Consider the following 288,358-nt stretch of genomic DNA (forward strand, 5'->3'; position numbering starts at 1 on the left):
TGTCACTCGGGCATTTACCACGATTAGCACAGTGTTTTAAACTCCACACTAATCGCAGTACAACAAATCCATTGATTCCAATGGGGTTTCAAAGACATGCGCCAGAACGTGACATTTTCTATTGCAGCGATTTTGGAGTGCTGTCTGCTCTATTAGCATATGGTTTTGCATTTCACGCAAGGCATCACCGATCACAATGATGGGGTGCGTTAAAAGCTGGAGAACACAGTAGCTGGAGCATAAAAACGGCAATCAAAATCGTGGTAAAGCGCAGTGTTTTACCGACGCTGTGTGAGAGTGGGCTAACGGTTATAGCCACACAACCCATTCAAGTGAAGCCAGGACTACAAACTGTTCAAAGGCGGTGTACCCAGCAACCTTCACATTATTTTTCATGCATCCTCCTATACATTACTAATGATGGTTTTCTTCTAAGGCTTGGCTCTTGAAACTTCGAAAGTTTTGCTGAACTCTACAGACAGAATCCTCCTGCACAACATTGCATGCAAAAACTATCGATCAAGTACCCAGTGGAAACACCAGATCCCTAAAAATGGCCAGGGGCCACATGTTTTTACGTCCTCAGAGAATAAAGCCCACTTGGGCAGGACGTAAAAGGTCTATGGGCTGGTCACTAAGGGGTTAAACCGTAGAACACAGTAACTGGGACACCGGGAAGTGCTACATAGTAGCCCAACTGATGGACCAGCAGAAGAATGCAAGACAGGCCCATCTGCACCCGACTTTATAGAAAAAACAGATCCTGAAGGTTCTGCAGATGCTGAAGAGACTGCACTGTCTATGAAGTGGAGTGACATCGGAAGATGGTCTCTTCCTATTGCAGGAGTGAGGAAAGGCCTTTGAGGATACCTTAAATAACAGCATGCACAGTTGCAACCTGCATAGCAATTTACCAGAGGGCCTCAAAGAAACACCCCCTCTTCAGTGGGGATGGGGGGGGGGGGGGGGACTTGCAATGCAGAATAAAATCAGTGACACGGCCTGTTTTGAAAAACTATGCTTAACCCTTTAGTAACTAAGCCTGTTTGCACCTTAATGATCAGGCCAAATTTTGAAAATCTGACGTGTCACTTTAACATAGAATAACTCTGTTAAGGTTTTGCATATCCAAGTAAGGGCTCTTGCACACTTGCGTTTTTCTTTTGCATTTTTTTTACGCGATATCGCAGCGTTTTTTTAAGGGTGCATTCAGACGACCGTATATCGTCTGGGTTTTCACGCCCAGCCGATATACGGTGTCTATCTCTGCAGAGGGGGGAGGCTGCAAGAGTCGGGAGCAGTGCTCTGAGCTCCCGCCCCCCTCTCTGCATCCTCTCCACCCCCTCTCCGCCTCTCTGCACTATTTGCAATGAGAGGAGGCGGAATGGGGGCGGGGCTAAATTTTGGGAATTAGCTCCGCTCCCATCCCGCCTCTCCTCATTGAAAATAGTGCAGGGGGGTGGAGAGGAGGCAGAGAGGGGGCGGGAGCTCAGAGCACTGCTCCCAGCTCTTCCAGTCTCCTCCCCCTGCAGAGAGAGACGCCATATATCGGCTGGGTGTGAAAACCCAGCCAATATACGGTCGTCTGAATGCACCCTAAAGCAAATGTCAACGGGATGTTCATTTTGTCACATTTTCAATTGCAATATGTCAAATATGTGTAAACATACTGTACAAATTTTTGATAAGATGTATATTTCCATCTGTTTACTTTATTTTAGAAGTACATTTTAAAAACTTTAGATTTTTTTAACCAAGAAAAACAACCATTTTAGTGTGAAAATAAATTCAGCAGCCAGCAGATCCTCTACCAGGTGTAGTACCCAGAGTTAGGGTCCCTCCAACTCTTGGAAGCCTATTTGTCTTTATGTGGGTGATGTTAACCTTGTTTAAGTCTATTTGTCTCCCTATCCTGCTGGTGTGATGTGATTTGGACTTTGGGAATTGGGGGAGGAGTTTTTAAGAGAGGTGATGAGAGAGAAGAAAGTAGTTGGTGGTCAGCGAAGGAACCACGTTCATGTCTCTTCTGCCAAGAGGCTTGTCCCCTCCGGGGACTGGAGTGCAGGAGATGCTTCCTAGGAGATAGTGTGGGAGTGTAAGTGCCGCATACTCCCTCCCCGAACCACAACTAGAAAGAAAGCACCAAAACTTGCTGCAGCTAGCATCAGATGTAAGAGTGTTTGAAAGCTCGTGTAATGCAAGAGTGGCTGTCCCAAGAGAGTGTCCATCAGTTAACAACGACTGAGGATATGTAGGCCTAGGAGAAAAGAACTTTCTGTTTTGCAAGTGTGTCAGGAAACGTAAAGCTCAAATCTGTTCAGAAGCATTTATTTCCATGTTGAAAAGTACAATTATTTGTCTGTATTGGAGAATCAAAGTTAAACCCTGAGTAAAAGGAAACAGTGTGTCCCCGGTCGTGAAAACCATGTTGTGTGTGAATTCCTTTATTCATTGTGAGTGACTTGTCACTTGTCTAGGGACACTGGCGTCACGAAAACAATCTAGAACTAATCTGTAGTAATCAAGCCTGCTAAATCTTATCTCCCCTGCTAGTGGCTGTGTTTAATGGGAAAACTGTAATCCCACACTGAAAACCAAGGTGCCCCCCCACCCCTTTTCGTTACCAAACCTTTGGCATAATTATACTGTGTAAACTAAAAAATACAATGGTGATGGCTTAAAAGATGCGCAAATACGCTCGCCACAATGGAGCATATTTAGTTTTAAATTTATAACTGTTCAAAGTTCATGCTGTTGTGTGCGAGGAAAAAAAAAGCTGAAAGATAGGCCTGGACTTTTCTTTCAACGCACGTGTGAAAACTATGTACACAAAAAACATAGGGCACAAAGTAATATCGAGCAACAATCACGTCCATGAAAACAAAACCATTGAAAAAATGGACGCAAAGCCCTCCTCAAACACGGCCATCTGTTTAAGCCTTAAACCACAAGGAATAAAACGGAATACATGCACAGTGGTCACTGCTCCATGCATCTCTCAAACACATAGCAATGGGAACACTCTGCAAACCCCACCACCCGAAATATGTTGCCCATTTTAGCTTAAGCTTCACAAAATGGAATATCTGTTCGCTAAATACACGCTCGCTTCAAGTAAATTCACACTCACTCAAAAGGAAAAAAACCTTTTGCAGTAACACGGGCACAGCGCTCACTAGTTCCATACGTAACAATCCCCAAAACACTGCTAACTTCTATTTCTGTGGCGAATCTCCCAGGGGATTGCCTGCAAGTGACCTGGCTCCATCAGTTTCAGGTCACTCCACTTCTTCTGCAGCTGTTCCCGGCTGCGAACAGTGCCATAACTTCTCTTCAGCTTCATTGCAACTTTCCTCAGGATCCTTTTCTTCACCTGGTTTGGTTACAGGTAGGGTCTATGCACTCAAAATCCGGCTGGCCTATTAGCTGGACCAGCAGTAGCATTTCCCAACGTCCCAAGGGTGATGCCCTATTGCTCATTCTGCTGTCTATAGATGGTGCAGATGGAAACTGAAAGGCCGCAAAAATGCGAGCATTTTACGCACACTATTACGTACCTACGCTCTTGCAGATATGACTTCATACACACCGCTGCTTCATCCCACTCTCTGCATTCACCGGATCATATTTGTATTTTTGCCAGGATTTGCAAAATAGTCATTACAGTTTTTCGTATGCAAAAGCATGTACTTTTTGCACATGCAAAAATGAATGCAACAGTATGATACTGGTCCATTTCATTAACCCCTTTTAAAGGGGTTGTCCCGCGATAGTAAGTGGGGGTATACACTTCTGTATGGCCATATTAATGCACTTTGTAATGTACATCGTGCATTAAATATGAGCCATACAGAAGTTATTCACTTACCTGCTCCGTTGCTAGCGTCCTCGTCTCCATGGTGCCGTCTAATTTCAGCGTCTAATCGCCCGATTAGATGCGCTTGCGCAGTCCGGTCTTCTCCCTTCTGAATGGGGCCGCTCGTGCTGGTCCTCGTAGCTCCGCCCCGTCACGTGTGCCGATTCCAGCCAATCAGGAGGCTGGAATCGGCAATGGACCGCACAGAGCCCACGGTGCACCATGGGAGAAGACCCGCGGTGCATCGTGGGTGAAGATCCTGGCGGCCATCTTGCTAAGGTAAGAAAGAAGTCGCCGCAGCGCGGGGATTCGGGTAAGTACTAAACGTTTGTTTTTTTTAACACATGCATTGGGTTTGTCTCGCGCCGAACGGGGGGCCTATTGAAAAAAAAAAAAACCCGTTTCGGCGCGGGACAACCCCTTTAACTGATCACTAATAGTAAGAAGCAGTACCCAGGAACCGCCCACCTATCTAATAAATAATTTCATTTTAGGCAGTCAAATACTCTAGCAATAATCCACTAATAAAACTGTTTATTGCTGTTACATAAATATTGTTCATGTTTATCAATCCTACATGTGCTCAGGCTGAACAGGTGCTGCCCACAACTCCACGGCATTAAGTCCAGTTTCAGTTGCAGTGGTGCACGTGCTGTTACTCTCTCCTGTGACCAAGATCTTTTCAGTGGTCTTCACGGAAATCTCCAACTGGTGCTGCCTGCCAGAGAGGGCATGGCCTTGTGAGTACTGCTGCCACCTAGGGGTGGGACTAATTAGCCTAACTAATATTATTGAACATAAAATATGATGGTTTCGTCATCGCTATTATGTATTATTTAACAAACCTTCTACACATCTAGCCTGCAGACTATGTCCAAATTCACCTACGATTCCTTTCTATAAACTAAGTACAAATCAAGGAATTACTTCTGCTAACCAAAACGTTCAGAATTAACCCTATACGTTCAGAATTTAGGCAATAAAACTTTACTTGCAATCACCCCACCTCTAACTTTTCTATAACATTATGCATGCAAAATTATACTACCCCTCTTCAAAAATTTAGATTACCTCTAAAAAATTTGAACCGTTCTCATAGCTCATGGATAAGGAGAGTAAATTTCCAGAAAAAGGCATTCCTTCCCAAACATCTATCCTTTTTCAGAGCCCTACCTGTCCATATCCCAGGATATATCCCGAAAACATTCCATCAAATGTCCCCACGCTTTATTTGGAGGAATTCCGCTCCAAGAGTTTTGCACTCTACTCTATGTAGATATAGGCTGAAAGGGGAACTTGGTGTTTCAAATGAATCTAAATATTATCAGGCAGCCCAAGTAGCTCAACTAGCTCTACTTCCTTCAACAACAAATGCACTCTCTGGTTAACCATAGAGGCCACGGAAGTTGTTATGACTGATGGGTGTGGACCCGCTGTGCCAACTTACCAGTCAGGCTTTGCTCTTGGACCAATGAGGTAGCAGCTGAATCAGGTGGACAGAGGTGTTGGAGTGCGATGCCGCAAGTTTATCCGATCCATGAGCAGGAGAGGCACAAGGAGTGCCAAGTATAGATAGAGACTAATGTCCTCTGACGGGCTATGGGAGATGGGGGTCTTGCCCTAAACTGAGATAGGATTAGGGGAAAAGCCCTGCCTAGAAGCAGGGCAATTGTTCTGACAAGGGACCTGTCTATCTGCAACAACCGAGACACAAGGCACACCACTGAGGAGATTGCGGGGGTAGTTGTTAGGGATGTCACAGTGGCACTACCAACTCCTCCCCTGAGGGACATGTGCAACCATGGCTAAGGTGCCACCAGGCTTCTTCCAGGCAATGCTAAGGCAGCGATTATCTAAATAGGTGGTGTGGTGGACTTGAAGAAATAACTCACGGGTGACGCCACCATTCCTTACTCCGTAGGATGTCCAACAGGAAAAGTAAGAGAGTCCACACACAAGTAACTTGACAACTTCAGTCTCTGGGAACGGTCAATGACTGGACTTTACTTGCAGGATAAACAAATTCTCACACCAGTCCAGGAAGGACAAATTACAGAGGTCAGGGGAGAAGAACACAGGATGACACCGGGCTTACAGTCCAAGTTATCTGTATGACTCTGCTCCTGGACACACACACTCCAGGACACAGGATGATCCCGGGCCTACAGTCAAAGTTATCTGTATGACTCCGCACACCAGAGGAGGAGAAACCACTCCACTGACACTCACTTTTAGATGGGTTTCTGAACACTGCACAGCGAGCTCATTCTCTCTCTCTCCTAGGATAGGGGTCTTGGAACTAGGTCATCAGAGAACCTCTCTTCCTCTTCCATTCTTCACCACATTAGGGTTGAAAGTATCCCCATGTAGCCGGCACTTTCTCTGCACACTCAACCATTGAAGCAATGGAATCTTTTTTCTCTTCTACACCCACATATATATCTTGTATGCTCACGTGACAACATAACTCATTACAATTTCCAGACATATCCCAGACATTCATAGACATTAACCTCTTACATGCTGAAGCTATGCAATACACATTGCTAAAGACAAGACAATTTGCAGAGAGCATGCACATTGAAGACATGACATGTATGACAGTTATTGAAGGGGCCAGATATATGTACTTCGGGCCACTACATATCCCTGACAGGACACAGGAAAGGTGAACTGAAAGCTAAACGCATACAGAGAATAACAAACGTAAACTGAAGAGACCACAGAGATAAATACAATACAAGAGAGAAAGGCACTAGGGAACATGAACATGGGAGAAGTACAAGACATAGGGCAGGAAAGCACTTGGAAATGGGAACCAGACTGGATAACTGTAGCAAGATACACCAGCACTAAGGCAATGAGACTAAGATCCCGATACAGCTAAATAGGAAGCTGATGGCTGATGCTTTGCGGTTGACCTGAAACACTGCAGGGATTAACCTCTGCACTGCTGGAAAGAAGTGTACAGCAGTTCAGGTTACCGAGAAAACCGGATGACTCCTTCATCTGCAGGAAATAACTGGAGGCAGGTAGGTCAGGGGCACAGGCCTAATAGAAGTCTACCCTATTACTATAGAATCAATCCTGTGGACTCCACCAATAAGAACCCTACCACCCCATTACAAATCCGATAACAAAACATTCTCTTAAAATCTGGGACTCTATTAAATACTCAGGAGGTCTAATCTCTCCTAATTTACCCTTACTACTCTTCCTGTGCAACCCTCTATTTGTCCTGGTGATGATTCTCCTCGATCATTTAAAGTTTGGACTGACAGAGGTCTCACCAAAATATATCACTTACTATCATTACAAGGTACCACTTCATTTACTACCTCCAAATTACTTTCACTTACCATGCTCTGAAAAATTTTGCTATTTACAACTTTAGCTGTTCTCTCCTCCAGAATACAAACCCTCCACTGACTCTAAACCCTTTTGAAATTATTTTGTCTTAAATACCCACATCCTAAAGGCCTCATCTCCCAGTCTCCTTAGCATTGCATCCATCACCCATTCACTTTCGTTGTTAGAACCAACGACAGAGGAAGAAGTCTTCAGATTGCTTACCCCACCACCTTTGCTAACAGCCCTCTCACCTCCTCCGGTTCCTCTTCCGGCTGTCATTCTCCCTAACCTCTGGCAACTTCCCTTCCTCATTCAAACACTCCATCATATCCCCTCTACTAAAATACCCATCCCTTGACCCAACCGTCGCTGCCAACTACTGACCCATCTCAAACCTCCCCTTCATCTCCAAATTACTAGAACACCTGGTCTACTCCTGCCTCAAATGCTTTCCCTCTGACAACTCTCTCCTCGACCCCCTGCAGTCCTGTTTCCACCCTCTACTCTTGACCAAAACCACCCTCATAAAAGTATCAAATGACCTGATGACGGCAAAGTTGAGGGGTGACTATTCCCTACTAATCCTTCTTGACCTCTCTGCAGCATTTGACACTGTCGAGCATGACCTCCTTCTCACTATGCTCCGCTCTATTGGCCTAAAGGACACCACTCTCTCCTGGTACTCCTCCAACCTCTCTGACGGCTCTTTTAGCATCTCCTTTTCTGGCTCTACCTCCTCTCCCCTGCCTTTCACTATTGTGGTCCCCCTAGGGCTTGGTCCTTGGTCCCCTTCTCTTTTCTATCTACATAGCCCCAATTGGACAAACTATCCACAAATTCGGCTTCCAATACGTCTCTACACTGATGACAGCCAGCTATACATCTCTTCTCGTGACATCTCTGAACTATTCCTCCAAAATATCACTGACTGTCTGTCCGCTGTCTCTAATACTATGTCCTGCCTGGGTGTGTACATATATCAGTGTGGGTATTCACAGGCTTCAGTGACTTGAAAAAGACTGCATAAAGCAGTCGAAACGTTGTCTTTTTTTATGTGCAGCAAATAAAGAATGAAGCACCTTTTATGGGACTGTGCGTATTTTACTACTTGTCTACCCAGGCTATCTTTCACAATTTGTTGATGCCCCCTAATCATTGAGTTTCTCTTATTTCATTAATTGATTGAACTACATTAATGCTTATTCTTTTCCATTTTATATTCCTTTATCTGATGTTTTTCTTTGCATTTTCAACAGAGCTGTAATTGTTCCTGTTATGTACAAGATTGATTGTTTTACAATGTGATGAAACCGATTTTATTTTATCTTTCTTGTAACCCCTTCCCCTTTCTACCATAATTGAAAAATAAAGTATATGTACAAAAAAGAAAAAAAATATATGTATATACTCACCTCTCCAATAGTACTCTGAAAATCCTCCCTAGCTTGTGTAAAAAATAAGAACATATATATTCACCTCTCCGCTGCTGTTGGGGCTCGACGGCAACTCCCGCTCAGCTCCCAGGCTCTGTACAGAAGATCTTTAAGCTGGCGGTGATTTAAAATCCCTGCTTTCTGAAAGTGCTGCGCCTGATTGGCTGAGCATTCAGCCAATCACAGGCAGCGCTCAGCCATTTGTTGAATTACAGATGAATGCTGCCTGTGATTGCTCACAGCACTCAGCCATATATTTTTTTATGTTTTACACACCTTTGGGATGATTTTTGGGGAAGGGCTTATATTTCAAGCTCCCCCCCCAAAAAAAATCATTGCCGCAGGTAGTCCCCTCCTCAGTGAACACTGTGACAGTGATGTCAGTGTTCAGTGAGGAGGGGACTCCCCGCGGAGGTAAATGAATCCTCTGCCACTGTTGATTTCAATTGGGCCGGAGCCACTCTCGCATGTCAAGCGTCGGAGACAAATTTATATTTTTTCTCCCAAACTCATGCCTGAGGACGGAGTCAGGCAAGTGGTTAAGTCCTAATTGGGAAAAGTAAAGGGGTCCCAACTTGATTAGTCAATGCTAAGTGCAAAAGTAAGTGACCCCCCTCTGTTATGTACCTAATCTAATTATCTAACTTCCTGGCGTCATATAGACTTGAAATTTGGCAGAACAATTCCTTAGGTCGTAAATAGGAAAATTAATGGGGTCACAACTTGATTATTCTATTCTAAGTACAAAAGTAAGTAACCCTCTTTGTAATTTAATTTTCTATAGATAGCAAAGCCCCTCACTGACTGACTGACTAGTCATTAATTCTCTAACCTCCCAGTGTCCTACAAATGTGAAACTTGGCACGATCATTCTTTAAGTCCTACATAGGTAAATGAAAGAGGATTTAAGTTGAATATTCAATGCTAAGTGCTAAAGTAAGAAACCCTCTTTGTTATGTACCTAATCTAAATCCCTAACTTCTTAATGTTGTACAAACTTGAAATTCTGACGGACAATCTTTAGGTCATAAATAGAAAAGTAAAGGGGTCACAACTTTATTATTCAACCAGCTGATTTGCGCGGCATCGCCTGCGTTTGATTCTCCTCAGACTGCATGTACCGATGTCCCTCCCTCTTGTGGATTTTCATACAGTTTTTCATGCATAGAATTGAATATTAATGTTGCGACCCCTTTACTCTTCCTATTTAGGTCATTGCAAATTTCTTGTTTGTGGGGTACAAATGTGTATTTTTAGTTACATTACAGAGAGGGTAACTTACTTTCACGCTTCGAATTGAATTATCAAATTGTGACCCCTTTACGTTTCCTATTTCTGACTTAAAGCATGGTCGTGCCAAATTTCAAGTTTGTGCAGTACAGATGTTTGGTATTAGTTACATTACATAGGGAGTCACTTACTTTTGCTCTTAGAATTGAATAATCAAGTTGGAGCCCCTTTACTTTTCCTATTTACGAGCTAAATAATGGACGTCTCAATTTTCAAGTTTTTGCAGTACAGTTGTGTTATTAGTTATATTACATAGGGGTCACTTACTTTTGCACTTAGAATTAAATAATCAAGTTATGACGCAGGATCTAAAGAATGGTATTGCCAAATTTCAAGTTTGTATGGCACTGGGAAGTTAGAGAATTAGATTAGGTACATTACATAGGGGGTCATATGCTTTTGCACTTAACATGGAATAATCAAGTTGTGACTGCTTTTATTTTCCTATTTAGGACTTACGGAATAGTCGTGCCAAATTTCACGTTTATAGGACACCAGGAAGTTAGAGAATTAGTGGTGAGCCAGTCAGTCAGTGAGTGAATCAGTCACCTAATTTTGCACTTAGAATGGAAAAATCAATAGCGACTCCTTTACTTTTTCTTTTTATGACTTGCCAAAGGCCAATGGTCATACCAAATTTTAAGTTTTACTGAAATTGGGGAGTTAGAGAATTAAATTAAAGTGTGATTGTTCTTAGTAAGAGAAACCAAGTAATCTTGTAGATATGATACCTTTCAGTGGCTAACAAAAACACATGATGTTACAGCAAGCTTTCGGGTTCTATTGACCCTTTGTCAGGCTATTGCATGAAACTAGTTTGGATGGCACACAAATTTAACATACAGATGCAAAGGAGAGGGGGGGACACCCCTCTTGATCTAAATAAATGTTCACACACAGAAATTTGAGGCGTGAAATAATACGAGACAATCTAAGCAGAGAGATAAATACTAAATTAGTCCACTGAGCTGAGGAATGTGACAGTTTTTTGATGTCTCTTATCACTAATGCACATAGAAGAAGATGGAAATAGACTGCATACATGAAAATACTACTTCTGGAGCACCCCCTATTAGATGGCAACATTCTTACAATCAATTTCTGAATTTTTTATGAGAAAAACAAACAATGATTGGGAAGAGGACACCTGTCTTGACCTTCTTCAGACCTTTCATATTCCCCACTTATGCAAGAATCCCGGTCTGAGGTTCATTCTATTCTTGAGGGTATCAAACATGACCGTAAACTTACACTGCCAAATTCTTCTGTGACGCTGTGATTTTAAGTTGCCCTTTAATATGATAACTCTCATCTGCTCTATGCTATGTCTGTGACCACAAAAATGTTTTGCCCCAGGTAATTCCATCTTTTCCTCTCCAATTAAGTGGTGATGAGATCTCATCCTGGCTCTCAGTTTTGCCCTGTTTAGAATTAAATTAGGTACATCACATAGGGGGTCACTTACTTTTTGCACTTAGCATTGAATAACCAACTTGTGACCCCTAAGTAAATACAGGCAGCGCTCCAAAGGTTGAATCAGAGGTTTCTGAAATATAGTGAACTAAGCACTTTAAAGTGTGGTGAGAAAAATAATTCAACTCACCCTGACGTAACCTGGTTATCCCTACAGTGAGGAAAACACCAGTACGCCCATAATCCTGGTTAACAGGCCCACTCTGGTCCCAAGGACAACACATAAGGGAGAGCATCAATGGAAGACCTGGATATACAGCAGCGATAACCTGAAAATAGATATGTATATATCAAAAAACTGTGGAGAAACACCAACCAAAAATTCCCCAGCACTCCAGATGTCCAGTGCACAGTAAATAAAAGTATAGAACTTACTTCACAGGGGTGCCTCCTCACAGGTCACCCCCAATCCAGTAGAGCATTGTATTATCCCACAAGCGTTTTCCAGCAAGGCAATTACCTCTGGTCTCTCAATATAAAAAAGGATCTGTTTGTAATCCAAAGAGGTAGCTTTATTCCAATGTGCAATGCATTTCAGCTTAATAGTAAGCCGTTTTCAAGCACAACATTGTGACCCCTTTACTATTCATAAAGAATGGCTATGCTAAATTTTGCTAAGTTTGCTAACTATGCTAAGTTCGTACGATACCGGGAATACAGAAAATAAAATCAGGGACATTACAGAGGGAGTCAATAACTTTTACACTTAGAATTGAATAATCAAGTTGCGACCCCTTTACTTTTCTTATTTACGACCTAAAAAATGGTTGTGCCAAATTTTACGTTTGTGTGGTACAGATGTGTTGTATTAGTTACATTACATAGGGGGTCACTTACATTTGTACTTAAAATTGTATAATTAAATTGCTACTTATTTACGTTTCCTATGAACAACCTAAACAATAGTCATGCCAAATGTCAAGTTTGTACGACACTGCAAAGTTAGAGAACAAGATTAGGTGCATAACATAGCGCGATGCTTTACATGGACAAAATCTGGAAAAGTAGGGATATCGACATAGTAACCAAATGCAAAATAGTGCAAACCATTGTTTTCCCCATAGCCACGTATGGATGTTAAAGCTGGACTGTGAAAAAAGATGATAAAGGGAGGATTTATGCATTCGAGCTGTGGTGCTGTCGAAATCTGCTGCCAATACACTTGACAGCAAGAGCAACAAACAGAGAAGTCCTGAATCGTATAAGACCCGATATATCACTGGAGGGAAAGATAACCAGACTCACAGTTTTTAGCCATGTAATGCGAGCAAAGTCTCTAGAAAAATCTATAATGTTTGGACAGATCAGTGGCAAAAGAGGACCTGGCCACCAAAGGACACAATGGCTTGCTACTATCAAAGCTGATACTGACAAAAATATCAAGCAACTGAAAATAGCAGTGCAAAGCTGAAACATTGAGGGAGCTCGCCCTTTTCAGGTTGCCGAGGCTTGTGAATGACAAAACCGCTAACAGCAACAATACATAAGATAGGGGGTCATTTAATTTTGCACTTAGAATTATATAATCAAGTTATGACCCCTTTACTTTTCCTATTTACAACCTATAGAGTGTTCATGCCAAATTTCAAGTTTGTACAACACCTAGCAGTTAGAGAATTAGATTAGGTACATAACATAGGGGTTCACTTATATTTGCACTTAGCATTGAATATTCAAGTTGGAACTCCTTTACCTTTCCTAATAAGGACTTAAAGAATGGCTATGCCAAGTTTCACATTTGTAGTGTAGTGGGAAGTTAGAGAATTAGTGGCAAGTCAGAGAGTAAGTGAGTGAGCCAGTCAGAGAGGGCTTTTGCCTTTATATATATAGATTCTAAATGCAAAAGTAAGTGGCCTACTACGTAATGTTCCTAATCTAATTTTCTAACTTCCCGGTGTCGTACAAACTTGATATTTACCACAACCATTCTTTAGGTCGTAAATAGGAAAAGTAAAAGGGTTGCAACTAGAGATGAGCGAAGCACCAAAATGCTCGGGTGCTCGTTGCTCGAGTCAAACTTTTCGTAATGGTTGAGAGTTCGTTCCGAGTATTGAACCCCATTGAAGTTAATGGGGGACTCGAGCACTTTTGTATGGGACTGATGCTCTGCATAGGTGATGACTTGTCAAACACCAGAAAACATCGGAAAGTCATTGAAACACTACAGAAACGGATAGGGAAGAGCAGCAAAAGTATAGGCAGACCCCTGTAACATTTCTGTAGCAAGAGTACAGGCGGACCCCAGTAACATTTCTATAGCAAGATTATAGACGGACCCCAATAACATTTCTGTAGCAAGAGTATAGGCGGACCCCTGTAATATTTCTGTAGCAAAAGTATAGGCAGACGCCTATAACATTTCTGTAGCAAGAGTATAGGCGGACCCCAGTAACATTTCTATAGCAAGATTATAGACGGACCCCAATAACATTTCTGTAGCAAGAGTATAGGCAGACCCCTGTAATATTTCTGTAGCAAAAGTATAGGCAGATGCCTATAACATTTCTGTAGCAAAAGTATAGGTGGACCCCAGTAACATTTCTGTAGAAAAAGTATAGGAAGACCCCAGTAACATTTCTGTTCCAAAAGTATAGGAAGACCCCTGTAACATTTCTGTAGCAAGAGTATAGGCGGACCCAGTAACATTTCTGTTCCAAAAGTATAGGAAGACCCCTGTAACATTTCTGTAGCAAGAGTATAGGAGAACCCCTCAAACCCTTAAGTAGAAACTGCATAAGCGGACCTCCGTAACATTTCTGTAGCAAGAGTATAGGCGGACTCCAGTAACATTTCTGTAGCAAAAGTAGAGGCAGACCCCTGTAACATTTCTGTAGCAATAGTATAGGCGAATCCCTCAAACCAATAAGTAGAAACTGCATAGGCGGACCCCAATAACATTTCTGTAGCAAGAGTATAGGCGGACCCCAGTAACATTTCTGTAGCAAGAGTATAGGCGGACCCCAGTAACATTTCTGTAGCAAAAGTATAGGGAGACTCCAGTAACATTTGCGTAGCAAAAGTATAGGCGGACCCCAGTAACATTTCTGTAGCAAAAGTATAGGGAGACCCAAGTAACATTTCAGTAGCAAAAGTATAGGCAGACCCCTGTAACATTTCTGTAGCAAAAATAGAGGCAGACCCCTGTAACATTTCAGTAGCAAGAGTATAGGCGGACCCCAGTAACATTTCTGTAGCAAAAGTATAGGCAGACCCCTGTTACATTTCTGCAGCAAGAGTATAGGCGGACCCCAGTAACATTTCTGCAGCAAAAGTATAGGCAAACCCCTCAAACCATTAAGTAGAAACTGCAAAGGCGGACCCCAGTAACATTTCTGTAGCAAAAGTATAGACAGACCCCTGTAACATTTCTGTAGCAAGAGTGTAGGCGAACGCCAGAAACATTGGTGCACCAAGAGTATAGACGGACACCTGAAAAATTTTGGTTACCAAGAGTGTAGGCAAAGAAAAAGTGGTTAGATAACAGTATAGGCGACCGCCAGAAAAATTGGTGTACCAAGAGTACAAGTGCACCCCTGAAAAATTGCTCAACCGCAAGGGCAGGTGAAACCCATAAACATTTTTTTAAAGATACAGCTCACTGTTGCTTAATTTGTAACAGAGCCTGGAGGCAGCCCTGTGAAAAAAATTGGTTTCTGTTAAAGTATCAATACTTTTGAAACGTTAAAAAATTATAAAAAACTTTTAAACAGAGCCTTTTGGGCAGCAGAAAAATTAGCAGTTCAGCGTGATGACATGCTGTTTTAGGAGTAGGAGTAGGAGGAGTAATAATATCCGAGAGTGATTAGCAAAGCTAATTAGATTCCGCTTCTTTCCACCGGTGCAGAAGAGAAGTCTTGGGAAATTTAGCCTTTGTTCATCTTTATAACTGTAAGCATGTCGGCACTGGCAGTTGACAGGCGGGTACGCTTATCCGTGATGATTCCCCCAGCTGCACTAAACACCCTGTCTGACAAGACCCTAGCGGCAGGGCAGGCCAGCACCTCCAGGGCGTACAGCACAACTTCGTGCCACGTGTCCAGCTTTGACACCCAATAGTTGTATGGAGCAGAGGCATCACGGAGGACGGTGGTACGATTGGCTGTGTACTCCCTCACTATCTTTTTACAGTGCTCCCTCCGACTCAGTCTTGACTGGGGAGTGGTGACACAGTCTTGCTGGGGAGCCATGAAGCTGGCAAAGGCCCTGGAGAATGTTCCCCTTCCTGCGCTGGACATGCTGTCTTATCCCCGCTTCTTTTCTGCTACTTGGCCCTCTGAACTCCGTCTTCTGCCACTAGCACTGTCAGATGGGAACTTTAGCATCACTTTTCCCACCAGGGCCCTGTGGTATTGCATCAATCTCATACCCCTTTCCACTTCGGGAATGAGAGTGGAAAGGTTCTCCTTATACCGTGGGTCGAGAAGGGTGTACACCCAGTAATCTGTGTTGGCCAGAATGCGTCTAATGCGAGGGTCACGGGAAAGGCAACCTAACATGAAGTCAGCCATGTGTGCCATGGTCCCAGTACGCAACACATCGCTGTCCTCACTAGGAAGATGACTTTCAGGATCCTCCTCCTCCTCTACAGCCCATACACGCTGAACAGATGTGAGGCCAGCAGCATGGGTACCCTTTGCAGTATGCCCAGCTGTCTCTTCCCCCTACTCTTCCTCCTCCCCCCCTCTGCCCCCTCCTCCTCCCCTCCGCCTCCTCCTCCAAAACATGCTGAGATATAGACATGAGGGTGGTCCGGCTATCAAGCGACATACTGTCATCCCCTGTCTCCTGTTTCAACTGCAAAGCGTCGGCCTTAATGCTTTGCAGTGAACTTCTCAGCAGGCAAAGCAGCGGGATGGTAACGCTAATGATTGCCGCATCGCCGCTCACCATCTGGGTAGACTCCTCAAAGTTTCCAAGGACCTGGCAGATATCTGCCATCCATGCCCACTTCTCAGTAAAGAATTGCGGAGGCTGACTACCACTCCACCGCCCATGTTGCAGCTGGTATTCCACTATTGCTCTACGCTGCTCGTACAGCCTGGCCAACCTGTGCAGAGTAGAATTCCAGCGTGTGGGCACCTCGCACAGCAGTCGGTGCTCTGGCAGCTGAAACCGACATTGCAGGGTCCTCAGGGTGGCAGCGTCCATGGTGGACTTGCGGAAATGTGCGCAGGCGCGGCGCACCTTGCTTAGCAGGTCAGACAAGTGGGGGAAGTTTTTCAGAAACTGCTGAACCACCAGATTGAAGACATGGGCCAGGCATGGCACATGTGTGGGGCTGCCGAGCTGCTGAGCCGCCACCAGTTTACGGCCGTTGTCACACACGACTATGCCCGGTTGGAGGCTCAGCGCCGAAAGCCAGGGGTCGGTCTGCTCTGTCAGACCCTGCAACACCTCGGGGGCCGTGTGCCTCTAGTCACCTAAGCTGATTAGTTTCAGCATGGCTTGCTGACGCTTGCCCACCGCTGTGCTGCCGCGCCATGCGCTACCGACTGCGGGCGACGTGCTCACACTTCTTAATTGAGAGATAGAGGTGGCGGAGGAGGTGGCATAAAACGCTGCACATACAAGCACCGAGGTAGGACCCGCTATTCTGGGTGTGTGTAGGACTGAGCGGTCCCAGCCTCTGACTCTGTCCCAGCCTCCACCAAGCTCAACCAAGGTGCTGTCAGGGAGATATAGTGTCCCTGCCCGCCAGTACTTGTCCACATGTCCATGGTTAAGTGGACCTTCCCAGTAACTGCGTTGGTGAGGGCACGATTTATGTTGCGGGAGACGTGCTGGTGTAGGGCTGGGACGGGATACCGGGAAAAATAGTGGCGACTGGGGACCGAGTAGCGTGCAACCGCCGCCGCCATCATGTTTTTGAAAGCCTCCGTTTCCACAAGCCTGTACAACAGCATCTCCAAGCTGATCAATTTGGCAATGTGCACGTTTAAAGCTTGTGCATGCGGGTGGGTGGCGGCGTATGTGCGCTTTTGCTGCAACGCTTGTGTTAGCGACATCTGAACGCTGCGTTGAGAGACATTGCTGGATGGAGTGGAGGACAGTGGAGTTGAGAGTGGGTGCAGGCTGGGAGGCGCTCGTGCCTGTGTCCTGGGAGGGGGATTGGATCTGTGTGGCAGGTTGGGGCACAGGGGAAGAGGCAGTGGTGCGGCTGGTAGTGGTGACTCCCCGGCTGATCTTGGTGCGACACAGGTTGCACACCACTGTTCGTCGGTCGTCCGGGCTCTCACTAAAAAACATCCACACCTTTGAGCACCTAGGCCTCTGCACCGAGGCTTGCCGCGAGGGGGTGCTTTGGAAAACAGTTGGAGGATTCTTCGCTCTGGCCCTGCCTCTAAACTTGGCCACTCCACTGCTCTTCCAACCTGTCCTGCTGCTGCACTTGCCTCCCCCTCTGAAGCCCTGTCCTCAGTAGGCTTAGCAAACCAGGTGAGGTCAGTCACCTCATCGTCCAGCTGCTCTTCCTCCGAATCCTCTGTGCGCTCCTCCCTCGGACTTACTGCCGTTACTACTACCTCACTGACAGACAACTGTGTCTCATCATCCTCATCCACAAAAAGCTCTTGAGACAGTTGCCGGAAGTCCCCAGCCTCATCACCCGGACTCCGGGAACTTTCCAAAGGTTGGGCATTGGTAACGGTAAACTCCTCAGGTGAGAGAGAAACCGTTTTTTCCCACTCATGGCAGGGACCCGAGAACAGTTCCTGGGAGTCCGCCTGCTCAGAATATGTCATTTTCATGGAGTGAGGAGGCTGGGAGGAAGGAGGAGCAGCCAGAGGATTCAGAGTTACAGTCCCTAGGCCGGGAGTAGTGGACTGCGTAGAAGACAGGGTGGTCGATACATTGCTGGACGCGTTTTCTGCCATCCACCACAGGACCTGCTCGCACTGCTCTGTTTGTAGTAAAGGTCTACCACGCGGACCTGTAAATTGTGATATGAAGCTGGGGAGCCCAAAAACTTGCCTCTCTCCTAATTGCGCCGCAGCCAGCTTTGATTCATCACGCCATGGAACTCGGCCTGTGCCCACACCCTTACTTGGATGTCCGCGTCCTCGACCCTTACCCCTACTCCTCATCATGGCGGATTAAGAATAGAGCAGGGCCCAAATAAATTACCCCACTGTACAACACTGACAACTAGGCCTTAATTCACCGCACACAGAGACTTGTAGATAGCGGAGGCTCTATGCTCTGACTTGAAAAAAGTAACCTGCTGTCTTGCGCTGATACCTAGGGGTAATTTACTGCTCGCAGAGACTTGTAGATAAGAGAGGCTGTATGAGGTGGATAGTGCTGGTAACTGCGGCTATCTCAACCCCACCAAGGAAAGGGTATTGTGAGACGCTCTGCACAGTGGCAGAGATGAAATACTTAGCAGTGGCCCAGGAAATATTACAGTACTGTTTAGCGGTGAGACCTCTGTCTAATGCACTGCAGACACAGAACGGTATAACTGAAGTCATTTGCAGTAGGCTAGGAAATATTAGAGAGCAATTTCACGGTGAGAGCTGGTTGTACGGCACTGCAGGCTGAGAACGCAATTACTGAAAGGCTGGGAACAGGCTTAGATGCGTAATACAAAAATTGATGCACTAGTACTCCCAGCCAGCCACAACTATAATGCACACGGTCAGATGTAGCCCTAAGAAGTAGCGTTGGGGTTCTTGCACGGAGGATCAGAAGAACTGTATAGTATATATAACTTTCCCCATAGAACTGGCTGTGCCCCAACACTCTGTCTAATGCACTGCAGAAACAGGACGGTATAACTGAAGTCATTTGCAGTAGGCTAGGAAATGTTAGAGAGCAGTTTTACGGTGAGAGCTGGTTGTCCGGCACTGCAGTCTGAGAATGCAATTACTGAAAGGCTGGGAACAGGCCTAGATGCGTAATACAAAAATTGATGCACTAGTACTCCCAGCCAGCCACAACTCTAATGCACACAGTCAGATGTAGACTTAAGAAGGCGCGGTGGGCCTCAATACAATTTGCTTCTTAGAAAAATGTGTTTGTTAAACTCCTACAAGACTGTAACACTTCAGTGAAATGTTTACCATTTTATTGTAAATCTGAAAATCTTAAATAAAACTACAAGTATTAAAAAAAAAAGAAGGCACGGTGGGGTTCTTGCACGGAGGATCAGGAGGACTGTATAGTGTATATAACTTTCCCTATAGAACTGGCTGTGCCCCAACGCTGTGTCTAATGCACTGCAGAAACAGGACGGTATAACTGAAGTCGTTTGCAGTAGGCTAGGAAATGTTAGAGTGCAGTTTCATGGTGATAGCTGGTTGTACGGCACTGCAGGCTGAGAACGCTATTACCGAAAGGCTGGGAACAGGCCTAGATGCGTAATACAAAAATTGATGCACTACTACTCCCAGCCAGCCACAACTATAATGTACACAGTCAGATGTAGCCCTAAGAAGGACCGTTGGGGTTCTTGAAGACAGGATCCTACTCTAACACTTTCCTTATATAAGCAGCTTTTCCCCTAAACTCTGCATAAAACACTCCAGACTGAGAACGCTATAGTTGAAATGGCCTGTACAGCCCGAGATGCTTAAAAAAAAAATTAGTGCACTACTGCTCCCAGCCAGCCACAACAGTAATGCACACTATGAAGAGTAGCCCTAAGAAGGACCGTTGGGGTTCTTGAAGACAGGATCCTACTCTAATACTTTCCCTATATCAGCAGCAGCACTTTCGCTAACCTCTGCCAGCATGCGTCTGAGGCGAGCCGCGGGCGGGACCAGTTTAAGTACTCGGCGGTCACCTAATCTCGCCAGCCACTCACTACTGTGGGGTGGGATAGGACTGGCACGTCACAGCAGGAAGTGGTAATGCCTTCCCCGCATGTCTATTGGCTAGAAAATGGCGCTAAACATGCGGGGAAGGAAATGCAATTGACTTGAGTACCGCGTGGTGTTCGTCTCGAGTACGAGCATCTCCAGTACCCTAATGCTCGGACGAGTGTGCTCGCTCATCTCTAGTAAAGATCCTAGCCAGATATGAATTATATTTTCAGAATCGGGTAGGCCAACTAAACAAACTCCATCTAAAGTCATTGGGGTGGGATCTCCTGCTGAGATATGTCTGAAATGGGGAAAAATGGCATTTTCACAGTACCGCATTTACCCCTCCCTTCTCTGAATGACCTCAGAGGGGGTGGGGGAGGTGTGTGCTGTGGAAACTTTTAAAACTAGGAGCTCAGAGAGACCTTGTTTTCAGACCTTCAGACATACACCATAGTGTAAGAACTTTTTCGTTTCCTTCTAGTGACTTCACACAAATCAAAACCTTGGACTGAACATCCCAAATCTGGAATCGTTGCTTTATTTTAAATACTGACTGTTGTGTATACCTGTAATCCCTACCTCCACTGTACCATCTTTTTTGTATATTTTTGTATATATCTAAATATTTAGCACTACTAGTCTATTTTAGAATAAATCTGCAATTTATTAGTCGAACTTGGTTCGTTTTAAAGTGAACCATAACTCATAAAATTGTGTTCATAATTCATAGTCTGTGTCCCAGCTTACCTGGGATAAAAAACTGGTGGTGGTAGCGAGTGTCTGCAGGCATTGTAGAGTGCTGGAGGCATTTAGACCAGATCAGGGGGTAATTTGAGCTTTCGTTCTACATGCGTGCAGAATCCCGGGAAAGCTGGGTACAAATCCACCTGTATTCTAACGACTCCGCGCTTGCAACCCCACTAGAGTGATCGATCAAGGCTCTGGCATGACAAGCTGTCATAATGGCAAGAGTGCTCGGAGTAGTCGATCTGTGACAATTGGTGATAGAGGCAGAATCAATCGGGGTCCCCCCATCTAGCCGCTCTCCCATCCATGACACAAATGACCCAAGTAAACTCCCTGAAGGTAACAACACTGCATCCCTGTTATTACATAGGATTATGTTCATTACATGTTATTATCATCCATGACAATAATTACTGCAGTGTGAAAAGTGTCATATGATACTTATCAGACGTAGTTATCATCAAGTGTCTTCTTCAGCGTTCCTATGACATATTATCCACTCGGCTGTCCCAATGGAAGGATTGACTAGTGAGTGACTGATATGTCAGATAATATAACCCTTATATGTGTTCTGTGCCTAATACTGTGATGCAACCAACTGTCTGCTCAAACAAGGATGGATTGAAAACTTGAAATTGCCTTGGAAAAAAAATGTAAAAGTAGCCTCATGGTGTAAATGTGTCCAAATTACTAGCAAGTGGGACAATACCAGCAGGCGGGGTCATCAAAATGTGTTGTGTAGCCACATTGAAATGTATTCGATTGTGTTACTGGCCCTTTAAATTATGCTGTCTCACCCCTCCTTGTTGTCTGTATCTGTACCCTCCTCACGGGAGAGTGGGTCCTTGCATCAACCCTAGTTTATTGTCACAGTGAGCCAGCCCTGCCCATCTAGAGCGGCTCCTGACCAGGCTAGGCGATGAGGATTTTCCCCTGTAGAGCCTACAGCCAATTCCGCCTCTGTTCTCAAGTAAGATTAAGTGTCAAAATTAACCCTTACAATGCTTTCCCAGAGACATCACAGCTGCTCCAAAGTGACAAGTGCACAAAATAACCCCTTAAGAGAAAACACAAGAACTGACACGCCCAAGACTGCTCAGAACATGGCAATAATTCTCCACTTTAGTAAGAGATCATTACAAGTCCTGTTATATCCTGAGTGAGAATTTATGCACAAATAACGCTAATTTTACATTTATAAAAGCCATTGCACTTTCCTTCCTGATCCTCACATTCCTTTGGCTGACCACTCTTAAGTCCTTAAAGGGGTTGTCCCGAGGCAGCAAGTGGGTCTATACACTTCTGTATGGCCATAATAATGCACTTTGTAATATACATTGTGCATTAATTATGAGCCATACAGAAGTTATAAAAAGTTTTTTACTTACCTGCTCCGTTGCTAGCGTCCTCGTCTCCATGGTGCCGACTAATTTTTGGCCTCCGATGGCCAAATTAGCCGCGCTTGCGCAATCCGGGTCTTCAGCAGTCTTCTATGGAGCCGCTCGTGCCAGAGAGCGGCTCCGTGTAGCTCCGCCCCGTCACGTGCCGATTCCAGCCAATCAGGAGGCTGGAATCGGCAGTGGACCGCACAGAAGAGCTGCGGTCCACGAAGACAGAGGATCCCGGCGGCCATCTTCAGCAGGTGAGTATGAAGACGCCGGACCGCCGGGATTCAGGTAAGCGCTGTGCGGGTGGTTTTTTTAACCCCTGCATCGGGGTTGTCTCGCGCCGAACGGGGGGGGGGTTTAAAAAAAAAAAAACCCGTTTCGGCGCGGGACATCTCCTTTAAGGATAGGGGTGTTTTGGTCCTAAAGGATTTTACCCATGTGGTGGTTTTACTGCCCTAGTTCTACTTTTTCAGCTTCAAAATTTGTGACCTATAGGGCTATTTTTTAATAATTTTTTTTCACTGACTTCTTTCACAGTTTTTTTTAGTTTTTATTAGGTGTAAAATGCTAAAAATTACCATTTTTTTAATTTATAATTTATATTTTTGCTAAAATAAGGTGCAGGAATGGGCTCATTTTGATATATAATAAGTATAGTCTTGGATTATAAGGTGCATATGGCAATGATTTTAGTTAACGGCAGTAGATCGTTTTCTTTTTTTATATATAGATTTTTATTTTATTCTGTAATTTTTTAAAACTTATTTTTGTAAGTATATTTTTTTTACCATCTTTGTCTCTCTTGATGTCATAGAAGACCTATGGGGTTCATCACATCGTTACATTGTTTTTTTTAATTTAACACTTCTCCATTGTAGCTGGGGCATCCATAGGAGCCAAATCCATAAGAGCTACAGCTATTAGGGAAAACATCCCCCTGTAGTGACAGCAGTCACCAACAGAGCTGATCTGTGTTTGCTATGACCCTGCAGAACTGCTGTGGAAGGGGGCACTTGGCGGTCACATGATTGCCAGGTCAAATTGCAGACATAACACTTTCTCTCTTAACTACATAGCTTTCATTGAGCACTATGTAGTCTATAAAGGCGAGGGCAGAAGTAGTTAAAAACAGGTTCTGCCTTCTCCCCCGGGTCCTGTGGCTAACAGCTGGGGACCCAACCTGCTTCTGCTTGATTATAGAAGCTGGAGCTTTAATCTTGTGCCATTTTTTTTTACTATTAGCCAGGATTAAAGTCCAGGACCAAGCGCCATAAATTTGCTGTGCTTAGTCCTTAAAGGGTTAAAGGGACTTTAGACCGAGCCTTGATTTTTATGGGGACATTCATAGACGTAGGAGGGGAGTAATGAGTCTGTGAGAGGAAGCATTCTGTTATCTATAAGAAATAAACTATGTCTTGTATATTATAGAGTTAAAATCATGGGGAACCAAAGGTGAAAATAACTTATAGAAGTTCCTCCCTTCCTTTGATCTAGTACTTTTCTCTTCCCTGAAAATCTGGTATTTCTACACAATACGCTCGGCTCTCAGGTAAGACCTTCATCTCTTATATGCTGATTATATAAAGTATAACTTGTTTTATGGTGAACAGTGGTATAAGGGGGTCACAAACTTCCAGGAAGATCCAATCTTATGCCAAGTTCACAGCGTTACTATTGACTATTCAAGTCAGTGAAAGAAACATCATAAACAGATGACAGGCAGGAAAAGCTGCAGTTACATGGCAGTATAGCAAGTCATGAACTCCAACCACATAGGGGATTTATCAACACATCTGCACCAGTTTTTTGGTGTAAAAGTCACAAATTTTGATTCTCACCATACAATTTGCAAATTTTCAGCCTCTCAACACTTTTCAAAACAGGTAAAAAATATTTGCGGGTTTCTGTGAAAAGTGAGTGTGGGTTAGTGGGAGGAGCCTTCCATTGACAATCAAATTTACTAAAATTTGCCCACAAAATGACAGCAGTAGATTTCTATTTCTAGTGCACAGACAGCTAAATATGCGCCAAATGTATTAATAGGTTTGTGTCTTTTAATTAACTCCAGTCCATTTTAGTTTAAAGAGATTCTGTGATGTCCTGTGCCCCCATAAACTAAAGTAATGGGCTCATAGGAGATACATTGCTGATTCTGAGATACCTTTCTTATATTTACTTTTCTCGTCATTCGCACTCTGATCACCTGCAGACCGACGTGCATGTTCAGACATATTGTTGACAGAATGCCACAGGCTGCTGCAGTCAATCACAGACCGCAGAGGCTGACCAGAGGTGCGGCGCTGGAGCCACGTAACCTTGGTACATCTATAATTTTTGGGCATAAAGCACTTAAAAACATATATATATTATCTTGAAAAAGCCATTTAAAGAAAATTGTGAACAATTTTTATCTTTTACCTATAAATGTAATAATGTTTTCGTCTTGCAGGGCTGCACCATCTTCTTGGGTTCAGAAATGAGTGTTAGAGCTGTCAGAGATGGTAAGGACACCTCTTCTTTCTTTCCCTGCCAACACTGTGTACATTAACTGATCCCTTCACATGCGAGAATTCACACAATCCAATGTCCTGATAAGGAGGAGACTTCTACACATTCAGTGTAAATTCTGCTTGATCGAACGGCAAATGAGAATTTGTTTGCTTCTTACACATAATTCAGTTTCTGTACCCAAAAAACTGAACAATGTATCGGCCCATATAAACAGGCAGCCGGTCACTTATAATTGACTGCCTGCTTACTGTGAAGTCATCCCGTGTAAAAAGACCCTTAAAGCTATCACCTCCAATGAGATCTGTAATAAAAGCAATGACTGCACAGAAGAAGGGACAATGAGTTCTAATGTGTCATTTTTATACTTACACTTCCTCTTTCCTTGCTGTGGATGGGGGTAAGAATACAAATAACACCTTGGAACTCAGTGTCCTTTCTTCTGTCAAGTCATTACTTTATGTCAGGGCTCAAACCCGGGACCTCTTGCTGAGCCATCCAAGCCACTGCACAAGCTCCCCTGCGTACCTTGACCTTGTTTCCAGATCCTACTATCCAGCCCCTGTTTTATCCTGTTCCTGACTTACTATAAAAGCCTAGCCCTGACACTCCTTCCTTGTGTGATTATTGTGCTCCAAGCCTCCGTCTAGTTCTACTTCTTCCTTCTCCTCTGCTGTTCAACTGAGAACTCCCATTGCTGACCCCTGGCTTCTCTTGTGACTACGCTACCCTCCTCATCCATCTGTACTATGAACTGAGACCTCCTGTTGCTGACTCCTAGCTATTCCCTAACTGCTCTCCAGACCTACAGCTACTCCACCTGAGGCTCCACCCTAGTGCCTGAAACTGCTACACATTACTTTAGGCTGTTGTTGCAGCGCGATGCCCACGACTTGGAGGTGGGTCCTAGTTGACATCACAATGTCAGCGCCTGTCATTTGGTGCTCAGTGCCGATGTGTAAACCTGGGTCTGCTCTTGTGGGAACTAATTGGTCTGAGGGGATGTTGGTTCCCCTGTCAGGGTAATAAATCAGTACAGCATCAATCAAAGCCCACCCTAAAATCCCATGGTCGACGGTAAGGAAAAACACCACACACAGGTCTGGTATGCTTCCCTGTACAGGAGGAATGCCGAGTGACTTTACTGGCTTACACAGGGTTTTATACCCTCCTGTTGCAACACAAAGCATATAGCATCTCATTGGTCCAGATATATAGCATCATCATATATGTCCATAATACTGTCCATAGCAAAAATTAATCAGACATGCAGCTGTATCAATCACATGTTCCTTATTCGCAGCAGACACTTCTCTTTTTTCCTTCAGACAAGATGTTGCAAGTTCCTTAAACTGCCAAGCTAATCGCCGTTGTATCTTGCTCCTCTTTATAATTTTCCAAGACACAGTCTTCTTCGCCTTGCAAAAGCTCTTTTTCATATCTGATATGATTTTTTGAGAATGCATAGATATTACGTATTTTGAATATTAAGTTTTTTTGTCACAAAGCATTGCATAAAATTTGCACGCAGTTATAAAGATGTAAAAAAGAAAACATATAGCAATATATACACGTGCCCTCACACCCCAGCTAGCCAATCAGCCTTTTTTTTTGTAGTATATAGATTCTGGGTCATCCTGTCAGAGGAGACCAGTTATTCCTCCGTTAGTTGGCGTTCTAGTCCAGTCCACATAGAATCATAGAATAGTAGAGTTGGAAGGGACCTCCAGGGTCATCGGGTCCAACTCCCTGCTCAGTGCAGGATTTATGAAATCATCCAAGACAGATATTTGTCCAGCCTTTGTTTGAAGACTTTCATTGAAGGAGAACTCACCACCTCCCATGGTAACCTGTTCCACTCATTGATCACCATCACTGTCAGAAATCTTTTTGAATATCTAATTTGTGTGTCCTTCCTTTCAGTTTCATCCCATTGCTTCTAGTCTTTCCTTGTGCAAATGAGAATAGGGCTGACCCCTCTGCACTGTGACAACCCTTCAGATATTTGTAAACAGCTATTAAGTCTCCTCTCAGCGGTCTTTTTTGCGAGCTAAACATTCCCAGATCTTTTAATCTTTTAAGATCATAGGCCATGATTTGCAGACCGCTCACCATCTAACTAACTCTTCTCTGAACTTGCTCCAGTGTGTCTATGTCTTTTTAAAGTGGGGTGCCCAGAACTAGACACAGTAGTCCAGATGAGGTCTGACTAAGGAAGAGTAGAGGGGGATAATTACCTCACATGATCTAGACTCTATGCTTTTCTTAATACATCCCAGAACTGTGTTTGCCTTTTTGGCTGCTGCATCGCATTGTTGACTCATGTTCAGTCTATGATCTATTAGTATACGCAACTCTTTTTCACATGTGCTGCTGCTTAGCTCAATTCCTCCCATTCTGTATGTGGTTTCTTCATTTTTCTTGTCCAGATGTATGACTCTGCATTTCTCTTTGTTAAATACCATTTTGTTAGTCACTGCCCGCTGTGCAAGCTTTTCTAGATCTTTTTGAATACTCTCTCTTCCCTAATGTTAGCTATCCCTCCTAGCTTTGTGTCGTTGGCAAATTTGATCAGTTTCCCATCAATTCCCTCCTCCAGATCATTTATAAAAATGTTGAACAACACTGAGCCTAGAATAGAGCCTTGTGGTTCCCCACTTAATACATTTTTCCATTTTGATGTGCAGCCATTTATGACCCCTCTTTGAGTAGAATCACTCAGCCAGTTGTGAATCCACCTAACAGTTTGCTTGTCAATCCCACATTTGGTCATTTTTTCAATAAGTATAGTATGAGATACTTTGTCAAATGCTTTACTAAGGTCAAGATGAACTATATCCACCGGATTTTCCTGATCAACCCAGTCGGTGATACTGTCATAAAAGGAATTAGATTTGTCTGGCATGGCTTGTTTGTTACAAACTCATGCTGGCTCTGGTTATTTACTCCATTTTCATCCAAGTACTTGAGTACATCCTGTTTCATAATTTGTTAAAAGATCTTTCCTGGTATAGAATTCAGGCTCACAGGCCGGTAGTTTCCTGGATCCACCTTCTTCCCTTTTTTGAAGATAGGGACAAAATTTGCCCTTTTCCAATCTTCTGGGACTTCTCCTGTTTACCAGGAATTTTCAAAGATTATGGTGAGTGGTTCAGCAACTACCTCTGCTGCTTCCTTTAGTTTCCTGGGATGTAATTCATCTGGACCTTAAAATTTGAATTCATTTATGTTAGTTAAGTGTTCCCTCACCATCTCTGCTTATAGATAGCCTGCATTCTTTTATTCCGCCAATATCACAGGGAAGATCAGTTGATGTTCCATCTACTTTCTGAGAGAAAACAGATACAACATAGGAATTTAAAAGTTCGGCCTTCTCAGCATCATTCTTAACCAATTCACCATTTTCATCTTGTAAGCATCCAATAGCATCTTTGACGTTTCTTTTGCTTTTGATATACCCCTAAAATACTTTTTTTATTGCTTTTCGCCTGTGTTGCAAGCTTCAATTCATTATTAGCTTTAGCTTTTATGACACTTGCCCTACAGTTTCTGCAGACCACTTTATATTCTTCTTTAGATATTCCCCCCTCTTTCCATTTGATAAACATATTTTTCTTCATTTTTAAGGTGTGCAAGTTCTGCGTTCATCAATCCTTGTTTCTTTAACTGCTTCCCATTTTTCCTTCTTTAGGGATTGTTAACGATTGTGCTTTGAGACTCTCATTTCGCAATATTTCCCAACCTTCTTGGACATTTCTGTCCTTAAGAACATCCAGCCGTTGGATTCTTCCTACCCTCTTTTCGAGTTCGTTGAAATCTGCCTTTCTGAAATCCAACCTTGAGGTCTGAGTTTTCTCAGGTCTTTCTCCCCTTTTTATCCAAAATTCAAGGATAGCATGATAACTGCCTCCTAAGGTCCCAGGCACCCTTACTTCCTCAACCATTTCCTGCCTTTTGGTAAAAATTAGGTCCAAGATAGCAGATCCCCTTGTTTTCTCTTTGACCTTTTGGAAGATAAAGTTGTCAGCAATGGCGGATAAGAATTTGTTGGATCAATTACTTTTACCTGAGTGAAATCATCAGCTGGTTAAGTTACTGTTCTTAATTCAATTTGCTTAGGATTCCATCTGCGTCTTGGTACTGCAGAGGATTATTGTATTAACATCTGTTAACTGCTGCTTCCCTTTTTAGAATCTAGGGACAGCCAGGTAGGCCACTGGGTTCTGGACATAGGGCCGCCCTCATTATATATGGTTCCATAATCTACGTTTTATGCTGTGTGTATATCCATCCTATTGCACAGGATTTCCTTAGTATTGGAGATGGTGAAGAGAAAAATGGGATGGGTAAAGGCGCAGCTGACCGAAATATAAAGTTCAATACAATACAAGAAGTAAGCTCAGCTTGTCCATTTTATTTTATACTAGCATTAAAAAATGTGTTTTGGGGCAACGCCCCTACCTCAGTTATAGCTGGGGATACACTATGACAGATAACAGGAAGGGCGTTGCCCCGAAACGCGTCTTTTCATGCAAGTATAAAATAAAATAGAAAACTCATATCATAAGCTGTTGGGTCTTGAGGACTGGAGTTTAGAACACTGCCTTAACGCTCTTTTACATGGAATGAGTGTCGGGCAAATGATGCCTGATATTCATCCCTGTGTATATTTGCTCTCGTGCTGTTATACAGGAGCTAGTAGTGCTGGCTTGCTTAAAGTGCATCCTCCATTCAGTGTAAGCAGCAGTCGTTCAACACTCAATGACTGCTGCTTACACTGAACGGCTTGTTATTTGGTTTTCGGCAATGCTGAAACTGAATGACTGGACAACTTTCATCCAGTCGTTCAGTCTTTGCATGTATTTACGGGGGACAACTATCATTCAAAACCCCAGCCCTATTAAAATGAATGGAGTGCCAACAGCTCATGCTCGACCAGTGCCGCATTCATTCGGAGGTCATCAGATGTTACTCCCAGAGTGATAGGCAAAGAAGGACACAGACCCATATTCTTGAGATCAACGAAGCCTCAGCGTTGAGATGCCCACCAATCAACAAATTATCCCCTATCCCATGGACATCCTATAGATAGCAAAAAACTTGTGGTCCTGGTACAAATCCTTTAAAGTATCTGACAGGGTTTATCATTGCGGAAACTGCTACGTGTTGTGTTCATGTTTAAATGGGTTAAACCTGTAGTAAAATACACATGTGTGGAAGTGATACAGATTTTTTCTGCAGCATTAACCAACCTTACTGAGGACGTCCTCCAGGATGGATACATTTTTTTTGTCCCACTTTCACCACAAAATAGCCTAACTTGGAATTTTAAAGTGATTTGACTGAAGCAGACGACTTCTACCCTTTCTGTCATTCTAGAAAAATACAATAAGGGAATTTATAAGGTACCTATGTCAGTTTTCTGGCATAAAGTTGTAAATCTTGGTGCATTTTTTGAGCAAAAACTTTTGACTTATTTCCATTTTATGTTACACTTTGCATTTAAATAGTGGGTGTGGCTTATGAGGAAGTTGTGGCTTTCCAAAGCCAATAGATTTACTATAACATATGCCAGAAACAATTCACTTTCAGGCTCCTGGATTCCACATTATTTTACTTACAGACTAGAGATGAGCGAACGTACTCGTCCGAGCTTGATACTCGTTCGAGTATTAGCGTGTTCGAGATGCTCGTTACTCGTGACGAGTACCACGCGATGTTCGAGTTACTTTCATTTTCATCTCTGAGACGTTAGCGCGCTTTTCTGGCCAATAGAAAGACAGGGAAGGCATTACAACTTCCCACTGCGACGTTCAAGCCCTATACCACCCCCCTGCAGTGAGTGGCTGGCGAGATCAGGTGTCACCCGAGTATAAAAATCGGCCCCTCCCGCGGCTCGCCACAGATTTATTCTGACATAGAGGAGGGAAAGTGCTGTTGGTGCCGGAGCTGCTATAGGGAGAGTGTTAGGAGTATTTTAGGCTTCAAGAACCCCAACGGTCAATCTTAGGGCCACATCTAACCGTATGCAGTAGTGTGGAGGCTGCTTTTTGCAGTGTTGCACTTTTTTTTTTTTTTGCATATCGGCCGTGCAGAGCATTGCGCCCTGCAGTAATTATACATACTCCAGGACCAGTAGTGGTGGTGAGGCAGGGACAGAAGACATATATTGTGAGGCAGGGACAGAAGACATATTGATTGAATATAGGCAGTGGGCCTTTCCAAAAACATTTGGGAAAAAAAATCTATTTGGGCTGCCTGTGACTGTCCTCAGTGTACTGGGTCTGTGCTGGGTGTAGTAGTCCTCCTAAATCATACGCAGTCAGCTAAGTGTTACAGCAGGCTTGCGCAAAATTATTTCCTGGCTCTGTGTTGGCTGTTACATCACCGCTGTATTCCAGTCCACAGTGCAACAGTCTGCAGTTATTTTACATACTCCAGGGCCAGTAGTGGTGAGGCAGGGACAGAAGACATATATTTATTGAATATAGGCAGTGGGCCTTTCCAAAAACATTTGGGTAAAAAAATCTATTTGGGCTGCTTGTGACTGTCCTCAGTGTACTGGGTCTGTGCTGGATGTAGTTGTCCTCCTAATACATACGCAGCCAGCTAAGTGTTACAGCAGGCTTGCGCAAAATTATTTCCTGGCTCTGCTGTGCATTCGGTAAGCGAAGTCAGCCTCCTACCACAGGCCAATAAGCGGCACATTTAATTACAGCGTTCTGTTTCTGCACTACTGGTAATACAGCATGCTGAGGGGTAGGGGTAGGCCTAGAGGACGTGGATGCGGGCGAGGACGCGGAGGCCCAAGTCAGGGTGTGGGCACAGGCCGAGCCAGTGCGGTGGCCAGGGGTAGAGGCAGGGCCAGACCGAATAATCCACCAACTGTTTACCAAAGCGCCCCCTCGCGCCATGCCATCCTGCAGAGGTCAAGGTGCTCTACGGTGTGGCAGTTTTTCACAGAGACGCCGGACGACCGACAAACAGTGGTGTGCAACCTTTGTCGCGCCAAGATCAGCTGGGGAGCCACCACCACCAGCATGCACAGGCACCCCACAAGGTGGGACGAAGGCCGTTCACCGCCTCCGGTTTGCACCACTGCCTCTCCCCCTGTGCCCCAACCTGCCACTGAGATCCAACCCCCCTCTCAGGACACAGGCACTACCGTCTCCTGGCCTGCACCCACACCCTCACCTCCGCTGTCCTCGGCCCCATCCAGCAATGTCTCTCAGCGCAGCGTCCAGACGTAGCTAGCGCCACTGTTTGAGCGCAAGCGCAAGTATGCCGCCACGCACCCGCACGCTCAAGCGTTAAACGTGCACATTGCCAAATTGATCAGCCTGGAGATGCTGCCTTATAGGCTTGTGGAAATGGAGGCTTTCAAAAGCATGATGGCGGCGGCGGCCCCGAGCTACTCGGTTCCCAGTTGCCACTACTTTTCCCGATGTGCCGTCCCAGCCCTGCACGACCACGTCTCCCGCAACATTGTACGCGCCCTCACCAACGCGGTTACTGCCAAGGTCCACTTAACAACGGACATGTGGACAAGCACAGGCGGGCAGGGCCACTATATCTCCCTGACGGCACATTGGGTGAATTTAGTGGAGGCTGGGACCGAGTCAGAGCCTGGGACCGCTCACGTCCTACCCACCCCCAGAATTGCGGGCCCCAGCTCGGTGCTGGTATCTGCGGCGGTGTATGCTTCCTCCACTAAACCACCCTCCTCCTCCTCCTACGCAACCTCTGTCTCGCAATCAAGATGTTCAGCAGCAGCACGTCGCCAGCAGTCGGTGTCGCGCGGCGTGGCAGCACAGCGGTGGGCAAGCGTCAGCAGGCCGTGCTGCAACTACTCAGCTTAGGAGAGAAGAGGCACACGGCCCACGAACTGCTGCAGGGTCTGACAGAGCAGACCGACCGCTGGCTTGCGCCGCTGAGCCTCCAACCGGGCATGGTCGTGTGTGACAACGGCCGTAACCTGGTGGTGGCTCTGCAGCTCGGCAGCCTCACGCACGTGCCATGCCTGGCCCATGTTTTTAATTTGGTGGTTCAGCGCTTTCTGAAAAGCTACCCACACTTGTCATACCTGCTCGGAAAGGTGCGCCGGGTCAGCGCACATTTCCGCAAGTCCAAGACGGACGCTGCCACCCTGCGCACCATGCAACATCGAATTAATCTGCCAGTGCACCGACTGCTGTGCGACGTGCCCACACGGTGGAACTCTACGCTACACATGTTGGCCAGGCTCTATGAGCAGCGTAGAGCTATAATGGAATACCAACTCCAACATGGGCGGCGTAGTGGGAGTCAGCCTCCTCAATTCTTTACAGAAGAGAGGGCCTGGTTGGCAGACATCTGCCAGGTCCTTGGAAACTTTGAGGAGTCTACCCAGATGGTAAGTGGGGATGCTGCAATCATTAGCGTCACCATTCCTCTGCTATGCCTCTTGAGAAGTTCCCTGCAAAGCATAAAGGCAGACGCTTTGCACTCGGAAACGGAGGCGTGGGAAGACAGTATGTCGCTGGATAGTCAGAGCACCCTCATGTCTATATCTCAGCGCGTTGAGGAGGAGGAGGAGGGGGAGGAGCATGAGGAGGAGGGGGAAGAGACAGCTTGGCCCACTGCTGAGCGTACACATGCTGCTTGCCTGTCATCCTTTCAGCGTGTATGGCCTGAGGAGGAGGAGGAGGAGGATCCTGAAAGTGATCTTCCTAGTGAGGACAGCCATGTGTTGCGTACAGGTACCCTGGCACACATGGCTGACTTCATGTTAGGATGCCTTTCTCGTGACCCTCGCGTTACACGCATTCTGGCCACTACGGTTTACTGGGTGTACACACTGCTCGACCCACGGTATAAGGAGAACCTTTCCACTCTCATTCCCGAAGAGGAAAGGGGTTCCAGAATGATGCTATACCACAGGGCGCTGGTGGACAAACTGATGGTAAACTTCCCATCCGACAGCGCTAGTGGCAGAAGGCGCAGTTCCGAGGGCCAGGTAGCAGGGGAGGCGCAGAGATCAGGCAGCATGTACAGCGCAGGCAGGGGAACATTCTCCAAGGCCTTTGACAGCTTTATGGCTCCCCAGCAAGACTGTGTCACCACTCCCCAGTCAAGGCTGAGTTGGCGGGAGCACTGTAAAAGGATGGTGAGGGAGTACGTAGCCGATCGCACGACCGTCCTCCGTGACGCCTCTGCCCCCTACAACTACTGGGTGTCGAAGCTGGACACGTGGCCTGAACTCGCGCTGTATGCCCTGGAGGTGCTTGCTTGTCCTGCGGCTAGCGTCTTGTCAGAGAGGGTGTTTAGTGCGGCTGGGGGAATCATCACGGATAAGCGTACCCGCCTGTCAACCGACAGTGCCAACAGGCTTACACTCATCAAGATGAACAAAGCCTGGATTTCCCCAGACTTCTCTTCTTCACCAGCGGACGATACCTAAGCAATACGTAGGCTGCACCCGCGGATGGAAGCATCGTTCTCTATCACCATCAAAAGCGGGGACATTTTTGCTTCATCAATCTGTGTATAATATTCCTCCTCCTCCTCCTGCTCCTCCTCCTGAAACCTCACATAATCACGCCGAACGGGCAATTTTTCTTAGGCCCACAAGGCTCAGTCATATAATTTTTCTAAACAATTTTTATACGTTTCAATGCTCATTAAAGCGTTGAAACTTTCACCTGAACCAATTTTTATTTTAACTGGGCTGCCTCCAGGCCTAGTTACCAATTAAGCCACATTAACCAAAGCGATTAATGGGTTTCACCTGCCCTCTTGGTTGGGCATGGGCAATTTTTCTGATGTACATTAGTACTGTTGATACACCAATTTTTTGGGGCCCTCGCCTACAGTGTAATCCAATTAATTTTTTGCCCACCTGCATTACAGCTGACGTTACATCAGCTGTGTTGGGCACTGCAATGGGATATATTTATGTATTGCCGGTGGGTTCCAGGGAGCCACCCATGCCGTGGGTCCACACGGAGTTGTAACTACATGTGTCCACTTCTAAAGAGCCCCAGTCTGACTGGGGCATGCAGTGTGGGCCGAAGCCCACTTGCATTAAACATGACATTACCTCAGCTGTGATGGGCAATGCAATGGGATATATTTATGTACCGCCGGTAGCTTCCTGGCACCCACCCATGCTGTGGGTCCACACGGAGTTGTAACTGCATGTGTCCACTTCTAAAGAACCCCAGTCTGACTGGGGCATGCAGTGTGGGCCGAAGCCCACTTGCATTAAACATGACATTACCTCAGCTGTGCTGGGCAATGCAATGGGATATATTTATGTACCGCCGGTGGCTTCCTGGCACCCACCCATGCTGTCGGTCCACACGGAGTTGTAACTACATGTGTCCACTTCTAAAGAACCCCAGTCTGGCTGGGGCATGCAGTGTGGGCCGAAGCCCACCTGCATTTAATCGGACGTTACCTCAGCTGTGATGGGCACTGCAATGGGATACATTAATGTACCGCCGGTGGGTTCCAGGGAGCCACCCATGCTGTGGGTGTACACGGAATTCCCATTGCGGAGTTGTACCTGCCTGTGACTATTTATAAAAAATCGCGGTCTGACTGGGGCATGCAGACACTTTGACAGAATAAATAGTGTGTGGCACATAGGTTCCCCATTGCTATGCCCACGTGTGCAGCTCCTGATGGCGGTGGCACAGGATTATATTTCTCATTGCTTCTGTACAGCATTGTGGGCTATCGCCCCACCCCTTTTAAGGAGGGTCGCTGCCTAGCCGTGCCAACCCTCTGCAGTGTGTGCCTGCGGTTCCTCTGGCAGACGCACTTATAAATAGACATGAGGGTGGTGTGGCATGAGTGCAGCTGAAGGCTGCGCAGGGACACTTTGGTGTGCGCTGTGGACACTGCAACGTGCCGGGGGGTTGGGGGGGGGGTTGGGCAGCATGTAACCCAGGAGAAGTGGCAGTGGAGTGTCATGCAGGCAGTGATTGTGCTTTGTTAGAGGTAGTGTGGTGCTTAGCTAAGGTTTCCATTGCTAATGAGGGCTTTTCAGAAGTAAAAGTTGTTGGGAGGGGGGGGGCCCACTCTTGCCGCTATTGTGGCTTAATAGTGGGACCTGGGAACTTGAGATGCAGCCCAACATGTAGCCCCTCGCCTGCCCTATCCGTTTCTGTGTCGTTCCCATCACTTTCTTGAATTGCCCCGATTTTTACAAATGGAAACCTTAGCGAGCATCGGCGATATACAAAAATGCTCAAGTCGCCCATTGACTTCAATAGGGTTCGTTACTCGAAACGAACCCTCGAACATCGCGATAATTTCGTCCCGAGTAACGAGCACCCGAGCATTTTGGTGCTCGCTCATCTCTATTACAGACACACCGAGAGGCAAAAGATGTGCCAAATGTATTAAGAGGGGTGCACATCACTAAAGTAGGTGCACTTATTTCATCGCACATTATATTTAGGCAGGTGTATTAAGCGCCTCTCAATAAATCTGGGCAAAAATGTCTCATCCTATCAGTTTGCTGGTGATATAGAACTGTCTCTCTGAGCTTAGGCCTCATGTCCTCATGACCTTTATTACTACCCCTATAAATGCATATCATACTTCTCATATGAAATTTGTGGCCTGTAGCTAGTTTGATTATTGTTCTTTATTATGGAAGAAACATTATACTCCATATCCAGAACATGCCCATTCTGAACCGAGTCCACCTTCCATCAGTCAACTCCCTTAAGCAATTGCTGGCTAATCTAGGTGACCTTTGTGGCTGCCTGGAGTAGAACTGTACTTAGGAAGCTGCTGTTTAGCTTATATTTCCCCAGAGACAAGGTATAGTTCACTCATTATGGCCAACCACAACTAATCTGCTTGCTTATAAGTGTGATGATCAAGCCTTACCAACATTCAGTCATTAACACTTAAGAAATAGGTGGTGGGTGAGCTCTTTCCTTTTATCTGTTTACTGTGTCCACACCACGATGCCCCTTTCTGAATATCCCACCTTGGCCCTCCTTCTTCCTAATACCTCTATACCCATTAGTATTTTCCTGCTGATACGTCTCCTCTACTTGTGAGACAAAACCCCATCTTTGTCCCTTAGGTCCATTTGAGACAGCTGATCATACAGCCAACACATCTTGTCCCTAACTGAACCTGCTATAGATGTGTGGCACCCCTTATAGTTGTTCACTTTGAGCCCCCAAGTTAATGCTTCTTTTCCTCAATTGCCATGTTTCATAACTTTTTAGTCCTCATACACTTCTATGCATCTCCAATGACAATGGAAGTTCACATCCCCTCGAAGATGTCAAACAAATGATAATTAAATTGAGTCACTTCAAATGATGGTAATTTATCCTAATATGATGCTCAAACAACAAAACCTGCTGTTATTAGTTGTGCTTCAAATATAAGGAACTAGCAGCTAAGAAGGATCATCTGGAAGTATTAAGTAATAATGGATTTCCGCACTTTGGATGATTTCTACTTGTTAGAAGGGTCATTTGGAAACGAGCAGATGACAGAGGGCCCCCCTGCTGGGACCAGTACTGATCAGCTATAATCTGTGGGGAAACCTGTCAATAAGTGTCCACTTTCCCTGAAGCATTGCAGAGTGTCCATTCATATCAATGGGATGTCTGTGTAATACAGGAAAGGACGGTTCCTCCAGAGAAAGAGAGGCACTCTTTATGACTGCTCTACACTCCGACCAATTTATAAGAAACCTGAGCAGAGGACCCCCGATCTGTTATTAATTATCTGTCACCATTCTGTCCTAGTTATGGGTAACACAATATAGAGACGGCTGCACAGTGAAGATATTGTGCTGTGTAGCTAATAGCACCTAACAGAGACTTTACTGGGCTTATAGTCATGAGCTCCACCACCACTGGGACCTGCGAAGTGCTGCTTATCAACATGTATACTAACAAGATCAAATAAGAAATATCTAATGTAATCACTAGAGATGAGCGAGCACCAAAATGCTCGGGTGCTCGTTACTCGGGACGAAATTTTCGCAATGCTCGAGGGTTCGTTTCGAATAACGAACCCCATTGAAGTCAATGGGCGACCCGAGCATTTTTGTATTTCGCCGATGCTCGCTAAGGTTTCCATGTGTGAAAATCTGTGCAATTCAAGAAAGTGATGGGAACGACACAGCAACGGATAGGGCAGGCGAGGGGCTACATGTTGGGCTGCATCTCAAGTTCACAGGTCCCACTATTAAGCCACAATACCGGCAAGAGTGGGGCCCCCCCCTCCCAACAACTTTTACTTCTGAAAAGCCCTCATTAGCATGGCATACCTTAGCTAAGCACCACACTACCTACAACAAAGCACAATCACTGCCTGCATGACACTCCGCTGCCACTTCTCCTGGGTTACATGCTGCCCAACCCCCCTCCCCCCTGCACGACGCAGTGTCCACAGCGCACACCAAACTGTCCCTGCGCAGCCTTCAGCTGCCCTCATGCCACACCACCCTCATGTCTATTTATAATTGCTTCTGCCATGAGGAGGAACTGCAGGCACACACTGCAGAGGGTTGGCACGGCTAGACAGCGACCCTCTTTAAAAGTGGTGGGGCGATAGCCCACAATGCTGTACAGAAGCAATGAGAAATATAATCCTGTGCCACCGCCATCAGGAGCTGCATACGTGGGCATAGCAATGGGGAACCTATGTGCCACACACTATTCATTCTGTCAAGGTGTCTGCATGCCCCAGTCAGACTGGTAATATGTACCTTAACAGTAACCGCGTTGGTGGTAATGTGGTGGTGACTGCGGACCTAGTAGCGCGGTTTTATTTTGTTGGTTTTCGGAATGTGGCCAGGATTAAGTTGGCCGTGGCGGGGGATGTTTTTGAGGCACTACGTGTCCTCTCCACGTGTCCGTGGTTATATGCACCTTAACAGTAACCGCGTTGGTGGTAATGTGGTGGTGACTGCGGACCTAGTAGCGCGGTTTTATTTTGTTGGTTTTCGGAATGTGGCCAGGATTAAGTGGGCCATGGCGGGGGGATGGTGGGGGGGCTCTCTTGTTGTGTCGGTAAAGGTGAAATTCTTGGACTGCCACCAGACGAACCAATGCAAAGGCATTTGCCAAGAATCTTTTCATTGTTGGAGGAGGAGGGGGATGTTTTTGAGGCACTATGTGTCCTCTCCACGTGTCCGTGGTTATATGCACCTTAACAGTAACCGCGTTGGTGGGAAATGGCCTCGCCGCCATCATGTCTTTGGGAAGCCTCTGTTTCCACACCCCAGAGACATACCATTAGCAGCGGTATAGGCAGAGCCCATAATTCGTAACATTTCAGCTGTAGCATTAGGACAGGCCCCACTAACATATCACTAGCAGCATTATAGGGGGAGCACAGTATTAGTTCCATTTCAGTAATAGTAGCACTCAAGACAGGCCCCAATAACAATTCCGAAGCAGCAGTATAGTGGGAGCGCAGTCTTCGTTCCATTTCAGTAATAGTAGCACTCAAGACAGTCACCAGTAACAATTCCGAAGCAGCAGTATAGTGGGAGCGCAGTCTTCGTTCCATTTCAGTAATAGTAGCACTCAAGACAGGCCCCAGTAACAATTCCGAAGCAGCAGTATAGGAGGAGCATAGTCTAAGTTCCATTTAAGTAATAGTAGCAGCCTACACAGGCCCCAGGAACAATTCCGAAGCAGCAGTATAGTGGGAGCGCAGTCTTAGTTCCATTTCAGTAGCTGCAGTATAGCCAAGGCCCAAGTTACATTTATGTAGCTAAAGTGTAGGCCAACCCCACACACCTTTCTGTACCATGAGTGCAGGCGAAGAACATAGAAATTGCTATGATTACACTGTAGGTGAGGGCCCAAAAAAATTGGTGTACCAACAGTACTAATGTACCTCAGTAAAAATTGGCCATGCCCAACCAAGATGGCAGGTGAAACCCATTAATCGCTTTGGTTAATGTGGCTTAAGTGGTAACTAGGCCTGGAGGCAGCCCAGTTTAACGAAAAATTGTTTCAAGTTAAAGTTCCAACGCTTTTAAGAGCCTTGTGGCCCTAAGAAAAATTGCCCGTTCAGCGTGATTACGTGAGGTTTCAGGAGGAGGAGCAGGAGGAGGAGGAGGAATATTATACACAGATTGATGAAGCAGAAATGTCCCCGTTTTGGATGGTGAGAGAGAACGATGCTTCCATCCGCAGGTGCAGCCTACGTATTGCTTAGGTATCGCTGCTGTCCGCTGGTGGAGAAGAGAAGTCTGGGGAAATCCAGGCTTTGTTCATCTTGATGAGTGTTAGCCTGTCGGCACTGTCGGTTGACAGGCGGGTACGTTTATCTGTGATGATTCCCCCAGCCGCACTAAACACCCTCTCCGACAATACGCTAGCCGCAGGACAAGCAAGCACCTCCAGGGCATACAGCGCTAGTTCAGGCCACATGTCCAGCTTCGACACCCAGTAGTTGTAGGTGGCAGAGGCGTCACGGAGGACGGTCGTGCGATCGGCTATGTACTCCCTCACCATCCTTTTACAGTGCTCCCGCCGACTCAGCCTTGACTGGGGAGCGGTGACACAGTCTTGGTGGGGAGCCATAAAGCTGTCCAGGCCCTTAAAGACTGTTGGACTGCCTGGGCTGTACATGCTGCTCAATCTCCGCACCTCCCCTGCTACCTGGCCCTCGGAACTGCGCCTTCTGCCACTAGCGCTGTCGGATGGGAATTTTACCATCAGCTTGTCCGCCAGGGTCCTGTGGTATAGCAACACTCTCGAACCCCTTTCCTCTTCGGGAATGAGAGTGGGAAGGTTCTCCTTATAGCGTGGGTCGAGCAGTGTGTACACCCAGTAATCCGTAGTGGCCAGAATGCGTGTAACGCGAGGGTCACGAGAAAGGCATCCTAACATAAAGTCAGCCATGTGTGCCAGGGTACCTGTACGCAACACATGGCTGTCTTCACTAGGAAGATCACTTTCAGGATCCTCCTCCTCCTCCTCCTCAGGCCATACACGCTGAAAGGATGACAGGCAAGCAGCAGGGGCACCGTCAGCAGTGGGCCAAGCTGTCTCTTCCCCCTCCTCCTCATCCTCCTCATGCTCCTCCTCCTCCTCCTGAATGCGCTGAGATATAGACAGGAGGGTGCTCTGACTATCCAGCGACATACTGTCTTCCCCTGCCTCCGTTTCCGAGCGCAAAGCATCTGCCTTTATGCTTTGCAGGGAACTTCTCAAGATGCATAGCAGAGGAATGGTGACGCTAATGATTGCAGCATCGCCGCTCACCACCTGGGTAGACTGCTCAAAGTTTCCAAGGACCTGGCAGATGTCTGCCAACCAGGCCCACTCTTCAGAAAATAATTGAGGAGGCTGACTCCCACTGCGCCGCCCATGTTGGAGTTGGTATTCCACTATAGCTCTACGCTGCTCATAGAGCCTGGCCAACATGTGGAGCGTAGAGTTCCACCGTGTGGGCACGTCGCACAGCAGTCGGTGCACTGGCAGATTAAAGCAATGTTGCATGGTGCGCAGGGTGGCAGCGTCCGTGTGGGACTTGCGGAAATGTGTGCAGAGCCGGCGCACCTTTACGAGCAGGTCTGACAAGCGTGGGTAGCTTTTCAGAAAGCGCTGAACCACCAAATCAAAGACGTGGGCCAGGCATGGCACGTGCGTGAGGCTGCCGAGCTGCAGAGCCGCCACCAGGTTACGGCCGTTGTCACACACGACCATGCCCGGTTGGAGGCTCAGCGGCGCAAGCCAGCGGTTGGTCTTCTCTGTCAGACCCTGCAGCAGTTCGTGGGCCATGTGCCTCCTATCTCCTAAGCTGAGTAGTTTCAGCACGGCCTGCTGACGCTTGCCCACCGCTGTGCTGCCACGCCGCGCGACACCGACTGCTGGCGACGTGCTGCTGCTGCTGACACATCTTGATTGCGAGACAGAGGTTGCGGAGGAGGAGGAGGAGGAGGGTGCTTTAGTGGAGGAAGCATACACCGCCGCAGATACCAGCACCGAGCTGGGGCCCGCAATTCTGGGGGTGGGTAGGACGTGAGCGATCCTAGGCTCTGACTCTGTCCCAGCCTCCACTAAATTCACCCAATGTGCCGTCAGGGAGATGTAGTGGCCCTAGCCGCCTGTGCTTGTCCACGTGTCCGTTGTTAAGTGGACCTTGGCAGTAACCGCGTTGGTGAGGGCGCGTACAATGTTGCGGGAGACGTGGTCGTGCAGGGCTGGGACGGCACATCGGGAAAAGTAGTGGCGACTGGGAACTGAGTAGCGCGGGGCCGCCGCCTCCATCATACTTTTGAAGGACTCCGTTTCCACAACCCTATACGGCAGCATCTCAAGGCTGATAAATTTGGCTATGTGGACGGTTAACGCTTGAGCGTGCGGGTGCGTGGCGGCGTACTTGCGCTTGCGCTCCAACAGTTGCGCTAGCGACGGCTGGACGGTGCGCTGACAGACACTGGTGGATGGGGCCGAGGACAGCGGAGGTGAGGGTGTGGGTGCAGGCCATGAGACGGTAGTGCCTGTGTCCTGAGAGGGGGGTTGTTTCTCAGTGGCAGGTTGGGGCACAGGGGGAGAGGCAGCGGTGCAAACCGGAGGCGGTGAACGGCCTTCGTCCCACCTTGTGGGGTGCTTGGCCATCATATGTCTGCGCATGCTGGTGGTGGTGAGGCTGTTGGTGGTGGCTCCCCGGCTGATCTTGGCGCGACAAAGGTTGCACACCAGTGTTCGTCGGTCGTCAGGCGTCTGCACTCTCAGTGAAAAACTGCCAGACCTTAGAGCACCTTGGCCTCTGCAGGGTGGCATGGCGCGAGGGTGCGCTTTGGGAAACAGTTGGTGGATTATTCGGTCTGGCCCTGCCTCTACCCCTGGCCACCGCACTGCCTCTTGCAACCTGCCCTGCTGCTGCCCTTGCCTCCCCCTCTGAAGACCTGTCCTAAGTAGGCGTTGCAAACCAGGTGGGGTCAGTCACCTCATCGTCCTGCTGCTCTTTCTTCGAATCCTCTGTGCGCTGCTCCCTCGGACTTACTGCCCTCACTACTACCTGACTGCAAGACAACTGTGTCTCATCGTCATCGTCCTCCTCACCCACAGAAAGGTCTTGAGACAGTTGGCGGAAGTCCCCAGCCTCATCCCCCGGACCCCGGGAACTTTCCAATGGTTGGGCATCAGTGACGATAAACTCCTCTGGTGGGAGAGGAACCACTGCTGCCCAATCTGAGCAGGGGCCCGAGAACAGTTCCTGGGAGTCTTCCCGCTGCTGAGCATGTGTCATTGGAGTGGAGTGAGGAGGCTGGGAGGAAGGAGGAGCAGCAGACAGAGGATTCGGATTTGCAGCAGTGGACGGCGCAGAACTGTGGGTGGACGATAGGTTGCTCGAAGCACTTTCTGCCATCCACGACAGGACCTGCTCACACTGCTCATTTTCTAATAAAGGTCTCCCGCGTGGACCCATGAATTGTGCGATGAATGTCGGGACGCCAGAAACGTGCCTCTCTCCTAATCGCGCAGCAGTCGGCTGCGATACACCTGGATCAGGAGCTTGGCCTGTGCCCACACCCTGACTTGGGCCTCCGCGTCCTCGGCCGCGTCCACGTCCTCTAGGCCTACCCCTACCCCTCAGCATGCTGTATTACCAGTGATTTGATTTCCCAGGCAGGAAAGAAATTGGCGCAAGCCTGCAGGCCAAATATACTTTTTTCCCTTTTTTTTAAAAGGAAAGGCCCACTGCGTCTATTCAATGAATAATAAGTTTAATAACTGTGTTGTGCCCCTGCAAATGTGTCACAGAACTTTAGTGTTGCAGAGTTATTAACTAGAGCAGAGCAAGGAATTTCACAGGCAGGAAAGAAAGTGGCGCAAGCCTGCAGTCAACCGTAGCTGGCTGCGTCTGATTATTTTTACGTTCTCCGCGCAGCACACACGTACCCAGAGCCCTTAGGACTGACAGAGGCAGGCCAAATATAATTTTTTCACTTTTTTTAAAAGGAAAGGCCCACTGCGTCTATTCGATGAATAATAACTGTGTTGTGCCCCTGCAAATGTGTCACAGAACTTTAGTGTTGCAGAGTTATTAACTAGAGCAGAGCAAGGAATTTCACAGGCAGGAAAGAAAGTGGCGCAAGCCTGCAGTCAACCGTAGCTGGCTGCGTCTGATTATTTTTACGTTCTCCGCGCAGCACACACGTACCCAGAGCCCTGAGGAGTGTCAGAGGCAGGCCAAATATACTTTTTTCCCTTTTTTTTAAAAGGAAAGGCCCACTGCGTCTATTCAATGAATAATAACTGTGTTGTGCCCCTGCAAATTTGTCACAGAACTTTAGTGTTGCAGAGTTATTAACTAGAGCAGAGCAAGGAATTTCACAGGCAGGAAAGAAAGTGGCGCAAGCCTGCAGTCAACCGTAGCTGGCTGCGTCTGATTATTTTTACGTTCTCCGCACAGCACACACGTACCCAGAGCCCTGAGGAGTGTCAGAGGCAGGCCAAATATATTTTTTTCCCTTTTTTTTAAAAGGAAAGGCCCACTGCGTCTATTCAATGAATAATAACTGTGTTGTGCCCCTGCAAATGTGTCACAGAACTTTAGTGTTGCAGAGTTATTAACTAGAGCAGAGCAAGGAATTTCACAGGCAGGAAAGAAAGTGGCGCAAGCCTGCAGTCAACCGTAGCTGGCTGCGTCTGATTATTTTTACGTTCTCCGCGCAGCACACACGTACCCAGAGCCCTGAGGAGTGTCAGAGGCAGGCCAAATATACTTTTTTCCCTTTTTTTTTAAAAGGAAAGGCCCACTGCATCTATTCAATGAATAATAACTGTGTTGTGCCCCTGCAAATGTGTCACAGAACTTTAGTGTTGCAGAGTTATTAACTAGAGCAGAGCAAGGAATTTCACAGGCAGGAAAGAAAGTGGCGCAAGCCTGCAGTCAACCGTAGCTGGCTGCGTCTGATTATTTTTACGTTCTCCGCGCAGCACACACGTACCCAGAGCCCTGAGGAGTGTCAGAGGCAGGCCAAATATACTTTTTTCCCTTTTTTTTAAAAGGAAAGGCCCACTGCATCTATTCAATGAATAATAACTGTGTTGTGCCCCTGCAAATGTGTCACAGAACTTTAGTGTTGCAGAGTTATTAACTAGAGCAGAGCAAGGAATTTCACAGGCAGGAAAGAAAGTGGCGCAAGCCTGCTGTAAAACGTAGCTGGCTGCGTCTAATTTTTTTACGTTCTCCGCGCAGCACACACGTACCCAGAGCCCTGAGGACTGACAGAGGCAGGCCAAATATACTTTTTTCCCTTTTTTTTAAAAGAAAAGGCCCACTGACTATATTCAATCAATAATATATGTCTTCTGGCCCTGCCTACACAATTCTGTCCCTGTAGTATCAATGCAGGGTGCAATGCTCTGCACAGCCGATTTTGAGGAAAAAAAAAAATGCAACACAGCTAACAGCAGCCTGCACAGTACTCCACACGGTTAAATGTGGCCCTAGAAAGGACTGTTGGGGTTCTTGAAGCCTACACTCACTCCTAACACTCTCCCTGCCTAACCACCACTTCTGTCCCTAATGCAGGGTGCAATGCTCTGCACAGCCGATTTTGAGAAAAAAAAAAAATATCCACTGCTAACAGCAGCCTGCACACAGATAGATGTGGCCCTAAGAAGGACCGTTGGGGTTCTTGAAGCCTACACTCACTACAAACACTCTCCCTACAGCAACTCCAATACAACTGGACTTTCCCTCAGCTAACTCACAAGGCATCTGAGGCGAGCCGTGGGAGGGGCCGATTTTTATACTCGGGTGACATCTGATCTCCCCAGCCACTCACAGCAGGGGGGTGGTATAGGGCTTGAACGTCACAGGGGGAAGTTGTAATGCCTTCCCTGTCTTTCAATTGGCCAGAAAAGCGCGCTAATGTCTCAGAGATGAAAGTGAAAGTAACCCGAACACCGCGTGGTACTCGTTACGAGTAACGAGCATCCCGAACACGCTAATATTCGCCCGAGCATCAAGCTCGGACGAGTACGTTCGCTCATCTCTAGTAATCTCCTCCTAATTGTGCTGCTAAGTTACACAGTGATTTCCCATTAGTGGTCAGGAATATTATACATCAGGTGCCATCAGTCCATTGCAGGTTCTAGAAGACATCATTCTTGTGTCTCCTTCATTTCCTAGATGATGATGATGAGACCCAGCGGTTTCACCAGCAACTTTGTCAGTATGAAGACCATGCAGTGAGGATGATACATAAATATTTCCAAGATGATCTGCACCACATTGTGGAAAACTTGAGTCCTATTTCTCTCTTGGATCAACTAAGGTCCCGAAATATCCCTGATATTGAGGTGAGTGGAGATGAACCACTGGTGTTGTATACAAGAGTCCCATGTGTCATAGAAACAGTTTAGTCCAGGTGAACATCCTGCTGTCTCCAAGGGGCTAAGTTACAATTGTGCCTTATTTCACAAAGTAAAATGTTTACTTCCAGTTTAGTAGAAGGCAGCAGCTTAAACTTAGGGCTTGGGCATAAAAGCACATTTTCTTGCATATGCAAAAAAAACCCGCTGCTGTAAAAAAATGTGTGAACAGGTAAAGTTTCATATGCGCAGCACATGAAACTTTGCCCGTTCACTGGAGCAGCTGTGCTTGGAGAAGCACAGCTGCTCCACGATGGTCCCCTCATCACTGAACACTGTGACAGCACTGTCACAGTGTTCAGTGGTGAGGGCACTGCAGCGGGGATGAAAGAATCCCCTGCTACAGCTGTCACAGCTGTGGCAGAGGAGTCCAATGCTATCCTATTGCTTTCAATGGGGCCGGCGATGCTGCCGCCCCATTAAAAGCAATCGGATGAAGGCAACCCCTGCATGGATTTTTGGGGAAGGGTTTGAAATATAAGCTCTTTCCTGAAAATAAACCCTAGCTGCTTTAAAAAATAATAAACCACCTCTTTGGCGCTGTCCAGCTCTGTCGCCTTATTTTCCCTGGCTCCCCTTCACTATTCTAAAGCATTTTCTTCTGGCCGGGGATTTAAAAATCACTGCCTCCTGGAAGCGCTGCCTCTAATTGGCTAAGTGCTGTGACCAATCAGAGACAGTGCTCAGCCATTCATTGAACTCCCATAGGAGCCACTGGAAACTACTACTCAAAACGCACCTATGCTCTAGGTTCTTTTATAAGCATTCTTTTTACACAGACCTAAAACACGCTTGTCTGAGCGAGCCCTCAATGAACAGCACTTCAAAAGCTTATAACCTAGTCTATGTGGAGTATTTAGAACCTTCCCTGCATAGATATTATGCATTTGCAAGTATACACACCCTTTGGTATGTCATTTGACATTTAGCTCTGGGGTCTCCCATTTGTCTCGGTCATCCCTAAGATATTTCAACATCTTGATTTGAGTCACCTCTGGTAAATTCAGTTGATTGGACATAAAATACCCCCCTATAGCGAGAATGAAGGTTGTCAGCAGCACAACTAAAGAACCAATAGTGAGGAAGCTATGTATCTTGGTGCGCGCTCCAAAAAGGCTTTGCCTCACAAACCTTCAATAGTGCAATAAAACATAGGTGAGGAGCAGCACTCAGAAACTCAATCAGATCTTCATTGAAATAAAAGTAGTAACTTTATGTTCTCCATCAGTAAAATATATTGCAACGTTTCAAACCAAACATGGTCGTTGTCAAGCATACAGACATAGTGCCAACCATACATATATATACACAAACAAAATACCCAACACCGAATCATTAACGTACACACCCACTTCTCCTTTACCTTCATTGGCTGTGTGTGTCTCACGGCAGGTGTAGGAGCTCCAAAGTAACAAGCATCATCAGATGGCATCCGGGATGTTGATGTATGCACTGCGCATGCACAAGTTGTAACCAATGGTACTGGGTATATCCCCTGACACAATCATAGTGGCCGAAGGTTCCTGATGCGCAAGCGCAAACCACAGAAGGACTTGCGAGAGTGGGAACATCTGCCAGTGACCTCACTCACATCAACTGCGCAGGCGCTACCCCACTATACTAAGCATCCGTAGGACGCTATACGCGGTACTATAGCAACCCACCAAAGAGGTATAGTCAATACGACTATGGCACATTAAGGACAGCGTATCACAGTAATTAATACAGATGACTTCACTTATCATATACTACTGCAACTTAGATATCCAAGTTGTCACTATCGTCAGTCAGCAACATGAATAGCTGACATATATCTTAAAGAATCATGAACGGTCAATCACATAAAAAACTGCCTATAGACTAGATAGCAGCTTGTAAAAAGTCAGCTGCCATACAGTTAGGATGTATATACAAGCATATATATGGGGGATTTATAAAATAGATATCCAATCATGTATTCCTAATTAGACCAACACACAAAGTGTTAACCTCCTATCTACCTACTATATATGAAGAATACCTGCAAAAAAGAGGAGGAAGAATAAACAACACACAATGGTACCTGCTAATTCCATATATTTACAGGCTTGTGTGGAGGCGCAGAACTGTAGAAGGCAACAAAAACATTTTTGCTCCGCTAAAAGTTTCCAAGAGCTCAGCAGCATCCATAATACTTAGGGTGACTACCCACTAGCCTTTTTTTTATGCTGAGAATTTGCTCCTATTTTTTTTCCAATTGTCAATGGGACTTTCTAATATTAAAAACGCAAAGTTGCGTTGAGTCGCGATGCGTCGCGGTTTTAACATTAGGAAGTTCCATTGACAATTGGAAGAAAAAATAGGAGCAAATTCGTAGCAGAACAAAAAACGCTAGTGGGTAGTCACCCTTACATAGAAGAACAACAACCAGGATTCTTTCTAGAGCTGCCGACCCCCAATCTAAGGGAGGGAAGGGCTTTGGTAGGAGAGGTGATCAAGAACCCAGTGGTCACTCTGGTTGAGCTCCAAAGATTCTATGTGCAGATGAGAGAAACTTCCAGAAGGTCAACCATCATGTAGTTTCCACCAATCTGGGCTTTATAGCAGTGGTCAGAAAGAAACCTATGCAGAAAGTTCTCCTAGAGATTACAATAATGACCCTAAAGGTCCCTCACACTGCAAGAAGCAAGGTTTTCTTTGATGACATCAAGATGGAACTTTTGGCCTCTAAGTGCTCTATTTGAAACCAGGCACTACTTATCACCTGCCCAATATCATCCCCATGGTGAAGCCTGATGGTGGCAGCATCATACTGCGGGATAGGGAGACCGGTCCTGGTGGACGACAAGCTGAATGGAGCAAAGTACAGAGATAATGAAAACCTGATCCAGAGCATAAAGGACCTCGGACTGGGCCTAAGGATCACTTTTTAACAAGACAATGACCCTAAGCACAAAAACCAAGACAACACTTGGGTGGCTTAGGGACAGTCTGTGAATGTCCTTGAGTGGTTCAGCCAGAGTCCTGAAACCAATGGGACATCTCTGGAGAGATTCGAAAATGTCTGTCCGCAGACGGTCCCATCCAACCTGAAATCCAGGTGTAAACACCTTGTGGCATCATGTCCAAAAAGACTGGAGGCTGAAATCGCTGCCAAAAGGGCTTCACCTAAGTATTGGGTGTAAATACTTATGTCGGTGCTAAATGGAGTTTTTCGTCTGAGAAACAGTACAAAGATTTCTACGATTCTGTTGTCACTTTGTCATTATGGGGTACTGAGTGCAGAATGATGGGCATAAAGACTACCCCATAACAACATGTAAGAAGCTGAGAGGGTGTGAAGACTTTCTAGATATATTGTATGTAAAGAGGTGATTACATCCTGGGAAATAATCTGATCGTTTGTAGATTCAGGAAGAATTTTATACCCAACTATTTACCTTTCTCTGGACTGTCTCATTGTGGGGAGTACTGATATATTACTAATTACCCATGTTAAGGTGTATTAACCCTTTGTACTATTTATTCCTGTATTATGCCTTTCATGTCTGATCCTTCTTGTGTTCTAGAAATACCAGAGTCTAGAACATGATAGAAGAACCTTGGCCCAGACTTTACTACAAGACATTTTCCACGGAGGAAGAGAAGCTGTGATAGCGCTGTGGGTCAGTCTTTATGTTTTGAAGAGGTGTTTTTATTCCCCCGGCCTGGCTGCTGTAGTGGAGGAGCTCCGTCACAGAGGTAAGCATTTCTCTTTTTTTTTTATATATTCTTTATTTTTGACTGGTATGAAGAAGTGTGTGTGTGTGTGTGTGTGTGGGGGGGCGGTGGATGATTTGGATGATCACAAATAAAATAGTCAATCAATATACATAACAGACATGGAACAGTGACAGCTCTGATGAGGGTACAGCGATAAGTGGCCTATGACAGGTGGAAGCCAGGTGGGGCTTCGGCGATAGTGTATAGCGAGTTAATGCGTGGTTAAAGAGAGACCTCGTCTGTTAAGGGGTAGCGGTGGGTTGTGGAGATGGTCTATGAATAAAGGAGAGCCAAATATTCCAAAGGTTATCGTGTCTCGTTGGGTCCCCAACTCGTTTGGCCTTGATTCTCTCAAAGGAACAGATCGTATTCACTTCTTTGTACCATTCCGATATGGAGGGGATGGTACTGTCTCTCCAATACCTTGGGATTAGGATCTTAGCCGCATTTATGAAGAATGGGAGAAGGGGTTTGTATTCAGCTGTGAGGCCTGGGAAATCTAGGTTTAGAAGAACGGTCTCAGGGGTGAGGGAAATGTTGGATTTGAAGATAGTGCTTAATAGCTTCTCAATTTCTACCCAGAAGGGTTTAAGAAGTGGGCATGTGAACCATATGTGGGAGTATGATCCGATGCCGTCCAAGCATCTCCAGCATAGCGGAGAGTAATCAGGGTCTATTTTGTTTAGCAGGGCTGGGGTTTTGTACCATCTGGATACTATTTTATAATTAAATTCTTGGAACCTTGTAGAGGAAGAAACCGAATGAGACCTGGATAAGATATCATTTATCTCGTCTGTGGTAGAGATCGTATTTAGTTCAGATTCCCAGCGAGCTAGATAAGAGGGTTTATGTTTGTCTTGTGTTAAGGTCCTATATATTTTAGAGATTGGACTCTTGATGGGCTGGAGGCTCCAAAATTATTTATGGAATAGTAAATTTTTATCTGTATCTATAATATCTGGGGAATGCAGCACCACTGAATCTCTAATGATATGTAGGTCTTCGGATCTAAGTGAAGCATTCCCCAGATGGTCTAAGAACTGTATATCTTGGGGTACAGATTTGTCCTTGATAAGGCCGCTACATTGCAGCGTTTTAAGGTAGGGGTCATTCATAATTTTTTGTTTGAGTGCTCTAAATTTGTTGGGTATTATTGCGGGCAGAGGGGTGTAGCCGCTGATCTGAGGTTTTAGTTTATGTTTCTTGTTTAATTCATGCCATAAGCTTAGTTAGTTTAGTTAGTTAGTTTAGAGTAAGGGTTTCGAATTTGCTTCGGTTTAACTTTGTTGTATGGAAAGGGCCAAGGCAGCGATTTCTGATCATTGTTTAGTGAGAGGAACTCCAGCTCCACCCACAGTTTGGAGCTTGTTTGGTGGGACAGGTCCACCATGCGATTCAGGTGTGATGCCGTCCAATATAGTTCAAAATCTGGGAGCCCGATTCCACCACTTTTTTTAGTTTTAATGAGTGTTGTGTGTTTGACCCTGTATCCCTTGCCCTGCCATATAAACCTTGCTACAAGGTTTCTTAAGTTTCGTGAAGAAAGGCCGTGGGACCTCTATAGGAAGCGTTTGCAGTGTGTATAATATTCTGGGTAGGTAGATCATTTTAATTAGGTTCTTTCTGCCGAACCAAGAAATCGGCAGCGAGGTCCAGGAGTTGAGGTCCTTCTCCATTCTCTCAAGTAAGGGTGTATAATTTAGGTTGTACAGATCTGCTGCACTCCAAGATATTCTTGCCCCTAGATATGTAATTTGTTTACTTGTATTTTTGAATGGGAACATTTTGGAGATTTCTAGCCTGGAATCTTGTTTAATGTTTATGTTTAATAATTCAGATTTTGAGAGGTTTAACTTAAAATTGGAGATCTGACCAAAGTTCTTGAACTCATGCAGAATTTCGGGGATTGCGGTTTTGGGAAAAACAGCATGTCATCTGCGTAGGAGGCCGATTTATGTTCCCTAGAGCCGCATTTCATACCTGTAATTTTATTGTTTTGTCTGATTTTTTCCAGAAAAGTTTCCATGGTAAGGATGAATAATAGAGGGGAAAGAGGGCAGCCCTGCCTAGTTCCATTATTAATTTGGACTGCAGGGGAAAACTCAAGGTTGATTTTGATTTTGGCCGAGGGGAAGGAGTACAAGGCCATGATCTTATCAATATATACTTCCGGGAAACCGAATTTTGAAAAGGACATTCGAAGGAATAACCAGTCAACTCTATCGAAAAGCCTTCTCGGCGTCTGTGGTGAGAAGGGCAAGTGGAGAATTGTTATGATGTGCTGTATGCATTATATTAAGTAGTTTTAGGGTGTTATCCGTTGCTTCTCTGTTTGGTACAAAACCCACTTGTTCAGGGTTAATCAGCTTAGGTAGAAACACCTTGATCCTGTTAGCTAGGATTTTAGCGTAAATTTTGATGTCTTTATTGATTAAGGATATGGGCCTATAACTACTGCATAGGGAGGGGTCTTTTCCATCTTTGGGGATTAATGTAATGTGTGCCGTTAGAGCCTCTTTTTGAAAGGACTTCCTACGGAGATGGAGTTGAAGTAATGAGCCAGATGTGGAGTGAGAATTTCCTTAAAGGTTTTGAAGTATAGGAATCCAAAACCATCTGGCCCAGGACTTTTCCCGTTTGGGGCTGTTTGGATACATTCCTCCACCTCTTAGGGGCTAATCGGCTTGAGGAGCGATTGTCAATGGATTATGGGAACGCTGGGAAGTTTGACCGAATCTAGGAAATCTTGTATTTTTTGTTGTTTGGTTGATTGGGACTCTCTGGGGTTTTGAATATTATATAGGTCAGAGTAAAACGCATGAAAAATGTTTGAGATCTCCGATGTTTTGTGATGAATTGCGTCATTTTTATCTTTTATTTTAGAGATAAAAGGCTTTCGCATTTTGTGTTTTAATTAGGGTTGCCAATTTTTTCCCGCAGTTATTTGAGAAGGCATAGTGTTTGTATCTTGCGAAGAAGAGGTATTTTTCGGATTTTTGATTCAGGATCTCTTTTAACTTGGTACGCAAGTTAAATAATTGCTTTTCGTATTGAAGTGAAACATTTTTCCTATTACAGGTTTCTATGAGTTTGATCTGTTCAGTGAGAAGGGTAATCTCCCTCTCTTTTTCCTTGCATCCAGTTCAATGAAGAGACCTCTTATTACCGCCTTGTGTGCTTCCCAGAGGGTCGCGGGATTGCATGATTCTATTGTGTTTTCTTCAAAGTAATGTTGTAAACCTCTTTGTATGTATTCAATGTCCTCTTTACGTTTTAGCAGGCTGTCATTTAATAGCCAATTAGACACTGATCTCTTTTTGGGGGAAATAGTTATCTTCATAAAAATTGGAGCGTGATCAGAGTATAAAATTGGGTCGCAGTAAGTTTTTGTGATAGCATCTAAGAGAGAATGTTTAACATAAAAGAGATCTATTCTTGAGTATTTTTTGTGGACCGTGGAATAGAAGAAGTAGTCCCTTGAATCAGGATTGACAACTCTCCAAGGGTCTACCAAGTGGAGGTCGGCCAACAGCTTTTTGATTTTTCTAATTTTGGAAAGGGGGACCGCTGAGGAGCCATTAGACATGTCCAAGGTGGGGCTGAGTGGTACGTTGAAATTCCCACCTATGATAATATCCCCTCAGAGAATTCTTGTAAGCTCTTGGTGACTGTCGCGAAAAAGGCGTCTTGGTTAGAGTTAGGGGCATATATGTTTGCTAGAGTAAGTACTCTGTCACCTATTGAGCCCTTGAAAGAATTAGGTAGGAGAAGCAGCACTACCAGTTGATTTAAGTCCAGGCATATAATAGCCAATGGTGCACGATCCCAGTTGGTGATCCAGACCCTAGGATCAGAAAAGCAGTAATCTGTATAGATGTAGCCAGGCCAGCACTCAGGAGTTTTTTCTTTTAAGTAAAAGTCATCTTTATTCCTCAATACAATGAAAGCGACATTTCGATCTTCAGATCTTTGTCAAGCATGCTTGACAAAGATCTGAGGATCGAAACGTCGCTTTCATTGTATTGAGGAATAAAGATGACTTACAACTCCTGAGTGCTGGCCTGGCTACATCTATACGGATTACCTATTGAGCCCTTGACGAACATAAATCTACCCTCTGGATTGGCTAGGACATTTAGTGTTTGGAGGGGGACTCTTTTGTGTAGAATAATGGCTATGCCTCTATGCCTTTTCATTGGGGTAGTAGCGTTGAACCATTTGGTGTAAGTTTTGTTTTTAGTGAAAGGGGTGTAGTGTTTTTTGAAGTGAGTTTCTTGAAAGAAGATGATATCTATGTTGTGTTTCTTTAGGTAATGTAGTATTTGAGACCTTTTTTGTGGGATATTAATACCTTTTACATTACACAAGGCTAAGTGTAAAACAGCCATTGGTGGGTTTTGTAGGGAATAGTTTTAAGCAAATAGTGTCAGCAGAACTGTCATGAAACTTTCGAACACAAAAAAAGGAACACGTAACAATAACAGCTGGTCTTTGGTGGACCAGTAACAAATGAAATTATTATAACCTTTTGCTGCTGGACCAGGTTTGGGGACATAGTCCTTACTGGAACCAGATTAACGAGCAGAAATTAACGAATTTGCAGGGACGTGGAGTAGCGTAGAGGAACGAACCACGACTCCCAATGTAGTCTGTAAATTCTGTGGATATAAAAAGTTAAAGGGAAACAGAGGTTTATAGACACAAAACAGCTATGAGTCAAACAGTGACATCAAAGGGAAGAGGCAACGACACGAAGCGTCTTCTGTGAAGTTGGGTGTTCAAGTGTCGTCGTTAGGCAGACCTCTTCTGGGGGGTTTGTTTGGGCTTGTGTCCTGCGTGCGGGATTTTTTGGCTTTACGCGGTGTTGCTGATGACCAATTCTCACAGGTTGGATGAGCGGGAAGGTTCAGAAGATTCTCAGCCGTCGTCGAGTCTGTTATTTGAATATGGTTGAGGTCTAACTTGGACAGGACGTGTGGAAGGTCCTCGGGGGTTCTGATGGTCCATGTCTTATTGTTGCTGGATATGGCCAGGCCGAAAGGAAACAACCATTTGTAGATTATAGCTTTGTCTCTTAGGGCTTTGGTTAAAGGCTGGAGTTGTCTTCTGAGATCAAGAGTGGATAGGTCTTGAAATATCATGAGCTCCTTGTTATCATATTCTATCCTTTTCGCTAGTCTAGCTTTTTATAGGATTTCTTCTTTAATTTTGAAGCTTTGCAAGCAACAGAGTATGTCCCTTGGTTTATCTGCATTAATTGATCTCGGTCTGAAGACACGATGTGCTCTCTCAATGCCCAAGTTGAGACCTTCAGTTTTGTTCAACAGTCCTGTCCAAATATCAGATAGCACTGTTGGTATTTCTTTATCTGAGATCGACTCTGGGATTCCCCTGACTCGTATGTTGTTTGCGATTTTCAAGGTCGTTGATTGGCAGTTTTTGAAAGTAAGCTTCTTTTTGTTTGTCCACAAGAATTTCCGTCACCCTCACGGAGTGGTGCGTCATTTGTGTGTAGTTATCCTCCAGGGTTTGCACTCTTGAGTAAATTGTTTGACGTCTTTTCTTAGTTCTGAAATTTCTTCTTTTATTGTCTGGGTGAATTCCCTGAAGAGGTCTCTCATACACTCTTTGGTGGGTAGTGCTTTAATATAGTTTCTCAAATTTGACTCATCTTGTGTGCGCACCTCCTCCTCCGAGTCGCTGTCTAGATCTGAGGGTAAGGCCGACATAGGTGTATTTTTGTCTTCTTCTAAGGTGGTTTTGGTTCTTGTAGGTTTTATACAATCGGGTGTAAGTCTTTTGATTATTTTTTTCATTTTCAAGTGATTTGTTAGGTGTTTTAGAACTTTTGTTTGTTTACGAATTGGCGCTCTTGATGTTCTTTCTCATTGTATCTGTTTCCTAATGTCACTACGTTGGGAGGAGGATTTATTTTTTGTTCACATTAGTGGAGAGTTGCTTAGCGGATGCTTTGCGTGGTGGGCCACTTTCCCGGCCTAGCGATCTTTATTGCAGGGGGGAAGGAGCGGGTGAGATAATTTTGTTCTTTAATTAGCTTTATTTGGTGGTTCAATGCGTTTTGAAGGAGTGAGCAGGGAAATCCATATACAGGCTATATAGGCAGTGGGCTTTTTCCCCAAAATTGGGGAAAAATACTATATTTGGGCTACCGTCTTCAGTTTACTGCGTGTCTGCTGGGGGTAGTAGTCGCTCATTAAAACCCAGCTAAGCGTTACAGCAGGCTTGCGCATAATTGTTTCCTGGCTCTGCTGTGTCCGTTACATGATCGCCGTCATCCCGCCAGAGGGAAAGAATATACAATATATACGCTGCATACGGTGTCTGTCTGGTTTTTCACCTCACCATTTTAAAAAATTGAAGCTAAATACTTAAAGGGGTTGTCCCACGCCGAAACGGGTTTTTTTTTTTTTCAACCCCCCCCCCGTTCGGCGCGAGACAACCCCGATGCAGGGACGTACAGACAGCTTACCGGAGCGCTTACCTTGATCCCCGCGCTCCGGTGACTTCTATACTTACCTGTGAAGATGGCCGCCGGGAACCTCTTGCTCCGTGGACCGCAGCTCTTCTGTGCGGTCCACTGCCGATTCCAGCCTCCTGATTGGCTGGAATCGGCACGTGACGGGGCGGAGCTACACGGAGCCGCTCTCTGGCACGAGCGGCTCCATAGAAGACAGCAAGAAGACCCGGACTGCGCAAGCGCGGCTAATTTGGCCATCGGAGGCCAAAAATTAGTCAGCACCATGGAGACGAGGACGCTAACAACGGAGCAGGTAAGTAAAAAACTTTTTATAACTTCTGTATGGCTCATAATTAATGCACAATGTATATTACAAAGTGCATTATTATGGCCATACAGAAGTGTATAGACCCACTTGCTGCCTCGGGACAACCCCTTTAAGGCCTACCACTGGCCTTTGGCCACTTGACTGGTTCTGCGCTGTGAATTCCAGTAGCTCAGTCATACGCACCTAGGTCTCACTACAGGCTTGCGCATAATTGTTTCCTGGCTCTGCTGTGTCCATTACATGATCGCCGTCATCCCGCCAGAGGGAAAGAGTATACAATATATACGCTGCATACGGTGTCTGTCTGGTTTTTCACCTCACCATTTTAAAAAATTGAAGCTAAATACTTAAGGCCTACCACTGGCCTTTGGCCACTTGACTGGTTCTGCGCTGTGAATTCCAGTAGCTCAGTCATACGCACCTAGGTCTCACTACAGGCTTGCGCATAATTGTTTCCTGACTCCAACCGGCATGGTCGTGTGTGACAACGGCCGTAACCTGGTGGCGGCTCGGCAGCTCGGCAGCCTCACGCACGTGCCATGCCTGGCCCACGTCTTTAATTTGGTGGTTCAGCGCTTTCTGAAAAGCTACCCATGCTTGTCAGACTCGCTCGGAAAGGTGCGCCAGGTCAGCGCACATTTCCGCAAGTCCAACACGGACGCTGCCACCCTGCGGACCCTGCAACATCGGTTTAATCTGCCAGTGCACCGACTGCTGTGCGATGTGCCCACATGGTGGAACTCTACGCTCCACATGTTGGCCAGGCTCTATGAGCAGCGTAGAGCTATAGTGGAATACCAACTCCAACATGGGCGGCGTAGTGGGAGTCAGCCTCCTCAATTCTTTACAGAAGAGTGGGCCTAGTTGGCAGACATCTGCCAGGTCCTTGGAAACTTTGAGGAGTCTACCCAGATGGTGAGCGGCGATGCTGCAATCATTAGCATCACCATTCCTCTGCTATGCCTCTTGAGAAGTTCCCTGCAAAGCATAAAGGCAGACGCTTTGCACTCGGAAACGGAGGCGAGGGAAGACAGTATGTCGCTGGATAGTCAGAGCCCCCTCATGTCTATATCTCAGCGCGTTTTGGAGGAGGAGGAGGAGGGGGAGGAGCATGAGGAGGAGGGGGAAGAGACAGCTTGGCCCACTGCTGAGGGTACCCATGCTGCTTGCCTGTCATCCTTTCAGCGTGTATGGCCTGAGGAGGAGGAGGAGGAGGAGGATCCTGAAAGTGATCTTCCTAGTGAGGACAGTCATGTGTTGCGTACAGGTACCCTGGCACGCATGGCTGACTTCATGTTAGGATGCCTTTCTCGTGACCCTCGCGTTACACGCATTCTGGCCACTACGGATTACTGGGTGTACACACTGCTCGACCCACGGTATAAGGAGAACCTTTCCACTCTCATACCCAAAGAGGAAAGGGGTTCGAGAGTGATGCTATACCACAGGACCCTGGCGGACAAACTGATGTTAAAATTCACATCCAACAGTGCTAGTGGCAGAAGGCGCAGTTCCGAGGGCCAGGTAGCAGGGGAGGCACGAAGATCAGGCAGCATGTATAGCACAGGCAGGGGAACACTCTCCAAGGCCTTTGCCAGCTTTATGGCTCCCCAGCAAGACTGTGTCACCACTGTCCAGTCAAGGCTGAGTCTGCGGGAGCACTGTAAAAGGATGGTGAGGGAGTACGTAGCCGATCGCACGACCGTCCTCCGTGACGCCTCTGCTTTGTACAACTACTGGGTATCGAAGCTGAACACGTGGCCTGAACTTGCGCTGTATGCCCTGGAGGTGCTTGCTTGCCCTGCGGCTAGCGTCTTGTCAGAGAGGGTGTTTAGTGCGGCTGGGGGAACCATCATGGATAAGCGTACCCGCCTGTCAACCGACAGTGCCGACAGGCTTACACTCATAAAGATGAACAAAGCCTGGATTTCCCCAGACTTCTCTTCTCCACCAGCGGACAGCAGCAGTACCTAAACAATACGTAGGCTGCACCCGCGGATGGAAGCATCCTTCTCTATCACCATAAAAAACGGGGACCTTTTAGCTTCATCAATCTGTGTATTATATTCATCCTCCTCCTCCTGAAACCTCACGTAATCACGCCGAACGGGCAATTTTTCTTAGGCCCACAAGGCTCAGTCATATTACTTTAGTAAACAATGTTTATACGTTTCAATTCTCATTAAAGCGTTGAAACTTGCACCTGAACCAATTTTTATTTTAACTGGGCTGCCTCCAGGCCTAGTTACAAATTAAGCCACAGTAACCAAAGTGATTAATGGGTTTCACCTGCCCTCTTGGTTGGGCATGGGCAATTTTTCTGAGGTACATCAGTACTATTGGTACACCAATTTTTTTGGGCCCCCGCCTACAGTGTAATCCTAGTAATTTTTATGGGCTTCGCCTGCACTCATGGCACAGCAAGGTGTGTGGGGTTGGCCTACACTTTTGCTACATAAATATAACTGGGGCCTTGTCTATACTGCAACTAGTGAAATGTGAAAGAGACTGTTATCTCCCTAAACTGCTGCAACGGGAATGTTACTGTGGCCTGTCTTGACTGCTACTACTACTGAAATGGAACTAATACTGTGCTCCCCCTATACTGCTGCTTCGGAATTGTTACTGGGGCCTGTCTTGACTGCTACTACTATTGAAATGGAACTACTACTGTGCTTCCCCTATACTGCTGCTTCGGAATTGTTACTGGGGCCTGTCTAGACTGCTACTACTACTGAAATGGAACTAATAGTGTGCTCCCCCTATACTGCTGCTTCGGAATTGTTACTGGGGCCTGACTTGACTGTTACTACTACTGAAATGGAACTAATACTGTGCTCCCCCTATACTGCTGCTAGTGATATGTTACTGGGGCCTGTCTTGACTGCTACTACTACTGAAATGGAACTAATACTGTGCTCCCCCTATACTACTGCTTCGGAATTGTTACTGTGGCCTGTCTTGACTGCTACTGCTACTGAAATGGAACTAATGCTGTGCTCCCCCTATACTGCTGCTAGTGATATGTTACTGGGGCCTGTCCAGACTGCTACTACTACTGAAATGGAACTAATACTGTGCTCCCCCTATACTGCTGCTAGTGATATGTTACTGGGGCCTGTCCCTAATGCTACTGCTGAAATGTTACTAATTCTGGGCTCTGCCTATACTGCTGCTAATGCTATGTCACTGGGGTGTGGAAACGGAGGCTTCCCAAAGACATGATGGCGGCGAGGCCATTTCCCACCAACGCGGTTACTGTTAAGGTGCATATAACCACGGACACGTGGAGAGGACACGTAGTGCCTCAAAAACATCCCCTCCTCCTCCAACAATGAAAACATTCTTGGCAAATACCTTTGCATTGGTCCGTCTGGTGGCAGTCCAAGAATTTCACCTTTAACGACACAACAAGAGAGCCCCCCCACCATCCCCCCGCCACGGCCCACTTAATCCTGGCCACATTCCGAAAACCAACTAAATAAAACCGCGCTACTAGGTCCGCAGTCGCGACCACATTCCCACCAACGCGGTTACTGTTAAGGTACATATTACCAGTCTGACTGGGGCATGCACTGTGGGCCGAAGCCCACCTGTATTGTATCTGACGTTAGCCCTGCTGAGCAGGGCACTGCAATGGGATACATTTATGTACCGCCGATGGGTTCCAGGGAGCCACCCATGCTTTGGGTCCACACGGACTTCACATTAGGGATTTGTACCTGCCTGTGTCTATGTATTAAAAACCCCAGTCAGACTGGGGCATGCAGTGTGGGCCGAAGCCCACCTACATTTAATCTGACGTTACCTCAGCTGTGCTGGGCAATGCAATGGAATTTATTTATGTAATGCCGGTGGCTTCCTGGGACCCACCCATGCTGTCGGTCCACACGGAGTTGTACCTGCCTGTGTCTACTTAAAAAGAACCCCAGTCTGACTGGGGCATGCAGTGTGGGCTGAAGCCCACCTGTATTTAATCTGACGTTAGCTCTGCTGTCCAGGGCACTGCAATGGGATTTGATTATGCACCGCCGGTGGGTTCCAGGGAGCTACCCATGCTTTGGGTCCACACGGACTTCCCATTAGGGATTTGTACTGGCCTGTGTCTATGTATTAAAAACCCCGGTCAGACTGGGGCATGCAGTGTGGGCCGAAGCCCACCTGCATTTAATCTGACGTTACCTCAGCTGTGCTGGGCAATGCAATGGGATTTATTTATGTAACGCCGGTGGCTTCCTGGGACCCACCCATGCTGTCGGTCCACACAGAGTTGTACCTGCCTGTGTCTACTTATAAAGAACCCAGTCTGACTGGGGCATGCAGTGTGGGACGAAGCCCAGCTGTATTAAATCTGACGTTAGCTCTACTATCCGGGGGAACCGCATTGGGACAAACTACAGGAGCAATACAGCGCTAATGAGACGTGCACAGCTACGCTAGCATTGGAGTCCACTGTAGGCACGCCATTGCTGAGGGTTTGTGCAGAGGCCTATGTCCTGGGTGCAGTGAAAGTCCGCTTCCAGCCTAGGATTGCTGAATCTGTGGGCCGAGGCCTATGCCGTGGGTGCGGTGCAAGTCTGCCATGTTTGGCTGCTCATATCAATTTTTTGTTCATGTCTTGGGTTTCCTAGGACCCATCTATGCTGTTGGTGCAAACTTAGTTCCCATTGCGGTGTTTGACCTGTCTGGCACAAAGGCACTGACTGACTTGGGTAGGGGGCAGAGCGCTGACGCCTTTCCCCTTGCAGTGTGGATTGAGCTATGCGACACCTTGACAGAATGAATACTGTGTGGCACATGGATTCCACATTGCTATGCCCACATTTGCAGCTCCTGACCAAGGTGGCACAGGATTGGAGTTCTCATTGCTTCTGTACAGCATTGTGGGCTATCGCCCCTCCCCTTTTAAAGAGGGTCGCTGCCTGGCCCTGCCAACCCTCTGCAGTGTGTGCCTCCGGTTCCTCCTCATGGCAGACACACTTATAAATAGACATGAGGGGGGTGTGGTATGAGGGCAGCTGAAGGCTGCGCAGGGACACTTTGGTGTGCGCTGTGGACACTGGGTCCTGCGGGGGGGTTGGGCAGCATGTAACCCAGGAGAAGTGGCAGCGGAGTGTCATGCAGGCAGTGATTGTGTTTTGTTGGAGGTAGTGTGGTGCTTAGCTAAGGTTTGCCTTGCTAATGAGGGTTTTTCAGAAGTAAAAATTGTTGGGAGGGGGGGCACTCTTGCCGCTATTGTGGCTTAATAGTGGGACCTGGGAACTTGAGATGCAGCCCAACATGTAGCCCCTCGCCTGCCCTATCCGTTTCTGTGTCGTTCCCATCACTTTCTTGAATTTCCCAGATTTTCAATGGGGTTCGTTACTCGAAACAAACCCTCGAGCTTCGCGGGGAGTTCGACTCGAGTAACGAGCACCCGAGCATTTTGGTGCTCGCTCATCTCTCGTTACTGGGGTATGCCTATACTCTTGCTACAGAAATGTTACTGGGGTCCGCCTATACTCTTGCTACAGAAATGTTACAGGGGTCTGCCTATACTTTTGCTACAGAAATGTTACTGGGGTCCACCTATACTTTTGCTACAGAAATGTTACAGGGGTCTCCCTATACTTTGGCTACAGAAATGTCACTGGGGTCCGCCTATACTCTTGCTATAGAAATGCTACTGGGGTCTGCCTATGCTGTGCGTGCATAAAGACTTCCCATTGCGGTGTTTTACCTATCTGTCACAAATACACTGACTGACTTGGGCAGAAATGTGGGCAAAGGCCGAAGTTCTTGGCGGGGTGAAACTCTGCCATTTTAGGGCACTCTGATTTCTTCCTGTATAATACCATCTTTGTGCACCCACAGCATAGGCGAGCCCAAGGAACTCAAAGACTTCCTATTGGGGTATGGAACTATCTGACACCTACACAGAATGAAGTGTGTGTTGACACATGGATTTCCCATAGCTATTTAACTCACGGCACCTTGGGTCACACAAGGTGGAGGCTCGGACCGAGCCTGACCCAGGGCACGCTCACGTACTTCCCACACAGAGTATTGTGGGTCCTACCTCGGTCATGGTTTCTTCGCCTTATTATGCCACCTCCTCCTTTTGCTTGGGGTCTGAGGATCAGCACTGGGCAACATATATTTTTTCTCGTGTTACCACAGTTATTTTTAGACAGTGGTTTGGGCCAAACAAAAGGAGCGTTACTGCATTAATGAGATGTTCACAGCTGCACTAGCATCCGAGTCCACTTTGTGCCCACGATTAATGAGGGTGTGAGCCATGGCCGAGGTCCTTGACAGGGTGAAACTGCCATGTTTGGGCTCTCTGATTTCCTATGTGTAATACTTTCCTTGGGTTCCAGGGGCTTGCCTATGCTGTGGGTGCACAAAGACCTCCCATTGCGGTGTTTCACCTGTCTGGCACAAATACACTGACTAAGTAGGGCAGAAATGTGGGCCGAGGCCAAGGCCCTTGGGAGGGTGAAACTCTGCCATGTTTGGGCGCTCTGATTTCTTTATGTGTAATACCATCTTTGTGCACTGACAGCATAGACGGGGCCACGGAACTCAAAGACTTCCCATTGCGGTGTTTAGCCATCTGACACCTACACAGAAAGAAGTGTGTGGGGACACATGGATTTCCCATTGCTATGTAACTCGCGGCACCTTGGGTCACACAAGTTGGAGGCTGGGACCAAGCCTGACCCTGGGCCCGCCTACGTGCTCCCCACACAGAGTATTGCTGCATTGTGGAGATGTGTAGAAGTGCTGGCACCTGAGTCCCCTTTATGCCCACGTTTACGGCTCCTGACAATTTTGTGATGGAGGTGGTACTGGATTGGAATGATGATCGTACGTCAATTTATCATTAATTCTCAACAGCATTGTGAGCTATCGCTCACGCTTTCAAAGAGGGTCGCTGTCTGGCCCTGCCAACCCTTTTCAGTGTGTGCTTCCGGTTCCTTCTCATCCAGTACGCACTTATAAATAGACATGAGGGTGTGGTGGCTATGAAGCGAGCGTGTGGCATGAGGGCAGCTGAATACTGCGCAGGGAAACTTTTGTGTGCGCTGTGGATGCAGGATCGTGTGGGGGGGTTGGACAGCAATGCCAGCATGTAACCCAGGAGAAGAGGCAGCAATGTCACCCGCAGGCAGTGATTGTCCTTGGTTGCAGTAGTGTGGTGCTTAGCTAAGATGTGCCAGCGCGTGTGCCTTGCTAATGAGGGTTTGTCCCAAGTAAATTGTTAGGGGGGTGACGCCAGACTCTTGCCCCTATTTTGGCATAATAGTGGGACCTGGGAGCCTCAGATGCAGCCATGCATGCTGCCCCTGCCCTTCCCTATCCATTTCTGTGGTGTTTCCATGACTTTCTGATGTTTTCTGGTGTTTGACAAGTCATCAGCTATGCGGAGCATCGGTCCTATACAAAAATGCTCGAGTCGCCCATTGACTTCAATGGGGTTCGTTACTCGAAACGAGCTCTCGAGCATTACGAAAAGTTCGACTCAAGCAACGAGCACCCGAGCATTTTGGTGCTTGCTCATCTCTACTCATATGTAATCTATATACAACCTGTCCCACTTATACATCTTTGACTCCATATACTGATACCTATCCATATGTGTTCCACATACAACCTGTCCCCTCCATATATCGCTGACCTAATATCCCAATTCCTCCTATATGTAATCCATATACAACCGGTCTCCTCCATACATCTCTGACCTAGTATTCGGATACCCTCAAATGTAATCTGTATACCACCTGTCCCCTCTATACATCTCTAACCTAATATTCTGATACCCCTACATCTACTCTGTATGCAACCTGTCCACCCATACATCTCTGACCTAATATCCTGATACCCCCCACATGTAATCTATATACAACCTGTCTCCTCCAAACATTCCTGTCCTAATGTTCTGATACCCCCAAATGTACTCTATATACAAACTTTCCCCTCTATACTTCTCTGACTTAATATACTGATACCATCCCACGTTATCTATATACAACATGTCAGCTCTATATATCTTTGACCTAATATGTTACTACCTCTCCACTTGTAATCTATATACAACATGTCAACTTCATAATATTCTGATACTCCTACATGTACTCTGTATACAACCTGTCCACGCATACATCTCTGACCTAATATCCTGATACCCCCACATGTAATCTCGAATCCTCACCTGAGTTCATCCCTTTTTCGCTTTAAGACCCAATGTCCACAGGCAGATTTGATTTGCGGGGCACCTGTGCAGAATATCTGCCATTTAAGCCACCCATGGCGAAACGTGCGTCCGGACTAGAATTAAAGCATGCAGATGCCTTTTTCGGACGTTTTGGTTCGGAAAAAAATTGCAGCATGCTCCATCTCTGTGCGCTTCCCACACGGACTGCTCTACCTTGAAGTTAATGGCAGCTGTCCTATCTGTGGCCTATCCGCAGCTGATACTGTTGACAGGCTGCGGATGCTGCGGGAAACCAGAAAAAAAACAAAACAAACACATCCACAGTGCAAAAAAAGAAGAACCGGACATGTACACAGAAGAGGCAGACTGGTACGCAGGGTCCTCAGCTGTGGCCAGGCTCTGGTTTTGCTGCAGATTCCCGTGTGCAAAATCCAAAACGCCCGTGGACATGAACCCTTAGTTTGCTAATCACACAATCGTCCACAAGATTTCTCCCATACTTCAGCTTCACTCTGGAACTCACTACTTCAGTTTTAAAAGCAACTTGAGAACCTTCCTCTTCAGAAAAACCTACAATCTGCAGTATCACCGCTGCCACCAAAACATAAGCCCCTTCTAATCTTATCTATTGTCTCTTTCCTCTTCCCATGTAGAATGTAAGCTCTTGTGGGCAAGGTCCTCTCCCTCGGTATAAGTCTGCTAGTTGTTTAGTAGCTGTTTATCGTTCCTGTGGTGTTATATAAGTAATGTACTTAAACCCGTTATCGTATGTACAGCAACCGGGAATCAACTGCGCATGAAAGTAATATTTATAACTATGCATCCAGTCTGTTCACTAGAGAGCCCTTCATATCTGTCATTTCTTATAGGTAACACTCTGATGGAGGATATTGTACTAGATAAGTACGGGCACCAACTTACCCCAGAACTGAAAGGTAAGTGTACATTATGTCACATATTCTGGGGCTCATCACACATGACAGGGCCTAACTACGGGGTTGGTTTATTTCCAACTGCCTTGATACTTCACTTGTTGGAAGATGTAGCATAAGTAGAGATGAGCGAGCACCAAAATGCTCGGGTGCTCGTTACTCGAGTCGAACTTCCCGCAATGCTCGAGGGTTCGTTTCGAGTAATGAACCCCATTGAAGTCAATGGGCGACCCGAGCATTTTTGTATATCGCCGATGCTCGCTAAGGTTTTCATTTGTGAAAATCTGGGAAATTCAAGAAAGTGATGGGAACGACACAGCAACGGATAGGGCAGGCGAGGGGCTACATGTTCGGCTGCATCTCAAGTTCCCAGGTCCCACTATTAAGCCACAATAGCGGCAAGAGTTTTTACTTCTGAAAAACCCTCATTAGCAAGGCATACCTTAGCTAAGCACCACACTACCTCCGACAAAGCACAATCACTACCTGCATGACACTCCGCTGCCACTTCTCCTCATACTGCCCAACCGCCCATTTCAGTAATAGTAGCAGTCAAGACAGGCCCCAGTAACAATTCCAAAGCAGCAGTATAGGGGGAGCACAGTATTAGTTCCATTTCAGTAGTAGTTGCAGTCTAGACAGGCCCCAGTAACATATCACTAGCAGCAGTATAGGGGGAGCACAGTATTAGTTCCATTTCAGTAGTAGTAGCAGTCTGGACAGGCCCCAGTAACATATCACTAGCAGCAGTATAGGGGGAGCACAGTATTAGTTCCATTTCAGTAGTAGCAGTCTGGACAGGCCCCAGTAACATGTCACTAGCAGCAGTATAGGGGGAGCACAGTATTAGTTTCATTTCAGTAGTAATAGCAGTCTAGACAGGCCCCAGTAAAATATCACTAGCAGCAGTATAGGGGGAGCACAGTATTAGTTCCATTTCAGTAGTAGTTGCAGTCTAGACAGGCCCCAGCAACATATCACTAGCAGCAGTATAGGGGGAGCACAGTATTAGTTCCATTTCAGTAGTAGTAGCAGTGTGGACAGGCCCCAGTAACATATCACTAGCAGCAGTATAGGGGGAGCACAGTATTAGTTCCATTTCAGTAGTACTAGCAGTCTAGACAGGCCCCAGTAACATATCACTAGCAGCAGTATAGGGGGAGCACAGTATTAGTTCCATTTCAGTAGTAGTAGCAGTCCAGACAGGCCCCAGTAACAATTCCGAAGCAGCAGTATAGGGGGAGCACAGTATTAGTTCCATTTCAGTAGTAGTAGCAGTCAGGACAGGCCACAGTAACATTCCCGTTGCAGCAGTTTAGGGAGATAACAGTCTCTTTCACATTTCAGTAGTTGCAGTATAGACAAGGCCCCAGTTACATTTATGTAGCAAAAGTGTATGCCAACCCCACACACCTTGCTGTACCATGAGTACAGGCGAAGCCCATAAAAATTAGTAGGATTACACTGTAGGCGAGGGCCCAAAAAAATTGGTGTACCAACAGTACTAATGTACCTCAGAAAAATTGCCCATGCCCAACCAAGAGAGCAGGTGAAACCCATTAATCACTTTGCTTAATGTGGCTTAATTTTTAACTAGGCCTGTAGGCAGCCCAGTTAAAATAAAAATTGGTTCAGGTGCAAGTTTCAACGCTTTAATGAGAATTGAAACGTATAAACATTGTTTACTAAAGTAATATGACTGAGCCTTGTGGGCCTAAGAAAAACTGCCCGTTCGGCGTGATTACGTGAGGTTTCAGGAGGAGGAGCAGGAGGAGGAGGATGAATATAATACACAGATTGATGAAGCTAAAAGGTCCCTGTTTTTGATGGTGATAGAGAACGTAGCTTCCATCCGCGGGTGCAGCCTACGTATTGTTTAGGTACTGCTGCTGTCCGCTGGTGGAGAAGAGAAGTCTGGGGAAATCCAGGCTTTGTTCATCTTTATGAGTGTAAGCCTGTCGGCACTGTCGGTTGACAGGCGGGTTCGCTTATCCGTGATGATTCCCCCAGCCGCACTAAACACCCTCTCTGACAAGACGCTAGCCGCAGGACAAGCAAGCACCTCCAGGGCATACAGCGCGAGTTCAGGCCATGTGTCCAGCTTCGACACCCAGTAGTTGTAGGGGGCAGAGGCGTCACGGAGGACGGTCGTGCGATCGGCTACGTACTCCCTCACCATCCTTTTACAGTGCTCCCGCCAACTCAGCCTTGACTGGGGAGTGGTGACACAGTCTTGCTGGGGAGCCATAAAGCTGGCAAAGGCCTTGGAGAGTGTTCCCCTGCCTGTGCTGTACATGCTGCCTGATCTCCGCACCTCCCCTGCTACCTGGCCCTCGGAACTGCGCCTTCTGCCACTAGCGCTGTCGGATGGGAATTTTACCATCCGTTTGTCCGCCAGGGTCCTGTGCTATAGCATCACTCTCGAACCCCTTTCCTCTTCGGGTATGAGAGTGGAAAGGTTCTCCTTATACCATGGGTCGAGCAGTGTGTACACCCAGTAATCCGTAGTGGCCAGAATGCGTGTAACGCGAGGGTCACGAGAAAAGCATCCTAACATGAAGTCAGCCATGTGTGCCAGGGTACCTGTACGCAACACATGGCTGTCCTCACTAGGAAGATCACTTTCAGGATCCTCCTCCTCCTCCTCAGGCCATACACGCTGAAAGGATGACAGGCAAGCAGCATGGGTACCCTCAGCAGTGGGCCAAGCTGTCTCTTCCCCCTCCTCCTCATGCTCCTCCCCCTCCTCCTCCTCCTCCTCAACGCGCTGAGATATAGACATGAGGGTGCTCTGACTATCCAGCGACATACTGTCTTCCCCCGCCTTCGTTTCCGAGCGCAAAGCGTCTGCCTTTATACTTTGCAGGGAGCTTCTCAAGAGGCATAGCAGAGGAATGGTGATGCTAATGATTGCAGCATCCCCGCTCACCATCTGGGTAGACTCCTCAAAGTTTCCAAGGACCTGGCAGATGTCTGCCAACCAGGCCCACTCTTCTGTAAAGAATTGAGGAGGCTGACTCCCACTACGCCGCCCATGTTGGAGTTGGTATTCCACTATAGCTCTACGCTGCTCATAGAGCCTGGCCAACATGTGGAGCATAGAGTTCCACCGTGTGGGCATGTCGCACAGCAGTCGGTGCACTGGCAGATTAAACCGATGTTGCAGGGTCCGCAGGGTGGCAGCGTCAGTCTTGGACTTGCGGAAATGTGCGCTGAGCCGGCGCACCTTTCCGAGCAGGTCTGACAAGCGTGGGTAGCTTTTCAGAAAGCGCTGAACCACCAAATTAAAGACGTGGGCCAGGCATGGCACGTGCGTGAGGCTGCCGAGCTGCAGAGCCGCCACCAGGTTACGCCCGTTGTCACACACGACCATGCCCGGTTGGAGGCTCAGTGGCGGAAGCCAGCGGTCGGTCTGCTCTGTCAAACCCTGCAGCAGTTCGTGGGCCGTGTGCCTCTTCTCTCCTAAGCTGAGTAGTTTCAGCACGGCCTGCTGACGCTTGGCCACCGCTTTGCTGCCACGCCGCGCGACACCGACTGCTGGCAACGTGCTGCTGCTGACACATCTTGATTGCGAGACAGAGGTTGCGTAGGAGGAGGAGGAGGGTGGTTTAGTGGAGGAAGCATACACCGCCGCAGATACCAGCACCGAGCTGGGGCCCGCAATTCTGGGGGTGGGTAGGACGTGAGCGGTCCCAGGCTCTGACTCGGTCCCAGTCTCCACTAAATTCTCCCAATGTGCCATCAGGGAGATATAGTGGCCCTGCCCGCCTGTGTTTGTCCACGTGTCCGTTGTTAAGTGGACCTTGGCAGTAACCACGTTGGTGAGGGCGCGTACAATGTTGCGGGAGACGTGGTCGTGCAGGGCTGGGACAGCACATCGGGAAAAGTAGTGGCGACTGGGAACCGAGTAGCGCGGGGCTGCCGCCGCCATCATGTTTTTGAAAGCCTCCGTTTCCACAAGCCTATACGGCAGCATCTCCACGCTGATCAATTTGGCAATATGCACGTTTAACGCTTGAGCGTGCGGGTGCGTGGCGGCGTACTTGCGCTTGCGCTCAAACAGTTGCGCTAGCGACGGCTGGATGCTGCGCTGAGAGACATTGCTGGATGGGGCTGAGGACAGTGGAGGTGAGGGTGTGGGTGCAGGCTGGGAGACGGTAGTGCCTGTGTCCTGAGAGGGGGGTTGGATCTCAGTGGCAGGTTGGGGCACAGGGGGAGAGGCAGTGGTGCAAACCGGAGGCGGTGAACGGCCTTCGTCCCACCTTGTGCTGGTGGTGGTGAGGCTGGTGGTGGTGGCTCCACGGCTGATCTTGGCGCGACAAAGCTTGCACACCACAGTTCGTCGGTCGTCTGCACTCTCAGTGAAAAACTGCCACACCTTTGAGCACCTCGGCCTCTGCAGGGTGGCATGGCGCGAGGGGGCGCTTTGGGAAACAGTTCGTGGATTATTCGGTCTGGCCCTGCCTCTACCCCTGGCCACCGCACTGCCTCTTCCAACCTGCCCTGCTGCTGTACTTGCCTCCCCCTCTGAAGATCTGTCCTCAGTAGGCTTAGCAAACCAGGTGGGGTCAGTCACCTCATCGTCCAGCTGCTCTTCCTCCGAATCCTCTGTGTGCTCCTCCCTCGGACTTACTGCAATTACTACTACCTGAGTGATAGACAACTGTGTCTCATCGTCATCATCCTCCTCACCCACTGAAAGCTCTTGAGACAGTTGCCAGAAGTCCCCAGCCTCATCCCTCGGACCCCGGGAACTTTCCAAAGGTTGGGCATCGGTCACGACAAACTCCTCCAGTGGGAGAGGAACCATTGCTGCCCATTCTGGGCAGGGACACGAGAACAGTTCCTGGGAGTCTGCCTGCTCCTCAGAATGTGTCATTTTCATGGAGTAAGGAGGCTGGAAGGAAGGAGGAGCAGCAGCCAGAGGATTCAGAGTTGCAGCAGTGGACGGCGTAGAACTCTGGGTGGTCGATAGATTGCTGGATGCACTTTCTGCCATCCACGACAGGACCTGCTCACACTGCTCATTTTCTAATAAAGGTCTACCGCGTGGACCCATTAATTGTGAGATGAATCTGGGGACACCAGAAACGTGCCTCTCTCGTAATCCCGCAGCAGTCGGCTGCGATACACCTGGATCAGGAGCTCGGCCTGTGCCCACACCCTGACTTGGGCCTCCGCGTCCTCGCCCACGTCCACGTCCTCTAGGCCTACCCCTACCCCTCAGCATGGTGTATTACGAGTAGAGCAGAAACAGAATGCTGTAATAAATGTGCCGCTTATTGGCCTGTGGTTCGAGGCTGACTTCGCTTACGGAACGCACAGCAGAGCCAGGAAAGAATTTTGCGCACGCCTGTAGTGAGACGTAGGTGCGTATGACTGAGCTAGTGGAATTCACAGCGCAGAAGCAGTCAAGTGGCCAAAGGGCAGTGGTAGGCCTTAAGTATTTTGCTTCAATTTTTTTAAATGGTGAGCTGAAACACCAGACACATACTGTATGCAGCATATATTATGTATACTGTTGCTCTCTGGCGCTATGACGGCGGTGATGTAACGGAGACAGCAGAGCCAGGAATCAATTTTGTGCAAGCCTGCTGTAATGCTTAGCTGCGTATTAATTAGGACTACTACCCCCAGCAGACACGCAGTACACTGAAGACGGTCACAGGCAGCCCAAATATTGTATTTTTCCCCAATTTTTTTTAAAAAGCCCACTGCCTATATAGACAGTATATCTCTTTCACCTTTCCCACTGTCCCTGCCTCACCAGTACTGGCCCTATACTCTGTACAATGACTGCAGACTGAGGACGCAATGGTCTGCACGCCCGATATACCAAAAAAAAAAAATTGTGCAACACTGCTAAAAGCAGCCTCAACAGTACTGCACACGGTCAGATGTGGCCCTAAGAAGGACCGTTGGGGTTCTTCAAGACGAATATAACACCTAACGCTCTCCCTATAGCAGCTAAAGCAAGACAGCACTTTCCCTGATCTATGTCAGAATGCATCTGTGGTGATCCGCGGGCGGGGCAGATTTTAATACTCGGGTGTCACCTGATCTCCCCAGCCACTCACTGCGGCGGGGTGGTATAGGGCTGGAACGTAACAGGAGGAAGTTGTAATGCCTTCCATGTCTTTCTATTGGCCAGAAAAGCGCGCAAATGTCTCAGAGATGAAAGTGAAAGTAACTTGAACATCGCGTGGTGCTCGTCTCGAGTAACGAGCATCTCAAACACCCTAATACTCGAACGAGTATCAAGCTCGGACGAGTACGCTCGCTCATCTCTACTTTTAATCTTACCATATCCTCACACACACTTTCTTTGCTACAATCTAACTTCCCAATTCAATGGATGACGGGGGCACTGGGCTATCTGGGGGTGAGCCTGACTAATTCCTACGATAAGCTATACACACAAAACTATATACCACTCCTCCGTAAATTTCGCCTACTGTTGGAAAGCTGGAACTGATACCACATATCGTGGATTGGGAGAGTGAACTCCTTAAAAATGTCATTCCTCCCTAAACTTCTCTATTTTTTTAGAGCTCTTCCAGTTCAGGTTCCTGGGCATTTCCTGAAAACTCTTCAACAGATGACCCTCAGCTTTATCTGGAATAACTCTATCCACAGAGTATCACGCTCCACCTTGTACAGACATAGGCAACAGGGAGGTTTGGGAACCCCACAGCTTACAAAATACTACCAGGCGGCCCAGGTGGCCCAGCTAGTCTCCCTGCATTCCACTATAAATGCCCCACTTTGGCTTTCGATAGAGACCATGGAACTCCATCCCCTCACAGTAGATTCACTATAATGGATCCCCCTGACTTATAGGCCTGCAATATCTAACCCAATTATAAAACATTCTCTCAGAATTTGGGACTCCGTAAAATACTCCAGGAATCTACTCTCTCCTCATCTACCCCTACTACCACTCATACATAATCCGTTATTTCCACCAGGTCATGACACCCCTTTAGCTTTCCAAAATTGGACACATAGAGGCATCCCTAAGGTTCATCATTTTCTCTCTCGGGAAGGTGTGACTATGTTCCCAATCCTACAGAAAAATAAGGACATACCCCCCTCAGAAATATTTCGCTATTTACAGTTAAAAAACTGGTTGTCCTCCCTATTGAAAAATACAAAATCTCTGCACACCCTTACCCCCTTTGAATCCTTCTGCCTTAAACGCCCGCAGGCAAAAGGTCTCATCTCTGAAATATACTCCAACCTTGTTCACACTACATACCGCACACAATTATCATATGTAACCAAGTGGGAGCAAGACTTGGGGGACGTTCTAAGTGAGGAGGAGTGGTCTCAGATTTGGAGTTCTACCAATCAAGGGGTCCGTAACATATCAATGTTGGAAACTTCATATAAAATCCTCCTTCGTTGGTACTTGGTCCCCACTCAAATCACAGATGCGGTCCCTGGCTATTCTAAAGAGTGTTTCCGAGGTTGCCCTTTCCCTGGAGACATGCTCCATATATGGTGGTCCTGCCCCAGAGTCAAAAGACTTTGGATAAGAACATACTCCCTAATTTACTCAGTAACGTACCATAACCTGTGCAAAAATCCATGGGAGGCTTTGTTGAACAAAAAGATAAAGGATATATCCCAAATTCTACAAAATTGATTTCTTTCCTTTTTTTAGCTACAAAACAAACTATTGCCCATTCCTGGCGTAAAGCTTCTCTAGACTTTTCTGAAGTTAAACGCCGCATGCAATGGTATCTGATAAATGAAAGGCTAACCTCGATAGCAGAAGATAAAAATGATAAATTTCTTGGTATATGGACTCCATGGATAAATTATGCCCTTCTGACGATGGGGATGAGCCTATTAACCTAAATACGATTTCTTGGTGCCTTAGACCCCAGGGGTGGCAGTCCTGAGAGAGAGGGAAACCCCCCCCCCCACCCCACCATCCAACCCTTCCCTTTTTCCCCTTAAAATACTATTTGGCCCTGGCCAGGCCTTTGTCATTTAATGTATTAGGTTCTTCCCGAAAATAGCATTGAAAGCTGTAAACTAAAATAACAATTGGTTGCTATTAATTTGTTATACACTCCTTTTCAGTAGATACAGAGCTCGCAGCTACATCTTTGTATTAGAACTGGAAATCTTTCTATACTGCTGTGCCTTTTGTATGTATAATCGAAAACTCAATAAAAATTGTTTAAAAAAAAACAAAAAACTTTATCAGAGAGTTTTAGGGAACTTCAAAGAAATTTATGGTCGCAAATACTCTAAGCACCATAATTTAATCAAAACATCACAAACCACCCTTGAACAATTATCTCCTTCTCAATGAAGAAGTCTTTAAATCAGGTTCTGAGTACTTTCTACTGTATTACTCAGGCTGTAATATCAATATACAGTACGCTAGAAACATGTATTTCACTATTGATAGTATCTAATATAATAATGATACTTCTTTTACATAAAAGCACACACTCAGCCACATTTTTCTTACACCGCAGCACACTCTTAGTCTGTTCTACCCTTGTACTATCAATGCACACTGATAGTCTTTCTCTCAAGCTGTAATGAACCTCTGCTAGTGCCTGTGCTAGTAAATCTGTATGGTTAGCCCTGGTAGTATCTGTTCTTGCTTTATATCAGAGCACACTCAGTAGCATTTGCTCACAATATAGCATACACATAGTAGGTTTTCCTCCAATTACTAATGATGCATATTGATAGTCTTTGCTCTGTGACTGAAGTGAACCACTACTATATTTGCTATATCAGTATCTGCTCTTGCTAACATTAGAGCGCACTCTAGTAGCATTAGCGATCACCACAGTGATTTCTCTCCTATTTCTGTGATGCACACTGATAGTCTTTGCTCTCTGGCTGAGGTATAACAAAGCTAGTGTCCGTGCTGATAAATCTGCACTGTTAGCCCTAGTAATATTTGCCCAACATGTTTCCCTTCATAAAGAATTCATCAGGAGATAATATACATTACGCTAGTATAGATACACGCCAGTAAAGATAGTAGAAAAATACCAAAAGCATCACCAGTCCTGATGGTGGGCTGGTAGTAAATGTACTAAACCACCTGAGCCCTGTGCAGGCTCTTCTTTTATGCCCCAGAGTAGGTACCACCCCCAATAGGGGGCTCGGGCCAATCAGACAATTATAGTCAAATAACTACCCTTACAGACATATTCCCTTGCCAGCATTAACCCCTCAGTGACCAAGCCTGTTTGCGCCTTAATGACCAGGCCAAATTTTGCAAATCTGACATGCGTCACTTTAACATGGAAAAACACCAAAAAAGGTTTTGCATATCCAAGCGATTCCGACATTGTTTTTTCACCACATGTTTTACTTCATTTAGGCGGGAAAAAAAGACCGAAAGAATTTGTATTTTTTTATTAAAAGCGCCAAAATTGGGAAAATTTTGAAAAAATCGTCATTTTTTCACATTTCCAACTGCAATATCTCAAATATGTGCAAACATAATATAGAAATTTTTGCTAAGATATATATTTCCACCCGTTTACTTTATTTTGGGTGCACATTGAAAAAACTTTAGTTTTTTTTAACTATTTAGGAGACATACAAATTTAACATTACTTTTCAGCATTTTGAGGAACACTTTGTTTTCCTACACCAAGCCAAGATTGGAAAGGCTCATAGGAGTCATAATGATAGATACCCCCACAAGTGACCCTATTTCAAAAACAACACCCCATAACGTATTCACTGAGGGGTGTCATGAGTATTTTAACCCCACAGTTTTTTTTCAGGAGTCAATGCAATTTAGAAGAGAAAAACTAAAATTTCATATTTTAGCAAATATGTCATTCTAAAGACAGGACTTTTTTCTACAGTACACATGAAAATGAGGATTTGCACCCCAGAATGGATACCCCTGTTTGTCCCGTGCTCAGAAACATACCCATTGTGGCCCTAGTATTACGTCTGTATGCACAATGGGGCACAAAATGAAAGGAGCAACGGTGGCTTTCGGAACAGAAATTTTGCTTGAAGGAGATTTAGGCCCTATTGCACACTTGTAGAGCCATTGAGTGACCAAAACGATGGAGAACCCCCACAAGTGACCCCATTTTGAAAAGTAGACCCCTAAACGAATTGATCTAGGGGTACGATGACTTTTTTGACTTCTCAGTTTTTGAATGAATCTAAGCCAAGCAGAAGGAAAAAAATTATGATTTTCATTTTTTTGGCAAATGTGTCAATTTAAACACAGTTTTTTTTTGTACAGTGTACATAGGAATGAAGATGGTCACCCCAAAATGGGTATCCCCGTTTGTCCCGTGTTCAGGAACATGCTCATTGTGACCCTAATCTACTTAAAGGAAACATGGCTAGGCCTATAATGGAAGGAGCACCCGTTGGATTTCAGGGTACAATTGAATAAATTTCAGGCCCCCTTGCCCACTTGTAGAGACATTGAGCGGCCAAAACGATAGAGAACCCCCACAAATGACCCCATTTTGAAAACTAGACCCCTTAACAAATTCATCTAGGGGTGTACTGCGTATTTTGACCCCATAGTATTTGAATGAATCTAAGCAAAGCAGAAGGAAAAAATAACGATTTTCATTTTTTTGGCAATTTTGTCAATTTAAAAACTGTTTTTTTTGTACAGTGTACATAGGAATGAAGATGTTCACCCCAAAATGGATACCCACATTTGTCCCGTGTTCAGAAACATACCCATTGTGGCCCTAATCTACTTACAGGACACATGGCTAGGCCCATAATGGAGGGAATGCCCGCTGGATTTCAGGGCAGAACTGAATAAATTCCAGGCCCCATTGCCCACTTATACGGAAAAAAAATGGACTTCCTAAAAATAACACCCCCCCCCCCCCCCGCCATCCCCATTTTTTGGCATTCCCTAAATATTAGATAAAGGTAATAATATAAACTGCGTTTTATGTCCGAAGACAGGGGTAATTACGGAGGCTGGTTGAGTTGGGCACATGGGGCAAGAAAACCGGGTATTCCCCCTCCTCACATGCTTTTTGGGGGGTATTTCGTAACCTCAGCGGCGAGGATGGGGTGTAAAAAGTGGCGCTGTGAGGCTTTGTAATCTTGCTGCGGTGCAGCGGTCTCACAGAGAAGGCGCTCAACAAGCTGCTCCTGGAACTGCATGAAGGCGAGCGTTCCCGGGGCTTCTTGTAAATTACGGATTACAGGTAGCGGTCTTCATAACGCCAGGCTCACGCAGCCGTAGGCGGAATCCGCTTGCAGAGGCCCGCAGCGGATTCCAGCTGTGAGCCCGGCTGTAACCCTGTGTACGGCCACGTAATGTACTGTGCATAACTGCCTATTCACACAGGCGGTCATGCGCAGTACACCGTTGTTTGTTTATATTTCCTGCGCCGTCGCTTAGAGATGACCCGGGTACCTGCAGCCCGTACACAATGTATTTGCACATGGGCTGCGAGTATATCCGCGGTCATAGAGCACAATGGGCTCTAGGTCGCTGATATCCGCGGTAAAATATAGCATGCTGTGTTCTGTTTCTGCGAGTGGATTACGTAATTCCGACCCACTAATTGGGGGGAATTGTGTAATCCAATGCATGCGATTGATCCGTGGATTACCGCTGATCAAGCGCATGCAGAACCTGTAATTCCTCTCCGATCATGCGTGACCAGCCTAATGTTATATCGCTAATTTATCACGTGATCGGGGACCGCTCAATGAGGCCACCGGTCACTGCTCCAAGCACTCAGCGACCGTTGATCGCTGGGAGCAAGGAGATTTAAAATTTCCTGGGCTCCCCGGCTCCTGCGAATGTGTCTGGCATTTTGCCGGCGGGCGCATGCGCAGCAGCCGGAAGGGTCCATGAAGGATAATCGCATCTGGATTCAAATGCGGAAGCCTCCAAGAAGATGTTTCATCTCCTCTCACCGATCGCATCGGTGAGGGGAGATGAAACTGCCACTTTTTAAAGAACTTTTACTTGATCGCCATTATGCATTGGATAGCGGTGATCACGTGACCAGTAACCGCATACCGCGGCTCCCCGTGACATCTCCAGACTCTTGGCTACCTTTGGTAGCCAGGAGCAGGGAGATTTTGAATTTCTTGGGCAATATTTCACTTTTGCGCATGCGTCCGCCATCATGCTGACAGGCGCATGCGCCGAAGCTGGGGTAAGGTCCGCGGATCAACATCCCATCAGGGAACAAATCCGGGGACCTTGGGTACGTAATGTCATCCCCCCTTACGGATACGATCCGTAAGGGGAGATGAAACTTTAACTTTATAAACATTTTTTAACTTTTAACTTTTTTTTTTCTACTTCTTAACTTTATATGATCACCGTTATCCGATGGATAACGGTGATCATATGACTGGAAACCACATACAGCGGTCCCCAGTCATATCTCCCTGCACTCGGCTATCTGTGACAGCCGAGTGCAGGGAGATTTTGAATTTTCCGGGCCTGCCGGCCTTCTGCGCATGCGCCACATCTGCGCATGCGCAGAAGCCAGCAGAGGGTCCCGAGACCGACCGGAGGACATGGACGAAGCGGGGTGAGTATTTTCACCTTCCCTCATGGATCCGATCCATGAGGGGAGGTGAAGCTTTTCTTTTTTTTTACACTTTTCTTAACATTTCCGCGATCGCCGTCATCCATTGGCGGTCCCTGCTGACATCCCCTGCCTCCTGGCTACCTACAGGAGCCGGGAGCCAGGAGATTTTACATTTCCCGGGCTGCCGAGCCTTCTGCGCATGCAGCTGACATAATGCCGCCTGGCGCGCATGTGCAGAAGGTCGGCTTCGGGGCCCGGAGGACCAGGAGAGCGGGTTGCAGTGCGGCAGACCCCGGTGAGTAATTTCAGCTGCCCTGATGGATCTGATAAGCGATAAGGCATGGCAGGGCAGTAGCACAGCGATGGGCAGTACTGTGGTCAAAGTCCCCCAGTGGGACACAAGTTGTGTATTAAAAAAATGAATTAAAAAAATGTAAAAAAAAAAAAGGTAAAAAAACCCTTATTTTATGCTTTTTCTCATATTAGCATAACAAAAGGTTAAAAAAAATTAAAAGCCCACATATTTGGTATTGTCGCATCCGTAACAACGCGTACAATAAGCTGCACATGCTTTTGAGTGTGCATGGAAAAAAGCGTTAAAAAAACGCTAAAGAACTGAGGCAAAATGCTCCCTAAAAACGCAATAAAAGTGTTTTAAAAAGCCGTATGTACCCCAAAATGGTACCAATAAAAACTACAGCTTGTCTTGCAAAAAATAAGCCCTCATAGAGCTCCGTACATAAAAAAATTAAAAAGTTACAGGACTTTGCAGCGATTTAGAAAAAAAAAAAAAAGATTTCCAAAAAAGGGTTTTTATTGCAGAAAAGTGGAAAAACCTAAAAAAAAATGTAAGAATTTTGGTATCATTGTAACCGTACCGACCCGCAGAAAAAATGAATTGTGTCATTTATGCTGCATGATTAACGCTGTAAAAAAAAAAATCTATGGCAGAATTGATGCGTTTTCTCTCCCTGCTATCATAAAAAAAAAAAATAAAAGTTTTACAATATAGTCAAATGTACCCATAAATGGCACCGATAAAAACGACAGTTCGCCACGCAAAAAACAAGCCCTTATATGGCCGCGTCAACGGAAAAATAGAAAAGTTATGACTTTGATAAATGGAGAAGAAAATCCACCAAAAATCATTGCGTCCTTAAGCCCAAAATAGGCCATGTCATGAAGGGGTTAAAAACATTCTTCTAAAAAACCAGAACAAGAATAACTTTTTTTAAATTACAAAAACGACTTCCTATTATGTTTAGAGTATGGCTTTATAGAAATATTTAATTGTATTTACTGCTCTTTTTTGGTGCACTGTTTCCTGTTATATATACAGGCCATTTTTCCAGTTATGTTTTGCTTGGGAAAGGGGATTTTAACCCCCAAAACGCGTTGCATGGGACCATAGCTCATGTTTGTATGTTTACCACTTCAATTAAGGACCGTCTGTGAAATTAATTTTCCATTTCTAGCATCGTCACTGGGGGGGGGGGGGGGGGAAGGGGCAGGGTCTGTTTGCTCATCAAACCCCTCCTTCAAGTAAATGTCTCTTCAAATTTCCATTAAAATTACATTAATTGTTAGACCTGAAAACAGGAGTTTTTATATATAAAATATATATAAATGTGTTTGTCCCTAATTGCTAAGCAGCTGCAACAGGCAGCAGAACACTCCCGTAGACACTCCCACCAGTGCTAGAGAAAGCTGAGAGGAAAATCCAAAATAGTTCTAGTCTCCCTTCAGCCTTCTTTTTTGCAAGCTAAGCCATCTTGTGTGAAAAGAATGGTGATCAGGAGTTATAACTAATTCCTTAATTTCACAATTTACATTAGGTCCTTAGTACAGTCCCCTCAACACAGTCTTAATACGGAGGAAAAAATACTTTTCTTTGAAAGCAGACAAAGTTATTCAGATGGTGAAGTTAACCCTTTCAAGACCATATATTTTTTAGTTTTTTTTTTCATTTTCCGTTCCAGCCTTCTAAGATCCATAACTTTATTTTTTCTTTTTCCATTGACACAGCTGTATGACTTATCCTTTTATTTTTAGAGAAGTTGTACTTTTTTATTTGTATTATTTAATCTACTATATAATGTCTTGAAAACAAAAAAATAAGTGAGGTGAAATAATAAAACACAATTGCACCTTTTGGAGGGTTTCTTTTTTTGGCATTCCCAGTGTGGTAAAAATACAATGCAAGCAAAAGCACTTGGCTGCAACACTCATACACATTTGATAGCGTAAAAAATGGAAAACTGTTGTTTATACCATCTGCATAAAAATGCAAGGTTCTAAGCGCATATTTTGATCAAAACATGCAGACCCATTTGCCATGTCCATACGAACCTTATTGGACAGTTTACTACTCTGACACCTCTCTCTGGTCAGAAGCCTCTAACTGATTCAGCGAAAGCTTTATACCAGGCTATATGCTATAATTAAAGACCGGGGATAGATGTGTGAAAGGAGTGCACAACAAAAATCAACCACTCCTCCATCAATGCAAATAGAAAACAAAGCACTTCCAACAAATAAACTAAATGTGAAGGTACACATAACCCATGGCTACAACAGTATAGTAAAAGCACAATGTTTAATAGAAATGACAGGTTCACTTTATTCTGCGGATCAATACAATAACAGCAAAAGAAAATTGATCTTCTATTTTTATAATTGTTTAGATTTTTATAGAGACCATGGTAAAAGAGCTTTATTGCAATACTGCTGTACTACATTATTTGGTCATTTTAATTGTTGCCATTAAGCCAGGCCACAGTTATATGTATTGGCATACACATATACATGGCAACTCTAGGAGAAGTGCTGTGGCAACCCATCCAGGGCTGTGGAGTCTGAGTCAGAGTCCATTTTTATTGGAGTCCAAGTCAGTAAAAATGTACCAGTTCCACATTATAAAAAAATGGGAACCTTGATAGCTAGTGATTCGCTGCAACAGTCACATGTCCTGGTCAGCAGCAACTAGGAATAGCAGAGATCTTGTGAAGCAGTTTTAAGTAGTTGGAAAACCCTTTAAGTAATCATTGTATGATGGAGCACTCTCTTTGATTTTTTTTCAGTATAATCCATTTTAGATGCTTTTTATATATATGTTGACTGTTTCCCAAAAAATTCATAAAATGCTCCAAATTTATTAAAGATGTCCACCATTTTATTAACTAAATACTTTGTTTTATTTTAGCTTCTTATATTCACCTTAATTTTCATATTTTTATAGACATCCAGAACCATCACAAAAAATATTTACATGAAAAAACTGAGAAACTTCTAGAGAACAAACCTCCAAGATGTGACCAGGGAGACGAAAGATTTCCATTCTGTACACGTTATGTGAACCTCATTGTCGTATCCACTGATCGCTTTAGGGAACGCTCTGAGAATGAGCTCATAGAGACCGGGGTAAAACATGAGGAATATTTAAATAATATCCAAAATGAATTACAACATATTTTCCCCAACAAGATGTTCTGCTGGTGCCACCAATCCAGACTTGTGCCACATGTGGTAATGGTGAGCGGCGTGCCCGGTGTAGGGAAGACCACATTAATGCAGAAGTTTGTCTATGACTGGGTGAAGGGGGATCTCTATCAAAGATTCTCTTTTGTCTTTTTCTTCAAATTTCGAGAACTCAACAGACTGGATGAGGTTAGTCTGGAGACAATGATCCTTCATCAGTATCCATATCTGAGGGAGCAGCTTGGGAAGATCTTACAAGAGCCAGAGAAACTTCTCTTCATATTTGATGGATTAGATGAAAGCAGTCATAACATGGATTTTACATCAAATCACTTGTGCTCAAATCCTAAACAGCTTGGACATTGTGGTCAGATTGTGGTTAGTCTGGTGAGAAAGTCTCTTCTTAATGGTTGTTCTGTCCTAATGACCAGTCGACCAACCGGACTGACATTGATTGATTGTAACATGTTCCAGCGAATAGTAGAGATTATTGGGTTTCTTCCAGAAGAACGACAGATGTACTTTGAAAACTTTTTCCTTGACTCGAAAATGGCAGAAAAGGCTTTTAATTATGTGAAGCAGAATGCCACGTTGTACACGTTCTGTTACCTCCCATCCTACTGCTGGATCATCTGTACAGTATTGTCCAAGAGCTTCCAGCCAACAAGTAGTGTTCAGCCAGTGTCATTGTTGCCTAAAACAGTGACACAGCTCTTTGTGATATTTGTCGCCAACATCCTGTCCAATCACAGTTTGCACAAAAGTTATGCTCAGAAGATCCTGTGGTCCATCGGAAGGATGGCAGAACATGGAGTCATGAATCACAGGGTTGTTTTTGATGAGGAAGATCTGGATTGTTTCTATGTGGACAATCAGTCAAAGCTCTTATCAAGTTTTCTGATGGAATCGGAGAACCCTGGAACCTATTCCTTCTTACATCTTACTGTTCAGGAATTCCTCTCTGCCTTGGTGCATTTTACTCATTATTCTACTAAGAAGTTACAGAAATCACTAGAAGAAGCCAAATCCTATCCTGATGGACGGGGTGAGATATTCCTCCGTTTCCTGTGTGGTCTATCAGATGGCTCCACCAGGTCAATACTAAAGGGATATCTGGGCACACTAGCAGATCAGGCTTCTACACATGTTATCACTTGGATGAAGGACTTAATTATTGAACAACAGAGAGAAATTAATAACAAGCAACATCTACTCAGGACTTTCTACTATCTGTTTGAGACCCGGAATAAGGCTCTAGTGCTGGAATCAGTGAAATCACTCATAAGATTTGATCTTTCTCGTATTCACATGTCGGCTCTGGACTGCACAGTGTTAGCATTTATTCTGGAAACTTGCACCAAAATCAAAGAACTTGATCTAACCCGATGTGTCTTAAATACTGAAGGACTGAATAGACTTGCACCAGCGTTGCATAATCTGCAGATTCTGAGGTAATATACTAGTTATTTCTTATCTTTCTGTATTAGGGTTGGATAAACATATGATAAACTTATTACACTTATACATCATGCCTGTTAGTATTATGGTCCTATTATAAAGTAGATGGGGTCAGATTTCTGTGGTAATATTAGGGTCCTTTTACACGGAGGGATTTGCTTCAGTAGAAAGTGCTGATCAACAATATCTGGGCTTGTCTACTGGTCTTTACCCAGACTGATGCAGACTCTATTAGGGTACAGATGATTGTCAATAGAGCTGTCATTGGTCCGCTGCACATCTTCTTGTTTACACAGGGAGTAGGGCCATATGTACAGCTCCTCTTCTGGGTACTCTTGCACAAAGTCTGGGATTTTGTAGGATTACAGTCAGGTGTATGATTAGCCAATTTTATCAAACAAGTTATAATGATCATCGTTTCTCATATTCACACTACCATTCAAAAAGATTTAAAACACCTTAATTTTTCCAGTTATCTTTGACATTAACACAGTCCAAGGAAGTTCAAGGAAGTAAATAATGTGAAGAGGTTCAAAAGTTAGTTAGGAAAATAAAAATATTATGATATTTAACCTGAAACGCAACAATAGTCTAAAGTTATGGTTTGAAATTGCCTGCAAACTATTCCTACAGGTGTCTCAACTTTTGTAGAAGACTTCCAAACCCTCTAAATGTAAACAACCAGTGTGAAAACATACTACATTAAGGCACTTCCTAAGGGTGGATTCAGATGACCGTATATCGGCTCGGTTTTCACGCCGAGCCGATATACGTTGTCCTCATCTGCAAGGAAGAGCCTGGAAGAGCCAGGAGCAGGAACTGAGATCCCGCCCCCTCTCTGCCTCCTCTCCACCCCCTCTCCGCCCCTCTGCACTAATTGCAAGGAGAGGAGGCGGGACGGGGGTGGGGCTAAGTGCTGCAAGTTAGCCCCGCCCCCGTCCTGCCTCTCCCCATTGTAAATAGTGCAGAGGGGTGGAGAGGAGGCAGAGAGGGGGCGGGAGCTCAGTTCCTGCTCCTGGCTCTTCCATCCTTCCCCCCCTGCAGATGAGGACGACGTATATCGGCTCGGCGTGAAAACCGAGCCGATATACGTTCGTGTGAATCCAGCCTTAGATTTTGAGAGGATAAATTACTAGACAGGATGTTTTCAGAATTCTGAGAAACATGTTCTATGTTTTCATGTTCTATGTATTTAAGCCAAGGCTAGAAAGAGGTCAGTATAACGTCTTTCTGACATCTTAAAGACATCAGACCTTCTTAAAGGGTCTAGATTTTTCTATCGACTATAAATAAAATCATAGCCTTATTCTCTGGGAGAGTATGATTATAACAATGCCAAATTTATGTAGCTTTTCAGGTTTTACTACTTTTGTACATTTGATTTAAAAAGTAAATTGCTTTTTCATCGCTGCATTCCAAGAGCCATGAGATTTTTATTTTTTGTTCGATGCAGCTCTCTAAGGATATATAGTTCCATCTGTTTACTTTATTCTGAATGCACATTTGAAAAACTTTTGCGTTTTTTTAACCATTTAGATGACGTACAAATTTAACATTACTTTTCAGCATTTTGAAGAACACTTTGTTTTCCTGCAGCAAGCCAAGTTTGCAAAGGCTCATGAGTGTCAGAATGATAGATACCCCCCCAAATGACCCCATTTTAAAAACTACACCCCTTAATGTATTCACTGAAGGGTGGTATGAGTATTTTGACGCCACAGTCTTTTCTCAGGAATTAATTCAATTTAGAGGAGAAAAAGTAAAATTTCATACTTTTTTCCTATAGTGCACATGAAAATGAGGATTGACACCCCAAAATGCATACCCCTGTTTGTCCTGTGTTCAGAAATATACCCATTGTGGCCTTAATCTTATGTCTGGATGCACAACGGGGCCCAAAACTAAAGGAGTAGTCAGTGTCTTTCAGAACAGAAATTTTGCTTGAAGGCCTTTTAGGCCCCATAGCACTCTTGTACAGCTCTTGAGCGGCCAAAACCATAGAGAACCCCCACAAATGACCCGTTTTTGAAAACTAGACCCCTTAAAGAATTTATCGGAGGGTGTACTGCCCATTTTGACCCCACAGTTTTTGAATGAATTCAAGCAAAGCAAAGGGAAAAAATTGTGATTTTCGTTTTTTTTTGGCAATTCTGTCATTTTAAAAACAGGGTTTTTTTGTACAGCACACACATGAATGAAGACTTGCACCCCAAAATAGATACCCCTGTTTGTCCTGTGTTCAGCGACATACCCATTGTGGCCTCAATCTTATGTCTGGATGCTCAACGGGGCCCAAAATGAAAGGAATAGTCAGTGGTTTTCAGACCATAAATTTTGGTTGAAGGCCTTTTATGCCCCATAGCACACTGGTGGAGCTCTTGAGCGGTCAAAACCATAAATAACCCCCACAAGTGACCCCATTTTGAAAACAAGACCCCCTAACAAATTTATCTAGGGGTGTACTGCCCATTTTGACCCCACAGTTTTTGAATGAATTCAAGCAAAGCAAAAGGAAAAAATTGGGATTTTCGTTTTTTTTGGCAATTCTGTCATTTTAAAAACTGCTTTTTTTGTACAGCACACACATGAATGAAGACTTGCACCCCAAAATGGATACCCCTGTTTGTCCCGTGTACAGAGACATACCCATTGTGGCCCTAATCTTATGTCTGAATGCACAACGGGGAGTAGTCAGTGGCTTTCAGAACAGAAATTTAGCATGAAGGAGATTTATGCCCCATTGCCCACTTGTAGAGCCGTTGAGCGGCCAAAACAACAGAGAACCCCAACAAATGATCCCATTTTGAAAACTAAACCCCTTAACGAATTCATCTAGGGGTCTACTGAGAATTTTTACCCTACAATTTTTGAATAAACCTAAGCAGAGCAATAGGAAAAAATTACAATTTTCATTTTTTTTGGCAGTTGTATCAATTTAAAAACTGGGTTCTTTTGTACAGCACACATAAGAATGAAGACTTTCACCCCAAAATGGATAGCCCCATTTGTCCTGTGTTCAGAAACATACCCCTTGTGGCCCTAATCTACTTAAAGGACACATGGCTAGGCCTATAATGGAAGGAGCACCCGTTGTATTTCAGGGTACAACGGAATAAATTCCAGGCCCCATTGCCCACTTGTAGAGCCATTGAGCGTCCAATGATAAGGAACCCCCACAAATGACCCCATTTTGAAAACTAGACCTCTTAACAAATTCATCCAGGGGTGTACTGCGTATTGTGACCCCACAGTATTTGAATGAATCTAAGCAAAGCAGAAGGAAAAAATTACGATTTTCATTTTTTGGGGCAATTTTGTCAATTTAAAAACAGTTTTTTTTGTACAGTGTACATAGGAATGAAGAAGTTCACCCCAAAATGGATACCCCTGTTTGTCCCATGTTCAGAAACATACCCATTGCGGCCCTAATCTACTTATAGGACACATGGAAAGGCCTTTAATGGAGGGAATACCCGTTGGATTGCAGGGCACAACTGAATAAATTCCAGGCCCCATTGCTCACTTGTCCGGAATAAAAAATTAACACGTTAAAAAGATTCCTCCCAATCCCCAGCCCCTCCGCGCCCTTTTCGGCATTCCCCAAATCAGGGGCCAAAGTAAAGAAAGATGGCCTCAAATGTATACCTGGCCAGGTGTATTAAAAATACAGTCTCAGAATGTTATCATATTCGGGGCCTCTTATCTCCGTCAGGAGTTAAAGCCCATTGAATCCGTTCAATATATATCTCATGGGCCGAGCTGGTGAATGTTTTGCTTGATCAGATCTGCTGAACAGCCACATCGTCATCTCCATGAACATTCATGAAATATTACAGACCAGAAATCTCTTCAAACAGTAATTCAGGTTTTGACAGAGAGTGCTTCAGCTGGCATCTTCCTAAGCTCCATGCCTTTGCTGTCCTTTTGTGTACTGCCGAGGAATAAAATGGAAAGTTCAAATTTACTGACTGAAATGTTCCTTTCTATGAGCACATAAATATTAGGAGGGAATAAAGTGTTTTTCCTTTATACATCACACTCAGGAAACACGGTATTTATGGAGCAGTAATGATGTTATTTGAGTTTACTTGCTTCATTAACATGTTTAACTTTCTGTCCTAGTAGGAAAAGAGTGAATGTTAATCCTTTTGTGTGTTGCCTCAGGACTCATGGAAAGTAAATTTATGGTTAGTAAATTAGAACTTTTCCATCAACAGTGGTGTGTGAGGGCTTGTATTTTGTACATGATGTATTGCATATACTTTTCTATCTGATCTTGTAGAATTTTTTCCTTTGTGGTGAACTCAGGATCAGAGATAAATTTTTTTGTCTGAGTGATCTGGTCTTCAAGTATTTTTTGATTCTTTTCCAGAGTCACTTTTTCTTCATCTAGGAGTAATTGTATCAGTTTCAAGGAAGATTCTGTGGTAACCTCGTCCCACTTCCTCATGAATTCATTACTTCTGAAGCGTGGTGGGGGCAGAACCGAGTTTTTCAGGCCTCTCGGTATGATTTTTTGTTCAACGTACTTTTGGAGACCTTGTACCTCCCACCAGCTCTGTAAGAATTCTTTGTAATGTTTCGTAAGATTTTTAAAGCTAGTACGAACAGTAGGATTGGATAAACTCGGGTTGTAGGACTCGTCCGAGAAAACCGAATTTGCTTCCTGAAGCCAGTTATTGACATTAATATTGGAAGACAAGAAGCCTGCCATAGAGGTCAAGTATTGTTCACAGAGACAGGAAAAATCCCAAATTTTCTTTACTAAAATGCCCTTCACAGTTAGGATTAGTTTAAAACATACAAAATTTATTAGGTAATTTAAAATTGAAGACACTAATGGGCAACAAATATGAATTATTTTCCAATATCCCACTGGATAGGAAAGATACGAAGCGTATTTTAACACAGGACACCACGTGTAAGCTAAAACAGCTTTTGGTCGTGTGTGTTAGTATTCACTCAACACTGTAGTTCCAAAAGAACTATGTTTCTAGATTAACAGTTCACCATCAGATGTATGATAGCTGGTGTAAATGCATTGGTGTCTCAAGTTCCTTATAGAGTTAGTTACTTCATACAAGCTCTAGAGAACAGCGTAATCACTTTTTGACAGAGATGCATATGCTTGTCTGATGTGGTATACTGTTAAATCAGTTATCATGACTGAGTTTCCTCCTCCGAGCAAAAACTCTTATAAAGTTTATACTCGATTTTGTAAAATTAGCAATTTTGATCATATTTTTCATATATTTTTTTTACAGCGGCCCCCAGTAGTAACAGTGACATCCCACAGCGGCCCCAGTAGTAATAAGGATATCTCACAGGAGCCCCAGTAGTAATAGTGACACCCCACTGGGGCCCCAGTAGTAATAGTGACATCCCAGACTGATCTCAGTAGTAATAGCAACATCCCACAGTGGCCCCCAGTAGTAATAGTGCCCGAGACCCATATACTTACCCTCCCTCCTCTGCTCAGGGCTGCTGCTGGCGCTGATCAAAGGTACACACTGTGACGTCAGTGTGGTGCCAGACGCCTCCTCCCCTCTGCTCTCGCGGAACCATGGAGGAGACATCATGGGAGGGGAGAGGAGGATTCTGGCTGCACATTGACATCACCGTGTACATCAGGATCAGCACCACTAGCAGCGTAGCTGAGTGAATACCGGCAGGGCAGCTGTGGCCCCTGCTGGTATTCAATAACGTGGTGAGCGGGCGACGGCAGCACATGCCAGCAGGGAGGGCTCTGCATGCTGCCTCTGGCACGCGTGCCATAGGTTTGCCAGCACTGTACTTGTTAGTATTAGGAAATTATAGTAACAGTGTTTCTGGTGGCGCAATGCACCACACAGCTCTGCTACATGCACCTCATGCACACACTGCTGTACTACATTGCTTTCGCATATGAGCTGCACATGATTTACAAACTTCAGAAGCTCACTGAGGAGACATGTTAGCTCATAGCTTTCACATATCTCCTGCACGAGATTTACAAACTTCAGCTGGTGGTTGAGGTGAAATCGTGTCTTGTTGCTGTATCATGTAAGCTGTATTAGCTTCAAATGGCGTTGAACCCTCTGTGGTGATATGTTTGCAGGGCAATGATGGTTTGTTTTTACACTGGACAGCGGTTCACAATTAGTTGAAGGCTGGACTGGTTTTGGCGGCAATAGCACTTGAGATGACATGATATCACGTTCAGTAGATGTGAAAATAGTGGGGAAGGACTATGTTTCAATGTTGTTGGTCAATACGCACTGCCAGCTATGTATGTGGGCATTAGTGAGGTGTCATTTATTGGAGTCTCCACACAGGTGTGCAGGTGTCTCACACACAGTTGTGCAGGTGTCTCAAAACCAGCTACAAACATCCAGACTGAGTACTGCTGTATTCATAGCAACTGAGGCTGCAGGGATTTGTGGGGGATGAAGTCTGCCCATAATCCCTCATTCAGTGCACAAGGAGGATAAAGGACCTGTGATTACATCACTGTCATGTGATGAGGGGGCAGAGCTAAGAGACGGTAACTGACATCGCAGGTGCTGTGAGGCTCTGCACATATCACACACAGACAAACAGACAAGTGGTTGTTAGCACTTTAACTGTATGTTCCTTTTCCTTTATATATCGTCTTTTTTAGTATACTTTTTATAAGAACTACTATTTTTGCAATAGTCTTAAACTTTATCCTTGTCACTCAATATAAAAAAAAACCTCTACACATCGATAAGCAGGTAACTTTGACTGTTGGAATGCAGTGACTGCCCATGCTCAGTACGTGTTTAGGATTTAAGTGGCTGACCTGCGTTGCAGTAAAGCGATCTGTGGAGGCAGCGGGTATTCTTGAGGCGCGTAGCAGGATGTCGGGGTATGACTTATGCTCCTCATTTCAATGAGTGCAGAATGGGTGAGTGGAAATAAGTAAACCGCAGCAGTGCTTGTCTGTGTCAAGTGCCATGAGGCATGGTGTCATAAACAGCACACATTAGTGTTATCCTATTACTGAAGGAAGAGCCACATGTAACGTGATCATGTGAATATAGGAGCTGAATAAGGAACACAGGAGCTACAGACTGCGAGCTACAATACATAGTGGTAGAAGGAGAGTTTGATCGCTGATGACTGGTGACAGAACGTCCTCCATCCAGCTTTATGACTATTGTTTTATGACATGCCATAAAGTGAGGACATTTATGGATGTTACTAATATGTCGGTGAAAGGAGAGAAGTGGAGCTACTCCGTGGGTGGATATACAAAGTTTTTGGTGAATAGTGATACAAGTGTACGTGAGAGGTGCTGCCAGCCAGACGAATACCTGTACAAGACAAGTCAAGGAGTACACAGTGGAAGTGAAAGAAAAAATGGCTCAAAGTGCAACAACTCCAAAAAATGGTGATGATGGTACAAAATAAGGAGATTTTGTTAAATGATGAGTATAACCAGCAGAAAATGCATTTTGCGGATAGACCTCTTCAGTAAATGCTGAGGCATAACATGCTGGGTGGCTACGGTGAGTACTTATGTTGCCACGCCAGGACAACAAATAAGGAAACTATAGGGAAATGATCAGGCAGCAGGTGTAGCTCCTGGTGTCTGGCCATTTTTTAGAGTCGTTGTGCGTTGAGCCATTTTTCTTTCACTTCCACTGTGTACTAACAGCTGGGAACATTTTCTCTCCACATTCACCATGTACCGATTTTATACTAACGTTCTGTTGACACGTAACCCTCATCTCATCTTCTTACTCTTACAGATTGGATAGTAATAATCTACCAGACACGTCCTGCACCCAGTTGGCATCTGTAATAAGGAATAACCCATCCCTGAAAAAGCTTGACCTGTCAGATAACCGTCTGTCTGGTCCTCACTTCAAAGACTTGACAGATGCTCTGTCCAGTCCAGCCTGCAGGATAGAGGAATTACAGTGAGTATAAGAGACATGTACAGGATGAGACATGTGGGGGTACAAGATATACATGTACAGGATGAGACATGTGGGGAACAGGTTATATATGTACAGGATGAGACGTGTGGGGGTACAAGTTATACATGTACAAGATGAGGCTTGGGGGTACAATTCATACAGGCAAAGGTTATAAAGGCTAAGTTGTGGGGGGGTACGAGTTATTCATGTAGAGGATGAGACAGGGGCTCAAGGTATACATGTACAGGATAAGACATCGGGGGACGCAACTTACACATATAGAGTATGGGCTATGTGTTGGGCACAAGTTAGACATATACAGGAGGAGACATTGGAGGATTACATGGGCAATATCCCATTTTATGCTCCGCACCATTGTTATATCTATCCACTGACTACACTGTGATATGTGACATCTCTACTATTGTCTTTCTCTTCTCCTACTATCACTTCTTTTATTGGTGTAATTACAGCTTGTGCTGTCCTAACTACGGAGTCTAAATACGTTCTATTGTATCAATATGTCGCTCATTGCTCTTCTTAGAGGACATCTCACACAGAACAAAAGAGGAATGATGCAGCTCCATGGAATGAGGGAAAACCACATACTAATAATCAAGTAAAATCCAAGAATGTTAAACTGATACCCTAACAGGACAGCTTTCAGAAGCTCTATGTGTCATTTCATCGAAATGTTTGACACCTAGATCCTAACATCTATGTAAGAAACACTGTATCAAATTAGAAATTAACAAAAAAGTACATTATTTACCTGCACAGTGCACATCTTAAAAAAAATACAAAAAAACTTGTCGAAAATAGCTAATTTTGCCTATCTCCCCTATAAAAAAAACCGTTGCATGAATAAAGAAATCATACCATGAAAAACTGCAACTCATCCTGCAAAAAAATGCTCACACATCACTGTTTACAAAAAAGGACAAATATTAGGTATCCTTGAGTGTAAATATAAAAAAAATCCTTTTTTTTTGTTAAAGCGTGAAAAAGTTGGTAAAAAAATACGGAAAAACTATATCAATTTTATATTGGTGTAATTGTTCTGGCCTTTAGGATTAATTTGACTTAATATTTATAGTGCATGGTGACCGCTATTAAAAATAATACATGCCAGAATTGTAGCTTTTGCAAATATTGTTTTTAGAAAAAAAATGGAATAAAAAGCAAACAAAATGTTATGTTCCCAAAAATTAGATAAATGAAGACTAGAGTTCATCCTACAACAAGCAAGCCTACACAGAGTTCCATAAATAAAAAAAAAAATAAATGTAATATTTGATGCCTATTGGCATGCAGTGACACAAAAGCAAATCTTAAAAACAAAAAAAAGTATTTTTCTTGTCAGTATCATTGGGGACACAGCTTTGACCGTGGATCTAGCTTCTGCCAATTGGCCCACTAGCCATAGGACCCCCTTCTCATTTCCAAAACACTCTAACACTTCCTTTTAAATGCTGGCGAGGGATTTGGCTGGACACTGCCAGAGCTGTGGAGTTTGCAGTTTGACACCAGACCTTTCTGGGGCCACAAGCATGAGTGATACGATGGTTGCGTTTGGTCTTCCAAAAGATGAGTATTTCCACCCCCTTCCCAAGTTGAGAGCAACAGATACACCTGTAGGCATGTGCAGAGCCTTTTGCAGTGCTTCTCCCTGTCATCAGTCATTGCCCTTACCTCCGGGGAGGGCAGCACCTCAGAGGGTCTGGTAGCTGCCCTGGTTTTCGTTCAAGCTGGTGTACGTAGCTGTGAGTTGTTCTTTTGCTGCTTCTTTTTATGTGTGGAGGCAATAGGTGCCTCTGGAGGTCCCACGCATCCTGCCTGATGGTGTGAAGTGCGGGGGGACTGATGAGTGAGTATGGTCTTCCCAAAGGTAAGTAATTACCTCCTTCCCAGGTTGAGAGCCACAGCTTCACATGTACTGCTCCTTGATGGAGACTGGGTGTTGGGCTATCCCTGGCATGTGCAGAGCCTTTTTGGGGTGCTTTTCCATGCCGTCGGTCGTTGCCCTTACTTCAGAGGTGGGCAGAATCTCCTAGAAGGTCCAATGGGTGCCTTGATTTTTACCCAAGCTGGTGTATGCCATTATGAGTTGTTCTTTTGCTGCTTCTTTATGTCTGGAGACAATGCGTGCCTCTGGAGGCTCACCACATCCTGCCTGGTGGTGTAAGATGCCGGGGATAGATGGACAAGCTCTTCTGGTCAGCTGGGTGGGCACTTTCATGTCCTATGTTTACTTTCAAGATGGGTCAGCCAGAGCTACTCGTTATGCGTGTTTTCACTGTGAAACCAAATTTACACATAGACAGTTGGATCTGTTTTGTCTTCACTGTATTTTGCCGTGGCAGGAGGTTGTAGATCCTACTACTGGCAACCCTCCTATTCAGTCCTCTTAGATTGCCAAGCCAAAGTGGGTAGGCTTCCTGTTGCTGGCAATTTCAAATCTTTCTCGAGTATCCACGGTAAATTCTCAACAGGTTGGACCACATGTCCAGCCCGCCTGGACAGAATATATTTGATGACGGCATCTTTTTTGCAGGTCTCTCCTCGGGGTAGACTACGTTAGAAGTTTAGGTCTTATTGCTCTAGGTTATTATCCAGGTTCGTCCTCTCATTCAGCACCTTCTAAAGTGCATCCCGAAGTTTTCCATAGACACAGTAGTTGATCAGAGGGCAAGGTATCTAAATTTCCCTGGGACTCTGATATGGACATTGGACAGGTTTCCAAACTTTCAACGATGGTGGATAACCTAATTACAGCACTAACAGATATATTGGAGATTTCTGATCAGTATCCAACTGCATTTACAACATTGTTTTCTTCAGATGCCCCAAGCGTTCTCCCAAGACCTTTCCCATACATGAGGATTTTGATGACATCTTAGTCATGTAATGGAATGTACACAACTAACACTTCATTATGCTAATGCATTTAGCTATTATGAACCCGATTCCAGAGAACCTTGTGAGGAAATGAATAGTTCCTCCAGTAGTGGATCCACCTATGTCCCCTTTGGGAAAAACATACCACTTTTCCTGTTGTGGGCATTTTGTCATTTCAGGAAGTATGTGACAGGAAGATTAACACATACATGACAGACGGTAGCATTGGTTCTCAGGCCAGGACTTCACTTCTACCAGAGTTGGCAAGGTCACGTCTGAGTGGGCCATCTGCACAGGGGCGTTCGTTCCTGTTCCTCGGTGGAAGAATTGGCGGATATTGCTTATCAAATTGCCCAGGCAGGGAAGTTTATTTGTGAGGTTTCTCTGGACACAGCCAAACTTTTGGCTCATGCTTTGGCGGCCTTTGGTGGCATTATTCACCACATGTCTAGGAAGGCAGATTTTTCTTCTAAAAAAAATGTTAACAAATCTTCTTTTTCTTGGCACCAGGCATTTTGGTGCCAAACTAGATGAAATTCTTACTAATGCCACCAGTGGAAAAAGTTCCCACCTTCCACAGAATACGCTAAGACACATGCGAACCATAAAGAAAAAAGGTTGCAGTTTCATTCATTTCACCCAATATAGTCCCTGGTTTGCAGACAGTAAAAAGGCTGTACAAGATCAAAAAATTAAGCTCTCCTCAAGCCAAGACCCTTTTGACTCCCCTGGTCTTAACCTCCTAAATTGTCATTCACTTAGTCCTCTGTTTGAAATTGGGTTGGGGGGACATTTTTCTTCTTTTCAGTGAGAACTGTCTCGCCCAGGTCTCAGGCACCCTGAGTTTGCATTATCCATCAACATCAAAGATGCCTATCTTCATATTCCCATCCAACAAACCCACCATCCAACAAACCCACCATTCAGTCTGATCATTATCAATTCACAGTGTTTGCTTTCGGGCTGGCTACATTATCTCGAGTGTTTACAAAGGTTTTAACATCGGTAGTAACTCTCCTTCATGCCATGGTAATAGTAGCCATTCCATATCTTGTCAACATTCTAATAAAGGCCCTGAGCAGGGTGGCCAACCTCAAAAGTCTTCACATTACCCTGGATATGCTGCCTAGGTTTTGTTGAATGGTCAGCCATCCCCAGTCATCCCTCTCTCCCTCACAGCATGTGGATTTTCTGGGCTTATTCTACATGGTTTGGGCCTGAGTACCATTGCCACTGGGCAACTGTCATCAACATCAGGATCAGGTTTGCCCTCTAATAATACCAAAACAGGTGTCTGTTCAGCATTGCATAGGAGTGTTGGGACTGATAGTCTCCACCTCTGAGTCAAATGTGCTCAGCCAATTCCACGCTCGGCCTGTGCAGTAGACCATTCTTTCAAGGTGGGCTCATTGTTTCAGAGGATCCATGTTCCTCAGCATGCACTTTGTTGATGGTTAGTCTCCACAAAACTCCAGCTTGAGCGCTCGTTCCTGTCTCTTGAGTGGCAGGTACTCACTATGGATGCCAGTCTTTACAGCTTAGGGGAATGTTGCGGAATCTCCCAGTGCAGGAGACTTTGATCAAACAAGAATCCATTGTGTCAATATATGCATTGGAATTAAGAGCCATTCTCTGAGCACTTCAGCATTTTGTGACACTGTTTACAGGTCGTCCATTCAGGTTCAGACCCACAACGCAACACCTGTTGCAAATGTAAATCACGAAGTTGGACCCCACAGCTCGATGGTCATGGAGGAAATGGCCATAATTCTTGCCTGGGCAGAGAGTCACTTTCCCATTCTCTCGGCAGTGCATATACCGGGGGTAGACAATTTGATAGCCGACTTCCTTCTCTTGTGTTTACGATCGTGTTTGGAAGAGTTTTATTCTTTGGTGCAAATGTATGCAGTTTTCCCTTTCTCAACTTTTGTCCTTTCTGCAAAAACGCCTGGATATGGGCTTGAATCTGAGTTCCCTGAAGGGTCAGATATCTGCATTGTCTGTTTTGTTCCAGCGTCCACTGGCCTTGTAGTCAGCCATCCATACTTTTCTGCAAAGGGTTGTTCATGCTGTCCCTCCATATCACTCTCCCATACCACCTTGAGACCTGAATCTGGTGCTTGACGCACTTCAGTCCCATCCTTTTGAGAAATTAAGTGAAGTTCCAGCACATCTTCTGACCTACAAGGTGCCCTTCTGGTAGTAGTCACCTCTGTCTACAGAGTTTCTGAGCTGGTGGCCTTGTCAGCCAAGCCCCCATTTACTGTTTTCCAGCAGGATAAAGTAGTGCTGTGTCCCATTTCTTCCTTCTTGCCTAACGTGCTATTGGCATTTCATCTTAATGAGGATATAATCCTGCTTTCCTTCTATCCTAATGCAGTTTATCCAAAAGAGAGTGTGCTCCATAAATTGGATCTTTTGTGAGCCTTGAAGATCTATCTCAAACAGCCTCTTTCAGATTATCTGATGCTTTGTTCATAATTCCGGATTCAGTCAGTGAGTTTTGCAGTTGGTCATGGGCTGTCTAGATGCGTCATGACATATACTCCCACCCCTAGGGACTGCTCTCGGCTGCTGATGACTGCTGACACAAGGTCCTCCATCCAGCTTTATGACTATTGTAGATCCATGTGCTGCAATAATCACTGATTTATTACATGCCATAAAGTGCAGACATCACTCAGGGATTCTTTATATCCAGACCATTAATTAGGTGTCAGTGGACATTTCATATAGCTGCTGCCATTCTTAACATCCACCACACACAAAAGGCGGCTCCTAGTGATGACATTTATAGATGTTACTAACAGCTGGGAACATTTTCTCTTCACATTCTCTATGTACAGATGTTATACTAACACTCTGTGGATGCGTCACCCTCATCTCATCTACTTATTCTTGCAGATTGGGTGATAATAATCTATCAGACACATCCTGCACCCAGTTGGCATCTGTAATAAGAAATAACCCGTCCCTAAAGAAACTTGTCCTGTCTGATAACCATCTGTATGGTCCTCACTTCAGTGGCTTGATGGATGCTCTGTCCAGTCCAGCCTGCAAGATAGAGGAATTGCAGTGAGTATAAAAGATGTGTACAGGATGAGACATGTGGGGGTTACAAGTTATACATCTACAGGATGAGATGTGCGGGGGACACAAGTTATACATGTACAAGATGAGACAAGTCGGTATTACAAGTTATACATGTACAGGATGAGACATGTGGGGGGGGCACAAGTTTTACATGTACAAGATGAGACAAGTCGGTATTACAAGTTATACATTTACAGGATAAAACATGTGGGAGATACAAGTTATAAATCTACAGGTAGAGACATGTGGGGAGCAAAGTTATACATGTACAGGATGAGACATGTGGGGGGTACAAGTTATACATGCACAGAATGAGATATGTGGGGGGTAGAAGGTATGAATGTGTAGGATTAAACATGTGTGGGGTACAAATTACACATATATAGGATGAGACATGTTGGGGTTAGAAGTCATATTTACAGGATGAGACACGTGGGGCACAAGTCATATATGTACAGGATGAGACATTTGGTAGTACAAGTTATACATATACAGGATGAGACTTGTGGGGGGCATGAATTATAAATGTACAGGATGAGACATGTGGGGGCATGAGTTATACATGTACAAGATGAGACATGTGAGGGCACAACTTATACATGTATAGGATGAAACATTTGGGAGTACAAGTTATACATGTACAGCATGAGACAAGTGGGGTCAACATTTATATATGTACAGAATAAGAAATGTGGGGGGTGGAAGGTATGAATGTATAGAATTAAACATGTGGTGGTTACAAGTTATACATGTACAGGATGAGATGTGGGCTAAGAATTATATATGTACAAAATTAAACATGTGGTGGCACAAGTTAGACATGTGGAGGATGAGACATGTGGGGGATACAAGTTATACATGTACTGAATGAGACATGAAGGGTACAAGTTATACATGTAGAGGATGAGATGTGGGGCAAGAATTATACATGGATAATAATACAGGATGAGACATGGGGTAACAAGTCATACATATACAGGATGAGATCTACGGGGGCACAAGTTATACATTTACAGGATGAGACATGTGGGGCACAAGTCATACATGTACAGGATGAGATGTTTGGGAGTACAAGTTATACATGTACTAGATGAGACATGTGTGGCACAAGTTTTTCATGTATAGGATGAGACATGTGGGGTGCACAAGTTATATATGTACAGGATGAGGAATGTGTGGGGAATAAGTCATTACTTAGGGATTCTGTGTATCTGGACCATGGCCTACTCGTCACAGTTTATATCATAGCTGCTGCCCTTCCTGACATCCACCACACACAAAATGTGGCTTCTAATGATGTTACAGATGTTATACAAATGCTCTGTGAATGCATCACACTCATCTCACCTTGTTATTCTTATAGATTGGTTGGTAATCATCTACCAGACATGTCCTGCACCCAGTTGGCATCTGGATTAAGGAATAACCGATCCATGAAGGTACTTGACCTATCTGGTAACTGTCTGTCTGGTCCTCACTTCAGTAATTTGATTGATGCTCTGTCCAGTCCAGCCTGCAAGATAGAGGAATTACAGTGAGTATAAGGGATATGTACAGGATGAGACTTGTGGGGAATACAAGTTACACATGTACAGGATGAGACATATGAGGGGCACAAGTCATGCATGTACAGAATGAGATATATGAGGGGCACAAGTTATACATCTACAGGATGAGATGTAGGGCACAAGTTATACATCTACAGGATGGAACATGTGAGTGTAAAAGTTATACATATACAGGATGAAACATGTGGGGGATACAAGTTATACATGTACAGAATGAGACATGTGGGGGTGCCAGTTATAAATATACAGCATGAGATGTGTGGGGGGACATAGGTTATGCATGTGAAGGAATAGACATGGGAGGTACAAGTTATAAAGTTACATGATGAGACATGTCAGGTTATATATATATATATATATATATATATATATATATATATATATATATATATATATATATATATATATATATATATATGACACGTGTAAGCAACACAATTATACATGTACAGGATGAGACATATGGGTGTCACAAGTTATACATTCACAGAATGAGATATGTGGGGGTAGAAGGTATGAATGTGTAGGATTAAACATGTGTGGGGTACAAGTTACACATATACAGGATGAGACATGTAGGGGTTAGAAGTCATATTTACATAGATGACATGTGTAAGCAACACAATTATACATGTACAGGATGAGACATATGGGTGCCACAGGTTATACATATACAGGATGAGACATTCAGGGGGTACAAGGTTTACATCTACAGGATGAGAAATGTGGGGAGTACAAGTTATACATGTACTGGATGAGACATGGGGTGAACAAAAGTTATAAATGTACAGGATGAGACATGTGGGGGACACAAGTTATACATGTACAGGGTGAGACATGTGGGGGGGCAAGATTTATACATGGACAGGATGAGACATGGGGTTAGCACAAGTTGTACATATACATGATGAGACATTAGGGGGGGAACAATTTATACATGTACAGGATGAGACATGTGGGGACACAAGTTGTACAAGTACAGGATGAGGCATTTCAAGAGGCACTGGTAATACAAGTGCAGGATGAGACATGTTTGGGACACAAGTTTTACATTTACATTATGTGATGTGGGAGGGCACAGTTTATACATGTACAGGAGGATACATGTGGGCAGAACAAGTTAAACGTGCAGGACGAGATATTTGGGAGGCACAAGTTATGCATCTACAGGATGAGACATGTAGGGGGGCACAAGTTATACATGTACGGGATGAGATGTGTAGGTGACAAAAGTCATACATATACAGGATGAGATTTAGTGGGTACAAGTTAAATGTGTATAGGTTGAGAACTGTGGGGCATTAGTCGTACATGTACAAGATGAGCCATGTGAGGGGTATAAGTTATATATGTATAGGAAGAGACATATGGGGGCACAGATTATACATGTACTGAATGAAACATGTGGGGAGTACAAATTATACATGTATAGGATGAGTCATGTGGGGGATACATATTATACATGTGCAGGAATGAGACACGTGTGGGATACAAGTTAAACATGTACAGGAATTGGAAAATTCCATGCGTATGTTGTCTTTGGTCAGAATTGAGCCAAGGATTCAACTGCAAGAAAAAAGTACTAACGACTGAGCCACCATGCTTCTTCCTTCTCTGTAGGCAGGAACAATTCGAACTTCATGCAGATTTTGTCCTCAGTCAGATGTGAACCATGCTGCTCTTCATTTCCTTACTTACTCTTCCTCCTCCCCTCCTCCTCCTTGTTCTCCTACTCTTCTATTTTCCACTTCCTCCCTTTTCTCCTTCTTTCTCTTCCTCTTATGCTTTGAAGAAGAATTACAAAGTGAACAAGGAGAATGAGGAAAAGAAGCAAGTGAAAAAGTAGAAAAAGGAGAAGGAAATGAAGAAGAGAATGAATAGGAAAATAAGAAAAAAATCTCCTTTTCTTTCTTTTTCTCTCCATCTCCTCCTCCATTCTAAGAAGGACAAGGAGGCTTGTGGGCTACGTTGTTAGCACTGTTGTCTTGCAACGCTGGGGTCTTAGAGCCTCCAGTGAAGGAAATGCATGGTGGCGCAGTGGTTAGTATTGTTTCCTTGCTGTACTAGGGTCGGAGGTTCAAATCTGACCCAGGACAACTTCTGCATTAAAAATTGGACCTATGTGTTGTAAATTGTTCTCACTTTGAGTGTCCCCTTCCTTTGGGGACCCCCTGTGTGTACATTGTACATTTATTGATCAGTGAGGTTACATGTATTGTTCATATCCATCTGGCGCTTCTTCTGTTCTGCTCATTTTACAATGTTGCACTTTTGTTTTATGATAATTCTAATCTATTATGATACTGCTGAACTGCTGTTTCTAATTCTATTGTCTGATTCTGTCTTCTGAGCTGCTGTACCTGATCATATTGTGTGATGCTGTCTGCTGAACTATGTACCTAATCTTAATTTGTGATACTTTCTGCTGAGCTATGTATCTTATCTGATCCTGAGTGATACTGTCTGCTGAGCTATGTATCTAATTCGATCCTGTGTGATAATGTCTGTTCAGCTATGTATTTAATCTAGTCCTGTGTGATACTGTCTTCTGAGCTGCTGTATCCAATCCTATACTGTGTGATACTCCCTGTGGTATATACATACACCGCAGAATAGAGTCCTCTTGCCAGTGTTCCTCCACTGCTGCAACCTGACAGATAGGTGAGAAAAGGTTTTGTGTCACTTCCTATTAATTACAAATGTTTTTTCTTTATTTATACAAATGCTCTGTGGACAGATCACCCTCAACTTCTTACTATTACAGATTGGGTCATAATCATCTATCAGACATGTCCTGCACCCAGTTGGCATCAGTAATAAGGAATAACCCGTCCCTTAAAATACTCAACCTGTCTGGTAACTATCTGTCTGGTCCTCACTTCAGTGACTTGATGGTCGCTCTGTCCAGTCCCGCCTGCAGAATAGAGGAATTACGGTGAGTATAAGAGAGGTGTTCAGGATGGGACATATCGGGCTACAAGTTATACTTCTACAGGGTGAGACATGTGGGGGTAAAAGTTATACATGTACAGGATGAGGCATGTGGGGGTACAAGTTATACATGTGCAGGATGAGACATGTGGGGGGTACAAGTTATACGTGTACAAAATGAGACATGTGGGGGACACAAGTTATCCATGTACAGGATGAGGGTGCGTTCACACGAGCGCATAAACGGCGCGTTTTTGCACCCAATCGTATAAACGTGACCATCTGAGGCATTGGTTTCCAATGTATTCGTTCGCACGGGCGATTTTACGGCGCGTAAAAACGGCAACCCGAAAAAAAAACAGAACATATGCGACCGAAATACGCGCCAATGCATATTCGATTGCCGAAAAGATAGTTTGCAAAGTAGGAACAAACGATAATACGCTTTCTAGCTCTGGTCATGATCGCCGAAAAACGTTCTTTCCGGCGATTAAACGCTGCGCACGTGCGAACGTAAATACGCCTACGTTCGTGTGACCGCGCCCTCAGACATGCGGGTGACATAAGTTTACATGTACAGGATGAGATATGTGGGGGGTACAAGTTATACATGTACAGGATGAGACATATGGGGGGCAAAAGTTATCCAGGTACAGGGTGAGACATGTGGGTGACACAAGTTATTATTCATGTACAGGATGAGACATGTGGGGGACACAAGTTTTAAATGTAAAGGGTGAGATGTGGGGTGGCACAAGTTATACATGTACAGGATGAGACATGTGGGGGGCACAATACAAACAATGTACAGGATGAGATACTTGAGGGGGGGAGTTATGCATATACAGGATGAGACATGTGGGGGACACATGTTATGCATGTACCACATGTTGGGGTACCAATCTATAGCAGTACAAGAGCCTAGTCTGCCACAGACCTCAAGCTTTCAGCCTCCTCCTAACTTCTTTTCCAGGGTGTAGCTCCAGCATCAGCTCTGCTCTGGCTTTCAGAAGGGATATAGGTCAAGAAAAAAATGGGAATAAGGCACAATCATTAGATGGACATGCGCATACACAGGTCTTTAAAAAAATCTCAGTTATAATGATATAACTAATAATGAATGACAATAGGAGTGATCAAGTATAAAAAAAGACAAATTAAGAATATGATATAAGGAAAGCACATGTAATAATGTCATTAAAAACATAAATACAGAATAAATATTTTGTTAACTCTAATGACAATAGCACACTAAGTGAGAGATACATAGTATTTACAATTGTAAGTTCAGGCACAAATAGTTTCTATTGGGAAATAATGAGCACAACAACAGAGCTTGTAGGGCTGAGAGTTTAAAAATGGATAAGCGAAGCTGTGAACACTTTCATGCATAAGTGGAAAATTATGTATAATAGGTATGAATGATCTGCAGTAAATGTAGGAATGTGAATTACAAAAGGACTAAATAATAGAGAAGAAAAAAAACACATGCACAATTACATGCACATGCCCACACATACCAATACTTGAGAATGATGTAGGACGTACTTGAAGGGGAGAGTGCTTACTGCTAAAGTAGTGGAAGAGGGACTTAGTGTGCGCAAGGTTGAAGATAACATTGAAGTGATGTATAACTGAGTTTAAATATCAGATTTGGTGGGGTAATAGGTGCATGTGCATGATCTCACCATCTCCGGGCACTCTCAGCTTCTCATTGCTGTCAAACCATGCATGCGCAAAGGAAACAAAGCTCTCCATCGCACTTCATACCACAGGTGCTGAACAAAGGGAAAAGGGGGTTGGTAATTTCTTCAATCTTTTCCTGCTACAAACGCTTCTTGGTTTGGTTTACAAGAAATTTGTAATTTTCAGCTTGCACACTGGCATCCCACATCTGCTCCAGAGTATTAGGCAGTGTTTTTTCACCATCTTTAAACTGACTCCTCACGTCATCTCTGTATGCCTTACAGTCTTCCAATTCTCTTTGGCAACACTGCTCCTGAACCTCATGAAGTTTCTAAATAACGTAAGGTGATTTCTTCCTACAAGACTTTTTCAATTTTCAAAAACTGTTCACCTATAGCTTCCAGGCCACCTTCTACTCATAAATTGGCATACTTGGCTGCTTGTAAGTCATTTTTAAGATCCTCCAACGGGGTCTTCATTTCTTCTACTGGCTGTTAAAATACACTTTTGGACTTCTTTCTGTTAAGGGAATAAATCATATTCCAGAAGATTTCACTGGTTTTCTCCAGATTGGTTATAATGAGAAGCTTCATGCATGAATATATGTATTTGAACTCACGGATGCTCTCCGTCAGCCCCCATACTCTTCTGGTTTATTGAAAGGAAGTACAATACAGTTATACTGAATATGACGCACCAATTACATGCATGCCCCTCCCAATATCATAACAACTCATGATTGACCTAGTATGTAATGACGCTGATGAACATATGTTTACGCCCCAGGTATATGTTGCTATGTGAACACATGATTCCTATATACCCAAGTAGCATAGACCTTATTAATATTCCAATCTGGACCAAGGAATCCAATGGAGGAGGTAAGGAGCAGTGCCCCCTTCCCCTCATGAGCGGTGAGCATCGCAGGTCCTTCTCATAAGAAACACATCTGTAGACCTTGTTAAGTCCTGAGAAACTGTGAGTATGAGGTCCCAGCACAAGAATGCAGCACCCACAAAGTTTACAGTATTGAACCAGTTAACCATTTCACTGCTAGCTATTTGCCATGAAGCTAGATATATGAATATATGTATATATATGTTTGCCTAGGCAATAGAGATGAGCAAGCATGCTCAGATAAGGCAGTAACTGCCTTATCCGAGCATGCTTGTTCATCCCTAATAGGCAACCTTTTGAGCTCAGTGTGTCAAAATTTGCCAAAAAACCAAGCATAACTTGGGTGGTGTGTCACTTCGAGAAAAAAAAAACATAAATTTGCGATATTTATAGTTTAAATAACAAATATCTATAATTGATATATATAACTGTATTTAATAAACCCAAAACACCCATAGCACAGGCCCTCGCCTCTTGCAGCCTCCCCTTCACTTATCTCAGTAATAATGAGCCTCCAGCAGTGACAGCACTCCCCACAATGGCCCCCAGCAGTGACAGTGCCCCGCACAGTGGCCCCCAGCAGTGACAGTGGCCCCACACAGCACCCCCCAGCAGTGAAAGTGGCCCCATACAGTACCCCCCAGCATTGACAGTACCCCCACAGCGGCCCCTAGCAGTGACAGTGCTCCCCACAGCAGCCCCCAGCAGTGACAGTGCCCCCCACAGCGGCCCCCGAGCAGTAACAGTGGCCCCACACAGCACCCCCTGCAGTGACAGTGCCCCCCAGACCCATATACTTCCCCACCTCTGCCCTCTGCGCCGCTAGCAGCGCTGATCTCCGGTGCACACTGTGACGTCAGTGTGCTGCCGGACGCCTCTTCCCCCTGCTCTTGCGGAACCAAGTGGTAGGAGACGTCAAGGGAGGGGGAGGAGGATCCCGGCTACACACTGACATCACGGTATGCGCCATAATCAGCGCTGCTAGTAGCGCTGCTTAGTGAATACCAGCAGGGGAGCCGCGGCCCCTGCCGGTATTCACCAACAACGGGGTAAACGGTCGACAGCGTCCGCGTGTCAGCGACTATGGCTACGTGTGTCAGTGCTGACATGCATATCATAAGTTCGCCATCATGGGCCTATGCTGATATAAGAAACACATTTCTATTATTATTACTACAACACTCTCGTACCGGACTTCTCTTTTCAGCATCTTTCTTGGTGCCGACTTAGTCTGGAATTTCTGTGCGCAACCATTTGTTAAGCCATTCTACTTCAGCCCTCATTTTAAGAGACTCTACCAGGGTGTGTGCCAAGGAGAACGCTTTGATTTCTTTTTCATGAGCCTCTGCTTCAGCACAGTCACGTTCATCTGCATAATTAAATGAACACAAGCTGATGTTGGTGGCCAAGCTCCACACTAATTTCTTCTAATTCCTGCTGTAGTGTAATTTTAGTCTTTTCTAGTTTGCTATGGAGCACATTCCTCTCATCTTCTATTTGCTTTAGTCTGGTACTCAGGTGAATCTTCTGACTATTTTCTTCTTGCAACAATTTCTGAGTATCTTGATTCTGAGCTTCCATTTCCACCTGCAGCCTGTTCACATTCTCAGACAGTTCTGCCTGTAGTTCGTCACCTTCTGTAATTTTTACTTGTAGCTTTTGAAGTTAATAGAAGTATAGAATGGTAGAATTGGAAGTGACCTCCAGGGTCATCGAGTCCAACCCCCTGCTCAGTGCAGAGTTCACTAAATCATCCCAGATAGATGTCTGTCCTGCTTCTGTTTGAAAACTTCCATTGAAGGAGAACTCGGCACCTCCCTTGGCAACCTGTTCCACTCATTGATCACCCTCACTGTCAGAAAGTGTTTTTTAATATCTAATTTGTGTCTCCTCCCTTTCAGTTTTATCCCATTGCTTCTAGTCTTTCTATGTGCAGATGAGAATAGGGCTGATCCCTCTGTACTATGACAGCCCCTCAGACATTTGTAGACAGCTACTAAGTTTACTTTCAGCCTTCTGTTTTGGAAGCTGAATATTTCCCAGATATTTTAACTACTCCTCATAGCACATGATTTGCAGACCACTCACCATCCAGGTAGTTCTTCTCTGAACTTGCTCCAGTTTGTCTATGCCTTTTTCAAATCCGGTTGCCCAGAACAGGACACAATATTCTAGATGAGGTCTGACTAAGGAAGAGCAGAGGCAGATAATTACCTCACATGATCTAGTCTCGATGCTTTTCTTAATACATCCCAGAATTGTTTTTGCCTTTTTTCCTGCTGCATCACATTGTTGATTCATGTTCAGTCTGTAATCTATTAGTATACCCAAGTCTTTTTCACATGTGCTGCTGCTTAGCCCAATTCCTCCCATTCTGTATGTGCTTTTTTTTCTTGTCCAGATGTAGGACTTTGCATTTCTCCTCGTTAAATAATATTCTGTTAGTTGCTGCTGCACACTGTTCAAGCTTTTCTAGAATTGTTTTTCTAAAATCCTCTCTTCTGTTCTCTAGTGTTAGCTATCTCTCGTAACTTTGTAGTGTCAGTAGATTTGATCAATTTCCCCTCCATTACCTCTTTCAGATCATTTATAATAATGGTGAACAACACAGGGTCCAGGACTGAGCTTTGTAGCAGGCCACTTGACACATTCTTCCAATTGGATGTGCAGCCATTTATGATCACTCTTTTAATATGATCACTCTGCCAGTTGTGAATCCACCTAAGAGTTGCCTTGTCAATTCCATATTTGGTCATTTTTTTCAATAAGGATAGTATGAGATATTTTATCAAATGCTTTCCTAAAGTCAAGATAAACTATATCTACTGCCTTTCCCTGATCAACCCAGTCGGTGATTCTGTCATAGAAAGAAATTAGATTTGTCTGGCATGACTTGTTTGTTACAAACCCATGCTGGCTCTGGTTAATTACTCCATTTTCATCCAAGTTCTTCCATACATGCTGTTTAATAATTTTTTCAAAGATCTTTCCCAATATAGAAGTCAGGCTCACAGGATAGTAGTTTCTTAAATCCATCTTCTTGTCTTTTTTAAAGATGGGGACATTTGCCCTTTTCCAATCTTCTTGGATTTCTCCTGTTCTCCAGGAATTTTCAAAGATTATGGCCTGTGGTTCAGCAATTACCCCTGCTGCTTCCTTTAGTATCCTAGGATGTAATTGATCTGGACCTGGAGACTTGGATTCATTTGACTTAGCTAAGTATTCCCTCACCATTTCTCTGTTGATATATAGCCTGCATTATTTTATTCCCCCCAATAGCACAGGGAAAATTAGTTGATTTTACATCTGCTTTCTGAGAGAAAACTGATACAAAATAGGAATTTAAAAGTTCAGTCTTCTCTACATCATTTTTAACAAATTCACCATTTTCATTCTGTAAACATCCTATAGCATCTTTGACTTTTCTTTTACTTTTGACATACCCCAAAATCCTTTCTTATTGATTTTAGCCTCAGTTGCAAGCCTCAATTCATTATTAGCTTTAGTTTTGCTGACAATAGCCCTATAGTTTCTGCAGACCACATTATATTGTTCTTTTAGATATGCCCCCTCCCCCTCTTTCCATTTGATAAACATATTTTTCTTCCTTTTTAACATGTGTGTAAGTTCTGTGTTCATCCATCCTAGTCTCTTTTAATGCTTTCCATTCTTCTTTTAGGGAATGTTAACGATTGTGCTTTAAGAATTTCATTTAGCTATATTTCCCAACCTTCTTGGACATTTCTGTCCTTAAGAACATCCAGCCATTGGATCCTTCCTATACTCTTTCTGAGTCCATTAAAATCCGCCTTTCTGAAATCTGACCTTGAGGTCTGAATCTTCTCAGGTCTTCCTCTCCTTATTATTCAAAACTCAAGGATAGCATGATCACTGCCTTCTAAGGTCCCAGCCACCCACAATTCTTCAACTATTTCCTCCATGTTAGTAAGAATTAGGTCCAAGATAACAGATCCTCTTGTTTTCTCTTCTACCTTTTGGAATATAAAGTTGTCAGCAAGACCAGATAATAATTTTTTGGACCCATTACTTTTGCCTGAGAGAGATTTCCAACACATGTCTGGATAGTTAAAATCTCCCATGATCACTATGTTGTGGCTTTTGAGAGCTTGGCTATTTTATGTAGAAAGAGTTCACCCATAACTTCTGCTTGTCCAGGTGGCCTATAGTAAATGCCTACAATAGTGCCCTTTCTGTTCTATCCTTGTATTATTACCCAAACAGATTCTACAGAACTACTATGCTCTGAAGCTTGAATCTTTGTGGAGATCTATGGTTTCCTAATAGAGATGAGCGAGTATACTCGCTAAGGCTAACTACTCAAGCGAGTAGTGCCTTAGCCGAGTATTCCCCCGCTCGTCTCTAAAGATTCGGGGGCCGGCGGGGGGCGGGGAGCCGTGGGGGAGAGCGGGGAGGAACGGAGGGGCTATCTTTCTCTCCCTCTCTACCCCCCCGCTTACCCCCTGCTCACCGCTGCAACTCACCTGTCACCCGCGCCGGCAGCCGAATCTTTACAGACGAGCGGGAGGATACTCGGCTAAGGACAATGCTCGATCGAGTAGTTAGCCTTAGTGAGTATACTCGCTCAGCTCTATTTCCTAACATACAACGCAATACCTCCTCCTCTTTTTTTAGGTCTGTTTCTCATAAATGAGTTGTTTCCTACAAGCCTTTGTATTCCAATCTTGTGTATCATCCCACCAAATTTCCGTGATGTCTATGACATCATATTTCTCTTCCTGTGTTAGGAGCTCCAATTCCCCTTGTTTGTTTCCCAGGCTCTGTACATTTGTGTAAAAACAATTTAATTTGTGATCAGTGTCTCTGGCTCCTCTACTTTCCTTCTGTATTTTCTGTCTTTGTTCTTTCTTTTTTTTGTAAATTCATTTTTATTGTAGAGATAAACAAGCCTACAGATTCATTACATTACAAAATCTATTTGTTCCACATGTTATCAGCAGATTACATAACAAAACTTTTAACTTACGGAGTTAGGGGTAAAGGGACGGGAGGGGAGGAAGGGGTAGAGGGAAGGGAGGAGGGGTATTGATGAGGAGGAATAATGAGGGGAGTGGAGTGGGTAGAGTAATAAATGAGATCCTCAATAAACCTCAGATTCGGACCAATCAGCATTTTTCTTATAAGAATCACATTCACAATTCTACATCTAAAGTAGTACAGTCAAACATGGAAGTAAAGACCAGTATTGTCCATTCCCAACTTGTGCAAATTTGGCAGATGAGTGAGAACTTTTCATCCATGGTCTCCCAATACTGTTAAATTTCCAATGAGATCTATTTGACTAACTCATTAGCTCCTGAAATCTACGGATCTCAGTAACCTTAGACAGCCACTGAGCAATTGTAGGTGCAAGGGGTTGGCACCACAATAGTAGAATTAAGGATTTTGCTGCTGAGATAAAATGTGTGATCAGATTGGATTTGGAGGGTCTGTATTTTGCCGAAGGTCTAGATAGAAACATGTGATCTAGAAGAAGTAAAAATGAGCTGTCAACTACATCTTTAATTATAGATTCAATCTGGTTCCCGTAGGAACTTAATAATGGGCAAGACCATCAGATATGTGTTAGGGAGCAAACATCAATTTGAGGTTGATAGTTTGTAAGCATAAAGCCATTCTTGTGACCTACTCCACTGTGTCAGAAGTTTGTAATGATTTTCTTGTAATTTGATGCATCTGGAATGACCATGTGCACTACCCATGCAGGTCTCACAATATTCTGTGTAGTTAAGAACTTTTATTTTGAGAGAAGAAATTTTCTTTCCCTGGCTGCGCTGGGCAGCAACAATACGCTCCAAATTAGTCAGCAGGTGTGAGGATGGAAACGTTAAATTTCTCTAAAGTTATAGTTAGATGGATTCTGTGAAGTTGGTTTAGAGGGAGCTTGTTACCTGAGAGAACAGACTATCAGTGAATAATTAACTCTTGAGAGCTCGTTGTGACCAAAGATCCGCTATAGTGAGGTTGTTAAAGAGAAACCATAACTCACTTGTGTGGCGGTCAAGATTTGTTTCCATATAGTCAGGAATAAGATGTAAGAGAGCTGTAGAAGATGAATTGGGAGCCAGATCGTTCCGTAGAGAATCCCAGACTTCACAGGCACCTCTCAAGAGTGCGTCATATGAGGCCTTTTTATAGGTGTTCTTTAAGGGAAGCCACAAGTCTTTAGATAGGGTAGTTCCATAAGTAGCATGTGCTGAAAGGCTTATTTTGTGTGTTAGTGTGATAAAAGCCTCTTGTGCTTCTTTGGTAAAGCTGCTCCTTTTAAGATAGCGTTAAAAGAGGGGGCTAATTGTGGTAGTAGTATCTCCTGGAATTTTTTTTAATAGTAAAATAGGGGAAAACCATCTGGGCCAGAGCTTTTATTTAGTGGGAAGCCGTTTAGGGCTGTGGTCAATTCTTCAATTGTGACTAATGCTGTCAGGTCAGATTCCTCATCTTGGCTCTGGGAAGAGAGAGTGATTGAGGTCAATAGGTCCTCAATTTTTTTGTCATTTGCATGACTCAGATTTATTTAGGTTATATAATTCTGAGTAAAATTCTTGGAAAGTTTGCGAAAGTTTGTAGAATCCGACATTTTTTCCCTGTCTTATTCCAAATGCTAGTGATATGTGTTTTGCTCCTAGCCTTATTTATTAATGAGGACATGAGTCTACCTCCTTTGTTATGACGTGAATAGAGTTGGTATTTGTAATATAACAATAGATTTGCAAAATCTATGTTAAGTATGTCTTTGAGCCTCTCTCTCAGGTCTGTCTGCTTTGCTTGAGCCTCTTGTGCTTTTTTATGCTTCAATAGCTGTTCTAGGTTTGAGATTTGTGATAGAATGTCATCTATTTCCTTTTGTCTACGGGTTTTTTGTGCTGAGCCAGGAGCTATAAGTAAGCATTAGAGATGAGCGAGCACCAAAATGCTCGGGTGCTCGTTACTCGAGACGAACTTTTCGCGATGCTCGAGGGTTCGTTTCCACTAACGAACCCCATTGAAGTCAATGGGCGACCCGAGCATTTTTGTATATCGCCGATGCTCGCTAAGGTTTTCATTTGTGAAAATCGGGGCAATTCAAGAAAGTGATGGGAACGACACAGCAACGGATAGGGCAGGCGAGGGGCTACATGTTGGGCTGCATCTCAAGTTCACAGGTCCCACTATTAAGCCACAATAGCGGCAAGAGTGGGCCCCCCCCAACGACTTTTACTTCTGAAAAGCCCTCATTAGCAATGCATACCTTAGCTAAGCACCACACTACCTCCAACAAAGCACAATCACTGCCTGCATGACACTCCGCTGCCACTTCTCCTGGGTTACATGCTGGCCAACCCCCCCCCTGCACGACCCAGTGTCCACAGCACACACCAAATTATCCCTGCACAGCCTTCAGCTGCCCTCATGCCATGCCACACTCATGTCTATTTATAAGTGCGTCTGCCAGAGGAACCGCAGGCACACACTGCAGAGGGTTGGCACGGCTAGGCAGCGACCCTCTTTAAAAGGGGCGGGGCGATAGCCCACAATGCTGTACAGAAGCAATGAGAAATATAATCCTGTGCCACCGCCATCAGGAGCTGCACACGTGGGCATAGCAATGAGGAACCTATGTGCCACACACTATTCATTCTGTCAAGGTGTCTGTATGCCCCAGTCAGACCGCGGTTTTTTATAAATAGTCACAGGCAGGTACAACTGGGAATCCCCAACTCCGCAATGGGAATTCCGTGTGCACCCACAGCATGGGTGGCTCCCTGGAACCCACCCGCTGTACATAAATGTATCCCATTGCAGTGCCCTGGACAGCAGAGCTAACGTCAGATGAAATGCAGGTGGGCTTCGGCCCACACTGCATGCCCCAGTCAGACTAGGGTTCTTTAGAAGTGGACACAGATGCATTTACAACTCCGTGTGGACCCACAGCATGGGTGGGTGCCAGGAAGCCACCGGCGGTACATAAAAATATCCCATTGCATTGCCCATCACAGCTGAGGTAATAATGTCTTGTTTAATGCAGGTGGGCTTCGGCCCACACTGCATGCCCCAGTCAGACTGGGGTTCTTTAGAAGTGGACACATGTAGTTACAACTCCCTGTGGACCCACAGCATGGGTGGGTGCCAGGAAGCCACCGGCGGTACATAAATATATCCCATTGCATTGCCCATCACAGCTGAGGTAATGTCATGTTTAATGCAGGTGGGGTTCGGCCCACACTGCATGCCCCAGTCAGACTGGGGTTCTTTAGAAGTGGATGCATTTACAACTCCGTGTGGACCCACAGCATGGGTGGGTGCCAGGAAGCCACCGGCGGTACATAAAAATATCCCATTGCATTGCCCATCACAGCTGAGGTAATAATGTCTTGTTTAATGCAGGTGGGCTTCGGCCCACACTGCATGCCCCAGTCAGACTGGGGTTCTTTAGAAGTGGACACATGTAGTTACAACTCCCTGTGGACCCACAGCATGGGTGGGTGCCAGGAAGCCACCGGCGGTACATAAATATATCCCATTGCATTGCCCATCACAGCTGAGGTAATAATGTCATGTTTAATGCAGGTGGGCTTCGGCCCACATTGCATGCCCCAGTCAGACTGGGGTTCTTTAGAAGTGGACACATGTAGTTACAACTCCCTGTGGACCCACAGCATTGGTGGGTGCCAGGAAGCCACCGGCGGTACATAAATATATCCCATTGCATTGCCCATCACAGCTGAGGTAATGTCATGTTTAATGCAGGTGGGCTTTGGCCCACATTGCATGCCCCAGTCAGACTGGGGTTCTTTAGAAGTGGACACAGATGCATTTACAACTCCGTGTGGACCCACAGCATGGGTGGCTCCCTGGAACCCACCGGCGGTACATAAAAATATCCCATTGCATTGCCCATCACAGCTGAGGTAATAATGTCATGTTTAATGCAGGTGGGCTTCGGCCCACACTGCATGCCCCAGTCAGACTGGGGTTCTTTAGAAGTGGACACATGTAGTTACAACTCCCTGTGGACCCACAGCATAGGTGGGTGCCAGGAAGCCACCGGCGGTACATAAATATATCCCATTGCATTGCCCATCACAGCTGAGGTAATGTCATGTTTAATGCAGGTGGGCCTCGGCCCACAATGCATGCCCCAGTCTGACTGGGGTTCTTTAGAAGTGGACACAGATGCATTTACAACTCCGTGTGGACCCACAGCATGGGTGGCTCCCTGGAACCCACCGGCGGTACATAAAAATATCCCATTGCATTGCCCATCACAGCTGAGGTAATAATGTCATGTTTAATGCAGGTGGGCTTCGGCCCACATTGCATGCCCCAGTCAGACTGGGGTTCTTTAGAAGTGGACACATGTAGTTACAACTCCCTGTGGACCCACAGCATTGGTGGGTGCCAGGAAGCCACCGGCGGTACATAAATATATCCCATTGCATTGCCCATCACAGCTGAGGTAATGTCATGTTTAATGCAGGTGGGCTTTGGCCCACATTGCATGCCCCAGTCAGACTGGGGTTCTTTAGAAGTGGACACAGATGCATTTACAACTCCGTGTGGACCCACAGCATGGGTGGCTCCCTGGAACCCACCGGCGGTACATAAAAATATCCCATTGCATTGCCCATCACAGCTGAGGTAATAATGTCATGTTTAATGCAGGTGGGCTTCGGCCCACACTGCATGCCCCAGTCAGACTGGGGTTCTTTTAGAAGTGGACACATGTAGTTACAACTCCCTGTGGACCCACAGCATGGGTGGGTGCCAGGAAGCCACCGGCGGTACATAAAAATATCCCATTGCATTGCCCATCACAGCTGAGGTAATGTCATGTTTAATGCAGGTGGGCTTCAGCCCACACTGCATGCCCCAGTCAGACCGGGGTTCTTTAGAAGTGGACACAGATGCATTTACAACTCTGTGTGGACTCACAGCATGGGTGGCTCCCTGGAAGCCACCGGCGGTACATAAAAATATCCCATTGCATTGCCCATCACAGCTGATGTTACGTCAGCTGTAATGCAGGTGGGCAAAAAATTAATTGGATTACACTGTAGGCGAGGGCCCACAAAAATTGGTGTACCAACAGTACTAATGTACCTGAGAAAAATTGCCCATGCCCAACCGAGAGGGCAGGTGAAACCCATTAATCGCTTTGGTTTATGTGGCTTAATTGGTAACTAACTAGGCCTGGAGGCAGCCCAGTTAAAATAAAAATTGGTTGAGGTGAAAGTTTCAACGCTTTAATGAGCATTGAAACGTATAATAATTGTTTAGAAAAATTATATGACTGAGCCTTGTGGGCCTAAGAAAAATTGCACGTTTGGCGTGATTACGTCAGGTTTCAGGAGGAGGAGCAGGAGGAGGAGCATGAATATTATACACAGATTGATGAAGCAAAAAGGTCCCCGTTTTGGATGGTGATAGAGAACGATGCTTCCATCCGCGGGTGCAGCCTACGTATTGTTTATGTATCGCTGCTGTCCGCTGGTGGAGAAGAGAAGTCTGGGGAAATCCAGGCTTTGTTCATCTTGATGAGTGTAAGCCTGTCAGCACTGTCGGTTGACAGGTGGGTACGCTTATCCGCGATGATTCCCCCAGCCACACTAAACACACTCTCTGACAAGACGCTAGCCGCAGGACAAGCAAGCACCTCCAGGGCATACAGCGCGAGTTCAGGCCACGTGTCCAGCTTCAACACCCAGTAGTTGTAGGGGGCAGAGGCGTCACCGAGGACGGTCGTGCAATCGGCTACGTACTCCCTCACCATCCTTTTACAGTGCTCCCGCCAACTCAGCCTTGACTGGGGAACGGTGACACAGTCTTGCTGGGGAGCCATAAAGCTGTCAAAGGCCTTAGAGAGTGTTCCCCTGCCTGCGCTGTACATGCTGCCTGATTTCTGCGCCCCCCCTGCTACCTGGGCCACGGAAATGCGCCTTCGGCCACTAGCGCTGTCGGATGGGAAGTTTACCATCAGTTTGTCCACCAGCGCCCTGTGGTATAGCATCATTCTCGAACCCCTTTCCTCTTCGGGAATGAGAGTGGAAAGGCTCTCCTTATACCGTGGGTCGAGCAGTGTGTACACCCAGTAATCCGTAGTGGCCAGAATGCGTGTAACGCGAGGGTCACGAGAAAGGCATCCTAACATGAAGTCAGCCATGTGTGCCAGGGTACCTGTACGCAACACATGGCTGTCCTCACTAGGAAGATCACTTTCAGGCTCCTCCTCCTCCTCCTCCTCTGGCCATACACGCTGAAAGGATGACAGGCAAGCTGCATCTGTACCCTCAGCAGTGGGCCAAGCTGTCTCTTCCCCCTCCTCCTCATGCTCCTTCCCCTCCTCCTCAACGCGCTGAGATATAGACATGAGGTTGCTCTGACTATCCAGCGACATACTGTCTTCCCCCGCCTCCATTTCTGATTCCAAAGCGTCTGCCTTTATGCTTTGCAGGGAACTTCTCAAGAGGCATAGCAGAGGAATGGTGACGCTAATGATTGCAGCATCCCCGCTCACCATCTGGGTAGACTCCTCAAAGTTTCCAAGGACCTGGCAGATGGCTGCCAACCAGGCCCACTCTTCTGTAAATAATTGAGGAGGCTGACTCCCACTGCGCCGCCCATGCTGGAGTTCGTATTCCACTATAGCTCTACGCTGCTCATAGAGTCTGGCCAACATGTGGAGCGTAGAGTTCCACTGTGTGGGCACGTCGCACAGCAGTCGGTGCACTGGCAGATTAAACCGATGTTGCAGTGTCCGCAGGGTGACAGCGTGCGTGTGGGATTTGCGGAAATATGCGCAGAGCTGGCGCACCTTTCCGAGCAGGTATGACAAGTGGGGGTAGCTTTTCAGAAAGCGCTGAACCACCAAATTAAAGACATGGGCCAGGCATGGCACGTGCGTGAGGCTGCCGAGCTGCAGAGCCGCCACCAGGTTACGGCCGCAAGCCAGCGGTCGGTCTGCTCTGTCAGACCCTGCAGCAGTTTGTGGGCCATGTGGCTCTTCTCTCCTAAGCTGAGTAGTTTCAGCACGGCCTGCTGACGCTTGCCCACCGCTGTGCTGCCACGCCGCGTGACACCGACTGCTGGCGACGTGCTGCTGCTGCTGACACATCTTGATTGCGAGACAGAGGTTGCGTAGGAGGAGGAGGAGGGTGGTTTAGTGGAGGAAGCATACACCCCCGCAGATACCACCATCGAGCTGGGGCACGCAATTCGGGGGGTGGGTAGGACGTGAGCGGTCCCAGGCTCTGACTCTGTCCCAGCCTCCACTAAATTCACCCAATGTGCCGTCAGGGAGATATAGTGGCCCTGCCCGCCTGTGCTTGTCCACGTGTCTGTTGTTAAGTGGACCTTGGCAGTAACCGCGTTGGTGAGGGCGCGTACAATGTTGCGGGAGACGTGGTCGTGCAGGCCTGGGACGGCACATAGGGAAAAGTAGTGGCAACTGGGAACCGAGTAGCGCGGGGCCGCCGCCGCCATCATGCTTTTGAAAGCCTCCGTTTCCACAAGCCTATACGGCAGCATCTCTAGGCTGATAAATTTGGCTATGTGCACGTTTAACGCTTGAGCGTGCGGGTGCGTGGCAGCGTACTTGCGCTTGCGCTCAAACTGTGGCGCTAGCGACGTCTGGACGCTACGCTGAGAGACATTGCTGGATGGGGCCGAGGACAGCGGAGGTGAGGGTGTGGGTGCAGGCCAGGAGACGGTACTGCCTGTGTCCTCAGAGGGGGGTTGGATCTCAGTGGCAGGTTGGGGCACAGGGGGAGAGGCAGTGGTGCAAACCGGAGGCGGTGAACGGGCATCGTCCCACCTTGTTGGGTGCTTGGCCATCATATGCCTGCGCATGCTGGTGGTGGTGCCTCCCCAGCTGATCTTGGCGCGACAAAGGTTGCACACCACTGTTCGTCGGTCGTCAGGTGTCTCTGTGAAAAACTGCCACACCGTAGAGCACCTTGACCTCTGCAGGGTGGCATGGCGCGAGGGGGTGCTTTGGGAACCAGTTGGTGGATTATTCGGTCTGGCCCTGCCTCTACCCCTGGCCATCGCACTGGCTCGGCCTGTGCCCACACCCTGACTTGGGCCTCCGCGTCCTCGCCCGCGTCCACGTCCTATAGGCCTACCCCTACCCCTCAGCATGGTGTATTAGCAGTAGTGCAGAAACAGAACGCTGTAATTAAATGTGCCGCTTATTGGCCTGTGGTTGGAGGCTGACTTCGTTTACGGAACGCCAGGAAATAATTTGGCGCACGCCTGCTGTAACACTTAGCTGGCTGCGTATTTATTTGTAGAACTACTACACCCAGCACACACGGACCCAGAACACTGAGCACAGTGACAGGCAGGCCAAATAGATTTTTTGCACAATATTTTTTGAAAAGGACCACTGCGTATATTCAATCAATAATATATGTCTTCTGGCCCTGCCTACACAATTCTGTCCCTGGAGTGTGTCACGGAACTGCAGAGTGTTGCACTGTTATTAACTGCAACAGAGCGGTGATTTCAGAGCCAGGAAATAATTTGGCGCAAGCCTGCTGTAACACTTAGCTGGCTGCGTATGATTTTGGAGAACTACTACCCCCAGCACACACGGACCCAGAACACTGAGCACAGTGACAGGCAGGCCAAATAAATTTTTTTCCAATATTTTTTAGAAAAGGACCACTGCGTATATTCAATCAATAATATATGTCTTCTGTCCCTGGAGTGTGTCACAGAACTGCAGAGTGTTGCACTGTTATTAACTGCAACAGAGCGGTGATTTCAGAGCCAGGAAATAATTTGGAGCAAGCCTGCTGTAACACTTAGTTGGCTGCGTATGATTTTGGAGAACTACTACCCCCAGCACACACGGACCCAGAACACTGAGCACAGTGACAGGCAGGCCAAATAGATTTTTTACCCAATATTTTTTAGAAAAGGCCCACTGCGTATATTCCATCAATAATATATGTCTTCTGTCCCTGCCTACACACTTCTGTCCCTGGAGTATTACTGCAGGGCGCAATGCTCTGCACGGCCGATATACCAAAAAAAAAAAAGTGCAACACTGCTAAAAGCAGCCTCCACACTACTGCACACGGTTAGATGTGGCCCTAAGAAGGACCGTTGGGGTTCTTGAAGCCTACAATAACTCCTAACGCTCTACCTGCCTCCACACTTCTGTCCCTGGACTATTACTGCAGGGCGCATTGCTCTGCACGGCCGATATACCAAAAAAAAAAAATGTGCAACACTGCAAAAAGCAGCCTCCACACTACTGCACACGGTTAGATGTGGCCCTAAGAAGGACCGTTGGTGTTCTTGAAGCCTACACTAACTCCTAACACTCTCCCTACAGCAGCTCCAACACAATAGCACTGTCCCTCAGCTATGTCACAACGCATCTGAGGCGAGCCGCGGGAGGGGCTGATTTTTATACTCGGGTGACACCTGATCTCGCCAGCCACTCGCTGCAGGGGGGTGGTATAGGGCTTGAACGTCGCAGGGGGAAGTTGTAATGCCTTCCCTGTCTTTCAATTGGCCAGAAAAGCGCGCTAACGTCTCAGAGATGAAAGTGAAAGTAACTCGAACATCACGTGGTACTCGTTACGAGTAACGAGCATCTCGAACACGCTAATACTCGAACGAGTATCAAGCTCGGACGAGTACGTTCGCTCATCTCTAGTAAGCATCTAATATATGCTTTGCAAGTCTCCCATACCACAGGGTGTTTATCCAGAGATTGCATGTTCTCCTTAAAAACATCAACAACATCTTTCAATATATTTCAATATCTTTATTGTTTTTTAGTGTAGTATATTTCAAAAACGACAAATTTTGGGGGGGAGAGAAAAAAGGCGGGGGGGATTCAAATCACATGCAGTCAGAGCAGAGGAGGCATTCTTGGACCCCTGCATAAATTGCAGATATAATCCCACCTGGAAAACAAACAGCAAAATAAACATGAAAAAATAATGTATATATATATAAAGGCGAAAGCACTCACTGACCGACTTGCCACTAATTGTCTAATGCCCCAGTGTCATAAAACATGAAATTTGGCATGTGTTTTCTTTAGGTCCTACATAGGAAAAGTAAAGGGGTCACAACTCGATTATTCAATGCTAATTGCAAAAGTAAGTGCATCCCTTTGCAATGTAACTTCCTGGTGTCCTGTAAGCGTGAAATTTGGCACAATCATTCTTTAGGTCATAAATAGGAAAAGTAAAGGGGATACAACTTGATTATTTAACCCCTTGAGTGGCGGGTTTCCTACCACCCTGTCGTGCCCACCAGGGCAGGTTTTTTTAAATGGTCTAATCATTGAATTTCAACTAATTTTGCAGTTGCGTCTCAAGAGCCATAACTTTTTCATTTTTCCATTGACATGGCCATATGAGGGCTTGTTTTTTGCAGGACAAGTTGTGATTTTTTTTTAAACAGGGGGGAGGAAAAAAAGAAATGGAGAAAAAAGAAAAAAAGGGGCCATGTCATTAAGTGGTTAAATAATGTATTAACTTCCTTCTCTGGGTCATTATGACGCATGGATACCACATGTGTGATTGTATTTTTGATTTTTTACAAAGTAAAGGGAGACAAGTGTTTATATAATTTTTTAAAATAATTTTTTACCTTTTTTTCTTTTTTTTTTCTTTTTTTAAATTTTCTTTTTTTTGTCCCTTTAGGGGACTTCCACAGGGACTCATCAGGACCCCTGATCACATTCCAGGGGTCCGATGGTGAAAGCCCTTTACATGCTGCAGTGACAGCCCTTTACATGCTGCAGTCACATAGACTGCAGCATGTAAAGGGTTAACACAGCAGAGATCGGAGGGTTTCTCTGATCTCTGCTGTAAGAGCTAGTACCTAGCTGTCCTCTGACAGCTAACAACCAGCTCTCTCTGCCACAGAGACCATCGGCTTGCTTCTGACAAGCCGATGGTCTCTATGGCAACCTGTAAACAAAGCAGGAGGTTGCCGACATATCGGCAATATCTTCTGCTGGTTTTTCAAAGCCCTTGCACTGCTCTGTGTGGGTCTGTGCAGGCAGAGCACACTGTCACAGCTTGTGGCATTGTGCTCTGCAGCTCCCATAGTGATACATAGCCCGGAAATCTTCTGGGCTATGTCACTATGAGCAGTGGAGCTCGTCCCAGAAAATTTCCGGGCGTGCCACTCAAGGGGTTAATGTTAATTTCAAAAGTAAGAGCACCCCTATGTAATGTAACTTCCTGCTGTCATACAAGTGTGAAATTTGGCAGGAGTATTCTTTAGGACCTACACAGGATAAGTAAAGGGGTTACTACTTGATTATTCAATGCTAATTGCAAAAGTAAGTGCACCCCTATGTAATGTAACTTCCTCGTGTTGTACAAGTGTGAAATTTGGCACAACAATCTAACTGACCTCTGCTAAGAAAGTGCTGCAACCTCCAGTCTGGGGTAAATTTTAATAAAAAGGAGTATTACCTTTAAGGGTAAAAAGTGAGGAGAGTGGGAGGAGTGACACATCCTGCAGAGGGACATCAGTACATGCAGTCTGAGGAGAATCTAATGCTCCTCTATGTGTATACATATTTTATTCCTCGGTTCCTCTGAAGTAACCATGACTTAATGAAAAATTTTCCATACGAACAACAGGTAAACCTGTATAAAATTAATCCAGGTGAAGACGGGTATATCAGCTAGCAAGGTATATTTATAACCTCATTAACGGTCTCAAAACTCAATACCATAGTGTCAAGAGTTAAAATCCACCTTTATTCATGTCTCTTATGCATCAATACTCTATCGCCTCCCCTGTCCAGTGATCCCACACTGTCTATTATACTAAACCTCAATTGACTGATTGTATGTTTCTGTTCAATGAAGTGCTTGGGCACCAGGAGCTCCATATTACAAGTGCGAATGGTACTTTTATGTTTACCTATTTGCTCACGTATCTCCCTGTTTGTATATGTATAGGTCACATAGCCAGGGCCACAAGGGCAGGTTATTAAATAAAGATGGTTAGAGGCGCATGTAAATCTCCCCTTGATTTCCCCTTGATGTCTGAAGGTTGTCGCCTTTAAGAATATTACTATAGCAGGCACATCCCAAGAAAGGATAATTACCATTCCTCAGAAATGAAAATGTCTGCTGTATCAATTATCACATTTTTCAAAAAAAGGCTTCACCAAATGATCCCCGAGGTTGGGGCTTCCTTTGTATGCCATAATTGGATATGCAGAGAACTCAACGACATTACAGCCTTTAGCAAGCATTGTCTAAAGTTTTTCGATTTTACCACTATATTTGCCACTGTCTGGACTATATGTTTATGCAAATGGAGTCCTCTTATCCCCCTCTCTTTTTTTGGTATACATCAGTAATTTGGATCTAGCTTTATTTATCACTCTCTAAACTGTATCTTCAATGAATGACTTCGTATATCCCTTGTTAATAAATTTTTTTGCCATTTAGTCTAAACTTGCATCAACAAATTCCTCACCCGCAATTCTCTGTACTCACAATAACTGACTCCCGGGGAATGACTCGATCATCTTTTTCGGATGATTGTTATCAAGCAAAAGAATTAATCGCCATAACATTCAAAAATTGTATATTAGTATAGGAATGATTCAATGTAAACTTTAATTCTGGATCAACGGTGTTAAGATGATTAAGGAAAGCTAGTAAATCATGTTCAGTCCCCCTCATATCATAAACATGTTGTCGATGTAATGCTACCATTTGATGATCCTTGGCCTGAATGACGATGTGTACAGTAAATATTCTCTTCTTCGAATGTGCTCATAAATATATTCGCGTATGTAGGCATGACATTTGAGCCCATGGCTGTGTCCTGTCACCGCCAGAAGTACACTCCCCCAAACACAAAATAGTTCTTAGTGATAATGTACTGCAGCAGCAGCAGGGTATTGTGCTAAGAATTGAATAATCGAGTTGGGACCCATTAACTTTTCCTATTTATGACATAATCAATGCTCGTGCCAAATTTCAAGTTTCTATGACATCGGAAAGTGAGAGAATTAGATTACATATGTAAAATTTGGACACTAATTCTTTTGTGCTTAGAATTGAACAATCGAGTTGGAACCCATTAACTTTTCCTATTTATGACATAATCAATGCCCGTGCCAAATTTCAAGTTTTGTATGACATTGGGAAGTGAGAGAATTAGATTCCGTACGTAAAATTTGGGCGCTAATTCGTTTGCGCTCAGAATTGAACAATCGAGTTGGGACCCAATAACTTTTCCTATTTATGACATAATCAATGCTTGTGCCAAATTTCAAGTGAGAGAATTAGATAACGTACGTAAAATTGGACGCTAGTTCTTTTGCACTTAGAATTGAATAATCGAGTTGGGACCCATTAGCTTTTCCTATTTATGACATAATCAATGCTTGTGCCAAATTTCATGTTTCTATGACATCGGGAAGTAAAAGAATTAGATTACATATGTAAAATTTGGACGCTAATTCTTTTGCGCTAGAATTGAATAATCTAGTTGGGACCCATTAACTTTTCCTATTTTGGAGATAATCTATGCTTGTGCCAAATTTCATGTTTCTACGACATCGGGAAGTTGGAGAATTAGTGGCGAGTCAGTCAGTCAGTGAGTCAGTGAGGGCTTTCATCTTTCTTTATATATATAGATTATTGAATCACTACTTGAAGGCATTGGCTCTGGCTTGCTGGTGATGTGACATCTATGTTCTTGGCCTCAGCCATTTGAGCTAATACAGATTATGTGCTGCTCACTTGATTGAAATTTGGAACAGCGGCTCACTCAGTCCATATAAAATGTCAACAAAGTTTTATTTTTCTTGCATCCAGCAATTGAACAGAAAAACACAGTGGGGACACAGCAGCCACTGGCAGCACATACACTTCTGTGCAATAAACAAAATAAACACTTGTCTGTCAAGGCGCTAACTGAACAGTAGTTTTCTCGCTCACTACTTATTTGATGGCCCAGCACCACTGCATATCACAACAATGTCCATCAGCGTACCCAACCAGGTGTCAGTTTAGGGGTCATCCCTCCCTGTCAGACTCGTTGGCAGTATGAATGCCTGGTCTGCCACAGACCCCAGGCTTTCAGCCTACTCCAAGCTTCTCTCCCAGGGAGTAGCTACAGCAGCAGCTCTGCTCTGGCTTTTCGCAGACGAACTCAATGTGTCAGGAGGTTTTAACTCCTCCAGACACACCCATACAGCTGTCCATGCTCATTAGCACATAGTCAAGCCTATTCTCAAGCCCTCTGCAGGCTTTATCTTTGTATTGCACTTCTACACGTTATATCAACATAGATAAAAACAACACAAAAAGAATAGTAAGTGATAGCAGTACATTGTCAATATACAGAAGACAGACAAAAAGATCAGCAATGGGCAAAGGTTATAACTAGAGGTGAGCGACCTGCACCTGTAGAACCTGTATTGTGGTTGAACTTTGCTGTATATTTGGTTCAGCGAGGTCACAAAGAACCTGAACCTCAGGTGATTTATTTGTGCCAAACCAGACATCCATAAACCCTCAAAAGAAATACTGAACACTTGCGTTGTGGTTAGCACTGCTGTCTTGTAGTCCTGGGATCCTAAGTTCATATCTTAGGACAACATGTGTATGGAATTGGATAACTCCATGGAGATGTTGCTTTGTTAAGATTTGAACCTTGAACTCAATCACTGCAAGGTAACAGTATTAACCACTGTTCCTTCCTTCTACGTAGGAAGAGACAATTAGAAGCACAAATAGAACATACAAACTCCATGCTCCATGTTGTCCTTAGTCATATGTGCACCTAGGAATGCAGCACTGCAAGGCGACATTGTTAAACACTTAGCCACCCTGCTGCTGCTTTTCTCCACGTTTTCCTTCCTGTTGCTGCTTCTTCCTCCTGTTATGCTTTGAAGATGAAAAAGAAACTGAAAAAGAACAAGGAGAGGTAGGAAGAGAAAGAAAAAGTGAAAAAGTATTAAGAGGAAAAAGAGAAAAATCTTCTCCTTTTTTTCCCTTCTCTTCTATGTGTCCTCTTGTTGAAGGAAGAAGTAAGAAGAGAAAGAATGACAATAAAGCTTGGTGGCTCAGTTGTTGGTACTGTTGCCTTGCAGTGCTGGGGTCTTAGAGTCAGACCTAACAAGGCAACGTTTGCATGCAGTGTGTATGTTCTATATGTTTTTTTCTTGTTCTTATTCTACTTCTACTACAGTGAAGGAAGATGCATGGTAGCTCAGTGGTTAGCATTGTTGCCATGCAGAGCTGGAGTGCTAGGTTCCAATTTGACCAAGGAGGAGAAGAAGAAAGTGAAGAAAGAGGAGTAGACTTTCTTTCCCTTTTCTTATTCACTTCCTTCTTTTCCAGAGGAAAAAGTAGGACAATTAAGAAGCTTGGATGCTCAGTGGTTAATAGTACTGGGGTCGCAGGTTCAAATCTGACCGAGGACAACTTCTGTGTGGAAAATTGGATCTCTATTTGCCACAATCGTTTTCACTTTGAGTGTTTCCTTCCTTTTGAGACCCCTGTCTCTCTATATTATATATGTATACTGCATATGCATTGACCATTGTAAGTTGCGTGTATTGTACATATTCATCTGGTGATCATTATGGTCTGCTTATTTTAAAACATGCGACTTGTTTTTTTTATGTCATAATTCTAATCTAATGTGATACTGCTATGCAGCTGTATCTAATCCTATCCTGTGTGATACTGTCTACTGAGCCATGTATCTAATCCTATCTGGTCTGATACTGTCTGCTGAGCCGTGTATCTAATCCTATCCCGTGTGATACTGTCTGCTGAGCTGTGTATCTAATTGTATCCTGTGTAATACCGCCTGTGGTTTATGTTAGTGACAAGCAGTTGGCTCCCACCATCATAGCTCCAACATCCTGTGCCACTTGTGGGGACCAAGAATTAGACAATGATACACCCAGCTCTGCTTTACTGCTCACTATCCATGTCAGGTCCACAGCAGCACAGAGTATTTAGCATCTCCTGACCATGTGACATATGTGACCGGTACACTTCAGTGTTGTTCTATTAGTCCGGGAAGAGCCACATGTGACATGTAATAATGAGAAGACCGGAGGTGAATGGAGGACACAGGAGCTGCAGACTGAGAGCTACAATTACATAGTGGAGGAAGGAGAGTTCTCGGCCGCTGATGACCGCTGATACAAGGTCCTCCATCCAGCTTTACGACTATTGTAGATCCATGTTCTGCAATAATCAGGGATTCTATATTTCTAGACCATGGATTAGGTGTCAGTGGACACATCATATAGCTGCCGTCATTCCTGACATCCACTGCACACAAGAGGCGGCTTCCAGCCATGAAATTTATGGATGTTACTAACAGCCGAGGACATTTTCTCTCTACATTCCCCATGTATAGGTGTTATACTAATGCTCTGTGTACATGTCACCCTCATCTTATCTTCTTATTTTTACAGTTTGGGTGATAATCTTCTACCAGACACGTCCTGCACCCAGTTGGCATCTGGAATAAAAAATAACCCATCCCTAAAGATACTTGACCTGTCTGATAATAATCTGTCTGGTCCTCACCTCAGTGACTTGATGGATGCTCTGTCCACTCCAGCCTGCAGGATAGAGGAATTATAGTGAGTATAATAGACATGTACAGGATGATACATGTGGGGGCACAATATATATATGTACAGGATGAGACATGTAGGGGGCACAATTTATAAATGTACAGGATGAGACATATGGGGGTGTACAAGTTATATATGTACAAGATGAGACGTGGGGGGTACAAGTTATAAATGTACAGGATGAGACATGTGGGGGGCACATGTTATACATGTACGGGATGAGACATGTGGGGGGCACAAGTTATAAATGTACAGGATGAGACATGTGGGGGGTATAAGTTATATATTTACAGGATGAAACATGTAGGGGGCACAAGTTATAAATGTACAGGATGAGACGTGGGGGGTACAAGTTATACATGTACAGGATGAGGCATGTGTGGGACACAAGTTATACATGTGCAGGACAAAATGTGGGGGGATTACATGGGTTTTATTCTATTTCATGCTCTGTCCCATTGTTATGTCAAGGAAATAATCCACTGACTGCACTGTGATGTGTAACGTCTTTGATAATGTTTTCTCCTATCAGTTCTCTCTATGGTATAATTACAGCTTGTGCTGCCCTAACCACAGAATCTGGATACGTGCCACGTTAGCAATATGTCCCTCATTACTCTCCTTAGGATACATCACACTATGTTGGGGTTAGTTTCTTGTACCACTAACTGAGAAAATCTCATAAAGTGAGCGACTGTACAGAAATTGTAGAGATTAACTAGTATAAAGTCACTGAGTCAAGTTACCTTTATATGATAGGACTGTCAGGACTGTCATTCAAGTGAATACAGGTGGGGCGGGTTGGGGATCGTTCCAGTCATCCGCTTGCATGCAGAGTAAAAAGGAGCCATTCATAGATTGAGTGACACCTGTTTACATGGAGTGAGAAGCTGCTCAGCAGTTGTTCCTTCTCAGTGAGCTAAAACAGAACATGCAGCAACAACTGAGTGACTCCTCCATCAGGGCTGTGTTGGTAGCCCTGTGTACACGGGCAAACAGTGGCCAATAATCACTCATTTGAGCCATTATTTGAGGGACTATCGGCCCGTGTGAAGGTACCTTTATAGAGGACCTATGAATTCTTGGAAAACCCCATGAAGTAATAGGAGACCAAAATATAAAATCTTCCTCCAATTTATATATCATTTAAAGGTGAAACATTTCTTTAGAGCAGAGACATCTTCACGTCTCCACATACAGAAGTGTCCGTACACATTTGATGGAAGTAAAGTAGATGGTTGAACTCCTATACTCCAGATGGGGGCTCTAACATCTCAGCTACTCAGCCTTTTGGATAGCTTCCCTGCATTACCTGGTCTTGGTTCCCCACTCCTGCTCCTGTTTCCTTGGTGGCCCCACCTCATCCCTTGATTAGGTACACCACATTAACCTAGCACTTCCCATCCTTGCAAGATGATTGTTCTCTCAGCCAGTAGTCAAGCTCTCTTCGCCTGCCACTTCTCTATACTGCTACCTCAGATATCGACCTTTGTATTGATGTCAACCGCAAACCCATTTCCTTAGTAGAGAAGGAAAGGGCCCATTCAGAGTATCTATGTCTTTAATGTTGGTGGCCCTGCTTGTTTTCTGCATCCAGCTGTTCTCTGCTCGGAGTGCCCGGCTGTTATACAGTCGAGGCAGGGGATGAAGAACACATCTGCACAGCTGTGTTACTCATACCCACTTGTCTTCAGGGAGCGGGATACAGCTGAAACAATAGTATCAGCTGTATCCCGCTGTGAATTCCTGATAACTGATCACTGATCTTTCAGCATGCTGAAAGAACAGCGACGACTTAATGAAAACTGCACAATGTCAGTGCAGTTAGACACAACGATTATCGTGCAAAAGATGACTTTAAGTGATTTTTGAGCAAAAATTGTTGTGTCTAAATTAGCCTTAATACAGACTGCACAATTTTGTCCCCCAAAATTTCTTTTCTCAATCATCCTTCTAAGGATGTGGACCTCTCTCTTAAGAAAAGGTTTTGGATGCAGGAAAACATACTGTATGCTCCCAATACTGTTCTACTTGAATGATTCAAAACTTGCAGACCATCTTGAAGTCAGGAAAAAATTTGAACTACTGCTTCATTCATTTTGGTGGCCTAATTGTAAGAGCAATGTGAAAAATATGTTGTCTCTTGTGTAACATGTGCACAAAACAAAACACCACAATCTCCTGTTTGGACTACTGCAGCCACTTCTAGTCCCATCGAGGCACTGGAGATCAATATCAATGGATTTTATTGTGAGTTTTCCCAATTTTAAGTAAATGACTACTATCATTGTTGGGGTGGACCAACTCACAAAAATTGCCCATTTTATTCCCACCAAGAAGATCCCCATTGCTGAAAAATTAATGATCAAGGTGATATTTTAGGCTACATGGCGTTCCCGATAATGTGGTTCTAATAGGAGGGTTCAGTTTACATCAATATTTTGGAAAAGCTTGTGTACGGCTCTAGGGATTACTATCAATTTGTCTTCTGCCTTCCATCCCCAGTCTAAATGCCAGGCTGAAAGGATCAACCAGACTCTTTAACAATACCTCCACTGTTCTATTTCATACCTCCAGGATGATTGGGGGGATTACTTATTAACAGCAGAATTCATGTATAATCACTCCAAATATAGTTCCACTTTGCAAAGTTCTGTTTTTGCTAACCTTGGTTTATATCCCGTATTTATTCCTGACCTGCCCTTAAATAATCCCACTCCTACATTAACTCACAGATTAACTACATTGCTAGAAACCCAAGAGAAGCTAATTAAGGTGCTACAAGAACCCCTCAAAAATTCTAAAAGGACAGATACTGAAAGGCTTCTCCTGCTTTCAGGTGGATGAGGTCTAGCTGTCCACCAAAAATATAAGTGCAGAAAAGTATATACAAAGCAGCAAATGAAGCTTGATAAAGACCTGTTTACATAGGTCGAAACATCGCCAACTATTTTATTATGGAGGAATAAACAGTAACTTTTTAATACATCTTATGCTGCCAGGAACATGTATTTTCACTAGAGATGAGCGAGCACACTCGTCCGAGCTTGATGCTCGTTCGAGTATTAGGGTACTCGAGACGAACACCACGCGGTATTCGAGTCAATTGCATTTCCTTCCCCGCATGTTTAGCGCGATTTTCTAGCCAATAAACATGCGGGGAAGGCATTACCACTTCCGGCTGTGACGTGCCAGCCCTCTGCCCGCCAACAGCAGTGAGTGGCTGGGCTGATCAGGTGACCGCCGAGTACTTAAACTGGTCCCACCCGCGGCTCGCCTCAGACGCATGCTGGCAGAGGTTAGGGAAAGTGCTGCTACTTATACAGGGATAGTGTTAGCGTAGGATCCTGTCTTCAAGAACCCCAACGGTCCTTCTTAGGGCTACTCCTCATTGTGTGCATTATAGTTGTGGCTGGCTTGGAGCAGTAGTTCACCAATTTATTTTCTTAAGCAGGCCATTTCAGCTATAGCGTTCTCAGTCTGCAGTGCATTACGCAGAGTTTAGGGACAGAGTTGCCTATATAGGGAAAGTTTTACAGGACTCCTGATTCTCTGTGCAAGAACCCCAACAGTCCTTTTTTAGAGCTACATCTCACCATGTGCATTATAGTTGTGGCTGGCTGGGAGCAGTAGTGCACCAACTTTTGTATTACGCATCTAGACCTGTTCCCAGCCTTGCAGTTATAGTGTATTCAACCCGCAGTGCCTTACAATGAGCTCTCACCGTGAAACTGCACTTTAAAATTTCCTAGGCTACTGCAAAGTATTTCAGCTATAGCATACTCAGCCTGCAGTGCCTTACAAAGAGTACTGTTTCACAGTGAGAGCTCAAATATTTCCTAGGCCACTGCAAAGTATTTCAGCTCTGCCACTGTGCAGAGCGTCTCACAATACCCTTTCCTTGAGGGGGGTTGAGATAGCCGCAGTTACCAGCACTATCCACTGGCTTTAGAGTTTTCTCTCACTCCATACAGCCTCTCTTATCTACAAGTCTCTGTGAGCAGTAAATTACCCCTAGGTATCAGCACAAGACAGCAGGTTAATTTTTTCAAGTCACAGCATAGAGCCTCCGCTATCTACAAGTCTCTGTGTGCGGTGAATTAGCCACAGTTGTCAGTGCTGTACAGTGGGGTAATTTATTTGGGCTCTGCTCTATTCTTAATCCACCATGATGAGGAGTAGGGGTAAGGGTCGAGGACGTAGACGCGGACACGGGCGTCCATGTGAGGGTGTGGGCACAGGCCAAGTTCCTGGGCGTGGTGAATCACAGCTGGCTACTGAGGGATTAGGAGAGAGGCAAGTTTCTGGCCTCCCCAGCTTCATATCACAATTTGCGGGTCCGCGTGGTAGACCTTTATTACAAATAGAGCTGTGCGATCAGGTCCTGTCGTGGATGGCAGAAAATGCCTCCAGCAATGTATCGACCACCCAGTCTTCTACGCAGTCCACTACTCCCGGCCTAGGGATTTCAACTCTGAATCCTCTGGCTGCTCCTCCTTCCTCACAGCCTCCTCACTCCATGAAAATGACATATTCTGAGCAGGCAGGCTCCCAGGAACTGTTTCTCGGGTCCCTGCCCTGAGTGGGAAAAATGGTTCCTCTCTCACCTGAGGAGTTTGTCGTGACCGATGCCCAACCTTTGGAAAGTTCACAGAGTCTGGGTGTTGAGGCTGGGGACTTCCAGCAACTGTCTCGAGCTTTTTGTGGATTAGGATTATGAGACACAGTTGTCTGTCAGTAAGGTAGTAGTAAGGGCAGTAAGTCCGAGGGAGAAGCGCACAGAAGATTAGGAGGAAAAGCTGCTGGACGCTGATGTGACTGACCCCACCTAGTTTGCTAAGCCTACTGAGGACAGGGTTTCAGAGGGAGAGGCAAGTTCAGCAGCAGGACAGGTTGGAAGAGGCAGTGGAGTGGCAAGGGGTAGAGGCAGGGCCAGAGCGAAGAATCCCCTAAATGTTTCCCAAAGCACCCCCTCGCGGCAAGCCTCAGTGCAGAGGGATAGGTGTTCAAAGGTGTGTATGTTTTTTAGTGAGAGCGCGGACAACCTTCGAACAGTGGTGTGCAACCTGTGTCGCACCAAGATCAGCCAGGGAGCCACGACTACCAGCCTGACCACCACCAGCATGCGCAGGCATATGATGGCCAAGCACCCCACAAGGTGGGACGAAGTACATTTACCGCCTCTGGGTCACACCACTCCTTCTTTCCCTGTGCCACAATCTGCCACACAGATCCAATCCCCCTCCCAGGACGCAGGTACGAGTGTCTCCTGGCCTGCACCCACACCCTCACTTCCACGGTCTTCCACTCCATCCACGGACACGTGGACAAGCACTGGCGGGCAGGGCCACTATATCTCCTTGACGGCACATTGGGTGAACTTGGTGGAAGCTGGGACTGAGTCAGAGCCTGGGACTGCTCATGTCCTACCCACACCCAGAATAGCGTGTCCTACCTCAGTGCTGGTATCTGCGGTGTTTTATGCCACCTCCTCCAAACCCTCCTCCTCCACCATCTCTACCTCTCAATTAAGAAGTGTGAGCACGTCGCCAGCAGTCGGTAGCACGCGGTGCGGCAGCACAGCAGTGGGCAAGCATCAGCAAGCCATGCTGAAACTAATCAGCTTAGGTGACAAGAGGCACACGGCCCCCGAGCTGTTGCACGTTCTGACAGAGCAGACCGATCTCTGGCTTTCGCTGCTGAGCCTCCAACCAGGCATGGTCGTGTGTGGCAACGGCTGTAACCTGGTGGCGGCTCTGCAGCTCGGCAGCCCACACACGTGCCATGCCTAGCCCACGTCTTCAATCTAGTGGTGCAGCGGTTTCTGAAAGGCTACCCCCACTTGTCTGACCTGCTCGGCAAGGTGCGCCGTGTCTGCGCACATTTCCGCAAGTCCACCACGGACGCTGCCACCCTGAGGACCCATGCAACGTCAGTTTCAGCAGCCAGAACACTGACTGCTGTGCGACGTGCCCACAAGCTGGAATTCTATGCTGCACATGTTGGCCAGGCTGTACGAGCAGCGTAGAGCAATTGTGGAATACCAGCTGCAACATGGGCGGCGGAGTGGTAGTCAGCCTCCGCAATTCTTTATTGAGGAGTGGGCATGGATGGCAGATATCTGCCAGGTCCTCAGAAACTTTGAGGAGTCTACCCAGAGGGTGAGCGGTGATGCGACAATCATAAGCGTTACCATCCCACTGCTTTGCCTGCTGAGAAGTTCGCTGCTAAGCATAAAGGCCGACGCTTTGCGGTTGGAATAGGAGACGGGGCATGACAGTGTGTCGCTTGATAGCCAGACCACCCTCATTTCCATATCTCAGCGCATTTTGGAGGAGGAGGAGGGGGAGGGAGAGGAGGAGGAGGGGGAAGAGACAGCTGGCCACACTGCAGAGGGTACCCATGCTACTTGCCTCTCATCTGTTTAGCGTGTATGGGCTGAAGAGGAGGAGGAGGATCCTGAAAGTCATCCTCCTAGTAATGACAGCAATATGTTGTGTACTGGGACCCTGGCACACATGGCTGACTTCATGTTAGGCTGCCTTTCCTGTGACCCTCGCGTTAGGCGCATGCTGGCCAACACGGATTACTGGATGTACACCCTTCTAGACCCACGGTATAAGGAGAACCTTTCCACTCTCATTTCCGAATAGGAAAGGGGTACTAGAGTGATGCAATATCACAAGGCTCTGGTGGAAAAATTGATACTAAAGTTCCCATCTGACAGCGCTAGTGGCAGAAGATGCAGTTCCGAGGGCCAAGTAGCAGGGGAGGTGCGGGGATCAGGCAGCATGTCCAGCGCAGGCAAGGGAACACTCTCGAAGGCCTTTGCCAGCTTTATGGCTCCCCAGCAATACTGTGTCACCACTCCCCAGTCAAGGCTGAGTCAGAGGGAGCACTGTAAAAAGATGGTGAGGGAGTACATAGCCGATCGTACCACCATCCTCCGTGATGCCTCTGCTCCATACAACTATTGGGTGTCAAAGTTGGACACATGGCACGAACTTGCGCTGTACGTCCTGGAGGTGCTGGGCTGCCCTGCTGCTAGCGTCTTGTCAAAGGGGGTGTTTAGTGCAGCTGGGGGAATCATCACGGATAAGCGTATCCGCCTGTCAACTGCCAGTGCCGACATGCTTACACTCATAAAGATGAACAAAGGCTGGATTTTCCCAGACTTCTCTTTTCCACCGGCGGAAAGCAGCGGAACCTAATGATTCTTTTCACTGCAACAGGAGAAAAATGCATCCTCTATCACCACAAAAAAGGGGGAATTAGCTTTGTCAATCACTCTCGGATATTATTACTCCTCCTACTCCTCCTCCTAAAACAGCATGTCATCACGCTGAACTGCCAATTTTTCTGCAGCCCAAAAGGCTCTGTTTAAAAGTTTTTTACAATTTTACAAATTAAGCAACAGCGAGCTGTATCTTTAAAAAATGTTTATGGGTTTCACCTGACCTTGCGGTTGAGCAATTTTTCAGGGGTACACTTGTACTCTTGTTACACCAATTTTTCAGGTCCTTGCCTATACTGTTATCTAACTAATTTTTCTGGCCTTCGCCTACACTAGAGATGAGCAAGCATTACTCGAGCGAGCATTGTCCTTAGCGAGTACCTGCCCGCTCGGAAGAAAAGATTCGGAGCGGGGAGCTGCGGGGGAGAGCAGGGCAAAACGGAGGGGAGATCTCTCTCTCCATCTCTCCCCCCCCACTCCCACCTGCTCACTCCCGCAACTCACCGCTCACCCACGCTGACACTCAAATCTTTTCTTCCGAGCGGGCAGGTACTCGCTAAGGACAATACTCGCTCGAGTAATTGTCCTTAGCGAGTATGCTCGCTCATCTCTAGCCTACACTCTTGGTAACCAACTTTTTTCAGGTGTTCGCCTATACTCTTGCTACAGAAATGTCCCTGGGTCTGCCTACACTCTTGCTACATAAATGTTACTGGGGTCCGCCTATACTCTTGCTACAGACATGTTACAGGGGTCCGCCTATACTCTTGCTACATAAATGTTACAGGGGTCCGCCTATACACTTGCTACTAAAAGGTTTGAGGGGTTCGCCTATACTCTTGCTACAGAAATGTTACTGGGGTCCGCCTATACTCTTGCTACAGACATGTTACAGGGGTCCGCCTATACTCTTGCTACATAAATGTTACTGGGGTCCGCCTATACACTTGCTACTGAAAGGTTTGAGGGGTTCGCCTATACTCTTGCTACAGAAATGTTACTGGGGCCCACCTATACTGTGGGTGCACAAAGGTTTCCCATTGCGGTGTTCAGCTGCCTGACACATACACAGAATGAAGTGTGTGGGGACACATGGACTACCCATAGCTTGGGTCACACAAGATGGAGGCTGGGACTGAGCCTGACCCTGGGCCCGCTCACGTGCTTCCCACACAGAGTATTGCTGCATTGTGGAGATGTGTAGAAGTGCTGGCACCTGAGTCCCTTTTATGCCCACGTTTCCTGCTCCTGACAATTTTGTGACAGAGGTGGCACGGGATTGGAATGATGTACGTCCATTTATCATCAATCCTTAAAGGGGTTGTCCCGCGCCGAAACGGTTTTTTTTTTCAATAGCCCCCCCGTTCGGCGCGAGACAAACCCGATGCATGTGTTTAACAAAAAAACCGGATAGTACTTACCCGAATCCCCGCGCTCCGGTGACTTCTTACTTACCTTGCGAAGATGGCCGCGATTAGACGCTGAAAATTAGACGGCACCATGGAGACAGGGACGCCAGCAACGGAACAGGTAAGTGAATAACTTCTGTATGGCTCATAATTAATGCACAATGGACAACCCCTTTAACAGCACTGTGGGCTATCGCCCACACTTTCACAGAGGGTCACTGCCTAGCCCTGCCAACCCTCTGCAGTGTGTGCCTCCGGCTCCTCCTCATCCAGTACGCATTTATAAATAGATATGAGGGTGGTGTGGCTATGAAGCGAGCGTGTGGCATGAGGGCAGCTGAACGCTGAGCAGGGAAAATTTTGTGTGCTCTGTGGACGCAGGGTCATGCGGATAGGGGGAGGGGGGGTTGGACAGCAATGCCAGCATGTAAGCCAGGAGAAGAGGCAGCGGTGTTACCCGCAGGCAGTGATTGTCCTTGGTTGCATCACATTAGCCCTCTCACAAATTAGTTCAAATGTTTAGTGGGCCATTTCAGATTGCTGCCAAGGTTGGCCAAGTTGCTTTCTGCTTAAAACTCCTTAGCAGGCTTAAAATACACCATGGGGAAGAAGAATTTTTTTGTCGACAAGATTCTGGACTTTAGATTTTACAGAGGGAAATTGCATTTCCTAGTGCAGTGGAGAGGATATGAGCCTAAGGAAACTCTTGGGAGCTGCACTGCAAAGGCATTTCATAAAAGATACCCATGAAAACCAGTCACTGGAGTGTCTGGAGGCCATCTTGGAAGAAGGGGGCTATTGTTCGGGCTTGAACCTGGGAATTTCTGTACTCCAGGTGGTCGCTCTAGCAGCTCATCTATCTAGCCTTTTGAATAGCTCACTGGCATGACCTGGTCCTGATTCCCTGCTCCTGTTCCCGTTTCCTTGATTGGCCCCACCCTGTCCCTTGATTAGCTACAACATATAAACCTGGCCTATCACCTCCATTCCTTGCAAGATTATTGTGCTCCCAGACAATAGTCAAGCTCTACTCATCTGCCACTCCTCCATACTGCTATCTAAGATATCTACATGTGTACCAACCTCTGGCTTCCCTGACCATGCTACCTATCTACACCAGTTACAACTATTCCAAACCTGAACCAAATCATTTAACAGACTCGGCCATACACGTTTTAGTTAATTTTGGCAATGACAGTCCATCAAACTGTCCATACCTGTTTAGCGACTCCGGCTGATGGAAGAAAGAGCTTTTTAAGAACATTCTTTCAAAGAATGATCTTTCTTCTGATTACTGAGCAAAAATCTCAAACTTGTCAACTTTTTTTTCCAACAGGATGTCACCTGAAACCATTGTTTCTTGTTCAAGTTAAGTCAGCAAAAGAGTGTTTTGGTTGAAATCTATTTTCACCCGTTTCACACTAATGTATATGTTAAGTCTCAGAGTGTGACTTCTTGTAATCTGTCACTGTAAAGCGAGATGTCGTGTCTAGAATGTATGTCCTTGTATGTTCTTACTTCAGTAACTCCAGTCTAGACTGTTCATCAGTGAAATACCGAGAATGGAAGAGCTCTACAAAAATGGTGGAGATACCTTTCTGGAGTAAGAAGTATATCTTGCCTATCTGAGGAAGTATGAATACTCTGTCCACACTGCATCCATCTCCAACCACCCCACTCACAATTATACCAGCTGTTGTCCACCACATTTCTAAAAAGAAAACTGGCAGATAACGGGGTACATTTATTAGGACTAGCGTTTCATCTGCCCATCATAATTAATATGGTGCTAGATAAGGATATAAAAATTAGTAAATCTCTGGCTCCATGTGTGCCTCAAACTGAAATCTATGCCAGCTATGCGCTTTCAAAAATTTCCACTATAATTTATGCCAGAAATTGGCTAATAGTAATACTGATGGGCTGTGGCAGACCATGCCCCTACCACTAAGCTCCTCTCTCTGAACACTGTGTGTTTCAAAAGTAGAAAATTGCAAAAGTCTCAATTTTTGGTGCAAATATAGTGTGTGGCCCCTGGCAGCATGATCACTTCCAACACTCACACCTCACAGTATAATGACATCTGGTCTTCCCCCTCGCAGTATAATTATGTCCGACCCCCTACTCCCTCATAGTATAACTACATGTAGCTCTCTTCCACCTTACCCCAGTATGGCCACATCCGTCACTCCCACCCCGCATCACAGTGTAATCACATCTGGTCTTTCCGTTCAAAGCACAATCCCATCCAGCCCCTCTTCCTTGTAGTACTGTCACATCCAAAACTTACCCAGCACCCCCACTTTCCCTGCATTAATCATTCTGAGCTCACAGAACAAGGGTTGGCCAAATTGGACTAGACCTTAATCGTTATCAGTGGACAGTACCCTAATCGTTCACACAAAACCGTTTCCTTGATATCAGCATGTCCGTACACTAACTTAATAAATCCTAAACTGTATATAATAAAGTTACTGTATGGACATGCTGACATTGTGGAAGATTTTCTTGTGGATGTGCAGAAGCTGGAATGAATTGACCCAACAATTGATGTTCTGTGGCATTTCAGTGGTGAGCGGCTAACAGGGATATTTGGTACTGTGGCCCCCAATCTGAGTTTTACTTGTAGAGCCTGGGCCCCCAGCGGGACACTGCACAGAGCTCTGCAAGTGTAGGGATCACCTCCTATGAGCAGCTCTCCCTGGGGCTCGGTGGACGGTAGTGCAGGGATGATGTTCCTCAATATTGCGATTCAGTATTTCTACCGAATTAGGTGTCAATGGACATATCCTATAGCTGCTGCCATTCCTGACATCCACCACACACAAGAGGCAGCTTCTAGTGATGACATTTATTAATGTTACTAAAAGCCAGGGGCATTTTCTCTTTACATTCACCATGTACAGGTGTTATACTAACGTTCTGTGGATGCGTCACCCTCATCTCATCTTCTTACTCTTACAGTTTGGGTGGTAATGATCTACCATCTAGGTCCTGTACCCAGTTGGCATCTGTAATAAGGAATAACCCGTCCCTGAAGAAACTTGACATTTCTGGTAACTGTCTGTCTGGTCCTCACTTCAGTGACTTGATGGATGCTCTGTCCACTCCAGTCTGCAGAATAGAGGAAATACGGTGAGTATAAGTCTATGATCACACGGGGCAGAAATGTCTGCAGTAAATCATCCCAATGAATCCTTACGGAGTAGTATGGACTATACTATAAATTCACAGAAATACATCAAGACAAGGGAAAGGTGAATAATGTCACCTTTGAAACATAACCTTTACTAACATAGTATGTAAGACCGAATGAAGACAATGTCCATCTAGTCCAGCCTGTCTATCCTCCTGTGTTGTTGATCTAGAGGAAGGCAAAAAACCCCATGAGCAGGAGCCAATTAGCCCTTTTGGGGGAAAAATTCCTTCACAACTCCCTAATGGCAATCAGACTGTTCCCTGGATCAACCTCTAATAGTTCCTACCTGCCTGTATACCCGAATTAACAATTAACCTCTCCCCATGTTTTCAAGGGGGCCAACGGCGCTGCCGCTGGCCCCATCGAAAATACCGGCGTTTTTTTTTGCGCTGCGAGGTGAGTGTTTTCCCTTGCTCTCGCAGCACAAGAAATAAAAACGCCAGTGGGTGCCCACCCTGAGTTTGCAATTTTATCTCTCCCCGTGTTTTATACTGTTATATACTAAGATGAGATATTTTATACTAAGATGAGATTAAAACATAAGGCCTCAATAATTCACAATAAATTTGTCAAAATGCAACCTGCCAAGAAAGGACTTTGCTAATTATCACATGTAACGCTGCAGCACATGTATGGAAACAGGTCATCTGCAGCAGTGGTTCTCTACCTTTTTCAGCCCAGCGCCACCTTTAGGTATTGGGATGGTGGCCAGCGCCCCCAAGCCGTACTAGTTTAAACCCAGTCAATGTTTACCTTGTTTACAGTCAAAAGTACAAATTAAAATACTGAATACTTTTTTTGGAAAGTTTGACAGTGTGTAACAGATTAGCATTAGTTGTGAAAACATGTCTCTAAAAATTACCAAAGAAGTATTTTAATCAGCTAAATTTTAGCTGCTAAAATGTAGGTGCTAAATATTAAAAAAAACAGGTTCTATTGCAGAAGATAATTTTTTGGGAGAAGCAAGCAATAATAACATCTTTAATTATCATTCGATAGAACTGTACAACGTATAAAGAAAATGCAAGATGCACCTTAATCCTTAGTGGTTAGAAGACGAATTAAAATGCAAGAACAATGACATTCGACTAATAATAATAATGTTTGCCACAATCAATTTGTGTCATTAATGGCTGCCTTGGGCCTGATGAGCGGAAGCTAATTTTATGATATCTGGTTCTATCTTCGCCAACCGTAGTCTCAAGTTGCCCCTTACACATATCTGAAGTTTGTTTCTCGCTTTTGTCAGGAGCTGCTGAACTGCACTGAAGCCCTTCTTCACTAAGTACGTAGAGAGGAAAGCTGAAACGAGCCACTTAACTTCCTGCCACAGGATAGGATAGGAATTCTTCACTTTCACCCAAAAACATTCATAGTCATATTGTTGGAAAAATGCTTGGGCTTTGCTATCGTGTTTCAAGTCGATCAACTGCTTTTGTAATCTGGAAGAAATTCTCCTGCATCTGCTGAAAATGGATTGAGTACCCACATTGGTATTTCAAGGGTACACAGATCATGAAATCTAGTTTGCATGTCTTCTTTGACATGTTTGAGCAAAAAACGTCTAAGTTGGCATCCTGAAGTTCGTTTCTGTCTTTGTGTGCGATTTTTTGAAGACTCAAAAACTGACAGAGTTCACGTCAACTCAGGTTATTGGTGTGAAGGTCCAGTTTGGCAATGAAGGAAGAGATTATACCTTTAGCCTTAATGAAATTCATTTTGTCTCCTTATAGCTTTGTGTGGACCTTGTTGAGTTTGTCAAAAATGTCTGTGAGATAGGCAACGTCAAGACGTAGTTTGATTGCATCACAAAAGCTTTGGTCAATTGGCCGAAGAAACTCAACAGTGCGTAGGAGTAGATGTTTGAATTCTTCATCATGGTCTTGACAAAGCTTGCAGAAAAGACGCTTGTTCAAAAATTGCGCTTTTATCTTGTTAACAGCATTAATTACATAGCGCAGAGAATCCTGCAATCTCTTACATAAAAGTTTAGCAAACAGGTGCTGTCAATAGATCACACAGTAGACTGCCATTATGCCAGGTATAGCTGATTTTAAATGGGCTATAAATCTGCAATATCAACCAATTATGGATGCAGCTCTGTCGGTTGCACAAGCAAGTACATTTGTTAAAGGGATTTTTTTTCTTGGAAAATTTCTTCTACTCTTTTGTATAAAGAGGAGCCATTTGTGTTGGCGGTTAAATTTCTGGTAAACAACAGTTCCTCCACTACCTCTTCATTCCGATTAATGAAATGGACGCAAGCTAGCAGCAATGCTTCATTGTCTCTAACTGTTGACTTGTCAATTTGCATTACAAGTTCTGTGTTCTTTAACATGTCCAAAAGCGTTTCTTCCAAGTCAGCAGCAATCTCATTAATTCTTCTTGAAATGGCGTCATTACTCAAAAGAATCGATTTCACCATAGCACACACATCAGGCATTGTACTGGCAATCTCTTTAACTGCAGGTAATATAAGTATTTCCCCAATAGTATGTGATTTGCCACATTGCATTATTAATAAAGAGATTTTATAGGAAGCAAGGAAGCCTTTGTCAGCACTGAAAGCAGATTTTCCAAACAACTTGCCTACAGTGCTGCGGTTCTCAAACTTTGACTTTAAAAAAATGGAAAAATGAAATACGCTAACCCCCTTATTGGGAATGCATTTTTGCAAGGTGATCACTCAATTTTAAAGGTTTCATAGCTTCATTTGAAAATGCCTTTTCACAAACGAGGCACAAGGGAAGCTATCCGTTTGTAGGAGAAGGGATAAATCTGTATTTCAAGTATTCATTTGAATATTGACAGCATTTTTTCTTCTCAGCCATTTTTATAAAGTATGCTTTAAGAATTCACTGCTTATGTCACTCTATCATATAATGATGTACGACTTTTATAACTCCATGACTCCGCTACAGATCAATCACACTGGATAACCTAAAGAACAACCTAACCTGCTGTATTCCATAATGCCGCTGTTTGGCTGGAACTTTCAATTGTGTGGGTCTCTGGGAGTTGTAGTTTATATCAGTGTTCTGAAAAGACACTTGGCGTCCACTAAGACTACAACTCCCAGAGACCCACACAAGTGAAAGTTTGAAGCAGTTCCAACCAATCAGCGGCATTATGGAATACAGCCAGTTAGGTTGTGCTGTAGGTTATCCAGTGTTATGAAGTGTGATTAATCTGTAGTGAAGTCATGGAGTTATAAAGTCATACATTATATGATAGAGGTGCGCAGGTTGCACACAACTCCCATTACATGTGAGCGATTCATATGGAAATAACTGTCTCGGTTGTCGTTGGTTTCAGATTTCACCGATTGTTTTCAGACCGTTACAACGAAAACCAAGGTATCACTACTAACTTTTAGAAAAAATGTAGTTACTAGATGAAAAAAATCAACGAAGCACACACAGAACTCCCCCCTATCAACCACTTTTTGTTCCACACCCTTGAAAAGTAAGAACGCCCACCAGGGGGCAATATAAGGTGGCCTGGACAGCGCCTCTATATGTCTTGGCCTGATGGACCTAAAATGCTTCACAGATGGTGATAGTTGAAGCAGTCAGAGTGGTGTAGAAAGAGTAAACCACGTCCCTTTGCAGGGACATCAAATGAGAACATGCATGGAATAAAGGCTGGGAAGCCAGATGGGCCCCAGAACAATTAACAGTGGAAATTGAGAGAAAGAGAAAAATTCCTGCGCTCAGAGTAACCACAGGCGGGAACACCATGTCAAAAATCCCATACATGGGTATGGTCAAGTGCAATGACTTATGAAATGAGGTGAAGAAACTGGTCGGTGATGACAACACCCACGTTGAGAACCACTGATCCACAATATAGCCATATGAAGGTAACCTATGGCAAAATTTACTTCAGTAAAGAAAGGTGATAATGATGATAATAGAGACTCATGGGTCTCCTGTGGACCCCTCCATATATGTAAGCATGATTTTTCATGAACATTTCTGGATGTCAGCTCCTCTAAGGATGAGCTTAAAGGGAATGAAGAAACTGTCCCTGAATATCCCTAGCAACTAAATCTTTCTATGCAGCAATATGTGGGGCAATCGCCCTAAAAAGAGCAGTTCTGAGAATACCCTGATAACTAGAAAACCCTGTTGTGACCTTAATTAGAGTATATATTAGCAGGGAACACAAAGAGGGACAACACAGAGAAGAAGAGATCTGCAGTTAATGTCAGAAATCACAAGGCATTTCATCCTACCCATGGACTCATCAGGGGGCCATTAGAGGAAAAAGAACAGCACCAAAGCACTGGATAGCAGGGGAAATCTTTGTAAAAACACATTTTTGGTGAACTGCATCTAATCTGATTATAAATTTCACAATCATATAGCATCTGGCAGAAACAAAGCACATATCTAATACAGTCCTGCAGCAACCAACACAGCAAACCTGTATAGATGTGGCAGTAGTGGGTACATTGCATATGGCACTAGTGCTCCATAGATAAGACCCCATAGTGCAGCGTATGGCCAGCGTGAGCTGCATATGGCAGCAAATAACCGCATACAACAGTAAAAATAGAAGAGAAAAAAATATCCCAATATAATAGTGTCTATCCACTCCATAGTCGGCACTATTGGGGAATTAGCATGTGTAAAAACACTCATGTTCAGAAGTCCTAAGGGTATGTTCACATGGGGCAGAAATGCTGTGCAATTTCCACTGCGGAAAAGTCTGCAACATTCCTACATCCAAACCTGTGTCAAAATCCACACTGAGTGATGCCATTGGTGCTGTACTTACTAGAAGTCGCAGGGAACCAAGTAAAATGCTGCATTGATATCGCCAAGAATTGGGTGGTTTAGGGGAGCACAGTATCTGCAGAAATCAGCTGTGAACTAGCAGCTGATTTCTAGACAAAACTTGTTGCAATGGTGTAGATTTGACTCTTTTTTGGATGTGGAAATTCTGCAGAATTTCCTCCCCATGTAAATGTACCCTCAGGGCGCCTACCCACTGGCGTTTGCGATTTTCGTGCGTGAAAAACGCAGCGTTTTCCGCCATCAGAGCCACAGGCTTTATCTTTTTATTTATTTGCTTTCTATTTTTGGGTGTTCTAGGGAAAACTCTGGCATATTGGATATTTGATACTTATTTGCAGGCTCAATTAGATAATTTCTCAAATACCCCTATTGGGTTTATGATAGAACTATTATCTAATTATGGGATTTTGACTCTCAAATTAGCTGCATTATTTGTAGCTACTATATAAAATAAGGGTCAAAAACCTCTAGGGCTTATTAGCCTCTTGGGGGTGTTTCATTCATCTTTGCAACAACCTCTTTTGCCTGCTATAATCGCTACCCATTTTTGGAAAAGATCTGCTTGTGGGCTATATGTAGTGAATATCAGCTATTACATCCAGCTTTAAGCTGTATCGTGATTTTTCACTATAGCTAGCGACTTTGTATACTGTCCTTGAACTAGGCGACAGAGTTACGTTAAGGCAGTTTAGTACTCGAAATATCCTGATATAAATTATATGTTGGGACCCAGATTATATATGTTTGAGTACTAAAATTGCGCTTTCCCAAGTCACCCTTTCTGACTATCTTAAAATATCTATTGATCACGAATCTATCACGAAAAAACAACAAAAAGCAAAATCGGTTATTGCCCTGATTTAATTTTTCTTCAAAAAAATCTAAGTGCTCCTGATGAACCACATTCGTGTGGGGAAACGTGTCGAGCCGAGTGTACTGCAATTGAATAACCCTGTTCTGCGCTGCAAATTTTGCGCATAAGGGTCTTTTTTCTCTTGGAGCTTCTCATATCTAAACCATCTCGTTATGCGCTATGCGCTATATCTCAATCACATAAGGGTTTTCCTCTGTTAGGAAGAGGTCTTCTATCTAAAACACTCTGCTGTGGGCATTATACTCTTAGACGTCCTACAGCAGATTAAGTCATCTTCCTACTTCCTATGTGACTGAAAGAACGGAGGACACAACACTAAGTGTCCTTTGTTAATACCGATTTTTCTAGCCTCTAATAACTTCCTTGGTTAAGGAGGAGGCGACCTTCGTGTTTTTGTGTGGTTGTTTTGTTCGTCTATGCGTAACGCATGTGTGTTAGCCCATTTATGTTTTTAAAGTTAAATTTTCATTAAAGTATATACATTTTAGTCTATAACTGTGACAAATACCTAAACTCAGGATCACTTGGTCCACTGTCAGTGCAGCAGAGCCTAACATCATCGGGAATGGGAGCAGTAGTGCCATAGCTCACTTTATTGCCTTTAGCATCAATGGGAGCTGAAGCCTTTTATTACACTCCTGTGTCCAGCCCCAGTGTCAGAGGGGAAAGTGCCAGAAGTGTAATACCCAGCTTAATACCCTAATGATTTCAAAAAGAGTTAATCTCTCTATGCCACTTGTCCCCGATTATGACATCTGGCACCGCTGCACTGACAATGGTCAAGGTGATTAACTGATCACTGTGAATCCTGTGCAGCGAGTCTCTGGTGATAAAACTATGGAATACCTATCCAGAAGATAGTTCATCAATAGTTTTTGCCCAGACAACCCCCTTAAGCTTCCCATAAAGCTGGTAAATGTTCAGACTCAAGAGGAGGCATTCAAAACTCTGTTATGGGGTCTAGTATATTCTTATTACACTCCTACTAAGGGTGCATTCACACGAACGTATATCGGCTCGGTTTTCACGCCGAGCCGATATACGTTGTCCTCGTGTGCAGAGGGGGGAGGATGGAAGAGCCAGGGCCAGGAACTGTGCTCCCGCCCCCTCTCTGCCTCCTCTCCGCCCCTCTGCACTATTTGCAATGAGAGGAGGCAGGACGGGGGCGGGGCTAATTCCCGGACCTTAGCCCCGCCCCCGTCCTGCCTCCTCTCATTGCAAATAGTGCAGAGGGGCGGAGAGGAGGCAGAGAGGGGGCGGGAGCACAGTTCCTGGCCCTGGCTCTTCCATCCTCCCCCCTCTGCACACGAGGACAACGTATATCGGCTCGGCGTGAAAACCGAGCCGATATACGTTCGTGTGAATGCACCCTGAGGCCAATCAATTCACTGACTAATCTAAGGTACTGAGAAATTCCTCACTATCTATAAAGTCACTAATACTGGTGGTTCTTATTTTATTGTAGCTTGTGGGCCTGTAACCTGTCTACCGAGGAGAAGGAAGCCTTAAGAAAACTGAGAGCACACAAACCGAATATGAAGATCCAAAATTAGACTATAAGTGAGAAGCCGGATCTCCCTGTGATGAGCAGACAACTTTTGATGGTCAATATATTTCAGAGCTCCAGTATTAGGTGTCTTCTGGTGCATTGTGGGTAATATAGATAATATATAATCTACACATTGCCATTATCTCTTCTCATGCATGCTGAATGAAAGTGGGAGCCTTTTAGGGTCTTGTTGGTTGATGCAGAAAAGGCCTTTGATGAGGTTCATTGGAGAGTTTTTTAGTCTCTCTTAAACAGATAGACCTGAGGTTTTGTTTTATAGATCGAGTGATGGTGTTCTATTTGTCACTGATGGCCAGAGTGAAAACCAATGGTGTGTTGTCCAAAACATTTACTGATAACAATGGTACTTGTCAGTGTTGTCCCTTGTCTCCCTTGCTTTATATCCTCAGATCACTATGGAGCACCGGGTAATGGTATTATGTAAGAGTCTAGATGTCTCCGGGTAGGATCACCACAAGTCGAATCTCTGTTGACAACCTACTCTTATACACATCATCCCCTCACATCATCTTACCTTCAATTTGTAAGTGATTTTGAAGAATTTGGACATTTAAAACAGTTTCAAAGCAAATTTTACCAAGACTGAAGCGTGGAAGATCTCCCAGCAGACTGGCAAAGTCTCATAAATGTAATATCTATATATGAGACGAAAGCCCTCACTCACTCACTGACTGACTCACTCACTGACTGACTCGCCACTAATTCTCCAACTTCCCGATGTCGTAGATACATGAAATTTGGCACAAGCATAGATTATGTCCAAAATATGAAAAGTAAACGGGTACCAACTCGATTATTCAATACTAGCGCAAAAGAATTGGCGTCCAAATTTTACGTACGTAATCTAATTCTCTCACTTCCCAATGTCATAGAAATTTGAAATTTGCCACAAGCATTGATTATGTCATAAATAGGAAAAGCTAATCGATCCCAACTCCATTATTCAATCATAGCGCAAAAGAATTAGCGTCCAAATTTTACATACGTAATCTAATTCTCTCACTTGAAATTTGGCACGGGCATTGATTATGTCATAAATAGGAAACGTTAATGGGTCCCAACTCGATTATTCAATTCTAAGCACAAAAGAATTAGCGTCCAAATTTTACGTACGTAATCTAATTCTCTCAGTTCCCGATGTCATAGAAATTTGAAATTTGGCACGGGCATTGATTATGTCATAAATAGGAAAATTTAATGGGTCTTAACTCAATTATTCAATTCTAAGCGCAAAAGACTTAGCGTCCAAATTTAACGTACATAATCTAATTCTCTCACTTCCTGATGTCATAGAAACTTGAAATTTGGCACGAGCATTGATTATGTCATTAATAGGAAAAGCTAATGGGTCCAAACTCGATTATTCAATTCTAGTGCAAAAGAATTAGCATCCAAATTGTACTGTGTAATCTAATTCTCTCACATCCTGATGTCATAGAAACATGAAATTTGGCACATGCATTGAGTGCGTCATAAATAGGAAAAGCTAATGGGTCCCAACTCGATTATCCAATTATAGCGCAAAATAATTAGAGTCCAAATTTTACATACGTAATCTAATTCTGTTACTTGAAATTTGGCACGAGCATTGATTATGTCATAAATAGGAAAGGTTAATGGGTCCCAACTCGATTATTCAATTCTAAGCACAAAAGAATTAGCATTCAAATTTTACGTACGTAATCTAATTCTCTCACTTCCCGATGTCATAGAAATTTTAAATTTGGCACGGCATAGATTATGTCATAAATAGGAAAAGCTAATCAGTCGCAACTCGAATATTTAATTCTAATTGCAAAAGAAGTAGCGTCCACATTTTACGTACAAAATCTAATTCTCTCACTTCCCGATTTCGTAGAAACATGAAATTTGGCACGAGCATTGATTATGTCATAAAAAGCAAAAGCTAATGGGTCGCAACTGCAATATATTCAATTCTAAGCGCAAAAGAATTAGCTTCCAAATTTTACGTATGGAATCTAATTCTCTCACTTCCTGATGTCATTTTATATAAAGAAAAACATTGCATGGTTATCTCCACGTGGTGTTTCCTGGGTAACGCAAAGAACCATGCAAAATGGTGAACTTATTTTTTTCCTCGGTATCTCTAAAGTAACCACAACTTCATAAGATTTGCTGTGTGAACACCAGATAAACACCAGTACCAAGTTAACTCGGGCAAAGCCGGGTATATGAGCTAGTTGTATATAAATGGCAGCTCTGTAGTATTTCCTGTCCCTATACCCGAATTCCAACACAACCTCATCTGATTTTTCCCTTAATTACCTTCCATTACAAAGGAATGTGCTAGAAAATTGATGAAGATATAAGAAGCAGCATGGCTCTTGGTTTGGCCACATGAATAGGGAGAAAATGTTGATCCTTCCAGATTTCTATACTTGTTTATGTTCCTATTTGTATGCCTTTTTGTAACTCGTTTTATTGGAGAGTTGATTAGAAAATTTATGAACAACAATTAAAGAAACTGATAAAAAACAGAAGCAATCAGTGTGGTAATTGTTGGCTACACACTGTGCTACATTGGGATTAGTACATACACCAAAGTGAAGTGCCTCATACAGTATCAATAGGAACACTTGACAACAAGCCTTCAAATCATGGATATTGAAAATAGTTGGAGAGATGAGCAAGTTCCCCACACCTGTATACATGTATCTGGGCATCCCCAGTTCTTATACACTATGCTTCTGTAGAAAAGTGTAATTTACTAAATGCCTCCAGTGATGGGTATCTGTCTGCTGTCCAATGGATAGCTATGGCTTTATGAGCTATGACTAACATTTCTCTAAGGAAGAATCTCTCCATACTTCTCCTCAAGAAGACCAAGTAAGCAAACTTCAGAATTAGGCAGATCTGGTTTCCCTATAATACGGGACAGGTAGTCAGCTGTAGTCATCTAGTATGGGTTAATGTGTGAGCAGTTGCCATATCAGGTCATTAACCCCTTAGTGATGGCCTCATCATGATTCTACATCCTCACTAAGTGGGCTTTAATCCTAGAGGATGTAGAAACATGCTTCCTCTTAGGATTAATGCCCACTTGGCTGAGGACATGACAGCTCCATGCTGTCGGTGCCCACAGCTAGCCGACAGCATGGCGCTGTCATCCTGGGCAGCGGGCAGTCCCCCCCAGGCATTGCGATCGGCGTTATCCAATGGATAGCACCGATCGCAATAAAGTAAACAAAAGTGTAAAAAAAGTTAGATATTCAGCTGCCCTGATTGATCGCTGAAAGTACTCACCCGCCTTGATCGAGGTGTCCCGCTGTGAATGGGTCCTCCGGGACCCGTCGCAGCTCTTCTGCGCATGCGCGCTAGACGTATGACGTCACACGCATGCGCAGAAGGCCCCGGCAAATTCAAAATCTCCTGGCTCCCGGCTCCTGAAGGTAGCCGGGAACCAGGAGATGTCACCGGGGACCAGTGGATAGCGACGATCACGAAAAAGTTAAAAATAAGTTAAAAAGAAGTTCCAGTTTCACCTCCCCTCATGGATCCGATCCATAAGGGTAGGTGAAAATACTCACCTCAGGTCCTCCACGATGTCCCTCCGCAGCGACAGAGCGGCGCGCGTCTGGGCACAGGACTTCGCAGAGAGGGAGAGGTGAGCCAAGGAGAGAGGCACAAGAAAGAGGGAACACGCGGGAAGGGCGTGTACCCCAACAAGGCGGCGGATCACCGCAAGTAGAGCGTGGCGCGGCACAGAATAGGCGGGAGAGGGAGCAGAGAGGGGGGGGGACAGGTAGAGGGGGGAATATACCACAGGCAGCGGGCCCCTTTAGCACCCCCACCAGCAGCGCTGCAAGCAGCCCTGGCCCCGCTGCTTTAACCCCACGGAGGAGCCAAAGGGGGGGGGTTAGCTCATTTTCGGGGCACGTAGCCCGACCCCTGAGCCCCACACATCTAGCCGCCCGGGCCATAGGCACAACAAGGCCGCTTACTACCGCGGGAATAGAGCTGAGGCTTCCCTGTACAGGGGTCAGCAGGAGGCAGTTTACCCCACCCAAATGCCAAGCGGACACGCTTCACAGTTACCACCACCAACTACGGCCATACAGCGCCCACTGCTGCAAGAAACGCTGGGTTATTCTTCCCAAACGTCTGACAATCGCGCTAGCAGTAGCCGCCAAGGGCAGGGCGCCAGGCGTAGGCAGAGGGATAGAACCAGAGCGCTAAGACAGGAGGCCAGGCGTTCCAGGCAGTTAGAGCAGGCAAGTAGAGCTTCCAGTAGCAGCAGCTGCAGGGCGCGAGGAGCCAGTAGGGCAGATAGGGGCAGTTCAGAAGAAGAGACACGGTGCTCAGAAGACCAGCATCAGCCGCTTAACTCACAATCGATGCAACGTGGAAAAGACCACAGGAACAACAGGAGTCAAGGCCATTCGCAGGGACGGTCAAGCAGACACCAGCCTGGTTTGGCGCCACAGCAAAGGGCGCAGGAGGCTACGCGCATGGTCAGTCGGCAGCCCACGCCCGAGCACAGGATTCGTAGGAGGGAGACAGCTAGGACATCACCCTTGGCATCGCCATAGGTCGGTCGAGCTGGTGAGTTATCATTGCATAATGCTTGGTGTAAGGTGATGGATCCCGCAAAGGGTGCGGATAAACAGGATTTGGTCACGGTGTTAAAGTCATTGTTGAGCAAGGTTGATCCGCAAGAAGGGCTTTTAGTGTCCTGTGGTTCACCAGGGGGCAGAGGCCCGCCTGTGAGTAATGTTTCTGGAAGCTCAACCCTGTGTACAGATGGTGACCCAATGGAAGGTTTAAGATATGCCGATTCAATGTTTTGCGGTGTTGCCCCGCTAGGGGTAGGTTTGGCTGACGATATTGCGGAAAAGATCAAGAAAGGATTATATGTGGATATTTGGTCCTTACTATCAGCGGACCATGTTATGGTAGATAAGGAACGGTTGTCAGAACGTGGTGCGGAGAAGAAGCCAAAAAATCGCTAAGACATTTGGGAATTGGCTTCAAGCTTATTTAGTTTTGGCTCACGTAGTGTGTCAACATCAGCCGACTAAAGGACCGGAGTTGATGGTCTATTTAAATACCATTTACAGCGCCTACAAGCTGCACGGTGGGTCAGCTTGGTGGCGCTATGATGAGGACTACAGACGGCGGGTATCAGGAATGAGCCACATAAGCTGGGCCACAAAAGCAACTGATGTGTGGATACAGCTTATTCTGGCGCAAAGGCCCGCCAGAGCGTCCTTTCCTACGGGAGCCGCGGGAGGCGGGCAACAGCCCCCCGCAGCTGTTCAGAGACCCAATGGCTCATGTTGGCTCTACAACGAGGGCCAGTGCAGGTTTTATGCCACCTGCAAATTCCGACATGAATGCTCGGTTTGCGGGGGCCAGCATGCAGCAGTTCGCTGCTTCAAGAAACAAAGAGCGTCTGCCGCAGTGGGTGGTGCTGGTGGAGCACCGAACCCCAGTGAAAAGCCAGGTCCTGGATCTGTGGTTAGACAGATACCACATGAAACAGGCGGCAAGAATTCTTAAGGACGGCTTTTCGGAAGGTTTTGTTATTCCGTTTGCGTTTTCCCCCGCGTCTATGTTCGCCCCTAACCTAAAATCGGCGTTAGATAATATCCATTTAGTCAAGGAAAAATTGATTAAAGAAGTGGAGCTGGGCCGCATGGCCGGCCCTTTCGAAGTGCCGCCTTTTACGAATTTGTGGGTGTCCCCCTTGGGTTTGGTTCCCAGAAGGAAACCGGGAAATTCCGTTTAATTCATCACCTATCCTTCCCAGCCGGAGACTCAGTTAACAACGGAATATCAAAAGAGCAGGCAACGGTTTCGTATACGTCGTTTGATTTCGCGGTCCGTTTGGTAAGGGCGGCGGGTAAGGGAGCTCAGCTAGCAAAGACGGACATTGAGTCCGCCTTCCGCTTGTTACCAGTCCACCCCGATTGTTTCCACCTCCTGGGATGTCGGGTGGACAGTCAATTTTTTATAGATATGTGTCTGCCGATGGGATGCTCAATTTCATGCTATTATTTCGAATTGTTTAGTTCTTTTCTGGAGTGGTTACTCAAGTATGAGACGGGCATCGCATCGCTGATACATTATTTAGATGATTTTTTGTTCGTCGGCTCGGAGAATTTGGGCGATTGCGTATTTTTGCTTAAAACTTTCCAGTCCCTCATGCGGCGGGTTAGGGTCCCGTTGTCAGAAGAGAAAACGGTGGGCCCCGTGACCCGGATCATCTTCCTGGGAATCAAGATCGACTCTGAGGACATGATGTTTAGGCTACCAGTTGAAAAAGTAGCTAGGTTACACCAGGTGGTCAATGAGGTTGCTAGCTGCAAGAAGGTCACGCTGCGGCAGATTCAGAGGCTGGCAGGCCTGCTTAATTTCGCGTGTAAAGTCATCCCTATGGGGCGGGTCTTCTCAAGAAGACTGACGTTAGCTATGGCGGGGGTACGGGAACCCCATCATTTCGTGCGAGTAACACAAGGGATGAGAGCGGACCTACATATTTGGAAAGTGTTTTTGCAATCCTTCAACGGGCAAGTGATGTGCCCAAAGGAGGAGGTTACGGGTAGCGACATATGCCTGTTTGCGGACGCGGCCGGGTCGGGAGGTTTTGGTGTCATCCTTAATAACCATTGGTGCAGGGAACTCTGGCCGCAGAGTTGGGTGGATAGAAAATGGACCAAAAATGGGACACTGTTGGAATTTTTTCCATTGGTGGTAGCGTTGGAATTGTGGAATTCAGAGCTTCAGGACCGCAAGGTCTGTTTCTGGTCGGATAACGTGGCGGTGGTTCATGTGATCAATAGGCAGACCTCGGCTTCTCCACCTGTGTTGGCGTTGTTGAGACATGTGGTTTTGAGATGCATGCAAAACAATATTTATTTGCGAGCCCGGCATGTTCCGGGTTGTGACAATGGAGCGGCTGACGCACTCTCTCGTTCACAGATGGAGGCGTTCAGGGAACGGCACCCACAGGCGGAGGCCGAGGGGGTACGATGCCCTCCTCACTTATGGAATCTGGCCGAGCAGAGTTGCTGAAGCTGGTGGAGGCATCGGTCACGTGCGTGACTTGGAAGAGTTACAATTCCATTTGGTTGGATTGGCTATTGTTGGCAGGCGGCTGCGTGGTCGACGGTGAAAGGGCGCGGGCGGCCACTCTAGATATGTTGTTAGCATTACGGAACAAGCGTCGGTCGGTCGGAGCAGCTAACAAATATTTAGCGGGAGTAGCCTTTTTGTTAAAACTACATGGCAAGGCGGACGTTACGAAAGAGTTTATTTTTCGCCAGATAATACGCGGTTGGAAAAAAAAAGATAAGACGCAGATTGATAGACGACGGCCCATTACGTTTTCCCTGTTAATTAAGCTATTAGAGTTGTTAGAAAGCGTATGCATTAATAGTTCGGAAGCGTTGCTATTCAGAGCGGCTTTTTTGGTGGTGTTTTTCGCGGCGTTACGGATTGGAGAGCTGGTTCCGGCAAGTAAAAATAAGTTTGCGACACAACGAAGTAATTTGCTCGGGAGAGTCGTTACGAATATGTATCAGAAAGTCCAAGACGGACATTTATGGCATAGGCGAGTGGATAGCAATTAACAGCCTTGGCTCCAATTGGTGTCCGGTAAGCACGGTTCGGGATTACATGAGCTCGCGTAATATTTGTGACCAATTTTTCGTGCACTCGGCGGGCGCCCCCCTCACCCGGTTCCAGTTTACGGCGGTTTTTCGTTCAGCCCTACGCACAGCAGGTTTGGATGCGTCCGAGTTCGGTACGCATTCGTTCAGAATACGTGCGGCAACCATGGCAGAAGCACATGGTATGCAGGAAGAGGATTTAAAACGGCTGGGTAGATGGAAGTCGCAGGCCTATAAATCATACATTAGACCGGACTTAATATTATAAGAACGTGAAGGTGTTATTAGTTTGGCCAGGAAAATGGCGTTTTTCGGTTGGTTGGTACGGGGTTTTTTCTTTGTTTCTGTGTTGCAGCTGAAGAACCGTGGAGAGTCTGGATTATCGGGCATTCATTCGTGTATTGGGCCGAAAGGAGGGCAGCAACTCGGCCATTAGGAAGGAGTTTAGGAATGACGGATACAGTGGTAAATTGGCACGGGATTCGAGGCCTACAATGGCCAAGGTTGCTGCAGATCGTGGCGGAGATTAGCAGGTGGACCCCCCAGAGAGTCATTTTGGTCGTGCACGCCAGGGATAATGACCTAGGAAAAGTGAAGATGGGCGACTTACTCGTCTTAATAAAACAGGACATGCTCCGTTTTAGGGAGTGCTTTCAAGAATCTGTACTGGTGTGGTCGGATATTATCGCCAGGAGATGCTGGAGGGGGGCAAAAAACCCTGAGGCGATCGAAAATGTGCGAAAGGTGGTTAACCAGAGGATTTCGAAGTTTGTACAATCCCTGGGAGGGATTGCTATACGCCATTGGGAGTTGGAGGACAGAGAGAGAGGTGCGCTGAGAGATGATGGAGTACACCTGAATGACGTGGGCTTGGACACATTTTTGTCGGGACTGCAGGATGGCGTGGAAGCTGCTTTAGCTCGGGTCCGTGGGGTGGGGCGGAATGCACCGTAGGCAATACGGCGCATGCCGTGTGGCCTGAACTTTCCATGCTGGTTAAGAGGAAGGTTTACAAGCCCAAGGAAAGCGGGCTTACAAACGTCCAGTGGAGCAGTTAAAGTTAGAGGTTAAATCTTTTAATAAAGCTGTGGCCTACCCCACATTTACACACAAGAAGTTTCTGGGTAAGTTTTTGTTATACTGTTAAGAGAGCGTCAGTAAGGCTGATGCCCCCAGTCCTTGGACCCACCCATGCTGTGGGTGCACACAGACTTCCCATAGAGGTGTTTTACCTGTCTGTCCCCAAAACACTGACAGACTTGGGTAGGGTGCAGAGTGCAGATTGTTTACCCCTTGCGTTGTCGATGAGGTATCTGACACCCAAACAGAATGAGTAGTGTGTGGACACATGGAGTCCCCATTGCTGTGTCAGTCGTAGCACCTTGGGCCACACAAGGTGTTTGCTGGGACAGAGGCAGACCCAGGGCCCGCTCACATACTTCCCACACAGAGTATTGCTGCATTGTGGAGATGTTTAGAAGTGCTGGGCTGGCACCTGAGTCCCCTTTATGCCCACGTTTGCAGCTCCTGACGGAGGTGGCACAGGATTGAAATGAAGATTGAACGTCAATTTCTCATTGATTCTCTACAGCATTGTGGGCTATCGCCCCTCCCCTTTTAAAGAGGGTTGCTGCCTGGCCCCCTGCCAACCGTCTGCAGTGTGTGCCTCCGGTTCCTCCTCATGGCAGACGCACTTATAAATAGACATGAGGGTGGTGTGGCTATGAGGCCAGCGTGTGGCATGAGGGCAGCTGAAGGCTGCGCAGGGACACTTTGGTGTGCGCTGCGGACGCAGGGTCGTGTGTGTGGGGGGTTGGGCAGCATGTAACCCAGGAGAAGAGGCAGCGGTGTGACCCGCAGGCAGTGATTGTGCTTGGTTGGAGGTAGTGTGGTGCTTAGCTAAGGTGTCCCTTGCTAATGAGGGTTTGTCTGAAGTAAAAATTGTTGGGGGGGCCCACTCTTACCACTATTGTGGCTTAATAGTGAGACCTGGGAACCTGAGATGCAGCCCAGCATGTTGCCCCTCCCCTGCCCTATCCGTTTCTGTGGCGTTTCCATCACTTTCGTAGGTTTTCCAGATTTTCACAAATGAAAACCTTAGCGGAGCATGGGTCATATACAAAAATGCTCGAGTCGCCCATTGACTTCAATGGGGTTCGTTACTCGAAACGAACTCTCGAGCATCGCGGAAAGCTCGACTCGAGCAACGAGCACCCGAGCATTTTGGTGCTCACTCATCTCTAGATTTTAACCATGTACCATTCACAAAAATAAACTAAGAAAACCACAGAAAATTAGATCACAACTTGTTGAAGGTGAAACTACAGTAAATGGAATCATTATAAATGTCCAAAGCAATTTCAGTCAGGTGTATCCCATATTGCCAAAATAGCTCAGTGATATCACCTTCCAGCATCTGATACCCTTCTACCATGTTTACATGGAGGTGTACAAAGTAGATTAACTCTTTATTCTCTATTCTTTTGGATTGCTGTAATGCCTTGGAGCCTTGGGTAAACGACCAGAAAATGTGGAAAACTCTTTCTGACTAGACCAGTCATTCCCCAGGCAAGAAACTAACCCACTTGATTATATGTTTTAAGTCCCTCGGCAAAACTTGACCCAAGTAATACCAATCAGTACTAAGTATGAGAATCTTAGAAGCATCCAAAAGATCCAATAGTCTTACCACCTCAGACACCACGGTGTCTCATAAACTTTGATGGTATTTAAAGAAGTGTATATCCACTATATCTCTAGAGGAGCTCAGCCATTGACCATCCTTCAGCAGTGTTATTCTCCTGTGTACCCAGAAGATAAAATAATGGCCCAGTATCCAGGCCAAGATCAGAGAAGCTCCTGCAAAGATACATAAGATAAAAAAACACAAAAGGTAAAGAATGATCAAGAAACACTGGGAATAATTCCAAGTTGTATTCACTACTGAATGGACATCCACACTTTTCGTGGTCATATACATTATTTTTTTAAACACTGGATTACTAACACCCAATATGCCTTCAGCTCTCAGCTAGTTGTCACACTTAAGTAGCAGCATCTATTCAGCAGCAATGTTTCATAATTTATGACTGAGCTCCCCAAGGAGCTAATTCACTTCCTCAAAAGTATCAAGAATTGAAATCAGGTTAGAGGGGATCCATGAACATGAATAAACAATGGGCCACGTTTAACTTTCCCTGTTTGTGGCTGAAAACCATCTGCACTCTGCCCATTGGTGCCACATTTCTTTTCTTTTTTCATTCTAACTACTCCTAACAGCGTGGCAGTTCAGCACATCTACATCACTTCCCACACTTTCAAGTCAACATCTGGCTTTTCCTGGGCCTATGCTGACATCCATACTTTCCTCTATAGCGGAAAGTCAAGAAGACTGTCACGCCCGCAGCAGAGCTCCACTGTCAAGTATTACTTCCATAAAGCTACTACATACACAGTATAACATGGACATGCATATACTGTATTTGTGGAACTTATACTATTACTGATTGATTGTAATTATGCACTGACTTGTATAGTTATGCTAAATATCTTATATTTCATTGGGTGCGGGCCATTTCAGTGTAACTCTTTAATTCATCACTCCTTACTGGATGGTTGATCAGAGGCTCATCTTAAAAGCCATTGCAGACTGAGAATTATTAAGACTAAGACTATTTTCCCTTATTTTTATTTTCATAATAAAACATTGTTTGAAGTTGATTAATATTTTATGCTAACCTAAGATAAAGCTACTATAATAGGCTACCTTGACTGTCACATGGAGGTAATAATACTCATCATGTGATAAGTAACAGAAATTGCAAGTTTATTTCCTAGTAATCATATAAATAGCTTGAGGTGTAGAAGGAGTCCCTCAGTCAGACTGTGAAGGTTAGACCATGGAGTCCTCTGCCTGTAAGCTCTATCATGTAGATGGCTTTGATTCCAGACAATATCTGGAGGTGTACTTTTCAGATAAACCAGAAGTGGTCTTTGCAGAGGAGTCCTTGATATTTCCCATTGAAAATCTTACAAAAACGTTTACAGCTGGTATGTATCTTTCTATGTTTAACTATGCCTACATATTTTTCCTAGTCCGTTTATTTATTTTACTTTTTCATACTTTTATTATAGAACTATTTTCATCCCTACAACACAACTGTATCTCATTATCAATATCACTTTGTGCCTAAAGTAACATACAGTAGGGTTAGGAGCAGAGCTCTTCTACCTTTTGGAAGAGAGAGTTAGTTGTCAGCAAGAGAGATGAATGAATTTGTTGAACCTAATCGTTTTGGCTGTAAGAGATTTTCAACAAATGTCTGGATAATTAAAATCTCCCATGATCACTGGAGGCCTATTTAGATGTAACGAATCTTAGGGAATGTGACAGACATCACAGAGTCCGGTGGCAGGTACCTCAGGATACACAAAGAGGCCAAGTAAAAAAAGTACATCACCCAGCTCCCTTTACCTGTAAAGGGAATCCGTGACCACAATTATGCTGCGGGACGATGACCGACACTCGTTCCCCGCTTACACTCGCTCCCGTGCTATCGCAGGCTCTCTGACAGAACGGCCAGCAGGTTGACAGAGAGGCTGCAGGATATTTCACTCCTCGCACTCCTTCGCCCCTCTCCATTGACTTAACATAGCGGACATTCAATACTGAACGGCTGCTATATACACTGAACGATGATCGTTCAGCTCATCGTCCATCATTTACGCAGCAAAAAGGATGGACGATGAGCTGAATGATCATCGTTCAGTGTAAATAGCAGCCATTCACTACTGAATGGCCACTATGTTAAGTCAATAGAGAGGGACAGGGGGGGCCCGAGGAAAGAAATATCCCGCTACCCTGCTGTGAGCCAGTGACACTAGCTCCCATGCAGCAGCATGAGAGCGAGTATGCCCGACATTCATCCCGTCTAAATGGGCCTTAGTCCTACTTTTTTGAAAACGTGGCCATCTGATGTAGAAACAGCTCATCCATATCTTCTGCTTGTCCAGAAGCCCTAAAGAAAATGTTTACAATGGCGCTTTCTGTTGTTCCTGCCATGTATTCCTACCCAAACACTATCTACAGAACGACTTTTCTCTGAAGCTAAGATCTGTGTGGAGATGTAGGCTTTCATAACATAAAATGCAATACCTAATCCATTTTTATTAAGTATGTGTCTTATAAATAAGTAGTATCCTTAAAGCCTTGGAATAATCATGTGTATCATCCCACCAAGTTTCCGTGATGTCAATGACATTATATTTCTCTTGTGTTAGAAGCTCTAATAGTGGATTATTTTCCCATGCTTTATGCATTTGTATAAAAACATGTTAGTTTGTGATCGGGGTCTCTTGTCCAATTCTCCTTGTTTGTTTCCCAGCTCTGTGCATTTGTATAAAAACATGTTAGTTTGTGATCGGTGTCTCTTGCTCCTCTGCTTTCCTTTTGAATGTTTACCATTTATTTTTCCTTTCACTTTTAATAGCAAGGTACATGATTGTATTTATTAGCTGTATATTTTTTCCTGGCCTTTCATTTCCCTTCCAATATTGTTATAGTTTAAAGCTCTCCTGATGAGAGTAGCAAGGTGCCTGATAAACATATGCTTTCCTGTCATTGTAAGGTTCCCATTGTCTCCAGCAAGGATTCCATCGAATAGGTAATTCCCTCCATGGTCTGAAAATCCAAATCTTTGCTGATGGTACAGTTGACTATTCATGTTTTGTTTGGTAGAAATTAAAGGAAAACATATTTACGTAATGTTAATGAATATATATAAAAAAAACACAAAAAAGCATCACTTGTGCTATTTACTGTATAGTAAAGTGGGTGGATGAAATAAGTTAAAGGGGTTGTCCCACGCCGAAACGGTTTTTTTTTTTTTTCAATAGCCCCCCCGTTCGGCGCGAGACAAACCCGATGCAGGGATAAAAAAAAAAAAACGGGTAGTACTTACCCGAATCCCCGCGCTCCGGTGACTTCTTACTTACCTTGTGAAGATGGCCGCCGGGATCTTCACCCTCGGTGGACCGCAGGTCTTCTGTGCGGTCCATTGCCGATTCCAGCCTCCTGATTGGCTGGAATCGGCACACGTGACGGGGCGGAGCTACGAGGAGCCGCTCTCTGGCACGAGTGGCCCCATTCAGAAGACAGAAGACAGGACTGCGCAAGCGCGTCTAATCGGGCGATTAGACGCTGAAGATTAGACGGCACCATGGAGACGAGGACGCTAGCAACGGAACAGGTAAGTGAATAACTTCTGTATGGCTCATAATTAATGCACAATGTACATTACAAAGTGCATTAATATGGCCATACAGAAGTGTATAACCCCACTTTGTTTCGCGGGACAACCCCTTTAAGGCATAAGGGGAGACCACAGTGACTCTGTAGTCCCACATATACATGGAGCTAGCTATGTATGAGGGTTTAACATATGACTGTAGATGCTTCAATATTTGCAATTTATTTTTCCAGGTCTCATTAAAGGAGAGATCTTGGTTGACCTCAGCGTTGGTCCCATGATTCATCATTTGTATGCGGCCTGTGAGTTTTTCAAACACATTATAGTGCTGAAGACCACTGACCGATGCATCCTGGAGCTGAAAAGATGGCTGGACACACGGACAGGAGCATTTCATTGGGGCCATGCCACACAGCTTCATGTAGACACAGAGGGAAAGAGGTGAAATATTGGATCAAAGATTAGGAGAAAACCCGCTGTCATTGTCATCATTGCTGCAGTACAAATGTGCTCCTATATCTCTTTTAATGCACCCAGGACGCTATTTGACTTGGCAGCAGCTACCTGACACTTGTTGCTGCAGTTAAGTTTACTGTTAATTAAAGTCTCCACATCCTTTTTCATGTCAGTTTTGCCCAGTGGTTTCCTATTTAGTGTGCGCTGGTGGCCTTTTTCCCTGCCCATATGTATAACCTTACACTTAGCAGTGCTAAACCTCATTTGCCACTTTTCTGCCCAAACTCCCAATTTAGCCAGATCCATTTGCAATTGTACACTGTCCTCTCTTCTGTTAATTACTGAGCATAGTTTTGTTTCATCTGCAAATATTGATGTTTTACTGTGCAGCCCTTCTACCAGGGCATTAATAAATATACTGGAAAGAATAGGCCCAATACATTTGTAATGCTAGTCTACAGTTATAAGTATAAGCCTGACACTTAGTACTCTGGTCTTGGTTGACTTCAAGTCTTTCTACCCGCACTGGGAGCCAACAATCTACAGATTACTGACATATAGTACTAACTGCTGAGCTGTAATGCCCATAGTGATGTCAGTGGGATAATTACTTTCCTCATTTTTCCCATTTCTTTCAGGGAGCAGTTACAGGACAAAGAAGAAAAAATGAGATCAGCAGTTCAACATGTTATGAAATGTGACTTTGGGAAAGAAAATATAATAGAACCGCTGGACCTCCCACCAGCCGATTGTATTATCAGCGCTTGGCTTCTAGATATTATCAGCAAAGACCATGATGATTTCAGGAGATGTCTTGGGAAGTTCTTAAGGCTGCTGAAACCTGGGGGACACCTCATATTATTTGGGTCTTTAAATGCAACATATTTCACAGTCGGTAAAGACAAGCTCCATATTCTCAGATATGATGAGGATTTTGCCAGGAAAGCTCTAGTTGGAGAAGGCTTTGTTATTGATTGCTGTAAGGTTAAGGAGACAAAAGTTGTGAGTGACCTTTGTGACACTAAGGCTGTCGAATTCATTGTTGCTCACAAGGAGAAGTAGAAACCTAAAATTAAGTCTGCCAGTTAGTAGTTCATATGTAAATCTTTCAAGTAGAATTTAATAATCAAACCGGGGCTTCCTGTATGATCTAACTCTCCTACAGAATTCATAGACAATCCTATTAATGTGCCTATAGGTGTCTGCAATAGTTTAATTTAAACTTATAGTTTCATCATTGTAGCATGATGCCCGTATAGCAAGAGTCCAATGTATTCATGAAATGTAAGCTCCCCCACCCTCCAGCAACTGATTGACAATCTTCTTCCTTTTACTGTGCATAGGAAGAAAGCTATCAATCTGCAGTGGGAGAAACCTGCATATCATGAATACATTTCTATACTGTTTTATAGTTGTGGTATCATGCTGCTATGATTAAACTGTGAGTTTAATTAAGCTATAGGATATTCATAAATTACATACTGCCGGAATCAGCGTGTATGACTATTGATGCTGCTCTATGGCAGAGCAGCATAATTGTAGTCACGGATTCCCTTTGCAGGTAAAGGGAGCTGGGGGGTGATGTACTTTTTTTACTTGGCCTCTTTGTGCATTCTGAGGTACCTGCCACCGGAGGCTGTGATGCGGACGAAAATCTCTGTCACCTGCCCTAACTGCACCGTAAGTTAGTTTGTGGTGCTTTAGGCAGGTAAAAGGTTCCCTTTAAACAATTGGTTAGTTTGATGTTATTAAAACTTTGTGTTTGGAAACTTTATTTGACTTAGAATAGCGTAATAAAGGTAAATATTTAGCTCTGCACTGTGTATTTTCCTTGAGGAGATCAGAATGTCTTGCCTACTTCTTACTACATGATTCTGAATCTTGATGTATGAGCCATAACATCCTCATATGTCTGAAACTCAAGAAATGAAAATCCATACAAAAAAATGAGTGACACCATTCACCGTGAACCTTCGCTCATCCTCAGGGCTCAATCACTTATATTTTATATAAAATCATAACTTTTCCAACAAAGAGGTGTATAAATACTCTGCTCTGCTACATTTTTGTATGCCTCTGTCTTCATATGAAAGCATACAAAAGTGTTGCAGCTGTTCTGAGGCCTGCACCAGGCTTGCAGGCCAGACCAGATTTTGGGTGTGTCCTTGCTTCTCCGGGAGCTGAAGGGCGTGATAGTTGCAGGAGTAATGTCAGTCAGCACCTGGTGCTGAATAGCTTGGCTCCTACTTAAACAGTGCCAGCATTATTTCATGTGCTGGTCAATTTCTTCCGTTGCCTTTGGACAGCGACAGAGCAACACATCTTGGCTGAAGCTCTCCATACTAGCTAAGTGCTTTTCTGTTTTTGGGTTTTTTGTTTCGTCTTTCTTTTGTGCTAGGGCCCCCTGACAGGGACTAGTCAGTGTCCTAGGCACACGTGCGGGCTTGTACTTGTCAGAGCGATCGGTCCGCCGAGTAGGCAGGGCCCCCTCCCGGGTTAGGGGACAATAGGGAGGGCATTCCCCTTTAGTTTTATGTTTCCTTTGCACAGTGGTGCCTTTTGTCTATGTTATTGAGATTGCACGTCCTGTGGATGCAACAAAAAGGTTGCTTTGTTGAATTTGCTATGAAAATCATGGTATGCTACACTTAACATGTACCGTATGCAGAGAAGCATATCTCCTAACATCTGGTACCCCATTTGACAGCACATTGAGGCTGTAGAGTTCCATACTTTGAAGCCATATGGCCTCTGTGCAATGCTGTATCAGCTCCATGCACAAGGGTCTGCTGGGTACATGTGCCCATAATCCTATTTGGTATTGGCTTTGGAAAAAAAGGACATAGTGCTGAGTCTGAATTCTCTCTGACTGAAGCTGAAGCTGAGTATAACTCACCTTCCTGATGCTTTGACTACAGTAGGGGTGGCTTCCGGGAATGAATGACAGATGTAGCAGCAGGGAATTCTTTTAACTAGCGAGCATGAAGGAAACATCTGCTGCATGCGGCAATGCGTTCTTCATCCCCACGGGGGTCACTGCAGCGGCGAAGAGGTAAGTATTAGAGATAAGCCAATGTACTCGTTTCGAATAATTACTCGATCGAGCACCGCGATTTTCGAGTACTTCCGTACTCGGGTGAAAAGATTCGGGGGGCGCCAGGGGGCGGGGGGAGGCGTGACGGAGCAGGGGGTAGCAGCGGGGAACAGGGGGGAGCCCTCTCTCCCTCTGCCCCCTACTCCCCGCTGCAACCCCCACTCACCCACGGCGCCCCCCGAATCTTTTCGCCCGAGTATGGAAGTACTCGAAAATCGCGGCGCTCGGGCGAAAAAGGGGCGTTGCCGAGTAGGTTCGCTCATCTCTAGTAAGTATATTTTTTATTTTTTACACTAAAATCTTTCTTTTTCAGGGAAGGGCTTACATGTAAAGCCCTTCCCTGAAAAAGAATGCAGGGGTGCCGGCAGAGCATTGTTTCAATGGAGCCGCCAGCAGCAGCCGCGACTTTATTGAAAACAAAGCTGCACAGAGCTGCATTCATGCGTGTTTTTGCACATACATGGGTGCGCACCCATGTACACACCTATGTACGCGCAAAAACACGCTTGTGTGAAGCCACCCTAAGTCCATTGTCTCTTTGGGTATGCCCAACACACTCACTGAAATACAGAGAAACTTTGCTGATAACTTTCATAGAGACAAATGAGGGACACTACCCAGTGATTCTCTGTGTCTCTAAGCTACAAAAAGAAGACAAAATATCAGACGAAACTAACAATAGTTAGTTGGATGTTATTTAGAGATGAGCGAACGTACTCGTCCGAGCTTGATACTCGTTCGAGTATTAGCGTGTTCGAGATGCTCGTTACTAGAGGCGAGCACCATGCGATGTTCGAGTTACTTTCACTTTAATCTCTGAGACGTTAGCGCGCTTTTCTGGCCAATAGAAAGACAGGGAAGGCATTACAACTTCCCCCCTGCGACGTTCAAGCCCTATACCACCCCCCTGCAGTGAGATCAGGTGTCACCCGAGTATAAAAATCGGCCCCTCCCGCGGCTCGCCACAGATGCATTCTGACAGAGATCAGGGAAAGTGCTGCTGATGCCGGAGCTGCTATAGGGAGAGCGTTAGGAGTAATTTTAGGCTTCAAGAACCCCAACGGTCCTTCTTAGGGCCACATCTGACCGTGTGCAGTACTGTTGAGGCTGCTTTTTGCAGTGTTGCACATTTTTTTTGTATATCGGCCGTGCAGAGCATTGCGTCCTCAGTCTGCAGTAATTTTACATAGTCCAGGGCCAGTAGTGGTGAGGCAGGGACAGTGAAAGAGATATACTGTGTATATAGGCAGTGGGCTTTTCCAAAAAAATTTGGGAAAAAACATTCTATTTGGGCTGCCTGTGACCGTCCTGAGTGTACTGCGTCTCTGCTGGGGTAGTAGTCCTAATTAATACGCAGCCAGCTAAGTGTTACAGCAGGCTTGCGCAAAATTCTTTCCTGGCTCTGCTGTGCGTTCCGTAAGTGAAGTCAGCCTCCAACCACAGGCCAATAAGCGGCACATTTAATTACAGCGTTCTGTTTCTGCTCTATTCGTAATACCACCAGCATGCGCAGGCATATGATGGCCAAGCACCCCACAAGGTGGGACGAAGGCCGTTCACCGCCTCCGGTTTGCACCACTGCCTCTCCCCCTGTGCCCCAACCTGCCACTGAGATCCAACCCCCCTCTCAGGACACAGGCACTACCGTCTCCTGGCCTGCACCAACACCCTCACCTCCGCTGTCCTCGGCCCCATCCACCAATGTCTCTCAGCGCACCGTCCATCCGTCGCTAGCGCAAGTGTTTGAGCGCAAGTACGCCGCCACGCACCAGCACGCTCAAGCGTTAAACGTGCACATAGCCAAATTGATCAGCCAGGAGATGCTGCCATATAGGCTTGTGGAAACGGAGGCTTTCAAAAGCATGATGGCGGCGGCGGCCCCGCGCTACTCGGTTCCCAGTCGCCACTACTTTTCCCGATGTGCCGTCCCAGCCCTGCACGACCACGTCTCCCGCAACATTGTACGCGCCCTCACCAACACGGTTACTGGCAAGGTCCACTTAACAACGGACACGTGGACAAGCACAGGCGGGCAGGGCCACTATATCTCCCTGATGGCACATTGGGTGAATTTAGTGGAGGCTGGGACCGAGTCAGAGCCTGGGACCGCTCACGTCCTACCCACCCCCAGAATTGTGGGCCCCAGCTCGGTGCTGGTATCTGCGGCGGTGTATGCTTCCTCCACTAAACCACCCTCCTCCACCTCCTTCAACGCAACCTCTGTCTCGCAATCAAGATGTGTCAGCAGCACGTCGCCAGCAGTCGGTGTCGCACGGCGTGGCAGCACAGCGGTGGGCAAGCGTCAGCAGGCCGTGCTGAAACTATTCAGCTTAGGAGAGAAGAGGCACACGGCCCACGAACTGCTGCAGGGTCTGACAGAGCAGACCGACTGCTGTCTTTCGCCGCTGAGCCTCCAACCGGGCATGGTCGTGTGTGACAACGACCGTAACCTGGTGGCGGCTCGGCAGCCTCACGCACGTGCCATGCCTGGCCCATGTCTTTAATTTGGTGGTTCAGCGCTTTCTGAAAAGCTACCCACACTTGTCAGACCTGCTCGGAAAGGTGTGCCGGATCTGCGCACATTTCCGCAAGTCCAACACGGACGCTGCCACCCTGCGCACCCTGCAACATCGGTTTAATCTGCCAGTGCACCGACTGCTGTGCGACGTGCCCACACGGTGGAACTCTACGCTCCACATGTTGGCCAGACTCTATGAGCAGCGTAGAGCTATAGTGGAATACCAACTCCAACATGGGCAGCGTAGTGGGAGTCAGCCTCCTCAATTCTTTACAGAAGAGTGGGCCTGGTTGGCAGACATCTGCCAGGTCCTTGGAAACTTTGAGGAGTCTACCCAGATGGTGAGCGGGGATGCTGCAATCATTAGCGTCACCATTCCTCTGCTATGCCTCTTGAGAAGTTCCCTGCAAAGCATAAAGGCAGACGCTTTGCGCTCGGAAACGGAGGCGGGTGAAGACAGTATGTCGCTGGATAGTCAGAGCACCCTCATGTCTATATCTCAGCGCGTTGAGGAGGAGGAGGAGGAGGAGGGGGAGGAGCATGAGGAGGAGGGGGAAGGGACAGCTTGGCCCACTGCTGAGGGTACCCATGCTGCTTGCCTGTCATCCTTTCAGCGTGTATGGCCTGAGGAGGAGGCGGAGGAGGAGGAGGAGGAGGATCCTGAAAGTGATCTTCCTAGTGAGGACAGCCATGTGTTGCGTACAGGTACCCTGGCACACATGGCTGACTTCATGTTAGGATGCCTTTCTCGTGACCCTCGCGTTACACGCATTCTGGCCACTACGGATTACTGGGTGTACACACTGCTCGACCCACGGTATAAGGAGAACCTTTCCACTCTCATACCCGAAGAGGAAAGGGGTTCGAGAGTGATGCTATACCACAGGACCCTGGCGCACAAACTGATGGTAACATTCCCATCCGACAGCGCTAGTGGCAGAAGGCGCAGTTCCGAGGGCCAGGTAGCAGGGGAGGCGCGGAGATCAGGCAGCATGTACAGCGCAGGCAGGGGAACACTCTCCAAGGCCTTTGCCAGCTTTATGGCTCCCCAGCAAGACTGTGTCACCGCTCCCCAGTCAAGGCTGAGTCGGCGGGAGCACTGTAAAAGGATGGTGAGGGAGTACGTAGCCGATCGCACGACCGTCCTCGGTGACGCCTCTACCCCCTACAACTACTGGGTGTCGAAGCTGGACACGTGGCCTGAACTCGCGCTGTATGCCCTGGAGGTGCTTGCTTGTCCTGCGGCTAGCGTCTTGTCAGAGAGGGTGTTTAGTGCGGCTGGGGGAATCATCACGGATAAGCGTACCCGCCTGTCAACCGACAGTGCCAACAGGCTTACACTCATCAAGATGAACAAAGCCTGGATTTCCCCAGACTTCTCTTCTCCACCAGCGGACAGCAGCGATACCTAAACAATACATAGGCTGCACCCGCGGATGGAAGCATCGTTCTCTATCACCATCAAAAACGTATAAAAAATAATTTTTATACATTTCAATGCTCATTAAAGCGTTGAAACTTGCACCTGAACCAATTTTTATTTTAACTGGGCTGCCTCCAGGCCTAGTTACAAATTAAGCCACATTAACCAAAGCGATTAATGGGTTTCACCTGCCATCTTGGTTGGGCATGGGCAATTTTTCTGAGGTACATTAGTACTGTTGGCACACCAATTTTTTTGGGCCCTCGCCTACAGTGTACTCCAATAAATTTTTTGCCCACCTGCATTAAAGCTGACGTTACATCAGCTGTGTTGGGCACTGCAATGGAATATATTTATGTACCGCTGGTGGCTTCCTGGCACCCACCCATGCTGTCGGTCCACACAGAGTTGTAACTGCATGTGTCCACTTCTAAAGAACCCCAGTCTGACTGGGGCATGCAGTGTGGGCCGAAGCCCACGTGCATTAAACATGACATTACCTCAGCTGTGCTGGGCACTGCAATGGGATATATTTATGTACCGCTGGTGGCTTCCTGGCACCCACCCATGCTGTCGGTCCACACGGAGTTGTAACTGCATGTGTCCACTTCTAAAGAACCCCAGTCTGACTGGGGCATGCAGTGTGGGCCGAAGCCCACGTGCATTAAACATGACATTACCTCAGCTGAGCTGGGCACTGCAATGGGATATATTTATGTACCGCTGGTGGCTTCCTGGCACCCACCCATGCTGTCGGTCCACACGGAGTTGTAACTGCATGTGTCCACTTCTAAAGAACCCCAGTCTGACTGGGGCATGCAGTGTGGGCCAAAGCCCACCTGCATTAAACATGACATTACCTCAGCTGTGATGGGCAATGCAATGGGATATATTTATGTACCGCCGGTGGGTTCCAGGGAGCCACCCATGCTGTCGGTCCACACGGAGTTGTAACTGCATGTGTCCACTTCTAAAGAACCCCAGTCTGACTGGGGCATGCAGTGTGGGCCGAAGCCCACGTGCATTAAACATGACATTACCTCAGCTGTGCTGGGCACTGCAGTGGGATATATTTATGTACCGCCGGTGGCTTCCTGGCACCCACCCATGCTGTCGGTCCACACGGAGTTGTAACTGCATGTGTCCACTTCTAAAGAACCCCAGTCTGACTGGGGCATGCAGTGTGGGCCCAAGCCCACCTGCATTAAACATGACATTACCTCAGCTGTGATGGGCAATGCAATGGGATATATTAATGTACCGCCGGTGGCTTCCTGGCACCCACCCATGCTGTCGGTCCACAGGGACTTCACAATAGGGAGTTGTACCTGCCTGTGTCTATGAATTAAAAATCCCGGTCAGGTTGGGGCATGCAGTGTGGGCCAAAGCCCACCTGCATTTAATCTGACGTTAGGTCTGCTGTCCAGGGCACTGCAATGGGATACATTTATGTACAGCCGGTGGGTTCCAGATGCGTGGTAGTAGCCGGAAACTTGGATTGCTATTTGCTAACACTTTGAAATGGACAACAGAAACCATATGAATGAAGCCTTTCCATATTTCAGCTTGAGATGAGGAGGAGTGCAGACTTTCAGTGCCTTGAATATCCTTTTCATTGCAATCCAATGCCCCTCTCTTGTCTCAGAAAATACTAGCTTTTCCACATAGGTGTTGTCTATCTGTCTATACTGTTACTACTGAAATCCCACTAATACTGGGCTCTGCCTATACTGCTGTAACGTAAATGTTACAGGGGTCTGTCGATACTGTTACTACTGAAATGTAACTGATACTGGGCTCTGCCTATACTGCTGCTACTGAAATATTACTGGGGTCCAGCTATACTATTACTACAGAAGTGTTAATAGGGTCTCCCTAGACTTCTGCAACATAACTGTTAGTGGGGTCAACTTATACCTTTGCTACAGGAGTATTACAGGGGTCTGTGCATACTATGGGTGCACTAAGTGTTCCCATCGTGGTGTTCAACGTACATGGCCCAAAAAAAAATAACCCAGACTGACTAGAGCATGCAGTGTGGGCCGAAGCCCACCTGTATTTAATCTGACGTTACCTCAGCTGTGCAGGGCACTGCAATGGGATTTATTTATGTACCACTGGTGGCTTCCTGGGACCCACCCATGCTGTCGGTCCACACGGACTTTACATTAGGGAGTTGTACCTGCCTGTGTATACTTATAAAAAAAAACAGTCTGACTGAAGCATGCAGTGTGGGCTGAAGCCCACCTGTATTTAATCTAACGTAACCTCGGCTGTGCAGGGCACTGCAATGGGTTTTATTTATGTACCGCCGGTGGCTTCCTGGGACCCACCCATGCTGTGGGTCCACAGGGACTTCACATAGGGGAGTTGTACCTGCCTGTGTCTACTTATAAAAACCCCAGTCTGGCTGGGGCATGCAGTGTGGGCCAAAGCCCACCTGTATTTTATCTGACGTTAGCTCTGCTGTCCAGGGCACTGCAATGGGATTTATTTATGTACCGCCGGTGGCTTCCTGGGATCCACCCATGCTGTGGGTGCACACGGAATTCCCATTGCGGAGTTGTACCTGCCTGTGACTATTTATAAAAAACCGCGGTCTGACTGGGGCATGCAGACACCTTGACAGAATGAATAGTGTGTGGCACATAGGTTCCCCATTGCTATGCCCACGTGTGCAGCTCCTGATGGCGGTGGCACAGGATTATATTTCTCATTGCTTCTGTACAGCATTGTGGGCTATCGTCCTGCCCCTTTTAAACAGGGTCGCTGCCTAGCCGTGCCAACCCTCTGCAGTGTGTGCCTGCGGTTCCTCCTCATGGCAGACGCACTTATAAACAGACATGAGGGTGGCGTGGCATGAGGGCAGCTGAAGGCTGCGCAGGGACACTTTGGTGTGTGCTGTGGACACTGGGTCGTGCGGGGGGGGGGGGGGTTGGGCAGCATGTAACCCAGGAGAAGTGGCAGCGGAGTGTCATGCAGGCAGTGATTGTGCTTTGTTGGAGGTAGTGTGGTGCTTAGCTAAGGTATGCATTGCTAATGAGGGCTTTTCAGAAGTAAAACTTGTTGGGAGGGGGGGGGCCCACTCTTGCCGCTATTGTGGCTTAATAGGGGGACCTAGGAACTTGAGATGCAGCCCAACATGTAGCCCCTCGCCTGCCCTATCCATTGCTGTGTCGTTCCCATCACTTTCTTGAATTGCCCAGATTTTCACAAATGGAAACCTTAGCGAGCATCGGCGATATACAAAAATGCTCGGGTCGCCCATTGACTTCAATGGGGTTCGTTATTCGAAACGAACCCTCGAGCATCGCAAAATTTTCGTCCCGAGTAACAAGCACCCGAGCATTTTGGTGCTCGCTCATCTCTAATGTTATTAAAACTTGTTTTTGGAGACTTTATTTGGACTGATAATAGCCCTGGGATATCATGTCATCATCTGGGACATCATGGAGTATTGTATGACTTATGGCTATTTGTATTACATCAATATGGTGACAAAGGTAAATATTTAGCTTTGAACTGTGTATTTTCCTTAACCCCTTCATTTAGGCGGAAAAATTAGACCAATAGAATTTGTGTTTATTTATTAAAAGCGCCAAAATTAGGAAAATTTTGAAAAAATCGTCATTTTTTCACATTTCCAACTGCAATATCTTAAATATGTGCAAACATAATATAGAAATTTTTGCTAAGATTTACTTTATTTTGGGCGCACATTGGAAAAACTTTCGGGTTTTTTTTAACCATTTAGGAGACGTACAAATTTAACATTACTTTTTAGCATTTTGAGGAACACTTTGTTTTCCTGCACCAAGCCAAGATTGCAAAAGGCTCATGAGTGTCAGAATAATAGATACCCCCATAAATGACCCCATTTTAAAAACTACACCCCTTAGTGTATTCACTGAGGGGTGTCATGAGTATTTTGACCCCACAGTGTTTTTTTCAGGAATTAATTCAATTTAGAGGAGAAAAAGTAAAATTTCATATTTTTGCAAATATGTCATTTTAAAGACATATTTTTTTCCTACAGTTTACATGAAAATGAGGATTTACACCACAAAATGGATACCCCTGTTTCTCCCGTGTTCAGAAATATACCCATTGTGGCCCTAATGTTATATCTGAGTCCACAACGGGGCCCAAAATGAAAGGAGTAGTCAGAAATTTTGCTTAAAGTCCTTTTAGACCCCATAGCACACATGTAGAGTTCTTGAGCACCCAAAACCATAGAAAACCCCCACAAATGACCCCATTTTAAAAACTAGACCACTTAAGGAATTTATCTAGGGGTGTACTGCATATTTTGACCCCACAGTTTTTGAATGAATTCAAGCCAATCAGAATGAAAAAATTGTGATTTTCGTTTTTTTGGCAATTCTGTCATTTTAAAAACAGCTTTTTTTGTACAGCACACATATGAATGAAGACTTGCACCCAAAAATGGATACCCCTGTTTGTCCCGTGTTCAGAGACATACCCATTGTGGCCCTAATCTTATGTCTGGATGCACAACGGGGCCAAAAATGAAAGGAGTAGTCAGTGGCTTTCAGAACATAGAATTTGCTTGAAGTCCTTTTAGGCCCCATTGCCCACTTGTAGAGTTCTTGAGCGGCCAAAGCCATAGAGGACCCCCACAAATGACCACATTTTGAAAACTAGACTCCTTAAAGAATTTATCTAGGGGTGTACTGTGTATTTTAACCCTACAATTTTTGAATAGATCTAAGCGAAGCAGTAAGAAAAAATTACGATTTTAATTTTTTGGGCTATTGCGTAAATTTAAAAACAGTTTTTTTTGTACAGCACACATATAAATGAAGACTTTCACCCCAAAATGGATACCCCTGTTTGTCCCGTGTTCAGAAACATACCCATTGTGGTCCTAATAGACTTACAGGACACATGGCTAGGCCTACAATGAAAGGAATACCCGTTGGATTTCAGGGTACAACTGAATAAATTTCAGGCCCCATTGCCCACTTATAGAGCCATTGAGCGGCCAAAACTATAAAGAACCCCCTCAAATGACCCTATTTTGAAAACTAGACCCCTTAACAAATTCATCTAGGGGTGTACTGCGTATTTTGACCCCACAGTATTTGAATGAATCTAAGCAAAGCAGAAGGGAAAAGTTATGATTTTCAATTTTTTTGGCAATTTTTTAAATTTAAAAACAGTTTTTTTTGTACAGTCTACATAGAAATGTAGACATTCACCCCCAAATGGATACCCCCGTTTGTCCCGAGTTCAGAAACATACCTATTGTGGCCCTAATTTACTTACAGGACCCATGGCAAGGCCTATAAAGGAGGGAACACCCGTTGGATTTCAGGGCACAACTGAATAAATTCCAGGCCCCATTGCTCACTTGTGCGGAATAAAAATTAACTCCCTAAAAATCCCCCCCCCCACACACACACACACACACACACTCTGCGCCCTTTTTGGCGTTCGCAAATCTTAGATAAAAGTAATAATGTGAACTGTGTGGTATTTCCGAAGACAGGGGTAATTACGGAGGCTGGTTGGAATGGGCCCATGGGGCAATAAAACCGGTATCCCCCCTCCTCTCATGCTTTTTGGGGGGTCATTTCTTGACCTCAGTGGCGAGTATGGGGTGTAAAAAGTGGCGTTCCGTGAGTCTCCGTAAGCTTGATGAGGTGCGGCGGTCTCGCACAGAAGGCGCTCAACAAGCTGCTCCTGGAAATGCATGAAGGCGAGCGTTCCCGGGGCTTCTTATAAAATACGTATTACAGGTAGCGGTCTGAATAACGCCAGGCTCACGCAGCCGTAGGCGGAATCTGCTTGCGGAGGCCCACAGCGGATCCCAGCTGTGAGCCCGGCTGTGACCCTGCGTACGGCCACGTAATGTACTGCGCATAACTGTGTACTTACACGGGCGGTCATGCGTAGTACACCTTTTTTTTGTTTGTATTTCCCGCACCGTCGCTTAGCGATGACGCGGGTACCTGCAGCCCTTACGCAACGTAGTTGTGTATGGGCAGCGGGTATATCCACGACCACGGAGCACAATGGGTTCTATGTTGCGGATATCCCCCATAAAATAGAACCTGCTGCATTCTGTTTTCTGCGAGTGGATTACACAATTCCAACCCGCTAATGTGAGCGGAATTGTGTAATCCAATGCGATTGATCTGCGTATTACCGCGGATCAGACGCATGCAGAATCCGTAATTCCTATCCAGTCATGTAAGACCGACCTATGTTAGAGCGCTACTTTTTTATTACGTCACCAGGGACCGCTCAACGAGGCCACCCATCACTGCTCCAGGCTCTCGGCGACCGTTGGTCGCTGGGAGCAAGGAGATTTTAAGTTTCCTGGGCTCCCCGACTCCTGCGCATGTGTCCGGTATTTTGCCGGCGGTCACATGTGCAGAATCCGGGTAAGTTCACGGATGAGGATCGCGTCGGGGTGCAAATACGGAGGCCTCCGGTAAAAGTTTCATCTCCTCTCACCGATCGCATTGGTGAGGGGAGATGAAACTAACTTTTTATTAAACTTTTACGTGATTGCCATTATCCATTGGATAACAGTGAACATGTGATCAGGAATCGCTCACCGCAGCCCCCCGTGAAATTTCCAGGCTCTTGGCTCAGTTTTGTAGCCAGGAGCAGGGAGAATTTTAATTATCCTGGCAATCCACAGCTTTTGCGCATGCGTCCGCCATTTTGGCGACAGGCGTGTGCGCAGAAGCTGGGGTAAGGTCCGCGGATAAATCTGGGGGCCTTATGTACGTACTTTCATCCTCCCTTATGGATATGATCCGTGAGGGGAGATGAAACGTACGCTTTTTAAACTTTTTTTAACTTTTTTTTAAACTTTTTTTACACTTTTTTTTAACTTAACATGATCACTGTCATCCATTGGATGACAGTGATCATGTCCCCAGTGACATCCCTCTGCTCTTGGCTACACATGGCAGCCAGGAGTAGAGGGATTTTAAATTTCCCGGGTCCTGAGCCCCTCTGTGCACGCGCCCGATGTCAATAATTGGGCGCGCATGTGCAGAAGGGGACTCGGGTCCCGGGACATCGGGACACCGCTGAGGACCGGGGGTGAGTATTTTCACCTCCCCTCATGGATCTGATCCATGAGGGGAGGTGAACCTAGCACTTTTTAAAACTTTTTTAACTTTTTCGCGGTTGCCGCTATCCATTGGATAGCGACAATTGCGGGCCCGGGGACCGCTCACCGCTGTCCCAGGTAACACCTCCTGGCTCCCGGCTACCTTCAGGAGCCGGGAGCGAGGAGATTTTGAATTTGCCGGGGGCTCCCGGGCTTCTGCACGTGTGCGTGACGTCATCGTCTGGCGCGCATCCGCAGAAGAGCGGCGGCAGGTCCGGGAGGACCAGATCTCCGGGGACACTGCCGACAAGCCAGGTGAGAATTTTCAGCTGCCCTGATGGATCCGATCCATCAGGGTAGCTGAAACTTTAACTTTTTGGCCACTTTTATTTACTTTTTTGCGATATAGCGCCGATCGCAATGCGGGGGGGGGGGTCCCCGCAGCCCGGGATGACAGCTCCATGCTGTCGGCTACCTGCGGGCACCAACAGCATGGAGCTGTCACGTCCACAGCCCACGGGGCTTTATTCTCTGCAGGACACATGTTTTTACGTCCTCAGAGAATAAAGCCCACTTCGGGAGGACGTAAAAACACTATGGGCTGGTCGTTAAGGGGTTAAGGAGATCAATATGTCTTGCCTACTTCTTACTACATGATTCTGAATCTTGATGTATGAGCCATAAAATCCTCATATGTCTGAAACTCAAGAAATGAAAATGCATACAAAAAAATAATAATAACATTCACCATGAACCTTTGCTCATCCTCAGGGCTCAATCATTGATTATGGCTCCATTTTAGATAAAATCATAACTGCTTCAACAAAGAGGTGTATAAAGAATCTGCTCTGCTGTATGGTTGTGTCATGGAATATAAAGTGTTAAGTTTCAGAATGCAATAAGTGTATGTTTCTTACTTTGTATTGGACTATTGACCCTTAAATAGAAGACTAAAACCTATGCTTTGTAGTGCCAGTAACTAGGATTTTAAGATAAGAAGCCAACAGACAAATTAAATAAGGCTAAGCTATGTTAACAGAGAAGACACACAACTAGAGCAGGACTATTGTCTAATGCAACAGCAATATCCTGACTTAGGTAATTTCTATGACGGGCCTTAAGAGCTTTGAGACTATTTGGTAGATGTCAATAAGTCTTGTGATCAATAAGTATTTTCACCTTTGTAACAGTAAGCTACGTAACACTAATCTTTGTACCAGGCAACATTTGGATACGCTCTCGTCTTTCTGTATAAGAGTTGGCAATGTTCATACTAAAGTACAATTAATTGGAGAAGTGTCTTGACATAACATAGAGTGATTTCATGCTATTGATAGATGATGCTAGCAAACTCTCCTCATCACGGGCTTCCATATCTACCAATTTGGCACCTGGCAACGAGGTCATCAGATCGGTACCGGTGTGGTCCGATAACAGCTGGCGCCTGAACAGGGACCGAGTGACCGACGGAACCTCTGACCCGACTTACTCTCGAACAGACAGAATGCACAGACGCATAATCAGGACAAAGCCGGCTGACAAGAAACTGTTATTCTTATCCCTCATTGTGTCTCTGTGATTCTGTCTGGTCAAAGTTGGGTAAGTGTGTTCATTTATATTAAGTGGTTCATTTAAGGTCTAAACTCGGTCTATTTTATATGACAAAGAACCCTGTCAAATAAGCTGTCTCGTTGTCTAGGTTTGAATGAATGTGTAACTCAGTGTGTTTAAAGGCCATAATAATATCAATAGGTTGAATAATTGTCCTAGTGTGGCTATTCTATGATCTAAGTTCCCTAATCTACTGGTAACGTGTTCTGGTCTCTGACGAGGGACCGATGGTTTATTTGGGTCCTGCAATGTGAAGCCTGAGTTTTTAGGGTCATGCAGCGGGAACACCTGTGTATATGGTTTAAGTGGGTCCTGCACTGTGGAGTCTGAGTTTTTAGAGTCACGCAGCGGGAACACTTGTACTGTATGTTTTCTGTAGGAAAAGTGTCTGATTTGTGACAAGAATCTCTTGCCATAGTCGACATAATATCCTCAGACAGGGTTGCCCTCTCATCAAATAAGGAGGAAAAAGGTTATTAAAAACCCATATAGATTACCAGTGAAACATGAGTAATGAATGGTCTAAGAAAGCCACCTTGGATGAGTCAGAATGGATAATGGCCAAAAACATAGTAAGGAATATGGAAGGTAAAGAGATAGCTAAAGAATGTAAGGCTTTGATGTCTATCATGAAACAAGACACCAGACATGGGATCCTTAGTCCCTGTCTGTGGTCAAATGCAATGATAGAATATAAAGGTAGTTTTAAAGATGCTAAACTCCTGGAGGCAGCTGAAGGTTGGGACAGATGTGCCCGCATGGTTGCTAGAGGGAAGATAGAAGAAAGAATTGAAAATGATGGTGTCAGTAAGTACAGAATAAGAATGCCAGATCCTGAGAAACAGAGGTTGTCTACAGTTAGCAGGAGTTTATGACTGCTGTTATAAAGACCTAAAAGAAGTGGCCAGACATACGGCTGATCCCTTCTTCTTCCCCTTGATGATGAAGGAATTTAATCCACCACCTGACCCTAAGGTGTCAGGTTCAGGAGCTATTTTCCTACTTCATCTGAAAGACTGGGCTTCAAAGCATATGACAGAGTTAGGAATTACCCTATATGATGTTAGACAGGAGGAGACAGAATCAGCAGAAAAATGTTTGTCTAGGATTCTAGTAGCGTGGGGGGACTTGGGATACAGTCCTAATGTCACTGCACATGCCCAACTTCTTACGCAAGCCTTTGTGGGAGGTCTTATAAAGACCTTGAAGGACAAACTAGAAGCCGCCTTTCCTGAATGGCGTACTCTAGAGGCTCAGGCTCTTCTTCAAGTTGTCTGCGGTTTTGAGCTAGGCTCCTGTACTACTGTACTTGAAAGCCTGGACAATAATGAATCCCAAAAACCTATCACTTGCTACAACTGTGGCAAACAGGGCCACATGCGTAGACCATGTAGGGCACCTCCTAAGGCTCAGAATGGACAGTCCAAATCCAGACCGCCCTCCTCTGACCATTAGGAAACAGGTAATCCAGTGTCTGTACTCATTGATGACATCTGCTCTTTGCAAGTTAGCAAATCCAGAAGGGGCCCAGTACCTATTGTCTCTGACTGTAGGTTTAGAAGGTCCTCTCCCCTTTCTGGTAGAAACCGAAGCAGCCACTAGTGTAATACACAGCAGACATGTCAAAGAGAGTGACGTCAGTAAACAAAGTCTTTTATGTGTAGGAGAAGATGGAACACCAAAAGATACTACTTTGTCTAAGCCAATGTAAGTGAAGTTCACAACCAATTATTCTCTGACTACTCGATTGTTGGTTAGTGAAACCCCTCCTCTTAACCTATTAGGAGCGGATTTGCTGCAGAAAATCCACACCTCTTAGATTTCAGGGAGGATGGGTTGGGTAAAATCACGGGTCAGTTAGCAGAGAAAGAATCTGTATACTAGCTGCATTTTGTCAGTCTTCAGAAACCCCTATAGCCGTATGCACACCTTTGTTGTCAGAGGAGGAGCTGGAACAATGCTTACAACAAGTTCCAGCCCCGCCTTTGGAGTGAGGGAACAGCGGATATAGGCAGACTAGCAGTACCACCAGTTCAGATTAGGTTGAAAGCAAGAGTCCCATTGCCATGTATTTCTCCATCCCTGTGTATAAAAGATGGTAGGTATTTGTTTGCTTTCACACACATAGGCAAACAATATACCTGGGTTGTGACGCTGCAGGGAGCTCAGATATCACCCTCCCTGTTCTCACAGCTCATGGGTCAAGTGTTGGAAGGCTGGCAACCTGAATCACAGGCTATTTTGTTATAATACGTTGATGATTTTTGCTTTGTGCTCCAGACAAAGCTACATGCGTAGAGGCTTTAATTTCTCTTCACTTCCTTTTAAAGAATGGATGTAAGGCGTCAAAGAAGAAGCTCCAGTTTTGTTGTTCATCTGTGACTTTTCTTGGACATTGTCTCACGTCAGGAGCTCGTCATCTCACCCAGGATCGTAAATCTGCCGTTATGGACATTAAGGTACTGATAGGGATAAATCCATGTTACGTTAATATGCTGTGGGGCTCCAAATCAAAGGTGGTTATGGCAGCCACCATGAGAAAGCAATAGACACAGGCATCACGGTCGTGTCTTAGAGCAATCTGAGTTTATTGTGTACTTTGTCTTTCTTATACAAGAAATAGTAGGCGTATCAGAGGTTGAACTGCTTTACAGAGGTCGACCTGTTTTACTGGTACATAATTTTGTCTTCTCTATAAACAATGCTTTATTTGTTTGTATGTAGACATCGTGTCTGGTATCCTGATTATCATCACACTCTACATTAACAAAGCATTCCATACAACCTTTTGATCAGTGTAACGAGATAAACAAGCTCTTGGAGACATGATGGACGCTTAAGATTACACCTGTACTTAATTTAGCAGAGCTTTTCATAGGACACAGAATAGAGTGTACAATTTAGGCCTACAGCCTCCGGAAACGTATATCAAAGATACATACATATATAAATTAATATGTTCATAACCCTCACAATCCCCCATTTTGAAACAGTCCATCTTGAAAAGAGCCTTTGTAGTGGTACTATCAAGGGTGCTAAGCCACCCCCGCCGGTCTTTCTATCCTCTTCGCCGGATCCCCACTGTTGTTACTCTTTTACGTATGACTGTTTTAACGATATCGTAGAGGGAGCGATTCCAGATAATTTGCTTGTCTCCGTATCCCACAGAATTTCCAAATTGCAAACACTCAAAAGAATGAACAAAAGAAACAGTATTAGTAAAGGGTGAAACATAAAATCCATCATCTTTCCTGCTGTAGGTGACCATCCAGTAAAAATATCATACCAGTTATATTCTGTGTCTACCTGGATCTTAGTACCTAGGCTGACTAGCTTATCTCCTACCCATACATTTTTCTAATTCCATAAGGGAGAGGTTAGTAACATCCAAATGCTTTTAAAGGTGTTCAGTATCTATCATTACAATTCTACCCAAGGATACTGTCAGAGTTGACATAGGGATAGCATCTGGGTACCAGTAGTACCTTAATGTTGCTTCAGCATCTGACAAAAATGTGTAAGCTTCTGTAAACCAATGTATCACCGATATGTTCTGTATACATCCAGATAATGGAGTGGTGAGATTATACATACTGGTGGTTCCAGTTCGGTTGGCAACAAAGAATATATATATATTGGGGGCCAACTTCTATCAGCATATAGAAGAAGCAGGTAACACCGTCCAATCACATATGCTGATTGAAGGCTGCTGGAAACATGGCTCATATGCGGCTGTACTCCCTCCGCATGCTAGGCCATCCAGTGTTTCTTCACAGTTCTCTATAAATCATCATACCTGTGAACTTGGGCAACCAATATTGTAAAGCATATAGAGGCGGTCCGAACACCACAGGTAGTACTACAGATTTACACATCAGGCTTGTGTCCTTTACATCATAAAAAGTCATTTCTCCAGTGCTATACTCGTCAGAGCATTCTACACTATCAGCCCCGGGGCCGTATCCAGGATGCTACTGGAATTACATTATTGAGAATATTTCTCCACAATTTTTCATTATTTGTCATCACATCTGACTGCTTTGTCCCTCTCGTGAATTATATATATATATATTGCAGGCTACATTGTGTATAGTTTATGAGTTTACTCATATTTACAAACAAATCCTTTTAAACCGCAAAACCAGATTAAAAAGCGTTAATACATCCTTATCATATCCTAATGCAAGACATCGGGGGAGGAACAAGGAAGGCATGCATTGTGCCTGAACATTTATCAATCTAGAAACATCCTGTCCTACCCCAGCCATTTTATTCTTCATCACCTCTAAATCTATAGAGTTCAGAACCCCTACACCTGTACCAATTCCCCCTAATAGGGTATCATACCATTTTCGTTTTCCTCTGGTGCAGGGTTTCATTGCCTGAAGAGAAATATTATAATGCACAATGGTTTTCTGGCTCTTTGTGGATGATAAGGGGGTGTCAAATGCCTGGGAGTTACCCAGGGCAGACATGAAGTGTTGCATTATTTCACCTGTGAAATGTGTACCTCTATCTGACTCGATTACCTCTGGTACCCCGTATCTGCAGATTACCTCTGGTACCCCGTATCTGCAGATTACCTTATTCATGAGCTTCTTTTCGGTTACCTGCTCATTTACTTTTGTAACAGGGTACGCCTCCAACCTGAAAAACATCAACAACAAGCACATATTCATACTTCCCAACACGTGGGAGCTGAATGTCGTCAATTTGCAATCCCTGAAATGGGTAGAGTGGTCCTGGCAAGTGCCTTTGTGGTCAATTTACTTCTACCCTGTTGCTTACGGCATAGCTCATGCAAAACTGGACAAATGATGTAGCAGCTACAAAGAACCCAGGGGGCAACCCTTTCTCTCTCAAGCGTAGGTAACATAGCTGCCTTCGATAGGTGAGTCTTTCCATGGATCAGCTGGGCCATCATGGGGTACAGGGATCGTGGTAGGCAAGTTACTGACTGTTTTGCCATACGCCACCCTGTTCTACTGCTCCCATATTAGTCCATTTATCTTTTTCTTCTTTGCTGGCTTGTGACTGTAATGTCTTTAGTACATCAATGTTCAAATTTTTATCAAAGTCCAAATCATAGTCTCTGACTTGTGCGGTCAGTATCTTCTTTTCTTCTTTCTTCCACGGCTTGAGGGCCGCTGTCTGCGTTGAAGTCTGCTAGGGCGTTGCCTTTTGCTTCTGCACTGTTGGCTTTAGTATGAGCTTTCACCTTCAGGATTGCTACTTTGTCTGGTAGGAGTAGGGCTTTCATAAGGTTCTGTACTGCTACACCATTCTCAATGGGTTGTCCTACAGAAGTTTAAAAGTGTCTGGCCTTCCATATTGGGCCGTAACCATGATCTATGCCGAATACATACCAGGAGTCAGTGTAAATGGTTACCTTCTGTCACTCTACACGCCTCAGTGAGGGCCTTCAGTTCCGCTTCTTGTACTGAGACATGCGGAGGCATTCTGCTTTTAGAGATCTTGTTGTGTGAACACTGCATATCTGGTGTGGAGTCATCAATCACCCTGGTACCATCTATAAAAACAACTCAAAATATGTATTAACAAGGGGTTTCAATAACTCTTTAAAACTTAAACTTTTCTTGTTGCATCAATGCTAGACAATCATGCTGATATTCTATTCCAAATAGATCACGTTCTTATTTGCAAAATTTTTTAAAAATAGCTGATCTGTAATACATAGATCACCTATGCATCCCCCTCCCCCATTTGATCACCTATGCCTCCCCCTCCCCCATTTGAAACAGGATACTCGATTGGAAGAAGAGTAGCCGGGTTCACCATTGAAAAGAAATATTAAAGGGGGGGCATGAGCAAAGCACATTGCAACCTTATTTGACGAGCTAGAGACAGGTGTTTAGGTTGTACTTGAGTGAGTATACTCTGGATGTCATGAGGGGTGAGAACCACTAGGGGGTAGTCCAGGACCAACTCAGAAGACTTGTCAACCCTTACTTGTACTGCTGCCACCGCACAGACACAGGAGGGGGCTCCTCGGGCTACCGGATCCAATCTCATGGAGTAATACCCAAGTGACCGTGGACGTCCTCCATGTTTTTGCGTCAATACTGCTGTCGCATGAAAGGCCAGGGACGGCAGTATGAGACAAGTCCCAAAAAGGTGCGAAGCTTTGGCAGCAGAAGAAGATACAGAAATGGCTTGAACTGCAGCCCTGTGTCATTCTGTGAGATGTCTGCCTTCTTGAGCTAGACAACAACCTTTTGTTTACAAAGCTGTAATTTCTCCTTTTTAAGCCTTGCAGCCATTTTATGCTAAAAAAAAAAAAAAAAAATTTTTTTAGAAGAGAAATAGATGCAGATTGACATGTTTCAGATCCTCAGCACAAAGCTGGAAAGTCATTAACATATTGCAACAGCACAGTCCCCTCAGGCGGAGTCCAAGCCTGCAGGACAGTTACATAAATGCCCTTTTGTCTGAAAAAGGGCCGGAGATTCAGACTGTCTCCACTCTGGCTTATTATCTATGACCTTAGGGATTCCAATAGACCTTCTACAAAGGCCATACTAAGTACATGTTTGCCCATCTTTTCTATGCCCCTATACCCCAGATCTGACTAATGTTGTTGAAGGCGGGCATAGAATTGTTTTACACTTTCTTCCTTCTCTTTGTGTGATATTAGAAAGAGACAAGGAGGATTCTCTCAAATTTTTGTTTTTCTTTTTCCCAATGTTCCAGACAAATTAAAAATATTTTACCACTTCTCAATTCTCTATGTTTAATTTAATCCTAATCTGTGCCACAATAGTTTTTCACATAATTTTAGATTATCGTTCCCACTGCCTTCCCTGTTTTACATCTGCTCCTATTCCACCCTCCGCTCCCTGCATCTCTTTCTTGTCCTCATGCTTCCACTCACTAGCCTAGGATCTAGTGAGCATAGGCATAACCGGTTTGCACCGAGGAGCTCCGCAAGCAGGGCAGCTCTCTCTCCAATCCGGGTTCTGTTGTCCACAATGCCAGCAGGTCCATGCCTCCAGTCCAATGTTTGACCTTGGAGTGGATGACTTGGCATAGGGTGGGGAGGAGACGGTTGGAATTGAGATGAAGGAGGGGGTGAAGATGGAAGAGGGAACTAACCCGACAATGAGAGAACATCTTTGAATTCTTTTCTCATTTCATTTTCAGCTACTGAACAGTATATATATATATATATATATATATATGATACAACATACTTCCTATGTAGCCAAATATAACCAATTCTTAATTCAGATTTCTTTGCAAAGACAAGTAGGTCTTCTAAAGCCCAGTACTCCCCACCCTTTGAAATTTATCTTATCTTCTATAGAACACAGAAACTTGTCCAGACAGATAGCAAAGCTGTATAACAGGTTCCACTGCCTGTGACCATCTTCTATTGTGTGTAACTAACCTGGGCTGACTATTTAAGATTAACCCAGAATGTAATACACTTGCCCCCACCTTACAAAAACTGCAAATTCACACTCACTAAGGGGGGTTTTATTCATTCCTATACGGACTGATAATATGTGAAGTAGAAATTGGGATTGTATTTACTGTACACCAGACTTCCAATAATGAGCGAATTATGTATAGATAAGAAAAACTCTTAGTACCGCGGTTTTTACACAATTCGCTCAGAATAGGCTACCCAATGACAAACACAATACAACTTATGCCCATTTCTACCCACATACTGATATTCACCACACTGTGACCACTCAGCGGCCAATATATTATAGGGGGCTTTATTCCACCCTGGCATAATTAACAATTCATCGGACACTTCTTTGTTCTTAGCTACCGACATTTTCGTACTATTGCGGATTTTCTTAAACAGCGACATTTTCACACTATGCCAGATTATCACAAGAAATTCTTCAACTATCAGTTTATCAAAATTTTCCTTTAAAACAAACTAGTGTATTACTCTCTGCGTAATCCTGTTCACAGCGCCATTAATATATATTGCTGCAAGGAGCAAGACTTAGTTCAAATTACGCTTTAAAGAGAGTTAAACACTATAAAAGGTTCATACTGTAGTTGATTGGGACCCCAACAAGTGGGATGGGGACCAACACTCATCCGCCAACCTCCCCAGCCATCCTTCACACCTTATCCTCTTTACCAGCAGTATGGACAATGGCTGGCGGTTTATGTACACCAAGAGGCTTATTATTTTTATTCTTTCACACACATAAAACAATTGTTTGTTTCACTATTTTTCTTATGCAGTCTTCCGCACCTTATCCTCTTTACCAGCAGTATGGACAATGGCTGGCGGTTTATGTACACCAAGAGGCTTATTATTTTTTTTTATTATTTTCTTTATACACTCTTCAAATAAAATACTGTTGTTAATTGGAAATGAGATACACTTTAAATAGAACTTTTGCTATTAATTTGACTAAAGTACTTATCAGGTGTTTCAAGTACACAATTATCTCATATTAATATCTTAATTCAATAATATTCAAATTAACACAACTCAATATTTTTGAATTCCACATATTCCACGAATCTGTATATACATATATGCACTGTGGTAATCCTGGGCTATTATCTCACACAACTAGTCTCAGGAATAAAATTAGATAATTAGATGCCCCTCCTTTGGTCACTCCATTTGTTCAAGTGAGAGACTTAACATGGAGTCTAAGAGTGACCTTCACTCTATACATTACCACAATATACATATATATACACCAACATCCACTTAAAATGGAGACACACTTTTCACCTAGGCTGGACTGTGTGTAGGGTGGAGCAAGACCTGTTCCTATTGTTCTTCCCTCCCATCTCCTTACATCACCTAGCTCCACCCCCTGTGGTCTGGCTCAGCATTTGGTCATTTTTGCTTCATTTCGTTTCTGGTTACCGGACAGTATACACCATATAACACAGTCTAACTCTCATACAGGTCCTTCCATTTATACACACACATAAAGACAAAAACATTTGCATGTCAGTTACTAAAGTGTCAGTACTTTTTTAAGTGTCAGTACTTCCTCACTTGTCTAAAAGTGTCGGTACTTCCCAACCCTGCTTATTTCCCCCCGTCTCAACTACTTCTCTTATACCTATAAGAGGATCCCATCAGGGATTTTATCCCCTGAAAATTTTAGGCTTCCCTGGTATATACCATGCCTTCCCGAGATCGGCAAGCGGGTTTCATATTCTGTACTTCCTCACCCTGCATATTCTGTACACTGACCATGCAAAGTAACAAATAAAGACAATAACAGTTAAACACCCGCACAGCATATTCAGCCCACCATATGAATTCTTAAAAAGCTTGAAGATTTATAAGAGGCATGCACTTCTTACCCCTCGGACAGGAAAGGAGCAGCCAGGAAGCACGGATAGATTGTGGCAAGATAAAACCTTACCTTACTGCGCAGTTTTTGTCAATCCGTGGTTCCGAGTGGCTCCTTATCCCATCTGGGTCCGGGGGGGTTCGAGGTGTAGGTGGTCCTCTTGTTCCATCAAGCCCCGCGTTCGGGCGCCAATTACTGATAGGGATAAATCCATGTTACGTTAATATGCTGTGGGGCTCCAAATCAAAGGTGGTTATGGCAGCCACCATGAGAAAGCAATAGACACAGGCATCACGGTCGTGTCTTAGAGCAATCTGAGTTTATTGTGTACTTTGTCTTTCTTATACAAGAAATAGTAGGCGTATCAGAGGTTGAACTGCTTTACAGAGGTCGACCTGTTTTACTGGTACATAATTTTGTCTTCTCTATAAACAATGCTTTATTTGTTTGTATGTAGACATCGTGTCTGGTATCCTGATTATCATCACACTCTACATTAACAAAGCATTCCATACAACCTTTTGATCAGTGTAACGAGATAAACAAGCTCTTGGAGACATGATGGACGCTTAAGATTACACCTGTACTTAATTTAGCAGAGCTTTTCATAGGACACAGAATAGAGTGTACAATTTAGGCCTACAGCCTCCGGAAACGTATATCAAAGATACATACATATATAAATTAATATGTTCATAACCCTCACAGTACCCGCTTCTGTCTCTAAACTACGTACCTTTCTAGGACTTGTTTCTTATTGTAGACCATGGACTGTGAATGCTTCGCAGCTGATGTAGCTGACTGTCTCAAGAAAGAACCCTTCCACCTTACAGAAGTAGCCATCTTGGTAGCCTCAGCCCTGGGCTTACCCAACTACAACAAACCCTTCAGGCTCTACTGCAATGAGAACAATGGACACACAGCAGCATGGAGGGCACCAACGACCTGTAGCCTACTATTCCAGCAGGTTAGACCCCGTCGTCCGACAATCACCTTCCTGTCTACGAGTAGTAGCGACAGTCTCCAGGATGTTGGACAAGTCAGCAGACCTAGTTCTGGACCATGAGGTACAACTGTTAGCACCGCATGATATCTCTGCCATTCTAACACAGGTTCAGCCCAAGTACTTGTCTGCAGCCCATTGCCTGAGACTCCAATGTACCCTCCTGATGCCTGCCAACGTTACCATCACCCACTGTCAGACTTTGAATCCTGTTACTCTTTTACTGGAACAGGATGACACTGACCAAGCGACTCAAGAAGAACTTCGCAACTGCGCCCAGCTCATGCAGATGGAAACTTCTGGTTTTGATTCCATCAAGGACACTCCACTACTTAGTCCCGATTTAACCTTGTTCGTTGACGGCTCCAGGTATGCTGTAGATGGACAATTTCACACTGAACATGCGGTCACCACACAGACCCCTGTCCTTCATCAACAGTCATTACTTGTACACGTCTCAGCCCAACAAGCTGAACTGCAGGCCCTTACATACGCCTATATGCTGGCACAAGACAGCTAACATTTACACGGACTCTAGATATGTCTTGGCAAACCAAGAAAACAAAGAAGCAGCCCTGCTACCCTTCACACCGGCAGTTCTGGCCACCTGCCAAGAAGAACATGAGATGTCACCATTGCTAAATGTCTCACAACATTTTTTTTGTCTTTTCAGAAACAAGCATCTTCCCATGAAGTGTCAGGTTGGTAAGCAAAAGGAGCCACTTCAGATTCCAGTGGCATGTGGACACTTCACGGGAAGCCTTGTCTTCCAAGAGCCATGTTTCCAGAGCTAGCCTCCATAACACATGACCTCATGCATGCCTCTAAAACTGCAATGTGGGATCTTGTTTCCAGGTATTGGTATGCATCCGGTTTTTCGGTAGTTGCTGTCTCTTATACTCAGGGATGAATGACTTGTGCACTGTCCAAATCAGGTAGGACTGTGAAAACCCCTTCTTAACACACTCCTAGGCCCTTGTACCCCTTCCAGAGGTTGCAGATTGACTACATACAACTTCCTTAAATCTGGACCGTTTCAATACGTCCTTGTATGTATTCTCTGGCTGGAGACTTACCCCGTTTCTGTGGCTAATGCCAAGAATACAGCCAAAAAGCTTCTTTTTGAAGTGGTCTGTAGGTTTGGTGTCCCAGAAACCATTGAGAGTAACCCTGGTGCTCCCTTTAGTGAGATGGCAGGGATGTTAGGCATAGAACTGGCATTCTACACACCCTACCATCCTCAAAGCAGTGGGGGAGTAGAGAGGCTGAATGGGACCAGAAAAAAAAAAATTATTAAAGAAGATAAAATTTTAAAAGCAATGACCGAATTGAACAGACCTTGGCCTGAGTGTCTTTCCTTGTCTCTCTTGTCAATAAGACACACGCCCACCAAACAGACAGGTCTCAGTCCTTATGAGATTCTGTTTGGTTCAGCCCCTTGTCTAGGCCTATACTTTCCTCAGCTATTACAGGTTCAGTCTGAACATATGTTACCTCCATTGCGGGATGCCTGGTGGATTTGTGGTGATGGTAGGATGCGTGCAACCCTGCCCAAATTTTGGAAAGGTAAGTACGCACCTACAAAGGTACTCCTCCCCTTTCAGCTGTTCGCAGCTGGGTGGACAGGACACACAAACACCCCCCCCCCCCCCCCACCAGGACATAAAGAATCTCTGCGTGGACTGTGATGTAATCTCCCTGGCGGATCTTTTGATGAAGGTATTTATATCGATGAAATAAGGGTATCCCGGGGAGCGCAAAATGAGTTTAAAACCAGAAACCAGATTACAGGAGGAATCTAATCTGTCTTTTGTCCTTGGTGCACAATTAATAAAATATTGATTGGATTAATTATATAAATTATAATCAACAGAGATTTGTAAACGACACCAGAGATGCCATACAAGGATTAGTGGAACAACTAGGCCCAACATCCTCTATGGCCTTCCTGAACCGTCTTGCTTTGGACATGTTCCTAGCAGAGAAAGGAGGAGTCTGCAAGATGATTGGGGATTCACGCTGCACCCACATCCCCAACAACACAGCTCCGAACGGATCAGTGACTAAAGCTTTACACGGACTAAAAGTTTATCTATTGAACTTTTGGGAAAAAATTCTGGTGTTTCTGATCCACTTACTTCATGGTTGGAGGACATTTTTGGACAATGGAGTGCTTGGATCACGTCTCTTCTTACTACTTTGACTATTATAGTAATTGCTTTTGTAGTAGTAGGTTGTTGCGTAGTATCTTGTATACGCCGCATATTAGCAAAATCTGCTAAAAAGGTGATACCCACTATGATGGCACAAAATGGTATGTATGCCCAGCTCTTATGTTCACCCGGCTATAATTATTCTTGTATTGGTCAGAATAGTGAAATGTTATTGATAAAGGCTGGCAGACATCACTAGGATGGACTGAAGTACTTCAAATGTTTACTGTTGTTCTGGGACAAGATAAGAAACAAAAGGGGGAAATGTCATGGAATATAAAGTGTTAAGTTTCAGAATGCAATAAGTGTTTGTTTCTTACCTTGTATTGGACTATTGACCCTTAATTAGAAGACTAAAACCTATGCTTTGTAGAGTCAGGAACTAGGATTTTAAGATAAGAAGTAGAGATGAGCGAACGTACTCGTTTCGAGTAATTACTCGATCGAGCACCACGATTTTCAAGTACTTCAGTACTCGGGTGAAAAGATTTGGGGGGCGCCGGGGAGTGGGGGGAGGCGTGGCGGCACAGGGGGTAGCAGCGGGGAACAGGGGGGAGCCCTCTCTCCCTCTCCCCCCCGCACTCCCCGCTGCAACCCCCCACTCACCCACGGCGCCCCCCGAATCTTTTCACCTGAGTACGGAAGTACTCGAAAATCGCGGTACTCGGGCAAAAAAGGGGCGTGGCCGAGTACGCTCGCTCATCTGTAATAAGAAGTCAACAGACAAAGTAAATAAAGCTAACCTATGTTAACAGAGAAGACACACAATTATTATAGAACTATTGTCTAAATGCAACAGCAATATCCAGACTTGGGTAATTTTGTGTCTGAGCTTTGAGACTATTTGGTAGATGTCAATAAGTCCTAAGTAGTTTCACCTTTGTAACAGTAAGCTACGTAACACAAATCTTTGCACAGGCAACATTTGGATACGCCCTCTTCTTTCTGTATAAGAATTGGCAATGTTCACAATAAAGTAGAATTCATTGATTCTCACTGGAGGTGTCTTGACATAACATGGAGTGATTTTATGCTATTGATAGATAATGCTAGCAAAATCTCCTCATCACGGGCTTCCATATCTACCAATTTGGCACCTGGCAACGAGGTCATCAGATCGGTACCGGTGTTGTCCGATAACAGCGGCGTTTAAAATAAAGTCAAAATAACGTTAATTTCACCTCCCCTCATGGATCGGATCCATGAGGGGAGGTGAAAATACTCACCCCCGGTCCTCAGCGGCGTCCCGGTCTTCCGGGACCTCAGTCCACTTCTGCACATGCGCGCCCGATAATTGACATCGGGCGCGTGAACAGAGGGGCTCAGGATCCGGGAAATTTAAAATCCCTCTGCTCCTGGCTGCCATGTGTAGCCAGGAGCAGAGGGATGTCACTGCAGATATGATCACTGTTATCCAATGGATAACAGTGATCATTTAAAGTAAAAAAAAGGGTAAAAAAGTTTTGAAAAAGTTTGAAAAAGTAAATAAAAAAGGTTAAAACGCTTACATTTCATCTCCCCTCACGGATCATATTCGTGAGGAAGGATGAAATTACGTACCTAAGGCCCCCGGATTTATCCGCGGACCTTACCACAGCTTCTGCGCACGCGGCCATCGCCAAAGCGGCAGACGCATGCGCAAAAGCCGTGGATTGCCAGGATAACTTAAAATCTCCCTGCTCTTGGCTACAAAACTTAGCCAAGAGCCTGGAGATTTCACGGGGGGCCACGGTGAGCGGTTCCTGATCACATGTTCACTGTTATCCAATGGATAATGGCAATCACGTAAAAGTTTAATAAAAAGTTAGTTTCATCTCCCCTCACCAATGCGATCGGTGAGAGGAGATGAAACTTTTTACCGGAGGCCTCCGTATTTGCACCCCAACGCGATCCTCATCCGTGAACTTACCCGGATTCTGCACATGTGACCGCCGGCAAAATACCGGACACATGCGCAGGAGTCGGGGAGCCCAGGAAACTTAAAATCTCCTTGCTCCCAGCGACCAACGGTCGCCGAGAGCCTGGAGCAGTGACGGGTGGCCTCGTTGAGCGGTCCCCGGTCATGTAATAAAAAAGTAGCGATCTAACATAGGTCGGTCTCACATGACCGGATAGGAATTACAGATTCCGCATGCGTCTGATCCGCGGTAATACGCAGATCAATCGCATTGGATTACACAATTCCGATCACATTAGTGGGTCGGAATTGCATAAACCACTCGCAGAAAAGAGAACGCCGCAGGTTTATTTTACTGCGGATATCCGTGATATAGAGCCTATTGTGCTCCATGGTCACGGATATACCCACAGCCCATAAGCAACTACGTTGTGTACGGGCTGCGGGTACCCGCGTCATCGCTAAGCGGCGGTGCGGGAAATACAAACAAAAAAAAATTTGTACTGCGAATGACCGCCTATGTAAGTACGCAGTTATGCGCAGTACATTATGCGACCGTACGCAGGGTCACAGCCGGGCTCACAGATGGGATCCGCTGTGGGCCTCCGCAAGCGGATTCCGCCTACAGCTGCTTGAGCCTGGCGTTATTCAGACCGCTACCTGTAATACGTAATTTACAAGAAGCCCCGGGAACGCTCGCCTTCCTGCAGTTCCAGGAGCAGTTTTTAAGCGTCTTCTGTGCGAGACCGCCGCACCTCTGCAAGCTTACGAAGACTCACGAAACGCTACTTTTTACACCCCATACCCACCATTGAGGTCAAGAAATGACCCCCAAAAAGCATGAGAGGAGGGGGGATACCGGTTTTATAGCCCCATGTGCCCATTCCAACCAGCCTCCGTAATTACCCCTGTCTTCAGAAATACCACACAGTTCACATTATTACTTTTATCTAAGATTTGGGGAAAGCCGAAAAGGGAGCGGAGTGTGTGGGGGGGGGGGGGGAGAGGGGGGTATATTTTTAGGGAGTCAATTTTTATTCCGTACAAATGAGCAATGGGGCCTGGAATTTATTCAGTTGTGCCCTGAAATCCAACGGGTGTTCCCTGCATTACAGGCCTAACCATGTGTCCTATAAGTATATTAGGGCCACAGCGGGAATGTTTCTGAACTCGGGACAAATGGGGGTATCCATTTTGGGGTGAACGTCTTCATTCCTATGTATACTGTACAAAAAAAAATGTTTTTAAATTGAAAAAATTGCTAAAAAAATTGAAAATCGTAATTTTTTCCTTCTGCTTTGCTTAGATTCATTCAAATACTGTGGGGTCAAAATACACAGTACACCCCTAGAGGAATTCGTTAAGGGGTCTAGTTTTTAAAATGGGGTCATTTGAGGGGGTTCCTTATCGTTTTAGCTGCCCAATGGTTCTATAAGTGGGCGATGGGACCTGGAATTTATTCCGTTGTACCCTGAAATCCAACTGGTGTTCCTTTCATTATAGGCCTAGCCATGTGTCCTTTAGGTAGATTAGGGCCACAAGGGGTATGGTTCTGAAAACGGGACAAACAGGGGGATCCATTTTGGGGTGAAAGTCTTCATTTATATGTGTGCTGTACAAAAAAAACCCTGTTTTTAAATTGACGCAATTGCCCAAAATATGAAAATCGTAATTTTTTCCTACTGCTTTGCTTAGATCTATTCAAAAACACCACTAGATGAACGCGTTAAGGGGTCTAGTTTTCAAAATGGGGTCATTTGTGGGGGTCCTCTATGGCTTTGGCCGCTCAAGAACTCTACAAGTGGGCAATGGGGCCTAAAAGGACTTCAAGCAAAATCTATGTTCTAAAAACCACCGATTACTCCTTTCATTTTGGGACCCGTTGTGCATGCAGACATCATATTAGGGCCACAATGGGTATATTTCTGAAAACAGCACAAACAGGGGTATCCATTTTGGGGTGCAGGTCTTCATTCATATGTGTGCTGTACAAAAAAAGCTGTTTTTAAACTGACAGAATTGCCAAAAAAATGAAAATCACAATTTTTTCCTTTTGCTTTGCTTAAATTCATTCAAAAACTGTGGCATCAAAATATGCAGTACACCCCAAGATAAATTTGTTAAGGGGTCTAGTTTTCAAAATGGGGTCATTTGTGGGGGTTCTCTATGGTTTTGGACGCTCAAGAACTCTACAAGTGTGCTATGGGGCCTAAAAGGTCTTCAAGCAAAATCTATGTTCTAAAAACCACCGATTACTCCTTTCATTTTGGGACCCGTTGTGCATGCGAACATAAGATTAAGGCCACAATGGGTATGTCACTGAGCACAGGAGAAACAGGGGGATCCATTTTGGGGTGCAAGTCTTCATTTATATGTGTGCTGTACAAAAAAAACTGCTTTTAAAATGACAGAATTGCCAAAAAAACGAAAATCACAATTTTTTCCATTTGCTTTGGTTGAATTCATTCAAAAACATGGGGTCAAAATGGGCAGTACACCCCTAGATAATATCGTTTAGGGGTCTAGTTTTCAAAATGGGGTCATTTGTGGGGGTTCTCTATGGCTTTGGGCGCTCAAGAACTCTACATGTGTGCTATGGGGCCTAAAAGGACTTCAAGCTAAATTTCTGTTCTGAAAGACACTGACTACTCCTTTCATTTTGGGCCCCGTTGTGCACTCAGATATAAGATTAGGGCAACAATGGGTATATTTCTGAACACAGGACAAACAGGGGGATCCATTTTGGGGTGTAAATCCTCATTTTCATGTAAACTATAGAAAAAAAAATATGTCTTTAAAATGATATATTTGCAAAAATATGAAATTTTAATTTTTCTCCTCTAAATTGAAATAATTCCTGAAAAAAAACTGTGGGGTCAAAATACTTATGACCCCCTTAGTGAATACACTAAGGGGTGTAGTTTTTAAAATAGGGTCATTTGTAGGGGTATTTATCATTCTGACACCTATGAGCCTTTGCTATCTTGGCTTGGTGCAGGAAAACAAAGTGCTCCTCAAAATGCTGAAAAGTAATGTTAAATTTGTACGTCTCCTAAATGGTTAAAAAATATAAAAGTTTTTCAAATGTGCTTCCAGAATAAAGTAATCAGATGGAAATATATATCTTAGCAAAAGTTTGTACAGTATGTTGGCACATATTTGACATATTACAATTTAAAATGTGAAAAAACGATAATTTTTTCAAAATGTTCCCAATATTGGCACTTTTAGTAATTATACACAAATTATATCAGACTATTTTCACCACCTAAATGAAGTACAATATGTGGCGAAAAAACAGTGTCAGAATCACTGGGATATGCAAAACCCTTACGGAGATATTCTATGTTAAAGTACACATGTCAGCGACCGCGACCCGGACTGCAGCGGCTCGGTGAGTATTGCTTTCTTTTTTTTGTCTAGCTGGGACTGATTTTCGGGGTAGGGCTTCTATTACAAGCCCTCACCCCGAAAATCAGCGAGCGGTTAATGCTGCCAAAAATGCGGCACCAAGTGTTGCCGCGTTTTCAGCAGTGCTAAAACCGCTGCCCATTCATTTCAGTGGGCGACGCAGGGCTGAAAACGCCCAAAAATAGAACATGCATCGCTGTCAAAGCGCAGCGTTGGGAGACGCTGCGTTTTCAGCCCTGTGTGAGCAGCCCCATTGAAATGAATGGGAGTGTTGTACAGCGTTTAGCGCTGGGCTGAAAAGGCAGCGCTAAACGCTGTATAAAACGCCCTGTGTGAGGGAGGCCTAAGGGGTTAATGTAGTCGAGCGCAGAGTGTATCACTAAACGTCCGTCACACAGGCTGCAGCCTGCTAGTCGGTTTGTAATTTCAAGCTCAAGGCTCTAAATCAGTAAGACCTCATGTCCACGGGGAGAGATCCACAGCGGATCACCCGCACGCGTTATCCGCGCCCCATAGGGATGCATTGGACACCCGCCGGTAATTAAATACCTGCGGATGTCATTTTCCCCTGAGGCGCGGATTGCGTATGCGGGAAAACACCTGCAGCATGCTCCATTTTAGTGCAGGGCTCCCGCAGGCTTCCATTAAAGCCTATGGAAGCCGTCCGGATCTGCGGCACACCCGCAGCTGAATTCCGAGCACATCAGCCAGGTTGAAGAAAGAAGCTCCGGCCGCAACGGAGGAGAGATCCGCAGCGTCCGGACAGGTGAGTAATTCTTATTTTTAGGTCTCATGTCTGCGGGAAAGGAGGGACCCGCTGCGGGATTCTGCATGAAGAATCTGCGGCGGGCCTGATTTTCCCCGTGGAGTTTCCCCGTGGACATTAGGTCTTAGGCCTCATGTCCACGGGGAAAATAAGAATTAAAATCCGCAGTGGATCACCCGCACGCGGATTCGCGCCCCACAGGAATGCATTGACCACCCGCGGGTAGATAAATACCGCATGGTCAATAAAAGTGAATTAAAAAATTTTTGGAGCATGAAAAAAATGGACATGCTCCATTTTAGTGCGGATCACGCGTGCGGAGCTCATAGAGCACATAGCTCAACTGATCTCCCGCATGAAAAATATAAGACAATTACAGAGCATCCGCAGCCCAAATCCGGGTTACAAATCCGCAGCGGATCTGATTTTCCCCGTGGACATGAGGCCTTAGGACATGCTCCATTTTTGTGCGGGTCTCACACCGGGACGGCTCCCACAGGTTTCTATTGCAGCCTATAGAAGCCGTCCGGATCCGCGCGAGACCCGTACCTGAATTAAACTCACCTGCTCCGGACGATGCGGTTCTTCCCTTCTTCGCGGCCGGATCTTCTTTCTTCGGCCCGGCGGATGTGCCTAGCGCATGCACGCAGCACATCCGCCGTGCTGAAGAAAAAAGATCCGGCAGCGAAGGAAGGAAGATCCGCATCGTCCGGAGCAGGTGAGTTTATTCTGATTTTTAGGTCTCATGTCCGCGGGGCAGGAGGGACCCGCTACGGATTCTACATGAAGAATCCGCAGCGGGCCTGATTTTCCCTGTGAACATGAGGCCTAAGCCTAGGGTCACACAGGGCGGATTGCCGTCGGAAATCTCGCAGTTTGGCCGCAGCAAAAACCGCAAGATCTCCGCCGGCAGAGCCGCCGCGGTTTAAGCCGCGGCGGCTTTGTAGCGGTCCGGCCGCTTGCTCTTCCGTTGCGGCTGGCGCTCCCATAGAGGAGAGCGTGGCCGCAGCGGAATGAAAAAAAGAATGAGCATGCTGCTTCTTTTGAAACCGGGGCTGCGGCGGCCGCAGCCGCGGTTTCAACCGGATTTACCGCAGCGGATTAGCCGTCCCGTGTGGACGAGGTTTCGGAGAAACCTCGTCCACATGGCTGGCTAATCCCGGGCTTAGCGGCCGCGGGCGGTTTTGCCGCGGGCGGATCTGCTGCGGCAAAACCGCGGCAAATCCGCCCTGTGTGACTCCAGCCTAAGGCTGGGTTCACACAGGGCGGATTCCCGTCGGAAATCTTGCGGTTTGTCCCCAGCAAAAACCGCGAGATTTCCGCCCGGAGAACTGCCGCGGTTCAAGCCGCTTGCTTTTGATCTGGAATATGATTTCTCCAGCAGGCTTTGGGGTATTTTGTCGCTTTCCGAATTGAGTGTCGTGTGCACACATCATCGATCCAGAATCAGACACAAATGCTGGTCTAAAACCGGGAGAGAGTCTCTACCATGTGTAGAGGCTCAGGCTTTTTATTATAACACATGACAACCGCCCTTCAATGGGCGTGCAACAGATTACATCAGTAACATATAAGATTCTCATTTGTCGGATCATACAGAATCCCCCACCTCTCTGCCCACCCCCTCCAAGTGTTGAGGTGGTATGGACTTCGTCCTCTAGCTGAAGTCATCTCCGTGTAGTGATGACTCATTGTTTACCTAGCTTCAGGATGAGGAGTGGAAGGGGGCTAGACAAACACTCAGTATTAAACACAGGATATAAGGATATACACGACACTATGGCCCTTAACTCTTAGAAGCTGGTTGTGCAACTTGTGTAACTTCTATGTACTTAACTAACATTAGATCAGACATCCATTGTCTAGCAAATACTATGATTAGATTGTGTGTGTGTCCTTTAAACTCCTCAGAGCTGAAAGTCATTACAATAGCAAAATACATTTGGGTTATATACAAATAGCGATAGACATTTTATACTAAATAATTATCATGTCTATCACAATCCCCCCTTAAAATGTCTATCCTCTAATTCTTTATCTAATTTTCACAGTCTTCTGCGCATGAGCCTATAACCGGAGCGCGTTGAAGGTTCGTTTTAGGGTCTTCAAGGGGGTGTAGGACTTGTCCACTCCTTCTGGGGATGCATCCAGCAAACTCATGGTGGGAGCGGCTTTTCCAGCATCAGTTTCACAGGTCTCTCTGACACAGGGGATAACACAGCAGACTAGAACAGAAAAGGTAACCATCAGTTCACATACAACAGCGACGCCCGTCTGTGCCAGGATCCTTTACCACCCGCTCATCCATGGCGAGGGCTGGTCCCAAAAGTTAGCTCTTTTTAGTTAGTGCGGTCAGCTTCTTAATAGCAACTGCGTCTTTACCCGCGGGTCACGTGTCGTCTAGGATGTAGGTACAACAAGTCTCCCCTATCACCTTACAGACACTCCCCTTTTTAGCTAAAGTCATATCTAAGGTCACTCTATTTAAAAAAAAAGTCATAGTCGAGGTAGGTCCTATTGGTCGACTAGTCCCTATAAGGCGTCTCTAGTATAATTTATAAACCACTGCTAATTATAATAAACATAATTAATCCAGTCAACGTTTATTTACCATAATGATCAGGAAAATGGACTCGAATCTAGTTTTAACTTGGTCTCTAATTTTTAAAACTTGTCAGGTACCCCCCTTGGCTATCCTATGACGTCAATGTACACGTGTAGATCAAAACTACCACCAGGGGTCTCTCTTCTCGCTCTAGCATAATGTTACAATACTAGTAGCGTGCACAGGTACGCACGGTGTGGGACTCCCTAATCTTCACCCACACCAATGTCCCTCCTGGAGATAGTCCTAATGGTGAACACGTCCAAGTCGCCTCACCCTTGCGTCAGGGTTTTCCCACTGCCCATAAGTCCCTACTCCTAGGAGGGGGGGGATCCCTACCTCACCTCAGAGGGAGGCCATGGATTCCCTGGGCTCATTTCCGGGCATCCATACCCTCTATCTGTACAAGATAACACCCCACAGGGTGTGCCCTCGCCGGAACCTAAGGTCTTCTGCACTATCCCTAGGCAAATGGGAATTCCACTGACAATCCATCTTAGGAGATCGGGGCAGGCACAGTACTAGTACATTTCTCCTTTTTCTTTGGTAGCGCATGTGGTTGGCATTATCGGAACTGGCTCTTCATCTTTTTCAAACAAGGGAAACGTTGGTGTCTGACAGGATGTGGAGGAGCATAAGGGCTTTACTAAGGCACACTCCCCTGTCCAATTACCCTCCAGGCGGGTCCTCTACCTCATGTCTCCACAAAGCCAGTAAACGTCTCCTAAGGACTGGACCTGATTCTGCATCTATTCCCCTCCTATCATACTGTAGGAGGAGCAATACCCGTTGGTGAGTTCCCCAAAAATCTCCCTCCACCCTGCCTATTTGCCTGGCAGGTGTAGTTTCCAGGGTAGTCAGTAATACTCTCTCCGGTGCAAACACTTAAGTAGTTATAGAGTATTCCTTCTTTCATTTCTCACGGACAGTGAAATTAGCGGAAATGTTCGTGAAGAGACTAATAAACCACTCTTCAGCATCTACAGGGAGATTTAGGGGGACCATCCCCGAGTGTAGTCGGGCACTACCGCACACGCAACAGTTAGACTTGTTGCTCCTGTTAGCATTGTACCTCATCAACTCCAACCAGAGATTCTGGTCAGAGTAGCCAGTCGCTACTGTCAAGGTGTCCTCAAAAGGTAGGGTCGGCTATGATCATCATGTTCGTCAAGGTCTTTATCTTACGGCGGAGGGGGTTAATTATGGGCACGGGACTAAGTGAAGGCTTCCATTCGGCTGCATCTACCATATCCCTTATTTTAAACTTCCCTAAGGGATCTATCCTCCCGTACCGGTATGTCCCCAGACTATAAGTCTCCCCGTCCCCCGGGCTTGGATCTCCCATGGTTAATGTAAAAACCGCATTAAAACCAAGCAACATACTAAGTTCAGCCTTCCAATACCTGCTGTCCTTATTATTCTCAAGGAGGGTTATACGACTAATTAGGGATTTCCCGCTCCTATTTTTCTTATTTAAGGCACTTCGCGGTTTATAGGACTAGTCTGTTCCTGCGTTCCATCCCACTAATCCCCAATAACGGCAGTCTTCTCCCCAGACGTTATCAGTGGCGCAAACATATTGTATTCCCCGGGTATATAAGTCATATAACCAGCCGGACTGGGCTAAATCTGGCCTGCGGTGGGATCTTGCGCCTAGACACGGGACCACAGTACAATAGTCGAAGGAATATGCGGCTACTTGAGCATTGGACGAGTTATACTAGAAGGTAACCATACCCTCATATTCTTCCGACTAAGGATTCCAGTTGCCACCCTCCTCTCTCACTAGCCCTAACCAGAGTAACGTCTTTGGCACAACTAAGACTGGTCTCCCGGATCTGAAGCTTTCTTACAGTATGAAGCGTGGATCCATGTAAGTCTTTCGGCTAGTTTCACAGCTGTGGCAGTAGTCAGAAGCACCTGGTAGGGGCCATCAAATCGGGGCTCAGGAGGGTGCTTCCTGGGGAACTTCTTGACGCACACCCAATCCCCAGGCTGCAAGATATGTGTCCCAGTGTCTGCCTCTGAGTCTGGAAGAGAACACCTGTGCATAGGCTTTGGTTAGTTCTTTAACAACGGAAATCACATACTCAGTCAACACATCAGATTGTAATTGTAACCACTGAGGATAGTAACGACCTAGTCTTGGGGCTAGCCCAAACAATCTCGTAGGGAGATAATGTATAATCCCCCCTGGGTTCATATCTAACACTGTATAAGGCTATTGGATGACAGTCTTTCCAAAGTGGCGTCATTTTTAAGTATCTTACTTTTTAGCGTGCCACTACGTCTCTCCACCACTCTAAAGATGGTAGAGTATGTAAAAGGCCTGGGATACACCCAGAGCAGACATGACATATTACATTCACCTGCGAAGTTTATACCTCTGTCTGACTCTGAATCACCTCTGGTACCCCATATTCACAGTTTACCTCGTTCATGAGCTTCTTTGCGGTTACCTACTTGTTTACCTTGGTAACAGGGTCGGCCTCCAACCTGCAAAGACATCAACAACAACAAGCACGTAGTCATACTTCCCAACAAGTGGGAGCTGAACGTAGTCAATTTGCAATCCCTGAAATGGGTAGAGTGGTCCCGGCAAGTGTGATGTGGCAAATTTACTTCTGCCCTGACTTACCCATGGCATAGATCATGCTAAACCGGACAAATGATGCAGCAGCTACAGAGAACCCAGAAGTCGCCCAACCTCTTTCAAGCGTCGTCGTCATTACTGCTTTACTAGGTGGGTCTTTGCGTCCATCAGCTGGGCCATCATGGGATACAGGAACTGTGGTGGGCAAGTGCTGTTGACTGTTCACCACACGCTGTCCTGTTTCTGCTGCTCCCATATTAGTCCATTTATTCTTTCCTTCCTTGCTGGCTGGTAACTGTAAAAGTCTTTAGCATATCAAAGTCCAAATTTTTGTCAATGTCCAAAGTTTTTTACCACTGACTCATGCTGTCAGTATCTTTCTTCTTTCTTCCACGGCTTGAGGGCCGCTGCCTTTGCTGCGCTGTCAGCGAGTGTGTCGTCTCTCGCCTCTCCAGTGTAGGAATCGGTGCGAACTCTCAACTTTGTCAGGTAGAAGTAGGGCCTCCATGCGACTCTGTACCGTTGCACCATTCTCAATTGGTTGTCCTGCTAAGGTAAAAAACTGTCTGGCCTTCCATATTGGGCCGTAATCATGAGCTATGCCAAATGCATACCAGGAGTCAGTGTAAAGGATTGCCGGTCTTACCTCTCGCCACTCTACACGCCTCAGTGAGGGCCTTCCATTCCGCTTATTGTACTGTGACATGCGGAGGCAGAGCTCCTGCTTCTAGGACATCTTGTTGTGTGACCACTGCATATCCGATGTGGAGTCATCAGTCCTCACCCTGGTACCATCTGCAAAAAGCTCAACATATGCATTATCAACAGAGGTTCTGATAACTGTTTGCATATCTGCAGTTTCTTACTGAATTAGTACTAAATAATCGTTCTGATGTTCTATTTCACATGGCTCGGAATCTTGTAGCACAAAATCATTTATTTATTTTTTTTCAAACCCAATAGCTGATCTACAACACCTAGATCATCTATGACCCAGATCACCTATGCCTCCCCCCTTTTGAACCGCAATACTCAATGGAAAAAGAGTCATTGCGTTCAAACTAGTAAACCAAGAGGCACAAAAACAAGCACTTTGTAGGTCAAGGTGACATTGTATGCAGCGAAGTCTGAGCGAAAATCTCCTTAAAAAATTTTTTTTTTTAATTTCAGGTCGCAGTTAGCATTTTTTAACACAAGGGGGCGACACACAATTCAAATTTTACGTCACCCAGTGTAATAGTATTTCAGGGTATGGCCAGCGTTTAGCTTTTACTCTCCTGTCGGAATATAATTATAGCTTCAGTGTAAACTGACACTAGAATATACAAAAGACTTAAAGAAAAACTAAAGAATACGGATGAATTAACATCCTACTCTGGGCAATTCAGTCCCTCTTTCTTCACATAAAAAGTAAAATTACTTCACCAAATTGCATGAAAAAGTTTGCTGGGTGACTATAGGGAAATTATTTCATCTGTAGGAGCCTTCCGTAACATCATCTGTCTGAGCATCCATTGGAGAAGCGGGCAGTGGAAAACAGAGCCCCTGGGAACATGAGAGAGCGTCCCCTGTCATGTATTCCCAGCCTCTGCCCCCCATGCATCAACTCCAATCTTCCATGCACTATAAACCAGCTTAGTCATCTACTATGTCCCAAGCTGCATCTCCACAAAGGTTTGTTTCCCTGAACTTATCACACATCCAAAGTGGCCACATCTTGGAGCGTAACAAAGTCTGGTCAAACAAAACCTTACTTCAGACAATCATGATGTCAGCACTGGATACAGTGGCATTGGGAAATATAGGCTTCCCAAATGCAGCAAAATGGCCGCCAGAGGCAGAAAGGGGCGGGGCTACAAATCTCCCAAGTGAGGCAAAATGGCTGCCGGAGGAACGGGCGGGGCCAGGGGCAGCAGCACTTCCAGGTGAGGCAAGATGGCTGCTGGAGGAGGAAGGGGCGGGGCCAGGTCCTGTCCCGGAAGGAGAGGGACCGGAAGTAACATCACACACCCTGAAAGTGAGCACATGGGGGGAAGTAACTTCAGGGTGGGGGCAGGCCTCACTACATTTACTGCAGAGTCACACTATGTTGGATTGTAAACATTGCAAGCACGGCCGGCATTACAGGGAGGGGCCGCAGTCAACACAAAGACATTACATTGTTCATAAGCAATACACATACCCCCCCCCCTACATGCTTTCCCCTCTTCAATCTCTTAACTACATTATACCTCCTTCTAGCAATCTAAAAACACCTTTCTTTCTGCTAGGCTTCCTGCTCATCTTCTGAAAACTTTCTACAATCTATCTTATCTGTCTATAACCTGGCATTTCTTTCTGCAACTTTTCCTGATCCTTTCCCATTGTTCAGTAACCAAATCACAAGCTCTATGACCTTTGTCCTTGCTCACTTTGCTCAACTCTATGCTACCTGCTTATTCTATTCTATTCAAAGTTTCTGCATACAGTACTGTTTCTCTTGTAAAATCTGCTTTCTTCAAATCCTTTCCATATAACCTCTTTCCCACTCAGAATTATAATGCACATTAATTCTACAAAACACAGGGAACGACAAAGTAAACAGAAAGGGTTAATTGGAAAAAGCTTTCAGCTCACTCTTATCAGCAGCCCTCCCCCCAACAATAAACACTGCACATTCTTTCTATAATACCAGACAGACGGGATTACTGGAGAATACCCACAACGGCTCAAGGTATATATATATCTCATCCACCTTTATATCAACCCAAGGTATATATCTCATCTACCTTTATATCAACCCAAGGTCTACTAGCAATCCCGAAGAGCACTTCCTGTACACGTCCTAGACAGGACATTTAGCTATACACAGAGACTGACGATTATTTTCAATGACCAAAACCTCAATAATATTCTGGAGAAATCAGCCGTCACAAAGCACGGCTATACTTCACAGTATATACCTTTCCACATATGAGAACATAACACACTCAATCATAAAGTTAAGTATACGTATCATAAATCTTCCTAACCTCACACTAGTTTTACCTAGGAGCACGTGTCACTGGCGTGTTCCCTCAGACTTAAACAGCCGAGTCCGCCCTCCCGACACATTAACCCTCACAGAATTTATCTCTTGGTCTTGTATACACAATTTTTAACCGTCTCAGACATAACAGACACAGCATACAAAATACCCCTTAAGCAGGTTAAAACGGTGGTCTTTTCCGAGTAAGAAAGAACTATATTACCTGCCTTTCATTGATTTATCACTCTGGATCAGGAACAGGCAGAAAAGCAGTCAGAACCCAGATCACATCGGTAGATTTACATAAAGCAATCTTACCGTGTTCTGTAGATTTTCGGGCCCCTGAGTTCTGCGTGCCATCCGCCGATCTCTGTATTTTTCCAGAATGAAAGAAATCAAAATCTCTTAACTCGGTCCACCCAGAGACGCCACTGATCTGGAATATGATTTCTCCAGCAGGCTTTGGGGTATTTTGTCGCTTTCCGAATTGAGTGTCGTGTGCACACATCATCGATCCAGAATCAGACACAAATGCTGGTCTAAAACCGGGAGAGAGTCTCTACCATGTGTAGAGGCTCAGGCTTTTTATTATAACACATGACAACCGCCCTTCAATGGGCGTGCAACAGATTACATCAGTAACATATAAGATTCTCATTTGTCGGATCATACAGAATCCCCCACCTCTCTGCCCACCCCCTCCAAGTGTTGAGGTGGTATGGACTTCGTCCTCTAGCTGAAGTCATCTCCGTGTAGTGATGACTCATTGTTTACCTAGCTTCAGGATGAGGAGTGGAAGGGGGCTAGACAAACACTCAGTATTAAACACAGGATATAAGGATATACACAACACTATGGCCCTTAACTCTTAGAAGCTGGTTGTGCAACTTGTGTAACTTCTATGTACTTAACTAACATTAGATCAGACATCCATTGTCTAGCAAATACTATGATTAGATTGTGTGTGTGTCCTTTAAACTCCTCAGAGCTAAAAGTCATTACAATAGCAAAATACATTTGGGTTATATACAAATAGCGATAGACATTTTATACTAAATAATTATCATGTCTATCACACTTTTCCGTTGCGGTCGGCGCTCCATAGAGGAGAGCGCGGCCGTGACGAAAATAAACAAAAAAAAAAAGTAAATAGACATGCTGCATCTTTGGAAACCGCGGCTGCGGCGGCCGCAGCCGCGGTTTCAACCGGATTTACCGCAGCGAATTAGCTGTCCAGTGTGGACGAGATTTCTGAGAAATCTCATCCACACGGCTGGCTAATCCCGAGATTAGCGGCCGCGGGCGGATCTGCTGCGGCAAAACCGCGGCAAATCCGCGCTGTGTGAACCCAGCCTAATAGTGTAGGGTGTCCTTCCAGTAGATGACCACCAGGTGGTAGCAGATTGTAGCTGAAATGCAGGGTGTACCAACAGTAAATGACCACCTGGTGGCGGCAGAGTGCAGCAGAAATGTAAAGCGCCCCTCCAGCAGGAGAGTGCGGCAGAGGTTCTATTCCGGCAGATTAGCGGTGTGGCTCCCCTGCTCTCTTCCCCGTGGCCCCCCTGCTCTCTGCACGCCACAGGCTTCAGCAGATCATACAGGTAAGGAGGGGAGGAGTGGGGGACGCTGCAGCTAGGGGGACTCCACTGGGCTTGCTCTTCCTCTGCCCTCCCCCTCCTCTCTGGAGAGCCCCACAGCCGCGGAGCACAGCAGGAGGGATGTAATGCTCTGCCCCCGGCTCTAATATGGTCCCGCCCGGGCAGAGTCCAGCAGCAGTGTGTCCTGGGGCTTAGTTGTGTCCCCAGTGCCTAGACCTCTATGGAGCACCGCTGTGCAGGGAGCCTGGAGCAGGGGCTCCTATGTCACAGGCCGGGTGTCTGCAGCGCCCCCTAGCAGCAGTGTGGGGAGCAGGCAGCAGCTGTGTGTCCAGGGGGGCCTCCACTCCGATCTGGTGGGCAGGAGGGTGTCAGCTTGGCTCCCCCAAGCACCAGCACCCGGTAATGGAGCCCGGGGGTCTGTCAGGCCCGCTCTGCTAAGCTCTGGAAGATGTCAACCTCCTGCTGCTCCCCACCCTGCTGCCATCATTCCCACTGGCGGTCAGTGTGAGTGTCACGGCCAGTGGCTCCCGTGTGAGGCTGTCTGTGCCGGCTCTGCCACGGGCAAGTAAGCTCAGAGGCTGCGATCCCTTCCCCAACGCTGGCGCTGTGACCCTCCAATGCTGCGGGTCCGATCCACGTCCGCAGCACACGGCTACAGGTGCTGCTACTGCAGCATCCGGGTCACCCTGGCCCGGTGTGGCCTCTGATGCTGCTGCTTGGCCAGCTACTAGCGCCACATGTACTTCTTGACCCCTACCCCTAACCCTCCAGCCAGCAGAAACCTCAACCACTGCTACTCCTTTAACCGTAGCAGTAACCCTAACCCTCCTGCCATGGCAGACCTCAGCCCCCCCCCCCCCCCCTGCTACCGCTGTTAGCGTAACCCTACCCCTAAGCCTAACCACCTGTCACCCAAACAGGAGCTTGAGGGCATAAACTGGGCGGATACAGACCATCACTATGTCTCCACCCATACTTATGGTGGAGACAAGATACACCAGTACCGGCCATATCCCTGCTGGCCTCTAGATCCAGCCGATAATGTTTTGTAAAGGTATGGGTGCTGGACCAAGTGGCGCCCTGCAGATTTGGTCCGTTATTGCCTGAGCTCTCTCTGCCCAGGAACAATCAGCCGCCCTGGTGGAATGAGCTTTTAGCCCCCCTGCAGAGGAGGCCCCCTGGGACTGGCATGCCTTCTGGATAGCCCATCTGACCCATCTTTCTATGGAGTCCTTAGTAGCCCCTCCTTTGGCCGGTCCCAGAAATTGAATGAAAAGATAGTCCTCCTGAAGGATTTGGTAGCCTCCGTCTAAATTGTGAAATCTCTGTTCTTTAATATTGCGAGGATCCTGACAAAAGGAGAGGAGGACTGTAGACTGCTCCCTATGGAAATCAGTAAGGACCTTGGGGTGAAAAACGGGGTCAGGCGTGAACACTATTTTATCGGGAAAAATGAACATGTAGATGTATTAATAGAAATAGACGGAATCTCCCCATCTTGTCTGGCAGACATAGCGGCTACTGGGGTGTTAATGGGAAGCTCCTCTAGAGGTTCGAAGGGGGCCTCGCAGAGAGACTATAACACTAAGTTAAGATTCCAAGGGGGGCTGTTTCTCTAACAAAGGGGTGAAGCCTGACTGCCCTTTTAGGTACTTTTTAGCAGCCTGTGGTCACCCAGGGGTAAGTCAAAAAATACGCCCATAATAGCCACCTGAACTTTGAGAGTGCTAGGGCTTAGCCCCTTGTCTAAGGCATCTTGTAAGAAGTCCAAGATTTGGCGAATATCTTATTGGTGGAGTTAATGGATACTACGACCCAGCCACCTCGAGAATGTATCCCAGACCCTAGCATATATTCTCCTTGTTGATCCTTTAAGACTCTTACAGAGGGTTCCTAGTGCCCTCCGCTGTCATCCTTCTGGCATGTACGCTCCCAGTATAATCTCCTGAGGCCACTGCTAGGCGCTCCGGCTCCCCGCTGTGACTGTTTCCCGCTGGCCTCTCAATGTCCCCCACTGTGAGTGTCGGCGTGCCTGTAATATGTGAGGACGTCCCCCGGCCGCAGACGCTGCATCCCCTGAAGCTGCGGAAAGAGCGCCAGCGTAGTGGCCGTGGTGGGCACGGACTGGAGGTGTTAGCAGAGCGAGGAGGACAGGGATTGACAGACAACTGGAGGCTGAGAGGCGTTACATGAGTGGTAACAAGGCGTTGCCTGTCACTGTCTTCATCTGCAACCATTCTTGTGGTGGAGACTAGATACAACAGTACCGGCCCTCTGTAGGTCACGTGGTATTCTCTCTCTGGGTGTCGGTCATATCACGTGGCATTCTCTGCTTGACGTCACTTTCTCAGCAACGCTTCATGTAGCGAAAGAAAAAATAATGTCTCTCTTGTCGACTGACCGTTGCGCATGTGCAGTGCTCTTGTAACGCCCCAATAAACTTACTGTATGTATGGCCAGAGGCCTATTCCTTGTCACGGTGATGCCACACTCTAATTGGACACTTCCGATGATATGTCGGAAATAACGGAGACCAGTCCAGTTTAGTTTAGCAATCTGAGAGTGAGCAGATTTACAACAACAGGTTAACTTTACAATTCTCTGAAGGCGTATTTATACCAGGTATACCAGGATTCAGTACTAAGCAAGCAAGATACAAGAATGTCGAACTGATGATACTCTGACTTCATCACTCTCTCTCTTTTAAAGATGGATAGACTAGACAGTTTTCCTCACTAGTGAGTTTAGATGAACCAAGTAAATTAGATTATGAAGCAGAGGGACAAGTGACTGTCTGCTAATCCTGGCTTGACATCACCGGGTAGCTATAACTCACTGTTAGATGAAGATGGACCTCAGAAAGGATCTTCATTTTCTCTGCGGCTGGATGCCAAGGGAGTGGGTTGGTCACCTCACTCTACCTTGGGTAACGATAACTTGCTGAACTCCTCCTCCTCTCCGACCACGGAACTGCAACCTCTCCTTGCTCACAGCTGGCTGAGTCTGCCTAACTGTTCTCACACACTCCTTTTTTATAACCTCTTTCTTTCTCGTACTTTCTGAACTCCTCCTGCATAGGGACTAGTAGAGCTGCTTCCTCGCCCTTGGGCTCTGCACCAGTAAGATTAAACCTGACTGTCAGCCAATGAGAGGCCAGCTGACCTCAGAGTTGAGCTGTAGCTTAGAGCAGAAGGGGAGATACAGGGTCTCTCCTACAGACGGCACCTTCTGTATCCAGGGACAGCATCCAGACAAGTGAGACAGGACAAGTGTACCGTGAGTATTCTGTAGGACCCGCTGGGCCACTACACTCTTTGTAAGCACACGCGTGGAGTGGAACATGGCTGAGAACATGTGGCATGGAGTGGACAGCGAGCAGGTAAATGAATGGAGGTGTGCTGCTCCAGTTTTAGCAGGCATTTCATCTGTTAGCACGAGGATTACAGAGCTTGTATCACAACTGTAGGCTATGAGCTTGGAGGCAAATACACCCTTACTGATGTGTAAAAGGCATAGAGCGCCAGAAGTCTCAGCACGGTGTCATGCCAGATGGGTCATCTATATGAGATCAGTAGTGCGCATACCTGCATGAAGGGTTTACCATACTGCAGCAAGCGTCATGCCCCCTCCGTTGCGCTTGTAGTGGCCAAGTACATTTTTTCTTGACCCCTTCCATAATATCATGCATGTATGTCTTATGTAGATGATCTGTGCAAAACTGTCTTGTCATTCTATGTATTGCACAGCTGCAGCAAGTGAGAGGTTAAGGCCTCCTTCCCACGAGCGTGACGGGGTCCGCCGCGTAATATTACGCAGTGAAGCCCGTCACGGCGCCCCCCAGAGCCCCTATACTTACCTGCGGGAGATAGCGTGAAATCGCTTCCCCGCCCACCACCGCCGCGTCACCGCCCGTCACCGCCCACCACCGCCGCGTCACCGAGTGTGTCACGTGACGCGGCCGGCCGTGTCACGTGACGCGGCCGGCCGCGTCATTTGGCGTCAGATGACGCGCGGCGGTGGGCGGGAAAGCGTTTTTTCACGCTATCTCCCGCTGGTTACAGCGGGAGATAGCGTGAACGGACGGCTTCCATTGACTGCAATGGAAGCCGTCAGTGCGTACAGCCCGTCCTCACCCGCAGAAAATAGAGCATGCTGCGGGTGAGAACGGGAGAAATCGCGGTGCGTAATTCCGCGCTGGAATTACGCATCGTGAGCATTGTGCTATTAGGGTTCAATAGAACCTAATAGCTGCGGGCAACGCAGCGGATTTTCGCCGCGAATCCTGGAGACTGCCTGTCAATGTATCAATTTATGTCCTGTCATGTGGTATGAGAGAGGCTATAAAAGTGAGTGTTTGAGAGCGGGAGGAAAGTCCATGTCTTCTGGAGTCCTAGTCAAGAGGTCCAGCTACATGGGGGTACATTTAACCCTCATGTAGTGAAGAATGGAAGAGGAGAGGTTTCCTAATCTGGGTGTGCCTGTTATGCTAATGGAGTGAGCCCCCAGAGAGAGAGAAAATGTGAGTTTTGCTTTTCAAGGCCCAGTGCAGAGGTACTCTACTTCTACTTGTTCACGCCCAAGTGTCCTGAAGTCTGGGACCGCTAGGTTGAGGTATGTGGATTCAATTATTCATTGCCACACACGGCCGTCCTGAAGTCTTGGATCACCGTGTGGAGGTACTCGTACTCAAGTCTGTATTAATGCCTGCTCTTGGAATATTGATTGTCTTGTCTTGTTTAGAGTTTATCAAGTAAAGGTGTTCCAGGCCCTGACCATTCCCAGGGTCCTGAGGTACTTTATTATTGTCCGGAGCTCATTTACTCTCTGCCGATGTTCATGGCGGTGGGTGCAGAAACAGTGGCGTCGCCCGTGACAAACTCTTTTCTTGTTATACCATCTATTGGGCATCCCCGATCCTAGGGGTGTCCAGAAGAGGCCCAGCGCTGCCTGGCCTTAGCTACATGCATCTCTCCAGGAGGGAGCCTGGTAATTGCTCCCAGCTCCTCAGCGTATGCTGTGTGTCCGGGGTCACCGTACGGGACGCTGCAGCAGCACCTGGTACTATAATTCGCTATAACTGGGAACTGATCTAAAATACCCGGCACCGCTGCGACTAATGCTGCAGATCTGTGTAGTACGGAGCGGTATAAGTAATGGCATTCAAGAGCGCCCGTAAGCCGCTGATCGCTCGGAGTCCCATCTCCAAAATGTAATGGCCAGTCGTAATAACTGCTTTTATTAATGTGACCAGAATACCTGCAAGCGATTGATCTGTCTGTGCTGGTAAAACAATGGGCTCTGGCGCTAAGTGGTGCGCGAATACGTCTTTTTGGACGTTACTTATTGGGCTCTACGGTAACTGTGTTTATCAACTGTTGTACAGGAGACTATATGCAAATCACCCGTATCATATGTGCATCATGTGATTACTGTCCGTAACAGAAACCAAGTCATCTTGTAGATATACTTCTTAATGACTAACAAATACACGATGTTACAGCGAGCTTTCCAACTTACTGCGGCCTCGTGTCCACGCCGAAATCCACAGCGCATTCACTGAGTTGTCGTTTAAGGGATTTTTTTATTGCTTGCGGGAGATTGCGGATTGCGTTTTTTCCGTGCGGATGTATATGGATGCACCTATTACCCTTATGCCCGTGCGTGGCATCCGCAAATCATTTACAATGAAGTCCGCAGGTGTTAAATCAAGTGCGGATGCCCCATGCTTCTCTATGGGCGACTTGAACTGCCGATCTCCCACGTGGATTTTGCTAATTAAATCCGCCCATGGACATTGGGCCTTAAGGGTTCTTCCTCAGGCTTAATGGGTCGGGTGGGCGAGGCTTGTAGTACCTCATGACTAATAGGTCCAGTGTAGTCATGAGGTACTACTCACCCACCCACCCATCTGTAGCCAGGTACTGTGGAAGCTGGACCTCTCTCATGCAAGGAGCCGCGGGTTGACTATGTAACTACAGAACATTACCCCGTGCTGGAATCCGCAGGTCTATCACTACTTGATCCTGCCGTCCTTCAGGTCAGAATAAAATCCCTGACAGGTTCCCTTTAAAGCCTCATGTCCACAGGGAAAATCAGGCCCGCTACGGATTCTCCATGGACAATCCGTAGCGGGTCCCTCCTGCCCCGCGGACATGAGGCATAAAAATAAGAATTAACTTACCTCTCGCCTGCTCCGGTTCTTCCCTTCGCCGCGGCTTCATCTTCTCTGCGTCGCGGCCGGATCTTCTTTCTTCGGCCCAGCGGATGCGCAGGGCACGTGTGCCCTGCGCATGCGCCGGTCCGAAGAAAAAAGATCCGGCCATGACGGAGAGAAGATGAAGCCGCGGCGAAGGGAAGAACCGGAGCGGGCGAGTAAATTCTGATTTTTGTCTCCCGCGGATCCGGACGGCTTCCATAGGCTTCAATAGAAGCCCACGGGAGCCGTCCCCGCGGGAGACCCGCACGAAAATGGAGCATTGTCCAGATTTTTTCATGCTCCATTTTTTTTTTTTTAAATCACTTTTATTGACCATCCGCGGGTATTTATCTACCCGCGGGTGGTCAATGCATCCCTATGGAATGCGGATCCGCGGGCGGGAGAAGAGTTAAAATCCGCTGCGGATTTTAATTCTTCTTTTGCCCGTGGACATGAGGCCTAAATCTGGAGTTCAGAACCAACATGGCCGACCTTTCAGACCTTTTTATTTTCCGTGTTCTAGAGTAACCCTTTAAGATACAGAAGTCCTACTTCCCCACCAGTGAATCAATGTCATTTCATATTGGCTACTAGCCGCTCCCAGTGGGCCACCTCTATGCTGAATTATACTACTTGACATGGAACTCTACGAAAAGCAAGATTTAACATTTTTTTTCTTCCTACTTCCCGGTTAAGAAGGCGATGAAGGCCGCTTCACTTATCAGAAAAGCACGAACAACGCAAATTCCGTCCTCTTAAATGAACGCGCCCGGATATCATTGATGCTCGCTGGATGGAATATTCCGAACCGGACAAAGGCCATCAGAATGTAAGTTTGTTATGTTTTCGTTCTTCAGATCTAGTCGGCAGGGAGTTACTGGGACAAATCTCCCTCAATATCCGGTATGGAGACCGTTTGCTTTCGGTCTGTAACTGTTGGTGTCTATACATTGGAGAAGTCTGCAGACCCTTCACTGGTTTTTACGTTTTTGCTATGTTGCTGTCTTGTTTAATTTACTATCATTCTGCACTCCACACCCTGGAATGACAAAGTGGGAACAGAATATTACAAATCTTTGTAAATTAATCAAAAAAACTGAACAATTCCCATTCTGCATTGACCTAAGTCTGCAGACCCTTTGGTGTGACACTTGGAGTTATTCTTTATTGTGAAGCCCAAAATAGGCATTTTTAGAAGTGATAAAGTAAACATTGTAGAAAGTACATTTGTATCACAAATCATTGGCCACATAATTGCAGATCCATCTGCTGGAATGTGAACATCTACACTAATCTACTAAACACAAGCCGAGTCTTCATTTCTGCACAGGGATACAACCTTCTGTCAGGACTGATGAAAACATATTTTTTTGTTTGGTTTAAAAAATATATATTTTAGGATATTTATCAAGGCGTCTGCGGTTCTGGTGTATCTTGACGCCACCAGAAAGTACTGGGGGAGTCAATATTGACAGGGGGTGACGCCCCCTGTACCTGATTGGCTGCACAGCAGGATGGGCTGCAGGTCCTGGCAGCCCACAAAGGAATTATCAGGAAAGCATACAGCAGACCCTGCTGCAGACAGGCAGCCCCAGCTGCAAGGTCCTTCCCCGCAGGCCAGCCAGAAGGTGTTCTTGCAAAAACACAACATTGCCCCCGCTGCAGGCAGGCAGCACCACAGCGCCATGAAGATGCTTCCCGGCCTGTGCCCCATTCATCACAAAGAGAGGCGTCAGCAGGGACAACACAGCGGTGTGAAGCGGCTTCCATACCGGTGCTGCAGCACGGAGGCCAGAGTGCCGTAGGACACTGATTGAAAGCCGCCGGCCGCAGAGGCGCGCGTTCACCCACCGGAAAGGCCCCCTCACATCAGTTCGTTGGCATGCAGGTCCCCCGCTCCAGCTTCGCATTGCCACATCAGAAAGGGCCTTTCCCGGCGGCGGCACCCCCCCTATGTGATAAAGCGCAGAGCGGGGTCGGACTCAGGGAGTGCCGAGCGAGGTGAAGCCACCCCCTCCACCCCCCCCATGAGTTTTGTAGAGCATGCTCGCCAGCATGGAGCACACAGCACTGGGGGAGCACACTGCGGCGGGGAGGCACTGTATAACACACGGTGTCTTTACACAGCTGCACTCACCAGAAAGCCAACAGAGCCGTGGGACACAATCTGACATCGCTACCCCACGGACTGCATGATGACAGCATGGAGGCAACAGCGACAGGCCCAGGGGACAGACAGCTAACAGCGGTGTAGCACTGGGAGTGCTCCTCAGTTACATCCCACAGCGCTTCAGGCAAAACAAGGTTTTTGCAGCTTCTAGGACCTTTCAGTTCTTGACCCAATCGAGAACTATGGGAGTGGAAGACCGTTCCTCCATGGAAGTCCTGTCAAACCCCTAGCGTCCGGTGGCGTCAAGATACACCAGTACCGGCGTCTGCATCCAAACATTTAACAAAGGTTTTCCCCTACTCAATGAAGCAAATCATGCACTGTGCACTTGGCAGTATCGGCCCTGTGGCGCAGGAGGGTACTGCAGCATTGCTTGTGACTTGTCTGAGCATAATATGCTGCCTGCTGTCTGTAGTACTCCGCCCAGGCAGCGCTACAATCAGCTTGACCAGCAGGTGGAACTGCTTGTCCTTGCTTTCTATAGTATTCTTCCCATGCTTTAGAGTAATCTTGAGGTAGTGCTTGCTGACCCATATTTTTGGTAAATCTCTTCCCAAGCTTTTGTGTTGTCCACGTGTCCAGTTTCAGGTGCAGCTGGGGGATCAACATGTCCATTAGTTTGGGTTGGAGCTGGTCCAGCAGATGGAGCTGCAGGTGGCTGGGGTGCTTGCTGTTGGTAATAAGCATAATAAGCTGCAGAATTGGGGTCTGTTCCTGCTTTACTTGGATCTGCTGGGGCTGGCTGCTGCCAGTGTGGGTATGTATTTCCCCAGCTTAAGGGGCATAGGGTGCAGAGGACCAGGAGTTGCTGCTCCTGGGGGGGCCAGAATTATATGGTGGAGGGTTGTATGGTCATTGGTGTGCCGGGGCCTGGGGTCCGGGTACACACCTGGTGGACCATGAGGAATTGGAGTGCCTAGTGGATTAACTGGACCCTCTATCTTCTCTTCAATAGCTTGCCTGGCATAATCTATCTGCTGTGGAGTTCCACAAATAGTAAATAACTTTGTGTTTGAGTCAGAATTTGGTGGTGGGTTTTATTTTTTTTGCAACTCTCTCCTGGCACCAGACTGTTGGATTACTTGTAATAGTCTCACCCCCTTTTCCAATTGTGAGGCCAGTTATTCCTATCAGAACAAAGAAATCAAATTCTTGAAGTCTGCCTGGAGGGCCCATGTTCCAGTTTCCTCGGACTCGGCCCCTTCTACCTGACCAGGACCAGTGGATCTGCTCCAGTCTTCTGAGGTCCATCTTGAATCCTCACATTTTAACTCCTGCAACTGCTTCATTGTCTCGCCTCCTTTTCCAATAACCAAACCACCTTAACTGGATGGAATCCTGATTTCCTGAACTGTATTCCCTGGGGCATCTCCATGACGGCACGGTGTAGGTCTTCCCTTTTCCACTATCTGGTGCAGTAGTCTCTTTGCAGCTTGGACAGAATCAGGGGTGCCGGGTAACATGCAGGACCTGTCAGGCATACCACCACTATCAGGTGCAATTGGTATCTTGCATCCCAATTCTTGCTGAATGTGTGATATCTGTTCACCACCTCTGCCAATTATGAATCCAACCATTCCATCGGGAACTTTGTACTCTTCTGTGAGAACAGCCCTCTGTTGCTGGTGCATGCGAGGCATTGCAGGTTGGCACGGGTTATTAGTAGGAGCAACTTTCTTTGCTTCTGGTTGATGTGGAACTTTCTTTCTATAAATGCACCTCCATCGTCCAGTGGTCTCTCTTCTGCCCAGAAAAGCTATAGTCATTGGTAACAGTAGGTGGACCAGAATCACCTCCGTATTTTTGCAGTTATCTGCCTCGCCCTCTGCAGCGCATCCTTGAAGGCGCCATTGATGCCCCGGCGGAACCCGAGTTGTGTGGTGGGACTGTGGAGTAGTCTGCGATGTCCATGGAGCTTGCAGCCTGCTATACCATGGGAGTCGCTGCGCCGTGCACGTGAGGCAAGAGAGATGATGGCGCCCGAAGTTGTCTCTCATAACCTCATGCCCGACACTTGAAATTTATCTCTAGGAATATCCCATTTCTTTTTATCATCTTTGAGATGTTTCTACACCTTGATTGGAGCCCATCTGTGGTAAATTTAGTCAGTTGGGCATAGTTTCAAAAGACATACCATTGTTTATATAAGATCTCACAGCTCACAATGCATATCAGAGCCGAAGCTAAGCCATGAGGAGAAAATGTGTCTGTAGAGCTCAGAAACAGGATTGTGTGAAGGCGCAGATCTGGAGAAGGCTACAAAAAACATTTCTGCTTCACTGAAAAATCATAAGAGCACATTGGCCTCCATAATTCTTAAACGAAAGAAGTTTTGAACAACCAGGACTCTTCCTAGAGCTGGCCGACCCACAAGGTAAGTCATTGGGGAGAAGGGCCTTGGCTAGAGAGGTGACCAAAATCCCAATGATCATGCTGTAGGGTGTTTTTCAGCGGCTGGGACAGGAAAACTGATCAGGGTTGATGTAAAGCTGAATAGAGCAAAGTACAGAGATCTTCTTAATGATAACCTGATCCAGAGCACAAGGGACCTCAGACCGGGCAGAAGAGTCACCTTCCAACAAGACAATGACTCTAAGGACACAGCCGGGACAACACAGGAGGGGCTTAGGTACAACTCTGAATGCTCTTGAGTGGGCCAGCCAAAATCCCTGATCGAACATCTCCGGAGAGATCTGAAAATGGCCGTCTACAGAGGGTCCAACCTGTCAGAGCTTGAGAGAATCTGCAGAGAAGAATGGCAGAAAGTCCGCATCAAGGTGTGCAAAGCTTGTGGCAGCATGCCCAAGAAGGCTGGAGGCAGTAAATATTTGCCAGCGGTGCTTCAACTAAGTACTGAGAACGGGATGTGGATACTTATGTCAATGCATGATGGTGGTTTTTGATTAAAAAAAAGTTTTCTAACATTCTGTTTTCCCTTCGTCATTATGAGGTATTGAGGGTATAATAGTGGGGGAAACTTCTTACTTTTTTTTTTTTTTTTTTTTTTATTTGCACAGAGCCACAACATAAAATGTTAGAAGTGAATGCATTATATATAACAGTAGCCAAAATCTGGGTTTTTATCAACTGTAGACGTTTGCGTTTCACCTCCCAGTTAGCCATTCTATATAGTATTGTGCACAAGGGTAGTATTGTATCTTGCCGCCACCACCAGGAAGCTCGGGGTTTGAACGCCCTTCTATGGAGGAATGCCCCTGTCACGCCCCTAGCATCCGATTGATAGGAAGGTCCTATCAGCGTCGGTACTGCTTCTACCATGCCCTGGAGGGATAGAGATTATTATTGCAGTTAAGCTTACATTATGTGCTATAAATACTTGCATGTTACCGCGGTAATATTGAAGCAATTACAGTTTATAATGTAAGCCTAACTGCAATACTAATCCCTAACCCTCCAGCGCAGGGTACAAGCAATACCGATGCTGTGCTCCCCCGCGGTGTAGCGCAGAGAATATTGGGTGGCGGGGCAGCCGGCCGGGAACACACTTTTGTGGGCGGGTAACATACACCCCGACGCCGCTGTTCTACCCCATGATGTAGCGCTGAGATGCGGCCGCTCCGCCCCTCAGCAGCGGCACCAGTGATACCTGCTGAAGGAAGAGGAGGCAGGGGAGCGGAGTAGCCAGCAGTAGCCGCATCTCCTCTAACAGTAGAGCACAGGACAGTGCCAGTGGCATCCAGTCACTGCTAGGCAGCAGTACAGTACAGTGCCGATGGTTGGGGAGACGGAGGAGTGGTGGTAAACAGCCGCTACAGCAGCGGGGAGGGGGCAGTTCAGCAGAGCACATCGGTGATTGCAGGAAGGAGTGAGTGTGAGCAGCGGGGTGAGGATCACCATGGTGCTAGGACCTTCCAGGACCTGAAAAATGTCTACCAATCAGGAGCGAGCTGTGTTCCTCCATTTAAGGCCTGTCAAACCCCAAGCTTCCGGGTGGTGACAAGATACAATAATACCTGTGCATGAGTACGGGCATAAAGTCCTCTATTTATTGGCTGTCACCATATTGTTCTGACCTATGTTAGACGGGTATTTTTTGTCACCTCCTGCCCAACTGTATGCAATAGTCAAGAGATACTGCAACAGGTGATTTGTGGAGCCGTCTGGTGCTGTTTCCATAACTACATAAGGCCTCATGCTTATGGCTGTGGCGGACTCCGCTAGTGGAATATCGCAGCGGAGTCTGACACGGCGTCCCGCTGAGACCCCGTCTAACCCCTGAGAGACCAGCCAATCTTGAGAACACCTCTACTGCTCTCTGGACCCTCCCGCAGGGCTTAATGGAGCTTAAATGTTGCAGCAGTTGCTTCATTAATTTTCAACAGAGACAGCCGAGTACAGGTGCTCAGTGATTTCCGGAAGCCCCCAAGGGCCCTGAGGGGGGTACTGAACCCCTGCTCTCTGGATCAGCAGGAATTCAGCTGTGAGACCCTACCAATCAGACTTTTAGCATCTGTCCCATAAATAGTTAGTAAAAGTCTGCCTTCGGAATACCTCCTTTAAAGGGGACTTGTCATGACCTTTGAGACCCATAAACCTCATTATAGAGGTCAGGGGATGCAAATGTCCAGGATCCGTATTCTATATTCACGGGGCACCCTGTTCCTGCGCTGTGTTCAGTAGCAGAACTCTTTTCAGTTCTCTCTCTGCGTTCACTCTCCCATTTGTGTCTGTGGTAGAGCGGCCTGGCACACACGGACACCCTCTTCCTTGACCTTTGAGCCTCATAACATAGTTTATTTGGGCTCAAAGGTCGTGGCAGGTTCCCTTTTTAAAGTAGATTTGCCACCATCAATCTCTAATCAGTGGAAGTCCTACAGATGGCAGAGTTACAATCAGGAATATAAGAGCTACAGATAGAATAACAGCCGAGCACTCCGAGCGGGGAACAGCTGGATGCAGAAGACAAACGGCCCTGCTTGTCTTCTGCATCCTCCGCTCAGAGCGCTTGGCTGTATAACAGCCGGGCACTCCTAGTGGGGAACAGCTGGATGCAGAAGACAAGTGGCCTCGCTTGTCTTCTGCATCCTCCACTCGGAGCGCAAGGTGATCGCTCAATGTTTGAATGTTGCCCAATATAATAAATGATATGCCATTTCCTCCAGAGCCAAGCTCTGCTCTGGGTAATTAAAGGGGTTTTGTCATTTAAAAAAAACAAATCCATACTTGCCTATTCCTTCCCTGGCAGCCTTCTTACCACATCTTCTCCTCTCTGATCTTCTCCAGTCCCTGGGTCCCCTCACCTTCAGCCAGCCAGATCCTCTTCTTTGTATGGAGCGTCCATTTGTTGCATTTTTCTTCCTACAGGTTAGTAGTGTAGGTTATGTCACTAGTGACGTAACATTCAATGCCTAGGAAGGAATGACTATTTCGGAGACTGCACATGTGCGTTGTCTCACCGCGAGTATTCATACACTAGTGCAGAGAGACAGCGTGCATGCGCAGTCTTGGCAATAGATCATCACTCCCTCCTGGGCTTTGAACGCTATGTCACTAGTGACGTAACATACACTGACCTGCCGGAAGGAGAATGCAGGGAATGTATGCTTTGTCACCGGAAGAAGTAGTATCGGCGGGCTGGAGGTGACCCGGGGGATTGCAGGAGACAGGAGAAGATGTGGTAAGAAGACTGACGGGGAGGATTAGGGAAGTATAGGATTGTTGTTTTCTAATGACAGAACCCCTTTAATGGTTCGTGTTCAGGAACTTGTTGTAACTTATGCGGTTTAGCGTGTTGTAACTTATGCGGTTTAGCGTGTTGTCTTGTGACTTTTCATTTTATGTCCTCGTGTCGGCGTCATAATGACATATATTTTGTGTGCCTAGTATATGCAGAGAGCCGTTGTCTGTCAGGCTGAAGGGCCAGAATATCGCCGCCGTACTGAAGCGCAGTATCCAGGGAACACGGCTTCATCTCACCAACAAAGGATGTTGCTAGTGATTCTTGGCAATTAGTCTTTATTAGGTCACAGGTGAAGATTTTTATTTTGCAGTGACACCCGTGTGGGTCACCCAGGCAAGGGGGGTGGAAGACCTTGTTGAAAACGTACTTGCAGTTTCTGAAGCCATAGCTGAGAAGTTGGTGAAGGTAAGTGTGTTTAGCGCTCGCACCGTGGATTTAGTGCGGTCAATGGCTTTATTGTAAAGACCTATCCAAAATCTGGAGAAACACATAAATTCCATATACAGGAGTCCGGCTTCTGTGAGATAGTTCCTGCTTTTATTCAAATAAACTTGTGCTCATAACGGACAGAGGACGCGTTTGGGTTCACATAGAACCTTGCTCACCTCTGAATAACAAACATTACACAGACCTTTAAAAAGCTTAACATATAATTAGTTAATTAAAAACAAATGTGTTAACCCCCGCATTGACTTTTTCATGTTAATTGCCATGGCTCCTTCCTCCTGCAAGATCGGACACATGTCTATTTGCATATAGAGTATACATAGTAGGACAATACAAAGATGGACAGTCATATTAACCCCTTGAGTGGCACGCCCGGAAAATTTCCGGGACGAGCTCCACTGCTCATAGCAACATAGCCCGGAAGATTTCCGGGCTATGTATCACTATGGGAGCTGCAGAGCACAATGCCACAAGCTGTGACAGTGTGCTCTGCCTGCACAGACGCACACAGAGCAGTGCAAGGGTTTTGAAAAACCAGCAGAAGGTATTGCCGACATGTCGGCAACCTCCTGCTTTGTTTACAAGTTGCCATAGAGACCATCGGCTTGTCAGAAGCAAGCCCATGGTCTCTGTGGCAGGGAGAGCTGGTTGTTAGCTGTCAGAGGACAGCTAGGTACTAGCTCTTACAGCAGAGATCAGAGAAAACCTCCGATCTCTGCTGTGTTAACCCTTTACATGCTGCAGTCTATGTGACTGCAGCATGTAAAAGGCTGTCACTGCAGCATGTAAAGGGCTGTCACCATCGGACCCCCGGAATGTGATCAGGGGTCCTGATGGGTCCCTGTGGAAGTCCCCTAAAGGGACAAAAAATAAAAATAAAAAAAAATAAACTAAAAAAAATTATTAAAAAAATAAAAAAAAACACTTGTCTCCCTTTTACTTTGTAAAAAATCAAAAATACAATCACACATGTGGTATCCGTGCGTCGTAATGACCCAGAGAAGGAAGTTAATACATTATTTAACCCCTTAATGACATGGCCCCTTTTTTTCTTTTTTCCCCATTTCTTTTTTTCCTCCCCCCTGTTTAAAAAATCACAACTTGTCCCGCAAAAAACAAGCCCTCATATGGCCATGTCAATGGAAAAATGAAAAAGTTATGGCTCTTGAGACGCAACTGCAAAACTAGTTGAAATTCAATGATTAGACCATTTTAAAAAACCTGCCCTGGTGGGCACGACAGGGTGGTAGGAAACCTGCCACTCAAGGGGTTAAACGTGGTGGAAAATATAGGGACATAAATATAACCTTGAAGGACTTGAAGCGGCTTACTTATTATATCCATTCATATATCACAAAAAATTCATTTAGCGGTATATTAATAAATGTATAGGTTATAAACTTTATAAAGCAAAGCAGTTCAGTATGGGCAGTCATATTAATAGAGGCTCATTATGACAGACTGAAGTAGCTTGATTAACATGTCATTAGCATTACTATGTATGTGCTTAATGACATGCAAATAAACTGCACACAGATAAATAAATAAACAAACCGTGCAGACAGAGAAAAGAGAAGACAATGGATTCCTACATACCTAATTAGATCTAGTAGATGTACATGAGATCTGTCCTATAATTCATCCCTTTAGGGTATCTGGTGTTCAAATTTAGAATCCAAAAAGCTTCCCATTTGGAAACCTTTTCTTGGCTGACTATACCTTTTTTCTTATTCGGCACCCTTTCTATCCCAAAGAAAGAAATCCTTTCTATGCTGCCTGCATGTTTCTCACAGAAGTGCTTGGCTACACCTGAGCTGCTCGCATTACCTTTTTTTATGATACGGATGTGTTCACCAACCCGTGTTTTTAGTTTGCGTGTAGTACATCCTATGTAGCTCATATTACATTCATTGCATCGGATCATGTAAATTACATTAGTAGTGTTACAATTAATGTAACTCCATATTTTATATTCTCTCGTGTCACTACTGTCAGAAAAGCTCTCTTTCTTAATAGCTAGATGACAAACCCCACATCGTGAATTGCCACAGCAATAAAAACCCTAGAAATTTGAACCAATGAGGTTTTTCTGTGTTAGAAGAAAAATTACTTGGGGCTAATAAGTCTCCCAGGTTTTTATTTTTTCTTGCAACAAATTTAACTCCATTTAATATTTCATCAACCACATCGTCCGGTCTAAGGATTGGCAAACATTTGAAGAAAGTTTTTCTAATACTCTAAAAATTCCTGCTGAATGCTGTGGAAAATACTAAGCCTTTACTTGTCTTTTTTTCTTTTCCTTTGAATCTGTCCATGAGTAATTCCTCTCTATTTAATGCTTCCCTTTTTGTACACGCCCGCTCCAGCAATGTTTTTTTTTTTTATAGCCTCTCTGATGTAATCTGTTTTTAATATCAATTTTTGTTGTATTAAACACGGAGCTGTCAGAACAAGATCTTCCCCCATAGGGATGGCTTTTATGGTATGTTTGGGGTGACCGCTCCTCGCGTGTAATACAGTGTTGCCGGCCGTTTCTTTCCTATAAAGTTTAGTCTCAATGCCAGTAACATTATTACCCTTCAAGGTCAAATCTAGAAATGGCACCTCTTCCTTATTGTGTGTAACAGTAAATTGTAAATTGACAGAGTTGTCATTAATGTATCTGCTGAACTGGTTGATTTCTTGTGCTGATCCTTCATCCCAGATTATTATCACGTCATCAATATATCTAGCATACCACACCATGCGGCCAACAAAAGGATTATAATGATTGAAAATAAAACAATCTTCCCACCAACTCATAAAGAGATTGGCTATCGCCGGAGAGAATTTGGAGCCCATCGGGGCTCCAGAAATCTGTAAAAAAAATTCCTGATCAAATGAAAAAAAATAATGTTTTAACAAAAATTCAGTAGATAAGAGGATAAATTCCTTTAATTCATTACTGTAATTGCTGAAATTTTGTAAATGAAACCGAACTGCCTCTATGGCCGCATGGTGTGGTATGCTAGAGTAAAGATCCCTAACGTCACACAGAATCCAATGGAAACTATTTCTCCATTCCATATGCTGGAGTCTCTGTATAGCATGCTTACTGTCTCTTAGGAAACCTGGAGTCCTGCATACTAACGGTTGCAGGGATCGGTCCACCCACGAACTTAACCGTTCACAGGGTGAACCGATCCCTGCAACTATCGGCCGTAACGGGGGTGGAAATACCCCCTTGTGAATTTTAGGGAGACCATGAAATATAGCCATGGTTGGACTTGTAGGAAGTAGATATGACATTTCCCTATCATCCAAAATACCCAAATCTTTCCCTATATGCAGCAACTTGTCAAGTTCCTTTAAACAATCTTGTAATGGATTTGTTTTGATTTGTCTGTAAATTTCTGTATTACAAAGGATTTTTTTTGACAAGTGCCGCATACAGGTCAGAGTCTAATAACACCACATCGCCTCCCTTGTCTGACTTGCGTATTACCACATTTTTATTCTCCATAAGGTTTTTCAAACCTATTCTTTCTTTCACAGTAAGGTTGTCTTTTTTCTTTTTATTCAACTCATTGGTCTCCTTTATCTTAATTAATTCTTTCTCTATGACCCATTAGAATTCATCCATATGTTTAGTTCTGGCATTTAAGGGGTAAAATCCTGGGTTAGGAACATGGAAGTCAATCTTGTTGATATTATCCGTGACAGTTGGTTCATCCCGGCCTTCTTTTTCTAGTTCCATGAGATCTTTTATTGCTAAAGCTTCTTTAAAGGTGCAATCATTAAATTCATTGGTATGATCATGACTGATGGGGTTTCCTGCTTCCCGGGTTTTATCAAAGAAATGTTTTTTTACAGTCAAAGATCTAAAAGATCTGGCCTGATTAAAAAAAAAGCGGTTCATGCGCAACTATGCTCTGTAGTGGCGAGCATAATTGTACATATGGCCTTCTGTTTTAACCCTTAGGGGTAGTTTTTAGGCGCACGTGGTTTCCCCCCTTATGCTGCTGTAATAATCACGGCCGTATAACGGGACAAAAACCCCCCCCCCTGAAGCCGATGGATTTCAGTGGTTTTGTTTTAACTAGTTCTTCACTTGCCCTTTAATACTATGGCCGAGAGAAGATTAGCCCTGCTCTGCAGTAAACAGATCGTGCGGGGAAGATCGGGCAACACCTATTTTCCCACCGTTTTTTTTAAACTCCTGCGCTCTGGTGCAGAGTGTGAATGACCAGCAAAGGGGAAGAAATGCCCTCATTCAGGCGCAACTGCGCCCCGTGCTGGTGAGCGGAGGTGCACATATGGCCATCTGTTTTCACCCTAAATGGCCTACTCTGGTCTTCAGCTCAGTTGTGCAGGCAGAGATAAGGTAGGCTTAGGGCCCCCATGAAGGCAGAGATAAGGTAGGCTTAGGGCCCCCATGAAGGCAGAGATAAGGTAGGCTTAGGGCCCCCACCCAGAGATAAGGTAGTCTTAGGGCCCCCATGAAGGCAGAGATAAGGTAGGCTTAGGGCCCCCACCCAGAGATAAGGTAGGCTTAGGGCCCCCACCCAGAGATAAGGTAGGCTTAGGGCCCCCACCCAGAGATAAGGTAGGCTTAGGGCCCCACCCACTTGCGTTTTTTAACGTTGCGATATCGCTGCGTTTTTTTTAACGCTATTGTCACTGGGACTTTCTAATGTTGAAAAACACATCGCACAAACATTGCAAAGCACCAACTTGGGATGTGTTTTTAACATTAGAAAGTCCCATTGACAATCGCAGCATTAAAAAACCCACAAGTGGGTGTGAGCCCTTATTGAGAGGGGTGAACTTTGCAACAAAGACAGCGATATAATTGACAGGTCGCAGATTAAATTCGGCTCCACAAGTCAGTTTCGCACATGTTTTTGTCCGGGTTATTTCCGCAGCTTGTGGACGAGATTTTCAAAATCTCGTCCACCTTGTCAATACTGTAAATGTTGCAGAATACTCCTCCGTGTGAACCCACCGATATGGTTACAGTTTGCTTATTAACCCCTTCCCGCGATATAACGTACATTTAGATCATGCAGGTGCGGGGTATGCATAAAGAGAGATCGCGGGGCGACCTCTCTTCATACAGTGTGGGTGAAAGCTGTTTACTACAGCTGACACCCACGGGCAATAGCTGCAATCGGCAGCAACTTTTAAATTCCCGCAAACGATGTTTGGGGGTCCCGTACGCCCATCTCCCGTGTGAGATGGCTAGATAGGCTGCCTGTCAGGTCGCAGTATGAGGTAATGCTACGGCATTACATCATACTGCAGGAGCGATCAAAGCATCGCTAGTTGTGGTCCCCCACAGGGGGCTAAAAAAGTACAAGTCGCAATTGATTTCCGCTCGTGGACTTGGAAAAGTGATTTTCCACAGCGTGTCTGTGCAGTATTTGCTGTGGAGTCCAGAGGCGGACGCCTGCTCCAGATTCCTCAATACAAATCCGCCTGTGTTCATGTGTGCAGCGGGCAGTTGGTGAGCTGAGAAGGGTTCAGCAGTGAGACCCTTCGGTTAGTTATTTCTTCCTGAAGCTTCTGTACATTCAGGTGTTTTTTTACAGTACTTTGCAGTAAGCGCTGTTTGCTTCTTCCATCACCCAGGCAGCTATGGTCTTCCTTTTAACCTCCGCCCAGGTTTTCCTTACTGCTGCACTCCAGCTTTGCTCCACCCTGCTCACAGGGCAATCACATTGAGTGCCGGCTGCCGTCGGCTCCACATTTAAATTGCCCGCCTTCCGTCTGACAGGGGAGGAAGCGCTCTGATTGGGCTGCTCTGCGGGGGAGGGTGGCATGAGGAGCTGCTAGATAACAGCGTGTGCCGGCATCCCCTTCACCTCAGGCTGCCGTCAGCGCTGGATTCGAACTGCCCACCTATGCTTCTGACACGGGAGGAAGCTCTCCCATTGAGCTGCAGTGCGGAGGAGCGGGTGATACTAGCGAACAGCACGCGTGCCGGCAGAAAGGCGTGCCAGCTCTAGGTTCGCCAACACTGCTGTAGATCATCCAAACTCGTTGGCGTCCCCAATGGTCCCATATATTAATCTGGTGCCCAGGCAGCCATGGAAATATGACAATGTGGTGGGCACTCCTGTGACCCCGTGTTTATGCGTCCGAGCATTATCCTGCTGGACAATATACAGGAGATGAATAACTTGTACCAGCTGTACATCTATACGGGCACATATGAGGTCTCTGCAGCATTGTCTTTGTACGTGCCCTCGCATCACATCTCCCATAGATTTCAATGGGGCCGGTGGCATCATCATGCCATGTTCTAGGTGCATGCAGTGCGATGCCAGGTTTCCTTATTGAAACTCCTTCCCCGGAGTGATGCCAGATGTTTTTGATACAAATGTTTCACATCCGCGGTGAATTTGCATATTGGCGAGCTCGTTATCAGGCTGTGATTCATGGCCGATATCGCACTCGCCTGTCTAAACTGACATTTAACTTACATTTAACTTCAACGGTTACAGCGGCGTTTTGAACGCTGTGGTAATCGCGGTATAACTGTGATAGACATGATGATTATTTAGTATAAAATGTCTACCGATTTGTATAAACCAAATGTATTTTGCTGTTGTAATGACTTTTAGCTCTGAGGAGTTTAATGGACACACACACAATCTAATCATGGTATTTGCTCTGAGTACATAGAAATTGCACAAGAAGCCTCTAAGAGTTAAGGGCCATAGTGTTGTGTATATCTGTGTTCAATACTGAGTGTTTACCTAGGCCCCCTTCCACTCCTCACACAATCTATTTAAACAATGATTTGTCAACTACACAGAATTCCTTAAGGTTGTCTGCATGCTAAAGCAGACAAAGTCCACACTATGGCGGACGTTAGGAAGGGTGGGTAGGGAGGTGGGGGATTCTATATGATCCGACAAATGAGAATCCTATATGTTACTGATGTAATCTGTTGCACGCCCATTAAAGGGCAGGTGTTATGTGTTATAATAAAAAGCCTGAGCCTCTACACATTGTAGAGACTCTCCCGGTTTTAGACCAGCATTTGTGTCTGATTCTGGTCGATGATGTGTGCACACGATACAATTCGGAAGCTACAAAATACCCCAAAACCTGCTGGAGAAAACCATATCCAGATCAGTGTCGTTCCTGGGTGCGCGAGTGGATCTGTGAGGTCACAGCCTGGAACGTATAGAAACCAGCAGATAGCACGTGGAACTCAGGGGCCCAAAATCTACAGAACACGGTAAGATTGCTTTATGTAATTCTACCGATGTGAGCTGGGTTCTGACTGCTTTTCTGCCTGTTCCTGATCATGACTGGACCTTCACTGAAAGACAGGTAATAACTCTAGTTCTGTCCACTCGAAAAATCACCATGTTACCTGTCTAGGGGTATTTTGTATGCTGTGGCTGTTATGTCTGAGACGGTTAAACACTGTGTATACAAGACCAAGAGACAAATTCTGTGAGGGTTAATGTGTCAGGAGGGCGGACTTGGCTGTTTAGGTCTGAGGGAACACGCCAGTGACACTTGCTCCTAGGTAAACTAGTGTGAGGTTAGGAAGATTTATGATACGCATATTTACCTTTTATGATTGAGCGTGTTATGTTCTCATATGTGAAAAGGTATATACGCGGGAATATAGCCGTGGTGTGACGGCTGATGTCTCCAGAATATTGTTGAGGTTTTGGTCATTGAAAATAATCGTCAGTCTCTGTGTATAGCTAAAATGTCCTGTCCAGACGGATTACTCGTAGACAGTGGGTTGATATAAAGGTAGATGAGATATATACCTTGAGCCGTTGTGGGTATTCTCCAGTAATCCCGTCTGTTTGGTATTATTGAAAGAATGTGCAGTGTTGATTATTGGGGGAGGGTTGCTGAAAGCTTTCCCCAATTAACCCTTTCTGTTCCCTTTGTCTTGTGTTTTGCTGAGTGGGAAAGAGAGGTTATATTGGAAGGATTTGAAGAAAGCAGATTTTACAAGAGGAACACTACTGTGTCCAGAAACTTCGAATAGGCTAGAATAAGCAGGTAGAATAGAATGAGGGATCAGTGCAGGATGTTTTGGAATATGCAAAACATGTAGAAATGTTATACAAAGAGAAGGATCAGGAAAAGTTGCTGAAAGAAATGTCAGGTTATGGACAGATAAGCAGAAATGAATATGGATAGATAAGATAGATTGTAGAAAGTTTTCAGAAGATGAGCAGGAAGCCCAGCAGAAAGAAAGGTGTTTTTAGATTGCTAGGAGGAGGTATAACGTAGTTAAGAGATTCAAGAGGGGAAAGCATGTAGGGGGGGTATGTGTATTGCTTATGAACAATGTAATGCCTTTGTGTTGACTACAGCCCCTCCCTGTAATGGCGGCCGCGCTTGCAATGTTTACAACCCCACATAGTGTGACTCTGCAGCACTTCCCCCCCATGTGCTCACTTTTAGGGTGTGTGATGTTACTTCCGGTCCCTCCCCATCCGGGACAGGACCTTGCCCCTCCCCTTCCTCCTCCAGCGGCCATTTTGCCTCACCTGGAAGTGCTGCTGCCCCTGGCCCCGCCCCTTCTTCCGGCAGCCATTTTGCCTCACCTGGGAGATCTGTAGCCCCGCCCCTTTCTTGCTCTGGCGGCCATTTTGCTGCACTTGGGAGGCCTATATTCCCCAATGCCACTGTATCCAGTGCTAACATCATGATTGTCTGAAGTAAGGTTTTGTTTGACCAGACTTTGTTACGCTCCAAGATGTGGCCACTTTGGATGTGTGATAAGTTCAGGGAAACAAACCTTTGTGGAGATGCAGCTTGGGACATAGTAGATGACTAAGCTGGTTTATAGTGCATGGAAGATTGGAGTTGATGCATGGGGGGCAGAGACCAGGAATACATGACAGGGGACTCTCTCTCATGTTCCCAGGGGCTCTGTTTTCCACTGCCCGCTTCTCCAATGGATACTCAGACCGATGATGTTATGGAAGGCTCCTACAGATGGAATAATTTCCCTATAGTCACCCAGCAAACTTTTTCATGCAATTTGGGGAAGTAATTTTACTTTTTATGTGAAGAAAGAGGGACTGAATTGCCCAGAGTAGGATGTTAATTCATCCGTATTCTTTAGTTTTTCTTTAAGTCTTTTGTATATTCTAGTGTCAGTCTACACTGAAGCTATAATTATATTCCGACAGGAGAGTAAAAGCTAAATGTTGGCCATTCCCTGAAATACTATTACACTGGGTGACGTAAAATTTTACTTGTGTTGCGCCCCCTTGTGTTAAAAATGCTAACTGCGACCTGAAGAGGAAGAAAAATCTAAAGGAGATTTTCGCTCAGACTTCGCTGCATACAATGTCACCTTGACCTACAAAGTGCTTGTTTTTGTGCCTCTTGGTTTACTAGTTTGAACGCAATTACTCTTTTTTTTCCATTGAGTATTCCGGTTCAAAAGGGGGGAGGCATAGGTGATCTGGGTCATAGATGATCTAGGTGTTGTAGCTCAGCTATTGGGCCTTTAAAAAAATAAATAAATGATTTTGTGCTACAAGATTCCGATCCATGTGAAATAGAACATCAACATGATTATTTAGTACTAATACAGTAAGAAACTGCAGGTATGCAAACAGTTACCAGAACCCCTGTTGATAATGCATATGTTGAGCTTTTTGCAGATGGTACCAGGGTGAGGATTGATGACTCCACATCGGATATGCAGTTGTCACACAACAAGATGTCCTAGAAGCAGAAGCTCTGCCTCCGCATGTCACAGTACAAGAAGCGGAATTGAAGGCCATCACTGAGGCGTGTAGAGTGGCGAGAGCAGGACAACCAATTGAGAATGGTGCAGCGGTACGGAGTCGCATGGAGGTCCTACTTCTACCTGACAAAGTTGAGAGTTCGCACCGATTCCTACACTGGAGAGGCGAGAGACGACACCCTCGCTGACAGCGCAGCAAAGGCAGCGGCCCTCAAGCCGTGGAAGAAGGAAGAAAAGATACTGACGGCATGAGTCAGTGGTAAAGACTTTGGACATTGATAAAAATTTGGACTTTGATATGCTAAAGACTTTTACAGTTACAAGCCAGCAAGGAAGAAAAGAATAAATGGACTAATATGGGAGCAGCAGAAACAGGACAGCGTGTGGTGAACAGTCAACAGCACTTGCCTACCACAGTTCCTGTATCCCATGATGGTCCAGCTGATGGACGGAAAGACCCACCTAGTAAAGCAGCAATGACGACGACGCTTGAAAGAGGTTGGGTGACTTCTGGGTTCTCTGTAGCTGCTGCATCATTTGTCCGGTTTAGCATGATCTATGCCATAGGTGAGTCAGGGCAGAAGTAAATTTGCCACATCACACTTGCCGGGACCACTCTACCCATTTCAGGGATTGCAAATTGACTACGTTCAGCTCCCACTTGTTGGGAAGTATGAATACGTGCTTGTTGTTGTTGATGTCTTTGCAGGTTGGAGGCCGACCCTGTTACCAAGGCAAACAGGTAGGTAACCGCAAAGAAGCTCATGAACGAGGTAAACTGTGAATATGGGGTACCAGAAGTGATTCAGAGTCAGACAGAGGTATAAACTTCGCAGGTGAATGTAACATGTCATGTCTGCTCTGGGTGTATCCCAGGCCTTTTACATACTCTACCACCTTTAGAGTAGTGGAAAGGTGGAGAGACGTAGTGGCACGCTAAAAGTAAGATACTTAAAAATGACGCCACTTTGGAAAGACTGTCATCCAATAGCCTTATACAGTGTTAGATATGAACCCAGGGGGGATTATACATTATCTCCCTACGAGATTGTTTGGGCTAGCCCCAAGGCTAGGTCATTACTATCCTCAGTAGTTACAATTACAATCTGATGTGTTGACTAAGTATGTGATTTCCGTTGTTAAAGAACTAACCAAAGCCTATGCACAGGTGTTCTCTTCCAGACTCAGAGGCAGACACTGGGACACATATCTTGCAGCCTGGGGATTGGGTGTGCGAAGGAGTGGACAAGTCCTACACCCCCTTGAAGACCCTAAAACGAACCTTCAACGCGCTCCAGTTATAGGCTCATGCGCAGAGAACTGTGAAAATTAGATAGAGAATTAGAGGATAGACATTTTAAGGGGGGATTGTGATAGACATGATGATTATTTAGTATAAAATGTCTATCTATTTGTATAAACCAAATGTATTTTGCTGTTGTAATGACTTTTAGCTCTGAGGAGTTTAATGGACACACACACAATCTAATCATGGTATTTGCTCTGAGTACATAGAAATTGCACAAGAAGCCTCTAAGAGTTAAGGGCCATAGTGTTGTGTATATCTGTGTTCAATACTGAGTGTTTACCTAGGCCCCCTTCCACTCCTCACACAATCTATTTAAACAATGATTTGTCAACTACACAGAATTCCTTAAGGTTGTCTGCATGCTAAAGCAGACAAAGTCCACACTATGGCGGACGTTAGGAAGGGTGGGTAGGGAGGTGGGGGATTCTATATGATCCGACAAATGAGAATCCTATATGTTACTGATGTAATCTGTTGCACGCCCATTAAAGGGCAGGTGTTATGTGTTATAATAAAAAGCCTGAGCCTCTACACATTGTAGAGACTCTCCCGGTTTTAGACCAGCATTTGTGTCTGATTCTGGTCGATGATGTGTGCACACGATACAATTCGGAAGCTACAAAATACCCCAAAACCTGCTGGAGAAAACCATATCCAGATCATAACGCTCCCATTGATTTCACTGGGGCCTCACAGATGTGCTCAAACGGGGCGCTTTTAGAGCGCTGTCTGCTCTATTTTTTTTGCATTTAGCGCACTTCATCAATGATGTGGTGTGCTAAAGCCACTGTTGCAGCCAGGAACGCTGCCTCCGAAAACGAAGGTAAAATGGCGGCAAAGCGCGGTGCTTTGCCAGGGCGATGTGTGATAGAGGCTTAAAGGGGTTGTCCCGTGAAATTAAGTGGGGTTAAGCACTTCTGTATGGCCATATTAATGCACTTTGTAATGTACATCGTGCATTAAATATGAGCCATACAGAAGTTATTCACTTACCTGCTCCGTTGCTGGCGTCCCCGTCTCCATGGCTCCGTCTAATTTCGCTGGCTTCTTGCTTTTTTAGATGCGCTTGCGCTGTGCGGTCTTCTGCCTGGTAAAAGGGGCCGCTCGTGCCGGAGAGCTGCTCACCGCGTCGTCATCGTAGCTCCGCCCCGTCACGTGTGCCGATTCCAGCCAATCAGGAGGCTGGAATCGGCAATGGAACGCAAGGAAGGAGAAGAAAATCCATGGTGCACCATGGGAGAAGACCCGCGGTGCACCGTGGGAGAAGACCAGCGGCGCCATCTTTAAAAGAATAATAGAAGCTGCAGAACGCTGATGCAGGTAAGTGCAATGTGCTTTTTAAAAACTAACCTATGCTTTCTTTTTAACAGGGCAGAATGCGGGGGTAAGTGAAAAAAAAAATTTTCCGCTTTCGCCGCGAGACAACCCCTTTAAGTGGTCCAGAAATAAGTCATGTTTGGAAAGCTCATGCCACGGGGCTAGATCATGTATGGAAATTTGCTTTGCAGCTGTATGCGGCACGGTTTAGGTATGGGTGCCGGTACAGGAAGGGAGTGGGGCCCAGCTGTTTTGCATCTGGGCCCCTGAGCCGTTAGTTACGCCCCTGCTATATGTGCACGCTGGGAGTTGTAGTTCTACAGCAGCTGTAAACTGCAATACGCTGAGGCTTAGTGGCCGCTATATAACGATGTTCGAGGCTCGGCGGCACTAACAGGCCATGTGCACTGGACCCGGCGCCGGGCAGAAAAGGAGCGAACCAACGGACGGCAGAGGGGAGTACTCATCCCGGGTCATGGCGCTACATAACCTGCGCTGATATGTAGACAGATAATTATTGCTGACTGGTCAGTGCCGTATCCAATCTCTTGTAGTTACAGGAAAAGATGTGACACATAGATATGAGAATAATACAGTCCCCCCCCCCCCCCCCTCTACGTGTGAGAAGTGGATGTGTCCAAGATGGCGGCTGTAAAGCTGCGCTGTGATAATGCTGACCTCCCTGTTCAGTGCGTGAGGGGGCGGCGCACCGCTGACTGACGTTTTACTAGAAAACTGACTAAATTGTCTTTATAATAACCAGATTAATAATGTTCTGTGAATTACAGAATTCTGGTGGTGCGGTAATAAAGACGACATTCATGGCCGACGAGGCGTGATAAGTAGGGTGATAAGTAATATGGCTGCTAGAGGACAACATCCCAGTAATAGGGCCGTCTGTACTAAAATACAGCGCTGCGGTCCGACGGTTGTTGTGACAGCGGCCGTCACAAGAAGTCGGGTGACCACTGCAGCCAAACATAGGCCACGTCGTCACTGTTGGTCCTCCTGGCATTGGCGCTCACATCCTGAGCGCCATGATGGCCAGAGTTCAGGAACGTTACCCCGCAGCCTCTGATTGGCTGCAATCAACTGACTTCCTACGACGGCTGCTGTCACAACAAACACCCGGGCGCCGGATCCTGTCGGAGTGGTAAGTATAGCCATTCATTCATTTAGTAGACGGCTCTATTAGGCGTTTTTGTTGAGATTTTTTTTAATGCAGTTTTTAATTGCAGTTGAAAACCGTAACAAAAACCGCAGCATGTGTGAACGCAGCCTTAAAGGGATTCTGTCTGGTAATTGGACAACCCCTTTAAAAGCACCCAGCCGTCCCCTATAAGCACTACGACATGTTGTTGCATACAGTCCTGGATGTGTTCAGCCCCCCATTCCTGCGCTGTCACCCCTGAAGTCGGCCCGCGGTCTGTGTGACTCTTCAGTCAGTGTGCGCACACATACTCTCCTCTAAGGGAATGCGCCTGCGCTGACTGAACAGTTCCGCTCACCTCCCCGGACTCCTCCGACCTGAACTACGGGCACCATAAGGCTTCACATGGGGGATACAATCACGGGAGATTTGTGCATTTAGGGATGCACAAATATGGACCAGCACCTTCTGAATGGAGTCATACACATGAGCGATGCGGGAAACAAACCGCGGCATGTTCTATCTGGCTGCGTGACCTCACATCGCAGCGTCCATTGTTATCAATGGGGCGGCGGCAGCAATGGGGGAGGAAAGCGATTGCGGAGTTCCTACCATCCTCTGCGACAGCCACGGCAGAGGATCGATTCTTCCCCCGAGGCTGTAGAGGCTGTTTTCACCTGTGAATTCACATGGTGGGGGCGCCATATGGTGGCGGGATTCACGGCCCCGTATCGCGCTCACCCGTGTGAAGTGAGCCTAACTTAGTTGTGACTTTGGACAGTATGGTGTCTCCCATTACACGGTGCGGCACGTGACCTGTACATACAGACCGGCCTATAAGCAGTAATAACCGCTCATACAGCGGCTGTGACCGCCCGGTGCACACAAGTGCAAAAACCGCAGCATGTCCTGTTTTGAGGCAATTCCAAGAACGGCTCATTCTGTCTTTTTGATTATTTTTCACGCAGTGATGCGAATAGCGCATTTTAAACATGGGAACGTTTCGCAGAAACCTGAAAAGCGCAGGTTTACAACTGCGATATGTATCCGATTTTTCTCTGCCCTATATGGCACTGGCCTGTGTAAATACAGTGTAAAGCCCGTGGTGCGGAGCGCGGTGTGTACGGGGATATTCACACCAAATCTGAGAACCCCCGCCGTTTTGCCGCAGATGTGAAATGTGTTTTTCGGTCACATGATTCTTACAGGTAACAGTAAACGCGGTCTTTGATGCGGTTCTCAGCCGCCCCCTGACTGCGACACGTGGATACGCTTTAAGGACGCTTTTACGCCCGCGCATTTAGAGTGACGTATTTTTACTGACGTTTTTCTGGATTATTTTTTCCCATAAATCCCTGCGGCTGGATTTTAGCAGTAGACCAACAGCGAAGTGTGGAGCGCCATAAACACCACAGGGATCCTTTGGGGGCGTTTCTTCTTTAGTCGTGCGTTTCTTGGGTCAGTGGCTATTTCTGTAATCACAGCGTCCTGCAGGTTTGACCATTACTGCAGGTCGCTGCATCGTATGTGGTGCGGACATGTTGTCAGAACCGGCAACTCTCGGGGCCGCCGTGCCCGCACCACCGGTCCGGCCACCCGGGGTGCAGGAGCGCGGCGCAGAGGTACCCCGGTTCTTGTGATCTCCCCGGGCCGCTGTAAGACTGGTCGCCGCCGGGTTGCTAGGGAGGCAGCTGGTGCTTCTAGTGTCCTGACTACCAGGCTGGCTTCCCTAGTAACTGTCTGTGCAGCTAGACTGGGGGCGTGTCCCCAGCACCGCCCTGATTAGCCCTGCTGCTGTCAGGCTCCCCGCCCCAATCAGCTTCTGGGGCGGGAGCGCTGACAGCATTTAAATAGGTGTGTTTTCCTCTCAGGCCTCGCCAGTGTTAGTTTGGTTCTCCAGCTGCACCCGCGTTTATCCTGACTGCTCTTGTGACCTCGGCTTTTCTGACACCTGCTTTTGGACTTGACTACGTTTTTGCCTGACCCCTCCGTACTGCGTACCCTCTTGTTGCCGACCCGGATTGTCTGACCATTCTACCGTTGCTTGTCTCAGTGTCTGTTTGTCTCCCGTGTCCCGCTTCCCTAGTGAGGGTAGGGACCGTCGCCCAGTTGTCGCCCTGGGGGTTAGCTCAGGGGGGCAAGTAGGCAGGGACAGGGGTTGCGGGATATCCCAGGGACCCCCATATCCCGGACACTGTCCTGACAGTAACACTGGCCGAACTAAGGTCAGACCCTTGCATCCGCCCGGCAACTTTGAGCCCCTCGATGGAGGCCGTGGCGGCTGTAGCGAACCAGGTCCAGGTCCTTACGACCCTTGCCCAGGACCTAACAGCCCGCTTGCAGCCACGGGAACAAGTGGCAGCTGCAGGTCCCATGCAGCCCTCGTCCGCTCCAGGAACGATGTCAGAACCTCGAGCCACGCTTCCGGATTGCTTCTCCGGAGAGAGAGATCAGTTTTTTGCATTTAGAGAGAGCTGCAAGCTCTACTTTGATCTCCGCCCCCACTCCTCTGGTACTGAATACCAGAAAGTGGGAATCGTAATTACCCGCCTGAGGGGAGAGCCCCAAAATTGGGCTTTCTCGCTACCAGCTGGCTCTCCAGCCCGACTATCCCTTGACGCCTTTTTTTCCGCCCTGGGTCAAATTTATGACGAACCCGACCGGGCGGGCTACGCAGTCTCCAAACTTCTGGCCCTGCGCCAGGGTTGTAAGATGGCGGAGGACTACTGTTCCCAATTCCGTCAACATTGTACGGAATCCCGGTGGAACGATGCCGCCCTAAAAGACTTATTTTTGACCGGTCTGTCTGAGGGTCTCAAGGACCTACTTGTGGCCCACCCAGAGCCTAAAACCCTGGAGCAAGCCATGTCGCTGGCTATTCGAGCCGACCGACGTTTGAGGGCCAGACACGCCGCTCGGACCACCCCACTCCCCACGTCTACTTCTTCGACTGACCCGACCTGTTACCCTCCCACCACCGAGGCCATGGAGCTGGGAGCCGTGAACCCCGAGCAACGACGGGAACACCGCCGGAAGAAGAACCTCTGCTTCTACTGTGGGGAGCCGGGTCACCGCATTGCTACCTGCGCTAAGAAGCCACGGCAGGAAGAACTCCCGCTCCTAGGCAGTTGTCGGGGGGACTGTCTAGGAGCCAAGGTACTCCCTGTGTTGTCCAAAATGTTAGTGCCTTGCACCCTAGAATTTCATGCTTTCCACCGTACTGGGCAAGCCTTTGTTGATTCGGGGGCTGCGGCTAATTTCGTTAACTTTAATTTCGTTGCTCAACTGTCCGGGGTTTTGTTACGTTTAGAAACTCCGATTCTGGTTTCAGGAGTGGACTCCACTCCTTTGCAAGCAGGGGTGGTTAATCTGGTGACCCCTGAAGTAAGGTTTACTATAGGAGCCTTACACGTGGAAACCTGCACCTTTCTAGTGATGAGAGATTTGTCTGTGGACGTCGTCCTAGGCCTCCCCTGGCTCCGGGAGCACAACCCGGTAGTAAATTGGGACACGTTGGAACTGGTAAAGTGGGGTCCCCGCTGTGCCAACCACCTTCGTGCGGTGAAGGTGGGAATCTCCACCTGCGAGGGGAGCCCCCTACCAGAATACCTCTCCGAGTTTTCTGACGTGTTCTCCAAACAATTATCTGAAGCTCTGCCCCCTCATAGGGAATGGGACTGTAAAATAGACTTGATTCCTGGGGCCAAACTTCCTAAGGGCCGCATTTATAACGTTACGGTTCCAGAGAGAGAATCCATGAGGGACTACATCCAGGACAGCCTGGCCAAGGGGCACATCCGGCCCTCAGAATCCCCGGTGGGTGCCGGGTTTTTCTTCGTTGAGAAGAAGGATGGGGGTCTCCGGCCCTGTATTGACTATAGAGAGCTAAATAAAATCACAGTCCGAAACCAGTATGCTCTTCCACTCATTCCTGACCTCCTCAACCAGGTCGCTGGTGCCCGATGGTTTTCCAAACTTGATCTCAGGGGAGCATACAACCTCATCCGCATTCGGGAGGGGGATGAGTGGAAAACCGCCTTCAATACGCCCCTCGGGCATTTTGAATACCTAGTTATGCCTTTTGGATTGTGTAACGCCCCCGCCATTTTTCAGGGGTACATGAACTCAGTGTTTCAGGATATCATGGGGGTGTTCGTGGTTGTATATCTAGACGACATTTTGATTTTTTCCTCCGACTTGCCGAGTCACCATACTCACGTTCAGACTGTGCTAGCTCGACTCAGACATAACAAGCTGTTTGCTAAACTCGAGAAATGTGTTTTCGGGGTACAAAGGATATCATTTTTGGGGTATATCATCACGCCATGCGACTTCCAGATGGATCCTGAAAAGGTGAAGGCCATCACGGAGTGGGCCCAGCCAGGGTCGTTGAAAGCCCTTCAACGCTTCCTCGGCTTCGCCAACTACTATCGCAAATTCATTAAAGACTTCTCCGTGGTGGCTAAACCTCTAACGGACCTCACCAGAAAGGGGGCAGATGTGAGGACCTGGTCTTCTGAGGCTCTGAGGGCCTTCAATACCCTAAAGGCGGCGTTCTCGTCTGCACCTGTCCTAGTACAACCGGATCTGTCCAGTCCTTTTGTGGTGGAGGTAGATGCCTCTGAGTTTGGTGTGGGAGCGGTACTGTCCCAAGGTCCCTCCACTCTCACCAACCTTAGACCGTGTGCCTATTTTTCTAGGAAGTTTTCGTCCACCGAACGGAACTATGATATAGGCAACCGGGAATTGCTGGCGATTAAGTGGGCTTTTGAAGAGTGGAGGCATTTTTTGGAAGGAGCCCATCACCAGATTACGGTACTCACTGACCATAAAAACCTCACTTATCTAGATTCCGCTAAGAGGTTAAATGCTCGGCAAGCCCGCTGGGCCTTGTTTTTCTCTCGGTTCAATTTTGTTGTTACCTATAGACCCGGTTCTAAGAATGTCAAGGCTGATGCCCTGTCTAGGAGTTTTGGTTCTCCGGAACCTTCCGAGCCCGAGCCTGAGAGCATTCTCTCCCCTGGGGTGGTCCTCGCTGCTGTCTCCTCCGACCTTTCACCTCTCATTCACGCCGCTCAACAATCTGCTCCTGAAGCCCTTCCGGAAGGCAAATTATTTGTCCCGTTGTCACTGAGATTGAAAGTGTTAGAGGAGACACATGCTTCAGTCCTAGCTGGACACCCCGGTATCAGGGGTACTCTGGAGTTAGCGGCCAGACTCTATTGGTGGCCGCACATGGCCAAGGATGTACGGGTATTTGTGTCCGCGTGCCCGGTTTGCGCAAGGGGGAAGAACCTCAGGAGACGTCCTGAGGGGCCTCTTCTGCCCTTGCCCATTCCGTCCAGGCCATGGTCCCAGTTGTCCATGGATTTTATTACTGATCTGCCATCCTCGCTGGGGAATACGGTCATTTGGGTAATAGTTGACCGTTTCTCCAAAATGTCTCATTTTGTTCCACTTGGCAAGTTGCCTAACGCCAAACTTTTGTCTGAGATGTTCATCAAGGAGATTGTTCGGTTACATGGGATCCCCGAGGATATTGTGTCTGATAGAGGGGTTCAGTTCGTCGCTCGCTTCTGGCGAGCCTTCTGTAAAAATCTAAACGTTAATTTGTCCTTTTCCTCCGCTTTCCATCCCGAGAGTAACGGACAAACGGAACGGATGAACCAAGAACTTATCCAGTATCTGCGACTGTTTGTCTCGGATAACCAGCATCAGTGGCCCAACTACTTACCTCTCGCCGAATTTGCTATTAACAACCATGGTAACTCGTCGACCCAACTGTCACCTTTTTTTTGTAACTATGGGTTCCATCCCCGGTTCTCGCTTTCTACTCCTTTGGTCTCGAACAATCCGGCCGCCGACATATCCGCCGAAGAACTGTGCACAGTTTGGGCCCAGGTTCGTAAGAACCTTCAGGGTTCCCAAGAGAAACTGCGTAAATACGCAAATAAAAGACGTACTATCTCTGCACCTTTTGTGGTCGGGGAGCAGGTTTTATTATCATCTAAGAATCTGAGACTTAAGGTTCCCTCCCTGAAACTTGCTCCTCGGTTCATTGGCCCATTTACGGTTTCTCAGGTTATCAACCCGGTGTCATATAAGTTGGCACTTCCTGACCCCTGGAAGGTCCACAAGGTTTTTCACAAGAACTTGCTTAAGAAGTATGTGACTCCAGTTCTCCCCACCCAGAACCCGCCTCCTCCCTCTCTGGTACAGGGGGAACTGGAGTATGAAGTAGAAAGGCTTGTGGATGCCCGACGGGTTAGAGGTGGGCTGCAGTACCTGGTCCACTGGAGAGGATTTGGCCCTGAGGATAGGACGTGGGTCCCTGCCAGGGACGTTCATGCGCCACGCCTAGTCCAGGCATTCCACAGGGCTTTCCCGCTTAAGCCCGCACCTGGCCATGGGGGTCCGGTGTACCCCCGTAGAAGGGGGGGTACTGTCAGAACCGGCAACTCTCGGGGCCGCCGTGCCCGCACCACCGGTCCGGCCACCCGGGGTGCAGGAGCGCGGCGCAGAGGTACCCCGGTTCTTGTGATCTCCCCGGGCCGCTGTAAGACTGGTCGCCGCCGGGTTGCTAGGGAGGCAGCTGGTGCTTCTAGTGTCCTGACTACCAGGCTGGCTTCCCTAGTAACTGTCTGTGCAGCTAGACTGGGGGCGTGTCCCCAGCACCGCCCTGATTAGCCCTGCTGCTGTCAGGCTCCCCGCCCCAATCAGCTTCTGGGGCGGGAGCGCTGACAGCATTTAAATAGGTGTGTTTTCCTCTCAGGCCTCGCCAGTGTTAGTTTGGTTCTCCAGCTGCACCCGCGTTTATCCTGACTGCTCTTGTGACCTCGGCTTTTCTGACACCTGCTTTTGGACTTGACTACGTTTTTGCCTGACCCCTCCGTACTGCGTACCCTCTTGTTGCCGACCCGGATTGTCTGACCATTCTACCGTTGCTTGTCTCAGTGTCTGTTTGTCTCCCGTGTCCCGCTTCCCTAGTGAGGGTAGGGACCGTCGCCCAGTTGTCGCCCTGGGGGTTAGCTCAGGGGGGCAAGTAGGCAGGGACAGGGGTTGCGGGATATCCCAGGGACCCCCATATCCCGGACACTGTCCTGACACATGTCAGCGCTGGGACAGGAAGAAGAGACGGGCTCATTGATCTAATCCATCTTGAAGACAAACTGGCCTTGTTGCCCATAGCAACCAATCAGAGCGCAGCTGTCATTTTACTAGAGCCGTTTCAAAATCAGAGCTGTGCTGTGATTGGTTGCTATGGGCAACAAGGCCAAATTTTCTTTCAGACAGCTTTGATAAATGAAGGCGAGAGAAGGGTGGTAACACGGGCATCGGGGCAGGAGAGCGGTGGAGGACCCTGGTAGCACCGGTATCTGGGGGAAGGAGAGCGGAGGAGGACCCTGGTAGTACCGGTATTGGGGGCACAGGAGAGTGGTGGAGGACCCTGGTAGCACCGGTATTGGGGGCGCAGGAGAGCGGTGGAGGACCCTGGTCGCGCTGGTATCTGGGCGCAGGAGAGCAGTGGAGGACCCTGGTAGTGCCGGTATATAGGGGTAGGAGAGCAGTGGAGGACCCTGGTAGTGCCGGTATCTGGGCGCAGGAGAGCGGTGGAGGACCCTGGTAGTGCCGGTATCTGGGCGCAGGAGAGCGGTGGAGGACCCTGGTAGTGCCGGTATCTGGGGCAGGAGAGCAGTGGAGGACCCTGGTAGTGCCGGTATCTAGGGGCAGGAGAGCAGTGGAGGACCCTGGTAGTGCCGGTATCTAGGGGCAGGAGAGCAGTGGAGGACCCTGGTAGTGCCGGTATCTGGGGGCAGGAGAGCGGTGGAGGACCCTGGTAGTGCCGGTATCTGGGGGCAGGAGAGCGATGGAGGACCCTGGTAGTGCCGGTATCTGGGGGCAGGGGAACAGTAATGTGGGGCTTCTCCTCTTATCTTATAAGGTATATGCTGTTTAACCCTCGCAATTCTTTTGCACTGGACATTTTTATTAAGTTCAGGTCTCTGCAGGGTTTTAATGTGAGTGATTATCACATGTTTATGCTAAATTGCGCTGCGATATTCCGTGCACCATTCGCCTACAGGAACGCATTACGCTGAATCTGTACCTGCAGCGTCATGCGGATCTGATCTTGTAATGGTGAAAATCCCGCATTGTTGTATTTTTTAGGTTTCTGACAGAAATCGTATTACAGATTCCCCCCCCCCCCACACACACACACACACACACACATTGCAGTATGGCGGCATAAGCTGCGTAACGCTGGCCTAAATATGGGGCGCTTCATCAGAACGTATAGCCAAATATTGGAGAAAGGGTCATAGTCCGGTTTAACACATTGTGTGCTGGTTGCATCAATTTGGTTGCTGAATTAGCACCGACATTCCAATTCCAGCCAAATCCTGGTGAACGGGGATTTCACTGACAGCGGAAACAATCTGCGGGGATTGGAGTCTCGCTGCGGATTTTCACCTTCCAGCGAGATCTGCAGGTTGTGGATATTTAAGGCGGATTTTATTCATTTTAATCTGAGTGAAATCTGCGCCAAAATCCCCTAAAATCACGGGCAGAATCTGTTGTGGATTATTCTGCAGAATTCCAGTGTGGATTCACGCAAAATGTGTGAAATGAGCCTAAAATGTGTCCAGAAGCTCCCTGGTTAGAGAGGCCTGCGGCCAGCCTGCCCGCCTGTGAAGGTGTGTGTATGTGCGGTCGGGTGAGGTCACAGGGGTGTCTGCATGCTAAAGCAGACAAAGTCCACACTATGGCGGACGTTAGGAAGGGTGGGTAGGGAGGTGGGGGATTCTATATGATCCGACAAATGAGAATCCTATATGTTACTGATGTAATCTGTTGCACGCCCATTAAAGGGCAGGTGTTATGTGTTATAATAAAAAGCCTGAGCCTCTACACATTGTAGAGACTCTCCCGGTTTTAGACCAGCATTTGTGTCTGATTCTGGTCGATGATGTGTGCACACGATACAATTCGGAAGCTACAAAATACCCCAAAACCTGCTGGAGAAAACCATATCCAGATCATAACGCTCCCATTGATTTCACTGGGGCCTCACAGATGTGCTCAAACGGGGCGCTTTTAGAGCGCTGTCTGCTCTATTTTTTTGCATTTAGCGCACTTCATCAATGATGTGGTGTGCTAAAGCCACTGTTGCAGCCAGGAACGCTGCCTCCGAAAACGAAGGTAAAATGGCGGCAAAGCGCGGTGCTTTGCCAGGGCGATGTGTGATAGAGGCTTAAAGGGGTTGTCCCGTGAAATTAAGTGGGGTTAAGCACTTCTGTATGGCCATATTAATGCACTTTGTAATGTACATCGTGCATTAAATATGAGCCATACAGAAGTTATTCACTTACCTGCTCCGTTGCTGGCGTCCCCGTCTCCATGGCTCCGTCTAATTTCGCTGGCTTCTTGCTTTTTTAGATGCGCTTGCGCTGTGCGGTCTTCTGCCTGGTAAAAGGGGCCGCTCGTGCCGGAGAGCTGCTCACCGCGTTGTCATCGTAGCTCCGCCCCGTCACGTGTGCCGATTCCAGCCAATCAGGAGGCTGGAATCGGCAATGGAACGCAAGGAAGGAGAAGAAAATCCATGGTGCACCATGGGAGAAGACCCGCGGTGCACCGTGGGAGAAGACCAGCGGCGCCATCTTTAAAAGAATAATAGAAGCTGCAGAACGCTGATGCAGGTAAGTGCAATGTGCTTTTTAAAAACTAACCTATGCTTTCTTTTTAACAGGGCAGAATGCGGGGGTAAGTGAAAAAAAAAATTTTCCGCTTTCGCCGCGAGACAACCCCTTTAAGTGGTCCAGAAATAAGTCATGTTTGGAAAGCTCATGCCACGGGGCTAGATCATGTATGGAAATTTGCTTTGCAGCTGTATGCGGCACGGTTTAGGTATGGGTGCCGGTACAGGAAGGGAGTGGGGCCCAGCTGTTTTGCATCTGGGCCCCTGAGCCGTTAGTTACGCCCCTGCTATATGTGCACGCTGGGAGTTGTAGTTCTACAGCAGCTGTAAACTGCAATACGCTGAGGCTTAGTGGCCCATTACATATAGTGGGGCTTCCCGGTTCCCTTCACCCCTATGTGCCATCCTCATCCGTCATGTCTTCCATGCAGAACTCTGGTTCACTGAACGACATCTCCTCCTCGGTGGCTTCCTCTTCCTCCATGTCGAGCTCCGGCCCATCTAGCGCGTTATCCGCCCAGTGCCTTTCCATCTCTCACCCCTCTGCTCGTACTCAGGGTCCTACTGCTTCCCCGTGGGGCTGCAAGTTGAGTTCGTGGTCTCCTTCAGACATTGGGGGTCGCTATAGAACGATGTTCGAGGCTCGGCGGCACTAACAGGCCATGTGCACTGGACCCGGCGCCGGGCAGAAAAGGAGCGAACCAACGGACGGCAGAGGGGAGTACTCATCCCGGGTCATGGCGCTACATAACCTGCGCTGATATGTAGACAGATAATTATTGCTGACTGGTCAGTGCCGTATCCAATCTCTTGTAGTTACAGGAAAAGATGTGACACATAGATATGAGAATAATACAGTCCCCCCCCCCCCCCCCCTCTACGTGTGAGAAGTGGATGTGTCCAAGATGGCGGCTGTAAAGCTGCGCTGTGATAATGCTGACCTCCCTGTTCAGTGCGTGAGGGGGCGGCGCACCGCTGACTGACGTTTTACTAGAAAACTGACTAAATTGTCTTTATAATAACCAGATTAATAATGTTCTGTGAATTACAGAATTCTGGTGGTGCGGTAATAAAGACGACATTCATGGCCGACGAGGCGTGATAAGTAGGGTGATAAGTAATATGGCTGCTAGAGGACAACATCCCAGTAATAGGGCCGTCTGTACTAAAATACAGCGCTGCGGTCCGACGGTTGTTGTGACAGCGGCCGTCACAAGAAGTCGGGTGACCACTGCAGCCAAACATAGGCCACGTCGTCACTGTTGGTCCTCCTGGCATTGGCGCTCACATCCTGAGCACCATGATGGCCAGAGTTCAGGAACGTGACTCTGCAGCCTCTGATTGGCTGCAATCAACTGACTTCCTACGACGGCTGCTGTCACAACAAACACCAGGACGCCGGATCCTGTCGGAGTGGTAAGTATAGCCATTCATTCATTTAGTAGACGGCCCTAATAGGGGTTTTTGTTGAGATTTTTTTTTTTAATGCAGTTTTTAATTGCAGTTGAAAACCGTAACAAAAACCGCAGCATGTGTGAACGCAGCCTTAAAGGGATTCTGTCCGGTAATTGGACAACCCCTTTAAAAGCAACCAGCTGTCCCCTATAAGCACTACGACATGTTGTTGCATACAGTCCTGGATGTGTTCAGCCCCCCATTCCTGCGCTGTCACCCCTGAAGTCGGCCCGCGGTCTGTGTGACTCTTCAGTCAGTGTGCGCACACATACTCTCCTCTAAGGGAATGCGCCTGCGCTGACTGAACAGTCCTGCTCACATCCCCCGACTCCTCCGACCTGAACTACGGGCACCATAAGGCTTCACATGGGGGATACAATCATGGGAGATTTGTGCATTTAGGGATGCACAAATATGGACCAGCACCTTCTGAATGGAGTCATACACATGAGCGATGCGGGAAACAAACCGCGGCATGTTCTATCTGGCTGCGTGACCTCACATCGCAGCGTCCATTGTTATCAATGGGGCGGCGGCAGCAATGGGGGAGGAAAGCGATTGCGGAGTTCCTACCATCCTCTGCGACAGCCACGGCAGAGGATCGATTCTTCCCCCGAGGCCGTAGAGGCTGTTTTCACCTGTGAATTCACATGGTGGGGGCGCCATATGGTGGCGGGATTCACGGCCCCGTATCGCGCTCACCCGTGTGAAGTGAGCCTAACTTAGTTGTGACTTTGGACAGTATGGTGTCCCCCATTACACGGTGCGGCACGTGACCTGTACATACAGACCGGCCTATAAGCAGTAATAACCGCTCATACAGCGGCTGTGACCGCCCGGTGCACACAAGTGCAAAAATCGCAGCATGACCTGTTTTGAGGCAATTCCAAGAACGGCTCATTCTGTCTTTTTGATTATTTTTCACGCAGTGATGCGAATAGCGCATTTTAAACATGGGAACGTTTCGCAGAAACCTGAAAAGCGCAGGTTTACAACTGCGATATGTATCCGATTTTCTCTGCCCTGGCCTGTGTAAATACCGTGTAAAGCCCGCGGTGCGGAGCGCGGTGTGTACGGGGATATTCACACCAAATCTGAGAACCCCCGCTGTTTTGCCGCAGATGTGAAATGTGCTTTTCGGTCACATGATTCTTACAGGTAACAGTAAACGCGGTCTTTGATGCGGTTCTCAGCCGCACCCTGACTGCGACACGTGGATACGCTTTAAGGACGCTTTTACGCCCGCGCATTTAGAGTGACGTATTTTTACTGACGTTTTTCTGGATTATTTTTTCCCATAAATCCCTGCGGCTGGATTTTTGCAGTAGACCAACAGCGAAGTGTGGAGCGCCATAAACACTACAGGGATCCTTTGGGGGCGTTTCTTCTTTAGTCGTGCGTTTCTTGGGTCAGTGGCTATTTTTGTAATCGCAGCGTTCTGCAGGTTTGACCGTTACTGCAGGTCGCTGCATCGTATGTGGTGCGGACATGTCAGCGCTGGGACAGGAAGAACAGACGGGCTCATTGATCTAATCCATCTTGAAGACAAACTGGCCTTGTTGCCCATAGCAACCAATCAGAGCGCAGCTGTCATTTTACTAGAGCCGTTTCAAAATCAGAGCTGTGCTGTGATTGGTTGCTATGGGCAACAAGGCCAAATTTTCTTTCAGACAGCTTTGATAAATGAAGGCGAGAGAAGGGTGGTAACGCGGGCATCAGGGGGCAGGAGAGCGGTGGAGGACCCTGGTAGCACCGGTATCTGGGGGAAGGAGAGCGGAGGAGGACCCTGGTAGGACCGGTATTGGGGGCACAGGAGAGTGGTGGAGGACCCTGGTAGCACCGGTATTGGGGGCGCAGGAGAGCGGTGGAGGACCCTGGTCGCGCTGGTATCTGGGCGCAGGAGAGCAGTGGAGGACCCTGGTAGTGCCGGTATATAGGGGTAGGAGAGCAGTGGAGGACCCTGGTAGTGCCGGTATCTGGGCGCAGGAGAGCGGTGGAGGACCCTGGTAGTGCCGGTATCTGGGCGCAGGAGAGCGGTGGAGGACCCTGGTAGTGCCAGTATCTGGGGCAGGAGAGCAGTGGAGGACCCTGGTAGTGCCGGTATCTAGGGGCAGGAGAGCAGTGGAGGACCCTGGTAGTGCTGGTATCTGGGGGCAGGAGAGCAGTGGAGGATCCTGCTAGTGCCGGTATCTAGGGGCAGGAGAGCGGTGGAGGACCCTGGTAGTGCCGGTATCTGGGGGCAGGAGAGCGATGGAGGACCCTGGTAGTGCCGGTATCTGGGGGCAGGGGAACAGTAATGTGGGGCTTCTCCTCTTATCTTATAAGGTATATGCTGTTTAACCCTCGCAATTCTATTGCACTGGACATTTTTATTAAGTTCAGGTCTCTGCAGGGTTTTAATGTGAGTGATTATCACATGTTTATGCTAAATTGCGCTGCGATATTCCGTGCACCATTCGCCTACAGGAACGCATTACGCTGAATCTGTACCTGCAGCGTCATGCGGATCTGATCTTGTGATGGTGAAAATCCCGCATTGTTGTATTTTTTAGGTTTCTGACAGAAATCGTATTACAGACCCCCCCCCCCCCCCCCTCACACATTGCAGTATGGCGGCATAAGCTGCGTAACGCTGGCCTAAATATGGGGCGCTTCATCAGAACGTATAGCCAAATATTGGAGAAAGGGTCATAGTCCGGTTTAACACATTGTGTTCTGGTTGCATCCATTTGGTTGCTGAATTAGCACCGACATTCCAATTCCAGCCAAATCCTGGTGAACGGGGATTTCACTGACAGCGGAAACAATCTGCGGGGATTGGAGTCTCGCTGCGGATTTTCACCTTCCAGCGAGATCTGCAGGTTGTGGATATTTAAGGCGGATTTTATTCATTTTAATCTGAGTGAAATCTGCGCCAAAATCCCCTAAAATCACGGGCAGAATCTGTGGTGGATTATTCTGCAGAATTCCAGTGTGGATTCACGCAAAATGTGTGAAATGAGCCTAAAATGTGTCCAGAAGCTCCCTGGTTAGAGAGGCCTGCGGCCAGCCTGCCCGCCTGTGAAGGTGGTGTATGTGCGGTCGGGTGAGGTCACAGGGGTCTCCATGGAATTCCTGTGAGGTCACAGCGGTCTGCAGCTCTAGAAGCAGATAGAACCCGTCCACACAGGCAGCTCCTGCAGCAGCGGCACTACAACAGTCACCGGAGCTCTGCTGGCTCTGCTACATCCCATAACTTCTCCTTAACCATTGGCTGCCTACATCATCCCTGTCCAGAGGAGCTTCCGGGCGCTCTAGGTGGACATTATGTGGATATAACCGCTGCTGCTCGCTGTTAGCAGCCTCCACTATCCCTGTCCGGAGGAGCTTCTGGCCGCTCTAGGTGGACATTACGTGGATATAACCGCTGCTGCTCGCTGTTAGCAGCCTCCATCATCCCTGTCCGGAGGAGCTTCTGGGCGCTCTAGGTGGACATTACGTGGATATAACCGCTGCTGCTCGCTGTTAGCAGCCTCCATCATCCCTGTCCGGAGGAGCTTCTGGGCGCTCTAGGTGGACGGTACGTGGATATAACCGCTGCTGCTCGCTGTTAGCAGCCGCCATCATCCCTGTCCGGAGGAGCTTCTGGGCGCTCTAGGTGGACGGTACGTGGATATAACCGCTGCTGCTCGCTGTTAGCAGCCGCCATCATCCCTGTCCGGAGGAGCTTCTGGCCGCTCACAGATAAGTGTCACATCTCTCTGGACTAACTGTGTTTCCATGTTTATATACTGAGCCGGTGATTGTTAGATATTATGTGAACCCCTTTATATGAGGGGATTGTATCCTCAGCCGCTCGCTAGAGAACATCTAATAGGCAAGTCATTCCTTTACACTGCAGGCGCATTTTTGTTGTGTCTTTTTGATGCGTTTTGCTACAAAACTGCAGCAAAAATCATTTTGGGGGGGATTTTCCCCATATGGTGATTTTACTCCGCTGTGTTGTGTTTGTTTTCCTGATTTTTGCAGCATTTTTCTTCCTATGACCTAAAGCGCCATTTTTTAAAATATCTAGTAATGAGCTAAAAAAAATGTTATTAATAATTAAGTATTAATAATATTAGTTTATTTGTAAAAGTAGAATATTTACCCTAAATTAAAGTAGGGGGAGGGGTTCTGCCGTATGGATATATCATGTGTATAGTTTGGATTACAGGGCGCTAATAGCGGTGATTTTGGCCGGCGTCGGTGCGGAGTCGTTTTTTCAATATATATATAATCCTGTATATATTATTTTCCACCGCTGACCTCCTGGGGGTCATTTATGTCGCCTCTTTTTTTTTGTATTTCCCACGTTTCCACTAAAGCTGAAGCATCCATAGGAGCCCCAGTTAGGGCTCATGTCCACCGGCGTTTTCCCACCACGAATTACGCATACATCGCACGCATGAGTGATATGCAGAGAATGGAGACAATGAAAGTATATGGGCTTCCATTGCTCCATACCCGCCTGCGTGTGGGCACTGCCTATCGATACGCAAGAGAAATATGTGCGAATCCTAAAACGCTGTCCTATTTTTTGCAGGTGCGAATTGTTCACTTGTAATAAACGGACATGTGACCGCTATCAGTGGAAGCGTTTGTTCTAATAGACCCGTTTTATTGAATCTATAGATGTGGAGAAAAAACGCTCGTCTGACTGAGCCCTAAAAATATAGAATTTTTTTTCCATGAAATAAATATTAAAAGATGCCCGCAGTGCGATTGGCTGTGCGTGGCAAAAAGAGAAAAAAAAAGATGCCCGCAGTGCGATTGGCTGTGTGTGGAAGTCCGTGTATTTTATCGTTCCTGTGGGGTTTTGTGCGCGTATATACTGCGTATTTGTGCATCCAACCACCTCTGCAGAAGGCCCGTGTACGGGGTGTGCGAATACGTAGTGCATGCGCAGGTTTCCTGTGTTTGCAGGGCGCCGCCACACGGGCGTAAGCGTATTCACGCTCTCAAGAGGAGGACATGATGGCGCTCTACATGGATCCCGGTCACGTCCTCTAGCGAGCGGATCCACGCTCCTTACTAAACTTCACCTCACTGCCGCTCCTGTTCAGATTGGCGCGGGGCACACCCGCTCCATGTTTGACCTATTTCGTGCACAAGGGCACATATGTGCGCACCCCTATTGTCTACTATTTAGCCTCGGGGGGCACGTGGCGTATTTACTCTGGCGGCAAAAACGCGCACTGAACATCTACCAATGTGATTGAGCCCATGGAAACCTCTGGGGATTAATGGTTGCAGGTTCTGTGGTCGTAAAACCGCCGGTGTGAAGGCGCCCTCGCTGCATATTTGCGCCGCCCATCACAATCAAGAGGTGAGTTTCACATAGGTGGCCTGCAGACGGCCGAGTCGGATCCTCTGACCAGTGCGGCTCACCTGCTCCCGCGGCTTCGGCTCTGTACCCGCACAGAAATAGGACATGCCGCCATTTGTTTTCCGTGTGTGTTTTCATGCGGACACATCGCAGCATGTTCTATCTTCCTGCGATATCGGCCATTGTTTTCAATATGGGCGGCAGCAGCAGCAGTAGCGCCGGCGCCATTGAAAGCAATAGGAGAACCCCGGGATCCTCTGCCACGGGGCCAATATAGGGAACGTTATTACTACAGGGGCCACCAATATAAGGAATGCTATTACTACAAGGGCCACCAATATAGGGGACACTATCATTGCTGGTGCCACCAATAGAGGGAATGCTATTACTACTGGGGCCACCAATATAGGGAACACTATTACTACAGGGGCCAATATAGGTGACACTATTACTACTGGGGCCACCAATATAGGGGACAATATTACTACAGGGGTCTATATAGGGGACACTATCACTACTTGTGCCACCAATATAGGGAGCGCTATTATTACTGGGGCCACCAATATAGGGAACACTATTACTACAGGGGCCAATATAGGGGATGCTATTACTACTGGGGCCATCAATATGGGGGACACTATTATTATTATTATTATGAAATCTTTGCTATTTGTTATATTACGGCTGCAGGAGGTGCAGAGATAAGGTTACTGTGTGTAATGGTACGATCCGCTTACCGTCGTGTATATAAAACCCCTGTGTGCTGATTGGTTAGCCCCTGAAGCTTCAGCCAATAGCTGCTTAGCTGTAAACAAATTTGACAACTTGGCGTGGCTTTGGTAACCGTTGGCAACAGTTGCCGTGTGCAGCGTGGCTGTCGGTGTTCTGCAGCAGTTAGATGCAGCGGGGGAGGCATCGGCGTTGCACCTGCTGTGTTACCTGCACTAACTTCCCCTCCAGAGGAGTTTCCTTCACTTTCAGGCCTTTTATTCTTACAGGTACAGAATGTAAGCTGCCATGTTTGATGTCACATATTGGGGTTATGTTTGAGGGAAAACCTGACAACTGACACCAAGTGATGTGTGTGATGGGGGAAGCCCATGGAATAAGGGGGGTCTGGGACACAAATGTGCCAATCAGGAGGCGATGTGTGATGGATGGAACCAACGGTGAGCCCCCGGGGGGGGGGGGGAAGGTAGGACATCATACAGCAGATATGGGGCCTGTGGGGTGGGGGGTTTGTCCCACCCAATGACTTGCTGGCCCCCAACTCACAGTACTGCTTGTCCACATGGCTCCCTGCAGCCCATAGCAAGACTCCTCCTCCTGCCGCCTTCCCAGGAGATGGGGAGGAGCCTATGTACTGCAGGGAGCCATGCAGCATACGTATGGGCAGCACTGTGATTTATGAGTGTTCTGCGGCTGGCTGGAGGAAACCGCACTGTAATCACTATCACTGTGTAGAGCTGGTATATGACTACTTATTGGCCACTGCTTATTTAGATATATCCTAGAGCTGGGCCCCATGTGTTATAAAGGGTGTCCTATAGATATAGCTCATATATATATATATATATATATATGGCAGCAAAGAAGAAGAAAGATATACAGTATGTGTGTTTTGGTTTTTTTTGGGGTGGGGGGCAATTTTGAGCTTTGCTATGGAGCCTCATGAGTTCTAGGAATCCCATCATGCAGGATATATTTGGGAATATTGTCGGATCTGCTCAGCAGGTTATTACATATTGCATAAGATTGTAAAACTCCGGCTCATGCAGTGAAGATATAAATGTTCATCTACACATTTGCTCTGTTTCCTGCCATAATGACACTTCACATCCAGCAGCTTCATAGAAATGCAATGCACCAAGGAAAATGTAGGAGCAGCATCACACGAGACTTGTTGGAATCGCCCTTAACCCCTTAGTAATCGCCCATACGCCTTTTTATGGCGGTCACTAATGAGCTTTATTCCAGCAGGGGGCGCAGCTGTCTGGTGACAGCTCAGCATCGGTTCAAACAGTGGAGACCGGAAAAAAAACATTCCCAGCTCTTTAACCCCTTATATGCCACAATCAATGTGACAGTGGCATGTAAAAGGCTGACAGACCGAGGGGGCTCCCTCTGTCACCCATTGAACCCCCGTGATATGATTGTGGGGTCCCAATGGGTTGCTATGGCACCAGAGGCTTGTAGATGGCCACTGGGTCTGCCATCTAAAGGGGCCTAAGAGGCTCAGCTTCTGGCTGAGCATCAGAGGCAATATACATTAATACACTGCTATACTGAAGTATAGCAGTGTATTATAAGAACGATCAAAGTTATTCAAGTCCCCTACTGTGACAAAAATAAAAAGCTAAAAAATAAAAATGGCAATCCCCACCTTACCCCCTTTACACCTTTCCCCCTAGTTCATGTAAAAATAAAAAATGAAAATCATAAATCTGGTATTGCCGCATTCGTAATGAAAAGATTTAGTACATTTAACCTGCAATATGCTTGCTGTGAAAAAAAAGTTAAAAAAATAGCTAATTTTTTTTATCTTGCCACACAAAAAATGGAATAGAAATTAATTGATCAAAAAGCCATATTGATTACCAAATAGTACAAAAAAGCACAATTTGTCCCACAAAATTAAAGACAAATCCAACAGCGCCTTTAACGTAAAAAAATGTAAGGCTGGGGTCACACAGGGGATTTGCCGCGGTTTTGCCGCAGCAGATCCGCCCGCGGCAAAACCGCCCGCGGCCGCTAAGCCCGGGATTAGCCAGCCATGTGGACGTGGTTTCTCAGAAATCTCGTCCACACGGGACGGCTAATCCGCTGCGGTAAATCCGGTTGAAACCGCGGCGGCCGCAGCCGCGGTTTCAAAAGCAGCAGCATGCTCATTCTTTTTTTCATTCCGCTGCGGCCACGCTCTCCTCTATGGGAGCGCCGGCCGCAACGGAAGAGCAAGCGGCCGGACCGCTTCAAAGCCGCCGCGGCTTAAACCGCGGCGGCTCTGCCGGCGGAGATCTCGCGGTTTTTGCTGCGGCCAAACCGCGAGATTTCCGACGGCAATCCGCCCCGTGTGACCCTAGGCTCAGGGTTTGAATGCAATGAAACAAACAAAAAACATCTTTTTTTAAACAGTGTGAAAAAGTAGCATCATATTAAAAAACGATGTGAATTTGGTATCAGGGCTTATTTACACGAACGTATACCGGCCGGCCGATATACGCTTCCCTCTGAGCTGTCCCCCTTCGCTCCTCCTCCCCAGCTCTTTGTCTCTCTCCTCCACTCCGGCGTCTGCAATGGGAGGGGGTGAAGGTAAGCTCTCATCCCTTGTCCGCAGCCAGCAATGGGGGTGGGCGGGGCACAGCGGAGCTGAGGGGGAGGGGGGAACTGCTTTTGGGGGAAGTGTGTATCGGCCGGCTGACATACGCTCGTATTAATAACCTCTTTATGTAATCGTACCGACCCGCAGAATTAATTTAATATATTATTTATGCGCTGCACGGTGAATGCTGTAAAAAAATAATCTGCCAGAATTGCAGATTTTGTTAATTTTGCCTCTAGATAAAGGGAAATAAAGAGTGATCAAAATGTTATATTTTCACAAAAATTCATTACATGAAGACAAGATTTCATCCCGGAAACACAAGCCCTCATTCCACAATAACAAGTTATTTCCTATCCACAGGCTGGTGAATAACTTGGTGATCGTCGGGGGTCTCACCATTGTGACCCCCGCTGATATTGAGAACAGGGGTCTCATGCCCCCTTGCTCCTCAGTACGAGGTTACTGCACCCCCACAGAGAGGAGATTAAATGAAGCGTTGGTCACACAAGGGCACTAGTGCTCCATCCACTTTCAATTGGACTGCAGCGTTGCCGGAGCGGTAGTGCATGCTCGGCCAGCGCTCCAATCACAGTGACATCACAGCGGGGAGAGGAGTGACTTCTGCACTGACAGGCAGAGCGGGACTCGGCAGTCTCATTCTCGAGATCAGCGGGGGTCTCAACGGTGAGACCTCCACCGTGCATCAACTTATCACCTAGCCTGTGGATAAAGTGTGAATAGCGGATAACCTGTAATTGTGGTACAACCCCTTTAAGGTGGTGGATGTGAAGTGTCATTATGCCATGATTAAGAGCGCAGTGCGATTGGCTGTGTGTGGCAAAAAAAGCGTGCCTGTGGTGCGATTGGCTGTGTGTGGCAAAAGGAAAAAAAAAAAGATGCCCGCAGTGCGATTTGGCTGTGTGTGGCAAAAACCAAAAAAATTCCCGCAGTGCGATTGGCTGTGTGTGGCAAAAAAATAAAATAAAAAAGGCCCGCAGTGCGATTGGCTGTGTGTGGCAAAAAGAGAAAAAAAAGATGCCCGCAGTGCGATTGGCTGTGTGTGGCAAAAAAATAAAATAAAAATGCCCGCAGTGCAATTGGCAAATGAAATGTACTGAAAAAAAATCACATAAAGCAAAACAAAAGCAAAAAAGGAAACACAAAAACAAAACCAAGCAGGAACCCCGAGGGTCGATCCCGTTGAAGGGCCTCCTCAAAATCTAAGCCTGAAAGCTTGCCGGAGCCCTCAGTTGGCCTCTAGACGGGTCTTCTCAAAAGGCGCAAAAAAGTGCAAAAAAACTTGCCTGAAAGCACAAAAAGGAAAAGCAAGAAAAAAAAAAAATAACGGGTGTCACTTGACTCGGCTGTCATGTGGCTCAAAAAGTACAGAAATAAAGCACAAAGGCCTTAGTCAGACAGGCGGTTTTTCGCGCGATTTGCGTATGCGCATGCGTCCGGCAATTTATTTTATTTTTTTTAAACCATTGCTTTGCAATGGTATCGGAACATGAGCGCTTTTTATGCGCTCGTCCGATAAATTATAGAACAAAAAATCGCAGATCGCACCTATCTGCGATCTGCGATTCCTGTTCTCTTCTGTATATGCGCACAATGGGGCCGGCGGCAGCAGCGCCGACCCCCATTGAGAACATATAGAAGACAAATCATTCTTCTCTGCCACAGCTGTAACAGCTGTGGCAGAGAAGAACGAGGTTTGCCCATTGAATTCAATGGAGCAGCAATACAGCCGCTCCATTGAAAGCAATGGGCTGCCGGCGTGCGCGGAGTGAATTGTCGGGAAGGGGTTAAATATATAAGCCCTTCCCGGCAATTCATCCTAAAATGTGTTAAAATTAAAAAAAATTGTATACTCACCTTTCCGCTGCAGCCGGAGTCCAGCCGCAGCCGCTGTCAGTTCTCCTGAACTGCTTCTCGGCACTATTCAGCCGGCGGGGCTTTAAAATCCCCGCCTGCTGAATGATCTGCCTCTAATTGGTCACAGCCCTGACCAATCAGAGGCTGAAAACACTCACACACCCATTCATGAATTCATGAATGGGTGAGTGACTGCTGCCTCTCAGCACTGAGCCAATCAGGGGCAGGTCTGACTCACATCCATTCATGAATTCATGAATGGGTGTGAGTGAGGCATGCCTCTGATTGACTCAGCGCTGAGCCAATCAGGGGGCAGGTCTGACTCACACCCCCTTCACACCCACTGCAGGATGGCCGCGCGGAGCTCCGGCTGCCGGCAGAAGGTGAGTACATAGATATTTTTTATTTTTACACATTTTAGGATGAATTGCAGGTAAGGGCTTATATATTTAAGCCCTTACCGACAATTCATCCCGGGCTCGCCCGCAGCGCATTGCTTTCAATGGAGACGGCTGTATTGCCGTCTCCATTGAATGCAATGCACTGGACAGCTCCGGCCCGTTTCTAATGAAACGCGGCTAGGAGCAGATTTTCGGGCGACTTGCGCGCACCGGTCATGCGATTTGCGGATGCGCATCTGTCATGCGACCTGCAAATCGCGCGAAAAAACGCCCGTCTGACTAAGGCCTGAGGGTCGGCCTCTAGACAGGTCTTCTCAAAAGGCGCAAAAAAGTGCAAAAAAACTTGCCTGAAAGCACAAAAAGGAAAAGCAAGAAAAAAAAAGTAACGGGTGTCACTTGACTCGGCTGTCATGTGGCTCGGGTTGTCACGTGGCTCGGGTTGTCACGTGGCTCGGGTTGTCACGTGGCTCGGGATGTCACTTGACTCGGCTGTCATGTGGCTCAGGATGTCACTTGACTCGGCTGTCATGTGGCTCGGGATGTCACTTGACTCGGCTGTCATGTGGCTCGGGATGTCATGTGGCTTGGCTGTCATGTGGCTCAAAAAGTACAGAAAAAAAGCACAAAAAGAGCAAAAAAGTATGAAAAAATAAAAATGCCCGCAGTGCGATTGGCTGTGTGTGGCAAAGAAAAAATAAATAAATAAATAAAAATGCCCGCAGTGCGATTGGCTGTGTGTGGCAAAAAAAATAAAATAAAAATGCCCGCAGTGCGATTGGCTGTGTGTGGCAAAAAAATAAAAATGCCCACAATGCAATTGGCAAATGAAATGTACAGAGAAAAAAAATCGCATAAAGCAAAAAAGGAAACACAAAAACAAAACCAAGCAGGAACCCCGAGGGTCGATCCCGTTGAAGGGCCTCCTCAAAATCTAAGCCTGAAAGCTTGCCGGAGCCCTGAGGGTTGGCCTCTAGACGGGTCTTCTCAAAAGGCGCAAAAAAGTGCAAAAAAACTTGTCTGAAAGCACAAAAAGGAAAAGCAAGAAAAAAAAAATAACTGGTGCCACTTGACTCAGCTGTCATGTGGCTCGGGTTGTCACGTGGTTGGGGTTGTCACGTGGCTCGGGATGTCATGTGGCTCGGCTGTCATGTGGCTCAAAAAGTACAGAAATAAAGCACAAAAAGAGCAAAAAAGTATGAAAAAATAAAAATGCCCGCAGTGCGATTGGCTGTGTGTGGCAAAAAATAAAAATGCCCGCAGTGCGATTGGCTGTGTGTGGCAAAAAGAGAAAAAAAAGATGCCCGCAGTGCGATTGGCTGTGTGTGGCAAAAAGAGAAAAAAAAGATGCCCGCAGTGCGATTGGCTGTGTGTGGCAAAAAATAAAAATGCCCGCAGTGCGATTGGCTGTGTGTGGCAAAAAGAGAAAAAAAAGATGCCCGCAGTGCGATTGGCTGTGTGTGGCAAAAAAAAAAAAATGCCCACAGTGCGATTGGCTGTGTGTGGCAAAAAACATAAAATAAAAATGCCCGCAGTGCGATTGGCTGTGTGCGGCAAAAAACATAAAATAAAAATGCCCGCAGTGCGATTGGCTGTGTGTGGCAAAAAGAGAAAAAAATGATGCCCGCAGTGCGATTGGCTGTGTGTGGCAAAGAAAAAATAAAATAAAAATGCCCGCAGTGCGATTGGCTGTGTGTGGCAAAGAAATAAAATAAAAATGCCCGCAGTGCAATTGGCAAATGAAATGTACAGAAAAAAAATCGCCTAAAGCAAAACAAAAGCAAAAAAGGAAACACAAAAACAAAACCAAGCAGGAACCCCGAGGGTCGATCCCGTTGAAGGGCCTCCTCAAAATCTAAGCCTGAAAGCTTGCCGGAGCCCTGAGGGTCGGCCTCTAGACGGGTCTTCTCAAAAGGCGCAAAAAAGTGCAAAAAAACTTGCCTGAAAGCATAAAAAAGAAAAGCAATAAAAAAAAAACGGTTGTCACGTGGCTCGGGTTGTCACGTGGCTCGGGTTGTCACGTGGCTCGGGTTGTCACGTGGCTCGGGTTGTCACGTGGCTCGGGATGTCACTTGACTCGAATGTCACGTGGCTCGGGATGTCACTTGACTCGGCTGTCATGTGGCTCGGGATGTCACTTGACTCGGCTGTCATGTGGCTCGGGATGTCACTTGACTCGGCTGTCATGTGGCTCGGGATGTCACTTGACTCGGCTGTCATGTGGCTCGGGATGTCACTTGACTCGGCTGTCATGTGGCTCGGGATGTCACTTGACTCGGCTGTCATGTGGCTCGGGATGTCACTTGACTCGGCTGTCATGTGGCTCAAAAAGTACAGAAATAAAGCACAAAAAGAGCAAAAAAGTATGAAAAAATAAAAATGCCCACAGTGCGATTGGCTGTGTGGCAAAAAAATAAAAATGCCCACAGTGTGATTGGCTGTGTGTGGCAAAGAAAAAAAAAATGAAAATGCCCGCAGTGCGATTGGCTGTGTGTGGCAAAAAAATAGAAATGCCCACAGTGCAATTGGCAAATGAAATGTACAGAGAAAAAAAATCGCATAAAGCAAAAAAGGAAACACAAAAACAAAACCAAGCAGGAACCCCGAGGGTCGATCCCGTTGAAGGGCCTCCTCAAAATCTAAGCCTGAAAGCTTGCCGGAGCCCTGAGGGTTGGCCTCTAGACGGGTCTTCTCAAAAGACGCAAAAAAGTGCAAAAAAACTTGCCTGAAAGCACAAAAAGGAAAAGCAAGAAAAAAAAAAATAACGGGTGTCACTTGACTCGGCTGTCATGTGGCTCGGGTTGTCACGTGGCTCGGGATGTCACTTGACTCGGCTGTCATGTGGCTCGGGATGTCACTTGGCTCGGCTGTCATGTGGCTCGGGATGTCATGTGGCTCGGCTGTCATGTGGCTCAAAAAGTACAGAAATAAAGCACAAAAAGAGCAAAAAAGTATGAAAAAATAAAAATGCCCGCAGTGCGATTGGCTGTGTGTGGCAAAAAATAAAAATGCCCGCAGTGCGACTGGCTGTGTGTGGCAAAAAAAAAAAAAAAAGATGCCCGCAGTGCGATTGGCTGTGTGTGGCAAAAAAAAAAAAAATGCCCACAGTGCGATTGGCTGTGTGTGGCAAAAAAATGAAAATGCCCACAGTGTGATTGGCTGTGTGTGGCAAAAAACATAAAATAAAAATGCCCGCAGTGCGATTGGCTGTGTGTGGCAAAAAGAGAAAAAAATGATGCCCGCAGTGCGACAGGCTGTGTGTGGCAAAAAAAAAAATGCCCGCAGTGCGATTGGCTGTGTGTGGCAAAGAAAAAATTAAATAAAAATGCCCGCAGTGCGATTGGCTGTGTGTGGCAAAAACAAATAAAAATGCCCGCAGTGCGATTGGCTGTGTGTGGCAAAAAAATAAAATAAAAATGCCCGCAGTGCAATTGGCAAATGAAATGTACAGAAAAAAAAATCGCATAAAGCAAAACAAAAGCAAAAAAGGAAACACAAAAACAAAACCAAGCAGGAACCCCGAGGGTCGATCCCGTTGAAGGGCCTCCTCAAAATCTAAGCCTGAAAGCTTGCCGGAGCCCTGAGGGTCGGCCTCTAGACGGGTCTTCTCAAAAGGCGCAAAAAAGTGCAAAAAAACTTGCCTGAAAGCACAAAAAAGAAAAGCAGTAAAATAAAAACGGTTGTCACGTGGCTCGGGTTGTCACGTGGCTCGGGATGTCACGTGGCTCGGGATGTCACTTGACTCGGCTGTCATGTGGCTCGGGATGTCACTTGACTCGGCTGTCATGTGGCTCGGGATGTCACTTGACTCGGCTGTCACGTGGCTCGGGATGTCATGTGGCTCGGCTGTCATGTGGCTTAAAAAGTACAGAAATAAAGCACAAATAGAGCAAAAAAGTATGAAAAAATAAAAATGCCCACAGTGCGATTGGCTGTCTGGCAAAAAAATAAAAATGCCCACAGTGTGATTGGCTGTTTGTGGAAAAGAAAAAACAAATGAAAATGCCCGCAGTGCGATTGGCTGTGTGTGGCAAAAAAATAAAAATGCCCACAGTGCAATTGGCAAATGAAATGTACAGAGTAAAAAAATCGCATAAAGCAAAAAAGGAAACACAAAAACAAAACCAAGCAGGAACCCCGAGGGTCGATCCCGTTGAAGGGCCTCCTCAAAATCTAAGCCTGAAAGCTTGCCGGAGCCCTGAGGGTTGGCCTCTAGATGGGTCTTCTCAAAAGGCGCAAAAAAGTGCAAAAAAACTTGCCTGAAAGCACAAAAAGGAAAAGCAAGAAAAAAAAATAACGGGTGTCACTTGACTCGGCTGTCATGTGGCTCGGGTTGTCACGTGGTTCGGGTTGTCACGTGGCTCGGGATGTCACTTGACTCGGCTGTCATGTGGCTCGGGATGTCACTTGGCTCGGCTGTCATGTGGCTCAGGATGTCATGTGGCTCGGCTGTCATGTGGCTCAAAAAGTACAGAAATAAAGCACAAAAAGAGCAAAAAAGTATGAAAAAATAAAAATGCCCGCAGTGCGATTGGCTGTGTGTGGCAAAAAATAAAAATGCCCGCAGTGCGATTGGCTGTGTGTGGCAAAAAGAGAAAAAAAAGATGCCCGCAGTGCGATTGGCTGTGTGGCAAAAAAAATAAAAAATGCCCACAGTGCGATTGGCTGTGTGTGGCAAAAAAATGAAAATGCCCACAGTGTGATTGGCTGTGTGTGGCAAAAAGCATAAAATAAAAATGCCCGCAGTGCGACAGGCTGTGTGTGGCAAAAAAAAAATGCCCGCAGTGCGATTGGCTGTGTGTGGCAAAGAAAAAATAAAATAAAAATGCCCGCAGTGCGATTGGCTGTGTGTGGCAAAAACAAATAAAAATGCCCGCAGTGCGATTGGCTGTGTGTGGCAAAAAAATAAAATTAAAATGCCCGCAGTGCAATTGGCAAATGAAATGTACAGAAAAAAAATCGCATAAAGCAAAACAAAAGCAAAAAAGGAAACACAAAAACAAAACCAAGCAGGAACCCCGAGGGTCGATCCCGTTGAAGGGCCTCCTCAAAATCTAAGCCTGAAAGCTTGCCGGAGCCCTGAGGGTCGGCCTCTAGACGGGTCTTCTCAAAAGGCGCAAAAAAGTGCAAAAAAACTTGCCTGAAAGCACAAAAAAGAAAAGCAATAAAATAAAAACGGTTGTCACGTGGCTCGGGTTGTCACGTGGCTCGGGTTGTCACGTGGCTCGGGTTGTCACGTGGCTCGGGATGTCACGTGGCTCGGGATGTCACGTGGCTCGGGATGTCACGTGGCTCGGCTGTCATGTGGCTCGGGATGTCACTTGACTCGGCTGTCATGTGGCTCGGGATGTCACTTGACTCGGCTGTCATGTGGCTCGGGATGTCACTTGACTCGGCTGTCATGTGGCTCGGGATGTCACTTGACTCGGCTGTCATGTGGCTCGGGATGTCATGTGGCTCGGGATGTCATGTGGCTCGGCTGTCATGTGGCTTAAAAAGTACAGAAATAAAGCACAAAAAGAGCAAAAAAGTATGAAAAAATAAAAATGCCCACAGTGCGATTGGCTGTGTGGCAAAAAAATAAAAATGCCCACAGTGTGATTGGCTGTGTGTGGAAAAGAAAAAAACAATGAAAATGCCCGCAGTGCGATTGGCTGTGTGTGGCAAAAAAATAAAAATGCCCACAGTGCAATTGGCAAATGAAATGTACAGAGAAAAAAAATCGCATAAAGCAAAAAAGGAAACACAAAAACAAAACCAAGCAGGAACCCCGAGGGTCGATCCCGTTGAAGGGCCTCCTCAAAATCTAAGCCTGAAAGCTTGCCGGAGCCCTGAGGGTTGGCCTCTAGACGGGTCTTCTCAAAAGGCGCAAAAAAGTGCAAAAAAACTTGCCTAAAAGCACAAAAAGGAAAAGCAAGAAAAAAAAATAACGGGTGTCACTTGACTCAGCTGTCATGTGGCTCGGGTTGTCACGTGGTTCGGGTTGTCACGTGGCTCAGGATGTCACTTGACTCGGCTGTCATGTGGCTCGGGATGTCATGTGGCTTGGCTGTCATGAGGCTCAAAAAGTACAGAAATAAAGCACAAAAAGAGCAAAAAAGTATGAAAAAATAAAAATGCCCGCAGTGCGATTGGCTGTGTGTGGCAAAAAATAAAAATGCCCGCAGTGCGATTGGCTGTGTGTGACAAAAAGAGAAAAAAAAGATGCCCGCAGTGCGACAGGCTGTGTGTGGCAAAAAAAAAAAATGCCCGCAGTGCGATTGGCTGTGTGTGGCAAAGAAAAAATAAAATAAAAATGCCCGCAGTGCGATTGGCTGTGTGTGGCAAACACAAATAAAAATGCCCGCAGTGCGATTGGCTGTGTGTGGCAAAAAAATAAAATAAAAATGCCCGCAGTGCAATTAGCAAATGAAATGTACAGAAAAAAAATCGCATAAAGCAAAACAAAAGCAAAAAAGGAAACACAAAAACAAAACCAAGCAGGAACCCCGAGGGTCGATCCCGTTGAAGGGCCTCCTCAAAATCTAAGCCTGAAAGCTTGCCGGAGCCCTGAGGGTCGGCCTCTAGACGGGTCTTCTCAAAAGGCGCAAAAAAGTGCAAAAAAACTTGCCTGAAAGCACAAAAAAGAAAAGCAATAAAAAAAAAAACGGTTGTCACGTGGCTCGGGATGTCACGTGGCTCGGGATGTCACGTGGCTCGGGATGTCACGTGGCTCGGGATGTCACTTGACTCGGCTGTCATGTGGCTCGGGATGTCACTTGACTCGGCTGTCATGTGGCTCGGGATGTCACTTGACTCGGCTGTCATGTGGCTCGGGATCTCACTTGACTCGGCTGTCATGTGGCTCGGGATGTCACTTGACTCGGCTGTCATGTGGCTCAAAAAATACAGAAATAAAGCACAAAAAGAGCAAAAAAGTATGAAAAAATAAAAATACCCACAGTGCGATTGGCTGTGTGGCAAAAAAATAAAAATGCCCGCAGTGCGATTGGCTGTGTGTGGCAAAAAAATAAAATAAAAATGCCCGCAGTGCAATTAGCAAATGAAATGTACAGAAAAAAAATCGCATAAAGCAAAACAAAAGCAAAAAAGGAAACACAAAAACAAAACCAAGCAGGAACCCCGAGGGTCGATCCCGTTGAAGGGCCTCCTCAAAATCTAAGCCTGAAAGCTTGCCGGAGCCCTGAGGGTTGGCCTCTAGACGGGTCTTCTCAAAAGGCGCAAAAAAGTGCAAAAAAACTTGCCTGAAAGCACAAAAAGGAAAAGCAAGAAAAAAAAAATTACTGGTGTCACTTGACTCGGCTGTCATGTGGCTCGGGTTGTCACGTGGTTCGGGTTGTCACGTGGCTCGGGATGTCACTTGACTCGGCTGTCATGTGGCTCGGGATGTCACTTGGCTCGGCTGTCATGTGGCTCGGGATGTCATGTGGCTCGGCTGTCATGTGGCTCAAAAAGTACAGAAATAAAGCACAAAAAGAGCAAAAAAGTATGAAAAAATAAAAATGCCCACAGTGCGATTGGCTGTGTATGGCAAAAAATAAAAATGCCCGCAGTGCGATTGGCTGTGTGTGGCAAAAAAAAAAAATGCCCACAGTGCGATTGGCTGTGTGTGGCAAAAAAATAAAAATGCCCGCAGTGCGATTGGCTGTGTGTGGCAAAAAGAGAAAAAAATGATGCCCGCAGTGCGACAGGCTGTGTGTGGCAAAAAAAAAAATGCCCGCAGTGCGATTGGCTGTGTGTGGCAAAGAAAAAATAAAATAAAAATGCCCGCAGTGCGATTGGCTATGTGTGGCAAAAAGAGAAAAAAAGATGCCCACAGTACGACAGGCTATGTGTGGCAAAAACAAATAAAAATGCCCGCAGTGCGATTGGCTGTGTGTGGCAAAAAATAAAAATAAAAAAGGCCCGTAGTGCGATTATCTGTGTGTGGTAAAAAGAGAAAAAAAAGATGCCCGCAGTGCGATTGGCTGTGTGTGGCAAAAAAATAAAATAAAAATGCCCGCAGTGCAATTGGCAAATGAAATGTACTGAAAAAAAATCGCATAAAGCAAAACAATAGCAAAAAAGGAAACACAAAAGCAAAACCAAGCAGGAACCCCGAGGGGCCGATCCCGTTGAAGGGCCTCCTCAAAATCTAAGCCTGAAAGCTTGCCGGAGCCCTGAGGGTTGGCCTCTAGACGGGTCTTCTCAAAAGACGCAAAAAAGTGCAAAAAAAACTTGCCTGAAAGCAGAAAAAGGAAATGAAAGAAAAAAAAAAATAACGGGTGTCACTTGACTCGGCTGTCATGTGGCTCAAAAAGTACAGAAATAAAGCACAAAGGCCTTAGTCAGACGGGCGGTTTTTCGCGCGATTTGCGTATGCGCATGCGTCCGGCGATTTTTTATTTTTTTTTAATTTTTTTTTTAAACCATTGCTTTGCAATGGTATCGGAACATGAGCGCTTTTTATGCGCTCGTCTGATAAATTATAGAACAGAAATCGCAGATCGCACCTATCTGCGATTCCTGTTTTCTTTTCTATATGCGCTCAATGGGGCCGGCGGCAGCAGCGCCGACCCCATTCAGAACATATAGAAGACAAATCATTCAGCGCTGAGCCAATCAGGGGGCAGATCTGACTCACACCCCCTTCACACCCACTGTAGGCCGGCCGCGGGGAACTCCGGCTACCGGGAGCAGGTGAGTATGTAAATTATTTTTATTTTAACACTTTTCTGGATGAATTGCAGGGAAGGGCTTATATAGTTAAGCCCTTCCCGACAATTCATCCCACACTCGCCCGCAGTGCATTGCTTTCAATGGAGCCGGCTGTATTGCCGGCTCCATTGAATGCAATGCGCTGGACAGCTCCGGCCCGTTTCTAATGAAACGCGGCTAGGAGCAGATTTTCGGGCGATTTTCGAGCACCGATCACGCGATTTGCAGATGCGCATCCGTCATGCGATCCGCAAATCGCGCGAAAAAACGCCCGTCTGACTAAGGCCAAAAAGAGCAAAAAAGTATGAAAAAATAAAAATGCCCGCAGTGCAATTGGCTGTGTGTGGCAAAGAAAAAAAAAAAAGAAAATGCCCGCAGTGCGATTGGCTGTGTGTGGCAAAAAATAAAAATGCCCGCAGTGCGATTGGCTGTGTGTGGCAAAAAGAGAAAAAAAAGATGCCCGCAGTGCGATTGGCTGTGTGTGGCAAAAAAATAAAAATGCCCACAGTGCGATTGGCTGTGTGTAGCAAAAAAATAAAAATGCCCACAGTGTGATTGGCTGTGTGTGGCAAAGAAAGAAAAAAAAATGAAAATGCCCGCAGTGCGATTGGCTGTGTGTGGCAAAAAAAATAAAATAAAAATGCCCGCAGTGCGATTGGCTGTGTGTGGCAAAAAAAAAATGCCCGCAGTGCGATTGGCTGTGTGTGGCAAAAAAATAAAATTAAAATGCCCGCAGTGCAATTGTCAAATGAAATGTACTGAAAAAAAATCACATAAAGCAAAACAAAAGCAAAAAAGGAAACACAAAAACAAAACCAAGCAGGAACCCCGAGGGTCGATCCCGTTGAAGGGCCTCCTCAAAATCTAAGCCTGAAAGCTTGCCGGAGCCCTGAGGGTCGGCCTCTAGACGGGTCTTCTCAAAAGGCGCAAAAAAGTGCAAAAAAACTTGCCTGAAAGCACAAAAAGGAAAAACAAGAAGAAAAAAAAATAACGGGTGTCACTTGACTCGGCTGTCATGTGGCTGGGGTTGTCATGTGGCTGGGGTTGTCATGTGGCTCGGTATGTCACTTGACTCAACAGTCATGTGGCTCGGGATGTCACTTGACTCGACAGTCATGTGGCTCGGGATGTCACTTGACTCGACAGTCATGTGGCTCGGGATGTCACTTGACTCGACAGTCATGTGGCTCGGGATGTCACTTGACTCGACAGTCATGTGGCTCGGGATGTCACTTGACTCGACAGTCATGTGGCTCGGGATGTCACTTGACTCGACAGTCATGTGGCTCGGGATGTCACTTGACTCGGCTGTCATGTGGCTCGGGATGTCACTTGACTCAGCTGTCATGTGGCTCGGGATGTCACTTGACTCGGCTGTCATGTGGCTCGGGATGTCACTTGACTCGGCTGTCATGTGGCTCGGGATGTCACTTGACTCGGCTGTCATGTGGCTCGGGATGTCACTTGACTCGGCTGTCATGTGGCTCGGGTTGTCACTTGACTCGGTTGTCATGTGGCTCGGGTTGTCACTTGACTCGGCTGTCATGTGGCTCGGGTTGTCACTTGACTCGGCTGTCATGTTGCTCGGGATGTCACTTGACTCGGCTGTAATGTGGCCCGGGATGTCACTTGACTCGGCTGTCATGTGGCTTGAGATCTCACGTGGCTCGGGATGTCATGTGGCTCGGCTGTCATGTGGCTCAGGATGTCAGTTGACCCAGCTGTCGTGGCTCGGTATGTCATGTGGCTCGGGTTGTCACTTGGCTCGGCTGTCATGTGGCTCGGGTTGTCACGTGGCCCGGGTTGTCACTTGACTCAGCTGTCATGTGGCTCGGGATGTCACTTGGCTCGGCTATCATCTGGCTCGGAATGTCAGTTGGTTCTGCAGCAAATCCTGCCCATAGCATGCTATGGGAAAACCTAATTTCCTGCCCACAAGTAAAAATCGATTGTGATTTTCCACTCGCGGTGTAGAATTCGCAGCATGCTTCATTTTTGTGCGGGCTATGCACGGCCGGCTTCCACTGAAGTCGATGGAAGCCATCCGTCCCGCAGCATTTCCGCAGTGAGTACTACGGAAGTATCGCGGGGTCCGCATCATCGCCGAGCGCCAGGACCTACTACGCATACATGATGTAGTACCAACCGGCACATCCATAGCACATAAGACGCTGCTGGATGCAGGGCCACCAGCTGGGCACCGGGTCGAGCTGCACTGCAGGAATCCCGCATGCGGGGTCTGACCCGCCCAGGACATTGGTGGGCACTGGCCTGAAAGCTGGGCGATTGTTCCCATAAGGACAGCCCTATGTCTTATACTTACTGGGCCTTGTCTGTCCCTGGATGAGAATTGGGGGGCAACACTGCATATTTACAAATCAGACAGGGACCACTGCCACACCAAACAAACAAAACGAGACACGGATTCGGGCGTCCACATACCTATGGACAGAAGGGACGGACCAGACAAGGCAAGGCACTGGCATCTGCCTACCAATGGACAAAGGGGAACCTACAGGGCGAGACTTGGGTGTCCGCCCCCCAACTAACGGGTGTTATAAACTAACATGAACCAAACGTCTGACCACCAATCAGATGGGTAGATCACAAACAGACAGACAGACAAACTGACGAAACATAGCATAGCAAGCACACATCAACATGTAAAAACAAACTGGATCCAGACGGACAGAGCTCAGAACAATCAGACAGCAGGATACGGACAGACTGAGCTTTCGCAAAGCTGCACACCACCGCAGACATAGGCAGAATGACCAGCGCCAAGACAAGGCGGCGTCAGCTAAATGCCCCGCCCACAGCTATCTAACGGTGCCCTTATACCAAAGTAGCAGGATATGAGTTATTCTATTAGATTGTAAGCTCTTAGGTTGTATTTGTCTCTTTCTTTACAGCATCCGCTCTCCCGAGCCTGGAATTACATATAGCAATATGCAGCAGGACCGATTCCATCCAGGGTGACAGCCGATCACCACATCTGGGGTCAGGAAGGAATTTTTTGCCCTCCTGAGGTACAACTCTCCGGGGGGTTTTTTGCCTTCCTCTGGATCTTTGGGTCCGGCGGCTCTCATCTTGGGACATTGGTGGACTGGCCAGAAGGACCACAGCAAGTTCTGTGGTCCCCAGCGGTCCTAACCTGAGAGTCACTGTGATCATTGTGTCATTTATTAAAGGGCCGGTAATATTTAATTACAATGTTGCTTATTGCTCTTCTAATAAAGCAGAATTCTATACATCTACATCGCAGTGTTTGTCTTTTGTCTGATTTCTCCTTACACAGCGACCATGATGGGAGTGATCGCTGCCGCCCAACAATCCAGTAGACGTATCCGGCACATAATAAAGGGTTTTATGTCCCAACGACACGGTGACAGCTGCTGCCAGACAGGAACTATAGTGTGGCCATTATAGGACAAATCACGCCATAACCCGATGGGACTGAAAACTGACATTTCTATATAAATTCTAGTAATGAACAAATGTGCACCTTTCCCTATAAATGGCAGCTGGTCAGGTGTTACCCCTTGGGTGATTTGTCTTGGAATGACCCTTCAAACAGTCATCCACGATCATCTGCACGTGTAAAAGGTGGTTTTCCCAAGAAAGACATTTTCCCTCTCTCTACAGGATAGGGGATAAATGTTTGATTTACTGGGGGCCCCAGCATTCGGCCCCTCAGCGATACCAAAACAGGTGCTCCCAGATGCCCCATGTGAATGAAGCGGTAGTGCACAGGCTCAACCGCTGCTCAGTTCAGTTCTATTGGCAAGCGCAGATTGATGTGCTCAGTAATCCCCCTCCATCCCATAGAAAGTGAATGAGGCGATGGTCACACATGCTCACCGACAATCCATTCACATGGTACATTCGGGTGTGCTGGTCTTGGGAATGCCGGTGGTCTCAGCACTTGGCACTCCAGTGATCAGACATTTATGACCCGTACCTGCAAATAGGATATAAATGTCTTTAATAGGAAAACCCTTTGAAAGTCCCAAAATCCATTATTACCTATCCTTAGGGATAAAAGTCTGATTAGTAGGGGTGTTACCGCTAAGACCCCCAGTAATCCCAAGAACGGGGTTCCCATGTCCCCTCTCCTTTTCACTGTGGGTTTACTGCATCTTCAGCAGTGAGGAGTTTGAATAGACCAGGGTTTCCCAAAGTGTGCTCCACAGAGCCCATGGCGCTCCACGATTGATTATCAGGGCTTGGAGGATCTAAGTCCCTGCTCACCTCACCTAATATACGGTCCTGCAGTCGGCATAGCAATGCAGATCACATGAGCTGACTCTGGTCACATGATCTTCGCTGCTATGCTGACGGCGGGGCCTGTGTATTAGGTGTCCTAGACATTCATTTCCCCAGTACAGGCTGTCGGGACACTGCTACAGGGGTGAGTAAAGCGGGGACCAATGGCTGATCATTACTGGGCCTGCAATAGGAGTCACTATTATTACTGGGGCCACAATAGGAGTCACTATTACTACAGGAGCTGCAACAGCAGGAGCCTATTACTACTGGGACCACAATATGGGTCATAAATACTACTGGGGTCACATTAGGGGACACTATTACTACTGGGTCCAATATATGTCACTATAACTAATAAGGCCAATATAGGGGACACTATTACTACTGGGACCACAATAGTGGTCACTATTACTACTGGAGCTGCAACAGCAGGAGCCTATTACTACTTGGAACGCAATAGGGGTCACTATTACCACTCGGGCTGCAATAGGTTGAGCCTATTACTACTGAGACCACAATATGGGTCAAAATTACTACTGGGGCTGCAATAGGAGTCACTATTACTACTGAGGCTGACATAGGGGGAGCCTGTTACTACTGGGGCCACAATAGAGGACACTATTACTACTAGGTCCAATATAGGGGTTGCTATTACTTCGAGACCAGTGTGGAGGTCACTATTACTACTAAGGCCAATGTAGGGAAAAGTATTACTTGCTGAGGCCAATATAGGGGACACTATTACTACTGGGATCACAATAGGGGTCACTATTAGTCCTGGGGCCATAATAGGGGACACTTACTACTGGGGTCACAATAGGGGTCACTTTTACTACTGGGGCCACTGTGGGGTCACTGTTACTACTGGGCAACCAATACAGGGGACACTTTTACTGCTGAGGCCACTGTGGGGGGACACTATTATTGAGGCAATTGTGGGGGACACTTACTACTGGGGCCAATATAAGGGACGCTATTACTACTGGGGCCATCAATATAGGGGGTCGCTATTACTACATGGGGTGGATTTGCTGTGGAGTTTACAGAAGCTGTGGGTAGCAAAGTGGGTAAGAGTTTTAAAATCTCATCCACACGCTGTTGAAAAAATCTGCTCACACTCCATGCGGATTTTGACAAGCGGTGCGGGATTTAATTCCACAGCATGGTCATTTTAAATAAACTGTATATCAATAGCGCTCCAGCTGTCCAACCTGTTTTTTTTTTTTTTTCTTCAACGGCTCTGTCCTTTTTATAACGATGGAGGTAAAAATCATATGTTGTGATAAGCCACGCCCCTAACCTCTCCCCTGACCACACCCTCCGTGGGGCTCCACGGGAAACTTTTGCTTCAATAAGGGCTCCCTGGCTGAAAAGGTTTGTGAACCCCTGCTCTAATGTATTTGAGCCCCTTAACTCAAGCAGAAGATGCAGAAGATTATCCTAAATGAGGACATTATGAAGTTAACTTTGCTTCAAAGCTTCAGCGAAAAAAGAAGTGAATGTCACTGCATGTGTCCACGTATTGCCGCCGGTGGGGGACGAGTGGAAAGCGGTGAGTATGAGCCTTTTATTGTGTTTACACACTGGGGGACCTCTTTAAAAAAAAAACTTTTTTATCTGGGACAACTCTCCTAATGATTATTTGGATGACCAAGGATCTTATTGGCAGGCACCTGTCAGACGTTATGTGTCCAGGTCCCTACCAGTAGTAGACCAAGATCCTTTGGGTAGGGACTTGCCCAATTAACCATTTAGATGTGAAAACCCAGTGTGATCAGGAAATCACCTTTAATAGAAGTCTGTCAGCTTATTTTGGGCAACCAAGTGAATATGAAGAGTATAAGCATACCTTTTTTATTTCCCACTGTGACTCTACTCACATGGTATAGCCCAGTCTTTGGGCTGTACACTATATGCAAAGGAGGGTGGCACCATCTGATGGGCATTCCCGCTGTGCCTGTATCCCTACCCATCGCAGATGAAACCCCAGTTAGAGAAGTCATGGATGCTGTGACTTTCCTGATCGGAGTGATGATGGCTTATGCGTATAATGTCAGTCCTGCCAGGAAAGAGTCACGACTTCCTTTGAGTTGTTAGATGAGGGGGCTTTTTCATTAGCCAAGAATCACCCAGTTGTAACAAGTGGTGATCAAATCTTATCAAAACAGACAGGCTGTCATTCTGATGAAGAACCCCTCTGTCCTGCTACACCATACTCCGGCACACTCTTAAAGCAGAACTATTAGACTTCTTCTTGACTACACTTCTCCTGCTCTGGTTGCCCTTGCCTCGCTGCCCAGGCATACCTGGCACAAGTATACCCTCAGCAGTAATGCGCCATACACTGACTTCATGATTCTCTTTAAAAACTATTCCAAAAATGAATAAATGGATGCCCGTGTATCGTTCGACTGCCGGTCTTGGAGTCAGGTAGGAACTTTTTAAATGTTGATCTAGGGATCATTCTGACTGCCATTATGGAGTTGGGAAGGAATTTTCTGCCCAAAAATAAAGGGTAAATTGGCTTCTGCCTGACTGGGTTTTTTTGACCTTCCTCTGGATCAACAAGAAGGGTGGAAACAAGCTGAACTGGATGGACATTTGTCTTTCTTCAGCCTAACACACTATGTTGCGGGTTCAATCCCCACTTAGTTCAGGTAGCCGTCTCAAGGTTGACTCAGCCTTCCATCCTTCCGAGGCCGGTAAAATGAGTACTTAGCTTGTTGGGGAGGGGTAAAAGATGACTGGGATAGGCAATGAAAAACAGTCTGCCAAGAAAACGTCACAATGTGACATCACCCTAGGAGTCAGTCGTTACCCTGTGCTTGCTCCGGGGTCTTTACTTTTACCTACTATCTTACTATGATGTGGACACTGCGGTACATCCGATTGTAGAAGTGGATTGTATAGTGTTTCACATTGAGTTACTTCTGAACTGGTGTCTGTAAATGTATATTTTCTCCTGCTTTTCCTGGTGTAATGTCCCCATATCACTTACAGGTTGAGGAGGAGATGATATAGCTGCATCCCATCATATCTTCTATTAAGGACTTTTACTAGAGATGAGCGAGCACCAAAATGCTCGGGTGCTCGTTACTCGGGACGAAATTTTCGCAATGCTCGAGGGTTCGTTTCGAGTAACGAACCCCATTGAAGTCAATGGGCGACCCGAGCATTTTTGTATTTCGCCGATGCTCGCTAAGGTTTCCATGTGTGAAAATCTGGGCAATTCAAGAAAGTGATGGGAACGACACAGCAACGGATAGGGCAGGCGAGGGGCTACATGTTGGGCTGCATCTCAAGTTCACAGGTCCCACTATTAAGCCACAATACCGGCAAGAGTGGCCCCCCCCCCTTCCAACAACTTTTACTTCTGAAAAGCCCTCATTAGCAAGGCATACCTTAGCTAAGCACCACACTACCTCCAACAAAGCACAATGACTGCCTGCATGACACTACGCTGCCACTTCTCCTGGGTTACATGCTGCCCAACCCCCCCCCCCCCCCCCACGACCCAGTGTCCACAGCGCACACCAAACTGTCCCTGCGCAGCCTTCAGCTGCCCTCATGCCACACCACCCTCATGTCTATTTATAAGTGCGTCTGCCATGACGAGGAACTGCAGGCACACACTGCAGAGGGTTGGCACGGCTAGGCAGCGACCCTCTTTAAAAGTGGTGGAGCGATAGCCCACAATGCTGTACAGAAGCAATGAGAAATATAATCCTGTGCCACCGCCATCAGGAGCTGCACACGTGGGCATAGCAATGGGGAACCTATGTGCCACACACTATTCATTCTGTCAAGGTGTCTGCATGCCCCAGTCAGACTGGTAATATGTACCTTAACAGTAACCGCGTTGGTGGTAATGTGGTGGTGACTGCGGACCTAGTAGCGCGGTTGTATTTTGTTGGTTTTCGGAATGTGGCCAGGATTAAGTTGGCCGTGGCGGGGGATGTTTTTGAGGCACTACGTGTTCTCTCCACGTGTCCGTGGTTATATGCACCTTAACAGTAACCGCGTTGGTGGTAATGTGGTGGTGACTGCGGACCTAGTAGCGCGGTTTTATTTTGTTGGTTTTCGGAATGTGGCCAGGATTAAGTTGGCCGTGGCGGGGGATGTTTTTGAGGCACTACGTGTCCTCTCCACGTGTCCGTGGTTATATGCACCTTAACAGTAACCGCGTTGGTGGTAATGTGGTGGTGACTGCGGACCTAGTAGCGTGGTTTTATTTTGTTGGTTTTCGGAATGTGGCCAGGATTAAGTGGGTCGTGGCGGGGGGATGGTGGGGGGGCTCTCTTGTGTCGGTAAAGGTGAAATTCTTGGACTGCCACCAGACAAACCAATGCAAAGGCATTTGCCAAGAATGTTTTCATTGTTGGAGGAGGAGGGGGATGTTTTTGAGGCACTACGTGTCCTCTCCACGTGTCCGTGGTTATATGCACCTTAACAGTAACCGCGTTGGTGGGAAATGGCCTCGCCGCCATCATGTCTTTGTGAAGCCTCTGTTTCCACACCCCAGAGACATACCATTAGCAGCGGTATAGGCAGAGCCCATAATTCGTAACATTTCAGCCGTAGCATTAGGACAGGCCCCACTAACATATCACTAGCAGCATTATAGGGGGAGCACAGTATTAGTTCCATTTCAGTAATAGTAGCACTCAAGACAGGCCCCAGTAACAATTCCGAAGCAGCAGTATAGTGGGAGCACAGTCTTCGTGCCATTTCAGTAATAGTAGCACTCAAGACAGGCCCCAGTAAAAATTCCGAAGCAGCAGTATAGTGGGAGCGCAATCTTCGTTCCATTTCAGTAATACTAGCACTCAAGACAGGCCCCAGTAACAATTCCGAAGCAGCAGTATAGGAGGAGCATAGTCTAAGTTCCATTTAAGTAATAGTAGCAGCCTACACAGGCCCCAGGAACAATTCCGAAGCAGCAGTATAGTGGGAGCGCAGTCTTAGTTCCATTTCAGTAGCTGCAGTATAGCCAAGGCCCAAGTTACATTTATGTAGCTAAAGTGTAGGCCAACCCCACACACCTTTCTGTACCATGAGTGCAGGCAAAGAACATAGAAATTGCTATGATTACACTGTAGGTGAGGGCCCAAAAAAATTGGTGTACCAACAGTACTAATGTACCTCAGTAAAAATTGGCCATGCCCAACCAAGATGGCAGGTGAAACCCATTAATCGCTTTGGTTAATGTGGCTTAAGTGGTAACTAGGCCTGGAGGCAGCCCAGTTTAACGAAAAATTGTTTCAAGTTAAAGTTCCAACGCTTTTAAGAGCATTGAAACGTATAAAAAAATTTTAGAAAAATTATATGAGTGAGCCTTGTGGCCCTAAGAAAAATTGCCCATTCAGCGTGATTACGTGAGGTTTCAGGAGGAGGAGCAGGAGGAGGAGGAGGAATATTATACACAGATTGATGAAGCAGAAATGTCCCCGTTTTGGATGGTGAGAGAGAACGTAGCTTCCATCCGCGGCTGCAGCCTACGTATTGCTTAGGTATTGCTTAGGTATCGCTGCTGTCCGCTGGTGGAAAAGAGAAGTCTGGGGAAATCCAGGCTTTGTTCATCTTGATGAGTGTTAGCCTGTCGGCACTGTTGGTTGACAGGCGGGTACGCTTATCTGTGATGATTCCCCCAGCCGCACTAAACACCCTCTCCGACAAGACGCTAGCCGCAGGACAAGCAAGCACCTCCAGGGCATACAGCGCTAGTTCAGGCCACGTGTCTAGCTTCGACACCCAGTAGTTGTAGGTGGCAGAGGCGTCACGGAGGACGGTCGTGCGATCGGCTACGTACTCCCTCACCATCCTTTTACAGTGCTCCCGCCGACTCAGCCTTGACTGGGGAGCGGTGACACAGTCTTGCTTGGGAGCCATAAAGCTGTCCAGGCCCTTAAAGACTGTTGCACTGCCTGGGCTGTACATGCTGCTCGATCTCCGCACCTCCCCTGCTACCTGGCCCTCGGAACTGCGCCTTCTGCCACTAGCGCTGTCGTATGGGAATTTTACCATCAGCTTGTCCGCCAGGTTCCTGTGGTATAGCAACACTCTCGAACCCCTTTCCTCTTCGGGAATGAGAGTGGCAAGGTTCTCCTTATAGCGTGGGTCGAGCAGTGTGTACACCCAGTAATCCGTAGTGGCCAGAATGCGTGTAACGCGAGGGTCACGAAAAAGGCATCCTAACATGAAGTCAGCCATGTGTGCCAGGGTACCTGTACGCAACACATGGCTGTCCGCACTAGGAAGATCACTTTCAGGATCCTCCTCCTCCTCCTCCTCCTCAGGCCATACACGCTGAAATGATGACAGGCAAGCAGCATGGGTACCGTCAGCAGTGGGCCAAGCTGTCTCTTCCCCCTCCTCCTCATCCTCCTCATGCTCCTCCTCCTCCTCCTGAACGCGCTGAGATATAGACAGGAGGGTGCTCTGACTATCCAGCGACATACTGTCTTCCCCCGGCTCTGTTTCCGAGCGCAAAGCTGCTGCCTTTATGGTTTGCAGGGAACTTCTCAAGATGCATAGCAGAGGAATGGTGACGCTAATGATTGCAGCATCGCCGCTCACCACCTGGGTAGACTGCTCAAAGTTTTGAAGGACCTGGCAGATGTCTGCCAACCAGGCCCACTCTTCTGAAAAGAATTGAGGAGGCTGACTCCCACTGCGCCGCCCATGTTGGAGTTGGTATTCCACTATAGCTCTACGCTGCTCATAGAGCCTGGCCAACATGTGGAGCGTAGAGTTCCACCGTGTGGGCACGTCGCACAGCAGTCGGTGCACTGGCAGATTAAACCGATGTTGCAGTGTCCGCAGGGTGGCAGCGTCCGTGTGGGACTTGCGGAAATGTGCGCAGAGCCGGCGCACCTTTACGAGCAGGTCTGACAAGCGTGGGTAGCTTTTCAGAAAGCGCTGAACCACCAAATTAAAGACGTGGGCCAGGCATGGCACGTGCGTGAGGCTGCCGAGCTGCAGAGCCGCCACCAGGTTACGGCCGTTGTCACACACGACCATGCCCGGTTGGAGGCTCAGCGGCGCAAGCCAGCGGTCGGTCTGCTCTGTCAGACCCTGCAGCAGTTCGTGGGCCGTGTGCCTCTTATCTCCTAAGCTGAGTAGTTTCAGCACGGCCTGCTGACGCTTGCCCACCGCTGTGCTGCCACGCCGCGCGACACCGACTGCTGGCGACGTGCTGCTGCTGACACATCTTGATTGCGAGACAGAGGTTGCGGAGGAGGAGGAGGAGGAGGGTGGTTTAGTGGAGGAAGCATACACCGCCGCAGATACCAGCACCGAGCTGGGGCCCGCAATTCGGGGGGTGGGTAGGACGTGAGCGGTCCCAGGCTCTGACTCTGTCCCAGCCTCCACTAAATTCACCCAACGTGCCGTCAGGGAGATGTAGTGGCCCTGGCCGCCTGTGCTTGTCCACGTGTCCGTTGTTAAGTGGACCTTGGCAGTAACCGCGTTGGTGAGGGCGCGTACAATGTTGCGGGAGACGTGGTCGTGCAGGGCTGGGACGGCACATCGGGAAAAGTAGTGGCGACTGGGAATTGAGTAGCGCGGGGCCGCCGCCTCCATCATACTTTTGAAGGACCCTGTTTCCACAACCCTATACGGCAGCATCTCAAGGCTGATAAATTTGGCTATGTGGACGGTTAACGCTTGAGCGTGCGGGTGCGTGGCGGCATACTTGCACTTGCGCTCAAACACTTGCGCTAGCGACGGCTGGACGGTGCGGTGCGAGACATTGGTGGATGGGGCCGAGGACAGCGGAGGTGAGGGTGTGGGTGCAGGCCAGGAGACGGTAGTGCCTGTGTCCTCAGAGCGGGGTTGGATCTCAGTGGCAGGTTGGGGCACAGGGGGAGAGGCAGCGGTGCAAACCGGAGGTGGTGAACGGCCTTCGTCCCACCTTGTGGGGTGCTTGGCCATCATATGTCTGCGCATGCTGGTGGTGGTGAGGCTGTTGGTGGTGGCTCCCCGGCTGATCTTGGCGTGACAAAGGTTGCACACCACTGTTCGTCAGGCGTCTCTGTGAAAAACTGCCAGACCTTAGAGCACCTCGGCCTCTGCAGGGTGGCATGGCGCGAGGGTGTGCTTTGGGAAACAGTTGGTGGATTATTCGGTCTGGCCCTGCCTCTACCCCTGGATACCGCACTGCCTCTTGCAACCTGCCCTGCTGCTGCCCGTGCCTCCCCCTCTGAAGACCTGTCCTGTGTAGGCGTTGCACACCAGGTGGGGTCAGTCACCTCATCGTCCTGCTGCTCTTCCTCCGAATCCTCTGTGCGCTCCTCCCTCGGACTTACTGCCCTTACTACTACCTCACTGCAAGACAACTGTGTCTCATCGTCATCGTCCTCCTCACCCACTGAAAGGTCTTGAGACAGTTGCCGGAAGTCCCCAGCCTCATCCCCCGGCCCCCGGGAACTTTCCAATGGTTGGGCATCAGTGACGATAAACTCCTCTGGTGGGAGAGGAACCACTGCTGCCCAATCTGAGCAGGGGCCCGAGAACAGTTCCGGGGAGTCTGCCCGCTCCTGAGCATGTGTCATTGTAGTGGAGTGAGGAGGCTGGGAGGAAGGAGGAGTAGCAGCCAGAGGATTTGGATTTGCAGCACTGGATTTGGATTTGCATCCACGACAGGACCTGCTCACACTGCTCATTTTCTAATAAAGGTCTCCCGCGTGGACCCATTAATTGGGCGATGAATGTGGGGACGCCAGAAACGTGCCTCTCTCCTAATCGCGCAGCAGTCGGCTGCGATACACCTTGATCAGGAGCTCGCCCTGTGCCCACACCCTCACTTGGGCCTACGCGTCCTCGGCCACGTCCACGTCCACGTCCTCTAGGCTTACCCCTACCCCTCAGCATGCTGTATTACCAGTGATTTCCCAGGCAGGAAATAAATTGGCGCAAGCCTGCAGGACAAATAGAATGTTTCCCTTTTTGGGAAACGGAGAGCCCACTGACTATATTCAATCAGATAAGATATGTGTTGCACAGAAATGCAGGTATATGAAGTGCAGCACAGCGGTTACTTTTCCCAGGCAGGAAATAAATTGGCGCAAGACTGCAGGACAAATACAATTTTTCCCTTTTTTGGAAACGGAGGGCCCACTGACTATATTCAATCAATAATATATGTCTTCTGGCCCTGCCTACACAATTCTCTCCCTGTAGTATTACTGCAAGGCGCAATGCTCTGCAGACAGCCGATTTTGAAAAGAAAAAAATATGCAACACTGCTAACAGCAGCCTGCACAGTACTGCACACGGATAGATGTGGCCCTAAGAAGGACCGTTGGGGTTCTTGAAGCCTACACTCACTCCTAACACTCTCCCTACTTAACCACCACTTCTGTTCCTGGACTATTACTGCAAGGCGCAATGCTCTGCAGACTGCCGATTTTGAAAAAAAAAAAATTTGTGCAACACTGCTAACAGCACCCTCCACAGTACTGCACATGGATAGATGTGGCCCTGAGAAGGACCGTTGGGGTTCTTGAAGCCTACACTCACTCCTAACACTCTCCCTACAGCAGCACCAGCAGCAACACTTTCCCTCAGCTAACTCACAAGGCATCTGAGGTGAGCCGCGGGAGGGGCTGACTTTTATACTCGGGTGACATCTGATCGCCCCAGCCACTCACAGCAGGGGGGTGGTATAGGGCTTGAACGTCACAGGGGGAAGTTGTAATGCCTTCCCTGTCTTTCAATTGGCCAGAAAAGCGCGCTAACGTCTCAGAGAGGAAACTGAAAGTAACCGGAACACCGCATGGTGCTCGTTAAGAGTAACGAGCATCCCGAACACCCTAATATTCGCACGAATATCAAGCTCGGACGAGTACGTTCGCTCATCTCTAACTTTTACACATGGGTGATTTTAATGATCAGGTTTGAAATTGATAGAACTTGGACTTGATAAAGTCAATCTGTGTATTCACATGTGCTGGTGGTCTGTGCAAAACTGTCACAACATGTCCCATTGTGGTGCGGATTTAAGACCAGAATCGCTCATTCAAGTCAGTGGGTGTGTAGTGGCCCAGACCAAATATTCCTGGCCTCCTCCATTTGTGTCATACATGTTATGTTTTGTGTAGATGCGCTGTGCAAATTGTCCAGTCTTTTGTTATATGTATTGCACAGCTGCAGCAATTGAGAGGTTAATGTTTGCATGAGACTGGAAGATGTCTGCAGATGTATCAATATTTGTCTAGTCATGTGATCTATGTGGTCTATAAATGTGAGTGTTAGATAGCAACGTGTGGTCCTCCAATTCTTCTGGGTTCCTGAGAGAGAGTGCCAGCCACATGGGGGAGCTGTTCCTGAGGGTCCATATACCAGGAACCATGGAGGAGAGAGAGAGCAAGAGAAGTAAGAGAGAGAGTGTTTGGAGAGTGAGCAGAAAAGGCTGAGATCACCATGCAGAGGTACTGCCTTACTGGAGTGTCTGCCGAGGTCTCCTATCCCTTATTCTCCTCTGGAGAGTTCCCCTTCCAGGAGCAGTTCCTGTCAGATAACTTGGCCTGCAGGACCAGTGTCATCCTATGCTTCCTCCCTTGGCTCCAATCTACTACTGGTATTAGTGTATCTTGATGCCACCAGGAAGCTAGGGGTTTGACAGGAGGAACGCCCCTGTCACACCCCCAGCTCCTGATAGGGTCACGGCTGCAAAGCCGTAGTACGCTTATATTATTAGCTGTAAATACTGGCCTGTTACCACTGTAACATGCCAGCATGAACATGTAATAATGTAAGCCTAAGAACAAATATTACCCTCACCCTAAGGTCCCCCTCTCAGAGCTGCCGCCCTCACCGCGTGTGCTCCACCGGGTTGGACACAGAGCTCCGTGTCGGCTGCTCCCACGCTCACAGCTGCCGCCGTCAGTGCTTGTGCTCTGCAGGCAGGACTGTCAGGTCCCTGCACGCCGCTCCACCACTGACTGATGCCGTGCTCATGCCTTCTGGTCCGGCCGCGGGACTGTCATATCCCTGCCGGCCGCTCTCCCCAGTGACAGGTGCCGCCGTCAGCGCATGTGCTTCGGCATCAGAAAAGCCACATCAGCTGGGGGAAGTCTGCTGTCGTCTGCTCCTGCACTCTGCGGCCGCCACATACAACTTTCTCTCCACCAAGCCCTGTCACCGGCAGCCCTGGAAAAGCCATTTCAGGACGATTTTCCCTCACTGCTACTACAGTGATCCGCTGTGTGCCTCGTTTGTGATGAAGGCTGTTGCAGCTGTGACTGCCCGTTTGCAGCACTGGCCACTGTCTGTATTTTCCCCCAACTTGTTCTGCCAGCCTGCTGTGCAGGCAATCAGCATCACGGGGCGTCACCCCCTGTCAATCTTGACTCCACCAGGACTTCCTGGTGGCGTCAAGATACACTAATAACTCTACTGTTCTACCTGACGGCTGTCTTTTGTATTTGTGCCTTGTGTCAGGTATTTCCCAAATAAAGTCTCCCAGGCCCTGACCGTTCCCAGGGACAGAGGTACCTAAAGTTACACAGTTATGGACTCTTTCTTTCTTCTGCCGAGGGTCATTCTGGTGGGTAACAGAACGGTGGCTTCCCCCCCGACAACCTTATCTCCTGTTCCCTGTTTATTGGACATCCCTTTCCTAGGGGTGTCTGGAAGAGGCCCAGCGCTGCTCTGGCCGAGGCTAGGTGTGTCCCTCCGGGAGGGAGCCTGGCAAGTGCCACCGTGACCAGTGACCACTCTACCCTCCCAGCTCCTCAGCCTATGCCCCGTGTCCGGAGTCACCCTATGGGATACTGCAGGTGTGTTAACAAAAACAGAATGCACTCATATAGCATGTGTGGTTTTTTTGTAACTCATCCATTGATTTTAATGGGAGTTTTATATTACATCAATTGGGAGAAAATCTGTACTAATTAACAAAATCTTTAAATCTGTGGTCTTTATCAAGCGGTTGGAATGTTGCTGTTTCTATGCATTGTATAAACCAATACGTCCTTTTAAAGTAGACGTCCATTGGAGTTCTTCGCTCCCCGAATGTTGCTCCATCTCTAAGCGTTGGCCTGGATCTTCATGGATGAATACTGCACATCCTATGTGGAACGTGTATCTCAGCCCGCGTGGAGCGTGTATCTCAGCCCGCGTGGAGTGCTGCAGTCCAATGAGGTATTCCATGCTGCATAGCAAGCCTCAGGCCCTTGTGATTGGGGGTCAGCTGCTGTCTGCTCTGAAGCACCTATCAGGGGTCTGCCTGCCTGCGCCTTTTTAACTAGCAGCGACTGTGGGTCACTCACACATGCTGGTTAGAATAGCCCAGCATTATCCCGATCCGGAGGTGTAACTTGAAGCTGCGGGGCCCCAGTATGGTGTCTGGAACTGGGCCCCCAACTATAAAGCTTCATTGACAGCGTTGTTTTACAATGTGGGAAAGAGAGACTTTATGGGCCCCCTAGGGCTCTGGGCCCCAGGTGCGACCGCACCCCATGTACGGACGCCTATGACCGGAATACCTGGAGCACACAGACGCAGGCTCCCATCCTCCCCCACAAACAGTCCCATGTAACTAACATCCCTGCCCCGCATACAGTCCCATGTAACTAACATCCATCCCCCACATACAGTCCCATGTAACTACCATCCCTCCCCCACATACAGCCCCATGTAACATCCCTCCCCCACATACAGTCCCATGCAACTAACATCCCTCCCCCACATACAGTCCTATGTAACTAACAGCCCTCCCCACATACAGTCCCATGTAACTACCATCCTATCTCTACAGTCCCATGTAACTACCATCCCCCACATACAGTTCCATGTAACTAACATCCCTCCCCCACATACAGTCCAAATGTAACTAACATCCCTCCCCCACATGCAGTCCTATGTAACTAACATCCCTCCCCCACATACAGTCTCATGTAACTAAGATCCCTCCACATTTCAGTCCCATGTAACTACTATACCTCCCCCACATACAGTCCCATGTAACTAACATCGCTGCACCACATAGTCCCAGGCAACTACCATCCCCCACATACAGTTCCATGTAACTAACATCCCTCGCCCACATACAGTCCGATGTAAGTAACATCCTATCTCTACAGTCCCATGTAACTTAGATCCTACCCCACATACAGTCCTATTTAAGTAACATTCCTCCTCCACATACAGTTCTATGTAAATAATATCCCTGCTGTTCCACATATAGTCCCATGTAACTAAAATCCTATCTCTACAGTCTCATGTAACTAATATCCTATCTCTACCATCCTATGTAACTACTATCCCTCCTCCACATACAGTCCCATGTAACTACAATCCCTCCCCCACATACAGTGCCATGTAACTACCATCCCTCACTATATACAGCCCCATGTAACTACCATCCCTCCCCCACATACAGTCTCATATAACTAACATCCCTGCCCCACATACAGTGCCATGTAACTAACATCCCTTACCCACATACAGTCCCATGTAACTAACATCCCTGCCCCACACAGTCCCATGAAACTAGCATCCTATCGCTACAGTCCCATGTAACTAACATCCCTCCCCCACATACAGTCCTATGTAACTAACATCCCTCTACCACATTCCAATCCCATGTATTTACCATCCCTCCCCCACATACAGTCCCATGTAACTACCATCCTATCTCTATAGTCCCATGTAACTTCCATCCCTCACACACAGTCCCATGTAACTACCATCCCTCCCCTACATACTATCCCATGTAACTACCATCCTATCTCCTATCCCATGTAACTTCCATACCTCCCCTATATACAGTCTCATGTAACTAACATCCCTCCACATTTCAGTCCCATGTAACTACCATACCTCCCCCACATACAGTCCCATGTAACTAACATCGCTGCACCACATAGTCCCATGCAACTACCATCCCCCACATACAGTTCCATGTAACTACCATCCCTCGCCCACATACAGCCCCATGTAACTAATATCCCTACCCCACAAACAGTCTCATGTAGCCACCATCCTATCTCTACAGTCCCATGTAATTTCTATCCCCCCACACACAGTCCCATGTAACTAACATCCCTTTCCTACATACAGTCCCATGTAACTAACATCCCTGCCCCACAGCCCCATGTAACTAACATCCCTGCCCCACAGTCCCATGTAGCTAACATCCTATCTCTACAGTCCCATGTAACTAACATCCCTCCCCAACATACAGTCTTATGTAACTAAAATCCCCCCCCACATACAGTCCTGTGTAACTAATATCCCTACCCCACAAACAGTCTCATGTAACCGCCATCCTATCCCTACAGTCTCATGTAACTTCTATCCCCCACATACAGTCCCAAGTAACTAAGATCCCTTTCCCACATAGAGTCCCATGTAACTAACATGCCTTTCCCACATACAGCCCCATGTAACTAACATCCCTACCCCACAGTCCCATGTAACTAACATCCTATCTCTACAGTCCCATGTAACTAACACCCCTCCCCAACCTACAGTCCCATGTAACTACCATCCCTCCCCAACATACCATCTCATATAACTAACATCCCTCCCCCACATGCAGTCCCATGTAACTAACATCCCTCCCCACCATACCGTCTCATGTAAGTAACATCTCTGCCCCACATATAGTCTCATGTAACCGCCATCCTATCCCTACAGTCTCATGTAACTTCTGTCCCCCACATACAGTCCCAAGTAACTAAGATCCCTTTCCCACATACAGTCCCATGTAACTAACATGCCTTTCCCACATGCAGCCCCATGTAACTAACATCCCTGTCCCATAAACAGTCCTATGTAACTAACATCCCTCCCCCACATACAGACCTATGTAACTAACATCCCTGCCCCACATACAGTGCCATGTAACTAACATCCCTTCCCCACATACAGTCCCATGTAACTAACATCCCTGTCCCATAAACAGTCCTATGTAACTAACATCCCTCCCCCACATACAGACCTATGATACTAATATCCCTACTCCACATACAGTGTCATGTAACTAACATCCTATCTCTACAGTCCCATGTAACTAACATCCTCCCCCACATACAGTCCTATGTAACTAACATCCCTTCCCAACATACAGTCTCATGTAACTAACATCCCTGCCCAACATACAGTCCCATGTAACTTCCATACCTCCCTCACATACAGTCCCATGTAACTTCCAGCCCTCCCCCACATGTATTTACCATCCCTCCCCCACATACAGTCCCATGTAACTACCATCCCTCCCCCACATACTGTCCCATGTAACTACCATCCTATCTCTACAGTCCCATGTAACTTCTATCCCCCACATACAGTGCCAAGTAACTATCATCTTCCCGCACATACAGTCCCATGTAACTAACATCCTTCTCCCACATACAGTCCCATGTAACTAACATCCCTGCCCCACATACAGTGCTGTGTAAATAACACCCCTGCCCTATAAACAGTCCTATGTAACTAACATCCCTCCCCCACATACAGTCCTATGTAACTAATATCCCTGCCCCACATAAAGTCTCATGTAACTAACATCCTATCGCTACAGTCCCATGTAACTAACATCCTCCCCCTGCAGTCCAATGTAACTAACATCCTTCCTCCACATACAGTCCCATGTAACTAACATCCTCCCCCTACAGTCCTATGTAACTAACATCCCTCCTCCACATACAGTCCTATGCAACTAACATCCTCCTCCTGCAGTCCTATGTAACTAACATTCCTCCTCCACATACAGTCCCATGTAACTACCATCCCTCCCCAACATACCGTCTCATATAACTAACATCCCTCCCCCACATGCAGTCCAATGTAACTAACATCCCTCCCCACCATACAGTCTCATGTAAGTAACATCCCTGCCCCACATACAGTCTCATGTAACTAACATCCCTCCCTACCATACAGTCTCAAGTAACTAACATCCCTGTCCCATAAACAGTCCTATGTAACTAACATCCCTCCCCCACATACAGTCCTATGTTACTAATATTCCTGCTCCACATACAGTCCCATGTAACTAACATCCTATCTCTACAGTCCCATGTAACTAACATCCTATCTCTACAGTCCCATGTAACTAACATTCTCCCCCTGCAGTCCAATGTAACTAACATCCCTCCTCCACATACAGTCCCATGTAACTAACATCCTCCCCCTACAGTCCTATGTAACTAACATCCCTCCTCCACATACAGTCCTATGTAACTAACATCCTCCGCCACATACAGTCCCATGTAACTAAAATCCCTCCCCAACATACAGTCTTATGTAACTAACATCCCTGCCCCACATACAGTCCCATGTAACTACCATTATGTGCGATACTGTCTAACGAGCGTATACTATCCTACCAAAATTATTTTGATTCCTTTATCAGAACGGATCGAGTCTTGTTGGCATGTTTAATCATGCTACATAAGGGCTCCTGTCCACGGGCGAATTTTCATTGCGTTCCCCGCAGCGATAAGCTGTCTGCGGGAAACGCAGTGAATGCTCTCCATAGCGTTGCTATGGAGAGCGCAGCCCCCCTGTCCACGAGCGGAGAATCATTGCGATTCTCCGCTCACGGCCGGCAATTCGCAGCATGCTGCAAATTGCCACGATTCTTCGTCATGAGCCTATCTGTCTGCCGGCTCCTGCTCCCGGGCGTTGGCTCCTACAGAGGAGATATGCTGCGGGATTTCGCAACGCCTATGGACAGGCAGCCTGAGATGCCGACCCCTGGAGGTGTCAGCTACAGTATATGATGTGAACTGCATGCTATTGGATATACAGGTTATGCCGCTGCACACAAGCCATCCATCATGAAGCCCAATGCATCGGCCCGTCTCCAATGGTGCAAGGAGCGTCGTTGTTGGACAGTTGATCAATGGAAGAACGTTCTATGGAGTGACACATTACCCTACTCCTAATCTTCATATCAGATGGACATACGTGGGTGTGAAGGACATCTGGGGAACACCTTTTATCTGTGTTGTGCCAACAGCTAAGTAGGGCGGAGGTTCCATTATGGTCTGGGGATATTTGATGTAGCACCGTCTTGGTCTGTTGGTTGAACCATAGACATTGAGTTGTACCTCGACATTCTAGACAATAATGTGCTGCCGATAATGTGGTAACATTCTGGGAATCGTCAGCCATACTTCCAAAAATATAAAGCACCTTGTCACAAATCCAATGCTGTTTTAGGTTGATTTGAGGATATGGATGTTCCACGATTGGACTGGCTGTGCAGAGTCCCAACATGAACCCTACTGAACATCTCTGGAGTGAACTAGAATACCAGGCCAGGAAATATAAACAGCACCCATCTTCTCTGAGAGAACTCGCCAGACATTTGCAGGACGAATGGAGGGAAATACCAGCTGAAGTCTATCAGATGTTAGTAGAAAGTATGCCACGGGGAGTATCTGATGTCATTAGTGCCAACGAAGCCCCCCTGAGTATTAACATATGGAAATAAATGCTATTTTCGATTCTTGCTCAGGCGTCTAATTACTTTTAGTAGGACAATGTAATGTCTCCGGAGATGCTGCATCTACATCTAATTTGCAGCATGCTAAGCGCAGGGCATGTCTAATTATGTAGGACTCTTCTGTCTTGGTGCCTATTGGAACAAGTAAATAAAGAGAGGCACTAGTTGGTGAAGTGCCCAGTGATGGATATAGAGTACAGCCCTATAGCAGCCGATGTTTAGTGACACCTATTACCACCTCTTTCTTCAGAGGACTGTAGGCTCTGGGGTTACTATGCCCGCTTCTTTATGTTATCAAATACACCTCCGCTTGCATGGGGCGAGAGAGAATATGCCAGATCACCACCAAGAATGATGGGTCAATGGGGCAGCTCTTTACTGGCAGTATTAGGCAGACCAGGGAATTAAACCTGATTTCTTCATACAGCAACCAGCATATTAATGTTTCGGGGGCACATCTCCCTTCTTCAGAATTGCTGGGTGGAACACATGTTTCCACAGCTCACACACCAGGAACAGCAGGATTTTCAGGGACCCTTCCTCCCCTGCCGGATATGGCACACAGGTTTTCTGTTCCCCACAGCATTGGCTTCTTCACATGTCTAGACCTCATACAACCTAAGCACCTACATGGTGTGTCTAACGCATGTGGTTTTGGTTACCTGGCTGCAGGCTGGGGAGGAAATGTCCCTAATAATCCTAAAAAACATGCGTTCCACTCAGCAATTCTGAAGGGGGGATTGTGCTCCTGAAACACATTAATATGCTGGTTGTTAAATAGTAGAGAAGTCCGGTTTAATTCCCTGTAAAGAGTTGTACCATTGACTCATCCTTTTTGGTGTTCTACTGGATTATGTTACCAATCTGACAACCTATCATAAGGACTTTATATTTCCCACTCCACCTCTGGCCTACATTAGACCAAAGTTTAATCGTGACTGGTTGACCTAAGTTATGGTGCTGCTCCTTGGGGGTGGAGTCTGACAGTGCCGGTCCTTCCTCTGAAGACAGATTCCTAATTCATTCAGTGCTAAGCATTTAGGTTCAACAGATTTCGAGTATCTAGGAGCCTCTGAAGATAGGCAACAATGGCTAGATGAAGAGGAAAGTAACAGAATACACCCCCCAGGCCAGTTTATCCTAATGATACACGTAGACTTATCAACTCTTTTATTATTACTAAAGACAATAAGCTGCAAAGATATGCCGTGCTATAATCCATGTACACTGCAGATGGAGGTAAAGAGAAGAAAGGGGGAAACGAAGTTTAGGGGAAATGAGGTGGACACAGGAAGGAGTGAATGGAAGAGCGTGGGGGGGGGGGCAAATTAACTAACAGAAAAATGATGAAAGGAGACTGTGTAACATATCTTTTCTGATGTGGTGCCAATATTCAAAGAGGTCTAAAACGTAACTTGGAAACTACGGGCCGGTAAGTCTGACTTCTATTGTAAGTAAAATGTTTGGGGGTTTCTAAAAGATGAGATCCAGGATGACCTCAAGGAAAATAGCTGTATAACTCTGTATCAGCATGGGTTTATGAGAGATAGCTCCTGTCAAATCAAATGATCAGCTTCTACGAGGAGGTAAGCTCTAGACTAGACCAGGGAGAGTCACTGGATCTTGTGTATCTGGACTTTTCCACAACATTTTGGAGGGATTGTACAGTGAAATATCAATATTTCCAGATGACACAAAACTCTCTATAGTAATGAACAGAAGAGAGAGGATAGAATGTGATTACAAATGGATCTTGATAAGTTGGGGGCAGAAAAGAGTCAGATGAGGTTAAACACTGATAAATGTCAGGTTCTACACATGGGCAGAGGAAATACATGTCATCATTACACACTAAATTGGAAGGCACTAGATAACACTGACATGGAAAAGAACTTGGGGATTTTAGTTAACTGTAATCTTAACTGGAGCAACCAGTGTCAGGCAGCAGCTGCCAAGGCAAATGGGATCATGGGGTGCATCAGTAGAGGTCTAGGGCAACTGGTGAGAACATTGCTCTTCCTCTTTACATGTCATTGGTCAGACCACACATGGAATATTGTGTACAATTATAGGCACTGGTGCCCAAACAGGACATATCAGAGCTTGAGCGGGTACAAAGGTGGGCAATTAAAGTAATTAATGGAATTGGCAGATACAATATATATTGGGAAAAACTTTCTGACAGTGAGGGTGTGGAACAGGTTACCACGGGAGGTGGTGAGGGGCTCCTTCTATGGAAGTGTTCAAACAAAGGCTAGACAGATATCTGTCTGGGATCATTTAGTGATCCTGCACTGAGCAGGGGGTCGGACCCGATGACCCTGGAGGTCACTTCCAACTCTACCAGTCTATGATAATATCCAGAGAGGTTGTCAAAATTGGAATTATTTAATTTAGAAAAAAAAGACGTCAAAGGCGCGACCTAATAACTATGCATAAATATATCAGGGGACAACACGAAGATCTCTCCCATCATCTATTATACCCAGGACTGTAACAAGGGGCCACTCTAATAACTATGTATAGATATCGTGTTTCCCTAAAATTAAGACACTGTCACCTTGTAGGCCTTATTTTTGGGGAAACACAGTATATCAGGGGTTAATACAGAGATCTCTCCCATCATCTATTATACCCAGGACTGTAACAAGGGGGCGCTCTAATAACTATGTATAGATATATCTGCGGTCAGTACAGAGATCTCTCCCATCATCAAGTTATATCCAGGAATGTAACAAGGTGGCGCTCTAACAACTATGTATAGGTATATCAGGGGGCAATACAGAGATCTCTCCCATCATCTATTATACCCAGGACTGTAACAAGGGGGCGCTCTAATAACTATGTATAGATATATCTGCGGTCAGTACAGAGATCTCTCCCATTATCTAGTTATATCCAGGACTGTAACAAGGAGGTGCTCTAACAACTATGTATAGGTATATCAGGGGGCAATACAGAGATCTCTCCCATCATCTTTTATACCCAGAACTATAACAAGAGGGTGATCTAATAACTATGTATAAATGTATCGGGGGTCAATACAGAGATCTCTCCCAACATCAATTTATACCCAGGACTAACAGCAGGGCACTCTAATAACTATGTATAGATATATCTGCAGTCAGTACAGAGATCTCTCCCATCATCTAGTTATAACCAGGACTGTAACAAGGGGGCGCTCTAATAACTATGTATAGATAGATCAGGGGTCAGTACAGAGATCTCTCCCATCATCTAGTTATATCCAGGACTGTAACAAGGGGGCGCTCTAACAACTATGTATAGATAGATCAGGTGTCAGTACAGAGATCTCTCCCATCATCTAGTTATATCCAGGACTGTAACAAGGGGGCGCTCTAACAACTATGTATAGATAGATCAGGTGTCAGTACAGAGATCTCTCCCATCGTCTAGTTATATCCAGGACTTTAACAAAGTGGCGCTCTAACAACTCTGTATAGATATGTTAGGGGTCAATACAAAGATCTCTCCCATCTACCCACCTTCCTCCTCTGGAGTGCTCCCAGTCCAGGACCAGTGACATACAGATATCATGGACTGTAGGACTGTATTCGTCCTGTGTATCCTCCCTACCTCTGAGCTATAGCCTGTTACCATTTAAAGTGAATTGTACCTGCATTACCTGTTATACAAGTTATAATCAGTAAAAGTTATGCTGGGCCCTAACCGTTCCTGGGAACCCGAGTCATTATACACAAGTGTCTGTGTTCATTTCACTGCCGTGTAGCATACCAGTGTGTGGGAATGGTGGCATCACGAGTGATTTGTACTACTACTCCCCCCATCCTGCTTATTGGCATTCCCTATCATAGGAGTGTCTAAGCTGGCCTGCGATCATACACTGGTCTTGGCTGCGTGTCATCCCTCCGGGACCAGAGCACGGCAAGTGCCACCGTGACAAGTCAGCACTTATCCCTCCCAGCTCTTCACATTAGGGGACAATACAAGGATCTCTCCCATTATCTGTTTATACCCAGGACTGTGACGGTAACAAGAGGGTATCCGCTACGTCTAGAAGAAAGCAGGTTTCATCACCAACACAGAAGGGGGTTCTTTACTGTAAGAGCAGTGAGACTGTGGAACTCTCTGAATGAGGAAGTGGTGATGGCAAAATCCACAGAGGAGTTTAAGAGGGACGAGATGCCTTTCTAGAGTGTTATGATATTACAGGATATAGACATTAGGTGACCAGCGGGGTTGTTGATCCGGGTCTTGGAG

General features: G+C 46.3%; 2 protein-coding genes, 1 long non-coding RNA gene and 2 pseudogenes across 4 annotated transcripts; 2 read left to right on the forward strand and 3 right to left on the reverse strand.

Annotated features, from left to right (window-relative positions):
• The first annotated feature begins 24,806 nt into the window (after window positions 1–24,806).
• On the forward strand, window positions 24,807–145,764 carry LOC136633216 (NACHT, LRR and PYD domains-containing protein 12-like). The gene is made up of 12 exons (XM_066608763.1): window positions 24,807–24,843; window positions 45,986–46,155; window positions 49,776–49,947; window positions 65,841–65,906; window positions 81,684–83,373; window positions 91,135–91,305; window positions 97,108–97,278; window positions 98,660–98,830; window positions 101,629–101,799; window positions 125,845–126,015; window positions 137,617–137,787; window positions 144,993–145,764. Exons 1-12 carry the CDS (start codon window positions 24,819–24,821, stop codon window positions 145,078–145,080), a joined length of 3,237 nt encoding a protein of 1,078 aa, XP_066464860.1. The 5' UTR covers window positions 24,807–24,818; the 3' UTR covers window positions 145,081–145,764.
• LOC136633217 (uncharacterized) lies at window positions 119,187–206,566 on the reverse strand. 2 transcript variants are annotated; one of them, XR_010793247.1, is made up of 5 exons: window positions 206,415–206,566; window positions 137,572–137,766; window positions 126,756–126,878; window positions 125,960–125,994; window positions 119,187–119,317 (listed from the first exon to the last, which is right to left on the reverse strand). It is a non-coding gene; the product is annotated as an uncharacterized lncRNA (long non-coding RNA). The 2 variants fall into 2 exon arrangements; XR_010793246.1 differs by lacking the exon at window positions 126,756–126,878.
• LOC136631602 (nicotinamide N-methyltransferase-like) lies at window positions 156,594–161,204 on the forward strand. The gene is made up of 3 exons (XM_066605888.1): window positions 156,594–156,778; window positions 159,210–159,417; window positions 160,071–161,204. The coding sequence occupies exons 1-3, from the start codon at window positions 156,628–156,630 to the stop codon at window positions 160,492–160,494; spliced, it is 783 nt and encodes a 260-aa protein (XP_066461985.1). The 5' UTR covers window positions 156,594–156,627; the 3' UTR covers window positions 160,495–161,204.
• A 5,691-nt stretch (window positions 206,567–212,257) lies between the features above and the next one.
• LOC136571835 (far upstream element-binding protein 1 pseudogene) lies at window positions 212,258–213,147 on the reverse strand (annotated as a pseudogene).
• Window position 213,148: 1 nt separating this feature from the next.
• Window positions 213,149–213,855, reverse strand: LOC136571836 (far upstream element-binding protein 1 pseudogene; annotated as a pseudogene).
• Between the last annotated feature and the right edge of the window lie 74,503 nt (window positions 213,856–288,358).

This window comes from Eleutherodactylus coqui, chromosome 6, assembly GCF_035609145.1.
Source record: "Eleutherodactylus coqui strain aEleCoq1 chromosome 6, aEleCoq1.hap1, whole genome shotgun sequence".
Taxonomy (NCBI): domain Eukaryota; kingdom Metazoa; phylum Chordata; class Amphibia; order Anura; family Eleutherodactylidae; genus Eleutherodactylus; species Eleutherodactylus coqui.

Coding starts and splice junctions, on each gene's coding strand:
- LOC136633216 (XM_066608763.1), top strand. CDS start 24,819: ATGAGTGTTAGAGCTGTCAGAGATG. Junction 83,374..91,134: donor CATAATCTGCAGATTCTGAG/GTAATATACTAG, acceptor TTACTCTTACAG/ATTGGATAGTAATAATCTAC. Junction 126,016..137,616: donor TGCAGGATAGAGGAATTATA/GTGAGTATAATA, acceptor TTACTCTTACAG/TTTGGGTGGTAATGATCTAC.
- LOC136631602 (XM_066605888.1), top strand. CDS start 156,628: ATGGAGTCCTCTGCCTGTAAGCTCTATCATGTAGATGGCTTTGATTCC. Junction 156,779..159,209: donor TACAAAAACGTTTACAGCTG/GTATGTATCTTT, acceptor TTATTTTTCCAG/GTCTCATTAAAGGAGAGATC. Junction 159,418..160,070: donor GTAGACACAGAGGGAAAGAG/GTGAAATATTGG, acceptor CATTTCTTTCAG/GGAGCAGTTACAGGACAAAG.